This window comes from Aotus nancymaae, unplaced genomic scaffold (genome assembly GCF_030222135.1).
Source record: "Aotus nancymaae isolate 86718 unplaced genomic scaffold, 86718_ANA_hifiasm-v0.15.2.pri h1tg000003l, whole genome shotgun sequence".
Classification (NCBI taxonomy): Eukaryota; Metazoa; Chordata; class Mammalia; order Primates; family Aotidae; genus Aotus; species Aotus nancymaae.
In genome coordinates this window covers 37,817,693-38,100,921 of record NW_026988414.1, presented here as the reverse complement: position 1 = coordinate 38,100,921, position 283,229 = coordinate 37,817,693, and the positions used below count along the sequence as shown (strand labels likewise).

At 44.7% G+C, this 283,229-nt stretch overlaps 14 protein-coding genes, 1 long non-coding RNA gene and 1 pseudogene across 28 annotated transcripts; 5 read left to right on the top strand and 11 right to left on the bottom strand.

The window, feature by feature from the left end:
* Positions 1-17,182: 17,182 nt before the first annotated feature.
* On the bottom strand, positions 17,183-18,784 carry RPP25L (ribonuclease P/MRP subunit p25 like). 2 transcript variants are annotated; one of them, XM_012463243.3, is made up of 2 exons: positions 18,728-18,784; positions 17,183-18,015 (listed from the first exon to the last, which is right to left on the bottom strand). In XM_012463243.3, exon 2 carries the CDS (start codon positions 17,982-17,984, stop codon positions 17,493-17,495), a length of 492 nt encoding a protein of 163 aa, XP_012318666.1. In that variant the 5' UTR covers positions 17,985-18,015; positions 18,728-18,784; the 3' UTR covers positions 17,183-17,492. The 2 variants fall into 2 exon arrangements, with proteins under 2 accessions (XP_012318666.1, XP_012318665.1); XM_012463242.3 differs by lacking the exon at positions 18,728-18,784 and adding an exon at positions 18,489-18,718.
* A 1,483-nt stretch (positions 18,785-20,267) lies between these two features.
* DCTN3 (dynactin subunit 3) lies at positions 20,268-27,145 on the bottom strand. Its single transcript, XM_012463244.2, has 7 exons — positions 27,018-27,145; positions 25,393-25,477; positions 24,604-24,690; positions 22,750-22,833; positions 21,436-21,494; positions 20,764-20,823; positions 20,268-20,596 (listed from the first exon to the last, which is right to left on the bottom strand). The coding sequence occupies exons 1-7, from the start codon at positions 27,111-27,113 to the stop codon at positions 20,507-20,509; spliced, it is 561 nt and encodes a 186-aa protein (XP_012318667.1). The 5' UTR covers positions 27,114-27,145; the 3' UTR covers positions 20,268-20,506.
* A 567-nt stretch (positions 27,146-27,712) lies between these two features.
* Positions 27,713-35,202, bottom strand: ARID3C (AT-rich interaction domain 3C). Its single transcript, XM_012463245.2, has 7 exons — positions 34,113-35,202; positions 32,115-32,187; positions 30,204-30,387; positions 29,763-30,052; positions 29,014-29,196; positions 28,689-28,778; positions 27,713-28,223 (listed from the first exon to the last, which is right to left on the bottom strand). Exons 1-7 carry the CDS (start codon positions 34,425-34,427, stop codon positions 28,123-28,125), a joined length of 1,236 nt encoding a protein of 411 aa, XP_012318668.1. The 5' UTR covers positions 34,428-35,202; the 3' UTR covers positions 27,713-28,122.
* A 4,541-nt stretch (positions 35,203-39,743) lies between these two features.
* LOC105724557 (small ribosomal subunit protein eS12-like) lies at positions 39,744-40,216 on the top strand (annotated as a pseudogene).
* A 1,715-nt stretch (positions 40,217-41,931) lies between these two features.
* Positions 41,932-44,655, bottom strand: SIGMAR1 (sigma non-opioid intracellular receptor 1). Of its 2 annotated transcripts, none has more exons than XM_012463246.2 (4): positions 44,415-44,655; positions 44,088-44,288; positions 43,865-43,957; positions 41,932-43,058 (listed from the first exon to the last, which is right to left on the bottom strand). In XM_012463246.2, the coding sequence occupies exons 1-4, from the start codon at positions 44,563-44,565 to the stop codon at positions 42,832-42,834; spliced, it is 672 nt and encodes a 223-aa protein (XP_012318669.1). In that variant the 5' UTR covers positions 44,566-44,655; the 3' UTR covers positions 41,932-42,831. The 2 variants fall into 2 exon arrangements, 1 of the variants encoding a protein (XP_012318669.1); XR_001109041.2 differs by having other exon boundaries at positions 42,973-43,058; positions 44,135-44,288.
* Positions 44,656-52,894: 8,239 nt separating this feature from the next.
* Positions 52,895-57,040, top strand: GALT (galactose-1-phosphate uridylyltransferase). Of its 4 annotated transcripts, none has more exons than XM_012463251.2 (11): positions 52,895-53,038; positions 53,649-53,818; positions 54,053-54,128; positions 54,217-54,265; positions 54,392-54,521; positions 54,673-54,729; positions 54,871-54,993; positions 55,299-55,431; positions 55,522-55,605; positions 55,934-56,088; positions 56,878-57,040. In XM_012463251.2, exons 1-11 carry the CDS (start codon positions 52,957-52,959, stop codon positions 56,956-56,958), a joined length of 1,140 nt encoding a protein of 379 aa, XP_012318674.1. In that variant the 5' UTR covers positions 52,895-52,956; the 3' UTR covers positions 56,959-57,040. The 4 variants fall into 4 exon arrangements, with proteins under 4 accessions (XP_012318674.1, XP_012318677.1, XP_012318676.1 ...); XM_012463254.2 differs by having other exon boundaries at positions 52,957-53,038; positions 53,681-53,818; XM_012463253.3 differs by having other exon boundaries at positions 52,960-53,119; positions 53,681-53,818.
* A 100-nt stretch (positions 57,041-57,140) lies between these two features.
* IL11RA (interleukin 11 receptor subunit alpha) lies at positions 57,141-68,798 on the top strand. Of its 4 annotated transcripts, none has more exons than XM_012463249.3 (13): positions 57,141-57,803; positions 61,930-62,029; positions 62,330-62,390; positions 63,750-63,919; positions 64,047-64,161; positions 64,315-64,347; positions 64,433-64,599; positions 65,433-65,596; positions 66,357-66,498; positions 66,872-66,991; positions 67,102-67,198; positions 67,452-67,534; positions 68,377-68,798. In XM_012463249.3, exons 1-13 carry the CDS (start codon positions 57,756-57,758, stop codon positions 68,391-68,393), a joined length of 1,317 nt encoding a protein of 438 aa, XP_012318672.1. In that variant the 5' UTR covers positions 57,141-57,755; the 3' UTR covers positions 68,394-68,798. The 4 variants fall into 4 exon arrangements, with proteins under 4 accessions (XP_012318672.1, XP_064236505.1, XP_012318670.2 ...); XM_064380435.1 differs by lacking the exon at positions 57,141-57,803 and adding an exon at positions 57,812-58,514; XM_012463247.3 differs by lacking the exon at positions 57,141-57,803 and adding an exon at positions 58,631-58,684.
* Positions 68,799-69,532, bottom strand: CCL27 (C-C motif chemokine ligand 27). The gene is made up of 3 exons (XM_012463260.3): positions 69,447-69,532; positions 69,167-69,299; positions 68,799-68,980 (listed from the first exon to the last, which is right to left on the bottom strand). The coding sequence occupies exons 1-3, from the start codon at positions 69,514-69,516 to the stop codon at positions 68,893-68,895; spliced, it is 291 nt and encodes a 96-aa protein (XP_012318683.1). The 5' UTR covers positions 69,517-69,532; the 3' UTR covers positions 68,799-68,892.
* On the bottom strand, positions 69,122-73,376 carry LOC105724561 (uncharacterized). The gene is made up of 4 exons (XM_012463255.2): positions 73,311-73,376; positions 72,965-73,032; positions 72,658-72,717; positions 69,122-72,534 (listed from the first exon to the last, which is right to left on the bottom strand). Exons 2-4 carry the CDS (start codon positions 73,009-73,011, stop codon positions 72,378-72,380), a joined length of 264 nt encoding a protein of 87 aa, XP_012318678.2. The 5' UTR covers positions 73,012-73,032; positions 73,311-73,376; the 3' UTR covers positions 69,122-72,377.
* Positions 72,961-188,564, top strand: LOC105724567 (BET1 homolog). Of its 6 annotated transcripts, none has more exons than XR_010344070.1 (4): positions 72,961-73,119; positions 103,542-103,626; positions 133,122-133,243; positions 188,045-188,564. XR_010344070.1 is itself a non-coding variant. In XM_064380473.1 (2 exons), exon 1 carries the CDS (start codon positions 144,782-144,784, stop codon positions 145,124-145,126), a length of 345 nt encoding a protein of 114 aa, XP_064236543.1. In that variant the 5' UTR covers positions 144,583-144,781; the 3' UTR covers positions 145,127-146,661; positions 188,045-188,564. The 6 variants fall into 6 exon arrangements, 1 of the variants encoding a protein (XP_064236543.1); XR_010344071.1 differs by having other exon boundaries at positions 72,961-73,170; XR_010344072.1 differs by having other exon boundaries at positions 72,961-73,208.
* On the bottom strand, positions 90,611-92,413 carry CCL19 (C-C motif chemokine ligand 19). Its single transcript, XM_012463259.2, has 4 exons — positions 92,125-92,413; positions 91,254-91,386; positions 90,974-91,067; positions 90,611-90,887 (listed from the first exon to the last, which is right to left on the bottom strand). Exons 1-4 carry the CDS (start codon positions 92,171-92,173, stop codon positions 90,867-90,869), a joined length of 297 nt encoding a protein of 98 aa, XP_012318682.1. The 5' UTR covers positions 92,174-92,413; the 3' UTR covers positions 90,611-90,866.
* On the bottom strand, positions 110,115-111,310 carry CCL21 (C-C motif chemokine ligand 21). Its single transcript, XM_012463256.3, has 4 exons — positions 111,135-111,310; positions 110,908-111,028; positions 110,620-110,802; positions 110,115-110,546 (listed from the first exon to the last, which is right to left on the bottom strand). Exons 1-4 carry the CDS (start codon positions 111,199-111,201, stop codon positions 110,513-110,515), a joined length of 405 nt encoding a protein of 134 aa, XP_012318679.1. The 5' UTR covers positions 111,202-111,310; the 3' UTR covers positions 110,115-110,512.
* SPATA31F1 (SPATA31 subfamily F member 1) lies at positions 124,284-130,418 on the bottom strand. Its single transcript, XM_064380431.1, is given in 6 exon segments — positions 124,284-125,557; positions 125,560-125,877; positions 125,880-128,041; positions 129,022-129,082; positions 129,605-129,643; positions 130,268-130,418. Coding segments are annotated over 6 exon segments (4,005 nt in total).
* Positions 188,565-201,837: 13,273 nt separating the features above from the next.
* Positions 201,838-208,028, bottom strand: LOC105724508 (protein SPATA31F1-like). The gene is given in 8 exon segments (XM_012463171.2): positions 201,838-202,601; positions 202,604-203,104; positions 203,107-203,790; positions 203,793-205,579; positions 206,601-206,655; positions 207,101-207,106; positions 207,188-207,233; positions 207,885-208,028. Coding segments are annotated over 8 exon segments (3,987 nt in total).
* Positions 208,029-219,051: 11,023 nt separating this feature from the next.
* On the top strand, positions 219,052-238,855 carry LOC135276518 (uncharacterized). The gene is made up of 4 exons (XR_010344064.1): positions 219,052-219,171; positions 233,689-234,936; positions 237,183-237,274; positions 238,255-238,855. It is a non-coding gene; the product is annotated as an uncharacterized LOC135276518 (long non-coding RNA).
* On the bottom strand, positions 234,346-245,280 carry SPATA31F3 (SPATA31 subfamily F member 3). Its single transcript, XM_021671537.2, is given in 7 exon segments — positions 234,346-234,917; positions 238,009-238,502; positions 239,816-239,876; positions 244,543-244,579; positions 244,582-244,590; positions 245,080-245,147; positions 245,150-245,280. Coding segments are annotated over 7 exon segments (1,047 nt in total). The 5' UTR covers positions 245,241-245,280; the 3' UTR covers positions 234,346-234,630.
* Positions 245,281-283,229: the final 37,949 nt, after the last annotated feature.

The following is a 283,229-nucleotide window of genomic DNA, read 5'->3' as shown; positions in this document are numbered from 1 at the left end:
CCCAACCCCATCTCCACGAATTCACTGCCTTTCCAATCTTCACCATCTACCTCGCCCATGAGGGAATGGCTGGAAGTAATACGCCCAGGCCAGATCCTTTGTGCCCGGTATGTGATGTGGATCTAATATTTGGTAACCTCGAGAGGCCTTGGGAAGTTAGGGGAAGTTCAGCGTTGGTTTTCAGTACCTAACTACCATGAAAGGGGCTCTATTGCCAGGACTTCTGGCACCACTCTTCACTCTGGCAGGTGATCTAAACTTGGATCTCCTCCCCACCACCAAGGGGTCATTTGTGCCATCCCAACCCTTTGGGCAAGCAAAGACCCTTCCTCATTCTTACTGACACGTCCCTGAGAAAGGAGAGCTCTCTCCCCATCTCCTATGGTCTACCTTTCCAGTGCTCCTTTAGGAAGTGGTGCTAGTTTCTAACTTGCTTACCCTGTCTGCCCCCCAGACGGAGTCTTGCTTTGTCACCCAGGCTGGAGTGCAGTGGTGCAATCTTGGCTCACTGCAACTTCTGCCTCCCAGGTTCAAGCAATTCTCCTGCCTCAGCCTCCCGAGTACCTGGGATTACAGGCCCCCGCCACCATGCCCATCTAAATATTGTATTTTTCGTTGAGATGGGGTTTCACCATGTTGTCCAGGCTGGTCTCGAACTCCTGACCTCATGATCCGCTCACCTCAGCCTTCCAAAGTGCTGGGATTACAGGTGTGAGCCACTGTGCCCGGCCTTCTAACTTGCTATGCCATCAGAAAGTTCCTCCCTGGAGCACACACCTGGCTCTCCAAAGTTACAAACACACACTCACACACAGGCTCTCTGTATTACAAATGCCAAACACATGATCACACACAGTCACACACCCGATCTCAAACAGTAAAAGGTGTATATTCAACTTCACTGTGGTACACTGAGAGCCAGGGTCCCCAGCCTGGGCTAGGAACTAGAGGTCCCAAAAGAGTGGGAGAATCCCTGAGTCACACACACCATACCCACACATAGACACAGTTACACACACAGCCATGAACTCAGTCACACTGAGTGTCACACAGGCACACACAGAGTCACACACGCTCTCACTCACACTGGGGTTTGGCGGGTCGGGGCGGGCTCCAGGAGGCAGTTACGTAAACGCCCTCACAGTGCCCCCCCTCACTCCCCCTCACCCCGCCTGCTTCCTCACACAGTGCCAGCGCCCGGGGCGGCTTGGCCGGGGCCCGGGAACAGCTCGGCCTCGCGGAGGCTCCAGGCGCCGAGAAACCCGATCCGACACAGCCCCGGGGCCGAGCCAGGAAGGGGGGCCCAAAGCCCCCCAACTCAGGGTCCAGCCCAGGCCCCTAGGGACAACTTCCCCCAAATCCAGAGACAACTCCCAGCACCATCCTGAGATAGTACCTGGGGCCCACTCACAACATCCCCATCCTGCACACCCCCTTCTGGAATCCCATCATCTGGATGGCTGCCTGTGTGTCCTGACCCTTCCAACCTCTGGCACCAGAAAGGGCAAAGACTTCCTAAAGGTAGAGAATGGGGGAAACTAGGTATTCAACCTGGAATTGCCCCCAATTCCTGGAGCTATCTCCTCTTCCCTTCTCATCAGGGCCTACTAAATCTATTCTGAGAGGGGCTTTCATTCCTGTCCAGGTTCCCCTCAGATTTGCTGCCTACCAATTCCAATATATTCTATCAGAATTCTAAATTATTCATGTCCAAGTTCTCTCCTCCCTTCCTTTGATGTCCTTTCTTCCTTCTCCATTGGAAGTTCTAACTCCAGTCTAATCCCAGTTTCTCATGCTTTGCGAAGAAGAAATTTTGAGCGTAACCTGAGGAATCGGGAACAAAATCACCAAAAGGCAGAAAGATTAAGGCTCAGGAAACCCCTGGAAGTCATGAGTCTGACAGGAGGGAAATGTCTGCTGTACGCACCCCCAACATAACCCTCACCCCATTCTGTAACCTAGACTCAATTTTTCACAATAGCTTTTGAGTGTCTGCTTGGGCTGCTCAGACCCAGGCAGAAAGGGAATTTCCCCCTATGTTCTCTGTTAATGAACAAAACATTTCATGTTGAAATTCCTCCTCTGCCCCCAGCCCAGTGTCTCCAGGGCCCCCCAGCCTGACCAAGCAGGGGGACCATTAGAAGGAGGGTAACAGAGTAGAGGGAAGCCCCCAGGGGAAGCATAATTTACACTGGGGGGCATCTTTTTTAAAAGTAAATAATTAGGGTGACTTTTTTTTCACTTTTGGCTAAAACTATCCACTCCTGTGGCAGCTTTCCAGAAAGGGCGGCGGGAGGGCAGCCGGAGCTGTCCCGAGGCCCAGGACATGGCCCCCCTCCCCCAGGCGAGGAGCCTTCCTCAAGTTGTTTTCCTGGTCTCTTCCTCTTGGATGTTTTTTTGATTATTAATCACATTTTCCATCCTGAGTCTCAGACCAGACCCCCTCCCCCCAGGGTCAGGGCTGGACAGAGGGAGGAGGAGCGGGCTCCGGGAAGATGACTTGGGGACAAGATGGGCAGTGACCCTGACCCCAGCTGATCTGAAGGACACTGTCAGTGGCATGTCACAGATAATACCCTCACCATCCTGGCACATAGTAGGTGCCATCCTTAATCAATACAAGTGGAGTAAATGAATGAACAGGTGTCTAGCTTTCATAGCACCCAGCTGGCACTTAAAGATAAAGACCCTAGTGCTGGTCCTCTTATGCTGCAGACAGGGAAACAGCCCAGAGAAAGAGAGTCACTTGCTCAGAATCACGCAGCAAGTTAGTGCCTGGGCCAGAGTAGGACCTCAGGAATGCTGATGGCTCCCCCATTCCTAAGTCAGTCAATAAATATATATTGAGCACCTACAATATGCCAGACATTGATCTAAGTACAGTGGTGAACCAGACAAAAATCTCTGCCCTTGCAAGGATGTAGAGCAACTGGAACTCCATACAATGCTAGTGCAGGTTAAGTTGGTACCACTACTTTGAAACACTATGTGGCAGTATCTACTAAAGCTACAAATATATTTATTCTATGGCTCAGCAAGTCCATTCCTAGATATATACCCAGGAGGAATGATCAAATATGTTGATCAAGAATGTTCATAGCGGCTTTACTCATGATAGTCCCAAACTGGAAACAACTCAAATAGATAAACAAATTGTGATGTGAGTACAACAATGGAAAAGAACCAACTACATCTACATACAACAATGTGGATAAATCTCACAGACAAAATGTTGAGCAAAGGGGGAAAAAGACACAAAGAAGTATATGATGAGTGATTTCATTTATAGAAAGCTCAAGAAAAGACAAAACTAATTTATGGTGACAGAAATCACAACTGTATTCACCATTGTTGGGAGAGAGGGTACAAGTGTACGGTTGTCCCTAGATATCTGTGGGGAATTAGTTCCAGGACCCCCTGAGAATACCAACTCTGAGGATGCTCAAGTCCCTTATATAACAAACGGCATAATATTTGCATATGATCTAAGCACACCCCAGCATCTACTTTAAATCAGCTCTAGATTGCTTGAAATAATGAATAGAATGTAAGTGCTATGTAAATAGTTGTTATACTGTTTTGGTTTTTATTTGTATTTTTTTAAATTGTTGTATTTCTATTTTTTATTGTTTTTTATTTTTTCTAATGTGGTTGGTTGAATCACATTAGAGGATGCAGAACTCACAGATATGGAGGGTCAACTGTACACATGCATTAAGACTGTGTACTGTATGCCAGGTGGGATGGCTCACATCTGTAATTCCAGCACTTTGAGAGGCTGAGGTAGGCAGATCACCAGAGGTCAGGAGTTTGAGATCAGCCTGACTAACATGGTGAAACCCCATTTCTACTAAATATACAAAATTAGCTGGGTGTGGTGGCACGTGCCTGTAATCCCAACTACTCGGGAGGCTGAGGCAGAAGAATCGCTTGAACCTGGGAGCCAGAAGTTGCAGCAAGCCGGGATCATGCCACTGCATTCCAGCCTGGGTGACAGAGTGAAACTCGGTCTCCAAAAAACAAAAACAAAAACAAAAAACACAACTGTGTACTGTATATATTTGTTCATGCAAAAGTCCCAAGTCTGATTCCCCAGCCCCCTCAGGCAAGAGGTGGCAACCTAGGGCCAGGAACAATGGCTCAAGCCTGTAATCTCAGCACTTTAGAAGGCCAAGGTGGGTGGATCATGATCGAGACCATCCTGGCTAACATGGTGAAATCCCGTCTCTACTAAAAATACCAAAAAAAAAAAAAAAAAAAAAATAGCCGGGTGAGGTGACACGCACCTGTAGTCCCAGCTACTTGGGAGGCTGAGGCAGGAAAATCACTTGAACCTGGGAAGGTGGAAGTTGCAGTGAGCCAAGATCGAACCACTGCACTCCAGCCTAGGTGACAGAGCAAGACTCCGTCTCAAAAAAAAAAAAAGAGGTGGCAGCCTAAATGACACCTAAGAGAAGCCTATAGTAAGCCCCTTTATCCTCTCTCTTAATGCCATGCTGTTTTTCCTTATGGTAGTTAGTTTGATGTCTAATTATCTAGTTACTACTGTGGTGTGTGTGAGCTCCAATGAGGGCAGCCCTGTGGCCTCCATCTCCAGTCACCTAGAGTTGGGTCTGGCATAGCACAGGTACACCCAACGTTTGACATAGATTAAAATAAATGTTGACTGAATGAATGATGCAAGCAAGCAAGTAGGACAGCCTTGACCTGTGAGAAGTAAACCCAAGCTCCAGGGCACGGGGGTGGGAGCCTACATGAATGGGTTGCCACCTTGAGGGATGGGAAAGTAGTAACCAGTGAGGTGGCAGAGACCAGAAGGCAGGCTGAGGCAACCTGAGTGGCTCAGACACCACATCCTGAAATGCCTTTGGGGCCAAGGCTATGGAGGCATAGAAGGGCATAAAGAAGTCAGGAATATAAACACATTGGAATTTTAGCAAGACCATTGAGGCTGCTGGGTAGAGGGTGATGAGGATGGCAGAGGCTGGAGGTGGGGCAGCCACAGAGAGGTATTTGTAGTGACCCATAAGAAAGAGATCTCCAGCCTGACCTGTGGCAGGGAGGGAGAGGACAGCGTTTGGGAAAGGAGCAGGACATTCAGATTCATCTGCTTCATCTGGTCCCGTGACCCCCAGAGGATCTCCCATGTCACCCTATATACAGAGAACAGGCTCCCTGGACACTTAGTCCTGTGTCTGCTCTCCCAAGCACCCTGCCCCTGGGTGATCCCAGAGCTTGGGCTAAGTGTGGAAAGAGAAGCAGGTGGAGAGAGAGGGAACGGAGGATCCAGAAGAGGGACAGGGAGAGGGAGTGGGAGGTGGGGGCAGAGATGGGAAGATGAAGAAACTTGGAGTCAGAGGACTATGTGTGTCAGAAGGTGGGAGCAGGGGCATACATTTGCAAAATCACAGACACAATTTTTCATTTTGCAAAAATTCACATGAACAAATTCCGTGCTTAGAAGCACAAAGTCCCTCCCTACCTTCCTACCCTAGTGGGCTGATCCCACCTACCCAGCATTCTTCACAGAGGAGGCAACTGTCCTCAAAGGATTGTCCCCTCTGGTACCAGCCCAGAGTCTGACCTTGCTCTCTGCTGCTATAGAGCTGCCTCCCAGATAACAAGGCTGGGATTTCCAGGAAAGCCGAAGGGCTATGTGTCCCCAAGATTGGTTCCCTCCCTTCACCTCCCATGGCTCTATTTCCTGCCAGTCCGTGATTCCTGGAAGTAGGAGAGAGGAGGGGAACAAAAAAGGTCCCAACTTTCCCCCAGAAACTCAACTGTGGTGATTGGGAAGGCAGAGAAAAGTCAGAGATTTGGAAACTGAATGCCAGCATCACCAATTCTCAGTGAAATAGACAGAGGCAGAGGGGGAGTCCAAGAGAGAAAACTGAATTAAATTCAGTTCAACAGACATTTATTAGTGCCTACTGTGTGCCAGGCCTAGAGGGAACATTGTGTACAAAAGTACAGATGACTCCCATGTTTTTGGCTTGAGAGACTGGGAGATGATGCTACCATTAACTGAGCTTGGGAGAGAGAAGGGACTTGACATGTTCAGTTGAAGGGTTTGTGGTGTGACAACTAGGTATGCAGCCCCTGTTCAACAGTTCCCAGCCTACTTTGTATTCAGCACGTACTGGAGGCTTGAGCATTCAGAGTCTCAGACTGACCCAGGCATTACGATGGTGCTAGGGGATGATGAGATAGATCAGAGAACAGGGAAGGAGTGTGATAAGGAAGGAAGAGGAGGGGAGGATTGAGACTGAAACTCTGGGAACCCATGATGAAAAGAGAGGAAAGGGGTGGTGATGCACGCCTGTAGTCCCAGCACTTTGAGAGGCCAAGGCTGGCAGATCACTTTGGGAGTCTGAGACCAGCCTGGGCAACATTACTGAGACCCTGTCTCTACAAAAAAAATATATAAAAATTAGCCAGATGTGGTAGCACACACCTGTAGTCCCAGCTATTCAGGAGGCTGAGGATCACTTGAGCCCAGGAAGTAGAGGCTGCAAAAAGCCATGATTGTGCCACCGCATTCCAGCCTGGGCAACAGACTGAGACTCCATCTCAACAACAACCAAATTGGGGGTGGAGGAGCAGTAAAAAATAAACAAAAATAAATCAATAAAAATAAAAATAAAGGGCCGGGTGCAGTGGCTTACTCCTGTAATCCCAGTACTTCGGGAGGCCGAGGCAGGTGGATCACCTGAGGTTGGGAGTTCGAGACCAGCTGGGCCAACATGGTGAAACCCCATTTCTACTAAAAATACAAAAATTAGCCAGGCGTGGTGATAGGTGCCTGCAATCCTAGCTACTTGGGAAGCTGCAACGAGGAATTGCTTGAACCCAGGAGGTGGAGATTGCAGTGAGCCAAGATCGTGCCATTGCACTCCAGCCTGGTGACAGAATGAGACTCTGTCTCAAATAAATAAATAAATAAATAAAATAAAAATAAAACAGGAAAGATGAGGGACTTCCAGAAGACAGGGAAGGTGTGGTGGCCCCCGAGATAGAAGAATCAGGGTTGTATGAGGCCAAAAAGCAGCCTGGTGGGACCAAGGAAGAGCCCAGGTTTTTAGCAGCCAAGAGTGGGCTGGGGCCAAGAGGACCAAGCTGGGGATATGGAACAGGCTGCTGTAGACCCCTCCACAGGGGCCCGTGAGTAGAGTGTAGACCCCTCCTTCCCCAGCCTCCCTGCTGTTCCCTGGAGCCCTGCTTGGGTTGGGGGCCTTTCTCAGCCAGGCAGAAGAATCAAAAAGCTCCTCCCAGGCCCCTAGACTTCCATTCCTGAGCCCCTGGTTTTTGGTCTTCCCAGGAGAGTTCTGAGCCTTCCTCAAACTAGGGAGCTTGCAGTGGTTGGGGAACCCTGGAGACCCTGGGGGTAATTGAAACCAGGGCTAAGACATTAGAAACCATAACGCTGACTCCGCGGCTCCCCCAGGATAGCTCCTGGTTTTCTTCTCACCCCGATCCTCCCTGCCGTTGACAGCTCAGCTCTCCCAGGCCCCCACCAGCTGGGCTGCTGACCCTCCTTCTCAAACCAACTAGAAGGGGCCTCCAACCAGAAGGCACCCAAAGCCAGACCTCAGGGGACCTCTACTCTGTGCTCAGAAAAGCTCAGTGTATACCAGGCTAACCTCTTCATATTGAGACGTCCCAAATTCTAGACTTAATAATCCCTTTTTGCAGAACCTAGCAGGTTGAAGTTAGACAATGAGAATGATTCTGCGATAGTGAAAAAGAAAGGGAGGAGGTAGATGTGGGGCAAGAGTACCCATCAACTAGCAGGTGCTCAATAAATATGTGGAGGAAAATAGATCTCAAAGCCTGAGGGAGACCCTGCCAGAGGGAAATGCTGGCTGGTCGGAACTGTAGCAGGGGCAGGACAGGCTGCACGCCAGGGTAGCAGGAAGTGAAAAGGTCAGATAAGGAATTCTGTGGCCTGGAATCTCTCTCCTTGCTTGGATGTCTCTCTTTCTCTATGTCTCAGTCTTTGTCTCTTACCGAAAGAACTAGAAGCTGCACTTTTGTCAGACTGATAGGAAGGCCCTCCCCCTGCACAGCTGTCCAGAGATTTCAGGATTCCCAGATTCCCCGAGTGTTGGTGTGGAAATCTGGGCCTGCCTCTCTCTCTGTCTGTCTCTCTCCCTGGCTCTTTGGTTAGAGACAGAGGGGTTCGGATACCTACTCTACTACCTACTGGCTTTGTGGCCTCAGGCAAGTGACTTGATGTCTCAATTACCTCAGAAGTAAAATGGGATCATAACAGTGCCTATTTCCTAGTACTGCTGAAAAGATTAAGTTAAATGAGATAATCCAATTAAGTGCTTAGTGCTAGGCCTGGTAGGTGCTAAAGCCCCTTCATACGCTGGCTTTGGCGTCCTTCCAGTCGATGTCTATGTTTCCTCTGTCACAGCCTTTCTCTTTATCTCTCTATCAACATCATCCTCTGTCTCTGTCTTTTACTGGCTCTCTCTTGATCTCTTTGGCTCTCCCTGTATCTGGCCCTGCCTGCAGCCCCGTAGAGAGCCCTGCATGACCCTACTCCAATCCTCTGGCACAACTGGCCCAGGTGAAGTAGGATGGGAGTGTCCAGGGAGGTAAATTCAAATATGGCATTCATGGCAGCAGGGTCATGCCTGAGCCTGAACATAGGTGAACCACAATCGTTGGGGTGAGTACTCCTGTCTATGGCCCTTTCTGGCTGGGCAGGAGAGCTGGGGGCTCAGCCTAGCAGCTTCTTGGAGGAGGGGAGACTTGTCTTGATTGCTCTAGCCGCCCCTACATTGGACTGAGGCCAGATGCCCATAACTAGTGCCCGCCTGGAGGTGAGGTAACCTGCCCAAAGCTCAGAACTGAAAGGGGTAGCCCTCTACCCCCACACAAGTTTGCTTACCTGACCTCGAAACATTCTGGCCCATCCTCATGCCAGCTTTTGCTCTGAGCCTCCCATACCCCATCCCAAACCCTGTATGGAAGCACATTGCCTCCACAGATCTAGTTTCTCTTGTCTCTGGCTCTGTCTATCTCTGTCTCTATCTCTGTCTCTTTCAATCTCAATCCATGACTTTGGCAGCTGCATAAGCCTTGCACCCCTAAGCTAAGACCACCAGGGATAGGAAACTGCAGGGGTTGAAGAGTGTGTGTTCTTCATCTGGTCCAAAAAGCTCCTTCTAGGTAGTGGTGGTAGGGCAAACACAAGAAATCCAGATGTCATTTCCATGTCACTGTGGACCTGTGAAGGCAGAGGGCATGGGTAGAATAGGTGCTCATCAAATGTAAACCAAATGAAGGAGGGGCAAACAGAGGACTCCAAACAAGGAATTGAATGGTTGAGGCTGTAGCAGGCAGGAACATGGATAGACTATGGAAAGGCTGCTGCTCAACTTTGTGGCTCAGCAAGGAGTATTCTGTGGGGGTCAGAATTGGTCTCAACTAGCCCTAGAGGCCACCGCACCTGGGCCCTGGCCAGACCCTTCACATCAGCTCTTGGGCAAATAGCCAGATGGGTGGGCCACTGAGACTTCCCCCTCACTTCCCTACTCCCAACACACCATTGCCTCAAGGTACCTGCCAGCTTCAAGCAAAGAGCACTGGGAATACAGAGGCAGAGAGGGAGAAACTCTGGGCAGGCAGAGGCTGAGGCAGGAGTCTGGTGTCCTGGTAGCCAGCCTGGGCCTGTTAGGAGGATCCTATGCCAGTACTGTGATGGGGGCCAGACTCAAAATAGGATTTCATGTGGGAGAGCGGCCAGGAATCCTTGAACATGTGGGCAGCTGGGCAAGGAACAAAACATCCCATCAGGTAAGGGCAGATGTGCAGCTTCTTGTCTTCTCATCACATAAAGACAAGCATTGAGACAAAAGGTTCAGAGAGATAGAATCAGAGTAAAAGAGAGAAGAGAGCCTGGAAGAGAGACTGAGAAATAGAAACTCTCAGAGACACAGTCAGACACAAAAACAAAGATGCAGAGAAAGAGATGTGAGTCAGAGACATAGACAGGAAAATGCAGAACGGAAAGCCATGGAACTAAAGACACAGACAGCAAGATAGGGAGAGACATGAAATCAGAGAGAAACTGTCTCAGTCACAGGGCAGCAATGTGGAGACAGACTCAGATGAAGAAACACAGAGGTGGGGAGAAAAAAAACAACTGAGAGAGAGAGAGAGACAGAGAGATGGAGGAGAGAGAGAGGAGGACAGTGACAGCAAGATCAAGAGAGGCAGAGAGATGGACAGAGGACAAAGCAGAAGGAAGCAACGACAGGGTGAGGCAAAGAAAGAGATCAAAACATTAGGAGTGGGAAAAGTGGGTGAGGGACAGGGGAGTTTCCTGGTCTCAGTCTCTCTAGCCTGGTCTCCCAAGGGTGTTGGGCCCCTACTTTGCTATTCTCTGGTTTCCATAGCAACAGGGAGGGCAGTGCCAAATTTGCATGCATATTTACATCCTTTCTATCTGCATAATTCAACAGGTTTCTGTGCATATTCATGAGTCTATGAATGAAGGTGACTCAATTCCTGCTCAAAACCTGCTCAAAACCTGGCTATGGTATCCCTTTCTTTGTAGTATATGGTTATGGCTCTGAGTCTGGTTTTGTAGGCCTTGACTTGTCCCTGCCAGACCTTGCTAACAATGCCAGCCTCTGCTCCCCAAACATCTTTTCATTTTCCTACCTCTAGGCCTTTCCTCAGGTTATGCTTCTCTGCCTACAGGGGATGCCCTTCCCTCAGCATCAGACATGCCACTGGCCTCAGGTAAGGAGTAGCAGGAGATGACAGGGGGGTGAGCAGTGCTCATCTTGGCTCCCTGGTGGAGGTGATGCTTCAGCCACATTCCTAACTGGGGGTGCATGAAACGGTCACACTGAGAGAGGCTGGGGTGTAGGCTGAGCTGGAGTCTAACAAATCCACAAACATAGAGGAACCTAGGACACAGTGGCCTCCATATAGAAACTGACAAAGACCATGGTTCCAGCTAGAATAATCAAAGGAGCTGAGATAGCACCAACAGGAGTCTCAGGAACAGAGGGTGAGGTGGCTCAGATGGTGAGGGAGAGAGTTCCCAGGGCCAAGAACCCTTTCAAAGTGCCAGGCATTAAATGCCCTTGTGGGCTGGGAGGAGCTTCTTTAGGGCCTGCCCTGCTTATAATTTTGGCCTCACTGTCTCCCAGCTGGATCCCTACAGCAGCTTTTTCACTGCTCTTCCTGTCCTGTACCCACAATCCACTCTCCACATTGTAGCCAGAGTTCTCTTTCTAAACACAGTCTGATATTCCACAGAACTCTCACCTTGAAGCCTTCAGCGACATTTCATCTCCCTCAAGATAGAGTCCAAGCACCTTGGCCAGGCTTGCAGGCCTCCCTGTCTGACCCCCGCCCACCTCTGAGCCTCGTCCCTTACTCTCTGCCTTGAATTTCATGCTCCAGTGATCATTTCTACGCTGCTTCTATGTCTTGGCTTATCCTTCCCTTCACCTGGAATGTCATTCCCACTTCTCTCCTAAGCTATTCAAGATTCCACACAGGTAACACCTCCTTTTCTTTAAAGCTTTGCATGTCCCTAAAGGTTAGAATAGGGACTCTGTCTGAACTCCTGCAGCAGTAAACTTCCCTAATCTGTGTACTTGTCACACTATAGGAAAACTTTTTTTTTTTTTTTCAGATAGAGTCTCACTCTATCACCCAGGCTGGAGTGCAGTGGCTCTATCTTGGCTCACTGCAACCTCTGCCTCCCTGGTTCAAGACATTCTCCTGCCTCAGCCTCCCAAGTAGCTGAGATTACCAGCGTGCGCCACCACGACCAGCTAATTATTGTATTTTTAGTAGAGATGGGGTTTCACCATGTTGGCCAGGCTGGTCTCCAACTCCTAACCTCAGATCATCCGCCCGCCTCGGCCTCCCAAAGTGCTGGGATCACAGGTGTGAGCCACTGCACCTGGCCTCCATAGAGAAATTATATATGTGGCTATAGCCCTTGTGGGGTTGGAGGTTCTGAGCCCAGTGGCTACATTTGTTATGTTGTGGATGATCATTAGCTGTTTGTTAAATAACTGAGGGGTCACTGAGCACATTAAGGATCAAATTCCAAGTCTCTGTGTCTTGGGACTCTTGAGGCCTGCACAGACCCTGGAAAGGAATGGGCTATCCCTTTGCAAATGCTGCCACCTTGTGGCTGAAGCCAGAAGTGAGTGTAGCCAGAACATCACCTATCAATGTGAGAGCTGGGCCAGACAAATATTACAGTAAGGAGAGGGGAGGTAGGCCCCAAGGGAGTGCTCAAGGCCAGCACCAGTGTCCTTTGAACATTCGTGATGAATTCCAAGCTGACAGAATGACAAGAACAAAGGTTCAGAGGCAGAAAATCTTATGGCACTTGGGAAGAGTGAGTGTGGTTGGAGCCTAGGGTCCAAAGATGGACTAAGCCATGGGCAGAGGCCAACCAAAGGGGTCCTTTAAAACCACCTAGTGAATGAACTTGGATCCTGTCCTCTAATCTTGGCATGGAGACTAAGGGAATAGAGAAATGACAAGGTCAGATCTGAGTATGGTCCCATATTAGGGGGGCTCAATATTCATTCATTTACTCACTAAATATTTATTGAGCACCTACTATATGCCAAGTGATGTTCAAGATTCTTAGGTTACATAAGGGAATGAAACAAAGATCCTTGTCCTTTTGGAGCTTACATTCTCATCAGGAGGAGATAATAAACAAAAGTGTTATTTTGAAGATGTACATATCATAGAGGTTAAAAAAAACTAGGGGAGGAGGGAAAGGCAGGGTAAGGAAGATTGAAAGTGCTGGACTACAATTTTAAATGAAGTGGCCAGAGTAGACCCCATGAAGGTGACATTTTATCAAAGACTTAAAGGAGGGAGGGAGAGAACCATGCAAGTACTGGGGGAAAAGCATTCTAAACAAAGGGAATAGCCAGCAGCTTGGCTTGGGGGAGAGCTCTGGGGGGAGTGAAGCATGGAGACCAGTATGGAACCTGCCAAGAGATGATGAGTAGCACAAACCAAGAGAAGCTTTGGGGGATGGAGATCTAGAGGCCAAAATGGGCAGAACTCAGTGCCTGCTTGGATATGGGAGGCACATAACTCCTTCAGGCATATTGTGTTCTGATGTCCCCATTTCAAGGGGACAAACACGAGGTGGCTACACATGCCACCTCCAAGACAGGTAGTGAGAATGCTTAACACATTCCATCCTGGATGACTCCATTGCCCACCAGGATGCTCCCCACCTCACCTTTCCCAGCCTCAACTCACCAGCTTCATCTTCAGTGACTCTTCCTCCAGGCCCTCCAGCTATCCACTCTCATGGCCACAAATCCTATCAGCTCTGAAAACCCTCAGTTTTATTAATACCTTCCCACTCTTCAGGTGTGCCCTCCACTCCCACTGCCCACTCTCCGCCAAAACCAAATACTGATATCTTCATCCCCAGTAACTTAGAATGTGACTTTATTTAGAAATAGGGCCTTTATAGAGATAGCCAAGTTAAAATGAGGTCATTAGTGCAGGCCCTTATCCAGTATTAAGTGGTGTCCTTACAAAAAGAAGAAATTTGGACACAAAGATCACACAAAAAGGTAAGATGGGGTGGAGACACAGGGATATGCCATGTGAAGATTGGTATGATGCACCTGTAAGTCAAGCATGCCAAAGAATGCTGGCAAATCACCAGGACGAGGCAAGAAAGGATTCTCCCACAGATTTCAGAGGGAGTGTGGCCCTGCTAACACCTTGATTTCAGACTTCCAGCTCCGAACTGTGAGACAATAAATGTTGTTCTAAGCCTCCCAGTTTATGGCACTTTGTTACAGCAGCCTGGGAAACCCATACAGCTACAGCATTCCTGTCCTAGGATAGTCCATCTCACCCCACCCCATCTTCATGGGGATCTCCAGGCCACTGTCCCCTGTCCACTTTCCCTCACTTCTCTCCTAGCACAGTTTGGATGCCTTGGTCCTTCACTACATGTACTCTCTTGCTAGTCTCCTCATTAATCTTCCATCATTCGTGCCTATCTTAAAATCAGTCTGGAAGAATGTAACTGTGCTTTTTTTGATTCTTCACCTATCCCGTGGGTACTGCTAGAGCTCGCACACCCTGACCAACAACCCTACAGCCTACACTGGGATTTTAGCCCTGTCTGGTCATCCTCCTGCACCTCTCCCTAGTCATTTCTCCCAACTGCAACAACCATCTCACTCATCCTTCCCTCCAGCTTCCTCTCCCAACTCTCAGCTATAGAGCTGGACTCCTGTTTTGAGAAGACAGAGGCCTTCTGAACTCCCTCATGTCCCATCTTCACCTCCAGACCTATCTGCATACATATCCATCCTAACTCCATTCCTCTTGTTACAGGAAGTCATCCCTCCTCTTCCTTTGAGAGGCCTTACCACCATGCTTCTGGGTCCCATTCGCTTCTACCTGCTCAGGAACATCATACTGTGAGTTATCCACAATCTCCTGCATCCTTCATCTCTTTTCCTACTGGCTTCTTCTGTCTGTGAGCCTATAAACATGCTAAAGTCCCTGCTAGTATATTAAAAACTACAACAATAACAACAACAACAAAAACCAAAAACCAACACTCTCTGTACTCCACATTCTTCTCCTGCTATCTATCACCCCTCTCCACCCATTCACAATCCAATTTCTTGAAAGAGCTATCTCTATTTCCTTACCTTTGTGCCAAGATGTGACCTTATCGTGGCAGAAGCCACATTGCAGTGAATTAAGGAGAAAGTGGACAGAAATAGACACGACTCTTGTGCTGTCTTGTAAAGTTGGTCAGCTTTTCTGACTCCAAAGGGCTCATGTCTCTGGTCCCCTCCCTGCCATTCCTCCTGCAGGCCCCAGCTGGGTCCTGTAGAGACCAAAGAGGGAGAGAAAATGCCCTTCCTGGGACTCCAGAGCTTGCAATGCTACCTTCAGGATAGATCACCATGATTATTCCATGTGATCCCTCCACCCTGGCCATCAGTAGATGGGATGAGATCATCAGCCAAAGGTCAGTAGTGTGCAAGGTAGCCTGCCTGGCCTCAAAGCTCTGGAAATCCAGTGATACTGAGGGAACTGCTGATGGCAGAAGACACACAAGCGAAGATGTTCAGAGAAAAAACAGTATGCAGAAGCTGAGAGGGAATAAAATCCCTGAATTAGCTTCGAGGAGAATGGGGGAAGTCAGTTGCTGACAGCAAGACACCTGAGTCACTGCCATTGCAGCCATAATTGCCTTTAGGGGTGTATTAGATGCTTCACAACTTGGGCATTTGAGAGGCCTGGCTCAGCAGCTACCGAGGTTTTCTCTTCCAATATCATCTGAATCCTCATCACCTGCCCTCCCCCAGGGTCCTCCACATCACTCAGAGCTGACCTATCTTTGAAAGCAAAGGATGCAGTATTTAAAGTTTTGACCACTGCCTGCTGGCCCTGTGGTCACCTCACCCCTCCTCTAAGCCCTTATCAAGACCTTCAGTCCCCCAATTCCCTCTCCCAACATCTCAATCCCTCTTGCCTGGTCTCAGTTAAGTATCATTTCAAAATCCTTACATTGCTGGGCCCACTCTACTACAACGTGAGCCCAGAAGAGTCCCAACCTTCTGCTTTCCTCATGACTGGACACCCAGGCTGCTGGAAACATTGGAGAAAATCTCAAGATCCATGGGAGACCCAACTGATTCAGTTCTTCAGAGTTCACTACTGCCCATAATCCTGCTCTAGTTCCCATAGCCCCCCGGCTACTGATGCAACATTCACGTCTCTCCTCATGCCCCTGACCTGAGAGTTTAAGGCCAAGGCGAAGCAGAAAAAGAGCAGCAAAGGGAAAAAAAGGCAAGGATGATACCTGAAGAGAGATGTGGGATTGAAGTATTTTTTTTTTTTTTTTTTTTTGACAGTCTCGCTCTGTCACCCAGGCTGGAATACACTGGTGCGATCCTGGCTCACTGCAACCTCTGTTTCCTGGGTTCAAGCTATTCTTCTGCCTCAGTCTCCCGAGTAACTGGGATTACAGGTGCACATCACCACGTCCAGCTAATTTTTTGTATTTTTAGTAAAGACGGGTTTCACTAAGTTGGCCAGGTTGGTCTTGGCCTCAAGTGATCCACTCGTCTCAGCCTCCCAATGTTGGGACTATAGGCATGAGCCACTGCGCCCAGCCTGTTTTCTGTTTTTGTGACAGGGTCTCACTCTGTCGCCCAGGCTGAAGTGCAGTAGCACAATCATGGTTCACTGCAGCCTCAACCTCCCGGGCTCAAGCAATCCTCTTGCCTCAGCCTCCCAAGTAGCTGGGACTAATGGTGCACATCACCATGCCCAGCTAATTTTTGGATGTTTTTGTAGAGACAGGATCTCACTACTATGTTGTACAGGCTGGTCTCCAACTCCTGGATCAGCAATCCTCCTGCCTCGGCCTCCCAAAGTGCTAGGATTACAAGCATCAGCCACTGTGCTCAACCCAAAGTTATGTTTCTAAGATAGAAAGAAGCATGTTTGCAAACTAGCAGAGTTGAGGATAAATGTGTATACAGATAGGTCTGGAGATGAAGATGGAACATGAGGGAGTTCAGAAGGCCTCTATCTCTTCAAAGCAGGAGTTCAGCTCCATAGTTGAGATAGGGGCAAGGAAGCTGGAGGGAAGGACGTGTGAGATAGTTGTTGCATTTGGGATAGGTAAGTCATTAATAATGATAATAGTAATTAACACTTAATAGCATTATGTGCCAAAGTGGTTTCTAAATGTCACATATTTCTTTATTTAACCTCGTAACAACCCTATGTGATAAACAATATTGTATTCCTGTTTTATGGCTAAGACCACTGAGGCACAGAGTAGTAACTTGTTAAGTGGCAGACCAGGACTGAAACCCAGGCGGGCTGGTGCCTGAGTCCATGCTCACAACCACTATACTATACTGGATGTTGCAGATGGTGAGAAATGTCTGACCTGGCAGTGTTCCTAAACCAGCCCAAAAAAGGTACAAACAACTACCCAGGGAATTAACTATATTCAGTACTGACTGAGGCTTCTTATCTACACTAGATCCTCCCAGCATCAGCCTGAGCCTACTCTTCCTCTTTCTTCACCCAATCAGCTCCCAGGGGGTAAGGGCAGGGACTCCATTTCTTTAATCCCACTCCACATAGCAGGCTGAGTAGAGTCTCATCAAATAGGTAGAAACTTTATTTTCTAAATCCCTCCCTGGACCTCTGTCAGAAGGCAGTTCAGATACACTGTAGGTAGAAGGCAGAGTAAGCCCTTCTTTAGCACTGCAGAACTTGGCAGAGGCTCCACACCTGTCACTCTTCACAGCAGTCCCTTCCCACATGCCAGAGAGAAGGGGAAGCATGACAAGGGGGCCCACCTCTGTGGACTCCAGCCTTCATGGGGATGTCTAGCAGTCACAGGGCTTCTCAGAAAAGACACACACATCTCAGACATTCAGGCCTGGAGAACAGCCTGGCTGAGCAGGTCTTCAGGATCGGGTATCTCGAGTCCTTCTTCGGGTACGAGGGCCAGAGCTGGAGCTGGGCATGGAACCCAGGCCAGGGGGTGCTCCTGGGGGTTGGTAGCCACACTCATTGGGGTTCAAGGGGTCCCGGCTGAGCAGTACCCACACTGCAGGCACATGGCGGCGCACTGTGAGGGGGTCTAGCCCTGTGTCAGGTGAGGTTGGGACCCAGCTGTCCTCAGTCTGCAGAAAACGTAGCTTGGTGAGCTGGTGTAGGCCTGGGACCCGCCGCTTCACAATCTCAGCGCAGCTGACAGCTTTTCCTGCAGCCCTGCCGGAACCTGAGAACACCACATGCCGTGCACTGCCGCCCTCCAACCGACCCAGCGCCAACCCCAGCAGGTTGCGAATTTTGCTGCCATCTCGGACCCGCATCTCAAGGGTATCAGGAGGTAGCTGGGGCATTGGGGACGGCGCTGGGAGCTCCACAGAGCCAGCTTTCCGGTAGTGCTCCATCAGTTTGCTGTCTTGTGACTCTCGCTGCCCACTGCATGGAAGCATCAGATGAGTGCTAGGCCATGTGCCCCAGGTCACTGTCCACCATCCCTTACCTCCCTTCAGGATGTGGCCCTGCTCCCCGTTCCAGACTTCCCAGAAACAGGATCGTATCCCCTGGTCCTTAGCATCTCATGACAAGGGCCATGCCTGCCTCACTCCGGGAAGGGGCTGTACCCCATACACCCCGGTCCTCTACAAGGGCCATAATACCCCCACCTCCAATCCTGGAGTCCCAGAGGCAAGATCAAATTCCCCAAACACCGAGCTCTTGGGATAACGCCAGGCCCCCTCATCCCAAACTCTCCAGAACTAGAGCCTAGTCCCGCTTATCCTGGATTCCTTGGAACAGGGCCTGGAACCCACACCCCAGACTAATACTAATGCTCCTCACTTGCGGCATTACAAGGACAGAGACAAGGCCCTTCGCCCCAGGGCCCCCAGAAAACAGCCAAGGACCCTTACCTAGTGCTGCCCCCAAGCAGAACTGATTTCGCTCTCCCAGAGGTTACCAGGGTCGAACCATATCAACCCAGGTCACTCAGAAACTCAGGGGCAGAGGCTCGACTCAGAAGGCTGCTCGGGCTATTCCAAGACAGCCTTGGTTGTTTCCAGGGTCCTGCCGGCCGCTGCGGCCAAGCAGCAGGCGTCCCCTCTCCCACCACCTCCGAGCGCCCCGCTGCCTGCCCGGTTCCAGCTCTCACCGAAGCCGCCTCACTGTCGATCCGGAGCCAAGATGGCGCGCGGGCCCAGAAACTCCAAGGCCGCAGGGCCGCGCACGCCCCGAGGGGGCGGGGCCTGAGGGGCGGGGCCTCAGGGTCCGGCCGCGAGGCACCTCCGCCGGGAAACAGAACCACCCGCAAGGCCGCCCCGGAGCAGTCCCAGTGGGGCTGGGACACTAGCGCAGTCTCCGCTGTAACGCCCTGGAGGGAGGCAAGAAGATATACTGCGGTAGAAAGGTGTAGCCGTTGGAGAAGTCCTACGTCTGAAGGAGAGGGATCTGGCTCTTAGAAGATGGGGAGGGCTGGCGTTACCTGTTGAGCAAAAGGGGAGGGAGAAGTGGGTTTCACCGTAAGTGCGAGCAGGAGCTTCAGTTTGGAGCTCTACACCTGCCAGAAAAGCCAGACCAGGATGAGTTTAGTTCCCAGGCCGCTGTTGCACAGGTGAGAGCCTTAGTTACCTACTTCTGAGCTTCGACCTCATCCTGTGGGCGCTAGCAGACCACGGAGGTTTTCCAGCGGCCTGTTGAACCAGATCTTGTGCAGGGAGCCGAGGAGTGGTGGGGAAATCGGGCCGCAGCCCCTGACGACGCCTAGCCGCGGAGTCTGGAGGCTGAGAGGGCAGGGGTGCCTACGGAGCCTAGTATGGTGTCTGGCGTATGATCGGCGCTCAAATGTTTGTTAAATGATTTGTTGAATTAACGAACCAGAGAAAAAGCAGTGGGAATGGAAAAAAAGATTAGATTGGGAGATACTAGTAGGTAGGTTCAGTCTCGAGTTGGCGACTGTTTGGACGGAGAAGTAGGGAATTCCGATCTAGGATGACTCCCAGGTTTCAGACCAGTTTGGACACGCTGAATTTGAGGTGCCGGTGAGGTCGCGCAGGCAGGGCAGCCAGCGGGCCATTGGAAAAAGGGTCTGGAGCCAGAGCACTCCGTGAGTCCACAAGGGGGCAGCAAACATTTGGTGGAGTGCGGTGCCAGTCTGTTTCTCAACGTACTTGCCCCAGAGCCCCTACTTCCCAACTTCCCCTCCCCAGGACCAAAGCTTCCTGCATCTAAACCTCTTAGGCAGCCCTTCTCGGCCGGTGGCACCAGGTAGGCTCCCAAGAGAGAAATTTAACGGCTCTTCTCTGCTTTTGCACATGCTGCTTCCTTGGTTCTGAAAGTCCCTGTACATCACCTACCAGGTCCCTTCAGTCCCTTTTTCTTTTGTGCCCACCTGATAGGACTGCCCTTTTCCTTTACTGTCCATCCTGCTAGCTAGTGCAGGGCAGGGATTAGGTTAGCCCCATCTACTCCCATCATCTGACATTTGGAGGTCTCTTCTTAGTAAATGTGGGTTAAATGGATATATAAAAGAATATCCCATTCACATCATCAAATGAGAGCCTTCATCTTGAGAATGCTACACCTGCCAGAAAGCCAGACCAGGATGACTTTACTTCCCAGTCCAACCATTAGGCAGGCTGACAGCTCTGCCCCTCCCCCGACCCCCAACCTAAACCAGGAAGCCAGCACACTCCTCCAGTCATCTCTATGGTTTATTGTCACTGAAATAAAAACACTGATGGGGGGAGGGTGGGTGTTGCAAATTGCAAACTTCAGGTAACCTGACCTCTAACTTTAGAGCCCCACCTGAGTACAGAGAGGTTGGCCTCAAATCCAATAAATACAAAGCTTCCTTTGCCTTGTAACAAAGGTGGGTTGGCATAGGGCCCTGGAGCCTGACTGCCCAGGCCCACCCTGGGATGGGGAGCAGCTGTCACTCCTCTGCTGGCTTCACTTGCTTGGTGGCCTCTAGCTGGCAAAGTAGTTCATCCCACTGCACGAATTGCTTGGAGAGAAGCATCGTCTGGTTGTATGTCAAGGTGAGAATAGGAGTCTGAGTGAGGAAGTGCATGGAAAGTGGGGAGCAGACAAATACAGGTGGGTGGGATGGGATGAGAGAGAGCTAGAGGTGGGACAAAAGGACAGGGCTTGGGGACAACACCCAAGGTCCTAGTTGAGTAGAAAGGATACAGTCTTATTGTATTCCTCCAGGAGAGCCTTGGACTCCTCAGTGATCTCCACACACTGGTCCTGTAGGGCCAAAATGTAGCAAAGAAAGGAGCTGGGCAAAGCCGTTATCTTACAATATACTTCCTGCCTCATCAGGGACTCCCACTCCCCTTAGAGCCTAAAAAAGATGATGCTGAATCCCAAAGCCAAAGGAACAAATGGCTATGGGTGAACTTTCAGGCTCCAGGATGGGTGCCCTAACAGCAGTCCAAAGACTGATTGAAAAGGGAGTGACCATACATTAAGTAAACATTCCCCCTAGTGTATGTCTCCTCTTCTTCTGCCCTTATTTTTGAACTCTCTTTGAACTTTACATTAGGGCCTGGGAATAGTGAAAAAAGAGCTCCTCCACTCATAGTCAAGGACATACCATCCCCAGGAATTCTTGGGTACCTCCCAGCCTCAACCTTATGGTGTCTCAATAAAGCCCTGCTCTGGGAGGCAGAAGGTTTGGACATGAACCTAGGCAAGTCCCTTTACCTCACTGGGGCATATGGAAGATAAAGGATAAACCCCAAAGTTTCCTCTGAGTTTACATCAGAAGGGCCTGAACTTGCTTCCCCAGGTGGCATGAGTGGGGACAAGGGGCTGTGCCACCTCTATCTTCCCTTCTAGTCCTCTACCCTCCCATACCTGCTGCTGAATGTGGATCTGGGCCAAGCACTGCAGGCGAGTGGCATGCTCAGGAACGGCTGTAAAACAACGCACACTGCTGGATGATGCTTGTGCCCTCCCCCGGGACTGCTCAATAGTCTATTAGGTCTTTGGCAGGATTAGAGTATTGAGTGGAGAAGCTAAACAAACGCCAGACTTCATCGACCGCTGCAGCTGGAGGTGGCGGTGGGGCTCCCTGCCCACTCCAGTCTTACTCCAGGACCCATAGGGGAGGGGAAGATACATGTCCCAAGGAGAAGAAAAAACCTTGGGGTTCCCAATGTTTTTCCCTACCCCACCCCAGTGCTATAAGCAGGACCAGGTAAAGAGAGCTTTGGCTATCATGGGAACTGTCCCTTTGCTTTTAGCCCAGTGGGGCCAGGTCTGCCTGGCCTAGGAAATAGGAAGCCTAAAGATGGATGCCAGGTCCCTAAGCTGGAATCCAACACCCTGAGGCTTGGCCACTATGCTGGGCTCAAAGCTTAAGGCTGTCAGATACTCAGTGGGCAGCTGATCAGGGGTAGGGAGCGGGAGCTGGGAAAAATACCTCCAGAGACAGACAAGATGGATATCTGGATCCAATTAAAGCCACTATCTGCTTGTCAAAGTCCAGGCCCAGGGACTGCTCTCAGCAGTGCAGCAGAAAGAATTCACATACATTCATGCACCTGGCAGAGACTCTGATAGTAAAATCTGGGTTCTGCAGCACCTTGAAGGAGAGATGCTTGGGGGTGGGTAGAAGGCAGAAGGAATCCCCAGAGTTGGGGACTGCTAGAGCTTAGGCTAGTGTTCTCAGGCCCAAATTGCCTAAAGTCCTAAAACTGGGCTCTCTACTCTGATAATTTTAATCCAGTGGATGTGGCAAGTACCCCCAGGGTAAGAATAAAGATAAGGAACTGGCCAGGCACAGTAGCTCACGCCTGTAATCCCAGCACTCTGGAAGGCTGAGGTGGGTGGATCACATGGGGCCAGCAGTTCAAGACCAGCCTGGCCAACATGGTGAAACCCCATCTCTACTAAAAATAGCTGGGTGTAGTGGCACACACCTGTAATCCTAGCTACTTGGGAGGCTGAGGTGGGAAGTTCATTTGAACCAGGAGGCAGAGGTTGCGGTGAGCCAAGATTGTGCCACTGCACTCCAGCCTGGGTGACAGAGTGAGACGGTCTCAAAAAAAAAAAGAGATAAGGAACAGACCCAATCTAAATCCACACAACCTGAAACACAAGAAAGTCTTGCCCATCCATCCACCCACCTTCCCAACCACAGTAGTGATGCTGCAGCCCCAGAGATACCTTTGATGTGAGCACTGTCCAGCATGGGCACCAAGGCGTTCACCTGCTCCAAGAGCGAAACCTGGGAGAGGATAAACTGCTCCTCTAAAGCAAAAATGGACAAGACAGTTGCAGTGAAGCAAACCTGGGCATTGCTACTCAGCCCATGTAAGGGCCTGAGGACCTGGCAAGGGAGATGGCTAGGTCCTAGAGCTTTTGGCAGTGACTCTGCCCACTGCCCTCCTCTCTAGATGCACATTTTCATTCTGCCCCCAGCTTTCCTGGATGCCTCAGGTCTGACCCATTTGAGCCTAAGGAGCCTCTCAATTACTCCAAATCCCACCTTTCTCCAAGGTTTAACTTCAAGGCCTCTTCTTCTAGTCTCCTATCAACAAACTCAGGGAATACCTCCTAGGCTACAGGATACAAAGTACTTCAGACTTGGATCCCCACACCCAGAGGTCCCTGGGAAGATCTAAAAAAGGAGATATGTGGCAGACTACACCAGGCAGGTTCTGCTCAGTGGCTCTGAGAGGCATAGACAATTATATGCTGAAGGAGAGCTGGGACAGTAATGGGAGAGTCCAGTGAGGGAAGCAGGATCTGGGTTAGGCCCTGTATGCACAGGGGGTTTCAATGCACTGAAATCCATAGAGTGGGAAAGGTATTCAAGAGGGAGGACTGTTATGTGCAAATGCTTAGAGGCAGGAATGCTGGTCAGTTAGTAAAGGAGAAAGAATTCAATTAGCTGAACTGGAGCAGGGAGAGCACAGGAAACAGAGTTGGATGGGAGGGTAGACCCGGCAGACTGGAAGGCTTTGAATGGCAGACTATGGAATTAGGACTTTATCCTAGAAGGCAGGAGATTCCAAAGTAGGCAAAGTGACATGTTGGAAACATGTTTTTGTGACAGTGAGACTGAACCACACGCAGGAAGGGAAAGATTAGGGTTAAGAATATGATTTAGGAGACTGTGCAACCATTCATGTGGCAGTGGATGCATAGTTCCTGAGGCAGTGCCACAGGGAGGCATGGAGAGGCTGGACTCAAGAGTCAGTGCAGTAGAAGATCTGTACTTGGTGCTTAAGTCATGGCAATTGATCAAGAGCCTTTTGGGAACTCTGACAGCCCTCTTAGCAGGAACTGCCCAACCTTATCCAGTCCTCAGTGCTGCACTGCACTGATCAGTCTTCTAGGAGACTGATCTCACATCTGGGTTATAAGCTCAGGTCCCTGAAGCAGGAGGGACTCTGTCTCCCCTAGCATGGGCTGTGCCCATGAGGGCAGGGACTTTCTGGTTCACCACTGTATGCTTCCTTACCTAGGATAGAACCTGGATCAGAGCAGATGATCATTCATTATACATCTTTTGGATGAATAATGAAGCTCAGAAAACCCAACTTATAGAGTGGCTGACTGATAGCAGACATTGCTAAGGCAATAGTTCCTGCCTAGAACTCTGAAATTGCAGCGCTTTCTCACATGAAAGAAAGATGTTGAAACTCATGCCAATATTTTCTCTTTTCTTTAATGGCAATGCTCTCTGCCCTTACCCTTTCCTAGAAGCTCATCTATCTAGTGAGCAAAAGTGAGGAAGGTTCTGAAGGAAAATCCAAGAGGCAGGCTAGTGATAGAACACTGGACTAGCTCCCACTGTGGCTGGCACCATGGCCTGCAGCTGGTCTAGAGGTATACTGTACTCAATGTCTACTAGAGGATCCGTAGGATCCTCAACCCAGAACCAGGCCACAATTCCAGAGAGCAGCATCCAGGGGTTGTATCCATCAGAAGACTGGATGGGGAGGCCATCTCTGTGCTTAACCTACCCAATGACCCACATCCTCAGATGCAGGTACACATGTAGCCCAGCATTACCTGCTAAGATGAATTGCAGCTTAGAGGCATCAGGTATGGCAATGCGGTCGATGTACTCAGGATCCAGGTACTTGATAATATCTTCAACTAGAAAAGTAGCGAGACGGAAAATGGAATAGATTTGGGGAGTAGAGCTGTCTTATGAAGGATGTTTGTCAAGTGGTCAGCCTTGAGGAGAGCCTTCAATGAGGAGCTGATACCCAACAGTGCCACATGAGCAGGGCTCCACCAGGCTCCCTATCCCCACTTCCCTATCTCTCCACTCTCTTCTCTTGAGGTCTCTTCTGACCTCAAGCTTCAGAGCTGAAGACACAATTGCCACCAACACTCTGGGCCCTCAGCATTCTCACTGACCTATCCTCACCAAGGGTAGAAGGCCTCTTTTCTCCTAGATGCCACCAAGACAAATCAGAGCTTTGTCTAATTTCTAGTTACTAAGCAGGTTACTAGCTCTGACATAACCAGGCTCTCAGCATCTAATTTGTTTCCTGCCTCTTAACCTTGCCTGGGAAATCTCATACCCTGTTTACCCTCCTTCACCAAGAGAAGCTTTCAGGCAGAGCGCTTATTTCATAACTAAGGACACTGTCATGGGCTTGAGGTTTATCCACAAGGTAGAAAAGCACACCTCAATTTACCAATTGAATTGGGTGCAGGTAAATGTCCCCATAATCTTTCTATCCCCAAAGGGCTATTCCAGTGACCTATTGAACTGAAGGGGCAGGGCCAGGTCCCAGGAAGCCTAGGGATGGGATGTTGGGTAGGTAGGCATATCATGGAAGCACTTACTCTTTTTGTACAGAATCTTCACCCTTTCCCTCTTGCTGGCAATGTTCCCCAAAGCCACCTGCACCTTGACCAGGCCGTCAGCCACCTGTAAGGGAAGTGGTGGTTAATTGCAAGATATACTACCTGGCTCAAGGCTTGGAAGAGGTAAAGAACCCTTTTTCTCCCAGATTCTCTAGGTTGGCCTCCCTTCTCTAATACTAAAGGAAATGCAGCCCCACCTTCTAGGAATCCTTAAAGTGGAGAGAGTCATGTACTCCTTGGGGAGATTCAAATATGGGGGAGATAATGAACTATTTTATAATTTATGGAATATATAGTATACACAATATATTTTCTAGTTCCTAAGCCCTGGGTTTGGGCATGAGAAATGCAAGCATCCTCATTCAAGCCTTCATGACCTCTAGACTGGCTGGCCTACCTCTAGCCCTATCCCCTCCAAAATAACTTTAGTGTGGGAGATGTAAGAATCCAAGACAACTGGGATACCAATGATGGTGCAATCACTGAATTTTGGAATACAGAAGAGAACTGGGTTAGGGGAGAGGAAGAATACAATTAAGAACCTATGAATTGAATTTGAGATGCCTATTGGATATCCAAGTGGAAAAAAATCCAGTAGACAACTGGACATACAAGTCTTGTTCTCAGAACAGAACTCTGGACCAGAGATAAACATTTGAGACATATTGACATGCAAATAGTAATTGACACTATGAAGGCGAGTGAGCGAATCCCAATATTAAAGGGTCAAATGGAGGAGACTAAGGAAGTGACTGCACTCACCCAGTCTTTAGGGCAGAGGGTGAGGAATGCGCCGTAGGGAGGCAAATAACTCTGAGAAGCAGCAGTGAGAGGCAGAAGGCAAACCAGGAAGGTGAGCGTCAAAGATCCCAAAGGAAGAGAATGTTTGGGAAGTTAGTTCTGCAATGGGAGCAGTCTGCTACTGGCAACTAATTCCTCCTTTCGTGTACAAACAGACATCATTACCTTGGATGCACTTAGCTCCAGGATATGCCTGACATGTCATCAGAAGTTCTTCAGTAAAAGGTCTTCCCACAGTGGAAATGGGAGGAGACGGCGCCTGAGCTTCGTAGTTGTCAAAATTCCGCCACTAGTATAAAGTAGTGCTAGTCCACATCTGAATACCTAGTACCCGTTCCTTCCTAATCCTGGCTCTTTCAGACCTCACCTCTCACCTTTTGGACCTTTCCTTATGCTCCTCTGCTCTGTCTCCTCAGGGGTCCCATGGACCTCTTCCTGCACAATTCATTTAGCAATTAATTATGCAGGGCTCCATGACGGGCCTTCGTATCATGGACTTCAGCTCTTATTGAAACTCTCATTAGTCAGCTTCTTGAGTGTGTCAGGTCTCCCCGACTAGCCCGCGAGGGCGAGGGCGGAGTCTTAGAGTAGGTACTGAGCCCACTCTCAGGCTTAACCACCTGCAGAGCCCCCTATGAGAATGGACCCCCGAGGGTCCAATCGGCTCTGGGAGGTCCCTGACCTTTGTTATTTCAAAGGCTGGGCTGCGGAGAACAGGACTGGAGCGGTTGCATCCCAAAGACCAGGACAGTGGACCGCTATTGCTCTGCTCCAGAAAGGGACCACCGGACCAGACTACTCACCTTCCGCGAGCCATGCGCCCCGCCCGGCCCGTACACCCAGCGCTCCAGCTCTTCCACTCGGGCTTGTAGCCGCTGCACGTCAGTCAGAGCCGCCATCGCTACTACCGACCCACCTCAGCCGGGAAACAGCCAGAGGGCGGGACGTCCGTCCAAATAGGAAGGCTAGCCAATCCGAGTGCACGAGCGGCCCTTTATGCAGGAAGTGACGCCATGATTCAGGCCTTCAGTGCCGGAAGTTGCTGCTTGGAGCTGTCAAAAGCTGATTACCTTGGCAACGGCTCTGTCCCAGCCCTCCCCTGGCTTCCAACGCCTGGTTGTTAAGACAGCCTTTGCTTTTCGGCTGCCAAAGATCTTTCCCCACGTTATTACCTGAGTTTGCACGTGTAAATACACTTACTATTCCAGGACAGGTCCATTCCCATGGATAACATCATTAGGAGGCTCCGTGAGTTACCATAAACTTTTGGAGTCTTCTAAGGTTCAATTGATTAAATGACTTGCCCAAGGCCACCCCGCACTATAGTGATAGATTGGGACTTGAACTCAGGCTGTCTGATTCAAGAGACGGAGCTCTTCTATTCTCATGGAACTTTGCTATTCTGCCTTCCCCTCTGAAAGCCCCTGGCCCAAGGCAGCCTATGTACCATGTAATTCCTCCCCACCTCCCATACCCAAACAAGAAAGGAGGCATCAGAGAGGGAGGGATCACAGCTTTATTGTCTAGATGTGACCTGAGGGATGTCTCTTTCACAATACCCCAACCCAACCTTTCACTTGGTTCCTGAAGAGAAGCAGGGCCTACTCAAAAGGGTAGGGTCCTAGAGATGACATTGACAGAGGGGACACATGAGGAGATGATGGGGGTTACTGGAGGAAGAACCCTTTGGTAGATGCTGCTGGAATTGGCCAGGGAAGAAGTGCCCTCCCTTTGCAATGAGGTAGGTGTAACATCAAAAGAAACTTTGGTTTTAAGTCCACATGGCATGGGAGGTGTGGTTCCCTTCCAGGGCTGGGTCCCAGAGTGGGCAGCCTGAAAGAATCAAAGCAAGGGGTCTCCTCCCCTCTCAGCAATGGGGCTGGGACTCTTAGTTTCAAGTTGGACCTCTCAGGGCAAGGTGCTGGAATGGGGCCCTGTGGAGGGTGGGGGTGCAGGGTTGGTTGGACCCTGGGAAGCTGGCACAGGCTGGCGGCGGGCAAAGAGGACACCTGGCAAAGGGGTGAGAAGATGGTAGAGGGCAAAAACAAGCAGGAGGGGGTAGGGTATGGAAACAGAAGAGGGGAACAGAAGTAAGTGTTCTGGTTGCTAGAACACTACTACACACGTACCCCTGCCACAAACCAATGAGGACAAGTTCCTTGGGTCAGTGAAAGACTCCATTGCTAATGTAGATACCCTCAAACAGGTAAACAAGGAATATTTATGCTGATACATAGGCCCATGACAAGGCAGACATCCCCTGGTACCCATGCCAGAGAGTTCATGCCTTGGATCCCATGCCATGTGGACACCCCCTTTAACCCATGCCAGTCTAGCAATCCCCTGAATCCTATGTTACTCATGCAAGTTTAGATATCCCTGAACCTCATGCTAGTAGAGGAAGTCTGAAATCCCCATGCCAGCCTAAATGCCCCTGACCCCATGCCATTGTAGACAGCCTGCAGTACCCATACCAGTGTAGACCACCCCGTTGATCTCTAGGGCCATGTTGATACTGCTGATGCCACTGCCTGCCAGATTAAGAGGCCCATCCAGCCGCTCTTCTGTCCAGGAGAGGGCAGAGGAATCACATTTTGGAGAATCAGACTTCAGACTTATTGATAGAATTTCCCCCCTCCATCCCTATAGTCAGCCCCCATTCCACTTCAAACCCACCCCTATACTCACACAGTTGTCTATAGACAACTGTCTGCCCCGTCTCTAACACCTGTCAGATGATGGGTCAATCCTCCCTCAGTGTACAGTCCCGAAGCCCCCTCACAGCAAGCCCCTCCTCACCCCTCAGGGGAACCTTGCCACGGGGCAGGAAGCTGGGGGGCATGCCAGATCGAGGTGGGTCCATGGGCCCCATCAGCACAGCTCTTTTCTCTGGGGGCTCCTCTGGTGCCAACTTCTCCCGTGTTGGTCCCAATGCCAGGCCCACAGGCAGTGCCAGGCGAGGGGCTGGAATTCCACTCTCCTCTAGAAGAACATGTTATTCAGCTCCCCTGGTCAAACCAACCCATCTCTGCATCTGCTTCTCCCCCAGGCCTGGGACCAAAAGAGGTACACTCAAGCTCATGCACCAGTCTCTCATCATTTGATCTATCTTCCCATCCAGAGCCTCAGCCTGGAAGCGCTGAAGCGTTTCTCTAGAGCCCAAAGGACCAATGCACATGTCTAGAGAATTTGGGAGATTGTTTTTAGCTGTTGGTTATTGAATAATTCAGATCGCAAGAGGCACAAACTATATCCAAATAGGAGCACTGGGTGGACAGGTGTGGAATGGAGATGCTGTGATTAAAGGACCTTTTCCTGAACTTCGGCCCCCACACCTCAGTAACCCGTACCCTAGAGTTCTCATTTGACCCCAAACCTCAGGACCCCTAAACCTCAGTAACCCCCAAACCTCAGAGGCACGTCAGACCTTACTGCTTCCATACCTCAATGCCTCCCAGACCTCGGTCCCCACACTGTAATGGTTCTCATATCTTAGCGCCCACCTAAACCTCAGAGACCCCTAAACCTCCACCGTTCTCCCCTCGCACCTTTCTTAATAGGGCATGGACTCAACTGAGCGCAGGCGTGCGCTGGCAGGCCGGAGGCGGAACCCTGGACGGGGCCGGGGCTGGATGCCGTCGCCGGAGGGGCGGGGCCAGGACCCATGACTAGACCCTGAGCGCCCAAAGGGGGCGGCCCTGCCAAGCCGAAGGGAGGGGTAGCGGTGTAAGCATGGCGACGGCCCTCGCGCCGATTGCTGTCTATGGCGGCCTGGAGCTCCCCTGGGGAGCTGAGCGCTCGAGTCTCGCACTCGTACGGGTACAGGTACTTCATGTACCTAGGGGCGGACAGCGGGCGGTGAGTGTGTGGGAGGCTGGGCCCAGCTGGTCAAGTGCTACACCCGGACTCCCGCCCGGGACCCTCCCAGCCCCGCCTTAGCCCGACCCCGCGCCCCCTTCCCTTCCTTCTGCTCGCGCCCTTGGCCTCACTGGGTGCGTAGAGTGAAGGCGGCCGAGGTGATGGTGGTGGGTAGGCTGAGGCCGCGCGTGACCTCCCGCCACACTTTGCGGTTGATGACTTCCACCAGGCCGCCCTTGGCGGTCACCAGGCGAAACAGAGCGTACAAGTCCAGCACCTGCTTCGCCATGATAGGCACGCGGTTCACTGGCGTCCCTGGTGGGGAATGGGCTGCCGTCAGGACACTGAGACTAAGACCCTGCCTGCGGCATCCCCGGGGACTGATACAGGGCGGGAGCCCCGGGGGGCGGGGGCGGCGGGAAAGAGGGAGACTCCGGGGAATGGGATTACAGGCGGAGCCCACAGAGCTCCAGGGCTTCTTTTTTAGCAGGAAGGACAGGAGGCTAGACCAGGAGTGGGCGAAGTTCTGTAAAAGGCCAAATGGCTAAGTGATCTCTGTCACAACTACTCAACGCTGCCATTGTAGCCCGAAGACGGCCATGGAGAATACCTAAAGGAATGGGTGCGGCTGTGTTCCAATAATATACTCTGAAATTCGAATTTCACCAGTCTGGCAATGTTATTTGTCTTTTAATTTTGTCCCCCAACTATTTAAACAAGTAAAAACCATTCTTATATTGCAGGCAGCTGGGTTTGGCGTGCAAACTTTAGTTTGCTGTTCCCTGGGGTAGATCATAGGAAGGACTTCCGGACAGTGCTGAAGAGCCAGCCACTCCTAAGCAGCAGCCCCCGGGTAGCTGCCCAAGGCTGGGGGATGACGGGCGAGAGAAGAATCAGCTCCCGCCTCGGCCCGCCGACTCCGCAGCCCGCGCCGCCCCCGCCGTCCAGTCCTGACAAAGGGGCCTGTCTGCGCTGAGCGATGGGCCCCAGTTAATTCCTTACCGATCCCGTCCCCTTCCGCCGCGCCTTTGGACCCGAACAATTAGCTGCGGCCTGATTAATGGGGGAAAATTATCGGCCCCGCGGGACCCTCTCCCCCTGCAGCTGGAGCGGTGGGAGGCAGGGACCGAAGGGAGGCAGAGCTAGTGGGGAGGGGCGGGCAGGCAATGCTGGGATCGGTTCACACCCGCTACCCCAGTGGAGGGGAGGCCTCGAGGAAGGGCCAGAGAGGGGACACTGGAACTAGAATGGGCCTCCCTGGGAAGCAAAAGGACTTAGGACCCGACTGAGGGTCCCTGGGAAGGAAGGGACCCGAAAGGGGTGCTGGGGCTGGGGTGACGGCGGGGGGTGGGAAGTGGGCCAGCAGCTGTACTAAAGAAGTCGGGGGGCGGGCAGTGCAGCCAGTTAATTAGCGGCTTATCAGGCTGCGCTCCGAGTGAGTTAATTAGCTTTGTAGAGAGAGATAATGAGTCAGTGTTCGGTCTCATGAATCTGGGGAGAAGCTGAAGTGATGGACTGCCACCCACCCTGATGTCCTCCTGGACCCTTCTTGCCTTCTCCAGCTCTGACATTCCTGGAAACGAATTTCTCTCCTCCTCCACAAGCTCAACTCATATAGTCCCAGCCCACCCCTTGGGAAGTCCTTCCTTCAGTCTAATCCTAGTCCTTCCTGCTGGAGAGCACACGAGGTGTCCCCTGCCTGAATCAAGGGAAAACAGGAAAGACATGGCTGGATGAAGGACCCTGGACAGAGAACCAAGGCATTCTTAGCCCTCTAGTTCTGGCTCCCATCCCAGGCCAGCCCTCCATCAGTTCCTCCTCCCACCCTCCCAATTGATCCCACACTCATTAACCTGCCAGTGGGCTGGCCACTAATTAATCCTGGGTGGAGGAGGGGGGCAGGGTTAGAGGTTAAAGATGCTACTGAGGGCAAAGGACAGGTGCTGCCAAGCTCAGGCCCCTGCAGGGAGAGCCCAACTGGGTTTCCTCAAACCTGGTAAGGGGGCAATTCCAGGGCCCTTCCCCTATGTCATGCCACTCACCCCTCTTTTGCATGAAGCTAAACAGGTCATCCAGAAATTCCTTCCTCTTGGGGTCTGCATCGAGCTCATACAGCTGGGGAAGGATTGGGGTCATTCTACAGCTCTGTTGATCCCCCCTCCCTCCCTGGACCCAAATTCAGGTTGTACCCTGAACAAGAGCCCCTAGCTGAAGGAGTCAGTAGGATCTCAATGTGGACTCCCTGGCATTAGCATTAGGCTCTCTTCCCTCTAAGGGCAGGTAGAGGTGCCTTTTTCTAGTACACACAGAGACTGGCACTGGTAGTGGTGCCCTGGGCAGTTCAAACCACCCATCTTGGGAGTAAGGGAAGAGAGGAACAGGATGGAGCTTGGAGGCTCAGCCTGCCCTCTGGGGCTCAGTTTTCCCCCACCCTCATGGGACATTTAGAGCCCCAGGAAAGAAGCTAGGCTGGGGTTGTATTCCATACTGAGGAGACAAACATATATCTGATGCTCTGATTCATTCATTTAAGAACTTCATGCTGTTCACATCCCTATATGCCAGGGCTGGGGGTGAGTGAAGGGCAGAGATTCTTCTAACACACCCCTCAGGCAGGGTGATGCTCAGAAGCTCCTAGGTCAACACCCAGGGCCCCTCAGCTCATCTTCTGGTCTGATCACCTTTCAGAGGCAGTTACCCTGCCTACTACAGAAGCTGCTATAGAGGCAATGGCCGTGTACCACCTAGGACCTGTGGGGTCAGAGTTTGAAGGATCCACAGGCCATCTCAACTCCTCCCAGTCATGTGGAGCCCCACCTCCTGTGTCAGCTCCCAAATACCAGCCAAGGGAACCATCCCTAGAGTCATTGACCCAGAGTAACAGTCCTCGAGTAACACCTATAGATAATATTCCATCACTCCATCCCCATAAGAATCCTCAGAGTAAAAAACAAACAAAATACCCATGAGTAATAAACCCCAGATCTGCCTTTAGAGCCACATTCCCACAAAAACTGAGCCCTAAGTCCTAGATGGATACTCACATATAATACATACACTCTCCAAGTAGTAATCCCTACTAGAATTATACCTAGGAGAAACAGTGTATAGTGCCCATCTCCAGAACAGAGCCCTGAGTAACACTCTCAGTTTTACGCTAATGCCAGAGTACTAGTCACAGGTTAATGCTTTTGGAATATACTCAGACCAACAGCCTACAAGTTAACATCACCAGAATAGCACACCTGGGGTCACAGCCCTGTGTAACACCTTCATAGTGACAGCCTTGAGTAGTGTCCTTAGAATGACACCCAGAGGGTTCTCCAGGGAGAAAGAACCTCAGATTAAGGCCCTGTGAGTGAAGTCTTGTCATTCTGAGTTGCAGAGGAGCCCTTTAGTCGTACTGCAGCTGAGTGACCATCACGGGCTGGGAACTATTGTCCATGGAACTCAGGCCTGGGAGAAGGTTTGCATGCGGCCGGGGTAAGGGAGATGTAACAGGAAAGAGACAAGAGATGTGTCAGCCTGCCAAGGCAGTGACAACCTCCATTCTGTTTCCAAAGACAGAGGAAGCAACTAGGAACCCCCACTGGTCACTGGAATATGATCTTGTGACTTGATGTGTGAGAAGATGGATAGGGTGGTGCTAACATTGGAATTACCAGCCCCTAGACTGCCCTCCCTCAAAGGTTCCTACACCTGGCTGGGCATGGTAGCTCATGCCTGTAATCTCAGCATTTTGGGAAGCTGAGGTGGGAGGATCACTTGAGCTCAGGAGTTCAAGACCAGCCTGGGCAACACAAGGAGACCCTGTCTTTACAAAAGAAAATTTTAAAATTTAGTCAGGCATCTGTCTTTCCCTTCCTGTCACTATCCTCCAGTTTTCCCTCTGTCTTTCTCTAGGTCTCTGTGTCTCTGTGTCTCTTTTCATCTTGCAGAGGGTGGTGCTGTGGGTGGGTGGGCTGCTAATCACCTGGCTCTGCTTTTGCCAGAAGAGGGAGATAGGGGAGAGGGCTTGACATCGAGGGGGTCAGTCCTACCTGCTTGAATTGTTCCTCGTAGGTCCACTCATGAGGATGGAGTCCAGGGGGCTGGCTAGAAGGTGAGCTGGGCCCCTGGACCCCTGGACGGCTCTCCTCATCTGCCTCCTCCTCTGCTCCGGCTTCCTCTCCCTCCTCATCTTCTTCAGCATCTTCCTCTTCCTCAGCCCCAGCCTCCCCCAAGGCCCCCTCAGGGGCCTGTAGGGTCCGATGGTTAGGCAGGGGAGGCCGGGGTGGCAGCAGCGGGCGTGGAGGTGCCAATGGCCCCACCCCCTGGGCCAGCCGAGCTGCCTGCTGCCTCTGCAGGGCTTCCATGACAGCTTCCAGGCGCAGTCCCCCAGCTGAGGGGGGCCCTGGTACCAGGCGGGACCCCGAGGAAAGGGCCGCCTGTTGGGGAGGGAATTATGGATGCTGGGCCCTGCTGGCCCTATAGCCCCCAACACAAGGGGAGGTGGTCATAGATTCAGGGAAGTGCAAGGGTCACAAGGAAAGAGGCAGAAATATAGCTTTCCTAGAGGTGAACAGAAATAGGACCAGACACAGGGAATCAGAAATGGCCATTGACTGAGGACTGGGAGACTGAGCAGATCAGAGAGGGTGACAGGGACCAAGAGATATCGGAAATGTCGGAGGGAGGGAGAGAAAAAGAAAAGGAGAAGGGGAGATATCTGACAGAGACAATAACAGGGAGATGTGGAAATAGAGATGGAACAGGGTGACAAGGAGAGACAGAAGTGGGGTGACACAGACTTGAGAGGGACCAAGATGGAGAGAAGCAGAGATATCAGGCAGAGACAGGGTAGAGAGACAGAGATGGAGAGAGCTGGATACTGGGCAGAGAGACAGGGAGGGTAAGAGAGATAGAGGAGCAAGAGATAAATATAAAAGATCTAAGTGACAGGTAGCTCAGAGACGGACAGAGACAGAGAGACAGAGGCAGAGATAGACAAATAGTGAGACAGGGGTTGAGAGAAAGGGAAAGAGCAAGATAGCAGGAAACAGAAGAGATTAGAAAGAAACAGTGAAATAGAGAGGGACTGACAGAGACAGGGACGGGAAAAACAGCCGGAGAGAGGGGCAGAGGACAGGGACCGAGGAGTCGCGGGAATGGAGGGCGGTGGGGACGGGCACCGAACCGGACGGGCAGGAGGCGGCGGAGCCGCGACGCCCGGCTTCCTCGCTCCGGGTGCCCCGCGGCCGCACTCACCTGCCTGGGGTGGCCTCCTGCCCCTGGCGTCTCCACGGCGCTGCCTCTGCTCCTCCCGCCTCCCGGGCGGCCCTGGCCTCGGCTGGGTCCCCGCGGTGCACTCCCACCGCCCTGCGCTCCTCTGGCCGCGGTGCGCTCACTCGCCGCGCTGCTTGCGGCGACCGCGGGGGCGGGACCCGAGAGGGGCAGGGCGGGCGGGGCGCTTGGGGAGAGGCCCCTGTGGGCTCCGCCGCTCTCAGCCCCCTAACAGGTGTCTTCCACCTTCCTCCAGCCAGCTTCGGGGGGCAGGGGGCGCTGGAGAGCTGCGGGGGAGTCGTGAGAGAGTGAGGGCTCCACCGCCGCCGGACTCGGGACCAGAGCCCCGCCCAGTCTCACAAGTCGTGCCTCCGACACCCACATTCAGCACTGGGCTTCCACACACAAACAGCCGCGTCCACACACCAACACACCTTGTCACAAGTTCAGGCGCTCAGCTGCCCCGTCTCACACGTTCAGTGACACGGTCACCACAGTGTCAATGGCCTGGGCAGGCTGTGATCAGGACGGGAAACCCTCTGCAGGATTCTGGGGTGAGTGTGGAGGGTCTGGTCAGAATAGATGCTTCTCCCCTTGCGGTGACCAGTCCTGCCCTGCCCACGCGCTGTCCCCAACTGCAGGCATGCTGCAGTTTGCACACATGTGTGCACATGGTAGTGGACCCACACCTATGCACTCACACGCACTCAAGAGGTCTTTAAGCTGACTGCACACCCGCAGCAGGGTACACACACCACGGCATGCAGGTACACAGCCATACACAGTTTTTGTCTCTTTTGATGTTCTATTTTGGAAATTTTCTTTTTCTTTCTTTCTTCCTTTTTTTTTTTTTAACAGAGTCCTACTCTGTCACCCAGGCTGGAGTGTAGTGGCGTGATCTGGGCTCACTGCAACCTCGGCCTCCCAGGTTCAAATGATTCTCCTGCCTCAGCCTCACGAATAGCTGGGATTAGCTGGGATTACAGGCACCCACCAGCAGGCCAGGCTAATTTTTGTCTTTTTAGTAGAGACAGGGTTTCACCATTTGGCCAGGCTATCTCAGACTCCTGATCTCAAGTGATCCACCCACCTCGGCCACCCAAAGTGCTGGGATTACAGGAGTGAGCCACCACACCCAGCCTCTAGTATGAAAATTTTCAAACATAGATGGATGAATAGTATAATGAAACAATAGTACTCATCATAGGCTTGTTTCAATGGTGACTGGCACTTCACCCATCTTCACACACATTCTCCACCCATGTGTACCTGACTCCCACATCTGTATCTCGAGACCCCCTCAGCCCACTGCTTTGGGCCCTCCCCCTAACTATTCCAAGATGCTGAAATGCTGTTCCTTATTTGGGGGTCCTGAGTAGCAGGTCTCTTAGATTTTCTGCTCTGAGCAGCCTGGACCCCACTCCCCTTGGGCATCCTCATACTTCCTGTTTCTTCCTGTGCCCAAGGGGACCACCTGCCAAATGTGAGGGCCACCATGAGGTGATGTTAAATGTATAAGTGAACAGCAGGTGTCTGTAGGGGTGATATCTGGCATAGGTATGAAACCGTGGCACCAGAGACTGTTTCCTGACCTCACACCCGGAGTTCAGGAATCTAGACACGACCTTTTTCTCCTTCCTTCTCCTTTTTACTCTCCCAATCAGTCCACTTCTCTCAGCCTCAGCTTGTTCTGGCTCAGACCACCAGCTTTTCTGACCAGGATCCCATGGTGGGTGTCTCCTCCCTGCTCTCCCTGCCTCCAGCCGCCACCCCATCTGCACCCTTCTGTGCCCAGCTTTTACTGCAGCACTAAGTCATGGTTCTCTACGGCCCATTCCCAGCTATGCTGAGGCTCAGCCCCATTCATATCTTCAGCTCCTCCAGTGTCCTCCACCTCATCAGATTTCAGACCTCTGGGCCCATCAGATCCCTCAGCCCCCAGAAGCTCCAGTGATTCAATCACCATCAGTACTGATGCCTCCTCCCCCATAGCTTCGTTTGGTGTGAGTATTCTGGGGCAAAGCCAAGCCTCCGCCTCTGCCACCTGCTCTCTGATGCTGGGAGGGGAGAATCTGAATGCGCCAGGCAGACAGACATGCCCTGAAATTCTAGTGGAAGTCTGGAGAGCAGAGGATAGTGATCCCAGAACCCCTGCACACTGCTTGCTCCTTTTCCCCCCACCACAGCTTCTCCTGGCTGCTCAGAGGTGCCTGGACAAAGGTAGGTGGTGAGAGTGTCTTCTTGGAAAGGTAGAAAGGGGCTTGGGGAAATTCCAATTCTGAGTGTTTGGAGATCACTTTGTAGGGTTTGGGTTGAGGGGCAACAGGCTGGGCAGTCACTCCGCAGTCCCCCAGATCAATCAAGCAAAGTTAATCCACTTCTGGGGTCTGGGCCAGGAGGGCTACAACTGGGAAGGGCTGAGGGGAAGGAATACTCCTAACTGGGACCTGGTTTATCTCTCTTCATCTGTGAGAAGGAAAAGCTGCCTCTCACACCCACAGTCCGATCTTATACCTCACAGAGACAGAGACAGACCTAGATCTTCAGAGACCCATGCTTCATTCATCCAACACATGTTGATTATCTATTTTTTGCCAAGCACTGGTGGACACAGGAGCCAATAATACAAACTCCCTATTATAATGGCACAATTCTAAGTGGGGGCAATATACAGTGTGTCTGATGGTGATAAGTACCATGGAGAAAAATGTAGCTGGGTTGAGGGGAACAGAAAGGGAAGTATTAGTTACCTATTGTTGTGTAACAAATCACTCCATAATTTAGCAGCTTAAAACAACAAACATTTATTTTCTCACAATTCTGTAGGTCTGGATGGTTCAGACTCATTGTCTCTTATGGTGTTGTGGTGAAAAGGTTGGCCAGGGCTGCAGTCATCTGAAGGCTTGACTGGGACTGGAGGATCTACTTCCAAGATGGCTCACTTGCATGGCTATTGGCAGGGGGCCTGTTTCCCTGCAATGCTGGCCTCTCTATAGGATTGCTTGTCTGTCCTCCCAACATGGAAGTTGGTTTCCCCAAGAATGATCCAAGAAAGAGAGACTCTTTAGGTAGCAATGCTTTTTATGGCCTAGTTCTAGAAGTCACACATTGTTATTTCTGTCACGTTATTTGTTAAAGTACATAAGTCTAGCCCACTCAAAGGGGAGGGGGAGGAATTTAGGCTGTACCTCTTGAAGGACAGAGCATCAAAAATTTTGTGATGGCATTTAAAATTACCATGCAAGAGATACTATTCTATAAGTGTTGAAGAACTCAGTGAGCAGGAATTGAAGGAGGGGAGAAAGACAGCTATGGCTACATAGGTACCTAGGGAAGAGCACTGCAGTCAGAATAGCAGGTGCAAATACACTGGGGTAGAAGTTTGCTTGATGTGTTGGAAGAAAAGCAAGGAGGCCACTAGGTTGGAATGGGGCGCTGAAGGGGTGAGTTGTTGGAATGTCTGGTCAGAGGAAATGGGCCTTGGAGTAGGCCCTTGTAAGGAGTCAAAGGATAGAATGAGATGGAAAGTCATTGGATATGTCTCAGCAGAGAGTGAAGGTCTGACTGGCTGCTGTGTGGAGAACCCTCCACACAGAATGCATACATGAGGATCAGTTAAGTGGCCATTGCAATAGTCTAGGCAACAGATGATGGTGTCTTAAACCAGGGTGGGGGCAGTGGAGGTGAGAAGACATGGTTAGAGTCTGGATATATTCTGCAGATAAAAATAGTATTTGATGATGGATTGGATGTGGGATGTGAGATGTGAGAGAATGAGACGTGTTCAAAATGTCTCTGGACAGCTGGATAAATGGAGGTGCCCTTAATTCACACAGTAAAGGCTATGGGGTGCTGGTGGTGTGGGGTTGGGAGAATTTGGTTTGCTTTGGATATCTCAAGTCTGAGCTACCTATTAGACAACCAAGTGGAGATGTTGAGTAGAGATGAAGGCAGTAAGATTTCCAACTCTGGTGCTCAGGGAAGATATTTAGGCTGAGACAAAAATTAGAAGTCAAGATATATAAATGGTAAAGTCACAGAATCACCTGGGAAGGGGTGTAAATAGAGAACAGGTTTGAGGACTAAGCCCAAGGAAGTCAGAGAATGAGAAGATAAGAATCCAGCAGCTGGGCGCAGTGGCTCATGCCTGTAATCCCAGCACTTTGGAAGGCCAAGGCGGGTGGACCACTTGAGGTCAAGTTTGGCCAACATGGTGAAACTGTCTCTACAAAAAAAAAAAAAAAGGAAAAATCCAGTAAAGCAGTAAAGGAGGCATTTAAGGAAGAGTAGTGTCCCAGAAGTCGAGTGCCTTCAGAGTGATTACCTGTGTAATATGAAAGTTGAGAACTAAGGCAGAGGCTTGGATGTGTTCAAGATTCGGCTTCACCTGTAACCCATAACCCACCACCATGGCCGAGGAAGGCATTGCTGCTGGAAGTGTAATGGACGTTAATATTGCTTTACAAGAGGTGCTGAAGACTGCCGTCATCCATGATGGCCTAGCATGTGGAATTCGCGAAGCTGCCAAAGCCGTAAACAAGCGCCAAGCCCCTCTTTGTGCACTTGCATCCAACTGTGATGAGCCTATGTATGTCAAGTTGGTGGAGGCCCTTTGTGCTGAATACTAAATCAACTTAATTAAGGTTGATGACAAGAAACTCGGGGATTGGGTCGGCCTCTGTAAAACTGACAGAGAGGGGAAGCCCCATAAAGTGGTTGGTTGCAGTTGTGTAGTAGTTAAGGACTATGGCAAGGAGTCTCAGGCCAAGGATGTCATAGAAGAGTACTTCAAATGCAAGAAATGGAGAAATCAATCTTTGGCACACACACAAACTGGAGAACTATCACATGACCAATGGATTTAGCAGCAGAGATTGGGAGGGTCCTGGGAACATAGTCCTTTGTGGAAGTTTGGGGGGAATGACAGGGCAAGCTGGGGCATCCCTGACAGATGTGGGCTGTGACCCTAGAGGCAGAGGTGGGTTACAGAGTGGAAGGAATCCCCCAAGGAGGCATGGCTTTGCAACCTGGGGTCAATAGAGAGGTGCCAGCCAGGGTCTACCATGCCCGACACTGTGGTAGGGTGAAGAGTTGGTGGTAGTGAGGGTGAAGAGTCAGGGGTAGTGGCGGTGAAGGGTTGGGGTCAGGATGGCCAACTTACCTGGACTCCAGTCACAAATTGGCTTTTGATGTTGTTTCCAAATGCAATTATACATACAGTCTTTTGGATTTGTGTTCATAGAATGTTAAAATATATAACTTTTATGACCATGTTTCTTCCATTTTTAATATACCAAGAATCCTGAGAAGCAGGGGTGATCTATGCCTTACGCTCAGAACAGGGCCAGGACGAGGGTAAGGCACTGTTGGTGTGTAGGGTGCAGAAGTTAAGAAGGCAAGAGCAGGGTCTTTGGGAGTGCACTTTAGGCACCTCTCTTGCCTTACCCGTCCTGTCTGTACCTACCTCACATACTGCCAGGTAGTGTGTCTTTCACTCTGGGAGCCCCTACATTAGTGGTGGGTCCTGCGGAAGGCAGACCACAGACTGGAGGAACTCCTATATTTGGTGGGAGCAGACACTACTCTGGGAGCCCAGGCCTCTTTTAGCTAAAAGTGGGTGCACACTGCCACCCCATGGCCATCCAGGGGAGAATTCTTAGGACTGTTCCCAGAACTGCACTGGCAGAGGTAAGGCCAAGACATACTCCAGGTCATCCTGCTCTGAATTTCTCAAATTGTGGTATTCACAACTGTTAGAGGGGATCTTATTGAAAATGCTAATCTCTGGCAATGGAGCTCAGTAGTCTGAGCTACTGATTCAAAGAGTGTCCTAGGTGATTCTAAGGCACACCCAAGTATATAGTCCCTACTAGTCAAAAGCCACCATCTTGTCAGGCAGTGGCTTGTTCCTGTTACCCCAGCTACTCCTAATGCTGAGGGAGGATCACCTGAGGCCAGGAGTTGGAGCCAAGCCGGGGCAATATAGCAAGACCCTGTCTCTAAACAAAATTTAAAAAGCTAACCAGGCCGGGCGCGGTGGCTCACGCCTATAATCCCAGCACTTTGGGAGGCCGAGGCAGGTGGATCACGAGGTCAAGAGATCGAGACCATCCTGGTCAACATGGTGAAACCCTGTCTCTACTAAAAATACAAAAAATTAGCTGGGTATGGTGGTGCGTGCCTGTAATCTCAGCTACTCAGGAGGCTGAGGCAGGAGAATTGCCTGAACCCAGGAGGCGGAGGTTGCGGTGAGCCGAGATCGTACCATTGCACTCCAGCCTGGGTAACAAGAGCGAAACTCTGTCTCAAAAAAAAAAAAAAAAGCTAACCAGGTAGCATTTGCCTATAGTCCCAGCTGCTCATAAGGCTAAGGCAGGAAGATTGCTTGGGACCAGGAGTTCAAGGCAGCAGTGAGCTATGATCATGTCACTGTGCCACTGCACTCCAGCCTGGGAAACACAGGAGACCCCATCTCTAAAAAAAGAAAAAGAAAAAGAAAAAAGCAGCTATCATGAATCACACAGCAAGGGAGATATCTTCCGGAGGTCCCCAGGAGTCAGAGGCTTTTTCCAGCTGCTCAGACACAGAAAAAGATGAAACAGATCGACAAATCTTTATTAACAGAAACAGACAGATGGATAGAGAATGCAGCAGGGGCTGTCTGAAAACTGATATATGTGTGTGTATATGTGTGCATGTGTGTGTTTGTGTGTGTAAAAGGCCTTCTCCAGGCCAGGAAGGGCCCCTTGGAATTAGGCCCACCTGTTTAGATCCTCTCCTCAGTGGTGGATCCTGGGCTGAAACCAGTTCCCCCATTACACCTCCAAAGAAGGAATGGGGGTCTTTCTGGGATGGAAGACTCTGACTTCAAGCATTCTTCACATTACTCTGGTTCCCCAGCTGACTTTGTTGCTGAGGGGGTTGGGGACAAGCCACAGGGGCACTTGCATAGCAGGGGAGTAGAATGGGGATAAGGCATATGGTGAGGACAGGGGAGAAGGGGAAGGGCATCATAGCTGCAGGTGAAGGGAGCCTCCAAAGGGCAGCTCCTCTTCCCCCTCAAATTGCTGCTGGATTGAGGAGTCAGAGTGAGACAGTATAATACCCTCCCCCAACCTTAACTCCAGAACCCCAGTTTGGTGGGGAGCGGGTAGGAAGCTGCGGAGCTCTGGAAAGGCCTGAGTTAGTGAGTCAAGCTTGTGATGTGTGTTTGAACACAACTGGCTCCCTTGGTATACCGGGGGCTCCCTCTCTGGATGGGTGTGAGTGCATGGTCCTACTGTACGCACAGGTCTCAGTGTCTATATGTGTCTCATTTGTTCCCATGGGTCTCTGTTTTTGGATACATAAGCATGGATATCCCTGCTCATACAGCAGGAACTCAGGATCTACATGGCGTGAGTATGTCCCTGTCTGTAAACATGGGCTCCAGCAAGTGGATATATGCGGGCCTGCCCGCTCCTGTCCATCCACAGGTCTTCCTTCAGGTCTGGCTGGTCAAAGGTCCTGGCCGAAGAGGTAGGTGGTGAGCTCAAGCCGGAGGCCCCGGGCATAGGAACGAAGAGTATAGAAGAGGGTGAGGAAGTCCTGGGTGCTGAAGACAGTGTCAGCCAGAGCGAAGGCCAGGGTGGATGGGATGACACCCCGGCCGTACTCCACCATCCATGTGTTTGGCCCCCACTCCACAGCCGTGGCTTCACCAGGCCCATGGACTACCGTCTCTCCTGGGGGACAGGGAGCACCCAAGTAAGGAGCCTAGCTCTGCCCTGCCCTTTCTTGGCTGCTGCTTCCCTGGCCCATGGGCTATCTAGGGGTGGGGAATGGAGAGGGAGCTTCAGAAAAACAAAAAGCCCTACCTCACTGGGCTGGCCCAGATGGCCACTCCTACATGTTCTGTGACATCACCTGGCCCATGTCCTCTCTTGGGGGAAGCCATGGAGGGCTACCTTGCCTGGCCATGGACCCACTGTATGGAAGTCTGTACTTCCAAGCCTCACTCAAATCAAGCAGAAATTTAGCCAAACCTAGGCTGGGCTGTAGCTAGGGAAGGGGTAGTTCCAGGACTTGTGAGGCTTTATCTGAAAAGTGTAGCTGTTCAACCACCATGCCTGCAATGCATACAGCCAATCTCAAACATACTGGGAAGTCCAGTGCTCTACTTCTTAATTGTTTCCCTATTAAAAAACAGAAAAGATAACTGTCTGTCTTGTCTTTGGGGTATTGAGAGCATTTCTGATTACCCACTGTCTCCCCAACAGTTGCTGGAATATTGGCTGGGTAAAATTGTGCCTGGGCAGACAAATATCAGACATGATTAGCAGGAAGTTATGTTTTGTTTCCTTTTGACAGAGGAAAGCATGAGTACCTCAGCTCTGCCCTAACCAGTCACCTGTGGCTTATGGGAGGGTGGAGGAAGGGAACCATGAGGAGGGCCCCCCCAACACACTCCTTTTCCGTGCCATGCTCCCCGCAATTGTGGGCATCCCCCGCGTGAAGGGACCCACTTCTCTGACAGAGCCTTCTAACCCACCTGGGTAGAAGACCTCACTTTTGGTGGTGCCCTCTCTCCACTGGTGGAAGGTGCCAGAGATGATGGTATCCGAGATTTCAGCCCAGTAGCGCCCTGAGTGACAATCACATGGACACTATCAGAGTATTCGCGCCATCGCAACGGCCCAGCCAAACATCAGAAAGGAGGGCATGGGCCCCTTTACAACCCCAGCCTCCCAGTCCAGCCCGCCACTAGCACTGACCCGAGTGGCCGCGGGAGCCCAGGGCGGTGCCGAAGAGCAGCACATACTCGGACAGCGAGGCGTGCAGAAGGCACATGGCGCCCATCCAGCCGCCTGCATTCACGAACACCCACTGCAGCTCCTCGTCGGGCAGCACGTGGCCTGGGTGCAGCCGCCGCAGCTCCACGATCAACCGAGAGAAGGCTAGCTCGTGGTCCAGCCCTGACGGAGGGAGAGGGGCGGTGGAGTCAGGGCCGGCACCGGTCCTCGGCCCAGGAATGGCACCTTCGGAACCCTGTGCTCGGCTCCCGGACCGGCCGCTCCCCTCCCTGCTCTCTGCCCGCTCACCAGCGTATTGCCGCGCCAGCTGCGCGATCTCTTCGCGCTGGAAGACGAAGCTCTGCGTACCCAGCCAGAGCCAGACGACCTGGGTCAGCACCGCTGCGACAGCCAGGAGCAGCGCGGCCCGCGCCCACCGCCGGCCCACGGCCCACTGCATCCCGGCGGGGGGCCTGGCACGGCGCAGCGAAGGAGTGAGCCGAGGCCTGAGGCTTTGCGCTCACCGCCTCGGAGCCCGCCGGCTGCCCACGACGCGCTCCCCCGCCACCGCCGTGGTACGGCTCGCCCTGACCAATCGGAGCGGCCTGGGCACCTCGGCACCACCCACTTTGGTCGAACCATTTCCTCGGGGGGAGCGAGGAGGAGAGGGGCGGTGCCGCGCACAGGCGACGAAGGGGCGGAGCCATGTCTCCCAGCTGCCAGAGGCAGGGTCTTCTTCAGGCGTGGTCTGACCTAATGCCACTCTATATGGGGATAGAAATGGTGGGTAGTGAGACCCAGAATGGACTAGCCCACACGAGCTCACTGGCTGGTGAAGCAGACGAGCCCGGAAGTGGAGCCTTCTGGGACTCACGATGGTTAAGGCCCGTCATAACCAGCACTTAAGCGGAGAGGAGGTAGTTCAAGCTGGGAGCCCTAGGGTGGGCATTCCAGAGGCGGTGACACGTGAACTGTGTCTTTAAGAGCGCGGAGAAGGGGCATGCCAGCCCACAGGGACCGGCCCCTAGAGCAAAGGCCCCCGAGGAGAGACAGCGTGGGGTCTTCAGGGCCCTGCAATTCCTTCTCTGTTCTGCAGCACAAAATGTGAGAGGAGGCCTTGTAAACCAGCTGTAGGTTATCAGCAGGGGAGGAAAGGGATTAGATTTTGTCACCGAGTGGCACAGGACTACCGGAGGGGAGCAAGATGCGTCAGGGAGACCATGACTATGGTCCAAGTAAGAGAGAAGGTCTGTCAGTGGAGATGGAAGAAAGAAATGAGCTTAACAACTCTGGAAATGGACTTGGCAGGGCTTAATTTCTTCTTCCTGGAATACTCTTCCCCTTTTATCCTATCCCCACTTTTCCCTTATTTGGCTAACATCCTTTGCTGGCAATTGAGTGTTCAGGTCTGGAAGCCCAGATCCAGTCTGGAGATAGAGCTGGGAGTTGTCATTCATTCAGGCAACAGATGTTTTGTTAGCACTTGTATGTGCCAAGTTCTGTGGTGACCATTAGGGATATGGCTGGAAAGAATGGTCCCACTCCCCAGCTTAGAGATCTCACTAGAGAGTCTACAGAATACCTCTAAGAATGGATAAAATCTCACAGGGAGAGAGAATAGAGTAAGATAAGGCTTAAGACAGAGCCTGGGAGAGCACCAACAGCAAAGGGCAGGCAGAGGAAGAAGAAAGCTAACAGGAAAAGAAACAAAAGAGAAAAGAGGCAGCATAGTGCAGTGATTAAGAAATAAACTCTGGAGCTGGACTGCCTGAGTTCAAAGCCTGGCTCCTGCCTACTAGTTGTCTGATCTTGGGCAGGTTGCTTAAAATTTCTGTGACTCAGTTTTCTTACCTGTAAAATGAAATGAACAAAAGTATGTACCTCACAATACAAATCTTCATTGTGATGAGATTAAATAGTTTAATATTTATAAAGTAGTGCCTCACATGGTGAGCATTTTATGTGATGGTTATATATATATATAAAACAAAGGAACTGGAAGAGAGTGGCCTCATACGTTTTTGACCTTAAAGAAAAAAACTGAGGCTGGGTGCAGTGGCTTATGCCTGTAATCCCAACACTTTGGGAGGCTGAGTGGGGCAGATCACTTGAGTCCAGGAATTTGAGACCAGCCTGGGCAACATGGTGAAACCCTGTTTCTACAAAAAATACAAAAATTAGGAATGGGGGTGCACACCTGTAGTCCCAGCTACTCAGGAGGCTGAAGTGGGAGGATTGCTTGAGCCTGGGAAGTGGAGGTTGCAGTGACCCAAAATTGTTCCACTGCCCTCTAGTCTGGGCAACAGAGCTAGACCCTGCCTAAAAAAAAGGAAAAAAAAAAAAAAAGGCCCAGCATCGTGGCACATGCTTGTAATTCCTGAGCTCAGGAGTTTGAGACTACTCTGGGCAACATGGTAGTTGACAACAACATACCTTGTCTCTACTAAAATACAAAAAATTAGCCAGGCATGGTAGCAGGCTCCTGTAGTCCCAGCTACTCAGGAGGCTGAGGAGAATTGCTGGAACCCAGAAGGTGGAGATTGCAGTTAGCCAAGTTTGTACCGTCCAGCCTGAGCAACAGAGGGAGACCCTGGTGAAAAGGAAAAGGGGGGAGGGGAGGGGAGGGGAGGGGAGGGAAGGGGAGGCAAAATTAACATAGAAAGGAAAGGAAAGGAAGAAAGAAAGAGAAAAGAAAGAGCTGAGGCAAATTAACATAAAGAGTTTATTTGGGCCAAGGTAGAGAACAGCTCCTCAGGACACATTTCCAAGTTGCCTTGGGGAATGTTGATACAAGCAGGTTTTTATTTTTATTTTTTATTTTCTTAGAGATAGATTCTTATTCTATTGCCCAGGCTGGAGTGCAGTGGTGCGATCTTGGCTCACTGTAACCCCCACCTCCCAGTTCAAGCTATCCTCTTGCCTCAGCCTCCTAAGTGTCTGGGACCACAGTGTGTGCCACCATGCCCGGCTAATTTTTTTTTTTTTTTGAGATGGAGTTTTGCTCTTTTACCCAGGCTGGAGTGCAATAGCACGATCTCGGCTCACCGCAATCTCCGCCTCCTGGGTTCAGGCAATTCTCCTGCCTCAGCCTCCTGAGTAGCTGGGATTATAGGCACGCGCCACCATGCCCAGCTAATTTTTTGTATTTTTAGTAGAGACGGGGTTTCACCATGTTGACCAGGATGGTCTCGATCTCTTGACCTCGTGATCCACCCGCCTTGGCCTCCCAAAGTGCTGGGATTACAGGCATGAGCCACCGCGTCCGGCAATTTTTGTATTTTTAGTAGAGACAGGGTTTTGCCATATTGGCCAGGGTGGTCTTGATGTGGGTGGGGGAAGGTGAGATATGACTGCTGTTACATACTGTCACTTTTTTTTTTTTTTTTTTTTTTTTTTTTTTAATTTTTGAGATAGAGTCTTGCTCTTGTTGCCCAGGCTGGAGTGCAATGGCACAATCTCAGCTCACTGCAACCTCCACCTCCTGGGTTCAAGTGATTGTCCTGTCTTAGCCTCCTGGGTAGCTGGGAATACAGGTACGTGCCATCATGCCCGGTTAATTTTTGTAATTTTAGCAGAGACAGGGTTTCACCATGTTGGCCAGGTTTGGCTTTCACCATGTTGGTCTTGAACTCCTGACCTGGTGATCCACCTGCCTTGGCCTCCCAAAGTGCTGGGATTACAGGTGTGAGCCACCGCACACGGCCAACATACTTTTTTTTGTTTTTGTTTTTTTGAGATGGAGTCTCGAACTGTCCCCCCGGCTGGAGTGCAGTGGCAGGATCCTGGCTCACTGCAACCTCTGCCTTCAGGGTTCAAGCAATTCTCCTGCCTCAGCCTCCCAAGTAGCTGGGGTTACCGGTGTCCACCACCATGCGCAGCTAATTTTTTGTAATTTTAGTAGAGATGGGATTTCACCATGTTGGCCAGGCTGGTCTCAAACTCTTGACCTCGCGATTCACCCGCCTCAGCCTCCCAAAGTGCTGGGATTACAGGCGTGAGCCACCATGCCTGGCCCATGCTGTCACATTTTAATGCCTTTCTGGGCCTGATAATTAAAAGGGGCTGGAATTTCTCAGTTAAAGTTTCTTTTCTTTTTCAAGAGTGATGGAATGAAGGGTTAACACAGTTAAATATAATTGTGAGATTCAATAAGATGATGGGAAATGGTCATTAGACTTCTCAGTAGAAGCACGTGGCAGAGACAATGCTATGCATTCACAAATCCATTTCCTTTTGTTCTTGGGCAGCTAGATTACATTCTATAGTCTACTTTGGGTTATGTGATTGCAATCTGGCCAAGGAAGTATAGATAGAAATGATGTATGACACTTCCAGGCCTGGCTCCTAAAATCTCTGAAATTCTTTTTTTTTCTTCTTGTTAGGAGACAGGATCTTGCTATGTCATTCCCAGAGTGGTATCAAATTCTTAGGCTCAAGTGATCTCCCACCTTGGCTTCCCAAGTACCTGGGGGACTACAGGAACATACTAGCATGCCCAGCTTGAAATTCTTTATGTTTTCTTTCTTCCCTTATCTATTACTGTAGTTATAGAATATTCTGAGACCCTAGGAAATGGCATAGCCACTAGATGGATGGCACCTGGATCCCTGAATGCTGCTTGAAACAGAGCTCCCTGTTACCCCCAGAATCAACTGTAGTGCTAAGCCATTGAGTTTTGGGAGTTGTTTGTTACATCAACTAAGATTACTTACCCGGACAATATAGGGCAAAAGATGTTACAATATACTGTGCAGCTAAGTGTAGAGGCCAGGAAGATGGCCCATGTTTTTAAGAAACTTTGTGGGTTGGGCATGGTGGCTCACACCTGTAATCCCAGCACTTTGGGAGGCAGAAGCAGGTGAATCACCTGAGATCAGGAGTTCGAGACCAGCCTGGCCAACATGGTGAAACCCTGTCTCTACTACAAATATAAAAATTAGCTGGGTGTGGTGGTGCATGCCTGTAATCCCAGCTACTGGGGAGGCTGAGGCAGGAGAATCACTTGAACCTGGGAAGCAGAGGTTGCAGTGAGATTGCACCACTGCACTCCAGCCTGGGTGGCAGAGCGAGACTCCATCTCAAAAAATAAACAGAAAAAAAGAAATTTGGCAGAGAAATTAAGGATGAAGAAGGGATTATGTAGAAGAGAATGCAGGATTGATGTTTTTGCATTGGTTCAGGCTTCTGTGGCATTCTGACTTGACAATTCACTAACAACCCTGAGCAGCAGGGATTAGCCCCTAAATTTGGTCTCTGCTCCCCATTCCGGGAACAGCTTTCTGGGATCATCAGGGCCTACAGCTCCCCTGTCTGGTCTTTCAGAAAGATTTTCCAGGGATTTCCAGGGCTTTCCAGGCATGGTGGCTACACCTGTAATCCTAGTACTTTGGGAGGCTGAGACAGGCAGATTACCTGAGGTCAGAAGTTCAAGACCAACCTGGCCAACATGGTGAAACCCTATCTCTACAAAAATACAAAAATTAGTCAGGCATGATGACAGGTGCTTGTAATCCCAGCTGCTTGGGAGGCTGAGGCAGGAGAATCACTTGAACTGGAGGTGGAGATTGCAGTGAGCTGAGATCACGTTACTGCACTCCAGCCTGGGCAACAAAGCACGACTCCCTCTCAAAAGAAAAAAAAAAAAAAAAGCATTTCCAGCTTATACTGTTTAAAATAAAAAATAATAATAATAAAAGGAGTGTCCAGGGTAGGGGACTAAGGGGTTAGGGATCACAGCCATCTTTCCCCCAGATGAAATAGCAGAGATTAGTGTCAGAGGCATCTGAACCAGAGCAACTCCACCTTAAATAGGGGCTAGGTAAAATGAGGCAGAGACCTCCTGGGCTGCATTCCCAGACAGTTAAGACATTGTAAGTCACAGGATGAGATAGGAGGTTGGCACAAGAGACAGGTCATAAAGACTTTGCTGATAAAATTGCAGTAAAGAAGCCAGTCAAAACCAAGAAGGCCACGAAAGTGACCTCTTGTCATCCTCACTGTTACACTCCCACCATCGCCATAACAGTTTACAAATGCCATGGCAATGTCGGGAAGTTGCCCTATATGGTCTAAAAGGGGGAGGCATGAATAATCCACCTCTTGTTTAGCATACCATCAAGAAATAACTGGCCAGGTGGGGTGGCTCACACCTGTAATCCCAGTACTTTGAGAAGCCAAGACAGGCAGATCATCTGAGGTCAGGAGTTCAAGACCAGCCTGACCAACATGGTGAAACCCCATCTCTACTAAAAATACAAAAATTAGCTGGGCGTGGTGGCAGGCACCTGTAATCCCAGCTGCTTGGGAGGCTGAGGAAGGAGAATCACTTGAACCTGGGAGGCAGAGGTTCCAGTGAGCCAAGGCCAAGCCACTGCACTCCAGCCTGGGCAACAGACTGAAACTCTGTCTCCAAAAAAAAAAAAAAAACCATAAAAATGGGAAACCAAGGCTGTGCGCTGTGGCTCACGCTTGTAATGCCAGCACTTTGAGAGGCTGAGGCAGGCAGATTACAAGGTCAGGAGTTCAAGACCAGCCTGACCAACATGAAACCTTGTCTCTACTAAAAATACAAAAATTAGCCAGGTCTGGTGGCGCATGCCTGTAATCCCAGCTACTCAGGAGGCTAAGGCAGAAGAATCACTTGAACCCAGGAGGTGGAGGTTACAATGAGTCAAGATTGTGCCACCGCACTCCAGCCTGGGCAACAGAAATCTAAAAAAAAAGGGCAATTAGCAGCCCTCGGGGTGCTCTGTCTATGGAGTAGCCATTCTTTTATTCCTTCACTTTCCTAATAAACTTGCTTTCACTTCACGCTATGGACTCACCTTGAATTCTTTCTTGCTTGAGATCCAAGAACCCTCTCTTGGGGTCTGGATCGGGACCCCTTTCCTGTAACAACGCCTCTGGGATCTGGAAGGGAGGGAGCTGGGTAGGCCCCATCTTAGTCATTCTCTTATTCCTCCAAAAAATGACCTTGGGGAGTCACAGAAAGAGGAGAGTTATGGAGATGTTCTTGAAGAGATGTACCTGATGGGGGTCAGGATTTAGTTGCAATGATTCAGAGGTGGGACTGAAGCACTGGTGTTCTTGGGAAAATGGAGCTGTCTACAAACTCTAGTCACTCAAACAAATACAACTGAGAGGATAGAAGAGCAGATCTCCTGTTCCTGTCTCACCTTTTTGGATACTATGAACAGCCAGTGGGACAGGTAAAACCCCCATTTTTCAGTTCCCAGCTCCCTGCCTCCTACCTCAAAAGGTAGCCTCTTCAGATTCCAATCTGAGGACCCTAGGGCAGAGATCAAGTAAATGACCCATGACCTAGTTTTTGCAGCTCAATTGCAAAACACCTGGCTTGGCTTGGCCTGGATTGGGGGAAGGGACCTCCCTGCTATAGCTCAGCTTCTAACTCACACTAGGTTTCTGTTTTGCATTCCACTGAAGTCTCAGAGGCATCTCACAGCACTGGGAAGAGGCTTGGAAGCTTGCATTCAAATCTCAGCTTGGCCACTAATTCTCTGGGTTACCTTGAGTCCTCTGGTCCCCTCTGGGAAATGGGGAAGAGGTTTAGACAATATTTAGATGGCTCTTTAAAGGTACCAGGAGGCCGGGCATTTGGGAGGCTGAGGTGGGCAGATCACTTGAAGTCAGGAGTTCAAGACCAGTCTGGCCAACATGTGAAACCCTGTCTCTACTAAAAATACAAAAATTAGCCGGGTGTGGTGGTGGGCACCTGTAATCCCAGGTACTTGGGAGGCTGAGGCAGGAGAATCGCTTGAACCCAGGAAGCAGAGGTTGCGGTGAGCCAAGATCATGCCACTGCACTCCAGCATGGGTAACAGAATGAGACTCTGTCTCAAGGAAAGAAAGAAGAAAGAAAAGAAAGAAAAGAAAGAAAGAAGGAAAGAAGGAAAGAAGGAAAGAAGGAAAGAAGGAAAGAAGGAAAGAAGGAAAGAAAGAAAGAAAGAAAGAAAGAAAGGAAGAAAAAAGTACTAGGGGAGGAATTAATTTGAATTCTATCCTAGTGTTAGCCAATTGGTCTGATCCAAGGAAAATTTAAAAAAGGGAAGGGGATGTGTAAAGGAAACACCAGGCCCCACCTAGATGGTGGTTGGAACTTCTGATGGTCCTGTACTCCCCCAATTTTTAGATTTCTTATAGCCCTTTTACCCCTCCCACTTCTTGTGCTTTCTGTCTTCGTGTGTGTTTGAGAGAGAGAGAAAGGAGAGCAAGAGTGAGAGAAAGGGAGAGAATACGGTTACTCAGCCCTTTTTCCCAAATTTATTTTTGCTTTTGGGGATGGATCATGGTTATGGTGAAGTACTCCTCCCGCACCACCAGGTTTGCCTCTCCTCCACTACAGCTACTGAGCAGGTGACTGAGGTGCTTGTGGAGCCAGGGTCATATCCTTACTCGCCCTAGAATGTAAGCTCAGGAACGGCAGAGGAAATGCCTGACTTGTGCATCCCAATGCTTCACACAGAGCCTAGGTGCCTAGCACATGGTAGATGCTCAGTAAATATTTGCTGAATGAAAGATCAAATGAATTACTGCAGCAAGCAAGTCCTGTAGGCGTCCTGGAGCCCAAGGAGTCTGCAGTAAGCAGCTTTCACAGAGATTCTTCCAGTGTAGTGGCTCCAGCACTGGGTGGAGTGGGATCGTCAATGCCGTCTCCCAGGGTTCAGAGTTGTTCTGAGCCACGCCCCCAGGTGGCCGGGCAGCCCAGTCAGTCAGTCACGTGCTGGCGGCTAGCCAATCATCGGGGGCGGCGCGGGGCGGGGCGGTAGAGACGGAGAAAGCGCAGGGTAAGACACCGCCCTGCAGACTTTCCAGCGGATCCCGCGGTGGCCTCATGTCGCGCAGCGGAACCGGTCCTGAGCAGCGCCAGCAGGCGTCAGAGGCGGACATCGCAGCAGCAACCTTCCGGGCAAGCGGTAACCGTACCGCGGCCGGGACTCGCTGGGGCGCAGAGCCGAGCCCTCCGCTTCTTTAGGAAGTTCTTGCCCCCACCGAAGGTTGGAACGCTCATTCCCAGCCAGACCGACAAGGCGAACAGTCGCCAGTGTACAGGCTGCAGGCCAGTTGGCGCTGGGAAGGTCCAATCCTAGGCTTCTAGCTCCTGAGCGGGACAGGGCGGAGAGGGCGCTCCCGAGCTTGGGCCTGCTGGTGGGTGAGACCCAGGAGAGAGGGAGCTAGAGAGCTTTGCGGGTCGGGCGCGGTGGCTCACGCCTGTAATCCCAGCACTTTAGGAGGCCTAGGCGGGCGGATCACGGGGTCAGGAGTTCGAGACCAGCCTGGCCAATATGGTGAAACCCTATCTCTATTAAAAAAATACAAAAATTAGGCGGGTGTGGTGGCACGTGCCTGTAGTCCCAGCTACTCGGGAGGTTGAGGCAGGAGAATCGCTTGAACCTGGGAGGTGGAGGTTGTAGTGAGCCGAGATCAAGCCACTGCACTCCAGCCTGGGCGACAGAGTGAGACTTCGTCTCAATAAATAAATAAATAAAATAGCTTTAAGGACTGATCTTGACTGTGTGCCCCCAGACCATCAGCATATCCGCTACAACCCGCTGCAGGATGAGTGGGTGCTGGTGTCTGCTCACCGCATGAAGCGGCCCTGGCAGGGTCAAGTGGAACCCCAGCTTCTGAAGACAGTGCCTCGCCATGACCCCCTCAACCCTCTGTGTCCCGGGGCCACCCGAGCCAATGGAGAGGTAAGCCTGTAGAGCCCTGCATCTGCAGGCTGGGCCACAGGGAGTAGTTCCCTGCTTAGAGCTGTCCTCCACCCACAGGGGCAGTGAACCTCCTTCTGGGTCCTATCCCATCAAGCTTTTTTGTCTCCTAGAGTGGGCCTTCCCTACTCCCTTGTAGCCTGTCCAGTCTTTGAAGCCCATCAGGTAACTGGTGGTATGGGGCAGTGAATGCTTCTAGCCCATCTTTGTCAGTAGGTGACTCCCCACTACAATAGCACCTTCCTGTTTGACAACGACTTCCCAGCTCTGCAGCCTGATGCTCCCAGTCCAGGTAACCTGGCTCCAACTGCTGTTGGGAGGAGGGCGGCTAGACCTCTTGGGGGACTTCTGCTGCAGAGAGTGATGCTCCTTTATCTCAGGACCCAGTGATCATCCCCTTTTCCAAGCAAAGGCTGCTCGAGGAGTCTGGTAACTATGGATTTCCCCTCTTACAACTTTCAAACCAGGGTTGGAGACTCAGCATTGGGGTTGGGCCCTGCCCATAGCACAGCCAAGCCCTACCTCTAGGTTTTCTTTTTCCCCCTCACCACCCAGTAAGGTCATGTGCTTCCACCCCTGGTCGGATGTGACGCTGCCACTCATGTCGGTCCCTGAGATCCGGGCTGTTGTCGATGCATGGGCCTCAGTCACAGAGGAGCTGGGTGCCCAGTACCCTTGGGTGCAGGTTTGTGAGGTTGTCCCTTCCCCTGGATGGGCAGGGAGGGGGTGATGAAGCTTTGGTTCTGGGGAGTAACATTTGTTTCCACAGGGTGTGGTCAGGAGGGGGTTGACCTGGTGTCTTTTGGCTAACAAAGCTCCCTATCCCTACCTGATAGATCTTTGAAAACAAAGGCTCCATGATGGGCTGTTCCAACCCCCACCCCCACTGCCAGGTAAGGGTGTCAGGGGCTCTGGTTGGTTTTTTGGCTGAGTCTGAGCCAGCACTGTGGACAGGAAAAAGGATAAATGCTAATGATGTGGAGGCTTGGAGGTAAAGGAACTGTGTGCTCTTCTCTGCTTTTGCCCCTTGACAGGTGTGGGCCAGCAGTTTCCTGCCAGATATTGCCCAGCGTGAGGAGCGATCTCAGCAGGCCTATAAGAGTCAGCATGGAGAGCCCCTGCTACTGGAGTATAGCCGCCAGGAGCTACTCAGGAAGGTGGGAGAGAGCCAAGCCCGGTGTCCCCAGGGAGTCCCTAGCTTTCTTACCCCACACGAGAGAGGTGTGTAAAGGAGAAAGCTAGAGGAGAACTAGCAGAAAGACTTGCTAGGAGGCCTTAGCAATAATCTAGCAATGTGAAGGAAAGATAATGGTGACTTAGACTCAGGTGGTTAGTGGTGGAGGTGGTGAGAAGCCATCAGATCCTGGGCACATTCTTTTCTTCTGCTTCCCCTGCCTATTTGCTGACCCCACCCTGGCCCCTGTGGCACCTTGGTGACTTCCTATCCATTCTGGCTGCTTAGGAACGTCTGGTCCTAACCAGTGAGCACTGGTTAGTGCTGGTCCCCTTTTGGGCAACGTGGCCCTACCAGACACTGCTGCTGCCCCGTCGGCATGTGCGACGGCTACCTGAGCTGACCCCTGCAGAGCGTGATGGTCAGTCTCCCAACTAGGACCCTGGGTGGGGGTTGCTCCTGGTAGGGTCAGCATCTGGACCCCAGGCTGAGAGTCAGGCTCTGATTCCAGATCTAGCCTCCATCATGAAGAAGCTGTTGACCAAGTATGACAACCTATTTGAGACGTCCTTTCCCTACTCCATGGGCTGGCATGGTGAGGCTTTTCAAGTACTTATATCTAGCCCCAACACCATTTCTGGGCTCCTGAGGCCCAGCATAGTGAACTGCAATCCCAAATGAGCGAGACTTGAAAGAGTTGCTGGGGTAAGTGGCCAGAGCAGAGATGCTGGGACTGAGGTTGGAGCGGCAAACTTGGTGAAACTGTGTCTCCAATGTGCTTTCTAATTTCCTGCCAGCTCTTCTCAGTCAAGGGATCCTGGGAGATGTGGTTTTTAGGTACCTGGCTGGGTTTGGGCTTAGGGGCTAAGCTGGAGAACTGAAAAAAGGCTCTCTCTCCCCACTGTCTCTCTTCTTTCTGTCAGGGGCTCCCACAGGATCAGAGGCCGGGGCCAACTGGGAGCACTGGCAGCTGCACGCTCATTACTACCCTCCGCTCCTGCGCTCTGCCACTGTCCGGAAATTCATGGTTGGCTATGAAATGCTTGCTCAGGCTCAGAGGGACCTCACCCCTGAGCAGGTCAGGACTCAGAGCAGTCTGGCTTCTCTAGACGCTTACATATAGTATGTGTAGGCACCAGATACTTCTGTTGCCCTTGTGCTCCAATCATTGCACAAGGCAGAAAACAGCTCTGGCAGGGAAGGGACTGCCAAAATTAGGAGCCCTAGGGCCTGGAAGGAGGATATGGTCCTTAGGTTCCCTTTCTCTCCTGCTTTCTCTAGGGATCCCAACAGTCATGACCCTGATAACTCCCATAACATCCTGGGCATTCCTTGGGACTGAGGAGCTGCTCAACTCTTTAATCCCCTGGTGGCTCCAGCAGTCCTTATCACCAGCCTCCCAATCTGGGAGTGGGCCTATGGGATTCATATTTCATATTCGTATTTCAAACTACAATATCCAGTGAAGTATTTCCTAGCACCCAGAACTCCATAACACCGGCTGGGTGCTTTGGCTCATGCCTTAATCCCGGCACTTTGGGAGGTCAAAATGGGAGGATTGCTTGAGCCCAGAAGCCTAGCAACATAGGAAGACCCTGTCTCTATAAAAAAATTTTTAAAAGTTAGCCAGGTTGGTGGCATATACTGTGGTCCCAGTTACCTGGGAGGCTGAGATAGGAGGATCACTTGGGCCCAGGAGTTTGAGGCTGCAGTGAGCCATGATCATAGCATCACTGCATTCCAGCCTGGGCAACAGAACAAGACCCTGTCTCAAAAAAAAAACAACAACAAAAAAAAAACAGTCCGTACCACCATTCTTGGCAGCCCCGCCCTTATCCTTCTTAATTGTTCCCTGTCCCTTTTCCAGGCTGCGGAGAGACTAAGGGCACTTCCTGAGGTTCATTACCGCCTGGGACAGAAGGAGAGGGAGACAGCAACCAATGCCTGACCATGCCGACCACAGGGCCTTGAATCCTGTCCTGGAATTTGGGCAGATATAACATTAATAAAATTGTGCATCTCAAACTTCAGTCACATACTCTAATATCAGAGGAGTGTGAACCTTTAGAGATCTAGGGTTAAAAGCTAAAGGCATAGCTCCAGCTACAACTTTTCTTTGTCTACAGATATGTAAAATCTTGATGTAAAAATTCTACCCCAAATCTCTGAACAAAATTAATATTCAGTATTAACATCTAGCCCATAGATTATCCTACTCTTGGTGTAATGACAGCATTCCCAGTTTAGGAAACTGTTTTAAAATTGTGTTCTTGGTTGTGGCTGAGGCTTTGGGAAGGCTAGAGTCCCCTCTGCCACCACCCCTAGAGTGTCAGCTCCAAGCCTGGGCCTGAGGGTTTGACAGGGAGCGGGTGAGCTGGATCCTGGTCGAAGTGGTCAGTGGCCAGACCCTGGGCTGTTGGCCAGAACCCTGGCTTTGTGAGTGGCTGCAACTTGGCTCTGCTCCAGCCCACAGGGGCTAAAGGGGCGGGTAGGGAGCATGTAGGGAGCGTGTACTTGGCTTTGTGTCCTTGGCTCCTCTAGACTCTCACATGTGCGGGCACTGTGTACTTCTGCTGCCCTTGTGCTCCAATCATTGCACAAACAGAAACAGCTCTGACGGGGAAGGGACTGCTAGAGTTAGGAACCCTAGGGCCTGGAAGGAAGCTATGGCTCTCAGAGTGACCTGGGGTCTATTCTGTCCCCTCTGAACCTGTTTCCCTGGCAACACTGTGGGAACAACAGTCCATGCAACACAGAAGACCTGATGCCATCTGGTGTCCTCCAAATTTTCAGGTGAAGGCAGGGATTGTGAATGATGCAGGGATGGCCAGAATGATTTCTGCCTTCGTTCTTTTCCCAGGGGAACCAAGCCTGTGGGTGGGGAAATCACACTAAGACTGGACAGTGACTGAATCTGGCCCAGGAGAACCTTGGCTGCCTGCCTTCCAGGCCAGGGTCTTTCTTCCCTGAGATTCTGGAGGGGAAATACCTGGAACTCAGGAGTATTGCCTGGTCTGGAAGATCTGATAGACATAGTATGCACCCATTTCCCTCGAGCTACCGGTGACTGGGGAACAGATGAGAACCCTGGGTGCGTGGCTGGTTTCTTTAGGCACACATACACCTGACACACCTTACACCTCTGATTTGGGTGCATTTTGGAATCATCTGGGAAGTTTTAAACAATACTGATGCCTAGGTCCAGCCTCCAGAGATTCTGATTTAATTGGTATGGGGTGGGGTTTTGCAGTTTTCAAACCACAATATCCAACAAAGTTTGAGAACCACTGCCCTAAACAGCCCTCCTTCTTCCTTATCTTATCTGAAGGCGGGGGCACCTTCAGCTTCTCCAGTCACCTGGCCAGTGGCTCTTGCTTCCAGTCCTGCTGTCCCAGGGTGGATAGGCCTTCAGACGGAGACCCAGGAATCCAGCTAGACTCTGTCCCAGGCAGCCTCTTCAGTCCGAGACGGGACAGGAAGTGTCCGGCGGAGGTGGGGGTGGAGGTGATTGGCAGTTGGAGTCTCCAATGGGCCAGGAGCCCCCTTATTTCACCCCTCTTCTTCCATTGGTGCCTGGGCGGAGCCGCCCCCACTGCGGGGGCGCAGGGCGGGAGGGAGTAGAGGCCGGGGCAGAGGGCGAGGGCAGAGGGCGCTGGCGGCAGCGGCCGCGGAAGGTAAGGCCTGGTGTAGACGCCAGTCTTGCCAGGAGTGGGCGGGGCAGGGTGATGTATGATTTGAAAGGCCCGGAGTGACTGACGACTGTCAGTGTGTGTGTGTGCCTGTGAGGCTATGTCTGTGTGACAGTATCATTGTGTGTAATTTTGAGTGTCACTTGGTGCAGCTGTCAGCTAATGTGACTGCGTGTTTCAGTGTGCATGAAGCTGGGTCTGCATGTGGCTGTGCAAGTGTGGGATTATGTGTGTATCAGTCAGTGCACATTTTTGGTGGGATTGGGTTGTGTGTGTGAGAGGGACTGTGACCACATTAGGGAAAGTGTTTTGGGAAGGTCTCTGTGGGGTTTGATGCCATGTCTGCCAGTGTGAGAGTTGGTGGCTGGGTTTGTTGTGCCAATGTGTGACTTAAGCAGTAGCAGAGCACAAATGAGGTTTCTGACTGTGTGTGTCCTGGGTCCTAGCTTAGACCGTGTGAGAGTACAGCTGTATTCATATATTGGGGGACCTACTTCAGGAGCCCACGGGACTGACCTTTCTCTTAAGTGTCCAGCATGGACAGACACACCCACAACACACGTGGCTTCCCCTCCTTCCTCTGCTCAAGAATCCCCAGCACCAGATCTACTGCTCCTTATTTTCTATTTCCCTGCTTGGCTCAGTTTCCCTTACATGCCGTTTTCTCTCCCTATTGCTCTTTTTTTTTTTTTTTTTTTTTGAGACGTAGTTTCGCTCTTGTTACCCAGGCTGGAGTGCAATGACGCGATCTCGGCTCACCGCAACCTCCGCCTCCTGGGTTCAGGCAATTCTCCTGCCTCAGCCTCCTGAGTAGCTGGGATTACAGGCACGCGCCACCATGCCCAGCTAATTTTTTGTATTAGTAGAGACGGGGTTTCACCATGTTGACCAGGATGGTCTCGATCTCTTGACCTCGTGATCTACCTGCCTCGGCCTCCCAAAGTGCTGGGATTACAGGCTTGAGCCACCGCGCCCGGCCCCTCTCCCTATTGTTCTTACTAGAGAATTCTGTGTGTCTCTTCAGTTTTGTCCCCCCTCCCCCAAATCTCTCTGTGTGAGTGCATTTCCAGTTCTGCCTCTCCTGCCCTCTGTCTCTCCCTGTGCCCCTGTGCCTGGCTTCCCTGCTGATCTTGATCTCTTTGGCTAGTTGGGGGCCTGTAACAGTGATGAGCTGTGGGTCTGCCACTGCTAAGAGCTCCCTGGGAGATGTGGCTTAGACCATGATGAGGAGTTGCTTTTAGGCGGTCCTGTGAGCCCTGGTAGGGGCTGTGTGTGTGTGTGACTGTGTGAATATGTGTGTGTCTGAGTCTGAGGCTGTGTGGCTGTGTCTGTGTGAACGTGAGTGACCATATGTGAGAGTGTGTGAGTGTGAGAGTAACCGTGGGTCTTGTGTATCTGGCACCAAGGGACCAAAGGCATTTCCTGGTGCTGGGGCCCAAAGAGTGGAGGGGGAGGTGAGAAATGGCTGGAACTTTAGGGGAGGGGGAACTGGACTCTTGGGCCTCTCCTTATATCCCCCAACCTAGGGCCTCCCTTCGCCTGGAAGCACAGCCAGTTGTGCCATAAGGAAACATTTGGTGAGGAATGAAAAGAGGGGGAGTTTGTATCTGATTTTTCATTTCATTGTATCCACGTGTGTTCAAAGGCATGTCCTTTTGTTAACTGTGCCTTGTGAGTCCATGTGTGAATGTGACTATGTTTGGCTGTGTGAAAACACAGGGCATCTCTCACTGACAGGGACATAAGTATTAGCCACCCTCCTTTCCCTCTTGCTGGCCTTGGCTGTGTCTGTGGCTTCCTTTCCAGACTTGGGGGAGGCCTCTTCCCTTCCTAGGGCCTTGGGTGGGAGGGAAGGAGGGAGGAGGCAGGAGGGGGAGGGGGCCTGGCTAGGGGTGGCTGAGGCTTAGAGGGGGCGGGGCAGAGAAGAGGAAGGAGGGGATGGCTCTGGGGTCCCAGAACTGAGTGGAGCAGGAGACGGGGTCTGTAGCTGGTGAGAGGAAGTCCTGAAGGCCATGGACATTCTGCTGCTGGCATCACCAAGGTAGGGTGGGGCTAAGCTGGGTAAGTGTGGCTGGGGGGCCAGGGGTGAGCCAACTGGATACACTCAGACATACAGACACGTGGAGGCCCTGCTCTGCTTTACTCCTTCTGCTCCTGAAGGGTCCACACTCTTTCTCTTCTGGTCTTATACTCAGAGCCCTTTCCCCACCTGCCCCTTCATTCTCCATCCACTTCACCACTGCCTTCCTCCTTCTGCTCCCCCTTGTCCAGAATCTCTCCTAGCATCCCCCACCCCATCATATAGACACAGTTAGCTTTTTGAGTTACTCCTGACCCCAACACAGTCCTCCCCACACTAAGCCCACATCACCTCCTAGTCCTGATCTCTGAGTATCTCTTGGTGCTATGGCCCCCATGCCAGGCCCCTGTCCCTGCAGGCTCCCGGTTCCTCTCAGCCTCCCATCCCCTTCCCTCCCCTTGCCTCCCCGCCACCCTGTCTCCATCTCCATCTGCTGGCTCCTCACCCGCCCCCCAGCCTCTGGCAGCAGCCAGGGCATCTGGATCTGCTTAACTCCACAGCCCCAGCCTGCACCCTAGCCCCATCCAGCTTCACAGACTGGAGACCAACAAAGTGTCAGAGCCAGGCCCAGATGAGTAGCCCAAGTAGCCAGAGCAAGGAGCCAGGTTCAGGCGAGAAGCCTGGCAGCCAGAGCAGGGCTAGACCTCAGGGTGGGAGTGCAGGATGGGTTCAGATCCACGATGACAACCTTCCCCCAGGGTGATAAGGTCTGCCCAGGTAATCAGAGGCAGTGATAAGCCCTGGACCAGGTGGGGGTAAATAGCAGAATTCCCAACAGCTGGACCTGAGGGGTTAACTGGAGTGGCTGAGTTGGTGCCAGTGCTTGGTGCCAGGGGTGGGTGCCAAGGGTGGTGGAGGGGGGAGTTGCTGGCATAGTTTTTTGCCTCCGGCTTTTGTTCTGGGCCCTAAGCCCAGGACTGAGATGGAGGGTGTGAGGGTGTGTGTGTGTTTGTGTGTGTGTGTACATGTGAAGCACTGGGTATACAGTGGGAAAGGGGATCTCAGGTCAGTTCCCCCAGTGATTTCTAACAGCCTTACCCCACTTGGTACATCAATTTTCCTCCTAGGAAGCCTGTTTTGGAGAGGAGGAGCCAGGCTTTAGCCTCCCATTTCAAGGGTGGGGGATTTCTGACTCTACCTCTCCCCACAGATGAGCAGCAGTTGCTCAGGGCTGATCAGGGTCCTGGTGGCCGTGGCTACAGCCCTGGTGTCTGCCTCCTCCCCCTGCCCCCAGGCCTGGGGCTCCCCAGGTGAGAAGAATCCTGCTCTACGACCTCCCAATTCTGACTTGTGACTTGCCACTGTCACTGTGGCCCCTTCCCATGCCTAACTTGTGACCCCACCCCTGCCCCTGTCATCCAACCTGGGTCCCCTCTCTACCCTGTTCTCTGACCTCTTTCTCCGGATTATAACATAATGCTTTGATCCAGTGAGCGCGCCCCCCCCTCCCCAACCATCCAGGTTTTAACAGTCTGCTTCTTACCTGTCATTCTCACAAAGTGGGGAGGGCGGGTAAAGGAAGAACCTCACCTCAGAAGTGCCCTCCACAGGGGTCCAGTATGGACAGCTGGGCAGGTCCGTGAAGCTGTGTTGTCCTGGAGTAACTGCCGGGTGAGTGCCCCACCTGCCTGTTGGTCTGACATTCATGACCCTTTCTTGGCTCTACCCAGTCCTCATGTCCCGCCCCTCCCATCCTTGCCTGCCCTGTCCGTAGTCCTCATCGCTCTCTGTCCTAAACCTCCAACCATCCTTATTCAACAGAAAATTCAACCAGTATGTTTTGAGCACCTGCCAAGTGCCTGGTCTATTCTAGGCTCTGGGATACAGCAGTGCTAACGCCAGCCAAGATGCCTGCCCTCATGGAGCTTACATTTTAGTGGGGAAGACAGTAAGCAAAGGAGAATCTTGCCAGGTAGTAATACTTGCAGGGCAGAAAAGCCAAAAAGAAGGATGTGGAAGAGGACAACTGAGTGGTTACTTTTTTTTTTGAGACAGAGTCTCACTCTATTGCCCAGGCTGGAGGGCAGTGGTGCAATCTGGGCTCACTGCAACCTCTGCCTCGTGGGTTCAAGTGATTCTCCTGCCTCAGCCTCCCAAGTAGCTGGGATTACAGGCGTGCCCCAGCACATGTAGCTGATTTTTTTGTGTTTTTAGTATAGACGGGGTTTCACCGTTTTGGCCAGACTGGTCTCGAACTCCTGACCTCAAGTAATCCACCCACCTCAGCCTCCTATAGTGTTGGGATTACAGGCGTGAGCCACCATGTCTGGCTTGTGGTTACTTTTTAATTGGTAGTTAGGAAAGGTCTCCCTGAGGAGGTGATATTGAAGCTGATTTCTGAAGGTTATGAAGGAGGCAGCCACTTGCACATTAAGGTATAACCGTTCCTGGCAGAGGGAACAGCTAGTGCAAATGCCCTGAGGTGGGAATGCGCTCAATACCCCTGAGGAATAGAAAAAAGACCAATGTAGCTTGAGTGCAGTGGGTGAGCAGGAGAGATAGGAGCTGAAGAGGGAAAGGAAGGCAAGGGCTGGCTCACAAGGAGCTTTGAAAGCCAGTAAAAGGAATTTGGGTTCTATTGCAAATGCAGTTAGAAGCCAATGGAGGCTGGGAATGGTGGCTCATGCTTGTAATCCCAGCACTTTGGGAGATTGAGGCGGGCGGATCACAAGGTCAGGAGATTGAGACCATCCTGGCCAACATGGTGAAACCCCGTCTCTACTAAAAATACAAAAATTAGCTGGGTGTGGTGGTGTGTGCCTGTAGTCTCAGCTACTTGGGAGGCTGAGGCAGGAGAATCGTTTGAACCAGGGAGTCGGAGGTTGCGGTGAGCTGAGATCGCACCACTGTACTCTAGCCTGGCGACAGAGCGAGACTGTATCAAAAAAGAAGCCAATGGAGAACTGTGACATTGTCTGATTTATGCTTGATATCTTGTGTTTGTCCATCGTCACCTCATCTTACTTCCAGGGACCCAGTGTCCTGGTTTCGGGATGGGGAGCCAAGGCTGCTCCAGGGACCTGACTCTGGGCTAGGGCATGAATTGGTCCTGGCCCAGGCAGACAGCACTGATGAGGGCACCTACATCTGTCGGACCCTGGATGGTACCCTTGGGGGCACAGTGATCCTGCAGCTGGGCTGTGAGTTGGGGGGGGATGGCAGTGATGGTACATGGGGATCCTGAGGGAGTATGGGACCTGAGTAAGCCCTCTGGGATCAGGAGGACCTGAGTACTGCTCAGTTTCCAGCTGTACCCTCTGCCTCTAGACCCCCCAGCCCGTCCTGTTGTCTCCTGCCAAGCAGCCGACTATGAGAACTTCTCTTGCACTTGGAGTCCCAGCCAGATCAGTGGTTTACCCACCCGCTACCTCACCTCCTACAGGTGTGTGTGTGATTGGGTGTGGATGCCTACACTTTTGGGTATGCTGGCATAATGTGGGTGTGGGAGGCAGGGAGGTAGGTTCTGAGGAAAACCTCAGAGAGGGAAGAAGGCCCTCTTTTCCTTCCCAACTTCAGATGGCCCCCTCTCCACCAGGAAGAAGACAGTCCTAGGAGCTGATAGCCAGAGGTAGGACATAAGGAAGTGTGTCGGGGCTCCAGCTGGGTCCCACAATAGGTATTTTCAAAGCCCAAGACCATGTCCTCCCTTCTAGGAAGAGTCCATCCCCAGGGCCATGGCCATGCCCACAGGACCCCCTAGGGGCTGCCCGCTGTGTGGTCCATGGGGCTGAGTTCTGGAGCCAGTACCGGATTAATGTGACTGAGATGAACCCACTGGGTGCCAGCACACGCCTGCTGGATGTGAGCTTGCAGAGCATCTGTGAGTACCCACCTGTAGACCTTCCCCAGACCCCCATCACAGAGACCCCAAAATGGACTCAGATCTTTCCACTACCACACAGCACACACTCTAGAGGCTGCTGCTGCTGCCCACACTGCCTGATTGGCTGCCTAGCCTCAGGGCTGACTCTCTGCCCTGGGCCCTGTACCGAATGCAGCTTTATGTTATGTCCTCCCTTGCTGGCCCCTCCTTCCTTGATCTGTGAGTGGGAATGGGACACTAAAACTCTAGCTGGAATTTGGGCCAACTCACCTTCCATGGATGAAAAGAAGACTTGCTCTTTTATTCACTCAACAAACATTTCAAAAGCCCACCCACAGATCTCAGCTGGTTTCTTTTTTCCTTTTTCTGTTGAGATAGGGTCTCACTTTGTGCCTAGGCTGGATAAAGTGCAGTGGTGTGATCTTGGCTCACTGCAGCCTCCAACTCCTGGGCTCAAGCTATCCCCTCACCTCAGCCTCTCAAGAAGTTGGGATTACAGGCACGTGCCACCATGTCTTGCTAATTTTTAAAATTTTTGCAGAGACAGGGTTTTTGCTGTGTTGCCCATGCTGGTCTCAAACTCCTGGCATTAAGCAATCCTCCTGTCTCAGCCTTCCAAAGTGCTGGGATTACAGGCGTAAGCCAGCACACCCAGCCTCAGCCCATTTCATAATACAGATGACCGGTCTGAGCCTAATAGGTGATCAAATTTAAGATTTCCCCTACCCTCTCAGGAGTGTTTAGCTAAGGCTCCTTTAAACACACACCTTGGGAAGTGGTGAGGAAGTGATGGAGACCCATAGACTGACTTTGTGTCTTGATGCCCTCAGTGCGCCCTGACCCACCCCAGGGCCTGCAGGTAGAGTCTGTACCAGGTTACCCCCGACGCCTGCGAGCCAGCTGGACATACCCTGCCTCCTGGCCCCGCCAGCCTCACTTCCTGCTCAAGTTCCGGTTGCAGTACCGTCCGGCGCAGCATCCAGCCTGGTCTATGGTGAGGCCTGGAATGCGTCCCAATCCGTGGCTGTGGGTCCTGTCTCTGATTTCATGATCCTGAGTGTTCTGTGTAGCTTCCCGGTTCTGGCAGGTCATTGAAGACCCAGCGCTTCCCTGTGGGCCAGGCTTGGTGCCGGGTTGCAGTGGTGACTGACAGGCTGAGTGTCTGTCCTGTGGGGCTGTAACTATGATGTAAAGCCCATCTGTGGGAAGACAGCAATGGCTTTTAAAAAATAACTCTTAGGAAAAGGAGTGCCTTTCACCTAGAGGCACATTCCTACAAACACTCATATTCTTAGCTGAGGTTAGCAGTGAATTTGCATCTCAGGAGATCTTAAAGATTGGCTGGTATCAGGCCTGGGGAGCAGCAGCATCAGATAATAACTAATATTTACTTAATGCTGCCTGCCTGTGGGGTACCTGGCTACACTTTTTGCATACATTATTTTAAGTATATCCACCCCGATTTTACACATGAAGAAACTGAGTCATAGAGAAGCCCAAAGGGTCGTTCAATATGTGGTTCAGAAAAGATTTGAACCCATGCTGCCTGATGCCACAGCCTCTCTAAGTAATCACTACTGCCGTCTTACAAATACTAGGTGTAGACCCAACCCCACCAGACACCCAACATGAGGCCTAGACAGCTCCACTAGGCTTTAGGACAGGACTGGGAGCAAGGGGTGCTCTTTGCAGATCGTGGCTGGGTAGGCCCTGCATTTACAAGCTGGGTAACAATGAGCCATGTTCACCCCCAGGTGGAGCCAGCTGGACTGGAGGAGGTGATCACAGATGCTGTGGCTGGGCTGCCCCATGCCGTACGAGTCAGTGCCCGGGACTTTCTGGATGCTGGCACCTGGAGCACCTGGAGCCCTGAGGCCTGGGGAACTCCGAGCACTGGTGAGAGACAAAGCCAATGAAAAGGGCAGAGGCCCCATCCCAAAACATTAGTTAGCTGAACCGATTCCAAAAGACAGCCAGGTGGCACATGCACTGCCCATGCAGGCATTGCCTTTGCTGTCCCAAGCTTCATCCTTGGTTGCCTACAGCCCTGTTTTAGCTTAAGTCCTGCCCCTTGGCCTCTGCCCCTGCAGTTATAGGCTCCACTTCTACAAGCTTGGAGCTTGCCATGCTCCCTAGGAGCTGGCCATGCCCTTTCAGGTTTCACCTTCTAGGCACCCTAACTTCCAACCTATGCCTTGGCCTTGAGTGCAGGACATGGGCCCCACCCCCACTAGTGTGTGGACACTTACCGGGTCTTGCCTTCCTTTAGGTACTATACCAAAGGAGGTACCAGCTGGGGACCAGCTACACATACAGCCAGAGGTGGAGCCTCAGGAGGATAGCCCTGCTCCTCCAAGACCCTCCCTTCAGCCACACCCTCAGCTACTTGGTGAGCTTGGACAGATGGGCAAGAGGTGTAAAGGACTGAAAACCCCAGAGAAAAGGGGACACTGAGCTTGGTCAGGCTTGCTCTCAGTGACATGTGGCCCTCCCCCTCAGATCACAGGGACTCTATGGAGCAGGTAGCTGTGCTAGCGTCTTTGGGAGTCCTTTCTTTCCTAGGACTGGTGGCTGGGGCCCTGGCACTGGGGCTCTGGTAAGTGACTGCCATTGATCCTTCAGCCTCTGATCCTCACAAATGCTCTGATGCCCATAGACCACATTCATCTTCACCCTTCATGACTGCCCACTGAACCTATCTGATTCTGGAACTACCTCCCCACACCTCCATCCCCCATGCCTCACCTGATTATAACTGATTCCTCTCCTGACCCTTTACTAATAAACCCTTTGGAGGAGACTGAGATACCCCACATTGTTGGATAGACAGCTGCCTTTCTATGCCCCAGGCTGAGGCTGAGACAAAGTGGGAAGGATGGATCCCCGAAGCCTGGGTTCTTGGCCCCAGTGATTCCAGTGGACAGACGTCCAGGTGGGTAGGACATCCAGGAGATTTGGACTTGGAGATGTATGCCCTTATTTTGAATGTCCAGATTAAGAGCTGGCTGCCCTAGTCATTTTAAACATGCTGGGAATCCAAGTTGGGTCTCTTTATTTTAATGATGTCTAGGCTGAGAGCTGGGCCTTTCATTCTTGAGTCCCCGGGCTCAGAAGTGGGTCTTTTCCCCTTCTCTCAGGGTACTGAGGACCCTAGATGGGCTCCCCTCCAGGGCATTAGTATTAATACTCTTCCAGGGTATTAGACTCAGAGCTGGATATTCATCCTTTTTTTCCTAGGTGTCTTGGATCAGTGCTGGGTCCCTTCCCTCATTCTTTTTTTTCTTTTGAGACAGAGTCTTGCTCTGCTGTCCAGGAGTTCAGTGTCATGATCTCTGCTCACTGCAACCTCCGCCTCCTGGGTTCAAGCGATTCTCCTGTCTCAGTATCCTGAGTAGCTGGGACTACAAGCATATGCCACCATGCCCAGCTAATTTATGTATTTTTAGTAGAGATGGGGTTTCACCATGTTGGCCAGGATGGTCTCAATCTCTTGACCTCGTGATCAGCCCACCTTGGCCTCCCAAAGTGCTGGGATTACAGGTGTGAGCCACCGCGCCCTAGCGTCCCCTCCCTCATTCTTGATGTGCCTGGGCCCAGAGCAGCTAGGTCCATTCCCTTATCTTCAGGGTGTTGAAGAGGCTCTCTCAGAGCTGGGCTCCTCTACTCATCTTCAGAGTGTTGGGCTTAGAACTGAGTCACCTCCCTCATTCTCAGGGTATCTGGGCCAAGATCCAGTCCTACTGTGTCTCCTGATTTGCCTCCTGCTTCTTCTAGGAGTTCCAAACCCATAGAGGACCCAGGAGGGTTTCGGCAGATTCCACCTATAATTCTGTCTTGCTGGTGTGGATGGATGGACAGATAGAACTCACGCAGGACAGTAGATCCCTATGGTTGGGGAATCAGCTGGAAGTTCTGTTTGGAGCCCACTTCTTTGAGACCCTATATTTCAAATTTGCCAGCTGAAAGGTGCCTGTACCTCTGATTTCACCCCAGAGTTGGAGTTCTGCTCAAGGAACGTGTGTAATGTATATGTCTGTGTCCATGTGTGACCATGTGTCTGTGAGGCAGGGAACACGTATTCTCTGCATGCATGTATGTAGGTGCCTGGGGAGTGTGTGTGGGTCCTTGGCTCTTGGCCTTTCCCATTGCAGGGATTGTACAGGTGTGAATAAAGAGAATAAGGAAGTTCTTGGAGATTATACTTAGAGATTATCATCCAATATTGCTTTATTATTTTTGCTACTGTGGGCTTCAGCACATTTTCCCTAGGTTCAGGTTTGGCAGAGTCCCCTAGAGCCTTCTCTCTTGGTGCTCAAACCACCGAGACAAGCTGCGATTCTGGGGATGGATGCAGATGCTGCGTCGAGCCAGGTGAAGTCTGGGTAAAGAAAGGTCCAAAGCTGTGACCATAGCTTGGGGATGAGATTAGGGTCTAGGGGTTAGGAGCAAGGACCAGATGAAAACCTGAGTTGGCATCAGAATTAGCAGTTAGGGTTGGGGTTGGGATCAGCATTAGGGATTGGGACTGAGGTCAGAGTCAGGAGTATCAGGGATGGGAGCTTACACGAAAGCCTGAAGGTGACAGTCCCCATCAGCCTCCTGCAGTTCCACCCGGATGACCTTCCTCAGTAGCTTGTCTGAGAGTGGCTTTCGGTAGAGCTGAGTACAGCAGCTAGTGCTGGGTGGCAGTATCGATGCTAGGAGGCAATGGGCCACGTGTTCAGAGGGATCCTGACCAAGAACCTCTCTGCCAGACAGCTGGAGATTTGGCTGGATTTCCTGGGTCTTTTCAACTTCATCCCATTCACCCAGACCCCCAGCTTTCTATACCCCCAAGTACTCACCTGCTCTAGGGTCTGGGCTCAGGAGCAGTGACAGCAGCAGGAGGCTATAGAAGGTTGAGGGTCCCTTCATTCTGCTCAGCCTAGATTCTTCCTTCTCTCTCCTCCTCCTCCCCTACCTTTTATCTAGGTGTCTTTTACCTGGGGCACTAGGTGAGTCAGAGCAGTTGGAGATGTATTGTGTATCCTGTGACACTTCTGGGCCCTAATTCTTAGCCTGTTGCCACAGACCCCTTCCTCATCTTGGACTGCCATTTCCCATGGGCTCCTAAGCTCTGGGCAGCCAAGCTGGGGGAAGGATTAGTGTATGATGTAGGGACTGATGGAACAGTGAGTAAGGGCAGTCAAGCATCCACAGTGGCATCTAATGATAGACATTGACATTCATATACCCATAGCCACACATTCACTCCTCGATTACTTGGTCAACCTCACAAAGTCATACTCATGATCAGACAACCATAGACAAAATTATAGAGCCCCAGTTAGACTCAAAGTCCCATTCTTACCCAGTTGTGTTTTCACAGTCATCTAATCACATGCAAATTCATACTAGCACACACAGATTCTGATGGGGGAGTTGTGGGTGAGGTGGGAGCAGAGGACAAGCCAGCACCAACTTGCCTTCATCTTCTCCCCACTTCCTGCCCTGGCCTGCCTGTCTTATCAGGAGAAACTGATGGGAATGGGTCCCTAGAGCAGGCCCTTCTTGGAAAGCCACTCTCAGACAAGCTACTGAGGAATGTCATCCAGGTGCATGCTGAGGTGGCATCTTGGCTGAGGCCAGCCACATTCAGAGAAACTCGGGGAAGGTATATGAGTGTGAATGTGTGGCTGTGGGTATATGAGTGTAAGGGTGCTCTGGAGATGCTGAGATTGGGCAGTTTTCCCCAGGATGATGAGACAGGGAGGAAAGGTGGGGTAGATAAGAAAGGAAGATAAAAGCTCTTTGGTGCTAGGTTGCTGTTGTCAAAACAGGTAAAAGGCCCAGTAAATCTTACCTTCCTGTTTTTGCCTAGTCCTGTTCCAGGAATGCCAACCTCTTGCCGGCAGGGACCTGGGGGTCTCCAGATACAGTCCCTGACTTGTTGAAGACATTAGACTCAAGACTCAATTACGTCTTTGTTCTACTCAAATTCCAGCCTCCTTCCTGGGCCTGGAGGAACATCCCCACTCCCTACCCAGGTTCAGTAACACCCTCATGTCCAACTCCTACACCCCCTGCATCCCACCCTCCAGCTATAGCCCCGTCTCTCCTAATCCCATACCCAGCCATCACTCCCTTCTTTCCCCACTCCTGGCAATGCAAAGCTCCTTTTCATCTTTATCCAGTCCTTTTCAGGAAGCTGGGAACTGCCTAGGGTGGGGCTATGCTGCTGAGTTTAGTGCCCCTGGCTCCTTGAAGAATTTCCCACTCCTGGTCTCAATCTGCAAGTCCTGCTCTGTATTTGAAACAAGCTAAGTCATAATGCACTAATCCAGCCCTTATCTTACTGCAGTCTTTTGCTTTAGGGTCAGCCACTCTCTAGGGCTTATGCCTTTCTTTGGGCAGCCCTTTCTGCTGCAGGGCTGCTTCAGCAATCAGGAGGGCCTTCAGTTCCCAAATTAGGGACTAGCCATGCTCCAGGCTGAAAATTCGAACCTCTCCTCCCTTCTGTCTGGGGTGAGGCATGAAGGTCCCTCCCTGGAGTTTTTCTCCAGGATCTTCAGGTTTTCTGATCGCATCCTGGTGAAGGGTCGGCCCAGGGCTGGACAGGGCACTTCACATTTGAAGGGGCTTTTTTTTTTTTTTTTTAAACCCCAAGAAGTCTGAGAGATAGATGAAGTGGTCTTTGATGTGGACATTGTAAGGAAAAAGCTTGGGTGCTTTCTTGAAGCGGACCATAGCCCAGAGGTCACTTATCTTGAACTTTTGGTACCAGGGGCCTTACATTCCCTCTCCCACCCTCCAGTCCAGACTTGTGCCCCAAGGCTTGGGTGTAGCCACTGAGGAAATCCCAAGGAAATCTCCCAGGTACCTCGGTTTGTCATAGACCCTCTCCATCAGTTGGCTGTGTGATACATACTTTCTGGTCTTTCCTGGACTTATCAGTCCAGAGGCCTTTGGAAGGCAGAAAGCAAATGCTTATGGGTGTGCACCCATCTCACCCCTTTAAGGCCAAGTCTTGTCTCCAGCCACAATCTGCTGTAGCAAGGATAGCTCCAGGCTGAAAGTCACCTTTGGCCCCAGCCAGCAACTGGGCTGTCTCTTTCTTTAGCTTAATCTTATGTTGCCCTTTCTGGTGCTGGGGCCAGTCCCTAACTGAAGGCAGGCCCACCTGGCAGTCCCTGATTCTCACCACTTGAGGAGTTAGTGGGTCCCAGGCTGATTGGGTGACAGAAGGGGGCAGCAGAGAGCAGTGGCCTTTGGACTCTGCTAGGGAGGTAGCAAGAGCTGCTAGGTAGGCTGATGCCAAGGATCTCCAAACTTGGGATCGGACTGGAGGAGCCAAAAGTTGGGGTATGAACTATTGAAAAGGCCACAAACCCAAGTTGTTACCCTGTGACAGGCAGCTTCTAGGAATCTCCCCCTCTTCTCATTTACAGCTTGCATCCTACACCTCTTCTTAAAATGTTTTATATACACTTCCAGAAGAGAAGATTCTTCAGAGAGTTGGCAAAGTCCTGGCTCCGAGGAAGGGGGTAACAGGCCGGATTATTTAATTCTCTTCATATAGGCTACTTACAGTATGGGTTTTTGAGGAGTAGGGTTGGGGAGAAAGTCATTGATAGTAACAGGAGGCCTGACACTGATGAGGGGCTTTGAGATGGAAGGGCACCCTTCCAGGAAGGGACGCCCTGTCAGTACGGAACAGAGCCAGTGTGGGGAGGAGTGCTCAGCTCGAATGGCGACAGCGGCGGCAGAGTCAGGAGGTCAGTACAGTGCGCTTCGGTTTAAATCTTTAATGCACTGGCTGGCTGGGCAGCGGCGGCGGGGCTGCGGCGGGGGAGGCCACGACCCGAGCGCTGGGGAGCAGGGCCCAGGCCGCTGGACAGACAGCTCATCAGGCCTCGTAGAGGCTCCAGCTTCTGCTCCCCGGGGTGCGCCGAGCTGTGGGGCGACCCGACACTGGCATGAGGCGGGGAGGGAGCTACCGGATTCCCCCCGATGGGTCCTCAGAGACTGAGCCTCGTCCATGCCCCGGGCGGGTTCGCGGTATCGCAGCCCCCTCACCTCCGCTCCCTCCGCCACATACGCAGCCAAGGGAAAAAGTAGAAACAGCCCCAGTAGATCCTGCAAAGAGAGGGCAGAGCCGGGCCGGGCGGGGCGGGGCGGAGCTGACCCCACAGACTCCGCCCTGCGGTGCCTCGCCCTCGAGGAAGGCTCCGCCCCGCCCCTAGCCCCGCCCCTAAAAGCGGCTCCGTTCGTAGCCCACGCCCCTCGGAGCCTCGCCCCGCCCACCCCTCGCCCCCGCAGAACTCCACCCTCCCCCACCCCCGAGCCTCCTAGTTCCTCCTCCGCAGGACCCGCCTCCACTCACTCCTCCTCCGCCTCCAGCGCCACCTCGTATCTCCTCATTCCCGACATGTCCTGGGCTCCGAACGTCTCCTGGGGAGTGGCATGATTGAATCAGGGATTGCCTAGCCCCAGGTCCCCTTCTCCGTCATGCTCAGGACAAGGCTGCCCGGTTCTCAGGTAATCTGAGGCTGATGTCCCCGGGAAGCCTCAGTTGCCACCGCAGGACAGGTGGGCCTGGAGATTTGGGAAGCACTGGAAGTTAAGGGGTGAGGAGAACGGTCATCTCCGGGGCCTGGGCGAGAGGTTTGGCGGTCATGGGGCTGGGAGATTTGGGACCCTGGGTGAGGATTTTCAGAGGCTGGGGTCACCTGGAGGTGGGGCTGAGAGGGGTCAGCGCAGCCTAAACTCCCGCCCTCCCTGGCTCCACCCCGGAAATGGACCGTTACCATTACGTCACAGGGATGCCGTTGCGCACTAGGCTTGCCTGTCCCCCGGAAGGGGTGGGGTCTGCATGTCTCCCGGAGGAGGCTGAGTCGAAACGTCATCCTAGGGGGTGAGGTCAGGGGCGGAGTCAGTTGATTAAGATGCAGGCAAAGGACCGTCTTTTATAGGTGTGGAGCCAGGTTTTGGAGCTCTACCTTGGGAGGCCGAGGCTTCCGCACCAGGCAGCAAGAAAAGAGGGTTGGGACACAGTCCAGTACTGTTTCTCCAATTCCCACGCCTCCTCTACCCCCTCTGGCTTCTGCCCTGCCAAGTGCCTCTCATGCCTGCCTCCCTGCCCTTGTATGATGCTGGGCTGAGGAGGAAGAGGTCCTTAGAGAGAGTCCAGTCCAGAAAAGGCCAGGCTACGGAAATACCTGGCTGAGTGGCCTCGGCTAAGTTACCGAATGGCCGCTGAATGGGTCATTGCCCTTCCTCTCTGGCCTGAGACCTATCTTCCTGTGATTTTTTTTTTCCTCCTACAGTCATTCAATCAACAAATATTTGCTGAATGACCACCTGTGTGTCAGGCACTGTGCTGGGCATGGGGAGATAGCAGTAAAGAAGACAGGTGACCAGGCGCTGTGGCTCACACCTGTAATCCCAGCACTTTGGGAGGCTGAGGTGGGCCGATCATGAGGTCAAGAGATCAAGACTATCCTGGCCAACATGGTGAAATCCCATCTCTACTGAAAATACAAAAATTAGCTGGGCATGTGGCATGCGCCTGTAGTCCCAGCTACTCAGGAGGTTGAGGCAGGAGAATCGCTTGAACCCGGGAGGTGGTGGTTGCAGTGAGTGGAGATCGCGGCACTGCACTGCAGCCTGGCGACAGAGCGAGACTCCGTCTCAAAAAAAAGGAAGAAGAAAGAAGAAAGAGGAAGGGTAGAGCTGGGAGGATCAAAAGAGAACAGTCAGATCCTTACAATAAATGGAGCAGGCTGGCTGGAGGAAGTAGAAGGTGCTGTACCAGAGCCAAGAAAGGGCAATTAACCCAGTGTGGGAGGTTGGAAATAGCCACTCCCAGACCTCTGACATCCCAGCGAAGGCCCAATACTGAGCCATAGTTCGTTTGAGTAAGGGGAAAGACAGTCTTGGGGCTGGGCTGACTGTATAGGAGGGAGTGATCAGAAGTAAGTAGGGTGAAAGTTTCCTTTGGTTGAAATGTGAGAAATGGATACCCCTTTATCTCCCCCATCCCACCCTCTTTCTCCCTCTCATACTTGTCTTCCCCTGTCTGAGCCACATACAGACAGCAGACAGAGAGATCCATGGATGCCAGGTGGTTTTATTGGACACAGTGCAGTCTGGGAGTTGGGAAGCTGTGCTCTCACCATGTTCACCTTTTCACTCACATTCACACTCAGGTTGACACTCCAGGCCTGGCTGGGTCAGGTCTGCTGCTGAGGAGCTGAAGGCATGGTCTCCCTTCTGGTCCTTGGTTCCCCAGGCCAGGGCTCTCTCTGGCACTGTCATGGGCTAACTGCTGTGGCTCTTGCTTTGGGAAAGGAAAGAGAGGAAGGGCCATGGGCTGGAATCTTAGACAGGGGCTCAGAGGGGACAGACAGGACTGGGGAGGGCCAGGCTTGCCTTGGTAGAGATCTTCTGCAGTCTCCAGATTGTGCAATCCATCCAGGGCTGGTCTAGAGGATGCCTCTCAGTGTGGTGAATCTGGAGTCAGAGAGAATGGAGCCCTAAAACTCAGCTTCCCAAAAGTCCCTGGTGTGAGGGGCACATGCTAGGAACCACATCTGGGACCTTGTTTTAGGGGCTTCCTTGTGGGAGGGATTGGGCAAGGAGAAGTGAAGGAATTAAGATGATGAATGGAGACCTGTATGATGGAGGAAGTGATTAGGAGGGGAGGAGACTGGACATTCTTCACCTCTCACTCATAGGACAAAGTGCCCCACAGCCATCCCTAAAGAGGAGGTAGCAAAAGGCACCAAAAATGTCCCCAGGAATTGGGTGTTGGTTTACTAAGAGGCAGAGTCCTCAGAGTTGTTGGCATCACCCAGAGCTAGGGGGTGAGTATTAGCTTTAGGGCTTAAGATGGAAAGGCTTAAGATGACTGAACTTGGGATATCTGTGTCCAGTGCCTGCTACAGCTTTAGTGTTGCCCTCTCCTCCACCCACATTCACTATTCTCTTCTTCTTTTGGGAAGTCCAGGCTTGAGAGACAGAGCCTATAAAAAGAAAAGCAGCCAGAGGCTCCAGGACCCATCCAGGCACTGATACATATAGGAAGAGTTGGGTTACAGGCACATCCACATCACCCAGGTGCACACACAGGAGACAGGCGTACCCATACCACACAGGCACACACATAGACTGCAAAGGAATACATACAATGAACAAGTATACCCATGTCACACAGGACATACAGTCACTACAGGGGCTCACCCATTTGGCATATGTGCAGTCTCAGGTTCATACTTGGACCTGGATGTTGACACTGTGAAAGGAGTATAAATCTCAGGACCCCCAAATCACTAAGGTAAGGGGAAAGTCAAGCTGAGAATTGTGTCAGGCAAACCTACCTCCTGTTTTATTCCTGAGAGATAGCTACAAAGGTAAAAAAGCTACATATCTGGCCGGGCACAGTGGCTCACACTTGTAATCCCAGCACTTCAGGAGGCCAAGGCGGGCAGATCATGAGGTCAGGAGTTTGAGACCAAGCCTGACCAACACAGCAAAACCCCGTCTCTACTAAAAATACAAAAAAATTAGCTGGGTATGGTGGTGGGCACCTGTAATCCTGGCTACTTGGGAGCTGAGGCAGGAGAATCATTTGAACCTGGGAGGCGGTGGTTGCAGTGAGCTGAGATCGTGCCATTGCATTCCAGCCTGGGCAGCAGAGCTAGACTGTCTCAAAAACAAAACAAAACAAACAAACAAACAAAAAACTGCAAGGAAATTCTTTGTGGGCTTCAAGATCTTTGCCTTAAAACAGTTGTGTTGAATTTCACCCTGGCAATGTAAACTGATAGCTTATCTTCACAGGTGCAGGACAAAGGACAGAACTCAAAGTCATCCCTCTGCTTGCCTGAGACAAATGCATATCTGATTGCTTCTTCTGCCCTATTGTTTATGCAAAAATGCAGATCCACTGAGCCAGACTATGGCATTGGTGTGACTATTCCTTTACTCCCCACTCCATGTAAATTATATATTCAATGAAAGGCTGATCAAAGGCCCAAAAGAATGCAAGCTTTGTTTCTTATCTACCTGTGACCTGGAAGCCCCCACTTTGAGTTGTCCTGCCTTTCCAGACTGAACCAGTGTACATATTACACATATTGATGGATGTCTTATGCCTCCCTAAGATATATAAAACCAAGCTGTGTCTCAACCATCTTTGGCACGTGTTGTTAGAACCTCCTGAGGCTGTGTCATGTCATGGGTGTGTGCTCAACCTTGGCAATATAAACTTTCTAAATTGATTGAGACCTGTCTCGGATACTTTTGAGTTTACAACATGAATTCAGTTTCCTTTACAGACTCCCTGAGACCTGCATGTTGATCTTCCCCAAGATTTCCCAGTTTATATCCAGCAGAACACTGATATTTGGAGCAAAACTCTGCTTTATTACCTGTATGTGTCCAACTGTCCATCCATCCATTCATCCACCCATCCCATCCATTTATTTCTCTGATCATCTTTCAATGCCAAGACACTAAAGGCAATTAGACTTATTTCAGTTGCCAACTTCAATTCTGAAGTTGAATCTGGATCAGGGATTGGTAAACTTTCTGTAAATGTCCATATAGTAAATATATATATATTTTTTTGAGATAGAGTCTTTCTCTGTTGCCTAGGCTGGAGTGCAGTGGCATGATCTCAGCTCACTGCAACCTCTGCCTTCCGGGTTCAAGTGATTCTCCTGCCTCAGACACCTGAGTTGCTGGGATTACAAGTGTCTGCCACCATACCTGGCTAATTTTTGTATTTTTAGTAGAGACGGGGTTTCACAATGTTGGTCAGGCTGGTCTCAAACTCCTGACCTCATGATCCGCCCGCCTCAGCCTCTCAAAGTGCTGGGATTACAGGTGTGAGCCACCACACCTGGCCAGACGGTAAATATTTTAGATTTTGTGAGCCATCCAGTCTTTGTAGGAACTATTCAGCTTTGCTATTGTAGCACAAAAGCAGGCATAGATATAGTTAAATGAATAAGCATGGCTATATTCCAATAAAACTCTGTTTACACAAACAGGTGTGGCAGGCTGCATTTGGCCTATGGGCCAGAGTTTGCCAATTCTAGTCTGGATTAATGGGGAAGAGATATTATGTTCTATTATCACGAACATGAACAGGGAGTGCCTTTGTGTTTGTACTATGATTATAGGCTTAAACAATTGTAGTGCGTTCTTGATGTATGTGAATGATTGGCTTTGTGATTGATTATGTGCCTGTGTATGTATGTGTGGGGGTACAGACACGTGTAGGTGGGTAAGGGTGTCAGCATTATGTATTTGTGTATGGTGGGTTTTTTTTTTTGAGACAGGGTCTCGCTTTGTCACTCAGAGTGGAGTGCAGTGGCATGATCTTGGCTCACTGCAACCACCACCCGGCTGAAGCTAACCTCCCACCTCCCAGGTAGCTGGGACTACAGGTGCGTGCCACCATACCCTACTAATTTTTTGTATTTTTAGTAGAGATGGGGTTTCTCCATGTTGCCAGGCTGGTTTCAAACTCCTGGGCTCAAGTGATCTGCCTGCCTTGGTCTCCCAAGGTGCTAGGAGTACAGGTCGGAGCCACCACACTGGGCGGGTTTGTTTTCTGGCTGCTTTTTCAATCCATCTCTTTGAGGTTCTCAATCTACAGGTCCTGCAGGGGGCGTCCAGTGCCCAGGGAAAAGGGGATATGGGGTTCCTGGCCTGAACTCTCAACCTCATGGAGCCTGCAGAGGGCGTCTAGCATACAGGCAAACTAGAGTGTGTGGCTCCTGGCCTGTGGAAGTGGGGATTTGGCCTAAGTGGGCTGTCATGTCTTGTTCCAGAAAGGGGCTGGAAATGAGCAAGAAATCAAATTACTCAACTTCTGAAAGTCCCTGATCCTGGAAGGGGTCTGCTTCATTTCCTATCCTTCTGCAAATCCTCTATCCATGTCTGGAGGGTCTCAGTCCAGCTGGAGGGGGAGATCTTGGCTGTGCAGTCCCAGAGTGTGGGTGGAACATTGTACAGAACTTCTGGAGGTGATGGGATATCAGGATAGGGGGAAGTCTTGAGAAACAGCACACACCCCTTCCCTGCCTCCTACCCTCTGGAGCTTGAAATAATGCAACTGCCAGGGTTTTCTCAGTACTTCTCTCCTCGATTCCCTGCAATTTTGGCCACTCTGAACCTCGGGTGCCTGGGCCTGGGCTGCCTGAAGGAGGGAGCTTTGCAAAAGGAACCTTGAGGATGAGTGGGGATGGAGAAAATACATTTCAGATAGAATTAACAGCAAGCACAAAGGCTCAGAGGAGGGACATAAGAGTTTGTGATTAATCCCAACGTAGGTGGGGCAGGAAAGGGCTAGTGGTGGGAGAGGCTATAAGTGTGTGGGAGGTGGAGTGGGAGAGTTATTTCTGGTCATATATAATTTTGAAAGATTCCTGAGGAAAGAGCCATGGGGATAGCCTAGCCCAGATGCTGCAACTGCCCCAAGGAAGGAAGCTGAAGTCAGGGCTGGGCTATAGTAGCAGGGATGAGGAAGTGGCACAGATACCAGAGACATTAAAGAGGTAGAAGTTGGGCTGCGCACAGTGGCACACACCTGTAATCCCAGCAATTTGGGAGGCCAAGGCGAGTTGATCACTTGAGCCCAGGAGTTCAAGACCAGCCTGGGCAAAATGGCGAAACTACATGTCTACAAAAAATACAAAAGTTTGCTGGACGTGGTGGCTGGCACTTGTATTCCCACCTTCTCAGGAGGCTGAGGTGGGAGGATCTCTTGAGCCTGGGAGGTTCAGGCTGAGGCGAGCTGTGATTGTGCCATTGCACTCCAGTCTGGCCAACAGAATGAGAGTCTGGAAGAGCCAGAGATGGTGTACAGGTCTACTTCTGGGTGCCAGCTGCCTATTTGGGATTTCCTCTTAGCTTTCTTACGGATACTATATTGGGCTGTTTTTGCATTGCTCTAAAGAAATACCTGAAACTGGGTAATTTATAAGAAAAAAGGTTTAGTTGGCTCACAGTTCTGCAGGCAATACAGGAAGCATAATACTGGCATCTGCTTCTGAGGCAGCCACAGGAAGCTTATAATCACGGCAGAAGGGAAGGGGGAGCAGGTGTCTCAGATGGCAGGAGCAGGAGCAAGAGAGAAAGGAGCAACAGGGAGGTGCCACACGCTTTTAAACAGCCAGATTGCATGAGAACTCACTCATTTTTGGGAGGACAGCACCAAGGGGTGGTGCTAACCCGTCCATGAGAAATCCATTCCCATGATCCAATCACCTCCCACCAGGCCCCACTTCCAATACTGAGGATAATGATTCAACATGAGATTTGGGCAGGGACCAATATCCAAACTATATCAGATACCTTATTCCAAAATCAAACTCCTGATTGTCTTCTCCCCAGTCATCCATCTTAGAAAAGGAAGCCACCGTCCCTTTAGGGGCTCAGGTCTGAAGCCTGTGTCATCTCTGGTTTTTCCCTTGCCCTTATGCCTCAAATACAATCCATTAGCTTAGCCTCTCATTCTATTTATAAGTCTGTCTAGGATTCCTCCTCTTCTCTATTCCATCTGCCACCACCTGGGTTAGGCCAGCATCATCCCTTTCCTAGACTACTGGAAAAACCCTCTGACTTCCCCATTCTTCTTTGTACAATTCATTTTCCAGACTGTTGATAGGGTCTTTGTAAACTGTTAATGAGATTATGTCACTCCTCAGCTTAAATCTTTTATAGCACATATAGAATAAAGTCCTTACTCCTTCCTGTGGCCTGCAAAGACTTCGGTTATATAACTCCAGCCTCCTGGTCCTACCTCACCTTAGGCCATCTCCTCCTCATCCATTGTCCTCTGGCCACACTGGTCTTTTCTCCTTGAATGGCTGGCTTCTTCTCTTTTAGGTGTCTTGATGGTTAATACTGAATGTCAACTTGATTGGATTGAAGGATACAAAGTATTCATCCTGGGTATGTCTGTGAGGGTGTTGCCAAAGGAGATTAACATTTGAGTCAGTGGGCTGGGAAAGGCAGACCCACCCTTAATGGGAGTGGGCACAATCCAATCAGCTGCCAGTGATATAAGCAGGCAGAAAAATGTGAAAAAGAGACTGGCCTAGGCTTTCAGCCTACATCTTTCTTCCGTACTGGATGCTTCCTGCCCTCAAACGTCACACTCCAAGTTCTTCAGTTTTGGGACTTGGACTGGGTCTCCTTGCTCCTCAGCCTGCAGACAGCCTACTGTGGGACCTTGTGATCCTGTGAGTTAATTTAATACTTAACAAACTCCCCTTCATATATAGCTTTCTTTCTTTCTTTTCTTTTTCTTTTTCTTTTTTTTTGAGTTGGAGTCTTGCTCTGTTGCCTAGGCTAGAGTGCATTGACATGATCTCGGCTCACCTTTCCCTCAGTCTGCACCTACCATGCCTTATGGAGAGTTCCTGATGACCATTGACTCATAAACCAATTTTCAAGCTAAGTGTATATGATTCTGCACAATTTTCTTGAACTAGCTCGGGGTGGATCACTATAGCATTAAGGCCCCATTCAGGGTGATCCTGAAAGACAGAGGAAGCTGAGACCACCATCTGGCTTGGGCTTCTCATACCACAGGGTGAATGGGGAGTTACTCCATTGGTAGGGGGAGTTGATTCTGACTATCCAGGGGAAATAGGCTGTAGTTACATGATGAGGTCATGAAGGGGTATAAAGTCACCTCTAATTTCAGGGCACCACCTGATGATGCCTTGGTTAAATTCAGTGGTCAACGTTAATGGAAGACCACTGTAATCTTAGGCATGACCACCAGGGGCTAGTGTCCCTTGGGTGTGAAGGTTCAGGTACCTTAGTGGGCATAGAATATCAACCAGTGAGGGCTGGCTGGAGGTCAAGAGACCTTCAAGTGAGTCACAGGGGAAGTGTGGTACAGAATTCTGATTCTTGCCCCCTGATGTGCATGCCCTGTGAAATCTCTTCACCTTGAAGTGATGAAGTGATCCTTTTGTGAATATGATGGTATGTAACTTGAGTGATTATGTTTGTATATGGCAAAGATGAAGGGCTTTTGCAGATGGAGTGAAGGTTCCTAATCAGTTGACTTTGAGTTTTTCAAAAGGGAGATCACTGTTGTTAGGCCTGGCCTAACCAGGTAAACCTTTAAAAAAATATCTAGGGGTAAGAGACAAGAAGCAACAGAGCAACAGCAGGCTGGGCGCGGTGGCTTATGCCTGTAATCCCAGCACTTTTGGAGGCCCAGGTGGGTGGATCACCTGAAGTTGGGAGTTCAAGACAAGCTTGATCAACATGGAGAAACCTTGTCTCTACTGAAAATACAAAATGAGCTGGGTGTTGTGGCACATGCCTGTAATCCCAGCTACTCAAGAGGCTGAGGCAGGAGAATCACTTGAACCTGGGAGGTAGGGTTGTGGTGAGCCAAGATCGTGCCATTGCATTCCAGCCTGGGCAGCAAGAGTGAAACTCCGTCTCAAAAAACAAACAAACAAAAAAACTAGAGGAGGAAAACATGTCACCCCAATTATCTTGGATTTAGAATCAGATGTTGCTATGGAAATAATTGTGTCCCCCTCCAAATTCGTATGTTATGTCCTAACCCTAAATGTGACTGTATCTGAAGATGGGGTCTTTAGGAGGTAATTAAGGTTAAATGAGCCACACTGGGTGTGGTGGCTCATGCCTGTAATCTAGCCCTTTGGGAGACTGAGACGGGTGGATCACCTGATGTCAGGAGACCAGCCTGGCCAACATAGTGAAACTCCATCTCTACTAAAAATACGAAAATTAGCTGGGCATGGTGGCATGTGCCTGTAGTCACAGCTACTCAGGAGGCTGAGGCCGGAGAATTGCTTGAACATGGGAGGCAGAGGTTGCAGTGAGCCAAGATGGTGCCACTATACTCCACGATGGGTGACAGAGTGAGACTCCATCTCAAAAAAAAAAAAAAAAAAAAAAAAAGTCAAACGAGATATTAATTCAATAGGTGTATAGCCTTAGAAGAAGAGGAAGGGATCTCTCTTTGTCTCACTTTGTCACATAGTAAGAAGGCTGGTTGCAAGCCACAAACAAAGCCCTCACCAGAAAGTGACTATCTTGGCACTTTCTTTTTGAGGCAGGATCTTGCTCTGTTGCCCAGGATGGAGGGCAGTGTCATGATCACGGCTCACTGTAGCCTCGACCTCCCAGGCTCGAAAGATCCTCCCAGCTCAGCCTCCCAAGTAGCTGCAAGTAGCTGGGACAGGCACCTGCCACCATACCCAGCTAATTTTTTCTATCATTATTATTATTATTATTATTTTGTAGAGCCATTGCCCAGGCTGGTCTCAAATTCCTGTGCTGAAATTATCTTCCTGCTTCGGCCTCCCAAAGTGCAGGGACTACAGTCATAAGCCACTGCTCCCAGCCCATCTTGGTACTTTGGATCGTGGACTTCTAACTTCGGAACTGTGAGAAAATAAATTTCTGTTGTTTAAGCTATTCTGTCTATGGTATTTTGTTATGACAACCTGAACTAAGATGGATGTGGTAATTTCTAAGGCTCTGAGTTGTTTGTCTTTGGGGAGGGGTGAATTTTTTGGTTGCATAAACAAAGGTGATAGTATGTTAGGCGACACTCTTAATTTTCTAAGAAGTCTAGGGTTTGGGAAGAAGGGTGTATGTTGATCTTGGCTAGCCATAGTGTGGACTATAGAGATTTTATTATTATTATTATTTTCACTGCCCACTAAGTTAGTGCCTCTCTGTGTTTGAGAAATTTCCTATTATATTACTCTTGGTTACTAGTAGACTGCTTTCCATCACAGAATCCCCAAAGATCACATACTAATTTTCCCAGCCCCCTCTGTGCTAGGACTTGGACACATGACCTAGGCTGTGCTAATCATAATCACCTTCAAGAACTGTGAGCAGGAAACTAGTAGTGATGTGAAGGAGTGGGGTTGTTAGAAAATCTATTTTTTGATGGTGGTAGGGGTGGTGGTGAAAGTGACGTCTATTTTACAGGGGCAGCTGTAGCTATGATTCCAGAGGTGGCATCTGGCAGGCTGACCTCCTAACACTGGTGAGGCTTGGGGCAACAGTACAAATGAAGGCCAACTATCTAAATATTTAAAAGGTAAAAAGCAAGCTAACAAATCATCAGATAAAAAATGTGTCTGTCTTCCTTACCTTGAAAATATACTTTTTTTTTTTTTTTTTTTTTTTTTGAGATGGAGTCTTGCTCTGTCGCCCAGGCTGGAGTGCAATGGCACTATCTCGGCTCACTGCAACCTCTACCTCCTGGGTTCAAGTGATTCTCCTGCCTCAGCCTCCCGAGTAGCTGGGACTACAGGTATGTACCACCGTGCCTGGCTAATTTTTGTATTTTTAGTAAAGACAGGGTTTTGCCATGTTGGTCAGGCTGGCCTCTAACTCCTGACCTCAGGTGATCCGCTGGCATCGGCTTCCCAAAGTGCTGGAATTACAGATGTGAGCCACTGTGCCTGGCTAAAAAATATACTTTCAAAACAACTTGGAGGCTAGGTTCAAGTTGAGAATTCTTGAACTCCTTGGAGTTCCCTGATGGAATGAGGTGGTAAGAGGAGAGCCCATTGCTAGCCCTCCACTTGTCCCTCTCTTCTTCCTATCCTCAGTTCTATCCTGCACCATAAAGGGTCTCATGTTCCTGGGTGTAAATACTTCAGCCCCATACGTACAAACTCTTTCTACATTCCCTGCAAACAGCTACTTGTTGGCTACCCTCTGGACCTGGTAGTGTGTATATCAGTGACATAGTCTATCCTAGGAAAAACAGATCTGAGGAAGAGGCCCACATGGATATTGGTAGCTACTTGGGGTCATTTGGGCAGGAAATTCTCTGTTTTTCAATTCCTGAAATGTGGTCTAGAAGAAAAGAATGAGTTCTGGGTGGGTGCTCCCTTGGTCCTGCAGACTTTTTTTTCCTATGTCCAGAGATATGATTAGAAGAAGGGCAGATCAGGGTCGTCTAAAACATGGGGTGCAGGGCAAGGACCCCAGTTGTCTGGACGTTAGCATTGTTCTGGCCATTTGGCATCCCCTTTTGATGATGCCACCATGCTGTCTTGGAGGCCTATCTGAACCATCTGTACTGTACTGTATGCTTTGGTAGTGGTTCTGGCTGCCTAGGCTCACTTATTCTTGTTATTTTCTGCATCTTCCCAGGGTCTTTTAAATAAGCTCCTTTTCTGTTGGAATCAGCCAGTGAATTTCAGTGGCTTGCAAGTGAGAATCCTGATCAATACTTTTGTTTATTTGCCTTTTGTTTTTGGAGGGGAGGGGGAAGCTTCTTGAAGACCAAGACCATATCTATCTTGTTCACTATTGTATCACCAGCAACTAGAATAGTGCCTGGAATGAATAAGTGTTCTGGGTTGCAGACAGTGATGAGGCATCACTTTAGGGGTTTTCCCAGGGCTGGACTCCTATGTGATGGCAGCGCTGGGATCCCTGGAGGCCCTACGCTAACATTCAGAGCAATACTCTGGCACTCAGTGCTGCCATACAAGGAGCCATTTATGTAGACTACAGAAAGAATGGTGCTCCCTGGAGTTGTGCAGTGCTGCTGTCCTGCCTGATGGTGTTGAGTGTTCCTGACAGTGGCAGGGTTTCCTGAGAGGAATGGTGGCTTGACAGTAATGGGGGACCTTGACATTAATGGGAGTCCTGTCAGCAGTGAGGACACAATAGGTATTGGGACATCCTGCCAGGGATGGGGGTTCCTCAACTGATAAGCACTTTACAGTGTTGAGGCCCTGACAGAAGGGCTGGCTTCCTCTTGGGAGAGGACCCTTGAAATTGATGGTCTGACAGGAAGGAGGTTGGCATCGTGATTCGGGTTTGGATGGTGTTAGGCTCAGATTTCCAGGGACTGGGATTCTGAGGTCAAAAGCCCTAGGAGATCTGGTTATCCCTGAGGCTGGGGTGAAAGCTTTCCCACCTCTTCTAGGTTGGAGCCGAGGGCAGCTCACATCTTCTGCATCCCACTGGAGCCACGGGGAAGACCTGAAGTCCCTAGAAGTAGGGTGGGGAGGCCTAACTCCCTCATCTACCCTGATCCTTTGTGGTCTGTCCTTGCTCTTTTCTTCCAACCCTGCCCTGCCTGCCCCTGGCCCCTTGGGAGATGGAAGTGGCCCTCAGATACGGGTCTTTTGGAAGTTGGATGCTGCCGTTCTGCCCTCAGATGCTTTGCTCTTCAGAGGTCCTCCATCACCTGCCGATCAGACACCTGGCCCCACTCCTTTTCAGGAGCCCTGCCTGTCACAGGTTTCCTTGTCTCGCCTCTACCCCTACCCTCCGGATCCCCAACACTGTTCCTATATTCCTCCTTTTCTTTAAACATCACCAGGTCCTGGCCTCTGATACTCCCTTGGGAACAGGAGTAGGGTGGGCATTGCTGTAGCCCAATAATCCCCTTCTCCACTGCTTCACTGTTGGGAAAACTGAGGCCTGAGTAGATCCCCTCTTTGAGGCTCTGGGGAAACTGATACCCCTTCTACTGCAGAGTCCCAGGAGGCTGGAAGCCCTCCAGGGTGTGTCTTTGTGTCTGGGTTCAAGTGCTGGGACCTTACCTGTGGCCACCAGCTTCTCCTCTTGTTTTTTCCCTAGCTCTTTCTAGCAAGCTTAGCTTTTCTACCCCAACTAGACTCCCCAGCCCTCAGTCCGAGTGCTGCCCATCAGGGAGGCTTGAACTGCAATCCCAGGTTTGCTACTTACCAGTTGAGTTGACTTGGGAGGTCATTCTCCCTTTCTGTGTTTCAAATTCCTTATACATGGAATGGTACTAATGATACCTCATGGGATTGTTTGAGGGTGCAGTGATGTAATGCCAAGAAAGGACTCAGCTTGGAGACTTGCACATGGCCAGCAGCCAAAAGTAGCAGCTTTCCCTATTCCCATGGGCTGCTTCTCCAGATCTGGCCCTGCTGTACTGTTCTCCATTTGTAATTAGGAGATAGGTCAACTCAGAGAAGTGGTATGTGTAGTAGTTCAGAGTAGATATTCTGGAGCCAAACTGCCCAGACGGGAACCCCAGCTCTGCCTTTTTCCTAGCTGTCCAGCCTGGATAGGTGACTTAACCTCTGTACCTCAGTTTTCTCAGCTGCAACGTAAGAATGGTAATAGTACTTAAAGCAGTGCCGAGTACCCGGTAAGCACTAGTGGAGAATTAGCTAATACTCAGAGCCATGTCCTTCCATGTGGACAAAGTCTCAGGGGTCATCTAGGAAGTTATCTGACCAGAAAAATGCCTGCTGTTTCCTACAGAGGGGCACTTGGAGGAAATTTCCCAATTAGGAGTCCTGAGCCTTCATGAAACTGTTATTTCTAAGGTTTTCTGGTGCTTTCTGAGTTTCCCGGAGCCCAGAAAGAGGGGGTGACATGGATCTTGCCTGCCGAGAAGTTGAACATGAGATGATCAAAACATGATCAAAACCTTATGGAGTTGGCTCTGAACAAACGCTCAACCACACAACAGAGATAGCCCCAGCTGTCTTGAGAACTGGATGTGCTCCTGGTGGGGCGTGGGGTGTGGTGGGAAAAGGCCAGTTCAGTTTCATTTTTGTTAATCATATGTGTATTGGGGCTTATTTCATGCCAGACCCTAGAAGAGCAATGTGGGTAATGGAGATGGATGAGACCTAATCTCTCCCCAAAGAGCTCTCTCTACAGATAGGAAAGGGAACTTTTCATGCCCCAAAGGCTAAGAGCAACCTGAGCAGGATGTCAGATACTTGTTTGTTTTCAGGCTGGTGTGCAGTGGCGCGATCTCTCCTCACTGTAATTTCTCCCTCCTGGGTTCAAGCAATTCTCCTGCCTCAGCCTCCTGAGTCGCTGAGATTACAGGTGCCCACCACCATGCCCAGCTAATTTTTTATTTTTAGTAGAGACAGGGTTTTACCATGTCTGCCAGGCTGGTCTTGAAATCCTGACCTCAGGTGATCCACCCATCTCGGTCTCCCAAAGTGCTGGGATTACAGGCATGAGCCACCGTGCCCAGCCGGATGTCAGATACTTTTAGGGAGATATTGGCTGCTGAAATATTGGACTTTAGAATGGTAAGTATCACCCAGCTGCAGGCCTTGAACCTGTAACAGATGCCATGTGCCCTAGAGAGGAAGGTGTCTATTTAGAGGCAGACAACAAGGCCTCCATATCCTGGTTGGGGAACTAGGAGTCCACACTGCTCTTCAGAGAGCTGGCAACCTCTGGTGGGCTCCTGGCCCACTAGAGCTCTGGATAAATGAAGATGCAACAATCTTCAGTGACTGTGAAACAGGAAGCAGATGTTGATTAAATGGAGTCACAGTGCTGAGAATGTTAGAGTGGGACAGGATGCTCAGTTGCTCCAATTGCTCAGATTGCTGGGCTTATATACCTGGGAGGGAGATAAGGGGGTAAGACCCAGTGCCCAGGACGGGTTGGTATGGTTGGGGGGTGGGAAAGAGAGGAAGGCAGAAAGCTAGGATGGAAAGCACTGGTTGGAGACAGGGTGGGGAGGGTTGCATGCCATCTCCCCTGGGGCTCTAGCGTCCAACCCTCAGATTTCCTCCAAATTCTTCATTTCCCAAGCTTCCAGGGTCAAGCACAAGTCCATTGAATCCAAGGCACTTCACTAGCTCCTAGATTATTTTATCTTTTTCTGAGACTCAATTCCTCCTTTGATCTCGGAGGGTGGCCCCAGGGAGAGTTTTTTTGACCTGCAGGACTTTGTGGGGAGCCTATGCAAATACTGGGGGTTTAGTGTGAGAACCAAATCTTCAGGAGCCAAGTCTTTGTTTAGAAGGAGTCTAAAATATCAAGCTCCTCTCTCACATCTGACAAATGGGGAAACTGAGGTCTTGGGGTGCAGAGTGGGAAAGGAACTTGCCAGAGTCACACAATGAGTGGGACAGAGACAGGATCATGGGACTCTGGCCCAGGCAGTGAGTTCAGGATTTGCTCTTGTACCTCCTAGCAGCAGTGTCATGGAGGTAGTGTCCAGGGGCCCCTGTCCTGGTGGCATCTTCTTCTCCCACTCTCGCCTTCCCTGCTCCGTGTGTTCCTCTGATAGTCCAGAGAGAGCACTTGTGTTGCTTCTGTGGCAGACTGACTTCCTCTAGGTTTCACTGGCACTGAGAAGGACTTCAGGCAGTGTGCTCCTCTCCCATGTGCGTTTGTCCTCTGCTTGCTGGGTGTGGGGCACAAGGTCCACACCTGGGAGATCTAGAATGCCATGGCTGGCTGGCTTGGTGGATGGATCAAAGAATGGCTGGGTGGGAAGTGGGTGAGTAGATGGTTGGATGGATGGAGGTCTGATGAATGCAGAAACAGCTGGCTGGCTGAATGGGTGGGAAGTGGGTGAGTGAGTGAGTAGACGGATGGATGGATGGAGGTCTGATGAATGCAGAAACAGCTGAATGAATGGATGCATGGATGCATATGAATGGATGGGTTATTTCAGCTATTCTTGAAAACTATCCCTATCCCTCCCATCTACCTGGTTTCACAGGTGATTCTGAGGCCTGGGATACCCAAGGTTTTGAGCACCTGCATCTGGGAGCAGAGGAGAGGAAGAGGTTGTCATGCTCTCAGCCTGGTGAAGAGGGACTGCCACAACTCCCTCACCATGTCTCCCTTTCCAGGATCTGCCCAGGCCCGGTTTTGTTGCTGGCTGAAGTATACCGATATAATGACAGCCTCTCTTCCCAGGCAACGGTGCTCAATCTGGCCTCCTTGCTGTCATCTGACCCCAGTGGCACAGACTTATCACTCCCAGCTGGACAGGCCCTTAGAGAACCCCATCTGGAGGCCAACCTGTTTCCCCAGGGGACTTTCCAAGTATGAGGAACCCACTCTGTACAGAGCAGCCCTGTGGGATGCTCCAAGAGTCACATGGCTCTCATCTCCCAGAGCTGAGATTCCTTTCTGATCCCATCTGGGGAGATGTCTCTGGTCTCAGTGTTGCCTTTGGGTCCTGGAGCTCATGTAGACTGGAGGGGTGGTGGTAGGGCTCCTCTATGCAGAATCTCCTGTGCTTCCCTGGCTACTCCTTCTTCCACCTGTGGGCCTCTCTCCTGTCTCTGACCTCTGACTCCAAGGTCTGTCTGTCAGTGTCCCTGAGAGGCATGGCCCCAGGATTGCAAAGATGGGGCTGGACCTTGCTCAGTCTGGCTGAGAGAGGAGGGCTGGCCTGGAGGTCAGATTCTGTATGGACAGAATGGACAGATGGGCCCTCAGCCCTGGCTGCTGGGCCTTTCCTCACATATTTATTCATTCTCTAAATAAATATTTATTGAGGGACTGCTTTGTGCCAGGCAGCATGCTGGACACCAGAAAAACACTGAAATCCAAGACAGATATGATCTCAGTCCAAGAACATGGACAAATTTGGACAAACCAGTGAATATAAGTCAGTGTGATGAATGCTGTGAAGGGGCACTGTGGGAGGCTACCTAAACCAGCCTGGGGTCAGGGAAGGCTTCCTGGAGGAAGAAGCATCCAGACCCAGGTGGGAAGCCAGATGGGGAGAGGAGAGAGAAGAATGTGCCAGACCAAGGGAAGGGCGTGGGTAGATGGGTACTTTCACCCCAGGCAGTGAAGCTGGACCCTTTGCTCCACTCCGCCACCCCCAGCAATGAGAGCTGGTTTCCCACAACTCCCTTCCCCCCAGTGACACTGGATCCCTCAAGACACCTGGATGTTTGAACACCTGCCATGGAGAGCAAAGACTGGGAGGCATGAGACACTGGCTCACTCAGGGAGCTGACCTAAGCTTAGTGTCGCTCAACTGTGGAGAGCAATGAGGCTGATCCTCAGAGCATCAGGTTCTTAGGTGGAGGAGACACCTTAGGCTGCAGCAGAGAAAAGAGATCCTGCCATTCCACCTCCCCTTTCCTATTCCTGTCCTCCTGGCTAGACAGCAAAAAGACAGATCTGTGGGTGCCAGGTGGCTTTTTTTTTTTTTTTGGGGGCTAGTCAAGTGAAGCAGTGGGAATGGAGAAAGAACAAAGAAATCTGTAACTGGTTGTGATCAATTAGTTGTAAACACCAGGTGGCTTTATTGGTAGCATTGCAGTCTGGGGGTGGAGTGGCTTTGACCACACTCACCCTCTTGCTCACATTCACACTCACACACACCCCAGGCCCTTCCCTGGATGGTCAGGTCTGGTGCAGAGGAGCTGGAGGCCTCGTGCTTCCTTCTGGTCCTTGGTTCCCCCAGGTTAGGGAATAATTCACAATGCTTCACTCAGACTCCAGGTTCCCTCTGGTGCTGTTATGGCTTAACTGCTGCGGTGCTTCATCTAGAGGAGGAAGGAGAGGAAGGGTGAGGGGCTGGGATCTTAGGAGCTCAGAGGGAGGAGACAGGGCCGGGGAGGGCCAGGCTTGCCTTGGCTGAGGTCCTCTGCAGTCTCCGGATGATGCGTTCTACCCAGGGCTGGTCTAGGGGTGCACAGAGCTGGCGGCCCCTCAGTGTGGTGAACCTGGGGTGAGAGGTCAGAGAGAATGGCGCCCCAGCATCCAGCATGCCTGGGGACCATGTCTGGGAACCCATTTCAGGGATTTCCTTGAAGGGATTGGGCTTGGCGTGGAGAAGGGGGATAAGAAGGTGGGAGTCTCAACAGGGGCTAAAAGGGGAGACAAGACTAGACACCCTCTCCACAACTCACACCACAGCGGGCACCCTGCAGCCATCCTTGATGAGAAGGTAGCGGAAGTTCCTGATGATGTACCCTGGGATAGGGTTCTGGGTCACAGACAGGCAGCAGTCTTCAGCATCGTTGGTGCCACTCAGAGTTGGGGCTGGGATAGGGAAAGGTGACAGGACACAGGGACCCTGAGGGTCGTGTGGCCATGGCCAGAGCTCGGATTAAGGACACCTGTGTGTGTGTGTGTTTGTGTATGTGTGTATGGTGGAGGCTGGGGGAGGAGTTAGAACTGGTATTCAGCCAGTAAGCACCAATATGGCCCTACTGGTTGCTAAATATATTGTTATACTTCTAAACTGTTCTGTAAATAACCACTGCCCTGAGCCCCACAAATGGCTTCGTGCTGCCCTGATCACCTCAACCTCTCTCCCAGGACAATCCAGCAAGTAGAGTGATGCAGATTACAGTGTGGGAGGGGTGTGGGGTAGGGTAGGCTGGTGTTAGGAGCCTTATTAATTGCTGAAATTTTTGAGTATCAGTCTTGCCTCAGTGTCTGCCATTCTCCCTACCTTAAGCAAATATATACTGTTCTCTCTTTCTGCCTGGGAATTGGAGGCAGCAGGAAATAGAGCTTGCAGAGAGAGCCCAGCCACAGGCCCCAGGATGTGCCAAGAGACACACCCACATTGGGTTGGAATTCAGGGCACAGGGACACCCACACTTACAGGCACACTCATACGGACCCTCCAGGTTCACCGAAACATGCAGACCTAAGCATTTGCCTGAACTCGCCATGTCCTTCACATCCAGTGCCAAGCAACCTGAGATCTAGACATTACCCACTACCAGAACCCCCCGCTGCCCCCCACCCTGACTCTCCCTTCAGCCTTACCTGGGGAAGTCCAGAGAACCAGCAGGCTGAGGGCCAGTAGCAGGGCCATAGAGGGTGAACAGAGGCAGGCCAACAGCAGATGTGTGAACACCAGTTGTCTCTGGTGTGCAGGATCTGTGTGAGGCTGCAGGGCCACTGGGATGCAAGGGTGAAATGCAGGGTGTGAGTGATGTGAGGCTGGGAATGTGAGCCCTGCAGCTGATTCCTATTTATTCCCTTCAGTTTTTCTGCCTGAAATTCCCCTTTCTGTAATTCCCCTGCTGTCCCCCTCTTTCTGGCACAACCTCACCCTGCCCCTCTCTTTTCCCTGCAGCTGTCCTTTCCCTGTGCTTTCCTTGGCTCCTGCTCTGAGAACCTAAGTCTGCAGTCTGGTCCAGAAAAGTGGGCTGTGCACTGTTTCTCCAGAGAGAGGGACTGCCCTGTCATCCCACTGGTGGCATTTGCATCATCAACCATGGGACTGGGGTTCAGAAGTAATGGTCAAAGGTGGGGGCCACAGTGAGGACCTGTGCTCCTTTCCTTAGGTTTATCCCTTGTCTTCACTGGTGCTTCTTCCTTGGGAGGTTGGTGGTGAAGAAGGGTCCCTGGTGCCCTCAGGACAACCATGAGAACCTGGGATGCCCTCTGAGGTCATCACAGTCCCTGCCTACCCACCATCTGGGGACCAGTCCTTCCCTTGGGGCAAGCAGAGCTGAAAGGCCAGGTACCTTGGGAAGAGGCCCAGGACCCCCATCCCACCTCTCAGGCCTCTGGGGCTCATCAAGCCCTCCCCTTCCCCTATTTACCATTTTCCTAAGTCCAATACCTGGGCCATAGGAACAGCTGGAGGGAGCCTGGCCTGGAATAGCCCCCTTCATTTTCCCCCTTTTTCTCACTCCTGAGAACCAAGAGGGGATTTCTAAGGAGAGGGGCTGGCCAGCTCATATTCAGACAAATTTTAAAATTTCAAGGAATCGACCGATGGGGGAGGGGACAAGTGACTTCCCATCCTCATGAGAAAGATCAGAAGTGAAGGCCTCGAAAGAGAAACTAAATATGAAATGCCCATTCACCCATTGTCACCCAAGTCTTAGACCCTCTTTTGGATGTGGAGAGGGAGGGGGAACATTTCCTTCTTAAATTTCTGACTAGCTTCTTTGCATCCATTAATTATAATAACAGTAATGGTATTTCTGATTATTTACTATGTGCTAGGCTCTATATCAAGGATTTTACCACTATCACCTTGCTTAACTTTCCCAAAACAATACTATGGTGTAGTTTTTCTTATTTTTGTGTTATTATTCTTGTTTTACTCATAAGGAACATGAAGCTCAGAGCACAAGGCCACACAGCTAGTAAGTACTGGAGCATGATTTGGACCCAGGTGTGCTAGGATTTGCGCTTTTTGCCTCCACCTCACACCGTCTATCTGCCACTTGGTCATGGCACAGCATGTGTATTATACAGTGCAGAGGAGGGAGACTCTGCAGACAGTGCCTAGGTAGGGATTCAGATTCCACCACTTACTAGCTGTGTGACAAGGTGAAAATTCTCCAGTTTCTGTGTCTTAGTGTCCTTATTTGTAAAACAGGAATGGTAGAAGATCTCCTTCTTAGGATTAAATGAGGTACCCTGAGTAAGGCCCTTAGCTTAGAGGCTGACACATAACAAGCTCTGACTGTTAGCCGTTGTTCTTCTTTTATCCTTTTTTTTTTTTTTTTGAGAAAGAGTCTTACTTTGTCGCCCAGGCTGGAGTAGAATGGTGTGATTTCTGCTCACTGCAATCTCTGTCTTCCTGGCTCAAGCAATTCTCTTGCTTCAGCCTTTTGAATAGCTGGGATTACAGGCACCCACCACCACACCCAGCTGATTTTTGTATTTTCAGTGGAGATGGGGTTTCACCATGTTGGCTAGGTTGGTTTCGAACTCCTGACCTCAAATGATCCACTTCCCTTGGCCTCCCAAAGTGTTGGGATTGCAGGCATGAGCCACCATGCCTGGCCTTCTTTTATCCTTTTATTCAGGTATCTGCTCATTAATTCATCTGTCCATCCCTCTTTCCATTGATGTATCCATTCTTCTGTCCATGGTGGTTTTGGTTATTCTGTTTGCCCCAACTCATCCATTCTCCACTCTTCATGGCCCTGGAAGGCTGACCTCTGCAGATTGCATTACTTAGGGTCCTGCTCTCTGGCTTCTGTTTGGGGCTGGCCCATGAGAGGCAGCAGCAGGAAATCAGTGATGGAAGGAGAGAGGCGAGGGTATTAATTCCCTAAATCCTTCATCTTGCTGCAGTTCTGGCAGTGAATAATTTCCTCTGTGGCAGTTGTTCTCAAAGAGTAGTCTTTGGGCAGCAGCAGCATCACTTGGGAGCTTGTTAGAAACACGAATTCTTAGATTTTACTTCCCACTTACTACATCTGAGACTCTGAGGATGGAGTCCAGCAAACTGCATTTTCACATATCCTCCAGGTGACTCAGATATGTGCTAAAGTTTGAGGCTCACTGGTCTACAGATTGAGGCCCACTGGTCTACAGTGATCCTTTTGGGCTGCCTCCCTTCCACGGGTCTATCTCTATTCCTTTTTTTTGAGTCTCACCGTATTGCCCAGGCTGTAGTGCAGTGGGCACAATCTCGGCTCACTGCAGCCTCTTGCCTCCCAGGTTCAAGCAATTCTCCTGCCTCAGCCTCCCAAGTAGCTGGGATTATACGTGCACACCACCATGCCTAGCTAATTTTTGTTATCTTTAATAGGGATGAAGTTTCATCATGTTGGCCAGTGTGGTCTCAAATTCCTGACCTGAAGTGATGACCCGCTTCGGCCTCCCAAAGTGCTGGGATGACAGGGTTTGGAAACACTGTTCCCTCCTCTTGCCTCTTCAAGCCTTTGTATGGTTATGGTTTCTCACCATTGTTAGACCCCAGCTGCCTATCATTCCCATGTTGTTTCCTTAATCCTGACCTTATCTCTTAAATTGTCCCTTTATTAAAATCTTTCCAGTTAAATTTTTTTTTTTTGAGAGGGAGTTTCGCTCTTGTTGCCCAGGCTGGAGTGCAATGGTTCAATCTCGGCTCACCACAACCTCTGCCTCCCAGATTCAAGTGATTCTCTTACCTCAGCCTCCTGAGTAGCTGGGATTAAGGCATGTGCCACAATGCTCAGCTAATTTTTTTTTTTTTTTTTTTTTAAGTAGAGACAGAGTTTCTCCGCTTTGGTCAGGTTGGTATCGAACTCCCAACCTCAGGTGATCCACTTGCTTTGGCCTCCCAAAGTGCAGGGATTACAGGGGTAAGCCACCACGCCCAGCCCCAGTTAAATTTTTTTTGAGTATATGTGTCAGTGTGAAATATACATCTGGTCTTCATCCTCCTTTTCTGACATATAGCTCCTAAAATCCTTGGAATCTTGGGAGAGATGTATATTTTGTACGCTAATGAGATAACTGGTGGCTGGGAGCCCCAAGACGGCCTCTGGATTGGCGCTGGTCAGCAGAAAGAACCAGCCACATGCTTAGAGAGTTGGAACATTCACGTCCCACTACCCCCCACCTCTAGGTAGAGGAGAGGGGTTGAAGCTTGAGTTGATAAACCAATGGCTGATGATGTAATCAATCATACTTATGTACTGATGCTTCCATAAAAACCCAAAAGGACTAAGTTGGGGTTGGGGGGCTTCTGGATAGCTGAGAACATGGAAATTCCTGGAGGAGGGTGCCCAGAGAGGGCATGGAAACTCCACACCTTTTTTCCCCATACCTTGTTCTATGCATCCCTTTCATCTGAATGTTCATCCGTCCTTTGTAATATCCTTTATAATAAATGAGTAAGCATAAGTAAATGTTTCCTTGACTTCTGTGAGCTGCTCTAGCAAATTAATTGAACCCCAGGTGGGTTGTGGAAACCCCTATTTATAGCTGGTCACTCAGAAGCACGGGCCACAATCTGTGCTTGCAATTGGTATCTGAAGTAGGGGGGCAATCTTGTGGAACTAAGCCCTCAACTTGTGGGATCTGGGCTATGATGCTACCTCCAGGTAAATGATGTCAGAATTGAATTGAATTAGAGGACACCCATCTGGTGTCCACTGGAAAACTGTCTGCCAGAGAATTTCTTGGTGGGCAGAAATCCCAACACACTTTTGGGTAACCAGAGGTCACAGAAGTACTGAGTGGTAAGTGGGAGTAGAGAGTAGGGAAACATGGTTTTCCCTGTATCCTTGCAGTGTGCTCTGTTTCCTGCCAGGGTCCTCACGGATATAATCAGTAGTACCAGGAAACAGATTCCCAAAATGGGATTCTAGGATTGGCTTGCCCTTGATGAGGGCATGGATGGTCTCTGTGCTTGGTAAAAGGGGACACAAGTAATCTGGAGCACGTAGAAGCATCACAATCACTTAGACTATCACTTGTGAGGCATGGATGAAATACTGGAAGGCAAGACATTAGGAGATAAGGTACCTGGGGCACTTAATTGCTATGGCCACAAATGATGATTGCAAATGGTGATTACTATATTATTACTATAGTACTATATTGAGGCCAGAACCTCACTGGCCATTTCTGATTGTGCTAGTAAAATTCCAATAAAAAAGATAAGTTAGGTTGGGTGTGGTGGCTCATGCCTGTAATCCCAACATTTTGGGAGCCCGAGGCAGGCGGATCACTTGAGGTCAGGAGTTTGAGACCAGCCTGACCAACATGGTGAAACCCTGTCTACTAAAAAATACAGGCATGCTGGCAGGCACCTGTAATCCCAGCTACTTGGGAGGCTGAGGCGGGAGAATCACTTGAACCCAGGAGGCAGAGGTTACGTGAGCAGACAGAGATCATGCCATTGCACTCCAGCTGGGATGACAGAGCAAGACTCCATCTCAAAAAAAAAAAAAAAAAACAAAAGAAAAACAAAACCATAAGGTTAGACCATATAGTTTTTTTTTAGACCATAAACTTCTAACTCAAGTTACAAGTAGAGATGTAGATAACCTCTATGGAAGTCTTAAGGAACGTTTATTGTATGTGGCCACATAACAGATATGGCTGAAGATCAAATCCAAGACCTGAATGTCTTGGATTCATATCTGAGTGATGATGCCCTTACACTAGAATAAAGCACTGTTGGGATGTGCCTTTATTCTACTTTATGTGGAGTCTCCAGGCCCACACTGTGAATTTCATCCTAACATTGCCTAGACAGGGAAGTATAGGATGTGCTCCAAGAGCAAGAGTATAGGTGCTGGGAAACTTGCAGGAACTTGTCAACTTGTCCTGGGAGAATCCCAGGAACCTGTGAGAACAAATTTATTGATATAGGTGTACCCAAGCAGGATTTGAGTATCACTGTATTAATACTAGCTGAGCATATGGGAGTGGTGTTAATATTCTGTTGGGTTGATTCCCGGAAACCTGGATTTGACAGTGGCCTGTGATCAATGAGGCTGAGGTGCTAGAACCTCACTGGTCTGTTGTAGAGCACTGCTCCTCAAACTTTAATGTGTGCATGATTCACCTGGGAGAATCTTACTAGTGTAGATTCTATTCAGTAGGTCTGGAGTGAAGCTCAGGAAGTTTCATGTTTCACATTCACAAACTTTTTTTTTTTTGACCGAGTCTCTCTCTGTCACCCAGGCTAAAATGCAATGGCATGATCTTGGCTCACTGCAACTTCCACCTCCTGGGTTCAAGTGATTCTCCTGCCTCAGCCTCCCGAGTAGCCGGGATTACAGGCATGCACCATCATGCCCGGCTAACTTTTGTATTTTTAGTAGAGATGGGATTTCACCATGTTGGCCAGGCTGATCTCGAACTCCTGACCTCAGGTGATCTACCCGCCTTGGCCTCCTAAAGTGCTGGGATTACAGATGTGAGGCACCGCACCCAGCCCTCATGTTTCACAAACTTCTAAATGATGTTGATGCTGTGGTCCTTGGACTATACTTTAAATAGTAAAGTAGAGGAGGAGGTACAAAGGTTAGAAATGAATGTTGAAGTTACCTATTTTGTACACCTCCTAAGGGTTTAGAAAGATACTTTCTTCTCCAAGGCAGCAAGAACACATTAGTGAGGGGAATGCTAACTCCTTGAAAAGCACTATATGGCTTCTTTACTAGGCTAGAAATGAGATTGTCAGATGCTCTCTTGGGACTGGGCAGCCTTATTTCAAGGTGAATGATAGAATTCTTGCATGGTAGAGGACAGGTATTAGCACCTAACCATGAGTGATAAGGTGAGTGAAATTACTATGAAAGCTGTAGGGATGAGTGGTAATCATGTGCTTTGCCCATAGGAATATGTGTGGGTAGCTAATCAATCATGGTGTCCCTAGTAATGAAATAGACAGCTTACTAATGTTCTACTTCACCCATATAAATGGAAAAATTCTAGACCTGAGAAGCAGAAACTTGATTCTCAAGTTCTATTAAGGATTTACAGTTTTACTCAATTCCTAGACTTAAGCCAGTTTCCCAGAACTGAATCCTCTTGATTGGGTTGGGGGGGGGGAGCTGGGAGATCCTGGATCTCTTTCACAGGCGGATTCTATAAATCTTCCTCTTAGTCAGTGTTTTTCAAGATGTGGTGAAATTTCTAGGCTATGGAGATGGGGACAAGCTGAAAAATAGTCATCTAGGGCATAATGTTAAAGAGCACTTTGGGTTTTAGAGGCAATATATACAGTATTTATATGTACTACTGTAAAATGTTGACTGGATATTGCATAAAGCTCATAAAGCTGACAGTTTTGAATGAGGTCCAGGCTCCAGGGAAAGTTGCCCCGCTGCTCTGGCTGAATGAACCACAAATCCAGTGAACTTCGCGTTGTCTGTGGCAGATAAGGGGGCTGTGGGAGCCCCAGTAGGAGAATTACAGCAAAGAACCTTAGTGTAATGGAATAAGGCCATGCTTCTTCTGCTAACAATTCTTTTCTATTTGAAAAGCAGCTCCTGATATGCCTTGGGGCCCTGGTCTAAAACTCAGATTATAGTTCATCCAGTGACAATGTGACCTAAGGGTGCTATCTAAGCAAATCCTATAGTTGGATATGAACAGTAATATTCATTATGAAATGGATTGTATATATAAGACCAGACCTTAGAAGTTTCAGAAAGTTTGAATAAAAGCATGGCCAGATGGCTTGGATTCCTACTTGTGTTGTTTTCTGCTCCTTCCTCTGATCACATTTATGGCTTCATGGAGATGTTCTCTACAAACAGTTAACAGAGGGTCTGTAAGGTATGCTGGCATTAGCTGGAAGAGACAGATGATTACAGCCCCATCCAGGGATGTTCCTGAAAGACAGCGGTTAGGGGAAGTCCTCTCAGTGGGCAGAATTTGGGACAGTACACTTAGCGTACACTTTGCCTAGAAGAGGAGATGGTCTGAGGTTTGGAGCTACGCTAATTCATGTGCAGTGGCTGCCTACAACAACCTTGCTCTCACCTCTGTAAGTGGTCTCTTCACTAAATTCTTTTCCATTAACCTTTTTTAGCATGCCATTTGTTTCCTGACAAGATCCTAAATAACACAATCATATAGTGCAAAGCTGGCAGAGAGGTTTCAATTCAATTTCAATACTTTCTGCCTGGAGTGCCTATTGGGAAAGATCCTGAGAATCAGCAGGAAAGGGTGAAGTATTGAAATAATAATAAAACAAGGCATTTGTTCCACATTCATTCAATAAATATTTGTTGAGGGCCTCCTGTGTGCCAGACACTGTGCTTGGCACTGAGATACTACATTAAGCACAACAGTCACATATTCCTGCTCTTGCAGAGTTGTTATGCTAATGAAAGAGACAGAAAATAAGCAAACAAGATGGCAATAAGTGCTATGAGGAAAAATAAAGAAGGCAAGAGGGATAGGGTGTATTGAGGGAGGGTGTTATTTTAAATAAGGCAGTCAGGAAATCCTTCACTAATGACATTTGAGCAGAGAGCTGACCTGAAGAAGATGAGGGAGAAATCCATGCAGAGATCTGGGGGAAGATATCCTAAGTAGAGAAAACAGCAAGAGCAAAGGGCTTGAGGCAAAAGTGTGTTGAAAGAATAGCAAGGAGGCCAAAAGGGGAGGGTGGTAGGAGATATACAGTCAGATAATAACAGGGACCAGATAGCACAGGGTTTTGTAGGCTCTTGTTATATTCTGCTGAGTGAGATGGGGAGCCATTGGCAGGTATTGAACAAAAGTGTGACATGATCTGACATGAACTCTCTTTAGCCGTTGAATGGAGAATAGACCAAACTGGTGCAAGACTGGAAGTAGGGAGACCAGGGTGGAAGCTGTTGCAACAATCCAGAGAGGAGATGATGGTGCCTGGAGCTGGGGAGAAGTGCTCAGTTTCTGGAAACAAATTTTGCTGAGGGGTTCAGCATAGGATATGAGAGAAAGGAGAGAGAATACTGCGAGGGTTTTGACTTGAGAAACTTGGATAGAATTTTTTTTTTTTTTTTTTTTTTTTTTTTTTGAGACGGAGTTTCGCTCTTGATACCCAGGCTGGAGCGCAATGGCGCGATCTCGGCTCACTGCAATCTCCGCCTCCTGGGTTCAGGCAATTCTCCTGCCTCAGCCTCCTGAGTAGCTGGGATTACAGGCACGCGCCACCGTGCCCAGCTAATTTTTTGTATTAGTAGAGACGGGGTTTCACCATGTTGACCAGGATGGTCTCGATCTCTTGACCTCGTGATCCACCCGCCTCGGCCTCCCAAAGTGCTGGGATTGGATAGAATTTTAGTTAAGATGAGGATGATAGAAGAGGAGTGGGTTTGTGGGGAGATCAGAACCCTGGCATTGACTTAGGTTGAAGTTGCATGTTGGGCATATTAATGGAAATGTTAAGTAGGTGGCTGGGATGAGTCTGGAGTCCAGGGAAGAGATTCTAGCTGAAGAAACAAATCTGGGAGTAAATGGATGGTATTTAAAGGCAAAAGACAATGAGGTTGCCAAGAGAGTGAGGGTAGATAGAAGAGGTCCAAGTTTTAAGTCCTGGACCTCGCCAACATGAAGGAAAAGAGGAATCAGGGAAGGAGGTGGCAGTCAGGGTGTTAAGAAGGTACCCACTATCATTGCAAAAAGGGAAAGGACACAGGCCCGGTGGATGAAGGGTTTAAGGCACCTATCCACAGCTGTTGGTTTAGATAATCCAATGGGGGTGAGGGACTGGAGGTCAGGGAGGTGTTTGAAACAGTGTCTGACCACAGGTACAGAGCCATCAGCGCTACGTGCTTCGCTGTGTTCACCCTCTTCCCAGGCAAGTCGACTTTAAGGGGTTCTTGGTTCAGCCTGAGCCCTGGGAATCTCGTTCCAGCTTAGGGCAGATTAGTCCACTCAGCCCAGCTTAGCCTCATCGTCCTCCAAGGAGCCTGCCCAACTTTCTTGCTCCCAGGTCTGGCCAAATCCTGCCCCAGATATAGGAGATCCTGAATGCGGGCTAACTAGCCATCGGGGAAGCGTAGTGAGGGCAGGTGGGCCTGGGAAGTCAACCAAGTCCGTGGGTGGGGGTGGGGGTGGGGGTAGGGGTGGGTGAATGATTGTAGAGGACTCCGAGTAGATGCTTAGTAAGTGCGTATCGCATGCATGAATGTGCGTATTCCGAGCGGTGCCTGCGGGGCTGTGCGCGACTGGGGTGTGTGTAAAGGGTGTGTGTCCGCGCCCGTGAGCGTGCTCATGCGTATCCCCTCCTGGGCCTGCAGGGGGCGCCCGAGCCTGGGAAGGGAGGCTCTGGAGTGGGGCGCGGCTCCGGCAGAGGGGTGGGCGCCTGCGGCGGTGTCTCCGCGTGCTCCTCAGAGAGGTTGGGGGGCACAGGCGTCTGAAGTCCCTGGGTCTGGAACAGCCTCTGGAGACCCCCGGCTCCCTGGCCCCCCCGTCCCTGGGGTCCCCGCGCGCGGGCCGGGCATATGGAGGGGTGGCTCGGGCTGTGGGTGGTGGCCGCGCCGTCCCGCCAAACCCCGGCCACCCAGGCCCCCGAGCCCCAGGGTCCTCTGCGGGACCGGCCAAGCCCTGTGGCCGGGGGAAGGCCCTTGTTTGTCGGCGAATATGAAGCATTTATCTTTCCCTCTCACGCCCCAAATATTTCCGATTTACCCAGAGTCCAAGGTGCCCAATGTTGAAGACTTGAAATAATTACTGTTTGGCTTAAAGTCTGAACGAAGGTTCACATCACCTCAGGCACTTCCTCGCACCCGATAGATACCTCACACCACTCATTACAGCGCCAACGCTAAAAAAGGTTTCCTTATTCCACGGAAACGTATTGAGATGCTAACCGTGTGCAAGGTGCAAGGCTCGGGCAGGAGGATGAAGGGCGATAGCCTGACACGGGCGCAAAATGACCTTGTCTTGCTCATAAGTGGACACAGAGGAACGCGCAACTTTTGGCCTAGAATGAGACGTATGTGAGGACAAAATCATAAAAATAATGGAAAACAAATTAGTCCCAGAAAGATGAAAGAAATAACAGAAAATTCAACGCCCACGCCTGTGCTTTTAGAGAACAGACTGCTGCCTCCTAGTGGCCGAGCGGGGCAGTGAGCGGCTTTCAGCCGGCGGAGGCTCACATTGGGCAGGGGATATTCCCAGCAGAAGCTGGCGCTGGCTGCTTAGGCCTTAGAAAGTGGTGATCAGTTATTCTCAATATTGGATTGAAATTTTTTTTTTTGAGACGGAGTTTCGCTCTTGCTACCCAGGCTGGAGTGCAATGGCGCGATCTCGGCTCACCGCAACCTCCGCCTCCTGGGTTCAGGCAATTCTCCTGCCTCAGCCTCCTGAGTAGATGGGACTACAGGCACGTGCCACCATGCCCAGCTAATTTTTTGTATTTTTAGTAGAGACGGGGTTTCACCATGTTGACCAGGATGGTCTCGATCTTGACCTCGTGATCCACCCGCCTCGGCTTCCCAAAGTGCTGGGATTATAGGCGTGAGCCACCGCGCCCGGCCTGAAATTTATTATTACTACAATCCATGGTTCTAAAGCAGAAGTCTCAAAGAATATGGTAACAGAGTTTCTCTGGGGTGTTTTAGTTTGTTGCCAACTGATTGTCTTGAAGACAATGGAGCTTTCAGCTACTTGACATAGCAGTAGACTTAGGTTACCAAGGTCACAAGGTCATATAATTCCCCTTAAACTAGACACTACTAGAATTACAAATATAGGCCTGGCGCAGGCTCATGCCTGTAATCCCAGCACTTTGGGAGGCTGAGGCTGGAGGATCCCTTGAGGCCAAGAGTTGGAGGCTGCAGTGAGCTATTATTGCACACTGCACTCCAGCCTGGGCAACAGAGGAAGACCCTGTTCTCAAAAAAAGATATACAAATACAGGCGTTAGAAAAAAAGAGGCTTGGCAATTTCAGCATCCATAAAAATGGTAATCCAGCCCAAGACTGAATCAGGCAAAGGATAAAAATGTTGATGATTTTAACAAAACAGCATCATTTTGTCCCCAGATACAAGGAGAAGTAACACCTGGACGTGAAAAAGAAACAGAACTTCACAAAGGATGCCAGCTGAAGCTTAAGATGTGTTTCACAGGTAAGTGATTACAGCTGGGAAACGAATTAATATGACCTTTCATAGACAACAAGCGACAGACCCCACTCCTCTGACTTTCACGAGGTCATTTGGCGTGGTAGAGGATATCTAGTGTATCAAATGTGTTGTTCTGGTAGCCCCATAATTTTTAATTTTTTTTTTTAGATGGAGTCTTGCTCTGTCACCCAGGCTGGAGTGCAGTGGTGTGAGCTCAGCTCGCTGCAACCTCCGCCTCCCAGGTTCAAGGAATTCTCCTGCCTCAGCCTCCTGAGTAGCTGGGATTACAGGCATGTGCCACCACGCCTGGCTAATTTTTGTATTTTTAGTAGAGATGGGGTTTCACCCTTGTTGGCCAGGCTGGTCTCGAACACCTGACCTCGTGATCCACCTGCCTTGGCCTCCCAAAGTGCTGGGATTACAGGTGTGAGCCACTGTGCCCAGCCCATAATTTCTAATTTTTAACAGAAACATATCAAAAGAAAGAAGCCCACAGTTGTTGGTAATCATATCCCTCTAAAAGAATATGGTTGATGAGCAGGAATTGTGGCCAAAGTGTGGCCCAGGTATCATGACGGGAGGGGTTCTTAAGAAACCTAGTTGCTTACTCTAAAAAAGTTTTTTGTAGGCTACTCTGCTTAAGGAGCAACCATTCTTTTATTCCTTTACTTTGTTAATAAACTTGCTTTCACTTAAAAATATTTTTTTTGTAATAAAATATAGAGACAGGTTCTCACCATGTTGCTCAATCTGGTCTCAAATTCTTGGGCTCAAGCCATTCTCCCACCTCTACCTCCCAAAGTGCTGAGATTATAGGTGTGTGCCACCACGCCCAGCCAACTGCTTATTTTGGAATTGGTTTCAGGTTTATAGGACTGACTGAGGCCGTTAAGATTGTTTGTTTGTTTGCCCGTTTTTCACTGCAGCCTCAAACTCCTGGGCTCAAGAGATCCTCCCACTTCAGCCTCTCAAAGTGCTCTGATTACAGGTATGAGCCTGGCTCCTGGCCTGAAGTTAAGATCTATTTGCTCTAATTTTTTTTTTTTTTAAGATGGGGTATTGCTCTGTCACCCAGGCTGCTGTGTTGTGATCATAGCTCACTGCACCCTTGAACCCCTGGGCAATCAAGTGATGCTCCCACCTCAGTCTCCAAGTCGCTAGGACAATAGGCATGTGCTATTGTGCCTGACTAATCCTTCCCTTCCCTCCCCTCTCCTCCCCCTTCCCCTCCCTCCCCTCCCCTCCCCTCCCCTTCCCTTCCCTTCCTTTCTTTCCTTTTGTGTGTGTGTGTGCGTGTGTGTGTGTGTAGAGACAGGGGTCTTGCTTCATTGCCTAGGCTGGTCTCAAACTCTTGGCTTCAAGCCATCTGCCCGCCTCAGCCTCCCAAAGTGCTGGGATTATAGGCATAAGCCACCATGCCCAGCTTCTTTACTAGTCCTGCCTATCCTTTATATTTGTATCAAAGAAGCCCTTAAAATATCGACAAGGAACGAGTGAACCAGAAGAAGCAGGAGGAGATTCTGAGGCAACACTGACAAGTAGGAGTCATCCTGTGATTTCATTAAGTGTGTGTATGTTATCATTTCATGGAAGAGATAGTGGTGAAATTATTTAAAAACATGGTGTGGCCAGGCACAGTGGCTCATGCCTGTAATCCCAGCACTTTGGAGGCCAAGGTGGGAGAATCTTTTGAGCTCAGGAGTTTAAGACCAGCCTGGGTAACATAGTGAGATCTCATCTCTACAGAAAGTGAACAAAATTAGCTGGGCATGGTGGTGTGTGCCTGTAGTCCTACCTACCCAGGAGGCTGAGGTGGGAGGATCACTTGAGCCCAGGAGATTGACTGCAGTGAGATGAGATCAAGCCATTCGGTTCAGCCTGGGCAACAGAGTGAGGCCCTATCTCAAAAAAGGAACAAATAAAAACAACAAAAATACATGGTATTATAGTTTTCTGGATGACACTGAGGAGGACTCATTGTTAGAAAATAGTGATAACTGCTGGGTGCGGTGGCTCACGCCTGTAATCCAAGCACTTTGGAGGCCAAGGTGGGTGGATCACCTGAGGTAAGGAGTTCAAGACCAGCCTGACCAACATGGTGAAACCCCGTTTTTTTTTTTTAAAAAAAAAAAAAGAAAGAAAATAGTGATAACTGACTTATAAAGCAATGAAGAGCGTCTGTGATTCTGTGATAAAGAAAAGTCAGGATTCCAGGGATTACAATGAGTTTTCATGCTTAAGGAATGAAGATTTTGTAGATTTTAGATATAATTCATTTTCAGGATTTTTTTGTTTGTACATTTTAGCAGAAGTTATTGTTTCCCTGTTGGACACTGGCATATGAATATTCAGTAAATGTGAATTTTTTACTGTATTCATGAATAAGACATTAGAAATACTTCATATTTATAACTTTATTTTATGCTTTGTACCTATTTTTATTTTTCTGAGACAAGAGTTTCGCTCTTGTTGCCCAGGCTGCAGTGCAATGGCGTGATCTCCGCGCACTGCCACCTCCGCCTCCCGAGTTCAAGCAATTCTACTGTCTCAGCCTCCCGAGTAGCTGGGAGTACAGGTGCATGCCACCACGCCCAGCTAATTTTTGTATTTTTAGTAGAGATGAGGTTTCTTAATGTTGGCTAGGCTGGTCTTGAACTCCTGACCTCAGGTGCTCTGCCCACCTCAGCCTCCCAAAGTGCTGGGATAACAGGCATGAGCCACCGCGCCTGGCTTGTACCTGTTTTTATTGAATATTTACTTGTCTCAGCAGTAGACTTTTAGAAAGTTACCTTTATCTCCTCTTCCATTTGGGCCCTTGTGGGTTTATGCCTTTATTTTATTTTTTTTAAATTAATTTGTTTTCTTTGAGACAGGGTCTCTCACTTTTTAACCCAGGCTACATGGCTCCCAGGCTCAAGTGATCCTCCCACCTCAGCCTCCCTAGCAACTGGCACCACAGACACACATCACTACACTGGTTACTTTTTTTTTTTGTACAGATAAGGTCTCACTGTGTTGCCCAGGTTGGTCTGAAACTCTTGAACTGAAGTGATCCTCCTGTCTTGGCCTCCCAAAGTGTTGGGATTACAGGTGTGAGTCACCATGCCTGAATTTGGTTTATGCCTTTACACACACACATGCACCAAAAACATTTGGTGTAGTTTTAGTTGGGGCTCAAGGAGATGTGAAAATAAAGGCATGTAATTAATTTTCCATCCCTGCCCTGAACTCCCACTTGTTTTGAATTTAATGGTGTTGATCTTTTCTCTTATGATTCATGTTTTATGGTTTCATGTCTTGTTTAAGAAGCTCTTTTTGGCCAGGCACAGTGTCTCATGCCTGTAATCCCAGCACTTTAGGAGGCTAAGGCAGGCGGATCGCTTGAGCCCAGGAGTTCAAGACTAGTTTGTGCAACATAGTGAGACTGTGTCCCTATTTTATTAAAAAACAAAGTTCTTTTATACCTTGAAGTTATAAATTCATTTACCTATATTTTCTTCTATGTATATCTTAAACATTTATGTTTTGAATCCATCTTATATGATGAAGAATTTGAAAGGCAATGTCAAGATAGAGGTACTTTTAAAAAGAGAAGGGCATTAGAACCTTTAAGAAAAACAAAAAGCTGAGTGACAAAGGAAAAGTGCACTACTTTGGTCTGCAGAGAACATTTATATAGTCAAAAAATGTAATATGTGATAATACATATTATGTAATAGTAATCCACAATAATATAAACTGTAATTACAATCTAAATATGATAATATAATCATGATCTAAATATCATGGTATGACTATATGTAGAGGATGCAGTGACAGGAGAGGACAGTTGGCAAGAGAGTTAAATCTTCACTTTTTATAGTAGGAAGTCATCTGGTAATGTTTAAAATAGGTAAATCAAGAAACAGAGGTATAGGCAAAGTACTTAGACATATGGCACTAAGAAATAGCATAAGAGTTAAAGTTGTAGGAAATGATGTTATTCAGAATAAGCCTTTTGGTACTTTTTGATGTATTTTTTAACTGTGAGTATGAATTGTGTGATATTTTTTGAATTATGCATCAAGAGAAGAAGAGAAAAAAACAGGATGATATTGTCAAAGATGAAGGCAGACAAGGAGAGTGGTAACTCATTATCTGATGGATTAAATAATATATTGCATGGCTACTCAGAGCAGAATTTGAGGCAAATACCAGGCATACAAGTGTGGCAGGAGAATTTAGTGAAATAGGGAGTTTTGGTTTTTTTCTGCCTCTGTTTTTCTTTTCACTTTAGAGTAGGCAAGAGTTTTGGCAGGGCTGAGAGTGATGTCCTGATGTCAAAGTGAGCCTGATGTCAAAGACTTTTGTGCCTTTGGTGAATGTCTTAAACCAGGGGAAAATGCCAGGCATAGAGGCTCACACCTGTAATCCCAGCTACTTGGAGCTTGAGGCAGGAGGATCCCTTGAGCCCAGGAGTTTGAGGTTACAGTGAGCTATGCCCCTACTATTGCACTCCAGCCCAGATTACAGAGCAAGCCCCGTGTCTTAAAAAAATAAAAATTAAAAAAAAAGTAAACCAGGGGAGGAGGTTATGCCATGGAGGGGCTGAGGAGAGGGAGAGAATTCTTTAAGACTGTGAAGGGATTAGTGTGTACATCCAACCAGAGTGGGCACTGGGCTCTAATTTCTGGCTGTGTTGAGGCAAGTGACAGGACTCTGAGTAGATGGCTGCAGGGGACATCTCAGGAGGGTAAGTCCAAGCCCAAGTGCTGTCATATATGAATTCCCATGTCTCAGGTGTGGAGTCTAGGACTTGAAAAGATATACCTGCTGGAACCACAGGGATCAGAGCACCCACTGGTGAGACTGATGTCCAATGATGGGATGGTGTGGGAGGCAGATAGGAGGCCTCCCCTGGACCTTGAGGATTCTGTGACCTTTGCATAACCCTTGGCAGATGGGATCCCCCAAGAGTGCCTGATGTTGAATTTCTCATCAGCACTCTAGTGCAGTAGCTTGGAGTAGGAATTAGGTTCATTTAAAGAACATTCAAAATGTAGTATTTTTCGCATATCTGAGCTTATAGATTAATTTCACACCTGCTGCCCTAGGACAGGTAGGGGGGAGCCCCTGTCCTCACCTGCCACAAGAGGAACAGACAAGCCTATACTTGAGGATGTTAGGATAGGTGGTAAGTGCTGTGGCATACTCAGGCTCCTGTGGAAGGTAAAGGTGATGGAGCAGCCACTTCTAGCTTCAGATGTCCCTCCCTTTCTTGCCATTCCCCAGGATCTGTTCCCTTCTTTCCCACATTGCCTGGCCCAATCCGAGGGCCTCTTCTCTCCCTGCCTGGAGGTGAGCAGGGGAATAGAAGGGTCTTCACTCTGGGGAGGAAGAGGTAGAGGAGAGCCACCCAGATGGCTCCTTCCAGGAGAAGAGACTGATTCACATCTGAATCCTGGAGTTCCAAAGACCTGCCCCAGGAGACTTATTCCTTGACTTCGAGAGGTTTAAGGGGCTAAAGTAGTTTGGGTCCCAGCCAGGAAAAAAAAGGGAGGTGGTTTTTCCATCTGGAAGGAGGCTGAGGGAGTCTGGGGGCCCAGATAGGAATAGGAGAACACAACAACCCCGTTAAACAAAGAGGAGAGGTTGAGGCCTGAGCTTCATTGAATAGGGCTGAAGCAAGTCCTCTTGGGTCTTTGCCTCCCAGGAGCTCTCTGAGGGCTGGAGCTGTGCTAGGGTAGGTTTCAATAGAACTTGTGTTTGGGCCAGGCACGGTGGCTCATGCCTGTAATCCCAGCATTTTGGGAGGCTGAGGCAGGCAGATCACGAGGTCAGGAGTTTGAGACCAGCCTGGCCAACATGGTGAAATCCCATCTCTACTAAAAATACAAAAATTAGCTGGGTGTGGTGGTGCATGCCTGTAATCCCAGCTACTAAGGAGGCTGAGGCAGGAGAATTGCTTGAACCCGGGAGGTGGAGTTTGCAGTGATCCAAGATCGCATCACTGCACTCCAGCCTGGGCAACAGAGCAAGACTCTGTCTCAAAAAAAAAAAAAAAAAGAACTTGTGTTTGTCTGTGTTATAGATGGGCCCAGGCCACAGCTTCCCTCCTGGGAACCTTCCAAAGAACTACTTGGAGGGTCTCATTGAATAGGTCCTAGGGAAAGGAGAGGAAGTCTCTGGTATATCTGGGAAAAGATCTGAAGGTCACTCCTGGAGTTAGTTCTGGACAGAATCAGGGTCTCAGAGACCTGCAGAGCTGTTGGGGGTGTGTGCTCCATGTCCACCATCTCTCCAATGGTAGGATTCCTCAGAAGACCAGGTCCCACCCTGTCCATCAACCTCCCTGTAACTGCCCAGGGGTGCAGACACCTGAGAGGCAAGGGAACTCTTGGGGTAGATGGGAGCATACCATTTCTCAGCCTGAGTTTTTGGCTCAGAATGTGTGACCCCACCCTGTAGGGACTTCGGCATCCCAGTGGACACAAACACATAGAAACGGGTAGTTGGGTGGGAGGCCAGAACAGCTTTTTATTCAGTTTGGTATAAGTCGTATTTACAAGGAAGAGGTGGGGTGCACTGGGGAGCAGGATCAGGTCCAGAGTCCCAGTGATTCTCCTTCGAGGGGACAGTCCTGCTGCCTCCTCTCATGCTCCCTGGGAGACTCTCCCTCCTCAGCCTCTCTGGGCCTGGCCTAGTGTGGGTAGAGCTGGGAATGCAGCCATGCAGGGTAGAGCTGGGAATGCAGATGGGGTTGTTGAAGGAGGAGAAAGAGTGTGGCAAGGCTAGCATGGGGTGGCTGCTCTGGGGCCCTTGAGCATAGCCTCCTTCTTGCTTCTTGGGTTCAGGCTTCAAGCACTGGTGAGGCTGGTGGGGTCTCTAGGGCTCCAGGCTGTTCACTGGGCTATGGCCCTTTAGGGGTCTGTGACTGCTCAGTCCTGTGAGGGCAGAAGAGGGGAGTGAGGGGCTGATTGAGGCTCCCCTTTACCCATATCCCTTCAGATTCCTTACCTCTTGCTGCCTTTGGGGCCCTTTCCCTTCTTGCCAGCCTTGGGGGCCCCCCTGTCCTTCCTGCAGTTCTGGGGTGGTTTCCGTGGGGCTGGTGTCTTGTCCAGTTGCTGCATCAGCTGCTGCACCCAGGGCTCCTTTGGGTCTGCACATAGCTCTGGCTGAGAGCACTTGCGGGGCAAGAATCTGAGGGTGCGGGGGATGGGGCGGTTAGTAAGCCTTCTTGGTCTTACCCACCATGCCCTCCCCATCCAGTCGCCAGCCTGTACCAACCCCTTTGTGTCTACTCACAGGATAGCTGGGATGGAGCAGCCTAAGCTTGGTTCCTGTTTTCGGTAGCCGCGGACAACCTTGGCGGGAATCTTCCTTAGGCTGTACCTGAGGCAACAGTCCTGAGCCCCTCCATCACTGCCTGCAGGGTGGGATTCACAGGGAGCCAGGGGCTGCTTGCAAGCTCCCATCCAGCCCTCTTGATCCCCTTAGCCCCATCCAAGGCCCCTCCCTGCACCTCCCTGTACCTTGGGTCCTGGGGATGCCAAAGGCCAGAACCAAGATAAGGAGGCTCAGAGCCAGCGACTGAGCCATGGCTGTGGTAGAGGATGAGTAAGAGGCCAGAGTTGTGGGCGAGGTGGGCAGCCGCAAGTTGGGGGTCTGTGCGTGGGCTGGGATTGGCCTGCTATTTATGTAGTAGACACTTTCACTTCCCTTATCCTATCCCCACTCCTTTTCCTTCCTGAAAGCTGGATCTGCTGGCACCAGCCCCACTTATCTCGAACTAAGTGGGGACAGTCCCAGGCTGCCAAATTTTATGTCATTAGTTGAATCTGTCTGGACTGAGCCTTCCTTCTATTCCCAGCTACTGCTTTCATGCAGACCTCACTGCCTCTCCCCTGGAACACCATGACTGTCTCCTCACTACGTTCCAGGAGCCATACTCTTTCTCTCCTTTCAGCAAATCTGATTATTAAGTTGTAAGAGTTCTTTTTTTTGAAACAAGGTCCAACTCTGTCACCCAGGCTGGAGTGCAGTGGTGTGATCATGGCTTATTGAAATCACCGCCTCCTGTGCTCAAGTGATCCTCCCACCTCAACCTCCCTAGGAGCTGGGACTACAGGCAAGCACCACTGCGCCTGGCTAATTTGTGTGTGTGTGTGTGTGTGTGTGTGTGTGTGTGTGTGTGTGTGTGTAGACGAGGTTTCTCCATGTCTAGCCCAGGCTAATCTTGAATTCCTGGGCTTAAATGATCTGTCGGCCTCAGCCTCTTGAGGAGCTGGGATCACAGGCATGTGACACCACATCTGGCTACTGTTTTAATTTTTTTTTTCTAGAGACGAGGTCTTGCTATGTTGCCCAGTCTGGTCTCGAACCCCTGGGCTCAAGTGATCCTCCTGCCTTGGCCTCCCAAAGTGCTGGAGAGCGACTGCCCCTGGTCTGTAGCATACCATTTTGTTTCCTTTTTGCTTTCCTTTTCTATGTATTTTGTAGTTATTTTCCTAATGGATACCTTGGTGATTATAATCAACATCCTAAACTTATAACAACCTAGTTTGAATAATACCAACTTAGTTTCAATACTATATAAACACCTTGCTCCTATACATTTTAGTCCGTTCTTCTTTGTATTGTTATGGTCACAGATTACATCTTTATACATTGTGTCCCCATTGACATAGATTTATAATTATTGCTAAATACATTTGACTTTTAAATTATATAGAAAAGAGTGGAGCTACAAACTAAAAATACAATACTAACCTTTATCTTTTTTTTTTTTTTTTGACACAAGGTCTTGCTTTGTAACCAAGGCTGGAGTGCGGTGTCACGATCTCAGCTCACAGAAGCCTCAACCTCCCAGGCTCAAGTGATCTTTCCACCTCAGCCTCCCGAGTAGTGGGGCCACCATACCTGGCTAATTTTTGTATTTTTTGTAGACACGAGGTTTCACTATGTTGCCCAGGCTAGTCTCAAATGTCTGAGCTCGAGCAATCCACCCGCCTTGGCCTCCCAAAGTAATGGGATTATAAGTGTGAAGCACCACACCTGACTATGTTGTCACTTTCTTTTTTTTTTTTTTTTTTGAGGCAGAGTCTCATTCTTTTGCCCAGACTGGAGTGCAGTGGGGTGATCTTGGCTCACTGTAACCTCTGCCCCCCAGGTTCAAGACATTCCCCTGACTCAGCCTCCCAAGTAACTGGGATTATAGGCATCCACCACCACATCCAGCAAATTTTTCTATTTTTTGTAGAGATGGGGTTTCACCATGTTGGCCAGACTGGTCTCAAACTCCTGACCTCAAGTGATCTGCTCACCTTGGCTTCCCAAAGTGCTGGGACTGCAGGCATGAGCCACTGCGCACGGCCTGCTATGTTGTTATGTTTATTGGAGACCTTTGTTTATTTGTGTGGCTGTGAGTTATTATTTTTTTGTCCTTTTGTTTCATTCTGAAGGTCTCCCTTTAGCATTTCTTTCTTCTTCTTTTTTTTTTTTTTGTTTATTTTATTTATTTATTGTTTTCTCCCTTTAGCTTTTCTTATGGGAATGTCTACTATTAATGAACTCCCTAAGTTTTGTTTATCTGGAAGTGTCTTATTTCTCCTTGATACTTGCAGGATAGTTTTGCTGGATATATAGAATTCTTGTTTGACTTTTTTTTTTTTTTTTTTAACTTAAGTCTTTAAATACATCCCCCATTGCCTTTTAGCCTCCATGATCTCTGAAATCAGCTGGTTAATCTTATTGGGAATCTTTTGAACGTATTGAGTTACTTCTCTCTTGCTGCTTTTAAAATCATCCCTTTGTCTTTGGGTTTCAACAATTTGACTATTATTTGTCTTGATGTGGCTCTCTGAGTTTATCCTTCTTAGAGTTTATGATCTTCTTGGGTATGTATATTCATGCATTTCATCAAACTTGAGATGTTTTGTCATTATTTCTTCATTTTTTTAAATGCCCTGGTCTCTCTTTTCTCCTCCTGATACTCCTGTGATGAGGTACATTTGATGGTATCACTGAGGCTCGTTTATTTTTCTTCTCATTTTTGATAATTTCAATTGTCTTATTGTCAAGAATACTGATCCTCTCTTTTTTTTTTGCCTGTTTAAGTCTGTTGTTGATTGCCCCTAGTGAAGTGTACATTTCAGTTATTGTATTTTTGCCTACAGAATTTCTGCTTGAGTCCCTTTTTTTCTTTTTACTAATTTCCATCTCTTTATTGATAGTTTCATTTTGTTCATACATCATTTTTCAGATTTCCCTTAACTCTTTGCCTGTGGTTTTCTTCAGCTCTTTGAGCATATTTAAGACAGTTAATTTTTTTTCCCAAAAGGGCCATTATTTCCCAATTTAATTGGAGGTAATAATAAAACAAGTAACAAAACAGTATTTGAGATTTCAGCTTCTCACTCTTATCATCAAGGCTTCCATCATCTCACTTACAGTAAGAGAGTTAATTTAAAGTCTTCATCTACTATGTCCAATATCTGGGCTTCTTCAGGGATGGTCTCTGTCAAATTCCTTTTTCCTGTGAATAGGCCATACTTTCCTGTTTCTTTGCATGCTTAGTAATCTTTTGTTGATAACTGGACATTCTGAGTATTATAGTGTGATGTCTCTGGGAATTCAATTTTTTCACTCCTTAGGGGTTGCTGATATATGTTTGTTGAGAAGTGTGCCATCAATTTACGGTGAGTTTTTCAAACTGTTTTTTGCAAAGTGTGTATTCTTTGTTTTGTGGGGTTACTGAAGTTTCTGTTTATGACCTGACAAAGATTTCTCTTCTTCCCCCACAAAAGGGTTCTGTCCCTTTAAATCTTCTGATATATGTGGCTCGGGAAGAGGGCTGAAACCAAGCAAGCCTGTCCCTTAGGGAACCACAAGAGAAACCCAAATGTAAAACTTCTCATTTTTGGCGGACAGGGTTCCCTCTGCCCACTCAGTGACCAGCCAGCCACTTCAGGAATGTGGGCTCCCATCCCCACTGTGTTGGTTGGTAGGTAGTGCCTGCATTATGCTCTCTTTTGAAAGATGGGCAACTTCTTCCTCCATCAAGCACCTCCCTGCTTGTTATAAGTGTCCAATCAGGTTCCAGACTTCTGAAAGAGTCGATTCCAATTGCTCTTTCCACCTCAATGGTTGCTTTGGTGGAGGGACCAACCCCTAGCACTTCTTACTCTGCCATTTTGTATGTTGTTGTTTCTTTAGTTTAATTTTTAACATTTTAAATCTTTTGTCCATTTGGAGTTTATTGTGGCATATGATGTATGAGGATTATTGGGTCATAACTTAGAATCTATGTTTAAAACTGGTTGAGACCTTAGATTTGTAATTCCCATGCCAGAGCTGGAGAATCCATCTTGTTTCCAGAGTGCTAAACCCAGCAGCAAGCTCCTTACATCTTGTTTTTTGAAGGATGGCTTATGAGAGGATAGGGAAACCATAGGAAGAGAAGGAGACATGTGTTAGGAAGGATGTAATCAGGACAACGATGGCCAGAGACATTAATATTGGGTTCCTGTTGGGGAAGGATGAGATGCAGAAGGCATGGAGTTGAAGATGGAGATATTTTTGGGAGGGGGGAAAAAAGGGTGGTGTGTCGTTTCAGAGTCCACAGAGTAGAGGGGCTGGAATTTGAGTGGCCTAGAGGAGAGGTAATTCAGCTCTTTAGTCTGAGCTTTTCTAACAGGCTGAGACCTTAAGCAGGGCGGCAGGGAGTGACTGTTGGCCAGGAGCTGGCATTCCTGAAACAGGACTAGGCAAAAACAAGGAGATAAGATTTCTTGGGTCTTTTACCTGGTCTAGTGGCAGATCCTGGAACCAGAAAGTTTTAAATTCCTAGCTCCCTGGTTTTCCCCTTGCCTAAGTGGAAGTGACTAAGAAAGTAGTAAGCAGCCTATCTCTGAAGAATTCTCAGACAGATAGAATAGCACGGGCTTGGGAGGGGGGCATGTAGATACTTCTGAAGTCATATTATATTAGTTTGCTTCCAAACTTGGCTACACTTCAGAATCACCTGGGCAACTTGTTAAAAACACATAATTAGAAGCAATATGCCAGACCGCCTTAAATAGAATCTCAGAATAGAGCCAAAGAATGTGTATTTTTACCAAGCTCTGCAGGTAACTCTAAGCATTTGGTGGGGAGGGGCTGGAAGAGCCATTTGGGCCTATTCTGCTCCCCGTCCAACACTCGAGATTGACACAGAGTCAGTGAAAGGGAACAAAGTTGGTCTGGGGAAAGGAAAGCTGGATTGATGCCCCCCTACCTCCCCTGGAGGCAGAGACTTTCTTTCCTGGCACAGGTTGTAGAAAAAAAGGGGAGATGGCAGGGAAGAGGAGGGGACTGGTTGTACCTTTTCCTCTCCTAAAATCTGAAGCTTGCTCTCTCTCCAAGATACTCGTCTGTCCCCCTTACCCTTTTTCATGCCATCAAAGAAGCTTCTTGTTGTGTCAGATGGTATGCACAGCCCCCTCAGGTCCTGTCCCTGCCTGGTCTTCCTAGATGCAGGAACCTTGGTTGATTAGGCATCAACCCTAAGCCCCTACCTGTGAACTTGAGCCTGCAGGGTAGAGCAATCTTAGGGAGATTTGCATCCTGGAGATTCTGAGGTCTGTGTGTTTGGTCCTGGGGTTTAGAATCAAGGTTAGGAGCCCTAAAGGAAATGAAGGAAGCAGTAGAGGCTTTTTTGGAGGTGGAAACCTGGCTGGACAAAAACTAGGGCAGAAAACAGCTGCCCTGAGAGTGAGGACAGGATAGTGAGTCCCTACCACATCTCTGGTCTGTGAGTGGACCTAGTGGTGGGGGTGGTGAGAGGGAGGCACTGAAGTAGGGTAGAAGAGAGTGAGGAGCTCAGATGATGAGAGTCGTTACCCTTTTCTGGGACCCCAAGTCTTCTGAGCCATTCCTCTGCCCTCAGCTGCTGGCCTGGGCTCATCGTACCCCACAGCCCCACTTGAACTCTAAGCAGGGTTTGGGGATTTGGAGCTTGCAGCTTTGACCCAAGCCCCTCTCGGTCCTCAGACCAGGCTGGATGCAGACCTTGGGGAAGGGGACACAAAGACCCAGATGGCTGCAAATCCGAGATGTGGGTCTCCACCTACAATTCCAGTCCTCTGGGTGAAGGTCTTGGCTTGGTGAGCTCCTGAGAGAATCTGATTACTGTGTGACGACCTCTGGGGTGGCCTAGGTGCAGAGGAGTGCTGCACTGGTACCTGGGATGAGGGATAAGGGAGGTACACATGGCCGACTTCAGCCCTAAACCATGATGATGAATTCAGCTCTAACATACTCTCTCACCAGACTGAGGTCCTGAGAGGGGGAGAGGAGCTGTGCTTATTCACACCTACCTTAGCTGCAGTGTTAGCAGGCCCATTACCTCTCTAGGATAGGCACCTGGAGTAGACATCCTAGGTGTGGGTGTTGCAAGAGTCTGGAAATTCCCTCATTGGAAAGGGCCACATTTCCTTCAGCTTCAGGCCTGTTTGCTCCTGCCTGGTGGGGTTTCCAGGGCAGCAGATGCTCCCCGCTTGGCAGGCAAGAGCCAGGGAGGGATATGGCGGGAATTGCAGCTCAAGGGCTAGGCGAGTCCTGGAATAGGATTGGAGTGGGCTGGGGCCCATGGGCCTGTATATCCAACAAGGGTCAAAGGGCCTGGGCGTGTTGCTGCTCCTGGGTTCCCAGTTGAGCACTGACCTCTCTAGGAATGAGATGCCTTGTGGACTGTGCAGCTGTTACTGAAGGAGCTACTCAGTTTCTGGGAGTCATAAATATGCAAAATGTGTGTACCTAGTGTAGTTACATGCATTTGTTAATGTGTAGCTCTACCTAGGGTTAGGGTTAGAGTTAGGATTATGCTTAGAACAACATTGATGTTGTGGTTCCAGATTGTATAGGACTGGAATCATGGTGATGATAAAGTAGGATTTGGAATTGGGTTTGTGGTTCCTGTTGACAGAACTAGGTATATCTTAGATGAAGATTGTGTTAGGGTTCGAGTAGGGGACTGCTTGCATTTAGGACTTGGATTAAGATGATTGAGGAGATCTTAACCCAAATCCTAAATGATCTTAATCCAAAGATATAAATTTTGTGTTGGAGGTTGTTTTTAAGCTTTCTTTCCTTTTTTTTTTTTTTTTTTTTTCTGAGACAGGGTCTCACTCTGTTGCTCAGGCTGGAATGCAGTAGCTCAGTCTCAGTTCACTGCAACCTTCCATTCCCAGATTCAAGCTATTCTCCAGCCTCAGCCTCCTGAGTAGCTGGGACTACAGATGTGAGCCACCACACCCAGTTATTTATTTTATTTTTTGTAGAAAGGGGGTTTCACCATATTGCCCAGGCTGGTTTTGAACTCTTGAGCTCAAAGCAATCTGCCTGCCTCAGCCCCCACAAAGTACTGGGATTACAGGTGTGAGCCCCTGCACCCGGCCCAGTTTTAAGCTTTCAAGATAGTCCAGAGAGGTACTTAGGCTTCTGTGTAACGTGTGGTATTGATCTGATATAGATGACAAGTTGTTGGCTGTTTTCCAGAACCTCCACAGTTGAGGGGTACAGAGCGGCCCCTGCAGCTATGATCCAACTAGGGGAGGTAGGCATTCAGCTCCTGGGGAGAGGGCAGATCAGTTTTCTATTTCAATCTTATTTGGCCATGTAAACATTTTTGGATCACACCCACCAGCATTATCTGTCTGGGTACAGTTGTTCCAGGGTCTTATTTGAAAAACTATGGTTTAGAGGTTTCTTTGGGAATGGGGTTGGAGTTGGGTCTAGAGGTATGGTCGATAGGAATGGGATTGTGGTTAACATGAAGTTTAGGCTAGAGCTACACATGAGGTCACGTCTTATGTATGGGTTTTGTAACTGGGGAACCAGGACCTGGTTCTTCATGGTTTCCCAAGGATAACCTGGACTGGGTGTGTCTACCTGGTTTGTTCTTCCCTGGTGTCTGCTATGTCAAAGAGTCTGAGAGTCAGGACTCTGCAAGGATGGAGGCAGCAGTAAATTGGGGGCCCTCGAGGTGTTGGGTGTGTAGGGGAAGGATAGGGCTGCTGAAGAGGGCAGTGGACTCTCTTCCTGACCCTGACATTCTTTAAGAGCACACAACCACATTGTTGAGACCAGGGGTATGCGCATGAATCCAAAACTATCCTATTAGACAGAAATGACAAACCAGAGTTTAAAGGAGAGATGAGCCTGGTCTGAGGTAGCCTAGAGAATTTATGGAGGAGAGGGGCTTTGCAGGATGGATTTTGACTGCATGTGTGCCTGTGGGTCTGTGAGATGGGTTCTGTGTGCAAACCTGTCTTGTGTCTGCGTGTGTCTTTGTGCCCGTGTCTGCTTGAGCATGTCTGATGCAGGGTGTTCATGAGTCCATGTGAGTGTGTCCTCCTTGATGCATTTGTGTTTACTCTGAACTAATTTCTGAGTGGTACAGTTGATTTGTGTCTTTTTCTGTGTGTATCTGAGTGACGGGATGTCTGTGTCCATGTGTCTTTGGCTGTGAGTGTGATTCTTCCCTGGCCTCTCACTGTATCTTCCCCCTCCCCTGACATACCCCAGCTGCTAGCACTATTTACCGCAAGGAGGGCTTCCCTTCCCGCCATCTGGATTCCCATGGATCAGGCTGCCCACCCAGGGACATGCCTCTATGGCCTTTGTAGTAGGCCTGACCTTGAAAGTGATACACTCTGGAAATCCCCTAATATGCTACTTGCCTGGCCACTAGCTGAGTGTTTATAGTGGAGGAGAAGGACAAGGCAGGAAAGGGGGGCAATTGGCAGCACCCACCCCTCCTTCTGGAAACAGGATCTTTCTGGCCCCTTCCCAGGCCCCCCTCTTACTTCCCATACTCTCCCAGGGTCCCAGCCTCACTGTCTCTTCTGGGCATGAGAATGCACAGACGTCTGCAAGCCTGGTCAGCCCTGTCAGACATCTAGTCCTTTGTGTCCCCAAGCACTTTACATGCCTGCATTGTGCTTACCTCTCATATTCCCACCTGAGCTCAAGGAAGTCCTTCCTTCTCTTCTGTCCCTGCAGTGGACACAGGGACCGTTCTGGCCCTTCCATCTATGACAGACCTGGCCCAGACCATGGGCTCCAGAGCCCAGGCGGAGCATTTGGCCTTGGTTGGCTGGTTAAGCAGCAGAGGCCCAGCCACCTCCCACATGGTGCAGGAAACAGTGTCTCCATGGAGTCTGTTCCTGTGCTCATCCTGTCTTCCTTGCCCTCCCTGCCTGGGCTGCAGTGAACAGGTACAGAAGTGAAGCGGCCACGGTCCCTGTCCTCAACAACTCAGCGTTGAACAACAGTGATGTTGTGGAGAAGCCACTCTCCTCTCACTGCTGGTGGTCAGTTGCCTGAAATTTCCTCCAGCCAATTCTGAAGTGCCCTTCTGGAAAGCCCAAGAGAAGAGCTCTAGAAGATCACGGCTATTCCCCATTACGTGATGTTACCTGAGTGTGCCAGAGGTGAACCCAAAGATCCCAAACAAACACTGATGTACTTCTAGCATCTACCCCCAAATCCGAAGTAGTAAATTCTTTTTTTTCTTTTTGAGACAGAGTCTGCCTCTGTTGCCTAGGATGGAGTGCAGTGGCACAATCTTGATCTCAGCTCACTTCAACCTCTGCCTCTTGGGTTCAAGCGATTTTCCTGCTTCAGCTTCCTGAGTAACTGGGATTATAGGTGTGCAATACCATGCCTGGCTAATTTTTGTATTTTTAATAGAGATGGAGGTTTCACCACGTTGGCCAGGCTAGTCTCAAACTCCTGACCTCAATTGATCCACCCGCCTTGGACTCCCAAAGTGCTGGGATTACAGGCATGAGCCACTGTGCCTGGCCTTAAGTAGTAAATTCTTAAGTTTATACTCTACATGCAAATTTTGCTTCTTGTCTCTCTTCACCCTGGGGAAGATATAAGGTGGAGTTGTGTTGGGGTTATGGGATGGGATGAGCAAAGCTTCATCCGCCACCAGCATCCTGCATGAATCATAGGCTCTGACCCTGACTTCTCTTAGCTCTCAACTTTGCTGAGAACTCATAATGCTGAAGGTATCAATTCCAGCTTATCCTGAAGGTATCAGTTCCAGCTCATCTTTGTCATGGGACTTTAGTTAGCAGCATAAGCCCATGTTCCAAGCAAGTAGGAGCCTGTGGGGAACCATGGGAGGGACCTGCTCCACCCTAAACCAGGATGTGTGCACACTAACCCCTGGCTTCCTACCTGACGCTGCTGTGACACTCCTAAGTCCATTCCCTTCGTTCTGGGCCTCCCTCTATTCTAGCTGTGTGGCTGCCTGCCCAACTCCCACCGGGCAGGGAGGATGTGCCTGTCACAAGACCTCCTTTGATTTTTGGGATGCTTTAGGAAAACACCACTTGAATGCTGGTTCAGCAGGCTTGGACCTTGTGCCTCTCTGCCCTGGGGACCATCTATAGGCTGGGCCTCCATCCTTTAGGCACAGAATCAGCATTCAGAACAGGGACATATCTATGCTTCTTCCCAACCTGGCTCTTCTGTATCCAAGCAGTGGACACATTGTGCTAAACGCTGGGGTCCTATCAGAGGAAACAAGTCCTGCCACCTCCTCCTCCTAGTGATGGGATGGTGAGCGATCCTGAGTTTCCTTAGGAACCAGGGTTATCCAACTGTCCCTCAAAACATGTCATAAAGAAGTCACAGTGCTTCCTGCTCTTTCTCTAGCTCTTGGCTCCTCTGTGGTAGGTCAGAAGGGGAATGCAGAGATGCCACCTCCTGAGGGATAATAACTGTCCAAAATCGAGATCCCTCCCGTCTTCTCAGGGCAGCTTCTTTGTCTTCCTGCTTCCCAATCCTCTTCTCCCACCCATATAACCTCCCTGATCCCTCACTGAGCACTAGGATGCCACCCCTGACCTGTTTCTCCATCTCCAGCCCCGTGCTCTTGCTCAGGCTCCATGCATTTAGAGCTTTTTTCTGTGATCTCTCCTGCTGGTACAGTGTTCCAAGAGTACCTGCTGCACAGATATCAGCAGCAGCTTTGATCTCCTTTTCACCTAGCTATGCATTCACAACCAACTGCTTGGGACCTAATAGAAACATTCCACGGTAACTTCCAGAATGCCTTTCCACCTCCAGCTTTCCAGCTTTGGTTCCCATATCGTTCTCCCTTCTCACAGACACGATCCCTTCCCAGCTCCTCACTCATCCCTCTGGGTCTGTGCCCACACTTCCTTATATGTGGAGGAATTCTTTCTTCTCCTAATCCATGAAGTCCTCTCTCATTAACTCTACCTTCTCTCTACCATCAGTGAAGTTCTGTATTTTTAGCCAAAGCCAGCCTGTAACTTGGGGACTTGTTCCCATTCCTTCCCTTCTGCACCACAACATTGTTCCAGCAGTTCTCCCCTTGAGCTCCTGCATCATTAATTTATCCATCTCAACTGGATGTTTTCCGTTAACATCCACCATGCTATGTCTCTAGTCTTTTTTGAAAAGCCCTTTTGGGTTCTAATGCTTCATATTTTTGCATCTTTGTTTGAACAGACCTCCTTGAGAAACTTATATTACCCTTTCTAACACTAACTGATGTCTTTCAATTCTCTCTTTGTCTCTCTCTCTCTTTTTTTTTTTTTGAGATGGAGTTTTGCTCTTGTCACCCAGGCTGGAATGCAATGGCATGATCTTGGCTTCCTGCAACCTCTGGCTCTTGGGTTCAAGTGATTCTCCTGCCTCAGCCTCCTGAGTAGCTGAGATTACAGGTGTGGGATTGGATTACTGGCTAATTTTTGTATTTTTTGTAAAGATGGGATTTCACCATGTTGGCCAGGCTGGTCTTGAACTCCTGACCTCAGGTGATCCACCTGCCTCAGCCTCTCAAAGTGCTGGGATTACAGGTGTGAGTCACTGCACCTGGCCGTCCATTCTCTCTTGAATCCACTCCAAGTCACACCTTAATCTCCACCATTCACCTGAGGCTGCTCCTCTTAAGGTCATGAATGATCTCAGTGTTGCTAAATCCAACACTCTTCATCTTGCTTGGCTCATTGGCAACTTTTCATGCAGTTGATCTCTTCTGGAAAAACTTTCTTGTTTGGCTTCCAGTATTCCGCACTCATCTTGTTTTCCTTCTGTTTGTCTGGCTACTGCTTGTCAGTTTCCTCTGTTTACTAGTCCCTCCTTTACTTTCCAGTTTCTTAACGTAGAAGAGTCTCAGGTCCCACTCCTTTAGATGTCTCCATTTATAGTTAGTTGTTTGGTGTGTTATCCAGTTTTATGGTGCTCTTTCTCTCTCTCTCTCTTTCTCTCTCTCTCTCTCTCTCTGTATTATCTGAAGCCAGGACCCTCCCTGAGGACCATCAGGCTTCTGTGTTGAGGATAGACTGTTGGGCGAATGGTCTCAGGATGAAATGGGGAGATTAGTTATGATGCTACTGGAGTAATGGTAGCAATACAGACGGTGAGAAGTGGGCATTTTCTCGATGTGTGCTTGGTGGTAGAGATAACAGGATTTACTGACAATTTGGATGTAGACTGTTAGGAAAAAAAAATCAAGGATAACTCCACTGTTTTTGTCCTAAATAACTGGAAAGATGGAGCTGCCATTAACTGAGGTGAGAAATGTTGTGATTAGAGTGGATTTGGTATGTGTGATCGAGTGGTGGTGAAGGGCAGAAAACAAGTTCATTTATTTTTGTATGGCTTGAGATGAATATTGGACTTCCAAGTTTATAATTTAACTAGGTAATATGGGAGCGATAATAGACTGTCTACCCCATGGGATCATGAGCTCTACTGGGGCAAGGCCTGTGTCATGTTCATTGTTGTGTTTAGCATAGTACTTGGCACATTATAAGTGCTCAAATATTTAATTGTTGGCAACTTTTTAAAAAAATTTTAGATGGAGTTTCACTCTTGTTGCCCAGGCTGGAGTGCAATTGCTTGATCTTGGCTCACTGCAACCTCCGCCTTCCAGGTTCAAGTGATTCTCCTGCCTCGGCCTCCTGAGTAGCTGGGATTACAGGCACATGCCACCATACCCGGCTAATTTTGTATTTTTAGTAGAGATGGGGTTTCTCCATGTTGGCCAGGCTGGTCTTGAATCAAAGTAATTTTTATTGTAGGTTCCTCCTCACCAGCTGATTATTTCCTCCCATGGCACTACCACACACCTCATAGCCCCATTACAGTGATCAATACTTTGTCTGCCTGCACAGCCCTGACTTTGGATTCAACTAATGTAAGGTCTTACTATGCATTGGCCACTCACCTAGGTCCTGGAGTTATGAGACAGTGGAAAATATTCTGGTGGGGTGGATGCTAAATGTTCATAAATCAAGCATGACCTTTAACTTCATGCACTCCAGACAAGGGCTTTTCTTCTTTGATGTGGAATGGAGACCCACCTGAAATGTAAGTTAAAGCTCCTTCCCTAGACAGGAAGGACTTTTTAGCCTGACTCACACCTTCCCTTACGACAATACAGTGGAGACAAGGAGCAGACAGACAACATATTGCTGAGACATATAGAGTGTATTTCCGGTGGCGCCCTGCCCCACCTGCACATTTATTTATGGAAATGACAATACTAGTCCTCTAGAGGGATGCACCAGTGGGGGGACTACAAACTCTTTTTCATGGCTCTACACCTTCTCCTTGAGCAGACCAATGTTTCTATCTGAACTGACGGTCAGGAGCTAGGGTAGGTGCCCTGGTTGGGTGACACAAGCCACTCGAGGACAGTGCCAAGGGCAATGGCGGGGGTGGCCCAAGGCTGAGGCAGAGCTAGGTTGTCTGGAGCATAGCTGGAGCTTATTTTCTAGGGACTGGGGACCATCCAAGAAGGCTAGGCCCACCAGCTTCTCAGCAGGACAAGATTGGACCTTGGAGTGCCTTGGTGGCTTCTCTGTCTTACTTCTCCCCACAGGGTTCTTGGCTGGAGCCGGGCTCTTTGCAACATTTTCTTTTCTGGTTTTGGCCACTTTTGCAGCAGCTGAGAACATGGAGTCCTCATGCCCTTTGCCTTTCGTCTTGGGGTTAATACACTGCAGACAAGATTTAATTTTATTTCTCAAGCTAGACTCTGGAAGGCTGGGCCTTTTGGGAGTATGGGATGACATCACCTGCCCATGCAAAACCTGGCCTTGCAAAGTTTGGCCCTGCAAAGGCTTACTCTGAGTTGGTAGGCTTAGGAAAGGCTGACCCTGTGAAGCCTGGGGCACCACAGTCTGGGCATTCTCAGGAATCCTCACTAGTTCAAAGATTGCATTTATCTTAGTTTGACGGTCTTGCAGGTCATTCTCAGATTCTTTCCCCCTAGGGACTCCTGTAGGTAGCTGTGGGAGCTTAAGCTGAGGGTGATGCTGGGGGCTGTGTTGACAGGGATCTGCAACATGAAAGCTATGGCTCCATCGCCAGGAGCCTCGGGGTGTCTTGTTTGGAAGCATCCCTGCTGGCCTCTGGTTTTCAGCAGGGCATCTTCCTTCTCTGGTTGAGGAGAGCCCTAACCCTGTATCCCCTTCTCCATGGTCCCTGGCTGCTTTGGTTTCCTCTAGGTCCTCTCTCTTTCCTGCTAACATGGGGATATGGGCTGGGTCGTTGCTTTTGCTAGGGCTTTGAGGCTGAGGGCCCCAGGGTTCCTCCACACTGGGGTTTTTCACATTGGCCTCCACCTGAGCACAAAGCACATGGGCCTCTGTCATGTCCCCACTGGGTTGTGAGATCTTGGAGACCCAGTGGGCAGAACTTTGGGGTACTGGTTTTGAATTAGATTGCTTTTGGTTCTGCTGCACTGCCTTCCACTCACTGGTCAGCTGTTCTTTAAGGTGGACCCTTTCTGGATTGGGGGCGGAAGTGTCTGGTGGGATGGGAAGTTCCTGGAGCAATGTCTCCCCTTGGTGGTTTAGGCTTTCAAGAGACTCCTGTGTGAATATGTTCTCAGGAACTGCAGCACTTTGTTCCCTGGACTCCTTGCTCTTATGGGAATTCCCAATTGTATCTCTAGGAACTTTTTTCTCAGGTGGAAGTTTAGTTTGGTCAAGATATGTGTCTGGAGTGAGTGGGGGCTAGCAGGATGTGTCCAGCTTTCTAGAGGCAGCGTCTCCATTGTTCCTTTTACTGGCACTGCAGGCTGGAACTCTTCTGCAACGTCTATACAAGTCTTGTTGTTGTCTTGAGGGCATGGCCCAAGACTTATACAATGATCTTCAAATGAAATCATCTGAGTCGGAGGCTCTGCTGGGATTTCCACAGGCCCGGGCACCATCTCTGTGATGACAGATTGGCTAGTGAGAGTGCCCTGGAGAGTGCCACATAATGCAGAGCAGGCAGCCCCGACAGGAAGGCCAGATACTTGTGCCGTAAAGTTGTCTCCAGTTTCTCAATGGCTTCCCTGGACAAGACTCGGAGCAGCTTAGGGTGTTCAGTGGCAGTACATGGTAAGGCCTGTTGCTGCTGATCAAGGGCCATTGGCATCCAGGGCATAACTTTGTGATGTAGGTCAGGGTCACTTGCTGTCTGCAGTTCCAGGAGCCGGCTTTCTGGAATGCAGGGAAAAGGAGCCACTGCCAGGCCCCCAGAAATTCTGCAGTCCCAGGACCTACGTACACAGGCAGGGATCTTGCCCTGGTGGATCTGTCCACATTTGGAGTCAATGTGGTTCTGCAGTATTGCCTTGACCTGGGTTAACAAGTGTGGCGTGGGGATGGACACTGGGGCCACAATGGGTGATGGCACATCACAAGCCCTGTTGGCCTCTAGAGCTGCAGGCTGGGGGATGCTCACATTGGCTAGGGCTGTGCTGCTGCAGGACAAAGTCTGCTGGTCAGTGGATGTAAGGAGCAACTGGATGGACTGCTGGATCATCTGAGACAGGCCCCAGCGACGGTGAATCAACTGTTTCTGGATGTGGAATTCCAGCAGGTTCCGGGCATGCTCCGGGAAGAGTAGTTCCCTGGTGAGGACTGAGATGGACTTCCCTGGCTGGGAAGTTGTCATGGTCTCAGGAGACTGAGCTTTGCCACAGGGCTCATGCTGCATGGGGCACTGGGTGTGCTGAGACATCTGGAGGAGAGCTGGCAAGCCCCACTGAAGCTGGAGCTGCCTCTGTAGCAGGTGCCACTCCAAGGCTTCACGCTCTGCCAGAGTCAGAAATGGGACATTGATCTGAGCTCGTTGATGGTCAGATAGAGAAACCCAATTTGGGAAAAGTGGGGAAGAGGGTGGGGCTGACTGGGGTGGAGTTTTAGGCAGTAGTTTGGGGGAGGAGAGCTTGTTGAAGAGAAAAGGATCCTTCAGGGAGGGCTTGGGGACATTTTCATTCTTGGAGAGGCCTTGAGAGCCCATGAAAGTCGGCCCCTCCTTTGGTTCTGTATTCAGGGACTCACTGTGCAGAGAAGGGAGCTCACAGAATAGCTGGCTGCATTTCTGCTGCAGATCACTCCCTGAGTCATTGTCTTGTCCCCCAGACAGTGGATCGGGGCAACTTAGGGCCTTAAGGACTGGAGAGGGCAAGGCTAGAGCCACAGGGTTTGGGCTTTGCTGACAGTGGTGTCTTTGCTCTGGGTTCATAACAGTTCATTCAGAAACCCAGAAGGTCTGGATGGGCTGGCCAGCCACACATGAACACCAGGTCTGGTGGGAAATGATCTCAAATCTATGAAGAGAGACCTGAGAAGTATTATTCAGGTTGAAAGAAAGTGGCTGGTCATTTCCAGGCTGGTAATACAATGGTGGGTTTGGCATAAGCTGCCTCAGGGACTCCTCCACACGTCTGGGGAGCCCCCACTTCTGGAAATGCATCCATTTTTTAACATGTGCCTCAAGAAGCCTCAGGACTTCAGGACTGAGGAATGGCAGGTGGGCAGCAAGGACCATATGCAAGGCCATTGGATGCATTGGATTCAGGGTTTCTGGGTTCAGGGACAACAAGGAGACCTGGGAATTCAAGTGATGCTGGCCTTGGTTCCCCTGGACAAGGCTGGGGTTGCTCTGCATCATCTCCTCCTGGTTCAGTGGAGTCCCTGGCTCCTCAAGCCTTGAAGAAACCATCATGTTTGGGCCCCGGAGCACATCTTGCACTAGAAATTCCTGCCCTAGCCGGAGGTGATCAGTCAAGTAATCTTGGATGCTGTTTGTACCTGATGACTGGGCAGCTGACTGGGTTAAAGATTTCTGATCCATTAATTGTGACAGTGTTGGGGTTACAGATATCAGTGAAAGCTCTCTGGTGTGCCGGGAACAAAACTCCAGCCTCTGATCTAAAGACATACTAGAAACAGACAGCATCTCTAGGCAAGAGGAGCCCTGCAATGGCCCTGATAAAGTCAGGGAGATCTGGTTGTTCTCACTCGCCAGCAATTGCTGAATCTCCAGAGCCACAGAATTACAGATTTGGCAGCAGGGATCTGCACACAGGATTCACTGCACACTTCCCTCCGGAGGAAGCCAGCACTGGCTGGGAAGGGATATGTGTCAAAATTAATGATGGAGTGACATCTGCCTTCTCGGAAGAGTGTGGGCTGGAGTTGGCACTCTCCTTTCCCAGTCCTGAAAATCCTGGGGCCTGTACCCTCTTGTTGTCTACCTCTCTGCTTTTCTTCCTAAGAAAATGCCATTTGGCAAGGTGTGGTGGGCTGGGCTGACGCTCTGGAGCTTATTGGGCAAGGCTTCAGACAACCCATGGGAAGGCATGGCCCTCAGAGAGGGCTGGGAGCTGGGGTCAATCCCTGTTGACCTTGTTGAAAGCTGAGCTAGGAGAGTGGAGCCAGGCAGTTAGCTGATGGGGGATCACCAAGAACATCACCAGTTAGAACCCAGACTAGTCTCATTTGAGGCTAAGAAACCCAAAGCCTATATTCAGTATTTCCAAGCTATGGAAAATGAGGTCCTCATGGGATTTCTGCATTCTGGGGTATTTACTCCTAATTTATGCCCAGCATCTCTTGGGAACCAATCTTATTCTCTAGAGGTCTTAAAGAGTGGATAAAATGATAGATCCCTGTCTAAGGAGTGTCCTAAGCACTGACTTCCCTAAAGACTGAACTGGAGGAGGTCATGTCAGGAGAGTCTATCCAGAGTCGGCTATTTTCCCCTGAAAGGGTATAGCTGTAAAAAGAATAAGACAAGGATGATTTCTTTATTCAAAACCCATTCTGTTAACTGGGTAACTTATCTCATGGCTGAGTGCAGTTCCACGTAATATATTTTATGAATTATGCACTAGTAAAATCCTGAATTGTAGAACTGCTCTTACCCTAGCACAGAGCTGAACTGGGCGGCTTGTCCCTCCTGAGACATCTGAACCCAGAAACCCTGGGCACTCTTGACTGCAAGCCCTCTCAACCAGTGTCCCTGCTTCCACTGTGTATGTCTCCCTCCTAGCCCTTATCATAGGCTGGGCTGGTTGTTGATAGACTGCAAAGAGCAATAGATCACCTTTTAATGACAGAGAGCAGCTTCTGTGGCTTCTCAGCTTCTTCCTGGGAAAGTCTCCTGGCTGAGGAATGAGGAGACAGTGTTATACGGCCTGGGATAATTTCATAGGCATCCTATAGGAAGCTGAATAGTAAGGCCTTTGACTCTCATCAAGAAAAGACTACAATCCTGAGAAGTCAGTACTCTAAGGCATGTTTGAGAACAGCATCACTGTAACATGATGTCCCATATCTAATTTCATTTGATTTTTACAACCACAATGAGTCAGGATTGTCAGTGTTTTGCTCAGTTTATGGATAAGAATGAGAGATGAAATGACTTCCAAAGGGTCATAAAACTAGTAAATTATGCAATTAAGAACATCGGCTCTACTTTCTTAATTCTTGATTTCCAGGGCATTGAGGTACACAATTTTGGAACATTCCCAAGTTATGATTTCCCACCCATGGAAGTTTCAGTCTGGGGGATTGGAGTATTCAGTGTCAGAGCACTTGGCTCTTGGCTCCAGGGGTTATAGAGGGACAAGATTCATGGGAAACTCACCCGCAGTGGAAGGGAGTCAGAGGAAAGATTAGGACTTTACCTGTTGATGTTGCATCTCTAGCCCTTTGCCTCACTTTTTTTAAAAGACAAAAACATTAGAATGTGAAGCTGGAACACCATTTTATTTTTCATGTCCAAAATGAGATAAAACATACATGTATTTTCCACTCCCTTTCTATATATCTATCTGTATTTTATACACTCTCCTGGATTTCCTTTGCCTCTTCCACCTTTTTATTCCATTTTCCTTCTCTGATTATTTCTGATTCACTTGGAGGCTTTTCCAAACTCTATACCTCCCATCTGATTCCCAGAGAAGTCCTGCTGGATACTGAGGATGACACAGGAGGAAAAGCAGAATGACAAAAGGGTAAGTAGTTCTAACAACCGCAGGGCTTCCGCTTAGGAAGCCCACCAACCAGAAAAATCCCCCATATTGAGAGATCTTCCAAGATCCAGCAAGATAGACTCCATATTATCTAGTTCTCAACCCAAGCCAAATAGAGAGGTTCTTGACTTTTCAATCAGAGTATGTTGTGGGAAGGGCCTAGTAAGGAATATAGTCTCTGAGAAGAAAAGTATTACACAAATTTAGCTGAAGATATGCTATAAAAATTGTGCAGTAGGGATTATGAGGAGGGACACTAAGAACTTATAAGCTTCTCATCTGAGGCTTAATTAGTTCAGTTGGAATCATAGTGTTGCCCTACCCGGCAGCAGCACCTTTTAGCTTCCAAATGCAATTCATGGTGGCTCCTTTTCACTTGCCAGATAATTAGAATAATGATGAAGATGGAGCCATAGGTGTATAAGGGATATCCAACATCCCACAGAAAAAAAGTAGGGCTCAACATGGTCTAAACCTCGTTCGCATGAGATCAGCCATCCCTGTATCTCGGCATTTAGGGTTCTGGTGCCTAATGACTCCCAGTGCTAGGCCTTGTCATGTCCACCTCACAGAGGATGGAACTAGGCCACCAGACTGCATCACAAAGCCCTCCTGTTCCATAAGGCACATGTAGTAGGGAAGCTTATGTGGTGATTCAGTCTGTAGATGAGATACCAGCCCGATGGCTCAGCTCTCTCCTTCACAACTGTGTGGTCACCCGTCCTCAGAAAACTGAGTGCTTTGGCACACAGGGCACCTTATGAGAAGGAGTGGTTAGGCCAGAGGAACCTCCACTAACTCTCCCACTTGTTTTGGAAATATACCTGAGAAGCACACATGAATTTAGGGAGGGTGGAGTCTGGTTATGGCTTGGAAATGCAGAGCTTTGACGTTTCAGGCAATGGGTGATTGGTAACAGACGGGCAGGAAGGGGACCATGGCTGATGTGGTAGGGTAGTAGGGAAAGGCCAAGGTGGCTGTATCAATCCAGTCTTGCAGATGGGTAGGGAGAGACTGTAAATGCTGCCTTCCATGGAGGCACATTAATGCTCAGGGAGATGGAGACCTGCAGAGATGGGTTAGCGGCCAATTCTGATTGTGGGTCACAAATGACTAGTTGCTGTTTGTGGTTGGATGTATGCTGTTTGCCTGAGGAGATTTTGTTTGTTTGTTTGTTATTTTCTCAAATCTGGATTTTGTAAATTTTTAGGCAGGGAATGGCATGTGTTTTCCAATTCAGCTTCAGGACCTGTTACTTCTATAGCCAGATGATTGATTTACCTGCTTAGCTTCTGTAGATACTGTGACATGCCTCCAATACCTCAGTATTTCTGAATTTCCTTGGGAGAGTCTTGCTCTGGTAATGGTGGTCTCAAGCCAAGAAACCCTTGGGCTCAAAATCTCTGAAGAGGCTATTTGATCCTTTCTCAGTATCCAGTCCACCCAGCAGATGTGGTAAGCACCCAATATGTGCTTGACCCTAAGCTGGGGAGTGTTGAGGGTACAAAGACATTTGAGCCACATTGGCTTTCTGCTCTCGAGATGCTTAAAAATGTAGTTTCAAAGACAAGACTAATTCATACAAAGCAAGAGCCAACAGTCAGTACAAATAGACTTACATACTCATTTTCAAGGCTCTAGCCACAAACATTCCATTTCAGAAAAGAGAAATCATAGTGAGGATAGTGGTCGTCAGAGAGGGATCCTGGGTAGTTGAAGTTAAGTTTAAAAGTGCAGGCCATGGGCAAAAGGACTATTCCTGGTGGGAGAAAAACTTACCAGCTCATGCATAAACTAGGAAATGGGCCATGGAGTTCATTTGGCAATAAGAAATGCAATCTATCTCTAGCAGAAGTGCGGAAGAGTAGACTGGAGAGCAATTGTTGGAAAGATTGGAGTATTAGGGATAGAGGCCTCTTGATGGAGGGAGGGCCTTTGTATCTATTTTATTTCAATCCCTAAGACTATTTTTTAAAAAAGTAAACATACTTATACACGGCACCAAATTTAAAAGGCAGAAGAGGTATATAGCTGTATCTTTGGCACCCTTGTCTCCTCCTATTTTTCTTACTCATCGATCTCTCTTTTAAAAAAATGTTTTATTTTATTTTTATTTTGTATGGTTACATAGTAGGTGTATATATTTATGGGGTATATGAGATATTTTGATACAGGCATATGATGCATAATGATCACATCAGGGTAAATGGGGTATCCCTCACTTCAAGTATTTATCATTTCTTTGTGTTACAAACATTTCAATTATACTTCTAGTTATTTGAAAATGTACAATAAATTATTGTTGACTGTAACCACCCTGTTGTGCTATTAAATACTAGGTCTTATTTATTCTATCTAACTATATATATCTATGTGTGTATATATATATATTTTTTTTTTTGAGACAGAGTCTTGCTCTATCACCCAGGCTGGAGTGCAATGGCGCAATCTTGGCTTACTGCAGCCTCCGCCTTCCAGGTTGAAGCAATTCACCTGTCTCAGCCTCCTGAGTAGCTGAGATTACAGGTGTGCGGCACCATGCCCGGTAATTTTTATATTTTTAATAGAGACGGGGTTTCACCAAGTTGCAGGCTGCTCTTGAACTCCCGACCTAGTGATCTGCCCACCTCAGCCTCCCAAAGTGCTGGGATTACAGGTGTGAGCCACCGTGCCCAGCCTGTAACTATATTTTTGTATACATTAACCATTCACTCTTCTCCCACCCAACCCCCCCACCCCCACCCTTCTCAGCCTCTGGTAACCATCATTCTATTCTCTATCTCCGTGAGTTTAATTGTTTTAATTTTTAGCTTCCACAAATGAGTGAGAACATGCAAAATTATTTTGCTATGCCTGGCTTATTTCATTTAATGTAATGTTCTTCAGTTCCATCCATGTTGTTGGAAATGACAGGATTTCATTCTTTTTTATGGCTGAATAGCACTCCATTGTGTATATTTACCACATTTTCTTTATGCATTCGTCTGTTGATGGACATTTAGTTTGCCTCCAAATCTTGGCTATTGTGTAAACATGGGAGTGCAGACATCTCTTCAATACACTGATTTCCTTTCTTTCGGTTATATGCCTAGCAGTGGTATTGCTGGATCATATAGTAGTTATATTTTTAGTGATTTTTTTTGAGACAGGTTTTTGCTTTGTTATCCAGGCTGGAGTGCAGTAGTGTGATCATAGCTCACTGCAAGTCTCAGCCACTGCAAGGACTCAAGTGATCTTCCTGCCTCAGCTTCCCAGGTAGTTGGGACCACAGACATGCACCACCACACTCAGGTAATTTTTAAATTTTTATTTATTTATTTATTTTTGTAGTGATGAGGTCTCACTTTGTTGCCCAGGTTGGTGTTGAACTCCTAGGGTCAGGTCATCCTCCCACCTCAGCCTCCTAAAATGTTGGGATTTCAGGTGTGAGCCTATTTTTAGTTCTTTTCGGAACCTCCATACTGTTCTCCATAGTAGCTGTATTAATTTACATTCCCACCGACAGTGTACAAGGGTTCTCTTTTCTCCACATCCTTGCCAGGATTCATTATTGCCTGTCTTTTGAATAAAAATCATTTTAGCTGGAGTGAGGTGATATCTCAGTGTAGTTTTAATTTGCATTTCTCTGATCACTGATGTTGAGCACCTGTTTGCAATTTGTATGTCTTCTTTTGAGAAATGTCTATTCAGATCTTTTGCCCATTTTTCAATAGGATTATTAGTTTTTTTTTGCCTAATGAGTTGTTTGAGCTCCTTATATGTTCTGGTTTTTAATCCCTTGTCAGATGAATAGTTTGCAAATGTATTTTCTCCCATTCTGGGGTTGTCTCTTCACTTTGTTGATTTTTTCCTTGGCTGTGCAGAAGCTTTTTAACTTGACATGATCCTATTTGTCCACTTTTGCTTTGGCCGTCTGTGCTTGCGGGGTATTGCTCAAGAAATCTTTGGCCCCAGACCAATTTCCAATACTCATGTATCTTTCAGAATTAATTTAGCATTGGAAGCATAAATAAATTGACATATTTTCTTCATAAATGGAAACATGCTTGATACTATTTTCCCTTTTCTTATTTTACTTAATAATTATTATGAACATCTCTTCTGCATATAATTTTCTGTAATGTTTGTACAGTCTTCTTTGGCAAAACTATAACATGACGTATTTTCAATCCTATATCCATGGATAGTTCTTTAAAGATTTTTGTTCTACCAAATAACGCTGACATGAACCTTATGCATGTAAGTTCTTGTACACTGGTATGAGCATATAATAGGAGAAATTCCTAAGAGTTGAATTAATGGGTCAAAAGGGTATGTGTATTTTAAATGTTGATATTGCATAGTGACTACCAATTGTATGAATTTGCACTCTCACCAAAACTCTGTAAGGGGCCTCTCTTCCTATGCTTGTTGACTCAATATTATCAAATTTTTTATCTTTGTTGATATGAGAAGTGAAAAATTGTATTTTATATATTTATAAATTTGTTTGAAGGTATGATAATCACCTTTTTGTTTCTTTTCTGTGATATATCTCTTCCTATCCTTAGCTCACAGATTATTGGGCAAAAAATCATTTGTTGATTTGTAAGTGTTTTTTAATATTAAGAAATTAATTCTGTATGTGTACATCAGAAATATTTTTTCTCAGTTTGTCATTTGATATTTATGATGAGTTTTTGCTACACATAAATTTTTGCATTTTATGTAGTTGAATTTATTAGCCTCTTATTTTATGGCTTCTATTTTTTTTTTTCGGAGTCTCACTGCGTTGCCAGGCTGGATTGCGGTGATGCCATTATGGCTTACTGCAACCTCAATCTCCTGGGCTCAAGTGATCTTCCCATCTCAGCCTCCCTAGTAGCTGGGACCACAGGCACATGTCACCATACCTGGCTAATTTTTAATTTTTTCTTTTTTTTTTTTTGTAGAGATGGGGATCTCCCTGTGTTGCCTAGGATGGTCTTGAACCCTTGGTCTCAAGAAATCCTCCTGCCTCAGCCCTCCAAAGTGCTGTGATTACAGGCATGTACTAGTGTGCCCTGCCATGGCTTCTGTGTTTTAAGTCACACTTAGAAAGGTTTTTCCCTACCTGAAGTTTAAAAAAGTTCTAATTCTTCAGGTACTCATGGTTTCATTACTTTTGATAAATGAATGAAGTCAGAACCTGTATTAGTTAAGAATTGCATTCAGGTACATCTAATAGAGATTCAACTACAAAATAGGGTTTCTCAGGGTTCCTGGATTCCTCTTAAGATAACGGAAAGTTGGAAGTAGCATTACTTTCACTCTTACAACAAAATAAATCACACATACAAGAAGAAAAGAAATCACAAGATACTCTGCAAAGTCACAACTTTTCTTGAATTTGTCCGCAAGCTGAAGTTCTAGGTCAACTCAGTTAACCTTAATCTAAGGAAAGACATCGCAAAGGAGATGTGGCATGGGTGCACTTGCTTATTTGGAGTCGACTCCCCAACTCCCCTCCAATCAAGCTTGTAAGAATCCAGATAAAAGTTTTAATGAATTGCTAAAGGCCAACTGTAGCCCAGCATGAGAATACAGAAAACCTGGACTTACAAGTACGGGGAGAATTCACACACACTTGCAGGGTCCTTTCCATGAACCTTACTGTGTATTCACAAGAAAGACTTGGGGAAGTGTGAGAGTTCTGAAAAAAATATCCCTTGTGGTACAAGCCTGGGGAAAAGGAAGAGCAGCTGCTGAAGGGAAAAGCACCAAGTCCTTCCCAGATTCTTCTCCCTTCTCTTCTCTGTGGAAACGAAAGCCTTAAGCTGCTGGATGAAGGGCGGTAAGTCCTATCGTTAGGCTGTAAATCATGTATAGGTGAAGACTCATTGCAGCTGGAAAAAGGGAAAAGAAAAAATTCTCTACCTTTGTAGGCCCTAGACCATTAAAAGTATTTCAGCTGGGGTGGCATAGGATCAGGGAGAAGGCCCTTCCTTGGGACTCAGGGGCACAGTGCCTGTCTAAAACTGAAGCTGAATCAGTAAAACAGAGAATCTCACCACCCCGACCAACCAGGCTAATAAGCAGCAGGTAACGACTGCAGTCTGCTACTGAAATAGCATCAAGAGCATGGAGAAAGACATTGAACAAACCTCTGGCAAGCCAGCCTCAACAATAAACACAAACTAATATTAGAGAAGCCTGGAGTCTGTTATGCACTGACAGTAACATAGCAAGAACAAAACCCAAACACAGCTGAGCTTCTGACTAGACTGAATCAATCTCCCATACTAAAGTCCTAGCAGAAGGAAAGGGATGATCATTTTCAAGCATAAAAATGATTTAACTCAGTCTTTGCTCCCTTACCATAGATGTCCAGCTTTCAACAAAATATTCTTACAAGGCATATGAGGAAGCAAGAGAAAATCACCACACTATAAAGAGACAAAGCAATGAACATAACCAGACTTAGATATGATACATATATTGAAATTATCAGACAGAGAAACTAAAGGAACTACGTTTAGTATGTTAAAGGACCTAGTGGAAATGGTAGACAGCCTTCCTGATCAGATGGGTAATTTTTTCAGAGAGATGGCAACTCTAAGAAAGAATAAAATGGCAATTCTGGAAATAAGAAACATAGTTACCCAGATAAAGGTTGCTTTTGTCAGGCTCACCAGTAGTTGTTTTTTTTCCCTCCATAGTGGAGGAAAAATAAGTGAACCTGAAGATACTTCCATAGAAATTATCCAACATGAAACAGAAAGAAAAAAGTGAAAAGAGCAAAACAATGCCAGAAGAGCATCCAAGAGCTGTGGCACAATATTAAACAATCACACGTATTTGTAGTTGACATCCCAGGAGAATAGAAAGACAATGGAACAGAAGAAATATTTGAAGAAATAATGGCCATGGATTTAAAAAAAGAAAAACAACTTTTTTTTTGAGACAGGGTCTCACTGTCACCCAGACTGGAGTGCAGTAGCACAATGATGGCTCACTGCAGTCTTGACCTCTCAGCCTCGAGACCCTCCCACCTCAGCATCCTGAGTAGCTATGACTATAGGCATGCACCATCTTGCCTGGTTAATTTTTTATTTTTTGTAGATATAGGGGTCTCCCTATATTGCCCAGGCTTGTTTTGAATTCCTGGGCTCAAGTGATCCTTCCACCTTGGCCTCCCAAAGTGTTGGGATTACAGCCACCATGCCCGGCTAAAATTTTTAAAATTAATGATAGATACCAAGCTAAAAATCCAAGAAGCTCCGAGAATACTGACCAGGGTAAACATTTAAAGACAGACCTAGACATATATTATTTGAATTGCTGAGAAATGAAGACAAAGATGCTAAAGGCAGCTTGAGGAAAAAGAAAACGTTACATAAAGAGTAACAAAGATAAGAATTACCATAGACTTCTGGTCAAATCTATGTAAGCTAGAAGACAGTGGAGTGGCATCTTTAAAGCACTGAAAGAAAAAAGTGTCAGCCTGGAATTCTATACCACACAATGATATATTTCAAAAATGAAAGAGAAATAAATACTTTTTTTTTTTTTAGGCTGCTAGGGTTTCTCTTCTTCATAAAACAGGAAGTTGGCTGCTAATCATTGATTCTCCTACTTCTTCCTAGCTAACTGAACCCATATTTTAAAAATTAAGGTAAAATTTACATGTCATAAATTCACCATTTAACTATTTTAAAGTGTGTAATTCAGTAGGTTTTAGTACATTCACAACATTGTGCAATCAACACCACTAATCCTAGAACATTTTCATCACTCTCAAAGAGAAACCCGGTACGTATCAGGCAGTCAACTACTATTCTAACCTCCCCCTAGTCCCTGGCAACCATGAATCTGCTTTCTGTCTCTATGGAATTTCCTATACTGAATATTTCAAATAAATGGAATCATAGAATATGTAACCTTTTGTACCTGACTTCTTTCACTTAGCACAATGTTTTTAAGGCTCATTCATGTTGCGGCACCTATTAGTACTTTATTTCTCTTTATGGCTGAAGAATAATCAATTATATGGACTTACCACATTTTGTTTATCCATTCATCATTTGATGGATATTTGGGTTATTTCCAGTTTTTGGCTACTATGAATAATGCTGCTGTGAACATTTGTGTACAAGGTTTTGTTTCTGCTTTCAATTTTCTTGGATATATAGATAGGAGTAGAATTGCTGGGTCATGTAGTAATTCTATGTTTAACTTTTTGCAGACCCACCAAACTGTTTTCCATAGTAGCTGCACTGTTTTACATTTTCACCAACAATGTATGATGAACCCTAATTTTTAGTTAGAACTGCAGAACCCTGAATACATGGCAATGCCCAATTCCTCAGGATGAATTGTGTTTGCTAAAAGCCAGTTGAGCCATATTATATTTTCCAAAAATGGTCACAATATTTATAGTCCTACATGCTTTTACTGTAAGTTACCACTTCATCATCAAGAGATGGTGTCTGTTTCCTCTCCTCTTCACACTGAACAGATCTATGTGACTCATTTAACTATTATAAGATAGTGTAAGAGTTGTGTCATAAAAGGCAATATGGCTTTTGTCTAGCTTTTTTTTTCCTCAGGACATGTGCCCTTGAATCCCTGAGTAGCAATACAGGAAGTCCAGAAGATTATGCAGAGAGACTACATAGAAATAGAGTGAGATGTTCAAGGAACCCCAGTTGTTACAGCCTCAGCTGTTTATCTTCTCAACCCAGGCAACAGATATGTGAATGAGTGAGTCTTCAGATGATCCAGCATCAGTGTTATCTGACTACCACTATGGCCATATCCCAAACAAGACTGCCTAGCTGATCCTAGTCAGTCCTCCAAACAATGAGAAATAATAGTATTTTAATTGTTTTTTAAGCCACTCATTTGGGGGTGATTTATTAATCAACAATATATGTCAAAGCAATTGGTCCTCTTTGTCAGATTCCCAATTTTTAGACTTCTTTGCATCTAAGGATGGACATGGGACCCAGTTCTGACTAAGAATATATGGGGAAATTTTCTGGGAGGACTTCTGAGAAGGAGTTCCTTTCTGATATAAGAGACGGGACATAGCAGAACTTGCTTACAGCTCCCCAGCTTATGCTCCCTTTCTTCCTGCCCTTGAATGAGAAGTATGGATGTTATGCTTATACCTAGAGCAGCCATTTGTGGTCCTGAGGTGATAGGCTCAGAGGTTAAAACATCAGTATCTGAGGATGATGGAGAAGAATGGACAGTGTTAGGATGTCCAGTGACACTAATTTCTAAAGGAACCCTGGAACCTCCTGAGTTTGAGTACTGTTTCTGAGCCAGAACACTTCTATTTCCTCTACCTATTTATCATTTTGATGTACTATGATTCTGGGTTATAGCTGTTTCCTAGTTTCATTCAAAGTGCAGTTTTCTATTTTTCTTGTTGTTTTGAGGTGATTTTCTAGAGAAGGAGTAAGAAGCCTTTTTAAGATCATCTTGAAACTGATCTTTATTCATAATAAGAAAGTTCACGTTAAAATATGATTTCATGTTCATTTCAGATAGACAAAAAAGTTTGATTATACAATATGTTAGGAGAGGTATGGGAAAGAGACACTGTTATATGATGCTGGTTGGAACATAAATTGGAACAAACTTTTGGAGTGCCATTTAGGGGTACTATGTGAAATGCACATAGCCTTTGATCCAGCAGTTTTCCTTCTGGGAACTTATCTAACAGATAAACTCACACATTTGCACAAAGACATATAAAAGGGTATTCACTGCATCATTATTTAGAATAGTGAAGCAGTGGAAACAACTTAAACATGAGGCTGGTTAATTAAATTATGATATATCCATACAATGGAATATTATGCTACCATTAAAAAGGATGAGGTAGATACATATGGTCTTGTATGTAAGTGAAACAAGTGTATATGGTGTCCTCTATCTTTTTATTTTTTTTATTTTTTTAATTTTTTTATTGCATTTTAGGTTTTGGGGTACATGTGAAAAACATGCAAGGTTGTTGCATAGGTACATATGTGGCAGTGTGATTTGCTGCCTTCCTCCCCTTCACCTGTATCTGGCATTTCTCCCCATGCTATCCCTCCCCAACTCCCCACCCCCCTCTATTCCCCCCTTTCCCCCCCAACAGACCCCAGTGTATAGTGCTCCCCTCCCTGTGTCCATGTGTTCTCATTGTTCAACACCCACCTATGAGTGAGAACATGTGGTGTTTGATTTTCTGTTCTTGTGTCAGTTTGCTGAGAATGATGGTTTCCAGGTTCATCCATGTCCCTACAAAGGACGCGAACTCATCGTTTTTGATGGCTGCATAATATTCCATGGTGTATATGTGCCACATTTTTCCTGTCCAGTCTATCATCGATGGGCATTTGGGTTGGTTCCAGGTCTTTGCTATTGTAAACTGTGCTGCAATGAACATTCGTGTGCATGTGTCCTTATAGTAGAACGATTTATAATCCTTTGGATATATACCCAGTAATGGGATTGCTGGGTCAAATGGAATTTCTATTTCTAGGTCCTTGAGGAATCGCCACACTGTTTTCCACAATGGTTGAACTAATTTACACTCCCACCAACAGTGTAAAAGTGTTCCTATTTCTCCACATCCTCTCCAGTATCTGTTGTCTCCAGATTTTTTAATGATCGCCATTCTAACTGGCGTGAGATGGTATCTCAACGTAGTTTTGATTTGCATTTCCCTAATGACCAGTGATGATGAGCATTTTTTCATATGTTTGTTGGCCTCATGTATGTCTTCTTTTGTAAAGTACCTGTTCATATCCTTTGCCCATTTTTGAATGGGCTTGTTTGTTTTTTTCTTGTAAATCTTTTTTAGCTCGTTGTAAATTCTGGATATCAGTCCTTTGTCTGACGGGTAGGCTGCAAAAATTTTTTCCCATTCTGTTGGTTGCCGATTCACTCTATTGACTGTTTCTTTCACCGTGCAGAAGCTGTGGAGTTTGATCAGGTCCCATTTGTCTATTTTGGCTTTTGTTGCCAATGCTTTTGGTGTTTTGGTCATAAAGTCCTTGCCTATGCCTATGTCCTGAATGGTTTTGCCTAGGTTTTCTTCTAGGGTTTTTATGGTGTTAGGTCTTATGTTTAAGTCTTTAATCCATCTGGAGTCAATTTTAGTGTAAGGTGTCAGGAAGGGGTCAAGTTTCTGCTTTCTGTATATGGCTAGCCAGTTTTCCCAACACCACTTATTGAACAGGGATTCCTTTCCCCATTGCTTGTTTTTGTCAGGTTTGTCAAAGATCGGGTGGTTGTAGATATGTTGTGTCACCTCCGACGCCTCTATTCTGTTCCATTGATCTATATCTCTGTTTTGGTACCAGTACCATGCTGTTTTGATTACTGTAGCCTTGTAGTATAGTTTGATGTCGGGTAGTGTGATGCCTCCTGCTTTGTTCTTTTTGCTTAGAATTGACTTGGCTATGCGGGCTCTCTTTTGGTTCCATATGAAGTTTAAGGTGGTTTTTTCCAGTTCTGTGAGGAAGGTCATTGGTAGCTTGATGGGGATAGCGTTGAATCTGTAAATTACTTTGGGCAGTATGGCCATTTTCACAATATTGATTCTTCCTAACCATGAACATGGAATGTTTCTCCATCTGTTTGTGTCCTCTCTTATTTCGTTGAGCAGTGATTTGTAGTTCTCCTTGAACAGGTCCTTTACATTCCTTGTTAGTTGTATTCCTAGGTATTTTATTCTCTTTGTAGCAATTGTGAATGGCAGTTCGTTCTTGATTTGGCTCTCTTTAAGTCTGTTATTAGTGTATAGGAATGCTTGTGATTTTTGCACATTGATTTTGTATCCTGAGACTTTGCTGAAGTTGCTTATCAGTTTCAGGAGATTTTGGGCTGAGACGATGGGGTCTTCTAGATATACAATCATGTCGTCTGCAAATAGAGACAATTTGACTTCCTCCTTTCCTAATTGAATACCCTTTATTTCCTTTTCTTGCCTGATTGCTCTGGCTAGAACTTCCAGTACTATATTGAATAGGAGTGGTGAGAGAGGGCATCCTTGTCTAGTGCCTGATTTCAAAGGGAATGCTTCCAGTTTTTGCCCATTCAGTATGATATTGGCTGTCGGTTTGTCGTAAATAGCTTTTATTATTTTGAGATACGTTCCGTCGATACCTAGTTTATTGAGAGTTTTTAGCATAAAGGGCTGTTGAATTTTGTCGAAGGCCTTCTCTGCATCAATTGAGATAATCATGTGGTTTTTGTCTTTGGTTCTGTTTATGTGGTGAATTACATTTATAGACTTGCGTATATTGAACCATCCTTGCATCCCCGGGATGAATCCTACTTGATCATGGTGGATAAGCTTTTTGATGTGCTGTTGCAATCGGCTTGCCAGTATTTTATTGAAGATTTTTGCATCTATGTTCATCATGGATATTGGCCTGTAGTTTTCTTTTCTTGTTGAGTCTCTGCCGGGTTTTGGTATTAGGATGATGTTGGTCTCATAAAATGATTTGGGAAGGATTCCCTCTTTTTGGATTATTTGGAATAGTTTCAGTAGGAATGGTACCAGTTCCTCTTTGTATGTCTGGTAGAATTCGGCTGTGAACCCATCTGGACCTGGGCTTTTTTTGGGTGGTAGGCTCTTAATTGCTGCCTCGACTTCAGACCTTGTTATTGGTCTATTCAGGGTTTCAACTTCTTCCTGGTTTAGGCTTGGGAGGAGGCAACTGTCCAGGAATTTATCCATTTCTTCCAGGTTTTCTAATTTATGTGCGTAGAGTTGCTTGTAATAATCTCTGATGATGGTTTGAATTTCTGTGGCATCTGTGGTGATATCCCCTTTATCATTTTTTATTGCATCTATTTGGTTATTCTCTCTTTTCTTTTTTATTAGTCTGGCTAGTGGTCTGTCTATTTTGTTGATCTTTTCAAAAAACCAGCTCCTGGATTTATTGATTTTTTGTAGGGTTTTTCGTGTCTCTATCTCCTTCAATTCTGCTTTGATCTTAGTTATTTCTTGTCTTCTGCTAGGTTTTGAGTTTTTTTGATCTGCGCGCGGCCGGGCGCTTGGCGCCAGAAGCGAGAGCCCCTCGGGGCTCGCCCCCCCTCCCCCCCCCCCGCCTCACCGGGTCAGTGAAAAAACAATCAGAGTAGTGGTATTTCACCGGCAGCCCGCAAGGCCGGTGGACCCCGCCCCGCCCCCTCACGGGGACGGCGGGGGGGCGCTGGGGGCCTCCCACTTATTCTACACCTCTCATGTCTCTTCACCGTGCCAGACTAGAGTCAAGCTCAACAGGGTCTTCTTTCCCCGCTGATTCCGCCAAGCCCGTTCCCTTGGCTGTGGTTTCGCTGGATAGTAGGTAGGGACAGTGGGAATCTCGTTCATCCATTCATGCGCGTCACTAATTAGATGACGAGGCATTTGGCTACCTTAAGAGAGTCATATTTACTCCCGCCGTTTACCCGCGCTTCATTGAATTTCTTCACTTTGACATTCAGAGCACTGGGCAGAAATCACATCGCGTCAACACCCGCCGCGGGCCTTCGCGAGTTGTCCTCTATCTTTTTTGTGTGTGTGTGTGATGGAGTTTCACTCTTGTCGCCCAGGCTGGAGTGCAATGGAGTGATCTCAGCTCACTGCAACCTCTGCCTCCCAGGTTCAAACAATTCTTCTGCCTCAGCCTCCCGAGTAGCTGGGATCACAGGCATGTGCCACCATGCCCGGCTAATTTTTGTATTATTAGTAGAGATGGGGTTTCACCATGTTGGCCAGGCTGATCTCAAACTCCTGACCTCAGATAATACACCCGCCTCGCCCTCCCAAAGTTCTGGGATTACAGGCGTGAAGCCACTGCACACAGCCTGTATCCTCTAATTTTTGTAAAAAAGTTTAGAAAAACACATAAATTTATATTAAGTATAAATATATATATATGGGGATCATTAAGGGCTATCTTAAAGGCTGGCTATTAGATAGGTAGATGAATTTTCTATTTTCCACATCTGACAGATTGTTCCGAGGCATCTCTCTCTCTCTCTCTCTCCCTCCCCTCCCCTCCCTTTCCCTTCCCTTCCCTTCCATTTTTTGAGACAGAGTTTTGCTCTTGTTGTCAAGGCTGAAGTGCAATGGCGAGATATCGGCTCACTGCAACCTCTGCTTCCTGGGTTCAAGCGATTCTCCTGCCTCAGCCTCCTGAGTAGCTGGGATTACAGGCATGCGCCACCACACTCGGCTAATTTTGTATTTTTAGTAGAGATGGGGTTTCTCCATGTTGGTCGGGTTGGTCTCAAACTCCCGACCTTAGGTGATCTGCTGACCTTGGCCTCCAAAGGGTTGGGATTACAGGGATGAGCCACCGTGCCCGGCCTGGCAGTATTTCTCTATTGCCTGTCCAGTAATGTTCTGTGTGACCAAGTAATAGCTGGGCTGGCTCTGTAATGCACTACCTTCTATTTGCTTTCCATCCTTTCCTGTCTCATGTCCCTTTTCATTGACTGTCTCTATGAAGAATTCGTACTTAAGCTTTGCCTGGGCTCTGTTTTCTAGGCAGCTGGAACTAGCCTAACAGTGTAGCATAAGTATTTCATCTTACAAGTTTTAAATGGGGGGAGGGGAGAGAACAGAAAGTGCTCTCAAGATATGCAAGTTCTCAGTGTGTTCCATATCAATGTACTTGTCAAGAAAACTCTTGAAAGTACTGAGAGAATGGAAGTCATGGTATGAAAGATCTGCCACAGCTGTCGTGGCGCTTTGCTGGAAGAAGTTGGTGTTCCGCGGGGCCCTGGTACTGAAGATGCGGTTCGGGTCACCCGTAGCTCTTTCCTACCCACCTAACCCCCCGCGCCCACCTTTTTCCTCTCTCCTCTGGCAGGATGAGGCGTGCAGGCCTGGGTGAAGGAGTACCTCCTGGCAACTATGGGAACTATGGCTATGCTAATAGTGGGTATAGTGCCTGTGAAGAAAATGAGAGACTCACGGAAAGTCTGAGAAGCAAAGTAACTGCTATAAAATCTCTTTCCATTGAAATAGGCCATGAAGTTAAAACCCAGAATAAATTATTAGCCGAAATGGATTCACAATTTGATTCCACAACTGGATTTCTAGGTAAAACTATGGGCAAACTGAAGATTTTATCCAGAGGGAGCCAAACAAGGCTACTGTGCTATATGATGCTGTTTTCTTTATTTGTCTTTTTTTGTCATTTATTGGATTATTAAACTGAGGTGATGCAAGTAATTGTGAATTTGGAATTTGTTCCAACTTAATGGCTTAGAGTACCACTTTGATAAAAATCAGCATCAAAACATTCCTAGTTTTCAAATACTATGGCATTTTCCATTGAAAATTGCTGAAGTTTGCTTATTTTATAAATCACATTAGTTAATACAGTGCTCTTTGAATACTGTTCCTTAATCACTCATTTTAGCCCCTATTTTCAGGGGTAGTGAGATGGTATGGCTCCACTAATTTCCAGTTTCTTTTTCTATTGTTTGCCAACGGTCGGATTAAATAGCATTATAATATTTTGTTATAAATGCAGGTTTGTGCCCCACGAAAGGAAACTTAGTGGGAGAGTAACAGAATGCCTGGAGAGTCTACTCTGAGCTCTTGAAGTAGTCAACCAGTTTGTGGTAGAATGCCAATTGAATTTTCCTAACTGCATCAACTATAATGATATACTCCATTCTCCTCCTTTACTCAGTTAAAATTGTAGGCTGATTTCTTTTTACCTACAATCTTTCTAATAATTTTTTATGATAATGACCCCTTATTCCTTTCTGCCCAGAGACCTCATTCTTTAAATAAAGCTTGTTATTTTCGCATATTTCTGATAGGGCCCATTGTAAATGTATATCAGTATAGTTATTGTTTCATATTAACTTTATAAATTCCTTTGACTTGGCTTATAATAGTTTTATGATTTTTACTACGAGGCAGGACAATTGATTATCATTTGTGACAGAATAATGTGAAGTTAAGTAATTACTAAACTCTAAATGGAAATAGTATGCAAGAAACTCAGGCATTGAACTTAAAGATAAGAGTACTGTTGTTTTAATCCAGTGTATTTGTTTATGGAAAGAAAAACACAAAGGCAGTCTGTTGAGTAAAAAATATTAAAATATTGTTAAATACTCTGTATTACTATTTTGGAATTTATCCGTTTATAGGCTCCAGAAATAAATTAAAAAAAAAAAAAAAAAAAAAAGATCTGCCAGTGAGCACTGAACCTTTGGAGATTCCTTTTCCATTTAATTTGTTTCTCTTCAAAATCATAATTGAAATGCCCAAGAGAATATAAAAATAGAAAATTTGTATTTGTATTGGAAGGACATTTATATTTTGTGAAATTTCAGCAAGATACAGTGCAAATATGCCCAGACTGAAGGGAATATTAATCAGCTATTAATTTCAGGAATGTAGAAGAAAAACTCACTTGGAAAATAAGTAGATGAAAGTCTCCCAAAGAACTCCCCTCACAAACTCAAGCTCAGAGGAGCAGACCTGGGAGTGAGAGTGGGCTATGGGATAGTATGGGGAGGGAACCAATGATCTTGGACTCTTAACATGGCCCAGTCTTGGAGCAGCTCTCTCCTTGCTCACTCTCAGCATTTCCTCAGAGTGGATACCTCTGGGCACTGCTATAGTACCATTGCTGCAAGCCCCCCAACAAAGAATTGTGCCTCACCCAACTTCTGGTTGTCACACTATCACAGAGAAAAAACAACTGCCAGCTACATCACCAAATGTGGTATGCCTACTCTTTTTTAAAATTTATTTTTATTTATTAATTTTTAAAATATTTTATTGTACTTTAGGTTCTGGGTTGCATGTGCAGATCATGCAGGATTGTTGCATAGGTACACACATGGCAATGTGGTTTGCTGCCTCCATCCCCCTGTCACCTACATCTGGCATTTCTCCCCATGTTATCCCTCCCCAACCTCCCCACCCCCCCGCTGTCCCTCCCGTGACCCCCCCCAACAGACCCCAGTGTGTGATGCTCCCTTCCCTGTGTCCCTGTGTTCTCATCATTCAACACCCGCCTCTGAGTGAGAACATGCGGTGTTTGATTTTCTGTTCTTGTGTCAGTTTGCTGAGAATGATGGTTTCTACATTCATCCATGTCCCTACAAAGGACACGAATTCATCATTTTTTATGGCTGTATAGTATTCCACGGTGTATATGTGCCACATTTTCCTTGTTCAGTCTATCATCGATGGGTATTTGGATTGGTTCCAGGTCTTTGCTATTGTAAACAGTGCTGCTATGAACATACGTGTGCATGTGTCTTTATAGTAGAACGATTTATAATCCTTAGGGTATATACCCAGTAATGGGATTGCTGGGTCAAATGAATTTCTATTTCTAGGTCCTTGAGGAAGTGCCACAGTGTCTTCCACAATGGTTGAACTAGCTTACACTCCCACCAACAGTGTAAAAGTGTTCCTATTTCTCCACATCCTCTCCAGCATCTGTTGTCTCCAGATTTTTTAATGATCGCCATTCTAACTGGCATGAGGTGGTATCTCAATGTGGTTTTGATTTGAATTCCTCTAATAATCAGTGATGATGAGCATTTTTTCATGTGTTTGTTGGCCTCATATATGTCTTCTTTTGAAAAGTGTCTGTTCATATCCTTCTTCCACTTTTGGATGGGTTTGTTTGGGTTTTTTTCTTGTAAATCTGTTTTAGTTCTTTGTAGATTCTGGATATTAGCCCTTTGTCAGATGCATAGATTGCAAAATTTTTTTTCCCATTCTGTTGGTTGCTGGTTCAGTCTAATGATTGTTTCTTTTGCTGTACAGAAGCTCTGGAGTTTAATTAGATCCATTTGTCTATTTTGGCTTTTGTTACCAATGCTTTTGGTGTTTTAGTCATGAAGTCCTTGCCTATGCCTATGTCCTGAATGGTTTTGCCTAGGTTTTCTTCAAGGGTTTTTATGGTATTAGGTCTTATGTTTAAGCCTTTAATCAATCTGGAGTTAATTTTAGTGTAAAGTGTCAGGAAGGGGTCTAGTTTCTGCTTTCTGCACACTGCTAGCCAGTTTTCCCAACACTATTTATTAAACAGGGAATCCTTTCCCCATTGCTTTTTTTTGTCAGGTTTGTTAAAGATCAGATGGTTGTAGATGTGTGGCATTGCCTCCAGGGCCTCTGTTCTGTTCCATTGGTCTATATCTCTGTTTTGGTACCAGTACCATGTGGTTTTGATTACTGTAGCCTTGTAGTATAGTTTGAAATCAGGTAGTGTGAAGCCTCTGGCTTTGTTCTTTTTGCTTAGGATTGTCTTGGCTATGCGGGCTCTCTTTTGGTTCCATATGAAGTTTAAGGTGTTTTTTTCCAGTTCTATGAGGAAGGTCATTGGTAGCTTGATGGGGATAGTGTTGAATCTATAAATTACTTTGGGCAGTATGGCCATTTTCACAATATTGATTCTTACTAACCATGAGCATGTTTCTCCATCTATTTGTGTCCTCTCTTACTTCCTTGAGAAGTGGTTTGTAGTTCTCCTTGAAGAGGTCCTTTACATCTTTTGTTAGTTGTATTCCTAGGTATTTTATTCTCTTTGTAGCAATTGTGAATGGCAGTTCATTCTTGATTTGGCTCTCTTTAAGTCTGCTATTGGTGTATAGAAATGCTTGTGATTTTTGCACATTGATTTTGTATCCTGAGACTTTGCTGAAGTTGCTTATCAGCTTAAAGAGATTTTGGGCTAAATTGATAGGGTGTTCTAAATATACAGTCAAGTTGTCTGCAAATAGAGACAATTTGACTTCCTCCTTTCCTAATTGAATACACTTTATTTTTTTTTCTTGCCTAATTGCTCTGGCTAGAACTTCCAATACTATATTGAATAGGAGTGGTGAGAGAGGGCATCCTTGTCTAGTACCAGATTTCAAAGGGTATGCTTCCAGTTTTTGCCCATTCAGTATGATGTTGGCTGTAGGTTTGTCATAAATAGCTTTTATTATTTTGAAATATGTTCTTTCAATACCTAGTTTGTTGAGAGTTTTTAGCATAAAGTGCTGTTGAATTTTGTCAAAGGCCTTCTCTGCATCTATTGAGACAATCATGTGGTTTTTGTCTTTGGTTCTGTTTATGTGGTGGATTATGTTTATAGACTTGCATATGTTGAACCAGCCTTGCGTCCCCGGGATGAAGCCTACTTTATCATGATGGATAAGCTTTTTGATGTGTTGTGGCAGTTGGTTTGCCAGTATTTTATTGAAGATTTTTGCATCTATGTTCATCATGGATATTGGCCTGAAGTTTTCTTTTTTTGTTGAGTCTCTGCCAGGTTTTGGTATCAGGATGCTGTTGGTCTCATAAAGTGATTTGGGAAGGATTCCCTCTTTTTGTATTGTTTGGAATAGTTTCAGAAGGAATGGTGCCAGCTCCTCTTTGTAAGTCTGGTAGAATTCATCTGTGAACCCATCTGGACCTGGGCTTTTTTTTGGTTGATAGGCTATTAATTGCTGCCTCAACTTCAGCCCTTGTTATTGGTCTGTTCATGGTTTCAACTTCTTCCTGGTTTAGGCTTGGGAGGGTGCAAGTGTCCAGGAATTAATCCATTTCTTCCAGGTTTTCTGGTTTATGTGCATAGAGTTGTTTGTAGTAATCTCTGATGGTAGTTTGTATTTCTGTGGAATCTGTGGTGATATCCCCTTTTTCATTTTTTATTGCATCTATTTGATTATTCTCCCTTTTATTTTTTATTAATCTGGCTAACAGTCTGTCTATTTTGTTGATCTTTTCAAAAAATCAGCTCCTGTATTGATTGATTTTTTTGAAGGGTTTTTTTTTTGTGTCTCTATCTCCTTCAGTTCTGCTCTGATCATAGTTATTTCTTGTCTTCTGCTAGCTTTTGAGTTTTTTTGTTCTTGCTCCACTAGCTCTTTCAATTTTGACGATAGGGTGTTGATTTTAGATCTTTCCTCGCTTCTATGGTGGGCATTTATTACTATAAATTTCCCTCTAGACACAGCTTTAAATGTGTTCCAGAGATTCTGGTACGTTGTGTCTTTGTTCTTGTTGGTTTCAAAGAACATCGTTATTTCTGCTTTCATCTCATTGTTTATCCAGTCGACATTCAGGAGCAGGTTGTTCAGTTTCCATGAAGTTGTGTGGTTCTGAGTTAATTTCTTAATTCTGAGTTCTAATTTGATTGCCCTGTGGTCTGAGAGACTGTTTGTTATGATTTCCATTCTTTTGCATTTGCTGAGGAGTGATTTCCTTCCAATTATGTGGTCAATTTTAGAGTAGGTGCAATGTGGTGCTGAGAAGAATGTGTATTCTGTGGATTTGGGGTGCAGATTTCTGTAGATGTCTATTAGGTCTGCTTGGTCCAGATCTGAGTTCAGGTCCTGGATATCCTTGTTAATTTTCTGTCTCGTTGATCTAATATTGACAGTGGAATGTTAAAGTCTCCCACTATTATTGTGTGGGAGTCTAAGTCTCTTTGTAGGTCATTAAGAGCTTGCTTTATGTATCTGGGTGCTCCTGTATTGGGTGCATATATATTTAGGATCGTTACCTCTTCCTGATGCATTGATCCTTTTACCATTATGTAATGCCCTTCTTTGTCTCTTTTGATTTTTGTTGGTTTAAAGTTAATTTTATCAGAGACTAGGATTGCAACTCCTGTTTTTTTTTTTTTCGCTCTCCATTTGATAAATCTTCCTCCATCCCTTTATTTTTAGGCTGTATGTGTCCTTGCATGTGAGATGGGTTTCCTGAATACAGCACACAAATGGGTCTTGACTCCTTATCCAATTTGCCAGTCTATGTCTTTTGATTGGGGTGTTTAGCCCATTTACATTTAAGGTTAATATTGTTATGTGTGAATTTGATCCTGCCATTTTGATGCTAGCTGGATGTTTTGCCTGTTAGTTGACGCATTTTCTTCATTATGTCAATGGTCTTTACCATTTGGTTCATTTTTGGAGTGGCTGGTACTGGTTGTTCCTTTCCTTGTTTAGTGCTTCTTTCAGGAGCTCTTGTAAGACAGGCCTGGTGGTGATGAAATCGCTCAGCAATTGCTTGTCCATAAAGGATTTTATTTCTCCTTCACTTATGAAGCTTAGTTTGGCTGGATATGAAATTCTAGGTTGAAAGTTCTTTAAGGATGTTGAATATTGGTCCCCACTCTCTTCTGGCTTGTAGGGTTTCTGTGGAGAGATCTGTTGTGAGTCTCTTGGGCTTCCCTTTGTGGGTAACCCAACCTTTCTCTCTGGCTGCCCTTAGCATTTTTTCCTTCATTTCAACCCTGGTGAATCTGAAGATTATGTGCCTTGGGGTTGCTCTTCTTGAGGAATATCTTTGTGGTGTTCTCTGTATTTCCTGGACTTGTATCATGGCCTGCCTTGCTATGTTGGGGAAGTTCTCCTGGATAATATCCTGAAGAGTGTTTCCCAGATTGGATTCATTCTCTCCATCACATTCAGGTACACCTATCAAATGTAGATAAGTTGTTTTCACATAATCCCATATTTCCTGGAAGCTTTGTTCATTTCTTTTCACTCTTTTTTCTCTATTCTTGCTTTCTCATTTTACTTCATTGAGTTGATCTTCAATCTCTGATATCCTTTCTTCTGTTTGGTCAATTAGGCTATTGAAACTTGTATATGCTTCATGAAGTTCTCTTGCTGTGTTTTTCAGCTCCATCAAGTTGTTTATATTCTTCTCTAAGCTGTTTGTTCTAGTTAGCATCTCATCTAACCTTTTCTCTAGGTTCTTAGTTTCTTTGCATTGGGTTAGCACATGTTCCTTTACATCTGAGAAGTTTGTTATTACCCACCTTCTGAAGCCTGTTTCTGTCAATTCATCAGATTCATTCTCCATCCATCTTTGATCCCTAGCTTGTGAGGAGTTGTGATCCCTTGGAGGAGGAGAGCTGTTTGGGTTTTTGGTATTTTCATCCTTTTTGTGCTGGTTTCTTCCCATCTCAGTGGCTTTAGCTACCTGTGGTCTTTGTAGTTGGTGACTTTCTGATGGGGTCTTTGAGTGGATGTCCTTTTTGTTGATGATGAAGTTATTTCTTTCTGTTTCTTAATTTTTCTTCTAACAGTCAGGCCCCTCTGCTGCAGGACTGCTGTATAAAGGCTTTTCCTTTATAAAAAAATCATGTCTTTTAGAAACACTTTAATCCTATCCTACCTGATACATAGTGTTACAATTTGACAAAGTAATAAACTCTACCAAGCACCTTTAGGTGAGCACCAGTTTTTCCACTGAAAGGGAAAAATACAGAAAAGTTGGACTTCAAACACAGAAAGGGTTAACTCCTCTAAAAAGTCTTCTTCCATTTCAGAGGATTATTTACAACCATAGTAAACCCTAAAGTTTATATTCACTTCTCCAGAAAATAGGAGAAGTGAATATGAGATAGTCTCATATTCTCTGAAACAGAATTCTCCAAATAGCAGGAGAGGCCCTTTCCAGCAGAAAAGACTATTAGGTTATTTAACTATTTCTAATTCACTTACATCTGTCTCTTGAAAATATGAGGACCAATAATCATTTTAACTACCTGGGATTTTGGGAAGGATTCATGATATTAGCCATCTTTATAATTTCAGGGAGCCTGCCTCCAATATCCCAGGAATGTCACTTTTATATTTTCAGCTCTCCTTGAGTTTGTGCAAAAAATTTAATTACCATATGGGTCCTTTTTAAGTGTCTAATACCAGTACCATTTTCTCCTTTTGGAAATTGTTGGTCCCTTCCTCACCTTTTCCCTATGCCTTAGTCTGCTTTTTGCTGCTATAACAGAATACTTCAGACTGGCTAATTTATAGTGAACAGAGATTTATTCAGTTCACAGTTCTGGAGGCTGGGAAGCCCAAGCACATGACACTGGCATCTGGTGAGTCGTCCCATGGTGGAAGTCAGAAGTCAGAAGTGAGTGCATGAGACAGAGTAAGGCACTGGGGGCTGAAATCACTTTATAACAACTTACTCTCATGATAACTAACCTGCTCCTTTGATAATGACATTAATCCTTTCATGAGGGCTCTGCTCTCATGATCCAATCACCTCTTATTAGGCCTCATCTTTAATACCTTTGCACTGGAAATCAGGTTTCCAACATATGAATTTTGGGAGGCACATTCAAACCATACTACCCTATTTCTCCCAAGCAATTGTAATTCCAAACTGGCAAAAGTACGCAAGATGAGGGGCTGAAGATAATGATGGACCATGGGTGGTAGTCAGTGGGAAAAGCTCAATTGGATATCAATGGCTTCACTGGAGAATAAATAGGCTTGGAATTTTGAAAAACCAATAAACTGCCTATTTGTAAGAGTGAGAAAGATATAATGCACAAAATCATAGAGCTGTAAGTTCAAATTTGGGGTAAAAACTATAACAAAATTAGCTTGCTTATGGTCAACCACAAAGTAGGATGCAACCTGGCTCAGTGCTACACACTCAGAAGGTGCCTAGTAATTGCTTTCTGATGAGGAGGAGAATCACCACTTTTCTCCAGAGCAGTGGTTTTCAACCTTGTTGATTTGTCACTAAATATTGTGCCAAAACATTTTAATGTTTACCTCATGTAAGAATAAACACAACTTAAATTTATCTCCATAATATACTACTTTTACTTCCATTCTACAGTGCTTAGCTGTGTGAGAGAAAGGGGTAGAGTTACAGCACATATGCTAGAAATTGTGCACTGGGTAACACTGGACATTCGAATATCATTTGTGAAGTGTATTAGGGCATAAAAAAGGTTGGTGCTGCTGCTCTAAAGAAGGGGTCCTTGCTTATACCCATTACCGGAGACTAAAAAAAAAAATAAATAAATAAAGAACGGGGCCTGCCAAAAACAGGTAATCTTTAACACAGAAACATTCCAAGTGGATGGAGGTGGAGATATCTGTCATGACTTGGCAAGATTAAAAAAAAAAAAATCCAGGTCCATGACATACTCATTAATCATCTGCTCCACTAGCCAGACAGGTGTTGAACAGGAAGCCAGGGGTTAGTTACAGCTTGACAGAAATATTTTAGCACAGAATCAGAAATGACCATGTCATTTCCTAACTAGAAGACTTGGGCAGAAGCTGGTATCCTTGCTGGGATGGATGCTAAAGGAACACAGGGGCGCACTGAGGACAGAGGAGCAGAGGAGGTATTAGAGCAAGGAGAAGCCAGCTGGTAGACTATCCTCCATGACTCAGAGCAGAGAGGAAAGTGCTGAAGTAGGTGCTGAAATAGGCTGAATATCAGGTCCCCACAGCTGGAGTATTGTTAATTCTGATCAGCTTCCCCATTCTTGCTTCTCCATACTGGCTTCTTGGAGCCACACTGGCCAAGCTTGGTGAGCCATGGTCAAGAGGACCAACAGAGTGGGCTACTTGATTTTCCATCCCTCAGTCAGCTTCACTTTATAGGCTAGCTGCTTCATTGGAGTGTGAGAAGTAGTTGTAGGTATTCTCTTAGGAGAATGGAAAAAAGGGATGGGGGAGGAATTTACTAGCTTTTCAAGAAGAAATGGTATTTACAATAAGTAGTAGGTAGGTAAAATACTGATGGGGATAACATTAAAGGAAAAAAACAGCATGTGAAATTATTTGAGCACTAAGAGTATATAACCATGTAAAAATGTGTCCATGAAAAAAAAAAAAAAAGACCAGAAATGCCCCAAACTGATAGCATTATTTGTTACATTATTTGTTACCATTCAGAATTCTGAAAATGGAAAAATATACTCACAACTTTACCTTCCCTAACAAATAATGAAGATGCACTATACTTCTATAGTTTAAAAAAGCATTTCGAAAGTAAACACTTAGGGTGATTTCAATCCAATGATAGATTAAGTTGATTCAGACCATTTCTCCTGCTAAGAACAACTAGAAAATGTTGTCAAAATATTTTAAACTAATGTTTAAAGGCACTGTAAAACCTCAACAAAAGTTTGATAAAACTATCAAAAATTACCAAAACCTTTGGTAAAACTATCAAAGCACTGAGGAATTATGGGACCAACATTCGAGTGAGAGAGGAAGCTTACTGAGGTGGGCCTGACATTTGGGGCTGTTCTTCCTCTTAAGGTGATTGTCAATGACAAGGGCTAACAGGCTGAAAAACGAAGCAGAACATTTGAGAGATTTATAGGTTAAAGGGAACAAAAATTGGAATTTGCTTGATAAGAAGGAGGGGTTCTGGTAAGAACCACAGGCTTTTGGTCAACCCTGAAGAGCTGTACCAGAGCAGTAATTATGAACTGGAAATAGACAAGCCCTCACAGGGATTGAATCTACTTTGAGTCCTCTCAGTCTTTGCTTGAACTATGGTGATCTGGGATTGCCAATACCTCTAGCTTAGCTACCAGCCATGAGATACCAAAGCCTGACAACTATAGTAAGAGAAAGAAAAAGTACAAGCTAATCTCATTTATGAACATAGATATTAGTGACCTAAACAAAAGATTACCAAACGAAATCCAGCGATATATAAAAACAGCAATACACTCTGACTGACTTGGGTTTATTAAAGGAGTACAAGGCAAGTTTAAGATTGAAAAGGCAATCGATGCAATTCACATTAAAAGAATTAGGAATAAAAATTATATGATCATATTGATGTAGAAAAATATTTTGATAATATTGAACATTCTTTCATTACAAAAACTTGTCTCGAGGAAGGGATGAAATCTGATAAAGAATATCTACTAAGAAAACATTAAAAACTATGAGTCAGTCTTCTTTCTTTGCTCACTAAAGCCATTTTGGCAGCTTGGGAGGCATGCCCTGCTCCCTGGAGACCTCAGGTATGTAAGTAATAAACCTTTTCATACCCTCTGATTTTGTGTGGCATCATCAGTCTTGATATTCAAACCAAGTTTTGGGTGTGGGCCCATCCTGTTGCTTTAGGGTGTTGCTTCTAGAATGTAATAGAAGCCTACTTCATTACCTTGAGGTTAGGAAAAATTTTTTAAAAAGGACACAAGAAGCACTAACCATAAAGAAAGATTGACACACTGGACTACATTAAAATCAAGATCTTTTATTTATCAAGAGAAACCTTTAAGAGACTATAAAGACAAGTCACAGAAGGGGAAAATATATATACAAAATATTTAGCCAACAAAGTGGTTGTATTCAGAATATATAAAGTTCTTCAGGACGTAGTGGCTCACACCTATAATCCTAGTGCTTTGGGAGGTGGTGGTGGGGGTGACTGTTTTGAGCCCAGGAGTTCAAGACTAGCCTGGGCAACAGAGCAAGACTGTCTCTACAAAAAATTAAAAAGTTAGCAGGGCATAGTGGCCTGTGCCTGTAGTCTTAACCATTTCGGAGGCTGAAGTGGCAGGATTGCTTGAGCCCAGGAACTCTGCAGTGAGCTATGATTACACCACTGCACTACAGCCTGGGTGGAGTGCAGTCTTTTCTTAAGAAGAAAAAAAAGATCGGCTTGGTGTGGTGGTTTACACTTGTAATCCCAGCACTTTGGGAAGCCAAGGCGGGTGGATCACAAAGGCAGGATCAGCCTGGCCAAGATGGTGAAACCCCATCTCTACTAAAAATACAAAAATTAGCTGTGCATGGTGGTGGGCTCCTGTAATCCCAGCTACTTGAGAGGCTGAGGCAGAGAATTTCTTGAACCGGAGGCAGAGGTTGCAGTGAGTCAAGATCATGCCACTGCCCTCGGGCCTGGGCGACAGAGTGAGACTCTATGTCAAAAAAAGAAAAAAAAAAAAAAAAAAGAAAGAAAGAAAAGTTCTATAAATCAACAGGAAACAGACAGACAACCCAATAGACAAATGAGCAAGGGGCCTGAACAAGCATTTTACAGGAAAGTATAACTATTAATAAATTGCCAACAAATGAAAAGGTTTGCAAACTCACTTGAAATCTCAGAAATATAAAATGAGATACAGAAATATAAAATGAGATATAATATAGGCCTACCAGAAAAGATAAAATTTAAAAGATTGACAATGCCAAGAGATGATAAGGATCTGGAGAAACTGAAACACCCAGACATAGCTGGTGGCAGTGTAAATTGGTACAAGCACTATAGAAAACTGTTTGGCAGGATCTGGTAAAGCTGAATATGTGCATTCCTGATGACCCAGAAATTCCACTCCTAGATTTATACTCAAGAGGAACACACATGTGTTCACCAAAAGTCATATATTTGAAAGTTCAAAGTGGCATCATTTATAATAATCTCAAACTGGAAGCAAAAAAAATTGTACATCAGCAGTAGAATGGATAAATAAATTGTGACATATTCATATAAAAAATGCTAAACAACAATGAAAATGAATGAATTACTCTTACATGTAACTGCACAAACATAATGTTGAATAAAATAGTATGTACTATATAATTCCACTTACAGTTCAAAAATAAGGATGTTAAAAGTCAGAATAGAAATTACTTTTGGGGAGAAGGGAGGGTAGGAGATGATTAGGAGGAGATACAATAAAGTTTTGAGGTGCTAGTAATATTATATTTCTCAAATATCGTGGAAGTGGATACTTCGGTGTGCTCCCTTTGTGCTAATTCATCAAGATGTATACTTGAGATTTGTATATTTTTCTGTGTGTGCTGTACTTTGATATGGTTTGGATCTGTGTCCCCACCCAAAGCTGATGTTCAATTGTAATCTCCAATGTTAGAGGTGGGTGGAGCCTGGTGGGAGGTGATTGGATTATGGGAGCAGATTTCTCATCAATGGTTTAGTGCCATCCCCTTGGTACTGTCCTCACAATAGTGAGTGAGTTCTCATGAGATCAGGCCTGACCCAGCACAGTCCCAGGGCTGGTGGCCACAGGGTGCTTGTGTCACTACACCCCTAGCCTCAGATGGCTCAGCACAGACAGACTCTGCTTGGGAGAAAGTAAGGGAGGAGAACAAGAGTTTCTGCATGGTAATCCAGATAATACTTCTGGATTTTAGCCAAGACCACCAAGGTGATAATGCATTTACAAGAACCACAGCATTACTGGGCTTGGAGTGCCCCTTAATGCAAATATGGCTACAGCGACCAAAAACATAGTATCACAACACCCAAATCTCTGAATAATTAGGAAGTCTTCCCAAGAAAGATGGGCACAAATAAGCCCAGACTGGGAAGACTACAATAAATACCTAACTCTTCAATGCCCAATGCACTGGTGAACATTCACAACCATCAAGACCATCCAAGAAAACATGATCTTGGAGAGATATCCAAGATGGCTGATCACTAGCAGCTCAGGCTCCTAGCTCCCAGTGAAAGCGCAGAGAACGAGAGGACGCCACACTTTCAGACAAATATTAGTTGCTCACGGACCAGGAGATTCCCAGCAGAGGAGCCCCACGTGTCGCCAGGGCGACTCTTGTGGCCGGCACGGCGGTTTTGCTGGTGCCTTAGCACGCCAGTTTTTGGTGCAGAGTCCGGAGATTCCCGAGCAGAAAAGCACCATCAATCTTAACACCGCTATTTTGGCCGGCACAGTGGACTGCTCAGATTTCGGCACTGGGAATCAAGTTGGACGTCTGCTCAGAGACCTAGTTAGAAAGTCGGTAATTACAAAGACAACAGACGGATAAATATATAATGAAAGGAAGAAATCAGCGTAAAAAGGCAGAGAATACTCAAAATCAGAATGCCTCTCCCTCTACAGGGGATCGCAATTCCTCATCAGTAACGGAACAAGGCTTAATAGATTACGAGTGTGTTCCAATAACAGAAGCAGGCTTCAAAACGTGGGTTATAAGAAACTTCTGTGAATTAAAAGAACTTGTTCTAACCCAATGCAGAGAAACTAAGAACCTTGAAAAAAGGTTTGACGAAATGTTAACGAGAATGGACAATTTAGAGAGGAATATAAGTGAATTGATGGAGCTGAAAAACGCAACACGAGAACTTTGCGAAGCATGCACAAGTTTAAACAGTCGAATTGATCAAGTAGAAGAAAGGACATCAGAAGTCAAGAACCAGCTCAGTGAAATGAAACGAGAAGACAAGCTTGGAGAAAAAAGGATGAAAAGGAATGAGCAAAGTCTCCAGGAAATATGGGACTATGTGAAAAGACCTAATTTACGTTTGATAGGTGTACCTGAATGTGATGAAGAGAATGAATCCAAGTTGGAAAATACTCTTCAGGATATCATTCAGGAAAATTCCCTTTTCTCTGTGTCCTCATCAGCATTTTGTTTTCTTTTTGATAATAGGCATTCTAACTGGGGTGAGATGATATCTCATTTTGGTTTTGATTTGCATTTCTCTGAGAGTGATGTTGAACATTTTTTTTTTGTATATTTGTGGGCCATTTATATGTCTTCTTTTGAGAAGTGTCTGTTCAGATCATTTGCTCATTTTAATTGGATTGTTGTTTGCTTTTGAGATGTTTGAGTTCCTTATATGTTTTTAATTTTAATAATTATTAATATTTAAATTTTATTATTTTTAGAGACAGAGTTTTGCTCTGTCACCCAGGCTGGAGTACAGTGGTACAGTCATAGCTCACTCTAACCTTGAACTCCTGGATTCAAGCAATCTTCCTGCCTCAGCCACTGAAGTAGCAGCTGGGATTGCAGGTGTGTGCCATTGTGGTCTGCCGGTATAATCTAGATATAAATCCCCTGTCAGATGAATAGTTTGTTAATATTTTCACCCATTCCATTGGTTGTCTATTCACTCTGTTGATTGTTTCCTTTGGTATGCAGAAGCTTTTTAGTTTGGTATAATCTCATCTGTTTATTTTTGCTCTTGTTGCCTGTGCTTTTGAGATCTTATTCATAAAACGTATTCCCAGACCAATGTCCTGAAGCACTTCTCTTATGTTTTCTTCTGGTAGTTTTATAGTTTTGGGTCTTACATTTCACCTTGTAATTAATTTTTAGTCCCTCCATCCCTCCCTCCCTCTCTTCCTTCCTTTCTCTCCCTCCCTCCCTTCCTTTCTTCCCCTTCCTTCCCCTTCCTCCCTCCCTTCCCCCCCCCCCCCCCGCCTCTCTTTTCTGAGATGAAGTCTTGCTCTTGTTGCCCAGGCTGGAGTGATCTCGGCTCACTGCAACCTCCGCCTCCCGGGTTCAAGCGATTTTAGTAGAGACGGCATTTCACTATGTTGGCCAGGATGGTCCCGATTTCTTGACCTTGTGATCCACCCGCCTTGGCCTCCCAAAGTGCTGGGATTACAGGTGTGAGCCATGGCGCCCGGCCTATTTTTGTGTTTTTATTAGAGATGGGGTTTCATCATGTTAGTGAGGATGGTCTCAAACCCCTGACCTCAGGTGATCCACCTGTTTTGGCCTCTCAAAGTGCTGGAATTACAGGCGTGTGGTACCCTGCCAGGCCCGATTTCTCTATGTGGTGAGAGAATAGTTTCATTCTTCTGCATATGGATATTCTGTTTTCCCACTTAAGAAGAGGGTGTCTTTTCCCCAGTGTATGTTCCTAGTGCCTTTGTTGAAAATCAGTTGGCCGTAAATTCATGGATTTATTTCTTGGTTCTCTATTCTGTTTCATTGGTCTATGTGTCACCTTTATGGTAGGGCTGTTTTGGCTGTTAAGGCTGTTTTGGCTACTACAGCTTTGTAGTATATTTTCAAGTCAGGTGGTGTGATGCCTCCAGCTTTGTTCTTTTTGCTCAGGATTGATTTGGCTATTCAGGCTCTATGGTTGCATATAAATTTTAATTTTTTTTTCCTATTTCTGTGAAGAATATCATTGGTATTTTCATAGAGATTGTATTGAATCTGTCTATCACTCTGTATACTATGGTCATTTTAACAACACTAATTCATCCAATCCATGAGCATGGGATGTCATCCCTAGAATCCTAGAGTGGGACCCTTTCCCTCACTAATAGGCTGAAAAACAGGTGAGCAGAACACCACATTACCTATTCAAACAGCTCCAGTTCCTGCAGCAGCTGCTGCCCTCTATGCACTGTAACCATTCTATCACCCATTAGCCTGACCTCTTGCCCCCGGGAGAATCACTACGTTCTGCAAATCCTGCACCTGTTCCTGCCAGTGCACTACTTACCTCACAGATAACCCACAGCTTCTGCCCTCCCACCAAGCCATTAAAACCATCTGTGCAAACTCCTCTCCAGCAATTCACCTGGCCCTTGCTCCTCTGCCTCAGAGCTGAGGAATTAGGGCCAAGGGCTGAGCTAAAAATGGTCTCGTGCCCTTTTGCAAGTTAGGCCTTGAGCATAGGTTTATTTACTGGTTTGGGACTCATTGACAAGGGTGCTTGTGGGGACAGGACAGTGGGATCAGTGTCTTCCTAAACAACGGCGCATTCATGTAATGAACACAGCTCAGCTTGGCATTTCTCACGATGTGGGTATGGATCATCACATTTGCCCTTCCTGCCTCGTGGTTGAGAGCGAACAGCAAACAAGGGAGATGAAGTACATGAAAAGCCTCTGCGGATGCTGGAGAGCTACACAGCTATCAAGGATTCTTCTTCATTTGTTTCTAGAAAACTTGCTTTAAGCCAGACCCTGCTTTCATTATAATGCTGCAGAGCCAGAATGATTGCAATAGAATTTCTTCAAGAAACTGTTCGTGGCTACCAATTCATATGTACCATGGGTCCTGTCGCCTTGTAAAGAAAAATGTGACTGACATGCCACTGATGTGAGTCTCGTCCCTTCACACAAGCCTTACAAAAGAGCTTTGCTGTGTCGCATACGCAGAAAATACTAGTGAACACCTTAAATGTACAAAGGTGCCGGGGACAGAGATGCATAGTTGTTGCGACTCAGCAGCAATACTTTTATAGATGAGCACCTTTGTTGATGTCCAAGAGCTAGAATCTCCAGGGAGTTGGTTAGGAAGCCCCAGACTAGTGTCAGGCAGCAAAACCACCGGAGTTCACACAGCCGGTTACCGCCCGGTGCAGAAGTGTGGCGAGTAGCGATAGACTGCAGCTAGAGGCACTAGAGGGCAGCACCTGCCCACCCAATACTCCTCATCCTGTGACATCTCGCCCCGACAGGTGGTCATTCTGGGCCAAAGGCGGTGGCTCTGAAATCCCAAGACTTTGTGAGGCCGAGGTGGGAGACTTGCTTCAGGCCAGAAGGTCAAGACTAGCTTGGGCAACATGGCGAAAACTGATCTCACAAAAATTGCAAATATTAGCCGGGTGTGGTGGCGAGCGCCTGTAGTCCCAGCTACACGAGAGGCTGAGGTGGGAGGATCGCTTCAGCGCAGGAGGTGGAGGCTCCAGGGAGCTGTGATCGTGCTACAGCACTCCAGCCTGGGTGACAGAGTGAGACTCCGTGTCAAGAAAAAAAAAAAAAGGTCATCTGCTCCAGTGGTTTTCAATGCTGTGCTTACATCAAAATCACTGGGAGGCTTGTTAAAAACAGGACTGGCTACAGAAAATGTGGTGCTCGTAAAATGAGAACGTAGGCCCCTTGTTCAAAAAGTAGGGGGAAAATGCCATTGAGAGTATTAAAATATATTTCTTTTCCCTTTTTACTTTGGTCTCTCACCATCTCTCTCGACTTCTGGTGGTAGAGGTGGGTGGATCACCTGAAGTTGAGAGTTTGAGACCAGCCTGACCAACATGGAGAAACCCCATCTCTACTAAAAATACAAAATTAGCCAGGCGTGGTGGCACATGCTTGTAATCCCAGCTACTCAGGAGACTGAGGCAGGAGAATCCCTTGAATCTGGGAGGCAGAGGTTGCGTGAGCCAAGATCACGCCATTGCACTCCAGCCTGGGCAACAATAGTGAAACTCTGTCTCAAAAAAACCCAAACAACAACAAAACAGTATGGTACTTATGCATAAATAGACTGACAGACAAACAGAGCAGAACAAAATATCCAGGAATAGAACATGTATATATTAGTATATGAGAGAGGCAGCATCTCAAATCAGTAGAATAAACAGGTATCTTTCAAATAAATGGTTTTAGGACAACTGGCTAGCCTTCTTGAAAAAGATAGGCAAATTCATAGTTTGTATCATATACTTGGGTTAACTTCAAATTAATAGAGAATTTAATTTGGAAAAAATCTTATATAAACAGTGCATACATGAAAATACTAGAATACATGGAACAATTGTTTTAGAGCCTTATTGAGAGGAAAGACTTTCTAGTTAAGACAATAAAACCATAAAATAAAGGATTAATTTATTCTACTACATAGAATATAATGTGTTCTGCATAGTATAACACACTAGAAGCAAAGCCAAAAGACAAACTACAACCTGAAAAAGTTGCAAACCTTATTAGACAAAACACTGATCTGAGTTATATATAAAGAGTATCCAATAACCCAACAGAAAAAATTGGCAAATGACATAAACAGTCCACAGAAAAAGAAATACTAATGATCCCTAAAGACATGGAAAGATGGTCAAACTTAGAAGATAGATGCAAATTAAAATCACACCTTTTTTTCTCACAGCAGATTGACAAAATTCAAAAGTTTCACAGCACACTCTTTTGGCAAGATGAGGAGATACTGCCATCTCATACTTTGTTGGTGAGAGTACAAAATGGTACAATTCCTGTGGAAAACAATTTTACAAGTATTTATTATAAATTTCAAAGACATTTTCCTTTTGGCCCAATAATGCCAATTCTGATAATTATTCTCACATTTAAATTTGTCCTGGTAACAGCTTTTCAGAGGACCCAAACTAACACACACCCTTTGTGTGTGACAGGTGGAAAAAATAAGAATATATTCATATTTGCCTATATTTATACAAAAATACAAGAAAGATATAGAAGAAAAGAAGTTAGAGGAAGCAATAGAAATGGGGTGGTATTATGGGTTAGCTGGAGAAAGGGAAGAGGGCAACACTTTTGAAACCATGTGAGTGTATTTTCTATGCAAAAAAAAATTGCAAAAATAAAATTAAAGGCTCTTAAGGTAACTCTTGGAGAAAGATTTTTAAAAATCTATTGTGGCTAGGAGTGGTGGCTCACACCTGTAATCCCAGCACTTTGGGAGGCCGAGGCAGGTGGATTGCTTGAGGTCAGGAGTTCTAGACCGGCCTGACCAACATGGTCTGTTAAAAATACAAAATTACCCAAGCATGGTGATTCACTCCTGTAATCCCAGCTGCTCGGGAGGCTGAGGCAGGAGAATCACTTGAACCTGGGAGGCGGAGTTTGCAGTGAGCCAAGATCACACCATTGCACTCCAGCCTTGGTGACAGAGCAAAAACTGTCTCAAAAATAAATAAAAATCTATTGTGAAAAACAGTCATGTATCACTTAGTGATGGATAAATTCTGACAAATGAGTCACTGGACAATTTCATTGTTGTGCAAGCATCATAGAGTATATTTACACAAACCTAGATGGTATAGCCTACTACACACTGAGGCTATATATTGGACAGTCTATTGCTGCTAGGTTATAAACCTGTATAGCATGTTACCGCACTGAATACTGTAGCCAGTTGTAACAAATTGGTAAGTATTTGTGTACCTAAACATAGAAAAGGCACAGAAAAAATACAGTTTAATCTTAAGAGACCGCAATTGTGTATGCAGTCCATCATTAACCAAAAAGTTATTATGTGGTATATAACTATAATTCTAGACTCATGGAAAATTACAAAGATATGACAGAGAGAACATATATGCCTTTTGCTCAGTTTTCCCCAATGATTACATTTTATATAACTATAGTAAAAATAATCAGAACCAGAAATTTACATTTATATAATGTATGTGATAGTTCTATGCCATTTTATCACATGTGTAGATTTGTGTAACCAATACTGCTATCAAGGCACAGAACTATTCCATCATTACAAATAAATAGGAGAAAGATTTTAATTGTATATACTCGAGAGAAAGCTGACAGCTGTGGCATTAGGAATTTAGGTCTGAACCAGGGCTCAAACCCAGAATGATTTGTTTTAAAGTAAACATTTGCCTGTAATCCCAGCACTTTGGGAGGCCGAGGTGGGTGGATCACGAGGTCAAGAGATCGAGACCATCCTGGTCAACATGGTGAAACCCCGTCTCTACTAAAAATACAAAAAAAAAAAATTAGCTGGGCATGGTGGCGCGTGCCTGTAATCCCAGCTACTCAGGAGGCTGAGGCAGGAGAATTGCCTGAACCCAGGAGGCGGAGGTTGTGGTGAGCTGAGATCGTGCCATTGCACTCCAGCCTGGATAACAAGAGCAAAACTCCGTCTCGAAAAAAAAAAAAAAAGAAAACATTTTGTGGTGCATTTCTCCAAGGGTAAGGTTGTGGAGGCTTCAGTCAAATAGATCAGTAACGTGTTCCTGTCTCCATCCTCATTTTGATATTGGCTGAGACATGCTAGGACAAAGAATAAAAGCTGCATTTTATTATGAAAATTTATCAAGATAATAACCATTAAATAACACCAGGTGCTAAATATTAAGAAAGCTAATTTGAAAGCTGATTCTTAATTCTGAACATTAAATCAGCCTTACAAAGCTTTCAGCTCAGGTTTCAGCTAAGGTTTCAGCTCAGATTTCAGTATCTTTATACCATAAGAGCCAGTTATCATGAATTAAATTAAACTCCCCAAGAGACTGGTTCCTCAGATCAGTCAACAATGCATAAGAGCCTTGCTGATGGGAATGTGAATTATAAAAACTATTCTGGAAAGAAATTTCCCTAGAGACATCAAAGGCTTTAAAAATATGCCAGTTTTTAGACTTGGTAATTTCATTTTTAGAAATTTTTCTTAAGGAAATAAGTGTGTGTATAAAAATTGATTACCTAGTATGCTCATCAAAAGATTTATGGGAGAAAAACTGGAAGCAACCTAAGTGACTGGTTTGAACCTAAAAGGCTAAGGACTTGCAGAGAGGAAGGTTGTACAAAAACTTTATATATAGTATTAGTTACCTATGTGTATTCTTACAAGGTATATCAAAAATAAATAATTAAAGAAGAATGAATAAAAAGGATTAAAGAATGACAAAAAAGTAGGTAAACAAGTAGGAAAATAAAAATTGAAAATATTCTTTCTATACATTAATACACATTTAATCACAAAATTTGATTTAAAATTGCACATTAAAAAGGAATCCTCACTGAACTAAATTAAGTAAGTGGAAGATGGAGTGTGGAGCCAGGTTTCTTACTACTGGAGTGGGAATTTACAGATAAGGAGGGGAGGAGGCTAGCATGATCCATGTAGTAGTGGATTAAAGTTGGCAATACCAATATGAACTCAAGTTTAGCTTAATATAGATACATATGGTTAGAAATAGAAATATGTAGAAATATTTATAAATATGTATATATATACCAGTTAGTAGACATACCTATTTCCTTGCTCTATCAGCTGAGAGGGTCCAAAAGACCAGGAGCGCTATAGCAATGAACACATACCCAGCTCCCAGATTTTCATTTTTCATACCATCCTCCAATAAAAGGAAACAGGGCTTCTTAGAGAAATGGCTGATTTTAGGACTGGCTCAGAAAACATACAAGATGAGCTTGAGATTTAGACATTTGCCCAGAACCTATGATTTCAGGAGGTTCTTCTCTCTCATATGGGGACAGTGAATGTAATTTCAGTCATTCTATTCTTCCTGTGCCTGAGAAATGTCATATTAAGAGTAGAAAAAATATAGAGTTTGGGAGATAACTGCTGTACTTACCAATGTATTGATTGCAATAAAAAATCTCTACCTCATAATGGGACAGGAAACGGGGTACATGAGCTAGCTCTGGAATGGGAGATTCTTTCCTGAAGAAGGAGGAATGATGAAAACCGAAGGAGTAAGTGAAGTCCTCAAACTTGCAAGGGAGCTGGGTTACAAAACTCACTGAAGTGCTCACTGGATAATTATTAGTGGAGAGGCATAGAGGCAGTTAGCAAATCACTGGAAGGTCACAGGTCAGAAGCCTGAAAGACAAGAGCAAGACTCAGTGATTTTGAAGTAAATAGGGTAGAGGAGGGACAGGGGAGTATTTCTCAGCAATTTCCTGTAAAAATAACCTCTTGCGTTTGTTTTCTGGTAGAGATACAACTCTCAACAATTCATTAGTTCACTCCATCCGCAACTCCTCTATTCTCTAGCAGTTTTGCCTCCCTCACCCCACCAAATCCCATACCCTCCTTAGGAAAATTTGAGGATCATTTCTTGGACGATGCAAGGTCACAGAGATATTTGAATGCCACGTGGCTAAAAATACAGATCCAGTCTGCCTTCCAGTTCAATGACTCATCCTGTCACTAGAGGTGGAGAGCATGAGCATGAAGTAGAAGTACCAGCCTTCCAACAGCAATATTGACTACTCCAATCCCTGAGGCAGGGGAAAGAGTCTGGTTTAGAGAGGCATTTGTGAATTCATGGGAAGTAGCTCTTCTTCCATGTTTGGAAGAGCTTCCTAAACATACCAAGTCTTATGCAAAACAAACTTGAGAAAGTTCCACACCCAACCTACTGTTTGATTGGGAGAGGCCTAAATAGCAGTGGTAGGGTTTGGGGATGTGGTAGGATGAGGGAGGGATCTCTGCTCCAAACCTGTGCCTTTAAGCTCCTTTTAGTCTGTCTGATACCAAACACCAGGTATCAGAAAAGCCTCAAATACTTGAACTCCAATCCCAGTAAAATATCCATCCAAGCCCTTCCTGACTTAGCTGCAAACTATGTTCAACTAGGTTGCATTTTGTTTCTGACCTGTTTCTGACCTATTTCTTTTCTTGTTTGTAGCATTACTCTTGCCTCCAGAATTCCCAATTGATCCTCATTTTTAAACTTGATTCAGCTTTATTTAAGAATTCTGTTTAAATTCACTTTGGATCTTCCTGCTCCTTGCTGCCCCATCCCAGTTCGGTCCTTAGAGCTTAAATCCTAACAGTGATATATTTGACTGATGCCTCAACCAGGACCACCAGGTTTAGTTATAAGCATGAAAGGAGGCAAGTTACACTGCTCCATCTTATCCACATGGATTTTATAAAAGGGCCTGATAACTTATTGAAATCCATCCTCCCTTCTCTGGACTCTTAATGTTGAGAACTGAAACCAACTGCTTCTACATAGCTTACTATCTACATTAACATGATTTTAATTTCAATTGTCTTCACATCCCAAGACTTTGTACTCTTAGCTTCAAAATGACCACTTTTCTTTTTTCCACCAATCCTTATATTCTGTCATAGCCCTTACCCTATCCTAATCAAGCCATTTCCATTGCCCTCACCTCTGCTCTGACAGACTTGCCTTAAGCTAGACTTCAAAACCTGAATAAATCAAATCTTGTATTTTCTTCTCCAAGAAACTATCATATTATGCCTCCGTTATCACTGTAAGCAATAAAATAATCTTTGTCTTATCAATAAGTTGTTCTGGTAATATTTAGGGACTTGAAATTTGATCAGTTTCCCAATATTATTTCCTACAGATTCCAGAAAATGTAATACTGCATTAGGAGGGCAGTGACTTAATAACCTCAAGTTTCCCTTATAAAGAATATCAGCTGGGCATGGTGGCTCACACCTGTAATCCCAGCACTTTGGAAGGCTGAGGCGGGCGGATCATGAGGTCAGGAGTTTGAGACCAGCCTGGCCAATATGGTGAAACCCTGTCTCTACTAAAAATACAAAAATTAGCCAGGCACCATGGCATGTGCCTGTAGTCCCAGCTACTTGGGAGGCTGAGGCAGAAGTATCGTTTGAACCTGGGAGGCGGAGGTTGCAGTGAGCCAAGATCACGCCACTGCACTCCAGCCTGGGCGACAGAGCGAGACTTCATCTCAAAAAAAAAAAGAATATTAAATAAAGTGAATAGTAGTTTCTTGAATACAACCTGAGCTCCAGTTTAACTTTTTAATTGATGTATAATATTGCCTTTCCTGTTCTAGCTCATTTGTAATTTTTTGGCATCATTAAAACTTTTCTTAGATCAGTAAAACTCTCCATCCACTTGTTGAAATTTTTGCTCTATATTGTTTAGCATAGACTTTGAGACAGCTTTTGAATACTGCCTCCAAGAAGCCAGCAGCTAGTGGGTTTGACAGCTATTTCCTCTGTGCTCGAGTCAGTGCCAGAGCAGCTTCTGTAGGTAATCTCCTTGCATGGCTGGCTGGCAATATATTTTGATCTAAGATATTCTCTAAGGAAGAGTTTCCATAAATAGACTTGCTGCTAGAGCTGGTGGAGGCGTCTTGCCTAGTAATTAAGTTTTCTTGTACAAGGAGTTATATAGTTTTGTATGTGCACTAGTGAAAGTGCGTATGACATGTGTGGGCAGGTATGCACCCAACTTGTTAGTGATGTTCTCAACTAGGAGTTCATGTTTCAGAAGGAAGGAAATGATTGCTTATTCTACCATTTTAGAATTCGCATAATATAGCTAGGGGAAATATTTTTTAAATATGCTATGACCTTTTTAGCTTGTAAGGAATGAAAGAAATCCTTATCCTATTCCAGTTTGAATAATGTTCAGCCTCAAATGGTACCATAAGATGATATGGTAGGTGCAGGGAGATAGCACTGTTAACACATAGTTCACAGGCAGAGTCTGAAAGTGTCTGTTTTCTGAACTTTAATTTTCCATGACCAGGACAGTGTTATACACAGCTATTCCTTAACATAAACTTATTTGATGACTTCCACTGTCCTGCTTTTGTGCTCCAGATCTTTAACAGGTGGCAAAGAAGGAAGGACACTTCTTGGCAAAGAAGACAAATATGATAAGACCAAATGAATGCTCTCCAACTTTTCAGTGACTATTAAGTGCAAATATCCCCCTCGTAAGACATAGTATTTTCTTAGTTTGAAGATAATGAAAGGATCAAGACCAATTTTGTAGACATACCAGAATACTAGAAATCAAATTGCACTAAGGATCATTTATATTGAGTCAACCAGTTTTTTCTAATGTGTTCTTCTGCAAAATTCAGCTAAAATGTTTCAGCTGTTTCACAAGTGTTTGGTTTTAATTTAATTTTTAAATGTGTTTTAGCTTTTAAAAATGTGAATACGCAGCAGCACACAAACTTAAATGTGTCCTCTGCTGTCTTAGTCTGCTTATGTTTCTGTAGTAAAATACCACAGACTGGGTAGTTTATAAATAATAGAGATTTATTTCTCACAGTTCTGAAGACTGGGAAGTCTAAAATCAAGGTGCTGGCAGGTTTCGTGTCTGTTTGGTGGTGTTTGTTGTTTGCTGTTCTTTCTGCATCCAAAACGGCATCTCGCTGTGTGCTCCAGAGAGGACAAATGCTGTGTTCTCACATAGGGGAAGGCAAATGAGTAAAAAGAGACAGACTCTCTCTGAAGCCTCTTCTGTAAGGGCATTAATCCATTCATGGGGGAGCAGAGGCTTTATGACTTAATAACTTCCCCAAAGTCTCAAACTCTTAATACCACCATAACAGGGATTAAGTCTCAACACATGAATTTTGGAAGGGAATCATTCAAACCATAACATCTACCAATTTTAAACACAGTTTAGACTACCAAAGTATTAATTTGTATACAACTTGGAATCGATCTTCTCCTCTGAAGTCTCTATGTAACTGAAGAATAACCTAAGAATGCAAGGCTATAAGGAAATAAATTTGTGGTTTTTCTAAGCCACTAGGTTTTGGTAATTTGTTTCAACAGGTATAGGAATTAATACATATCCCCATATCAAATATGGAGCTTCTAGGCTTATAGCTGCTGCCAGTTTCTTAGGGTGTCAGGTCACCATCCTCCCTACCTGAAGATTTTTATTGCATCCTTCCATCTTCATACTTTAGCCTTTAATAAAATGTGCTTCCTTTTACTTTGTCTTCCTGTCTGGAGAGGGTTTCCCTTTTATCATATGTTTCTTTCTAAAGAGAAATTCATCACTCCCATTTCCTGGGACTATATTGGTGTAATGGTTGTAGGGGAACATAATTAGATATTGGGAATGTGATTGTGTATGGGATATCAAGGAAAGATACAGATCTGTGTAGTGTTACAATATTAAAATTACTAGCTTAATTTCTGTCCCCACACAAGATATGAGCTCTAAGAATTCTGGGATTCCCATGTCTATTTTCTTTACTACCATCTCTCCAACTTCTAGTACAGGGCCTATTATCCAATACATAATTGCTCAAAAGTCAAGGAATAAGATGATCAAACCAATGGGTGATAAATGATTGGCACTGGGATACTTTGGTGGACTTGGAGCAGAGGATCGAAGCAATAAGATTTGCAGGTTATTAAAAGTCTTCAAGCTATCAGAGTCACCATAAGCATCAATCTGTATTATCCCAAATAATACTTATTAAATTAATTATCAAGTACACATACTATAGAGGGAGAATTCTCTACTATAAATATTAAAATCCATGAACAGTCTCCTGAGAAGAGCTAAGGAAGCTTCACAAAGTTTAAACTGCCTTCACTTCCCCAAGTATATCCCGTCTTTATTTTCTTATCCAGAACACTGGGACCCCAGAGTCGGCTGAACTAGCTAGCCAGGGGGACTCTCTCAGAGCATTTCAACTGAGATTTGAGTAGCCAGCCCACTCTGCTGTGATATTTGCATTTCATTCTAAATTGGTCTATAACATTATAAATTTCACACTCCTACATTTCTGTTATAACATCATAATCATAAAAATGACATTTTGGTCTTCTCTTTTGCAAGTGAAATGAGCATTTCCACATATAAATAGAGAAGAAAAATCGTTGGTCATCTTCCTAAAATGTCTAGGGCTTGATGCAAGCCTGAGGTTTAATTTCTCAGTGTCTGGGATGAACCACTGATATGTACAGTTTTCTCAGTGTACTTAAGAGCTGCTGAGACTCATGCCTCGGGTCTCTTGGATCATGGGATAACCCAGCTGACTCTTTTTTTGGTAAGACATAGGGAACCTGAGATCAGATACACTGTTTGGTGTGTCTGAAATGATTTATCTCCTGAAATGGTTTACCATCTCTTATTCCTTACCCTTACAGGATTTCCAACAGAAGGGCAGAGTGCAGAAGCCTCTTCACTGAAGGAGGCACTCAGAATCCTGTGGGGCTAGTGTGCTAAATAAAGAGAGGGCAGGGCTTTGTGGCCAGTGCTCACCTCCAGAGCAGAATCAAGGGATATGTCAGGAAAGGGGCTGGAAGGAAGCAAAGGAGCCCCAAATGGATTTTCACAAAGATCAGGGACATTTACTCCTGGTATTTATGAAGATTTCTAGTAATGATATGGTAGTTATCTTATGGAATTTAGCCAACAGGGAGCTCATGTTTGAACAGGACAAAGAAACTAATAAACTTTTTAAACAGGATCAGGGACATGGAGAGGAGCTGGCCTAGTTGACCTTGTCAGCATCTTTAAAACTTTTTAAATTTTTAAAATAAAAAAAAATTCATAAACTCGTTCAGTGTCTGAAGGATGGGAACTAGAGTGGGAAACTGCATCCCAATTTGAGATGTATCTAGGCAAGAAGCCAGCCTGGGAAGATATTGGTGAAAGCTGGAAAGAGGGCAAGAAGCCAAACCCTCAGCCTATAGAACATAAAATTAATTTTTTCAGGGTTATCTTGAAAGGACTCAGGTTTCCATCTCATTTCATCCTAAGATAAGGAAAAGTGTAAGTCTTTATGTTATGAAGGTAGGGGCAGCTATTTCTTCAGAAATTGATTGAAACTATAGAAAAGTTTGTGGTCTGCTCCACCCCAGACCAACTGAATTGAACATCTGCAAGATGGGGCCCAGAAATATGATTTAATGTGTGATTCTCAGGTATATAATAGGGTAGGTTGAGAAGCATTTGCCTTAGTCACGTGCATTAGCCTCTCCTTCCATTTACTCCTCAACCCAGTCTTCCAGAAGCGATGGCTCTCCTCAGGCTCAAAAATAACCTCTATGCCAAGAAATCCAATAAGAATTTTCCCCTTCGGTAATATTCCACCTCTTTACCATTTCCTCCCTTTGTTATGTAATTTCTGTATTGTTTTCTGTAAAATTATATATATTACAAAAATTAATAATGGAATATAGACTTGAATAATATAAAAAGAAAATCACCCCAAATCCTATCACTCAGAAGCAACTGTTTTGTTTTTTTTGAGACAGTGTCTACCTCTGTTGCCCAGGCTGGAGTGTAGTGGCGTGATCATGGCTCACTGCAGCCTTGGTTTCCTGGGCTCAAGCAATTCTCCTGCCGCAGCCTTCTGAGTAGCTAGGACTACAGGTGTGCACCACTGAGCCTGGCTAATTTTTTATTTTTATTTTTAGTAGAGACAAGGTCTTGCTATGTTGCTCAATCTGGTCTTGAACTCCTGAGCTCAATTGATCCTTCCACCTCAGCCTCCCAAGGTGCTGGGATTGTAGGTGTGAGTCACTGCACCCAGCCAGCAGCAACTGTTTTTAACATTTGCAAAATCCATGACTTTCAAACAAAATTGGGCACGAGGGCCTGGAGAAGTTCAGAGACCTTTCAGAATAGAACTCCCTGTCCTCTCCTACACAGGAAGGGAATTTTCCTCCCTCTGAGCTCCAGAAATGCTGGTGAAATACCAGCTTTATGAATTGTTTTCTTTTCAAGGATACTAGGATTTGTTTTTTAAAAGGCCAAGATAGCAAATACACATGGCCATTGTATTTACTGATACCAAAGAAGCCAACATCCAAGCACCCACACAAGCTTCCCCTACCACTAGCTTCAGTTAGTATAGTTTAGCAGTGTGCTCCCATTGTTAGAGTAGGCAGATAGCCAGACATGAGCAGGAGGGGGAGCCCCTGAGGAAAGGGAGCTCTAGAAAATTTCACACCTTAGAGACCACCCCAAACATGCATACTAGGTATGAGCAGAGAGGAGGGGAAATACCTACGCAGAAAGGAACACCCTGAAATGCCCCCTTAAGATGCCCAGTAATCGCTTGCTCTACAGTTAACCTGTCAGAATACAGCTAGCTACATGCCGATACGGAGGGGAAGACAGCAAGGGAGAAATTCCTAAGAGATACATAGGTGCATTAAGTATAGATCTGACCACTCTACAGCGTTTCTGTGGTGGTAGTAATGAGCAATGCAGGTAGAATTCATATCCATGCACGCAGACCAACTAATAGTAAGGGGGGCTCCCACAGGCCTGGATGGGAACTAGGTGGGGCTAAAGGCAGGGACTTAAGGCAGAAGTGGGAAAACTAGACAAAGAAAAAAGGTGGGAACCTCAAGAAAATCTGATATGAAAACCCAATGCAGAACTCTAGGGGCTGCTGCTGTTGGCTCATTCTCTGTCAGCAGCCCCCTTTGCCTTATCTTTTAGAGTGTACTGTCCCTCCAAATATACTCTCTGCTCTCTATTTTCCTTCAATTAATTCTCCTCTTGGCTAAATTGTCTCTTGGCTGATTCTTTCTTCCAAAGGACCGAGGACTCTGCATTTCCCGGTAACACCATCGTGTAAACACTGGGACCAATGCCCCATCCCTTTAACACAAGCAATAGAGGGAGGAGCTACAGGAGCCCATCTTGGCTGGGTTTTGACTTTTAAGGCAGAGAATCTTGAAGTTGGAATGGGCCAGGGCCAGGAGTTTGGTCTTCACACTGGAGGAACCCATAGGACGGTATGAGTTCCTATGGCATGGAACTCCTGTGCAGTGGAGAGGCTGTAGGAAAATAATGACTCGTTATTGCATGCTGGGTTTCTTATGTGTGAAATAAACAAAATTAATGAAACCGTCAAACTAAATAACAGAGAGAAGCTCTCTAAAGAAAATAGCTATTTGGGAATAGAGCATTGCAATAGGCATATGCGTGCCATAGTAAACTATGTGCATATTCAGGGAGCTAACGGAAGACAAGGATTTTGGTGTTTGTTTTTGTTTTTGTTTGGCTTTGTGACAGACAGGATCTCATGCTACTGCCTAGGCTGGAGTGCAGTGGTACCATCATAGCTCACTGCAGCCTCAAACTCCTGCACTCAAGTGATCCTCCAACCTCAGCCTCCCGAATAGCTGGGACTACAGGCATGTGCCACCATGCCTGGCTAATTTTAAATTTTTTTATAGAGACAGGGTCTCGCTATATTGCCCAGGCTGGTCTCGAGCTTCTAGTCTCAGGCAATCTTCCACCTTCACCTCCCAAAGCACTGAAATTACAGGTGTGAGCCACTGCAACCAGCCAAGACAAGAGTTTTTAAAGGAAAAATCAGGAGGATTACACAATTGTTTTAAGATAATTATCCTTGGCTGCAAAGATCAATAACAAGGGTGATGCCAGTCTGAGGTTGGACAGGCAGTTATTAGGCAGATGTCCTCACAAAAGTATTTCTTGTAAAAGGTTGAGATGGCTTTTGTGCAAGGCTGCAGTTTCTGCAGAATTTTTGTGATTGTTTTTGTTATCAGGCATTTATGCAAGAGAGCTTTCTCTTCATAGTCTTCTCTGGCTCTATTGGTTAGAGTGTTTTTTGTTTTGTTTTGTTTTTAACACAGTTGACTCCATTTTGATTCTGACAACTTTCACAAAACAATGCATATAAGTATTTAGGAATGTAAGGTACACAGTAAGAGCTGATTAAATGTAGCCATCATGACAACAAACACATATTTATTGTTTACTTTCTACCAGAGGCTGCTCTGGGTGTTGGAGACATGGCAATGAACAAAACAAAATCCCTGCCCTCCTAGATCTTATATTTTGGTAAATGGAGACAGACAATAAACAAATAAACATAGTACTATATGTCAGATTTTAATAAAAATATAAAATAGAGTAAGAGAAGAATGAAGAGATTGCTGTTTAAGGATTGGTCAGGGAAGGTCTGTCTGGGGAGGTGATATTTCAGCAGAGACCTAATGAAGTGAGGGAGAGAGCAATGCCGGTACCTTGGGTGAAAGAAGAGCAGAGGCTACAGCAGTTGCAAAGGCCCCAAGACGGGCAGGAACAGCAAGCAAGCCAGTGTGACTGATAATGTTGTTAAGAAAGGAAAAAGCGGTAGGAAATGATTTTGAAGTTCCTCAGGGCCAGATTATGTAGGGGCTTGTAGGCCAAGATTAAACTTTGGGTTGACTTTGAATTTCATTCTACGTACGACGTAAAACCACTAGACGGTTGAGCCATGATGTAACATGATCATATTTATTTATTTTTATTTATTTATTTTTTTGAGATGGAGTCTCACTTTGTCTCCAGGCTGGAGTGCAGTGGCGCGAGCTCGGCTCACTGCAACCTCTGCCTCCCGGGTTCAAGGGATCCTCCTGCCTCAGCCTCCCGAGTAGCTGGGACTACAGGTGCATGCCACCATACCCAGCTAGTTTTTGCCTTTTTTAGTAGAGACGGGGTTTCACCATGTTGGCCAGGATGGTCTCGATCTCTTGACCTCGTAATCCACCCACTCAGCCTCCCAAAGTGCTGGGATTACAGTCATGAGCCACTGTGCCTGGCCCATATATATGTTTTAAAAGAACCACCCTGAATGCTCTTTGAGAACTGACTATAGGAGTAGGAGTGAAAGCAGGATAATCAGTGCATAGATTCATGAAAGCAATTGCAGAAGGCTTGAACCCTAAGGTGTTTGCAAGGCAGTTGGCAAGAAGTGACAAGCTGACAGAATTCACTGATGGAATAGAACTAGTGTGTGAGAGAAAAGAGGATCGACAATGGCACCAGGGATTTTGGCCTGAGTAACTGGGTGAAAGGAGATGCCCTTTACTGAGGTGGGGGACACTGTGGAGGAGCAGAAGCATTCAGTTTTAGAGATCTTAAATTTGAGATATCTAGCTGACACTAAATGGAAATATCGATTAAGTAGTTGCATATATTACTATTGAATACAAAGCAGAGTCTGGGTCTGAAGGTAAAAATGTGAGTTATCAGAATATAATAGCATTTAAAGTTATGGGAATAGATCAGATCATGTAGGGTGTGAATATAGATTTTAAAAAAAAGGAAAAGAGGACTGTGGCCAGAGCCCTGGGGCACTCCAACATTCAGAGATCTGAAAGATGAGAAGGAGCAGTTGATAGAGAAAGAAAATCAGGAGAATATGATGTCTCAGAAGCCTTGTTAAGAATGTTTTTAAGCAGGCCAGGCGTGGTGGCTCACGCCTGTAATCCCAGCACTTTGGGAGACCGAGGCGGATGGATCACGAGGTCAAGAGATCGAGACCATCCTGGTCAACATGGTGAAACCCCGTCTCTACTAAAAATACAAAAAAATTAGCTGGGCACGGTGGCACGTGCCTGTAATCCCAGCTACTCAGGAGGCTGAGGCAGGAGAATTGCCTGAACCCAGGAGGCAGAGGTTGCGTTGAGCCGATATCATGCCATTGCACTCCAGCCTGGGTAACAAGAGCGAAACTCCGTCTCAAAAAAAAAAAAAAAGAATGTTTTTAAGGAAAGAGTGATCAACTATGTTAATGCTGCTCAGAGCATGTAAGAGGTAGACTGAATTGAATGTTGGATTTTATAACCTGAATGCCATTTGGGGGGCCACCCAAGAACATTCTCAGTGGAATGGTAGAAATCAATGTTTGAATTCAAGAGAGAATGGGAGGAGAGACAGTGGAGACAGGTGGTATAGATCAGAGTTTTGCTCTTTCTAAAGACAGAGCCACACACTAAAAGGCACTGTAGAATAAAGGAAGCACTTTTGTGTTCTTTTTTTTTTTATTGTTTTTTAGGTTTTGGGGTACATGTGAAGAACATGTGAGATTGTTGCATAGGTACACACACGGCAGTATGGTTTGCTGCCCTCCTCCCCATCACCTATATCTGGCATTTCTCCCCATGTTATCCCTCCCCAACTCCCCACCCCCAGCTGTCCCTCCACTATTTCCCCCCAACAGACTCCAGTGTGTGATGCTCCCCTCCCTGTGTCCATGTGTTCCTATTGTTCAACACCTGCCTATGAGTGAGAACATTTGGTGTTTGATTTTCTGTTCTTGTGTCAGTTTGCTGAGAATGATGGTTTCCAGGTTCATCCATGTCCCTACAAAGGACACGAACTCATTGGTTTTTATGGCTGCATAATATTCCATGGTGTATATGTGCCACATTTTCCCTGTCCAGTCTATTATCAATGGGCATTTGGGTTGGTTCCAAGTCTTTGCTGTTGTAAACAGTGCCGCAATGCCTAATCTCTAGTGGATCATTTCAAATTCCCTCAGCACAAAAACATGCGTAAAATGCATTCTTAAATAAAGAACACAAAATTCTTTATTTAAGAATGTTCTTAAATAAAGAACACAAAAGTTATTTATTTATTTTTCTTTGGGTATATACCCAGTAATAGATTGCTGGGTCAAATAGTAGTTCTATTTTTAGTTCTTTGAGAAATCCCCAATCTTCTTTCCATAGTGAATGAACTAATTTACAATTCCACCAACAGTGTCTAAGTGTTCCCTCTTCTCCATGGCCTTGCCAACATCTGTCATTTTGACTTTTTAACAATAGCCATTCTGACTGGTGTGAGATGGTATCTCATTGTGGTTTAGATTTGTATTTCACTAATGACTAGTGGTGTTGAGCATTTTTTCATATTTGTTGGCCACTTCTGTATCTTCTTTCGAGAAGTGTCTGTATGTCCATTGCTCACTTCTTAATGAGGTTATTTGATTTTTCTTGTTGATGTGTTTATTAAGTTCCACATAGATTCTGGATGTTGCTCCTTTGTAAGACATACTTTTTTTTTTTTTTAAAGCCTTTCAATAGATTAAGAGATGAAGGGAAAATAAAGCAAGCAGATAGAATCTGAAGAAGCAAAAAATAGTCTGGGCACTTGGGCTTTGACATAATCCTGCATTTAAATCCTAGTGCTGCCATTAAGCCATGTAACATTGGGCAAGAATCTTCATCTCACTGAACTGTAGTTTCTGAATCTGTAAAATGGGTAAATCAATGTCTTTGTCATAGGTTATTTTGAGGATTAAATGAAATAATATATATAAATAGTTAACAATAGCACATAGCAAAAAGTTCATGTATTTGTTATTGTAACTTAATAATAACTGATTTCTGCCTTGCCTGAGTCTGAGAAAATTATCTAATTGTTTTACTACTTAGGCTACCTTCTGCATACTTTGATACCTTTATGTTCCAGACCAATCGACACATTCCCTTTTTTGCTATTCTCTTGGAGTTCTAATTTCTAGTCTAGAGGATATCTTTTTCCCAGGTGATTTTTCCCTAGGTGATTGACACTATTCTTCACACAAGATTTCATTTTCCACCTTGTAAAGAGAAATATGAAATTGCGCTTTTGTAGACTTAGAGGCACAATCATATCCTGATACAATGAGAGCCACTATATGATATACAATACATACAGGACTTCTACATGGGTAATCATTTTTTGGCAATATGGAAAAGTACCACAGGTTTTTTTTAAGTGGTGACATTATCATTATTATATGATGAAGATGGTGGTTTAAGAAGTTTCATTTACTGAGAGCTAAATAATGTGTACACACGTATATAGAATGTGGAATGATAGACAATGGAGACTTGGAAGGATCGGGGAGTGGGAGAGAGTGGAAGATGAGAAATTACTTAATCGGTACAATGTACATTATTTGGGTGATAGTTACACTAAAAACCCTGACTTCACCACTATGAAATATATCTAAGTAACACAATTACACTTGTACCCCATAAATTCGTACAAATTAAAAAAAAAGAAATTTCAATTAGTTACAGAATTCAGAGGAATTGGTCTTACAGAGACAAAGCAGAGAAGCTAATTTTGAGTTTATCAACACAAGATGGTGTGAGGTAATGAAGATCTGACTAAGGTGATGGCATTTACGATGGTCAGAAAGATGAGAAACATTTAGAAAGGAAAAAAATACAGAAATTTATTAGTTTATTCTAATGGCTGAGGGAGGAAAATGAAACAGAAAACTAAGATTTTAGGAGGCATCACGCTACCTGACTTCAAACTATACTACAAGGTTACAGTAACCAAAGCAGCATGGTACCAAAACAGATATATAGACCAATGGAACAGAACAGAGACCTGAGAAATAACACCACACATCTACAACCATCTGATATTTGACAAACCTGACAAAAACAAGCAATGGGGAAAGGATTTCCTCTATAATAAATGGTGCTGGGGAAACTGGCTAGCCATATACAGAAAACAGAAACTGGACTCTTTCCTTACACTTTATACAAAAATTAACTCAAGATGGATTAAAGACTTAAGTGTAAAACCCAAAACCATAAAAACCCTAGAAGAAAACCTAGGCAATACCATTCAGGACAAAGGCATGAGCAAAGACTTTATGACTAAAACACCAAAAGCAGTTGCAACAAAAGCCAAAATTGACAAATGGGATCTAATTAAACTAAAGAGCTTCTGCACAGCAAAAGAAACTAGCATCAGAGTGAAGAGGCAACCTACAGAATGAGAGAAAATGTTTGCAATCTGCCCATCTGACAAAGGTCTAATATCCAGAATCTACAAGGAACTTAAACAAATTTACAAGAAAAAAAATAAAAAAGCGGGTGAAGGATATAAACAGACACTCCTCAAAAAAAATTTATGTGGCCAAGAAACATATGAAAAAAAAGGTCATCATTACTGGTCATTAGAGAAATGCAAATCAAAACCACAATGAGATACCATCTCACGCCAGTCAGAATAGTGATCATTAAAAAGTCAGGAAACAACAGATGCTGGCAAGGCTGTGGAAAAATCAAAACACTTTTATACTGTTGGTCAGAGTGTAAACTAGTTCAACCATTATGGAAGACAGTGTGGCGATTCCTCAAGGATCTAGAACCAGAAATACCATTTGACCCAGCAATCCCATTACTGGGTACATACCCAAAGGATTATAAATCATTCTACTATAAAGACACATGCACACTTATGTTTATTGCATGACTATTTACAATAGCAAAGATTTGGAACAAACCCAAATGCCCATCAATGACAGACTGGATAAAGAAAATGTGGCACATATACACCATGGAATACTATGCAGCCATAAAAAAGAATGAGCTCATGTCCTTTGCAGGGACATGGATGAAGCTGGAAGCCATCATTCTCAGCAAACTAACACAGGAACAAAAAACCAAACACTGCATGTTCTCCCTCATAAGTGGGAGTTCAACAATGAGAACACACGGACATAGGGAGGGGAACAATACACATTGGGGCCTGTCGGCGGGGGCAGTGGGGGCAAGGCGAGGGAGAGAATTAGGACAAATAACTAATGCATGCAGGGCTTAAAACCTAGATGGGTTGACAGGTGCAGCAAACCACCATGGCACATGTATACCTGTGTAAAAAATCTGCATGTTCTGCTCATGTATCCCGGAACTTAAAGTAAAATAAAATAAAATAATAGAATAATAAGAAAGAAGAATGGTCCAGTTGAGAGTAGAATGGGTATCCAGTTTTTATTGTTTGTTTTTTTTCTTTTAATCTGCCAATCAATTCCTTTACTTTCTTCTACACACAGCAACCCTCTCTTCTGGAGACATTCCCCTGCTCCACTCCATGTAGTTCTCATTCGGCTGCCAATTATAGTACCCCACTTCCTAGTCACAAGGTGGGCATGAGACCCAGACCTAGCCAATTGTAGAGTCCCATCCTTCTGGCCACAGTGGTCATTCCAGTAATGGGCATATGACCCAGGTCATTCCAATCATCAACCTTCTATATGTATAGAATCTTTGTTTTATACATTTGCATCATAGCAAGATCATCTATCCCATGCTTCATCCTGATTTGAACCACCACCCGCTATGTTTCCATTAATACTCAGTGATTGTCAGTGTTTAAAAAATAATGAAAACCCTTTCTGCATCCTAATCTAACCTGAAAAGCAAAATGATATTTATAAATCTGCAACCCCTTCCCAAATGAAACTTATTCTGCATTAAATATGTCTGACTTTGTTGTGAGGTCACATGATTAGACAAAGCCAGTTTACAATCTGAAAAGACTTCTCAAGTAGTCAAGAAACTCCCTTATGTGAACAGGATTTTCAGATCCTTCCCATTGTAGTATCTTAAATGCTAAGAAGGCTGACCTTCTGACCCTCCTGTCTGATCTGGCTGCCCACTACAAAACCTCAACCTTACTGTCCTGGGGGTGAGTTTCACTTTGACCTTCACTGACTTCATCTAGAAATTCTCCTTCCCAAATGGCTTTTGAGACTTCCTGCCATTAGACTTGTAGACATTAGAATTCTAATAGACCCTGATTAAACATTAACAAATCCTTGCTTCCTCACCTACTTGTACCAGTCTTTCAGTGTGCTGTCTTTAAACCATATCTCAGGGTATATGCATGTCCCATGCCCTAGCAATAAGCTATCTAAATACATTTTCTATTTTTCAAGCACAAACCATGCAGAAAGGACACAGATACATCTCTAGGCTACAAAAGAGGCCCCTGGGGAATTTGGAGTAGGTCCAGCTTGCCAATCAAGAATGACGTTCCAGGTGGTGGCCCAGTATTAGCATAAACTCAGGTGGTTGTCTTTTAAAGACTCCCTGCCAAAAACACACTAGGGAAAATTAAAGAGCAATTGTTTTGGAACATCTAGTATGTTCTAGATTAATACCTTTTTGATATATCCTGAGCTATCAAGTCAATGTCTGACTTCTTTATCAGGGAAGCCATTAGTTTGCTGAAAGGGGAAAAAAAAAAAAAAGCAGCAGCCCACAGACATCCTGGACTCAGCACATTCTAAATCTGTTAAAAGGCCAGAGAAAAGCAAAGGGGTGAGGCATGAGTGTGAAAACAAGAGTGGAAGGGGGGCCATGATCTGTTTCCTTTAAAATTCAGTACATTGTCAGTATGAAGCACTAATGGTTCTGTTGTTCTTCTGGGTGTATGCACCAGGGCTTAACAAACTCATCAGAGTGTTAATATTCTAAGAGCCTTCCTTGAAGAAAATGTTTTACAATGGGAGAGATGGCCAAAATGCCATTCCCAACTGGAATAGTCACTTTTTACGCTGTTCTTTGGTCCATAAGGACTGGCATCTTGTAGTAGATAGATCCTTTTACATATTAAAACAAGACATACATTTTAGTCTTGAGGAAGAATACTAAATATAGGCCTCAGTAATAATATGCAGCATTAGTATGCACTCTCTTGATAAAATTCTCCTAAGTTTAAAAAATACATTTTTCACATAGCTGCTGGAAGAAATTTTTAAGATTTTTCATATAGATGATAAGAAAGACATGTTTTCGCTTTTCACTGGAGCTGCTAACCTGGTATGACATGATTCTGAAACTGTCTCCAGCTATGTTCTTAGTCTCCCAGCTTGTCAAAACTCAAGCTTGGTGGGAGTAAAAGGGGCCACAGAGAGACCCAAGGTTGCAAAGAAATGACATTTTTAACTGTTTGAACTCAGCTCCACCCTTGGACTTCCCAACTTCCTGTTATGTGAATCAATAAATTCCTTTATCCTCTCAAATTTGTTTGAGTTGGGTTTCTGTCATGAAAAAGAGCTCAGGAATCTGAAGAGAGAATTGATTTGATGAGTAAGTCTGAGGCAATGTGAGGAAGGAGTGAGTCAATAGCAGAATGAAAAAGTCTTTATTTCCAAACTAACTCACTGTCACATATAATATATAAACTTCTTATATACCACCCCTGCTATGTCGTTGGGGATATAGGCTTAAGGGAAGTATTATATAAAGGACATTGAGTAATGTTTGTGAAATGAGAATTTCAGCATTAAACAATTTTGTAATCCGGGGCAATACAATAGTTGACATTTATTAAATATTTACTTTATTCCAGGCATTAGACTAAGTGTTTTATCTACATTGTTTTATTAAATCCTCATTTCATAGATGAGAACACTAAGACTCAGAGATATTAAGAAGCCACCCCCAAGGACACATATCTACTAATTGTAGTTTTGGGATATGAATATAGATCTCTCTGATTCCAGAATCCATGCTTGCTTTAAAAAATATTTATTGAACTGTAATGTACAGACTATAGCATGCATACCAAATCCACCCACATGAAGTAGACAATTCAATGGTTTCTGGTATATTCAGATACGTGCAACCATCATTACAGTTTTAGAACATTCTCATCATCTCAAAAAAGAAACCCTGTATCTTTCATCTACCACATCTGTTTTCTCCCAGTTCTTAGTCAACCAGTAATCTACTTTCTGTTTCTTTAGCTTTTTCTATTCTGGACTTTCATATAAATGGAATCATATAATATATTATCTATTGTAATTGGTTTCTTTCACTTAGCATTATGTTTTCAAGGTTCACTGTAGCATGTAGCAGTATTTTATTCTTTTTAATGGCCAGATAATATTCCATTGTATGGCTATACCATATTTTGTTTATCTATTTATTTGCTGATGAACATTTGGGTGGTTTCCATCTTTTGGCTATTATAAATAATGCTGCCATGAACATTCATGTAAAAGTTTTTGAGTAGATATATGTTTTCATTTCTATTGGGAATACACCGAGGAGTGGAATTGCTGGGTCATATGGTAACTCTTTTTAATTGTTTGAGGAGCTGCCAAACTGTTTTCCAGAGCAACTGCACCATTTTACATTCTCATCAGCAATGTATGAGGGTTCTATTTCTCCAAATCCTCCTCAACACTTGTTATCTGACTTTTTGATTCTAGTCATCCTAGTGAGTATGAAGTGGTAACCCATTGTGGTTTTGATCTGCATTTCTCTGATGACTAATACTGTTGAGCATCTTTTTATGTGCTTATTGGCTATTGGTATATCTTTTTTGGAGAAAGGTTGATTCAGATCCTTTGTCCACTTTAAAATCTAGTTGTTTATCTTTCTGTTACTGAGTTACAGGAGTTCTTTATATATTCCAGAAACAATTCCCTTATCAGATATATGATTTACAAATGCTTTCTTCCATTTTTGAGTTGCCTTTTCACTCTCTTGATAGTGTCCTTTGATGCTCAAAAGTTTTTTTTTAAATTTCAATAAAGTCCAATTTATCTATTTTTTTCTTTTGTTGCCTGTGCTTTTGGTGTCATATCCAAGAAGTCATTGCCAAATCCAACATTATGAATGCTTTCCCTTATGTTGTCTTCTGAGTTTCATAGTTTTAGCTCTTTGTTCAAGTCTTAGATCCAACTCTGTATATGGTGTGAGGCAAGGGTCCAACTTCGTTCTTCTGTATGTGTATACAAAAGAAAACAGTTGGCCCAGTACTGTTTGTTGAAGAGACTACTATTTTCTTATTGACTGATCTTGGTAGCCATGTTGAAAATTAGTTGTCCATACATGCATGGGATTATTTTTGTACTCTTAACTCTGTTTCATTGATGTATATATCTATCCTTGTGCCAGCGCCACACTGACTTAATTATTGTTGCTTCGTGGTAAGTTTTGAAATTGGGAAGTGTGAGTCCTCCTACTTTATTTTTTTTCAAGATTGCTTGGGTTATTCATGGTCTCTTGCAATTCTATATGAATTTTAGAATCATCTATCACTTTCTAAAGCAATATCAGCTGGGATTCTTGGGGGCATTGTGTTGAATCTATAGATCAAAGTGGGCAATATTGTTATCTTAATAATGTATTCCAATCCATGCAAATGGGGTCTAAAAAAATCTTTACTTAGATCTTCTTTAATTTCTTTCAACAATGGTTTGTAGTTTTCAGAGTAAAAGTTTTTGTGTCTGTTGTTTTGTGGGTTTTTTTTTTCTGGAGACAGAGTCTTGCTCTGTTGCCCAGGCTGGAGTGCAGTGGCATGATCTCAGCTCACTGTGACCTCCATCTCCTGGGTTCAAGCAATTCTCCCACCTCAGCCTCTTGGGCGGCCAGGATTACAGGTACCCACCACTACACCCACCTAATTTTTGTATTTTTAGTAGAGACAGGGTTTCACCATATTAACCAGGCTGGTCTTGAACTAATGACCTCAAGTGATCCTCCTGCCTTGGCCTCCCAAAGTGCTGGGATTACAGGCATAAGCCACCACATCTGGCCCAGATTATAAGTTTTGCAAAATTTATTCCTAAGTATTTTATTGTTTCAATGCTATTAGTAATGGAATTTTAAAACATTTCAGTTTTGTATTGTTCATTCAAGTACATTGAAATAAAATTAAGTTTTGTATATTGATCTTGTAGTTTGCAACCTTGCTGAACTTATTTATTAGTTCTAACAGGTTAAGTGGATTCCTTAGTATTTTCTATATATAAAATCATATCATCTGCAGATAATATTATTTTTCCTTTCTCATTTGGATGTTTTTCACTTCATTTCATTGCCTTACAGCCCTGACTAGAACCTCTAGTACAATGTTGAGTATAAATGGTGAGAGTGGACATCCTTATTTTATTTCTGATCTTAGGGAAAAAGCATTCAGTCTTTTACCATTAAGTTTGATGCTACTACTAGGTTTCCTCTGTGTGTGTGTGTGTGTGTGTGTGTGTGTGTGTGTGTGTGTGTTTGAGAGAGTCTCGCTGTCGCCCAGGCTGGAGTGCTGTGGTGCGATTTTGGCTCACTGCAACCTCTGCCTCCCAGGATCAAGCGATTCTCTTGCCTCAGCCTCCTGAGTAGCTGGGATTAAAAGTGTGTGCCACCACGCCCAGCTAATTTTTGTATTTTTAGTAGAGACAGAGTTTCACCATGTTGGTCAGGCTGATCTTGAACTCCTGACCTTGTGATCTGCCTGCCTCGGCCTTCCAAAATGCTGGGATTACAGGTGTGAGCCACTGTGCCCAGCCCTATTGGGTTTTTAATAGATGTCCTTTATCAGATTAAGGAAATTTCATTCTATTCCTAGTTTGTTGAGCATTTTTATCATAAAGGGATATTCCCTGGTTGATCTTAAGCCATGCTAGAAGAGTATTGGATAGCCTCTGTCAACAGGATTGCTCTTCTCACTAAGTCAACAGCCCCTCACCTATTCTGTTAGTGACAGTGTGAGTAAGGTAGGGATGCAGTAAACATTGAAAGAGCTCAATCAAGGAATGCAGTGACTATGGCCTAAAAAAATTCAAGAAAAGCCATGGTTGGAAGGCATGTTGTTCTATATTTATATCGATATTATAAAATTCCAAAGGGTATATTTAACAATCCAAAAAACAAATGATCATTTCACATTTGACGGTTTCCTCTGGGTAAGACTTGAATTTGTGGTCATCATCAATGAAATACAGTAATAATCACTGAGAGAGTCTTTAGAAGTCAGTATTCACAGGTGGCAAGATGATTTAATTAGCACTAAATAAATGATAGGAAGCTATAAAGACAAGAAGTTCTATTCTTGTCTTGATACAAACAGGTTCTGAAGAGTAATAATAGCATCATTACTTTTTGTTATGTGGGGGATGTGAAATTAACCAGAAGTAGTGCATCTGATAATAAAGACAGAAAGAGATGGTATTTAGACTTGAACAAGAACAGTGCCTAGACACCACCAAGAAGCTTTATGTGCACTGACATAACAGTAAACAAATATGTAAGTACCATTTCCTTAGCCATTATCTCAAATCTTCACTAATAAAACATTACACTTCACATGAGACCATGGATTTTGTAGTAGATATTTTAATCAAATTGTTTACATACTTAGGGTCCTTGCAAAAAAATTTTTCTGGGATCCTGCCACACTTTAAATGTGGCCTGGAGGCAGTACAATCAACCTGATTTGGAATATGGGCTCTGGATTTAGAATACCTAGATTCCACATATTAGTTATGTGACCTTAGTCTGGTTGTTTAATCTTTCTTTTTGTTTTTTTCCTCCTTTTTTGTGGAGAACGGGGTCTCGCTATATTGCCCAGGCAGGTCTTGAACTCCTGGGCTCAAGCTATCCTCCCACCTCTGCCTCCCTAAGAGCTGGGATTACAGGCGTGAGCCACAGCGCCTGGCCTGTTTAATCTTTCTGTACCTCAGTTTCTACAGCTGTATAATGAAAATAATAAAAGTATAGTACTGCATAATGATGCTGTAAAGTCTAAATGACTTCATATATGTATGTACAGCGTTTAGTATCTAGCATTTTGTGTCTAAAAGTGATAGCAAGCTGGGTGGGTGGCTCATACATGTAATCCCAGCTACTCGGGAGGCTGAGGGAGGATTGCTTGAGCCAAGGAGTTTGAGACAATAGTAAGTTATGATCACACCACTGCACTCCAGCCTGGGTAACAGAAGGAGACTCCATCTCTTTAAAAAAAAAAAAAAAAAAAAAAAAGCAAAATATGGTATTGCCTTAGGCCATTTTGTGCTGCTATGACAAAATACCACAGACTGGGTAATTTATAACAAACAAATTTATTTATTACAGTTCTGGAGACTGGGAAGTCCAAGATCAAGATACCAACAGTTTGGTGTCTGGTAAGGACCTGGTCTCTACTTCCAAGATGATGCCTTGAGCACTACATCTTCCAGAGTGGTGGAACGCTGTTTGTCACGTGGAAGAGGAGCAGAAGAGCCAAAGGAGCCACTGATTCCTGAAAGCCCTTTTTAAAAGGCATTAAACCCACCGAAGAAGGCAGGACCCTCATGGCCTAATCACCTCTTAAAGGTCCACCTCTATACACTTTTACAAGGTCAATTAAGTTTCAAGGAGTTTTGGAGAGAACAAACATTTAAACCATAGCAAATACTATATTTACCTCCCTTATAGTCCTTATTGGTATGAGCTTCATGACAGTAAGGACAAAATGAGTTCTTGTTTGTATCCTCCACAAGATGAATTGTTTATGGTATAGAAATTGAATTCATCTGTAAACACAAGGTATGTCAAACGTATATAAATTATACGTATATAAATAAAATAATTTAAATAAAAAGGTCCTCAGCATTTCATTTGTACTTCTTCAGTTATTTCTTTATAATTAGCTATCAGTGGCTTAATGATTTTTTTATTCTTTGTGTTGCCCTCACTTTCCTTCAAGCACCTGGTTTGGTGTAATGCACATTAATTACACCTGGTTTGGTGTAATGCCGTCAGAACGGGTGGCTGTTTGAATAGTCTGAGGGATGAAGTTGCTGCAGCAACAAGTGGATTACAAGACAACCCAGCTTTCCTGCTGGAGATGGGAGACCACTACTCTCAGGAAACGGTGCACAGGCAGAGTTGGGCCGTTTAGATATTCCGGAGGCCGATGGAGTACTGCAGAGTGTCCGAATGCCAGCGTCGTGAGCCCCGAGGCCTAGGGCAGGCCGCTGGGCGAGAGAACACGAGGCCCAAAGTCGCTCGAATAGTCATTCTCACCTTTACGGGCAGGAGCGGAACAGTGTTAGCGGTCTCAGCCCTGCGCCCCTTAGGGGCGGACACAGTCCTTGACGCAGTCGGCCGGCGGGTGCAGTCCCGGCGCCGCAGACCAGGGTGCTCGAAGGGGGCGCCAACTGGCACCTGGGCCCACGGTTCATCCGAGCCCATAGAACCCCACTCCCGCGTCCCCCCACTCCAAGGCCGCCGGCGCCCACAGCTGATTCGCGAGGCCCGCACCTCGAGGCGCGGAAGGCGGGGCGGAACGCACCACTAGCCCACCGGCGGCCAAGAGCGCTTCGCGTGGGCGCCCGCGCTGCCACCGCCCACGCGCCGCTGCCGTGAACGCCTCTACTCGCAGCTCCGCCAGCGCTGCCTTTTGCCGGCCCTCGGCCCAGCACGCCGGCCCTCGAGCTCCGCTGGGCAGCGCAAGGCACGCGGTGTACAGTCTGCCGGCCCGGAAGGTCCCGGTAAGTGGGGTCGGGGGCGGGGGCGGAGGCGACGGGGACCTGACCGTCACCTGAGGGGCGGGTTTGCGGCCGTGGACAGTCCTCCGGGGACTCTGAGGTGCTTGTGTAGGAGCCGCCTCCAAGTTGGCCCCGTGTCACTGGATGTACCCCAAGTGACAGCTGTCTCTACGTTTTGGGGGAGTCTCTGAGGTGCTGTGGAGAACCGCCGCGCTGAAGAACCCCTGTGGGAATGGACTCCGGGGGCGCTTTCTGCATTTGTTGCTATGTGGAACCCCAGCGTGAAGGGCACCGGCCCCAGAGAGTCCTTCTGTGTCACTGTGGGAGCAGGCACAAAGGTGGTCTTTGGAGCTGGCTCAGTGGAAGAACACCTGGGAACATAGGGGAGCCGCAGGAGCCTCGAAGTGGTGGAGCCCCCAGAGGGCCCCCTAGAAAAGGAGGACCTGAGACTGTGCCCTGGAACTGTGGGAAGCAACCTCTGACTGGGGAGAGGGATCCTGCCATGGGAACCATGAGTAACTTTCCACGGCTCCAAGGACTTTGGCCTCAACCTCTGCAGGGCTCCGTGTACCCTCATTTGTCTCCCACAACCGTGGCCCAGAGGTGGGGGCCTTCTGGGGCTGCAGCCTCTTTCCATTCCTCCTCTTTCCCCTTTCCGATTTTTCTTCTCCGTGGTAGCCCAGTTGCTCCAGGCTGCGTTTTAGTGGAGGCAGAAACTGCTGCGAGAGCAGAGGGCTCCAAGCGGGGGATGAGGACCAGTGAGAAGAAGATAGATTTGAGCCCCTGAGTTTGACCGTCCAGAAGGAAGCTGTAAGATCAGGTGGAATAACTGACTTGGGTAGGTCCTGGAGGGAAAGGCCTTTGAAGGAAGGAATAAAGGATGTATAGGATTATAAAGCACCAGTGTGCTGGGCACTGTACTAGGAATGTTTGTTTAAACATCTCGTATAACTCTTACAACAGCTTTGTGAAATTATCCCTTTCTAAACTGAGATTTAGAAAGATTAAGCAATTTGACCAAGGTTACAAAGATTTGACTCATGAAATCTGTTTTTCACAGATTTTGTTTGGGAAGAAATGTCAAGGAGAGGAAGAAGCAAGAATGCATTCTTGCTTAAATTTAAGAGCTGCTAGGGTTTGAATGTGTCATCCAAAGTTCATGTGTTGGAAACATAATTCTCAATGCAACCATGTTGAGAGGTGGGGCCCAATAGGTGATTAGGTCTTGAGAGCTCTGCCCTCATAAATGAATTGTCATTATCTCCAGAATAGGTAAGTCATGGTAGGGGGTTAGTTATAAAAGCGAGTTTGGCTCTCTTGTTCTCTTGCTCTCTCATGTGCTCTCTTGCCCTTCCACCTTCTGTCATGGAAAGATGCCACATGAAGGCTTTCACCAAAAGTGGACCCTCAATCTTGGGCTTCCAGGCCTCCAGAGCTATAAGATATAAATTTCTTGTTCTATTATAGCAGCACGAAATAGACTAAGACAAGGCTAAAATGATAAATCTCTTAGAAGGAAACAGAAAAATGTATGACCTTGGATTTGGCAATAATTATTTGGATTTTGACACCAAAATCTTGGGTAACAAAAGAAAAAAATAGATAAACTATCAACATTTTAAAAATTATTTGCATAAAAAAATACCATAAAGAAAGTGAAAAGGCAACCCATGGAATAGGAGAAAATAGTTGCAAATCACACATCTGATAAAGGATTAATATCCAGTATATATAAAGAACTCCTACAACTCAATAAGAAAGAAACAAACAACTTTATTCAGAAATAGGAAAAGGATGTGAATAGACATTTCTCCAAAGAAGATATACAAATGACCAATAAGCATATTAAAAACATGCTTGACATCATTAAACATTAGGAAAATGCAAATCAAAACTACATGCAGCTGGATGTAGTGGCACGTGCCTGTAATCCCATCTACGTGGGGGGCTGAGGCAGGAGGATTGCTTGAGCCCAGGACTTTGGGATCAGCCTGAGCAACAGATGAGATCCAGCCTCAATTAAAACAAACACACACACACACACAATGAGATATTACTTCACACTCAGTAGGATGCTTAAAAAGGAGAATAATGTGTGGTGAGGATGTGAAGAAATTGGAACCCTGATGCATTGCTGGTGGAAATGTAAAATGGTGCAGCTGCTGTGGAAAACATTTTGTGGTTCTTCAAAAAGTTAAAAAGAATCTCTATATGACCTGGACATTCTGCTATATACTGATGTGTATATTTAAGAGAAATGAGATGTGGTATAGAAAACATGTAAATTCCAAAATTTAGTAGCTCTTCCCTGATGTCAGAGAAATCATCCATATCTTTGTGTTGGTTACATACCATCATCCCTGCTAAACCCAATTCGCCATTCAGGTTCTACCTCTGAGAAAGCAGAAGCAGAGTGGTATGATGAGCTTGTTACTCCATAGTTTCTAGAAACAAATTCTGAAGATTTGGTCTTCTCAGCCCTCTCTGGCCCACTTTGACCTAGAGAAAGGGTGCTGATGCTGTGATTTCACATAAACCCTTTGCTTTCCCAGTCATCTTTGCAGCATTTATTCAATGATCTGTGAACACTTGCTCTTTGTAAAGCAGTGAGAACTATCCCAATTGTTCCTTCCTCCTGAGCTCAAAGAAAATTGAGACTTCCTTTTTCTAGCTGTGATACTCACTGATTTTTAGTGTTTCCTTGCTTCCATTTTTATGTTTCTTTTGCTTTAGTATTGCCTGCCCCATCCCCACCCTGACATTTTCCTCAAGATCACTGTTACATTTTTTAAAGCCTTTTAATAAAAATCTGCCACTCCCACAGAAGAAGCTAGTGAAAGCACATAAAGATACTTTACACTTAACATGCAAGATGAGGTGGTTCCTTCCTGCCTAGGGCTTCAGACTCTTCAAAGCTTTATAGATTTCTTTATAGGATGAACTGAGGGAGATGATTTCCCTAGATGCCTTTTTCTTTTCTGTTTCTTCCCTAGCTTGTGCTATAGAGCAGTCATATCTTCCTCCTACCTCTGCTTGCCTTTATAAATAGTCTCACTGCACTTTAAGCAGGTGTTCTACAAATTCCACGCTACCCAGATATGCATTGCTACCTGAAAAAACACTTCTCTTTCGATCATGGCTACAACATTATATTGGTTTTCTATTATTATGTAACAAATGACCCCAAATGTGGTAGCTTAAAACAACATGAAATTTGTTATCTCACAGTTCTGTGGGTCAGGAGTCCAGCTTGGTCCTTGCTTGTCTCATAGGCTGTAGTTAAGGTGTTATCTGGGCAGCATTCTCATTTGGAGGCTTGGCTGGGAAAGAATCTTCTTCCAAGCTTGCTCAGATTGTTGGCAGAATTCTTTTTTTTTTTTTTTGCAGTTTTAGGACTGAAGACCCTGGCTTCTTGCTGGATGTCAGTTGGAGATCACTCTCAGTATCTAAAGGCCACCTGCAGTTCTTTGCCATGTGGGCTTTCTCAACATGGCCACTTCATTAAGCCAGAGCAAGTGTGCTAGAAGATGAAGTTATGTAATGCAATATTATCATGGGAGTGACTTCTCCTCACCTTTGTCATATTCTGTTGATTAGAATCAAGTCACATATCCACCCACAGACTCAAGATGGGATTACACAAAGCATGAACACCAGTAGGTGGGAATCATGGGGGACCAGGTTAGAGACTGTCCCCACCAACAGTAGCAAGAAAAGGTTTAGATTCACCATCTACTCTCATTTCTTTCATTTCATTCAGCCAGATAGGTCTATTCTATTTTCTTGTCCCATTGTTGTTTAGTACCACCTTCGATTTCACCCAGAAGTTTTTCTCGAAACCCTTTTCAAGTTGCCACAGATTCTCTAACATTCACATTGTCCCTGCGATTATATTTTCTCTCTCTCTTTAATAAGGAAACAAGAAACCTCAATTCCACCTACCAGCTGAAGAGGTAATCATTAAGCATAATTTGTGGTGGTCTTTGTTAATTTATTTCCTTTTTAACCCAGGTGTCTTTCCTAAGACTTCTACTGGCACAAGGAAAGCCAGTTTTTTTGTTTGTTTGTTTGTTTTTCTCACTAGTCGTTTATTTTTACCTATCACTAATCTTGTTGAGAGAGGCAACCTGTCCTGGGCCATACTGGGGATGCCAAAAATGCAAGGTTCTGTTTCTTATCCATTTCTCAGCATTATATTTGCAACAAGCAACTTTGAGGGTTAAGGTAATGTCTACTCGTGGACAAAGATCAGGCTTGTTTCTTCTTACTGTAAAAGCAGTGAGTCCCGAAAGTTCAGTGCTTCTCTACTAGAATGTAACCCACTGCATGTGCAGGCATCTATCATAGACCCTGTGCCAACCCCATGGGACTTAGGAGACAAGGCAAACTGATGCAAAGAAAACATGGTGAAGCTTTTGCTGTGGCTGTACTGTGAGTAATAAAGTCCTTTATCTCTGACTTGGGAGTCTTGTGTCTTCTACCAGCATTCATGAAATAGTAGTAGGATAGTTTGTTAACTTGCAAATAAAATCGCAGACTCTGTACAGTTCTTGACAATCACTACCACTTGTTTTTCTAGAAGCTAAAGCTGATTTTATTAATTTCTCAAGCACTGCAGATACATATCTTGAATACTAGAGCAACATCTCTTTTAATCAAAGTGTCCTATAGTATAAGTTTGATACTCAGTTATGCATCAAGGGCTTTAGCCTAATTGGTTTCTTCCCCACAATTTCTTCCCAAAACTAAAGCTATGTCACCTTTAAAATGACTTGGTTAATCTATGTGTGGTATTGATCTGATATAGATGACAAGTTGTTGGCTGTTTTCCAGAACCTCCACAGTTGAGGGGTACAGAGCGGCCCCTGCAGCTATGATCCAACTAGGGGAGGTAGGCATTCAGCTCCTGGGGAGAGGGCAAATCAGTTTTCTATTTCAATCTTATTTGGCCATGTAAACATTTTTGGATCACACCCACCAGCATTATCTGTCTGGGTACAGTTGTTCCAGGGTCTTATTTGAAAAACTATGGTTTAGAGGTTTCTTTGGGAATGGGGTTGGAGTTGGGTCTAGAGGTATGGTCGATAGGGATGGGATTGTGGTTAACATGAAGTTTAGGCTAGAGCTACACATGAGGTCACGTCTTATGTATGGGTTTTGTAACTGGGGAACCAGGACCTGGTTCTTCATGGTTTCCCGAGGATAACCTGGACTGGGTGTGTCTACCTGATTTGTTCTTCCCTGGTGTCTGCTATGTCAAAGAGTCTGAGAGTCAGGACTCTGCAAGGATGGAGGCAGCGGTAAATTGGGGGCCCTCGAGGTGTTGGGTGTGTAGGGGAAGGATAGGGCTGCTGAAGAGGGCAGTGGACTCTCTTCCTGACCCTGACATTCTTTAAGAGCACACAACCACATTGTTGAGACCAGGGGTATACACATGAATCCAAAACTATCCTATTAAAGGACAAGCAATAGACAGAAATGACAAACCAGAGTTTAAAGGAGAGATGAGCCTGGTCTGAGGTAGCCTAGAGAATTTATGGAGGAGAGGGGCTTTGCAGGATGGATTTGAACTGCATTTGTGTCTGTGAGTCTGTGAGATGGGCTATGTATGTCCTGTGTGCAAACCTGTCTTTTTTTCTACATGTGTCTTTGTACCTGTGTCTGCTCAAGCATGTCTGATGCAGGGTGTTCATGAGTCCAAGAACACCCAAGTCGTCCAAAGAAGAAATAAGTATGTCTTTCTTGACATGATTGTGCTTACTCTAAACTATTAGGTTGGTGCAAAAGTAATTGCAATTTTTGCCATTATGGCAAAACCATATGTGTGTAATTCTACCCTTCACTGTATCTTCCCCTATTTCCTGACATATCCCAGCTGCTAGCACAATTTACTGCAAGGAGGGCTTCCCTTCCTGCCGCCTGGATTCCCATGGGTCAAGCTGCCTGCCCCGGGACCTGCCCCCGTGGCCTTTGTAGTAGGCCTGACCTTGGAAGTGATACACTCTGGAAATCCCCTAGTATGCTACTTGCCTGACCATGGACCAGGCAAGAACATGAGAGAAGTTTATAGTGGAGCAGAAGAACAAGGCAGGAAAGGGAGCCAGTTGGCAGTATCCACCCCTCCTTCTGGAAACTGGATCTCATTGCCCCTTCCCAGGCCCCCCTCTCCCTCCCCATACTCTCCCAGGGTCCCAGCCTCACTGTCTCTTCTGGGCATGAGAATGCACAGACGTCTGCAAGCCTGGTCAGCCCTGTCAGACATCTGGTCCTTTGTGTCCCCAAGCACTTTACATGCCTGCATTGTGCTTACCTCTCATATTCCCACCTGAGCTCAAGGAAGTCCTTCCTTCTCTTCTGTCCCTACAGTGGACACAGGGACCGTTCTGGCCCTTCCATCTATGACAGACCTGGCCCAGACCATGGGCTCCAGAGCCCAGGCGGAGCATTTGGCCTTTGTTGGCTGGTTAAGCAGCAGAGGCCCAGCCACCTCCCACATGGTGCAGGAAACAGTGTCTCCATGGAGTCTGTTCCTGTGCTCATCCTGTCTTCCTTGCCCTCCCTGCCTGGGCTGCAGTGAACAGGTACAGAAGTGAAGCAGCCACGGTCCCTGTCCTCAACAACTCAGCGTTGAACAACAGTGATGTTGTGGAGAAGCCACTCTCCTCCCACTGCTGGTGGTCAGTTGCCTGAAAATACCTCCAGCCAATTCTGAAGTGCCCTTCTGGAAAGCCCAAGAGAAGAGCTCTAGAAGATCACGGCTCTTCACCATTACGTGATGTTACCTGAGTGTGCCAGAGGTGAACCCAAAGATCCCAAACAAACACTGATGTACCCCTAGCATCTACCCCCAAATCCGAAGTAGTAAATTCTTGAGTTTATACTCTACATGAGACTTTTGCTTCTTACTTCTCTTCACTCTGGGGAAGAGAGAACATGGAATTGTGCTGGGGTGATGGGATGGGATGAGCAAAGCTTTATCCACCAACAGCATTCTGCATAAGTCATAGGCTATGACCCTGATTTCTCTTAGCTCTCGACTTTGCTGAGAACTCAGAATCCTGAAGCTATCAATTTCAGCTCATCTCTCTGTCCCCTGGAACTTTTGTCGGCAGCATGAGCCCATGCTGGCCCCAAGCAGGTAGGAGCCTGTGGGGAACCATGGGAAAGACCTGCTCCACCCTAAACCAGGATGTGTGCACACTAACCCCTGGCTCCCTACCCCGATGCTGCTGTGACCCTCCTAAGTCAATTCCCTTCATTCTGTGCTTCCCTCTATTCTCCTAGCTGTGTGGCTGCCTGCCCAGCTCCCACCAGGCAGGGAGGATGTGCCTGTCACAAGACCTCCTTTGATATTTGGGGATGCATTAGGGAAACACCTGTTGAATTTGGTTCAGGAGGCCTGAACCTTGTGTTTCTCTGTCCTGGAGACCACCCATGGGCTGGGCCCCCATCTCTTAGGCATAGAATCAGCATTCAGAGCAGGGATACATCCATGCTTCTTCCCATCCTGGCTTTTCTGTATCCAGGCAGTGGACACATTATGCTAAACGCTGGGGTCCTATCAGAGGAAGCAAGTCTTGCTGCCTCTTCCTCCTGATGATAGGATGGTGAATGATCCCGGGTTTCCTTAGGAACCAGGGTTATCCAACTGTCCCTCAAAACATGTCATAAAGAAGTCACAGTGCTTCCTGCCCTTTCTCTAGCTCTTGGCTCCTCTGTGGTAGGTCAGAAGGGGAATGCAGAGATGCTACCTCCTGAGGGATAATAACTGTCCAAAATCGAGGTCCCTCCCGTCTTTCATGGCAGCCTATTTGTCTTCCTGCTTCCCAGTCCTCTCCTCCCACCCATATAACCTCTGTGGTCCCTCACCTCACTGAGCACTGGGATGCCACCCTTGCCCTCCTTCTCCATCTCCAGCCCCATCCTCTTGCCCTGTTTCTCCATCTCCAGCCCTATGCCTTGCTCAGGCTCCATGCATTTAGAGCTTTTTCTGTGATCTCTCCTGCTGGTACAGTATTCCAAGAGCACCTGCTGCACAGATAACAGCAGCAACTTTTAACCACCTTTCCCTGCCCACCTACATACTCACACTGCCACCAACTGGTTGGGCATTAATAGAAACTTGCCATAGTAACTTCCAGAATCCCTCTCTACCTCCAGCTTTCTAGCTTTGGCTCTTTATACCATTTCCCCTTCCCACAGCCATGGTCCCTTCCCCGCTCCTCACTCATCACTCTGGGTCTGTGCCCACACTCTCTTATATGTGGAAGAAACCTTTTCCTTCCCTCATCCACAAAGTCCCCTCTCATTATCACTGCCTTCTATCTACCATCAGTGTCTGTACTTTTAGTCAAAGCCAGCCCCTTGACTTGGGAATTCACTTCTATTGTGTGTCCTCTACAACAGGGCATTGCTCCAGTTTATTATCCCTCTCAACTGGATCTTTCCCATCAACATCCCTTGTGCTATGTATCTCATATTTTTCAAAAACCCTCTCTGAATTCCATGTTCTCTTTCTGCTATTTCCTCGTTTTTCTGCACCTCTCTGGGACAAAACTCCTTGAATACATGATTATACTTGCTGTCACCATTTGCTCTTCTTCTATTGTCTCTTGAATCCACTCCTGCCACAACTTCATCACTCATCTAAATCTGTTTTTCTTAAGGTCACGGAGGAGCTCTATGTTTTAAAATTGAATGCTGTTCGTCTTACTTGGTTAGTTGGCAACTGGTTATGCAGTGGATCACTTTCTCTTTGAAATACTTTCCTCTCTTTGCTTTCAGTGCACCACACTCTTCTGTTTTTCTTCCTACCTTACTGGCTGCTGCTGCTTTGTTCCTCTACTTAACTTGCTCCTCCTTTTATTCCCAGTTAACTTTAAAGTGTCCTAGCCCAGTCTTTAGATCTCTCCATTTAAAACACTTAGTTCCATGGTGATGTTATCCAGTTGCATGGTTTTATATCTATATCTATATCTATCTATCTATCTATCTATCTATCTATCTATCTATCTATCTATCTAATCATCTAATCTGTCATCTGCAATCAGGACCCTCCCTGAGGACCATCAGGCTTCTATGTTGAAGATTGTTGGGCATATGGTATCAGGATAAAATGGGGGACGTTATGATGCTACTGCAGTAATGGTAGCAGTAGAGAGGATGAGAAGTGGGCATATTCTTTTTTTTTTTTTTTGAGACGGAGTTTCACTCTTGTTACCCAGGCTGGAACGCAATGGTGCGATCTCAGCTCACCACAACCTCTGCCTCCTGGGTTCAAGCAATTCTCCTGCCTCAGCCTCCCGAGTAGCTGGAACTACAGGCATGAGCCACCATGCCCATCTAATTTTTTGTATTTTTAGTAGAGATGGGGTTTCACCATCTTGACCAGGATGGTCTCAATCTCTTGACCTCGTGATCCACCCACCTCGGCCTCCCAAAGTGCTGGGATTATAGGCGTGAGCCACCGCGCCCGGCGAGAAGTGGGCATATTCTTAATGGATTTTTTAAGTGAAGACAACAGGGTTTACTGATGGAATAGATGTGGACTGTTAGGAAAAAAATTTTCAAGAATAACACTATTGTTTTTGTCCTCAATTACTGGAAAAATGGAATTGCCCTTAACTGATATGAGAAATACAATGATTGGAGCAGATTTGGTATGTGTAAATGGATGGTGGTGGTGAGTGAGCAGGGAATTGAGAGTTCATTTTTGTAGACATTGAGATGAATATTTGATATCCAAATATAAACATTGATTAGGCAATTTGAACCTATGAGACTATCTACCTCATGAGATGATGAGCTCCCCTGGGGCAAGGCTTGTGTCGTTTGTTGTGTTTGGCGTGGTACTTGACACATAGTAAGTACTCAAATATTTTAATTGTTGAATGGAAGATGTTTTTCAAGGTAATTTTTATTGTGACCCTTCTGGGATCCTCCTCACCAGCTAATTACTTCTTCATATGGCACAACCTCACACCTTATAGCACTCATCACAAAGATGTAACGCTTTCTCTGCCTCCCCAGCGTAGACTTTGGGTTCAACTTATATAATGTATTACTATGCATTAGCTACTTTCTTAGGCCCTGGGGTTATGAGGCATATTTTAACCATTCAGGCAAGTTAAGGATGAGAAACTGTACTAAAAGGAGAGTCAGTAAAAATAGAGGAAAGGAGGCTAACTTGTGAGTCATCAAGATTAGAACCCAGTGACTATCTTGATGTATGAACTGAGCAAAAAAGTGGATGTACAGTGATAACATTCCCTGATTTTGGAAAACAAATTGGTGAGGTGGAGTGTATTTAGAAATTTTGAATTAATTTGCGTTGTCTTTGTAACAAGGTAGAGTTTTTTTGTCAATTGTTGAACAGAGTTTAGAGCTCAGGGGAAAGACTGGGTCAGAAATGTGGCTTTGAGAATCACCAGTACATTAATAGTAATTGAGTTTCAGGGTATGGATGTATAATTATCCCCCTTTTCCAGATACAGAAACTGGGGCTCAGAAATGTTAAGTAACTTGTCAAATCTCTGAGCTAGAATTCTAAACTTCATTTTTCTCCGCATTCCATTCTTGTGACTTTGACCTTAGTATCTGCGTTCTCCCCACAGGGTCAGACATTTGTCCTAAAAATTACAAAAACACTTGCTCAAGAATTTTGTAATATTTTCCTTGTGATATTTTATTGCCCTTTGTTCATGTTTATCATCTTACCCTAAAATCATTTTTTGGTCACTTCAGCCAGAAATTTTCTCCCAGAGAGAAGGGGGTGACCCAAATCTTTTATTCATTTTTAACCTATTGAGTGGAGCAAGCACAACCTCGAGCTATGCTGTTCTGCCATGGCCTCCTTAAGAGGTCAGGGGTTCCAGTCTTCCTTCCAGGGAGACCAATGCCTGCCTCAACCCAAGTAACTGGAGAAGGAAGGACAAGATCCCCTTAGGTCTCTTTACAGGATCCAGGGAATATGAGTTTGATGGCCATCATTAAGAGGCTTGATGTGTGGCTAGAGTTATCAAAGCGGCCCTTGGTGGTGGGTCACTCACCTAGTGATGGTGCTGGGATTGGAGTGGGAGGCTTGACTGAACAGGTAGCAGGAAATATCTCTAGGAATGTCTTGGTATGGCAAGCTACACTGAGAGACCTTCCAAAGCAGGTCTGTAGGATGGACTTCATTTAATCTGTGTGTGAGGGAGAATGTGAATAGGATATCATTTGGAGGGGCTTACATTTCTTAGCAGCTGCTTATAGATCTCAGCTTGCCACTCAGCCTCCCTCTTGGACTTCTTCATTTTATTCCAAAGGTTTCAGAGAATTCCATCTAATATTTCAATTAATAATAACTATGTATTTCCCTGAGATAGCAAAATATGGGACATTCCCAGAGAGAAGCAAAAAGGCCAGAGTTCCACCTCAGTTTTGAGCTGCTGGTCTCGTTGTTAAACTTATGTGTGGCATTAAATTCTAGATTTTTGGTCACTTTCTGTGATAATAGGACATTCTCCAAAAGCCTCATCTTCTTTTGACAGCCAAGGTGATTGGTTTTGGTGTTTTCAGAAATGCAATGGGACACAATGAAGAGATGTAGAAGGGTGACAAGAACCAAGGGCTGGAGCTGCCAGGCTTCTGTGGTGCCGTCCATGGCAGGAGAAAGTATAGCAGTCATCCCCTGAAGGAAAGGCACCAGGCAGATCCTGGGAGGGGATTCAGCTGACTGAGTGCCCAATATTAGTTACTGTGAAGGGAAATTCAAGGAGCAAGTATTATGGCAAGGAGGGTGGTGGAGAAGGACTCCAGGCATAGGTTGGGTAGAAACCTGGGCCTGCAGGACAAGCCCTTCTCCTTTTTCTACTGTGATTTCATTCCAGGAGGCTTTCATTTCATGCAACTGAGAGGCAGTGGAGACAGGAAACAGGCAGCAGGGTTACAGCAGGCTCCCAGAAAGGTTTTCTAGAAAGATCTTCCCAGTATAAACAGGGAGTAGTCAGAAGAGAGTCTGTCATCTGTATCTAATGACATCTGTCATATTAGATATTATGTTTTGATAAGCAAAAAAGCGCCTCCTCAGGGAGGGAATACTTTGGCACTCCTCTAAAATGAACCATCTGAATGGTGGGTTAAAGCTCTTTTCCTAGACAGGAAGGACTTTTTAGCCTGCCTCACACTTTCCCTTAACACAATACAGTGGAGATAAGGAACAGACATGCAACGTATTGCTGAGAAATATAGAGTTTATTTCTGCTGACACCCTGCCCCACCTGCACATTTATTTATGGAAATGACAATACTGGTCCTATGGAGGAATGCAGCAGTTGGGGAGCCTGCAAACTCTTTTTCATGGTTCTGCATGTTCTCCAGCAGACCAGTGTTTCTATCTGAACTGACAGTCAGGAGCTAGGGTGGGTGCCCTGGTTGGGTGGCACAAGCTGCTCGAGGACAGTGCCAAGGGCAGTGGCGGGGGTGGCCTGGGGCTGAAGCAGGGCCACGTTGTCTGGAGCATAGCTGGAGCTTATTGTTTGGGGACTGGGGACAATCCAAGAAGGCTAGGCCCACCAGCTTCTCAGCAGGATGAGATTGGGCCTTGGAGTGCCTTGGTGGCTTCTCTGTCTTACTTCTCCCCACAGGGTTCTTGGCTGAAGCCGGGCTCTTTGCAACATTTTCTTTTCTGGTTTTGGCCACCTTTGCAGCAGCTGAGTACATGGAGTCTTCATGCCCTTCGCCTTTCGTCTTGGGGTTAATACACTTCAGAAAATATTTAATTTTATTTATCAAGCTAGACTCTGGAAGGCTGGGCCTCTTGTGAGTATGGGGTGGCATCACCTGCCCATGCAAAACCTGGCCTTGCAAAGTTTGGCCCTGCAAAGGCTTACTCTGAGTTGGTAGGCTCAGGAAAGGCTGACCCTGTGAAGCCAGGGGCACCACAATCTGGGCATTCTTAGGAATCCTCGCTGGTTCAAGGATGACATTTAGCTCTGTTTGACGGTCTTGCAGGTCATTCTCAGATTCTTTCCCCCTAGGGACTCCTGTAGGTAGCTGTGGGAGCTTAAGCTGAGGGTGATGCTGGGGGCTGTGTTGACAAGGATCTGCAAGATGAAAGCTATGGCTCCATCGCCAGGAGCCTCGGGGTGTCTTGTTTGGAAGCATCCCTGCTGGCCTCCAGCAGGGGGTCTTTCTTCTCTGGTTAAGGAGAGCCCAAACCTTGCATCCCCTTTTCCATGGTCCCTGGCTGCTTTGGTTTCTTCTGGGTCCTCTCTCTTTCCTGCTAACGTGGGGATATGGGCTGGGTTGTTGCTCTTGCTGGGGCTTTGAGGCTGAGGGCCCCAGGGTTCCTCCATACTGGGGTTGTTCACATTGGCCTCCACCTGAGCACAAAGCACATGGGCCTCTGTCATGTCCCCACTGGGTTGTGAGATCTTGGAGACCCAGTGGGCAGAACTTTGGGGTACTGTTTTTGAATTAGATTGCTTTTGGTTCTGCTGCACTGCCTTCCACTCATTGGTCAGCTGTTCTTTAAGGTGGACCCATTCTGGATTGGGGGCGGAAGTGTCTGGTGAGATGGGAAGTTCCTGGAGCAATGTCTCCCCTTGGTGGTTTAGGCTTTCAAGAGACTCCTGTGTGAATATGTTCTCAGGAACTGCAGCACTTTGTTCCCTGGACTCCTTGCTCTTATGGGAATTCCCAATTGTATCTCTAGGACCTTTTTTCTCAGGTGGAAGTTTAGTTTGGTCAAGACATGTGTCTGGAGTGAGTGGGGGCTAGCAGGTTGTGTCCAGCTTTCTAGAGGCAGCGTCTCCATTGTTCCTTTTACTGGCACTGCAGGCTGGAACTCTTCTGCAACGTCTATACAAGTCTTGTTGTTGTCTTGAGGGCATGGCCCAAGACTTATACAATGATCTTCAAATGAAATCATCTGAGTCGGAGGCTCTGCTGGGATTTCCACAGGCCCGGGCACCATCTCTGTGATGACAGATTGGCTAGTGACTGGCGGGGTCAGGGCCCTGGAGAGCGCCACATAATGCAGAGCAGGCAGCCCCGACAGGAAGGCCAGATACTTGTGCCGTAAAGTTGTCTCCAGTTTCTCAATGGCTTCCCTGGACAAGACTCGGAGCAGCTTAGGGTGTTCAGTGGCAGTACATGGTAAGGCCTGTTGCTGCTGATCAAGGGCCATTGGCATCCAGGGCATAACTTTGTGATGTAGGTCAGGGTCACTTGCTGTCTGCAGTTCCAGGAGCCGGCTTTCTGGAATGCAGGGAAAAGGAGCCACTGCCAGGCCCCCAGAAATTCTGCAGTCCCAGGACCTACGTACACAGGCAGGGATCCTGCCCTGGTGGATCTGTCCACATTTGAGTCAATGTGGTTCTGCAGTATTGCCTTGACCTGGGTTAACAAGTGTGGCGTGGGGATGGACACTGGGGCCACAGTGGGTGATGGCACATCACAAGCCCCGTTGGCCTCTAGAGCTGCAGGCTGGGGGATGCTCACATTGGCTAGGGCTGTGCTGCTGCAGGACAAGGTCTGCTGGTCAGTGGATGTAAGGAGCAACTGGATGGACTGCTGGATCATCTGAGGCAGGCCCCAGCGACGGTGAATCAACTGTTTCTGGATGTGGAATTCCAGCAGGTTCCGGGCATGCTCCGGGAAGAGTAGTTCCCTGGTGAGGACTGAGATGGACTTCCCTGGCTGGGAAGTTGTCATGGTCTCAGGAGACTGAGCTTTGCCACAGGGCTCATGCTGCATGGGGCACTGGGTGTGCTGAGACATCTGGAGGAGAGCTGGCAAGCCCCACTAAAGCTGGAGCTGCCTCTGTAGCAGGTGCCACTCCAAGGTTTCACGCTCGGCCAGAGTCAGAAATGGGACATTGATCTGAGCTCGTTGATGGTCAGATGGAGAAACCCAATTTGGGAAAAGTGGGGAAGAGGGTGGGGCTGACTGGGGTGGAGTTTTAGGCAGTAGTTTGGGGGAGGAGAGCTTGTTGAAGAGAAAAGGATCCTTCAGGGAGGGCTTGGGGACATTTTCATTCTTGGAGAGGCCTTGAGAGCCCATGAAAGTGGCAAACAGGGACTCATTGTGCAGAGAAGGGAACCCACAGAATAGCTGGCTGCATTTCTGCTGCAGATCAGTCCCTGAGTCATTATCTTGTCCCCCAGACAGTGGATCGGGGCAAATTAGGGCCTTAAGGGCTGGAGAGGGCACGGCTAGAGCCACAGGGTTTGGGCTTTGCTGACAGTGGTGTCTTTGCTCTGGGTTCATAACAGTCCATTCAGAAACCCAGAAGGTCTGGATGGGCTGGCCAGCCACACATGAACACCAGGTCTGGTGGGAAATGATCTCAAATCTATGAAGAGAGACCTGAGAAGTATTATTCAGGTTGAAAGAAAGTGGCTGTCCATTTCCAAGGTGGTAATATAATGGTGGGTTTGGCATAAGCTGCCTCAAGGACTCCTCCACACGTCTGGGGAGCCCCCACTTCTGGAAATGCATCCATTTTTTAACATGTACCTCAAGAAGCCTCAGGACTTCAGGACTGAGGAATGGCAGGTGGACTGGGAGGACCATATGCGAGGCCATTGGATGCGTCGGATTCAGGGTTTCTGGGTTCAGGGACAACAAGGAAACCTGGGAATTCAAGTGATGCTGGCCTTGGTTCCCCTGGACGAGGCTGGGGTTGCTGTGCATCATCTCCTCCTGGTTCAGTGGAGCCCTTGGCTCCTCCATCGAAGAAGCCATTGTGTTTGGCCCCTGTAGCACATCTGGCACTTGAAATTCCTGCCCTAGCTGGAGGTGATCAGCCCAGTAATCTTGGCTGCCATCTGCATACGTTGACTGGGCAGCTGACTGGGTTAAAGATTTCTGATCTGTTAATTGTGACAGTGTCGGGGTTACAGATGCCTGTGAAAGCTCTCTGGTATGTCTGGAATGGAGCTCTAGACTCTGCTCAAAGGATATACTAGACACAGACAAAATCTCTGGGCAAGAGGAGACCTGTGATGGGCTGCTCAATAAAGTTGAGGACTTCTGGTTGTTCTCACCCATCGGCAATTGCTGAATCTCCTGAGCCACAGCGTTGCAAATTTGGCAACAGGGATCTGCACATAGGATTCACCACACACTTCCCTCTGGAAGAAGCCATCCCTGACTGGAAAGGGAAACATGGCAAACATTAATGATGGGGTGATATCTGCCTTCTTGGAAGAGTGTGGGCTAGGGTTGGCGTTTCCCTTCCCTAGTCCTGCAAGTCTAGAAGCCTGTACCCCCTTCATGTCTGCTACTCTACTTTTCTTCCTAAGAAAATGCCGTTTGGTAAGTTATGGTGGGCTGGGGCTTAGGACTCATTGGGCAAGGCCTCAGGTATTCCACAGAAGAGCACGGCCCTCAGAGAGCACTGGGAGCTGAGTTTAGTCCTGTGTTGGCTTTGTTGAGAAGCTGAACTAGGAGAAAGGAGCCAAGCATGTGGAAGAGTCAGTTGGTTAGCTGATGGGGCATAATCAGGAATATATCACAAGGTAGAACTTGTCTTACAGTGTCATTTGAGGCTAAGAAACCCAAAGCCTAGTATTCAGTACATCCAAACTGTGGAAAATGAGATTCATGTGGGATTTGTGCATTCTGGGACTATGAGCTATCCCTGCTAATTAACCCAACATCTCCTGGGAATCAGTCTTATTCTCTAGAAATCTTAAGAGGATAAGATGATAGGCCCCTGTCTTGGGGCTGTGCCAAGAACTGGACTCCCTGAATACAGAACCAAAGGAGGTAATATCAGCAGGGTTCATCTTGGTCAGCTGAGTCTGCTCATGAAAGAGTATAGCTGTAAATAGAATGTGACGTGGATGACTTCCTCATGCAAAATCTATTCTCTTGACTGGGTAACATATATCATAGCTGAGTAGAACCCCATGTAATGTCTTTTATAAATAATATACTAGTAAAATCTTGAATTCCAGAGCTACCATGACCTTACCCCAAATCAGTATTGGGTGACTCTTTCCTCCTGAGATGATTATGCCTTTGCAACCCTCTCAACTAGTGAACCAGCCTCCACTGTGTATGTCTCCCTCCCAGACACTTTCCATCTCCTCAGTCTTGTCCCAGGCTACACACAAAAAAAATCACCACAGGTCAGGCTGGTGTTTTGAGACTGAACAGCAATAGATTACCTTTTCATGACAGAGAGCAGCTCCTGTGGCTTCTCAGCTTCTTCCTGAGAGTCTCCTAGCTGAGGAACCAGAAGACAGTGTTATAGTAAACAGTGACGTGGTAGAGTTTTCAGAGTATCTGTAGGAGGTTGGAGGCCTTTCACTCTCAGCAAGAAGACACTGAAAACCCTAATTATAAATGCTCTAAGTTCTTTCTGTGCACAGTATAATGAATCATGACTTGTTCTCCTATGCCCATTCTTATTTGACCTTAACAACCATACTGTGAATGAGAGGATCATCAGATGCCAATGTTATGGTAAACAAGACTGAGAGATGAAGTGACTTCCACAGGTTTTAAAACTAGTAAATGACACAGCTAAGGAATCAGAGTTATTTCCTCAATTCTTTATTCCCATGGGAATAATGTAGAGAATTTAAAAATATTTCCAAGATATAATTTCCCACCCATGGAAGTTTCAGTCTGGGGAACTGGAGTCTTCAGTGGCAGAGCACATGGCTCTTGGCTCCAGGGGTCATAGAGGAACTATGGATTCATGGGAAACACCCACATTGGAAAGGAGTCAGAGGAGAGATTGGGATTTTACCTGTTGATGCTACATCTCTAGCCCTTTGCCTGACTTTTTGGTGATGCTTAAAAGACAAAAACATTCGAATGTGAAGCTGGGACACCATTTTCTTTTTCATGTCCAAAATGACACAAAACTTACATTTTCCACTCCCTTTCTAAATATCTATCTGTATTTTATACACTCTCCTGGATTTTATTTGCCCATTCAACCTTTTAACCCCATTTTCCTTCTCTGCTTATTTCTGATTCACTTGGAGGTTTTTCCAAACTTTGTACCTCCCATCTGATTCCCAGAGAAGTCCTGCTGGATACTGAGGATGAAGCAAGAGAAAGGATGGTGCAGGTCAAAGAGTATATGGTTCTAATACTCAAAGACTTCAGTTTATAAATACCTTAAAGGACCACCAACCAAAAAAATTCCCCATACTGTGAGGTATTCTGGGATCCAGTGAGATAGATCCCATATCATCTAGGTCTCTATTCAAGTCAAATGGCAAGCTTCTTGGCTTTTCAATTAGAGTATGGTTCAGGGAAGACCTGGTAAGGAATTACTTTTAGGCTCTGAGAAGGAAAAGACTATATAAAAGTAATTAAAGGTATGGCATAAAAATTGGAGGAGAGGGGCAGTGGGGTAAATAAGGAAGGACTCTGGAGCTTATAAGCTTCTTATCTGAGGCTTAATTAATTCAGTTGGAATCATAGTGTTGCCCTACCTGGCAGCAACTCCTTTTAGCTTCCAAATGCAATTCATGGTGGCTCCTTTTCACTTGCCAGATAATTAGAATAATGATGAAGATGGAGCCATAGGTGTATAAGGGATATCCAACATCCCACAGAAAAAAAGTAGGGCTCAACATGGTCTAAACCTCGTTCGCAGGAGATCAGCCATCCCTGTATCTCGGCATTCAGGGTTCTGGTGCCTAATGACTCCCAGTGCTAGGCCTTGTCATGTCCACCTCACAGAGGATGGAACTAGGCCACCAGACTGCATCACAAAGCCCTCCTGTTCCATAAGGCACATGTAGTAGGGAAGCTTATGTGGTGATTCAGTCTGTAGATGAGGGTTTTTTGAGCCTGGGACTGAAGGTGCCATAAGCAGTGCCTATTTCCTAGTCTGTCTTCACTCTCCACTCCCTATACCAGCCCGATGGCTCAGCTCTCTCCTTCACAACTGTGTGGTCACCCGTCCTCAGAAAACTGAGTGCTTTGGCACACAGGGCACCTTATGAGAAGGAGTGGTTAGGCCAGAGGAACCTCCACTAACTCTCCCACTTGTTTTGGAAATATACCTGAGAAGCACACATGAATTTAGGGAGGGTGGAGTCTGGTTATGGCTTGGAAATGCAGAGCTTTGACGTTTCAGGCAATGGGTGATTGGTAACAGACGGGCAGGAAGGGGATCATGGCTGATGTGGTAGGGTAGTAGGGAAAGGCCAAGGTGGCTGTGTGGCCTTAAGCTTGCAGATGGGTGGGGAGAGATTGTAAATGCTGCAATCTGTAGAGGAACATCAATGTGGCTTACTTCTGGAGTTCTGTCCAAAGCATGGTTTTCTGTAGCTGCCTCTGTCTTTGTTACAGCATTCTGCCTGGCTCAGGGAGATGAATGCCTGTAGAGATAATTAGTAGCCCTTTCTGGCTATGGGTTGCAAACTGCTTGCTGCTTGTGGTTGGATCTGTTCATCTCTGGATGTATTCTGTTTGCCTGTAGGCTTTTTACTTGTTTGTTTGAGTTGGATTTTGGAAACGTTTAAAGCAGGGCAGATGTTTTCCAGTTTAGCCTCAGGACCCCTCACTCCTATACTCTGCCCATTAATTTATACATTTATGTTACCTGCTTAACCTCCATGAGTATTGCAATACTTCCCTAATGTCCAGTGATTTCTGAATATCCTTGGAAGGTGTTGCCCTGGTGAGGATGGTCACAGGCAAAAGTGGAGAAAAAAATTATTAGGCTCAAAATCTTTGAACATTCATCCAGTATCCCATCCTTTACCCCACTGACATGGTAGGCATTCAGTATGCTCATCCCTAAGCTGGTGATGTCAAGGAAACCAGGATTTTGAGTCATGTTGGCTTCCTCCTCTCAAGAAACTTAAAAATCTAATTTCAAAGACAAGACAAATTTATGTGAATCAAGAGCCAATGACTTGTTTCAAATAATTTTATATATTATTGAGGTTCGGATGTCAACTTTTCAAGGAAGAGAATGCATGGAGGGGATCAGTTTGGTCAGAGAGGGTTCCTGGGGAGATTAATATTGAAATTTTGTCTAAAAGTGTAGGTTATAGGGAAAAGGACTATTACAGTGGGAAAGAAAATTCCTAACAAATGCAGAACACCAAGGAATGTGCCACAGAGTTCATTTGGTACTAAAAAATGCAGTCCATCTTTAGCAGAGGTGCAGATGAATGGACTGGAGAGCAATTTTGGGAAAGATTGTAGGAGCAGTGATAAGGCCCTCCTTGAGGGAGGGCCTTTGCATTTATTTTATTTTAATCACTTAGATTAATTGATTTTTTAAGTAAGCATACATTATAAATGATACAAACTTCAAAAGGTAGAAGAAGGTATAACATACTATCTCTTCATCCTTGTCTCTCATCTCTCATTTTTATTCCCTCAGTTAATCACTTCTATCAGGCTCTTGTGTATCTTTCCAGACTAATCTAGCATAGATTTAAAAATGCATTTTAGTGTTTTATTCACAAAGGGAAGCATAGTATAATACTTTTCTCTCTTATTTCTTTCTTTCTTTTTCTTCCCCTTTTTAAGAGACAAAGTCACCCAGGCTTGAGTGCAGTGACACAATCATAGCTCACTGCAGCCTCTAACTCCTGGGTTCAAGGGATCCTCTTGCCTCAACCTCCTAAGTCCCACCTGAGTCCCCCCCAAAATGCTAGGATTACAGTCTTATTTCATTTAATAAAATAAATATATCTTGAGCACATCATTTTCTTCAACATCTTTAATATTTTCCTTGATATGGATGAAACACAGCTCATCTTCAGTGCATATGGCTCTGTGCATAGGCCTTGTCATGTCCACCTCACAGAGGATGGAACTAGGCCACCAGACTGCATCACAAAGCCCTCCTGTTTCATAAGGCACATGTAGTAGGGAAGCTTACTAATCCTAATACAAAAATTAGGATAAATATACTAAATTATATTTAGTATAATTTTGTTCTAAAAATTCTGACACAAACCTTATATATATATAAATATTTGCATAAATATATAGGTATATATGTAGGAAAAATTTCTTCTAGTGAAATTGCTGGGTCAAAGGGTATCTGCATTTTCAATATTTATGTTGCCTAATTGCCCTCTCGTTGTAGAAATTCACACTTCTAAAAAATATTTTAAGAGTGCCTCTCTTCCATGTTGATGAATACGTCCATTGTTTCCACCTTGTTGCTATCATGAATAGTGTTCCAGTGAACATTGGTGTACAAGTATCTGTTCAAATCCCTGTTTTCAGTTCTACCACAGTTTAATTTTTGTTGCTTAAATGTTTGTCTAGAATTTAGTAATTAGAAACACTTTTCTGAGGTATGATTAATGTACAATAAGTTACACATATTTAAAGTGAATAATTTAAGCCAGGCACAGTGGCTCACACCTGTAATCCCAGCACTTTGGGAGGCTGAGGCAGGCAGATCACCTGATGTCAGGAGTTTAAGACCAGCCTGTCCAACATGGTGAAACCCCATCTCTATTAAAAATACAAAAATTAGCCAGGAGTGGTGGCGGGCACCTGTAATCCCAGCTACTCCAGAGGCTGAGACAGAAGAATCGCTTGAACCAGGTGGTGGAGGTTGCAGTGAGCCGAGATTGCACCACTGCCCTCTAGCCTGGGCAACAAGAGTGAGACTCCATCTCAAAAAACAAACAAACAAACACAAAGTGAACAATTTGATAAATTTTCACATATGTATATACTTGTGAAACCATGATCACAGTCAAGATTACCACCTCCTCCAAACTTTCTTTATGCCCCTTTGTAATCCTTTTTCCTTACCCCTTTCATTTCCTCTCTCTTCCAAACCAATGATCTATTTTCCATCACTGTAGTTTAGTTTGCATTTTTCTAGAGTTTTATATAAATGTAATCATGCAGTATGTATACATTTATGTCTGGCTGTCTGCACTCAGTCCAATTATTTAAATATATTCATGTTGTTTTGTATATTATTAGTTCATTCCTTTTTATTGCAGAGTAGATTCTGTTGTATGCATATATAACAATTTGTTTAACCATTCAATTGTTGATAGACATTTGGGTTATTACCAGCTTGGGGCTACTAGAAATAATGCTGCTATGAACATTCGTGTGCCAGTCTTTATATGGACATATATTCCTGGTTTTCTTGGGTAAACACTCAGGAGTAGAATGACTAGATCGTATGATAGCTGTATGCTGTGATTTGAATGTATATGTCCCTCCAAATTTCATATATTGAAACCTTGGTGATTACCAAGGTGATATTATTAGAAGTTGGAGCTTTTGGGGAGGTGATTAGGGCATAAAAGCTCTGCCCTTGTGAATGGAATTAATGACTTTATAAAAAAGATGTGAAGGAGCTGTTTGCCCCTCCCACCATATGAAGACACAGCATTTGTCCCCTCTGGAGGATGCAGTAACCAGGCTCCATCTTGGAAGCAGAGACTGGGTCCTTATCAGACACGGAAGCTGCCAGCACTTTGATCTTGTACATCTAGCCTCCAGAACTGTGAGAGAGAAATTTCTGTTCTTTATAAGTTACCCAGTCTGTAGTATTTGTTATAGCAGCATGCATGGATTAAAACTGTGTGTGTTTAATTTTTTAAAATTTCCAAACTGTTTTCCAAGATGGTTGTACCATTTTCATTCCTGCCAGCAGTGTATGAGAGTTTGTTTTTCTATATCTTTGTCAACACTTGGTATGATCCTTTTTAATTTTAGCCATTGTAATAAGTGTGTAATAGTATCTCATTGTGGTTTTAATCTGTGTTTCTCTAATTAATAATGATGTTGATAATTTTTTCATGCACTTATGTGTTATCCATATATTTTTTACGGTGAAGCATCTGTACAAATATTTTTCCTATTTTGTTAATTTTTTAGAAACCAATGGAAAAGCAATTACCAAAAAGTGGTAAAGGATGTTACTTGTCTAGAAATCCGTAAATGTTGGACTGTTGCCATCCTTATTAGTAAACTGATTCCAAAAGAATGATACTAATTTTTCTGATGGCCTTTAGGAGTCTAGGACCACATTATGAGCTCTAACAAATGTAAAAATATTAGATTGCCAAACAACTTTGAACCTTATGACTTGTTGCATAAAAAAATTAATGTGGCTTATAAAACACTACTGTATGAACAGTGCAAATCTTTTGGAAAGTGTTTATCTCACGAAAATAAGCATTGTAACAAGTTAAAAAATATAAAGTGACCATATATGTATAAGCCTAGTTCTGAACTCTATTTTTCCATTGATCTATTAGTCTATGTTGATGTCAGTGACATTGCCTTGATTACTGTAGTTTTTATACTAAGGCTTGAAGTCAGGTGGAATAAGTAATCTTTTTCAAAGCTATTTTGGCTATTATAGGTCATTAATTTTAGAATAAGATTTTCAGTTTCTATAGTGGGATTTTAATTGGGATTGTGTTAAATGTCATTTTATTTGTCTATTGCTGTATAACAAATTATCAAAATTTAGTGATTCAAAATAACACACATTTATTATCTCACCATGCTTGGCTAATTTTTTATTATTATTTTTTTAGAAACAGGATCTCACTACATTTCCCAGGCTGGTCTTTAACTTTTGGCCTCAAACAATCCTCCTGCCTCAGCCTCTCAAACTGTTGGGATTACAGGTATGAACCACCATGCCAGGCCAGTATCAGTTCTTAAATATTTGGTAGAATTCAATAGTGAAGCTATTAGGTCCTGTTTTTCTCTTATTTGATGGGAGACTTTTTATTACTGTTTCAATCTCCATACTTCTAGTTGGTCTGTACAGATTTTCTGTTTCTTCGTGATTCGTTCTTGGTAGATTGTATGTACTGGGACTTTATCCATTTCTTCTAGGTTATTTCATTTGTTGGTGAATAATTGTTCACAGTAGGCTCTTGCGATTTGTATTTCTTTGGTATTAATTGTAATGTCTCCTCTTTCATTCTGAGTTTACTTATTTGAGTCTTCTCTCTTCTCTCTTTTTTTCTTAATGTAACTAAAGCTTTGTCTATTTGGTTTCTTTTCAAATAATCAACTCTTCATTTTTTTCATATTTTTTTGTTTTTCTAGTCTCTATTTCATTTATTTGAGCTCTAATCTTTATTATTTCTTTCCTTTCACTAACTTTGGGCTTGGTTTCTTCTTTTTCTATTTCCTTGAGGTGTAACATTAGGTTGTTTGAGACCTTTCTTCTTTTTTGATGTAGGTATTTATTACTATAAACTTCCCTCTTAGAATTGTTTTTGCTGCATCTCATAAGTTTTGATACTGTGTTTCATTTTCCATTTGTCTCAAGATATTTTCTAGTTTCCCTTGTAATTTATTTGACCCATTGGTTATTCAGGAGCATGTTGCTTAATTTCCATGTATTTGTGAAATTTCTCAAATTCTTCCTGTTAACGAGTTCTAGTTTTTTACCATTGAGGTTGGAAAAGATACATTATTTCAGTCTTTTTAAATTTGTTATTTCAGTCTTCTTAAATTTGTTATTTGTGGCCTAACATATGATGTGTACTGGATAATGTTCCATGTGTGCTTGAGAGAAATGTGCATTCAGCTGCTGTTGGATGGAATGTTCTGTAATTGTCTGTTAGGTCCATTTGGTCCAAAGCATAATTTAAGTCCAATGTTTCCTTATCGATTTTCTGTCTGGATGATCTGCCCAATTGCTGAAAGTGGGGTACTGAAGTCCCCTACTATTATTTTACTAGTCTTATTTTTCCCTTTAGACCTATTGATATTTGCTTTATATATTTAGGTGCTCCAATATTGGGTGCATATATACTATATTTATAATTATTTTATCCTCTTGATGAATTGACCTCTCTATATAATGACCTTGTCTTATTTTACAGTTCTTGACTCAAAGTCTATTTTATCTAAGTATAGCCACCCTTCCTCTCTTTTTGTTTTCATTTGTATGAAATATCTTTTCCATCCTTTCACTTTCAATCTCTATGTGTCTGTAAAGGTAAAGTGAGTCTGTTGCAGGCAGTGTATAGTTGGGGCTTGTTTTTTTACTCCACTCTGCCACTCTATGTCTTTTCATTGGATAATTTAATCCATTTACATTCAAAGTAATTATTGATGGGTAAGGACTTACTACTACCATTTTGCTAATTGTTTTCTAGTTGTTTTGTAGATCATTTATTCTTTTTTTTCCTCTCTTGTTGTCTTCTGTTGTGTTTAGATGATTTTCTCTAGTGGTATGCTTTAATTCCTTACTTTTTATCTTTTGTGTATCTAGTCTAGTTTTTTTGCTTTGTTGTTACCATGAGGCTTACAAGAACATGTTATGATTAAAACTGATTACTTTAGCTGAAACAAGTTAACTTTGTGTAAAAAAATTCAACATGTTTACCCCCTAATTTACATTTTTGATGTCACAATTTACATCTTGTCTTTTAATTTTCATACTAAGGATATAAATTTTTTATATACCACCATTATAGTGTTAAAGTATTCTGAATTTGACTATGTACTTGCTTTTACAAGAGCTTTATACAGTTGGTGCTTGAATAACACAGTTTTGAACTGCATGGGATCTATTTATCCATGGATTTTCTTCTGCCTCTGCCACCCCTGAGACAGTAAAACCAATCCCTCTTCTTTCTCCTCTTTCTCAGCCTACTCAACATGAAGATAATGAGGATGAAGACCTCTATAATGTTCCACTTCCATTTAATGAATAGTAAATATATTTTCTCTTCCTTATTATTTTCTTTTCTCTAGCTTACTTTATTGTAAGAATACAAGATATACATGTGATGTACAAAATATGTGTTAATTTTGTTTATGTTATTGGTAAGGCTTTTGGTCAACAGTAGGCTATGGGTAGTTAATTTCTTGGGGAGTCCAAGTTATATGCAGATTTTCAACTGCATGGGGGGGTCAGTGCCCCAGCCATTGAATTGTTCAAAGATCAACTGCGTATGTTTTCATGTTAATAATTAGCATTCTTTCTTTCAGCTTGAAGACCTCCCCTTAGCAATTCTTACAAGATGAGTCTGGGAGTAATGAACACCTCCGCTTTTGTTTGTCTGGGAAAGTCTTTATCTCTCCTTCCTTTCTAATGGACAGCTTTGCTGAGCAAAGTATAGTTCATTGTCAGTTTCTTTTCCTTCAGCACTTTGAATACATCATCCCACTCTCTTCTAGCCTATAAAGTTTCTGCTGAGAAGTCTATTAGCTTTATTGAAACTCTCATGTGTGATATGCTTCTTTTATCTTGTTGCTTTCAGAATCCTGCTTTTGTTTTATAACAGTTTTATTATGATATGTTCTTGTGTAGACTTGTTTAGATTGAATCTGACTGGAGACCTTTGACCTTCCTGTACATGTGTGTTTTTTGAGATGGAGTCTCACTATGTTGCCCAGGCTCGTCTTGAACTCCTCAGCTCAAGTGATCCTCTTAAGTAGCTGGAATTATAAATGTGCACCACCACACCCAGCTGTGTACCTGGACAGTTATATATTTCCCTAGGTTTGGAAAGTTTTCTCCTATTATTTATTTAAATAAGCTTTCTACCCCTTTATCTGTGATATCTGAGTGGTGAGAGAGGGCGTCCTTGTCTTGTAACGGTTTTCAAAGGGAAAGCTGAATTCTTCCAGCTTTTGCCCATTCAGTATAATACTGGCTATAGGTTTGTCATATATGGCTCTTACTATTTTGAGGTATGTTCCTTCAATACCTAGTTTATTGAGTGTTTTTTAAATGAAAGGATGTTCAATTTTATCAAAGGCCTTTTCTGCATCTGTTGAGATAATCATGTGGTTCCGTCTTTAGTTCTGTTCATGTGATGAATTAAATTTATTAATTTGTGTATGTTGAACTGACCTTGCATCTTGGAGATGAAGGCAACATGATCATGGTGTATAAACTTTTTGATGTGCTGCTGGATTCAGTTTGCCAATATCTTATTGAGGATTTTTGCTTTGATGTTCATCAGGGATATTGGCCTGAAGTTTTCCTTTTTTGTTTTGTCTCCGTCAGGTTTTGGTATCAGGATGGTGATGGCCTCATAAAATGAGTTATGGAGGTGTCCCTCCTTTTCAGTTGTTTGGAATAGTTTCAGTAGAAATGGCACCAGCTCTTCTTTGTACCTCTGGTAAGATTCAGCTGTAAATTAGTCTGGTCCTGGGCTTTTTTGGTTGGTAGACTATTTATTACTGCCTCAATTTTAGAATTCATTATTGGTCTTTGTAGGGGTTCAGCTTCCTCCTGGTTCAGTCTTGGGAGGGTGTTTGTGTCCAGGAATTTATCCATTTCTTCCAGATCTTCTAGTTTATGTGTGTAGAGGTGTTTATTGTATTCTCTGATGGTTGTTTTTATTTCTATGGGGTCAGTGGTGATATTCCCCCTTATTGTTTCTGATTGCGTCTATTTAGTTCTTCTCTCTTTTCTTCTTTATTAGTCTAGCTAGCAGTCTATCTATTTTATTAATTTTTTTCAAAACAAACCAGCTTCTGGATTTGTTGATCTTTTGGAGGGTTTTTTTGTGTCTCTGTCTCCTTCATTTCTGCTCTGCTCTTGGTTATTTCTTGACTTCTACTAACTTTGGGGTTTGTTTGCTCTTGGTTCTCTAGTTCTTTCTGTTGTGATGCTTGGTTATTGATTTGAGATCTTTCTAGTTTTTTGATATGGGCATTTAGTGCTATAAATTTCCCTCTTAACACTGCTTTAGCTGTGTCTCAGAGATTCTGGTACATTATCTGTTTTTCTCATTAGTTTCAAAAATAACTTCTTGATTTCTGCCTTAATTTCATTATTTACCTAGGAATCATTCAGGTGCATGTTGTTCAATTTCCATGTAGTTGTGTAGCTTTGAGTGAGTTTTTAAATCTTGAGTTCTAATTTTATTATGCTGTAGTCTGAGAGACTTGTTATTATGTCCATTCTTTTGCATTTGCTGAGAAGTACTTTACTTCCCATTATGTTTTCAATTTTAGAGTAGGTGCCATGTGGCAATAAGAAGAATATATATCCTGTTATTTTGGGGTAGAGAGTTCCGTAGATGTCTATCAGGTCCACTTTGTCCAGAGCTGAGTTCAGGTCCTGAATGTCTTTGTTAATTTTCTGTCTTGATGATCTGTCTAATATTGTCAGTGGAATGTTAAAGTCTCCGCCTATTATCATGTGGAGCCTAAGTCTCTTTGAAGGTCTCTAAGAACTTGTTTTATGAATCTGAATGCTCCTGTATTGTATATATATTTAGGATAACAACAAGCTTTTCTTGTTGAATTGAACCCTTTATCATGATGTAATACTATTCTTTGTCTTTTTTGATCTTTGTTGGTTTAAAGTCTGTTTTCTCAGAAACTAGGATTGTGACCCCTGCTTTTTTCTGTTTTCCATTTGCTTGGTAAAATTTTCTTCATCCTTTATTTTGAGGCTATATGTGTCTTTGCACATTAGATGGGTCTCTTGAAGACACCATACCAATGGGGCTTGGCTCTTTATCCACCTTGCCATTCTATACTTTTAATTGGGGCATTTAACCCATTTACATTTAAGATTAACATTATTCTGTGTGAATTTGATCCTATAATCATGATGCTAGCTGGTTATTTTGCAGACTTGTTTATGTGGTTGCTTAATAGTGTCACTGGTCTGTATACTTCAGTGTGCTTTTGTAGTGGCTGGTAACAGTTATTCCTTTCCATATTTAGTGGTTATTTCAAGAGCTCTTGGAAGGCAGGCCTAGCAGTGACAAATTCCCTCATCATTTGCTTGTCCTGAAAAGGATCTTATTTCTCCTTCGCTTATGAAGCTTAGTTTGGCTGGATATGAAATTTGGGGTTGGAAATTATTTTCATTAAGAATGTTGAATATTGGCCCCCATCTCTTCTGGCTTGTAATGTTTCCACTGAGAGGTCCACTTTTAGCCTGATGGGCTTCCCTTTGTAGATGACCTGGCCTTTCTTTCTGGCTGCTCTTAGCATTTTTTCTTTCATTTCAACCCTGGAGAATCTGAAGATTTTGTGTCTTGGGGTTAATCTTCTCATGGAATATCTTACTGGGGTTCTCTGGATTTCCTGAATTTGAATGTTGGCCTGTCTTTCTAAGTTGGGGAAGTTCTCCTGGATGATATCCTGAGGTATGTTTTTCTGACTTGGTTTCCTTCTCCTTGTCTCTTTCAGGTACCTTAATCAGCCAGGGCATCCAAGGGAGTCCTTACACCACCCCTCCCTAACCCCAGGAAGCACAGCTTGTGACTCCAAAAGAGATTCCTTTCTTCCACTTGAGAGGGGAGAGAAAAGAGGACTTTGTATTGCAGTTTAGTTACCAGCTCAGCCACATTAGGATAGGGCATCAGTCAGAGTTGTGAGAACCCCATCCTAAGCCCTAGTTCTTGGACAACATTTTTAGACACAGCCTGAGTCAGAGGGAACCTGCCACCTTGAAGGGAACAACGTAGTCCTGGCAGGACCCATCGCCTGCTGAGTAAAGAGCCTTTGGGCCTTGAATAACTAGTAGCAATACTCAGGTAGTATGCTGTGGGCCTTGGATGAGACAGACTCGCTGACTTCTGGTGAGACTCAGCACATTCCCAGGTGTGGTGGCTATGGGGGAAAGCTCCTTCTGCTTGAGAAAAGTGGAGGGAAAAGTGGAGGAAAAAGTAAAAGGAACTTTGTCTTGCATCTTAGGTACCAGCTTTGCCACAGAGGGATGGAGCACCAAGCAGGCTCTTGGGGTCCCCAGTTGCAGGCCTTGGTTTTTGGATGGCATTTCTGGACCTGCCCTGGCCAGAAGGAAGCCCACTGCCCTGAAGGGTGAGTCCTAAGCCAGACAGCATTCACCACAAGCTGACTGAAGAGTCCTTGGGCCGTAAGTGAACATCAGCATTAGCCTGGGAGTGTGGTAGCCATGGGGTGCAGTTCCTCTGCTTGAACAAAGGGGAAGGAAGAGTGGGATGGACTTTGACTTGTGATTTGGGTGCCTGCTCAACCACAGTAGAATTGAGCACCAGGAAGATTTCTAAGGTTCCCAACTGCAGGCCCTGGTTACCAGACAGTATCTCTAGACTCACTGGGGGCTTGGAGGAACTTGACATGCTGAAGGGAAGGACGCAAGCCTGGCTGGCTTTACTACTTGCTGATTGTAGAGCCCTAGGGCCTTGAGCAAACATAGGCAGCATCCAGGTAGTGGTTAGAGCAGGCCTTGGGCAAGACCCAGTGCTGTGCTGGCTTCAGGTCTGACCCAGCACAGTCCCAGTGGTGGTAGCCACAGGGGTGCTTGTGTCACCCCACCCCCAGGTGGTTCATGAGAGAGAGAGAGAGATTCTATTTATTTGGGAGAAAGTAAGGGAAGAGAACAGGAGTCTCTGCCTGGTAATCCAGAGAATTCTTCTGGATCTTATTCAAGATTACCAAGGTGATACCTGTACAGGTCTGCAAGAAGCATGGCATTACCACTGAGTGTGGGGTGCTCCTAATGCAGACAGAGCTTAGATCACAACACCCAAGTCCTTTTGAAGCACTGCAAAGCCTTCCCAAGGAGGGCAGGTACAAACAAGCCCAGACTGCAGAGACTACAATAAATACCTAACCTTTCAATGCCCAGACACTGACAAACATCCATAAGCATCAAGACTATCCAGGAAAACATGACCTCACCAAAACAACCTAAATAAGGCACCAGGGACCAATCCTGGAGAAACAGAGATATCTGACCTTTTAGGCAGAGAATTTAAGATAGCTGTTTTGAGGGAACTCAAATAAATTCAAAATAATACAGAGAAAGAATTCAGGATTCTATCAGATAAATTTAACAAAGCAATTGAAATAATCAAAAAGAATCAAATAGAAACTCTGGAGTTGAAAAATGTAGCTGACAAACTGAATAATGCATCAGAGCCTTCTAATAGCAGAACTGATGAAACAGAAGAAAGAATTAGTGAGCTTGAAGGCAGGCTATTTGAAAATACACAGAATACAAAAGAAAAAAGAATAAAAAACAATAAAGCACACCTACAGGGTCCAGAAAATAGCCTCAGAAGGCTAAATCTGAGTTATTAGCCTTAAAGAAGAGGTAGAGAAAGGGGTAGAGGTAGAAGGTTCACTCAAAGGGATAATAACCAAGAAATTTTCAAACCTAGAGAAGGATATCAATATCCAAGTACAAGAAGGTTATAGAACACCAAGTACATTTAACCCAAAGAAGACTACCTCAAGGCATCTATGAACTCCCAAGGGACAAGGATGAAGAAAGGATCCTAAAAGCAGAAAGAGAAAAGAAACAAATAACATATAATGGCTCTCCAGTACATCTGGCAGCAGACTTTTCAGTGGAAACTTTACAGGCCAGGAGAGAGTGGCATGACATTTAAAGTTCTGAAGGAAAAAAAGTTTTTACCCTAGAATAGAATATCCGGTGAAAATATCCTCCAAACATGAAGGAGAAGACTCCCAGACAAATAAAAGCTGATGGATTTCATTAACACCAGACCTGTCCTGTAAGAAGTGCTAAAGGGAGTACTTCGATCAGAAATAAAAGGATATTAATGAGCAGTAGGGAATCACCAAAAGGTACAAAACTCACCAGTACTAGTAAGTACACTGAAAAAGGTTGTAACACTCTAACCGTGGTGTGTAAACTACTGTTATCTTAAGTGGAAAGACTAAAAAATGAATGAATCAGAAATAATAACTACAACTTTTCAAAACAGACAGTATAATATATAAATAGAAACAACAAAAAGTTAAAAAGCAGAGGGACTAAGTTAAGCTGCAGAGTTTTTATTAGTTTTCTTTTTGCTTCTTTGTTTATGCAAACAATGATAAGTTGTTTTTAGCTTAAAATGATGGATTATAAGATAGTATTTGAAAGCTTCATGGGGCCAGTTGTGGTGGCTCATGCCTGTAATACCAGTACTTTGGGGAAGCTGAGGCTGACGGATCACCTGAGGTCAGGAGTTAGAGAGCACCCTGGCCAACATGGCGAAACCCTGTCTCTACTAAAAACACAAAAATTAGCCAGGCATGGTGGTGGGCACCTGTAATCCCAGCCAGTCTGGAGGCTGAGACAGGAGTCACTTGAACCCAGGAGGCAGAGGTTGCAGTGAGCCAAGATCATGCCACTGAACTCCAGCCTGGGTGACAAAGTTAGACTCTGTCTCAAAAATAAATTAAATTAAAATTAATAAATGAAAGCTTCGTGGTAGTAACATTAAATCAAAAAACATACAATGGATACACAAAAAGTAAAATGCATGGCTTAACTGGGTCCTCTGCTTCACAGTCTCTCACAAGCCAGAATCAAGGCATCAGCCCAGGGTCTGTGGTTTCATCTGAGGTTTCAACTGGGGAAGGTTCTGCTTCCAAGATCACTCAGTGATTGTTGGCAAGATTCAGTTCCTCATACTCTTTTCAACTGAGAGCTTCAATTCCTCACTGGCGGTTTGACACAGGTCACCGTTAGTGCCTGACCATGTGGGCCTCTCCAGCATTGCTGCTTCATAAAAGTGTGAACACAAAGAAGGCAATAGAAAGTCAGCTAGCAAGTCACAAGTAATAATCTTTTGTAACCTACTCATGGAAGGTGACACTACCTGTGTTGCCCTATTCTATTGGTCAAAGACAAGTTACTTAAGGGAGGGAATTATACAATATCATGAATATCAGGAGGTGGGGCTACAACCCTGTCCTCAGAAAATCCAGTTCTCTGTGTCAGATTATGTTTAATTCCTGAAATCCAAATATATTTCCTTCTAAACAAATACTTTAAGCATACTATTTACAACCAACTCTTTGGACTAATGATAATTCTTATGTGAATGCAGAGTCCCTTGCCTGTTTCTACCCAGCACTAAGGCAGGCTTCACAACATTCAAGCCACAGTGGGGTCCCTATAGAGCTGTGTGCCTTCCTTTCTATGTGCTTTTCCCCTCCTCCTGGAATAATTTTTCTTCCTTTATCCATTACAGAATCTCTTACTCATCTTTGAAGATATAGCTTGTGAAACACCTTTCAAGGTGGTCAACAATTGACTCCTGGAAGCATGTGCCTGAAGGAATGTCTGAGAACCTCAGGGAAAGCCACATACCTTACATAAAAGGTGACCAGGCACAAGGGTATGAAAAACTAACAGAACCAGGGCCTATAAAAAATGCAGAATGTGGCTGGGCATGGTGGCTCATGCCTGTAATCCCACCACTTTGGGAGGCTGAGGTGGGCAGATCACGAGGTCAGGAGATCGAGACCATCCTGACCAATATGGTGAAACCCCATCTCTACTAATACATAAAATTAGACGGGCATAGTGGTGTGCACCTGTAGTCCTAGCTACTTGGGAGGCTGAGGCAGGGGAATGGCTTGAACCCAGGAGGCAGAGATTGCAGTGAGCTGAGATCATGCCACTGCACTCCAGCTGGCTACAGAGTGAGACACCATCTCAAAAAAAAAAAAAAATGCAGAATGCACAGCATTGACCCTGAGCACAGTGCACATCTGGGTGGCATCAACACTGATAAGACTCTAACCAAAGCCATTTAAAAAGGAGTGTCCTTTTACCTCCTTCATGATACTCCTGCTCATTGAGGAAATCCAGCCCAGTGGTCTGCCTATTTTCCAGGGACTAGCTATTGCTTTAGAAATCCAGTACCTCACTACAGGGCTCTTGGAGCCTGTTGCTAGCCAGCCTAGCCAGTCACCTGGCAGTAACTTATATGCTATTTTTAGTTTCCATCTCTGTAGACCATCTGTCCCTCCATTCACCCTGTTTATCCAGCACAGCGGCACTAGCCTCAGTCATCCCAGGAAAGCATGGCCATCCTAAATTAACAGAGCTATTTTGGGTTTTTCAGGTACTGAAACTGAGTCCTCCTGGCCTCAGCTCTAGACTACAAGGCATGAGGAAAGTGCTGCTGCTGTATAATATTTACTGAAAGCTCAAAAAGCTGAATGTACATGAGAACAAAATTATGGCATGCTCTTCAGCCTCTGGGGGTCTGGGCTGAGTCTTCATTAAAAGCCACAGTGCTGACTTCCCACAGAAGCAGAGCAACAGTTAAAGGACATCACACCATCTGGTGGGATTGCACTTGGGAAGCAAAGCTTTTCTGCAAAATGAAGAGGCACTCCTTGTTCTCTGCACTATGTCGGATTCAGTCCTGAAGCATGTGCCTGAAGGAATGTCTGAGAACCTCAGGGAAAGCCACATACCTTACATAAAAGGTGACCAGGCACAAGGGTATGAAAAACTAACAGAACCAGGGCCTATAAAAAATGCAGAATGTGGCTGGGCATGGTGGCTCATGCCTGTAATCCCACCACTTTGGGAGGCTGAGGTGGGCAGATGAACAGATTCAGTCCCCATTTAATGCAGTTATTACACCCCATATATCACCATCCACTTGTTCGCTTCTTTTATAAACATTTGCTCAGTGTAGCCTGTGCAGTTTAGGTGACTATGTTTTCTTGGACAAACAGGTAATGAAGAGAGGTGGGGAGGTACCAGGTAGACCCCTTCAGGGTCTACAAATATGAAAACTAAAAATAGCCTGTAGGCTACTGCCAGTTGACAGAATGGCTGAGTAGGAACAGGCTCCAGGAGCACTGTAGTGAGGCACTGGATTCCTAAAGCAACAGTCAGTCACTGGAGAACAATCAGACCCCCTGGGGCTTGGATTTCCTCAAAGACCACAGAGGATAGGGACTCCTTTTGATGGTTTTTGTTAAAAGTCTCAAGATTGATGCTGATGTGAACAGTGAGCTCGGGATTTGTACCATGCATTCTGCACTTTTCACAGACCCTGGTTCTGTTGGTTTTCCATATCCTTGTGACTGGTCAACTTCTTTGTTAAGTATATGGCTTTTCATAAGGTTCTTAAACAATTCTTCAGGCACATGTTTTCAGGAACCAATTGTCAACCGCTCTGAAATTTTTCACCTGTATCTGTAGATACTGTTGCTAAATTTCTCCATCTTAGACCCAAGACAGAGGATATGCATTTTCAAAGCTTCCTACTTGTGCCCCACCACAAGTCTAAAGGATACAATATAAATACAGGGGACTGTTGATTTTGGTAGCGATGGTCTCTCTTTTCTAATCACTGTGGTCATAGAAACTGGTTAAATTCCAAAATTTTATAGCTCCCCTCTGTGGTCAGAAAAATCACCCACAGTTACATATGGGTTACCTGTTCTCATCCTTGCTAGCCCTGACTCACAGTTCTGGCTCACAGTTACTTTTGGAGAAGCAGAGTGGGTGTGATGAGCTGGAGACTGTGTAGTTCCTGGAATTGACATTTGAAGAATTGATTTGATCAGTCTTTCTGGCCCAATTTGAGAAAAAGAATCCTGACACTGTTATCTCAAACATTTTATATTGTCCAGTCATCTTTGTAACATTCATTCAACAATGATATAATGTGAAAGGCAGTGAGAACTATCTTGACATGTTTTCCTGTCCTGATATCTATGAAAAACTGGGGCTTTGTTTTCTACTTGTTGAACCCTCTGTGGTTTCTTCCACCCATTCTCCCTTTCAGAGGCTTCTTTTACTTTGTTCTTGACTAATGAAGCTCTCTTACTTTTAATAGGAAATCACTGTCATATACTTTTGAGTCTTCCAAAAAGTTGTCACTCCCATATCAAGAATCAAATGAAAGCAAAGGCCCATCTTTTACATTTGCATATAACATAGCAGTATGAGAGAACTCTGGTTGCAGCTGATTGGGAGGCTGCTCATCAGACTTTCTCAGCTACTTATCCTTATAGAGCGAGGTAAAGGAGGGAGGTTCCTTAAATGCCTTCTTATTTCTTCTTTTCCTTCTCTTTTTCTCTCCTTCATCTTTAAGTTCCAGGGTACACGTGCAGGTTTGTTACATAGGCAAATGTGCACCACAGTGGTTTGCTGCACAGATCAACCCATCACCTAGGCATTAAGCCCAGCATCCATTAGCTATTCTTCCTGATGCTCTTCCTCTCCCAGCCCTGCATGACAGGCCCCAGTGTGTGTTGTTCCCACCATGTGTCCATATGTTATCGTTCAGCTCCCACTTAAAAGTGAGAACGTGCAGTGTTTGGTTTTCTTTATTTTTTTGTTTTTGAGACAGAGTCTCGCTCCGTTGCCAGGCGCCAGACTGGAGTGCAGTGGCGCAATCTCGGCTCACTGCAACCTCCGCCTCCTGGGTTCAAGCAATTCTCCTGCCTCAGTCTCCTGAGTAGCTGGGATTACAGGCACGCACCATGACGCCCAGCTAATTTTTGTATTTTTAGTAGAGACGGGGTTTCACCATGTTGGCCAGGATGGTCTCGATCTCCTGACCTTGTGATCCTCCCGCCTCGGCCTCCCAGTGTCTGGTTTTCTGTTCCTGCATTCATTAGCTGAGGATAACAGCTTCTAGCTCCATCCATGTCCCACAAAGGACATAATCTCATTCCTTTTTATGGCTGGATAGTATTCCATGGCATATATGTGCCACATTTTCTTTATCCAATCTACTATTGATGGGTATTTGGGTTGATTCCATGTCTTTGGTATTGTGAATAGTGCTGCAGTGAACATATGCATGCATGTATCTTTATAATAGAATGATTTATATTCCTTTTCGTGTGTACCCAGTAATGAGATTCCTGGGTCAGATGGTATTTCTGCTTCTAGATTTTTGAGGAGTCACCACGCTGTCTTCCAAAATGGTTGAACTAATTTACACTCCCATCAACAGTGTAAAAGCATTCCTTTTTCTCTACAACCTGGCCAGCATCTGTTGTTTCTTAACTTTTTAATAATCGCCATTCTGATTGGCATGAGATGGCATCTCCTTGTGGTTTTGATTTGCATTTCTCTAATGATTAGTGATGTTGAGCTTTTTTTCATGTTTCTTGGCCCTATGAGTGTCGTCTTCTTCTCCTGCTGCAGAACAGCTCCCTCTGCCTCCCACTTTACCCTTACAAATAAGCAATTTCTCTGCAGAGAAATGTGTGTATTTTACATACATACACACACATATACACACTGCCTGCATATCTCTTACTGCCTTATAGATACATCTAGAGAGGTTTTTAGTTTGTTTTGTTTTGTTTTTGGCTGCAACAGTACCAAGGAAAGATTCAGGCTATAATCTGCCTCATTTTCTTTAAGTTCATATAGCCAGATGACCCTATTGTACCTTCTTATATCACTTTTTGAGGTTCTTTTTGAGTCCTCACCACAAGTTCTCTGACTTTTCATCCTTGTTAGGAAGGCAGAAATTCCCAGTTTTCAATCAAATAAGTAATCATTAGGCATAATTTGTAACATCTTTGTCACTTCATTTCTTTACAATTTCTTCTTCCTAGGACTTCCTCCAGCCAGTCTTTCTCACCAGGTATTTGTTTTTGTTTTGTTTTTTAATTAATAAACTTTATTTTTTAGAGCAGTTTTAGGTTCACAGTAAAATTAAGTGGAAAGTACAAAAGGATTGCATATGCCCCCAACGCCCCAAAACCTTCCCCGCTATCAGCATCCTGCACTACAGTCCTAAACTTGTTTCCACTGATGAACCTACATTGACACATCATTATCACCCAAAGTCCATCATTTACACTATAATTCACTCTTGGGGGAGTGTGTATTCTATGGGATTTTAAAATAAGTGTATAATGTATAGTCATTATACATAAATGTATAAAATATATATATATATTTTTTTTGATAAGTGTAAATCAACCCCTGTAGTATCATGTAGAAAAGTGTCACTGTCCAGAAAAAAAATTCTGTGTGCTCGACCTATTCATTAATTCCTTCCCCTAACCTTTGGCAACCACTTACCCTTTTACTGTCTCTATAGTTTTACCCTTTTCCAGAATGTCATATAATTCATATCATACAGTATGTAGCCTTTTCAGATTGATTTCTTTCACTTAGCAGTATGTATTTAAGATTATTTCGTGTCTTTCTTTTTTTTTTTTTTTTTGAGACAGGGGCTCACTGTGCCACCCAGGCTAAAGTGCAGTGGTATAATCATGGCTTACTCAGCCTTGACCTCCTGGACTCAAGTGATCCTCTCACCTCAGCCTCCCAAGTAACTGGGACTACAGGTGCACACCACTGTTCACAATAGCAAAGACATGGAATCAACCCAAAGACCACCTTCCATGTCTTTTCATGGCTTCATACCTCATTTCTTTTTAGTGCTGAGTAATATTGCATTGTATGGACATACTAAAGTTTATTCATCTGTAGAAAGACATCTTGGTTGTTTCCAAGTTTTGGCAATCGTGAGTAAAGCTGTTATGAATATCCATGTGGTTTTTGTGTGACTATTAAGTTTTTAATTCATTTGGGTAAATACAAAGAAGCTCACTTGCTAGATCATATGGCAAGAATATATTTCTGATTTACAGGAAATTACCAACCCATTTTCCAAAGTGGTTGTACTATTTTCCCACCAGCAATGAACAAGAGTTCCATTGCTTCCCCATCCTTGCCAGCATTTACTATTGTCAGTGTTTTGGGTTTTGGCCATTTTAATAGCTATGTAGTTGTGTCTTGTTGTTTTAATTTGTAATTCCCTAACGACATATGGTGTGGAACATCTTTTCATATGCTTACTTGCCATCTGTACACCTTCTTTGGTGAGGTGTCCAGGTCTTTTGCTCATTTTAAAATTCAGTTCTTATAATATTATTGTTGAGTTTTAATAGTGCTTTGTATATTTTGGATAGCAGTCCTTTATCAGATGTACATTTTGCAAATATTTTCTCCCAGTACGTGGTGCGTTTTCTCATTCTCTTGACATTGTCTTTCAAAGAGAAGACATTTTTCATTTTAATGAAGTCCAGCTCATCAGTTATTTCTTTCACAGATCATGACTTTGATGTTATACAAAAAGTCATCACCGTACCCAAGGTCAATTAGGTTTTCTCTTATGTCATATTTTGGGGTTTTTTATGTTTCTGTTTTACTTTTAGGTCTATGATTCATTTTGAATTAATTTTTGTGAAGGATGTAAGGTCTGTGTCTAGATTCATTTCTGCATATTGATGTTCAGTTGTTGCAGCACCATTTTCTCCTTTGTCAAAGACTAGCTGTATTTCCGTGGATCTGTTTCTGGACTCTCTACTGTGTTCCATTATTTGTTCTTCAGCACTACCACACTGTCTTGATTATTGTGGCTTTATAATAAGTCTTCAAGCTGAGTAGTGTCAGTCCTCTTTTACCTCTCCATATAAACTTTAGAAGCAATTAGTCAATATCCATAAAATAGCTTGCTGTGAAGAACTGAGATCTTGACAATATTGTCTTCCTATTCGTGAATGTTAATATCTTTCAATTTATTTAGTTCTTCCTTGATATCTTTCATCAGGGTTTTGCATATGTATATATTTATTTGTTTTCCTCACAAAGATCTGGTACATAGTTTGTTAGGTTTATATCTATGTATTTCTTTTCTTCTTTTGAATGCCGACGCAAATGTGTTTTTAACTTCAACTTCCATTTGTCCATTGATGGCATAGAGAAAACAATTGGCTGTTGTATGTTAACTTTGTATCTTGAAACCTTGTTGTAATTGCTTATCAGTTTCAGAAGATTTTTCTGTCTGTTCTTGCTAATGTTTTACATAGATGCTTATGTCATCTGTGAACAAAGATATTTTGATTTTTTTCCTTCCCAATCTGTATACCTTTTATTTCCTTTTTGTGTCTTATTGCATTGGCTAGGACTACTTAGGCACTTGTTTTTATCCATCGCTATATTAGCCTGTTCTCATGCTGCTAATAATGACATACCCGAGACTAGGTAATTTATAAAGGAAAGAGGTTTAATTGACTCACAGTTCCACATGACTGGGGAGGCCTCTCAGTCATGGTGAAAGGCAAGGAGGAGCAAAGCCACATCTTACATGGTGGTAGGCAAGAGAGAATGACAGGCAAGCAAAGGGGAAACCTTTTAAAACCATCAGAACTCATGAGACTTATTCCTTACCACAAGAACAGCATTGGGGAATCCACCCATGTGATTCAATTATCTCTCACCGGCTCCCTCCCACAACATGTAGGAATTATGGGAGCTATGATTCAAGATGAGATTTGGGTGGGGACACAACCAAAGCATATCAATCACTAACCACTGTCATTTGTTTCTCTAGAAGTTAGAGCTGAATTTGTTAATTTCTCAAATACACCATGCACACATCTTAGCTATTTGGCCACATTCACTTTTATTCAAGGTGTCTTTTATATATAGGTTTGATCCTTTCCTCCCTTAAGCTTTAAAGGTTTTAGCTTCATTCATGGAGCCTAAATCTGTTGTGTTCTCAGTTTACTTTGAGAATAAAAGTCATGTCAATTCAAAATGACTTACAGCACACCTGTAGTCCCAGCTACTCAGGAGACTAAGGTAGGAGGAACCACTGAGCCCAAGAGCTTGAGTCCAGCCTAGGCAGCATGGTAAATGCTTGTCTTTAAAGACTTGAGATCTTGTTTGACTTTTGATGTTTTTTTTTTAACGGTTCTGTTATACATTTTCTGCCTTTATAAGCATAAGGAAGCCTAGAACATTGAGCCCTCTCAGGTAAAAGGAACAGAAGTGCTCCTAGAGCTGATGGTCATGGTTGGAAAGTATTGAGTTTTTGTGGGAAGAGTGGGAAGAGTTGTGTTTGTTTTAATGGCTTTAGTCTTCATTGTAATTCTTTTAACGACAAACTCCCCAAACCACTGCAATTAAATTATTAACAGCTGAGATTGCTTAATAGTGATTCTTGTTATCCTTACAGAGAATTACAGTTTATAGCAGGACTAGAGTGTGTTGCAAGATGCCCGTGGTTTGTTTGCTGATATACTCTTAGTGAGTCATTTACTTATAGAGTAACCCTCCTATTTGGCTCTCCTTTGTCTAATAACTCTTTTTATATTATCTGAAAAAAGCAATAAGAACCATGTGCATACCATGTGCATACCATTGATTTTCCTCCAAGGAGTAACTCTTGAAAAAGTGAATTTAGTATGTTTCTACCAGGTCTTCAAACAAATGTTTCTCAACTTTTTAAAACATAAAAGTCTTATGACTGCTCCCTAAAATTTCTGATGTAACTTCTGGAAAGGGGCACACCCAAATTATTTAAAGCACTAGTGTCTTCTGTGTATCCCTAAGAACTAAGAAGATTCCTCCTTCCCACAGCCGTGTCCCTTCCCAGCTCCTCACTCATCCCTCTGGGTCTGTGCCCACACTCCCTTATATGTGAAGAGATTCTTTCTTCTCCTAATCCATGATGTCCTCCATCATTAATTCTACTTCTTTCTACCACCAGCAAAATATCTGCTTTTAGTAAAAGCCAGCTCCTTGACTTGGGTATTTGCCCTCACTTCTTCACTTCCACACCACAACATTCTTCCAGAAATTCTCCCCTTGCTGTCTTGCTTATCCCTCTTGACTGGATCTTTTCTATCACCATCCAACCATCCAATAGACTAAGTCTCCTGTCTTAAAAAAACAGGAGAAATGCAAATCAAAACCACATTTAGATACCACCTCACGCCAGTTAGAATGGCGATCATTAAAAAATCAGGAGACAACAGATGCTGGAGAGGATGTGGAGAAATAGGAATGCTTTTACATTGTTGGTGGGAGTGTAAATTAATTCAACCATTGTGGAAGACAGTGTGGCGATTCCTCAAGGATCTAGAAATAGAAATACCATTTGACCCAGCAACCTCATTACTGGGTATATACACAAAGGATTATAAATCATTCTATTATAAAGACATATGTACATGTATGTTTATTGAGGCACTGTTCACAATAGCAAAGACTTGGAACCAACCCAAATGCCCATCAATGATAGACTGGATAAAGAAAATGTGGCACGTATACACCATGGAATACTATGCAGCCATAAAAAAGGATGAGTTCATGTCCTTTACAGGGACATGGATGAATCTGGAAACCATCATTCTCAGCAAACTGACACAAGACCAGAAAACCAAACACTGCATGTTCTCACTCATAAGTGGGAGTTGAACAATGAGAACACATGGTCACAGGGAGGGGAACATCACACACTTGGGTCTGGGAGTTAGGGGTTAGGGGAGGAATAGCAAGGGGTGGGGGGACTGGGGAGGGATAGCATTAGGAGAAATACCTAATGTAGATGATGGGGCAATGGATGCAGCAAACCACTACCATGGCACATGTATACCTATGTAACAAACCTACATGATCTGCACATGTACCCCAGAACTTAAAGTTAAATAAATAAATAACAAAAACAAAAAAAACCCAAAAACTCCTTCTGGATCCCACTGTGCTCTCCTGCACCTCTATGAAACAAAAAGCTTTGAAAGAGTTGATTACACTTGCAGTCACAAACTGTTCTCCTTCCATTCTCTCTTGAATCCACTCCAGTCACATCTGTTCTTCCATCGCTCACCTGGGGCTATTATTCTCAAGGTCATTAATGATCTCTATATTGCTAAATCTAATGGTCAACTACAAGTCCTCATCTCAACTGACTGACTGGCAACTTCTCATTCTGTTGGTCACCTCCTTGAAACGCTTTCCTTTCTTGGCTTCCAGTATACTACTATTCTAGCTTTCCTCCTATCTTGCTGGCTGCTGTGTCTCAGTCTCCTCTGCCTATGGGTTTCTCCTCTTCTTCTCAATCTTTTAACAATAAAGAGCCCTAGAGACCAGTCCTTAGATCTCTTTCATTTACACTCACTCCCTTGGTGGTCATATCTAGTCTTATGGTTTCATATCTATCTATCTATTTATCTACCTACCTACCTACCTACCTACCTACCTACCTACCTATCTTTAGCTGTCTATCTGCCTGCAGCCTGGGCTCTTCCCTGAGCTCCAGGCTCAAATGGTCCAGTTGTCTAAGCAACATATATTCGTCTCATACAATACAAATGTGAACTCCTGACTCCACATCTCCCATCACCCAGTAACACCAAACCTACTCCAATGTCAGTATTTCCCATGTCAATTAATGCCAACTTCATCCTGCCAGTTGTTCAGGGCAAAAACATTGGTGTCATCCTTGACATTTTTTTCCTCATATTGTCCACATCCAATCTATCAGTAAATCCTATTGTCTCTACCTTCAAACTGAATCCAGCACCTAAATGCCTGTAGTCTCCTCTGTTGCTGTAATCACTGGAGTAACCTTACAACTAATCTCCCTGCTTCTACCAAAATCTATACCCCCAATGCTCTATTTTTAGCACCATGACCTAAGTGATCCTTTTTAAGACATAAGTCAGATCTAAGCAGACCCCCTAACAGCTCCCCAATTTACTCAAAGTAAGAGCCAGTTTCCTTGCATTGACCTGCCAGGCCTTATACCATGTGGCCCTTTACCACTCTGGAGTCATCCTCTACCACTTTCTCCCTTTATTCCTTTATTTCTCTGCTTTAGGTTCACTGGCTTCCTTGTTCCTTCTAACAGGCTGGGCATCCTCCAACCTCCAGGCATCTGCATTAGCTATAATTTCTGACCAGAATGCTCTTCCTCATTTACCCACGTGGTTTAGTCTCATCACCCTATAGTCCTTGCTCACATGTTAATTTCTTAGTGAGACCTGCCCTGATCTCCTTATTTAAAACGCTACCCCCATTCAAGTCTTCTCTAATCCTGTTACCCTGAATTTTTGCAGATATCTGGTCACCTTCTATATACTATGTTTTTTATTTATACTACTTTTATATTCCTCCCAGGCATGCTCCTAATGTAAGCTCCTTGAGAAGTCAAGATTTTTTTTTTTCCTCTTATGTTCACTGCTGTATTCCCAGTGCCTATAAAAGTGCCTGGCATATCATAGGTGTTCAGTATTTATTGAAAGAGTGAAGAATGGGTGAATGAATTCCATTCATTCTCCAGCTTGACAACCTCATTCTGATCCTTCAAACATTTTAATATACTTTTTTTTTTAATTATACAGGGGTTTCTCCAGCGAGTCACAATTCTCTGACACGGCATGCTGTTGTTTGACGCTGTGCCTTTGTTCCTGTTGTACTCTCAGCCTGGGGAAGCCTCTCCACTCCCTACCTCCTTCCAAACTAGCGCCTGCTCATCCTTTGGAACTCAGCCTACATATCATCTCTCCTAAGAAACTTTCCATGAACATTCCCCAAAACTAGATTAAGTGCCCTCCTATGTACTTTCACCTTATTGCTTCTAATGAGTTTTTACATGACGGTCTATCCCAGAGTTCATGAGCTTCATGAGACAAGGCCTGTGAATTGTTCACTGTTATCTCTCTAGTGCCTGGCATAGTGCCCAACACTTAGTAAGTACTTGAATATTTGAACTGTTGAATGCAAGACTCAGCTCAAAGTTGTTTTTATTGTGACCCTTTTAGGGACCTCCTCATCACCTAGTCTTCATTCTAGACAGCATTCGTTCCATGCAAATGAAAGGCAATGGAGGTTGGAACAGGCCACAGGACTGGAGCAGACTCTCAGGTGGGTTACCCTTAAAGATCTCAATAACAACAGGGAAAAGACAGGGAGATTCTATCATCTTGTTTTGACATCTGCCATATTTAGCCATGTGCTTTTGATAAACACCCCTAAAGGAAGGAGTACCATGGTACTCTAAAAGACAATCCCTCCAGGTTGTGGGCATATACTATATAGAAGCCATCAGTGAATTTTGCCTGTGGGCCAAAAACGCATTAGATTCCTGGCCACTGCTTCTTATACTACCATCATGTCCTCATTGCTCCTCTGGGACCAACACACCGTGGGACACCGTGATAAGAATTCAAGCCTGACCTTTACCTTCAATGCCCCTAAAACAAGCACTTTTCTTGTCTGTTCAAGTCCCTTTATCTACATTCTAGGGTGGGGCTGAAAGGAGTCATGTGTAATGCTGACCCATCTGAAATAAAATGTGATTTAAGCTTCTCTACCACATAAGAAGTACTTTTTAGGTCCTTTACTCTCTCTCTCTCTCTCTCTCTCTCTCTCTCTCTCATATAACACATTGAAAATGAAGAGGCACAAACAGGTGGCTTTTTGCTTAAAGGTACAAAGTATATTTGGAGAATGCCCTGCTTCACATGCATGTTAATGGAAATGACAATGAAAGCCTTTTTCAGGGGGATGCAGAGGTTCAGGAACCTGTGGACTCCTTTTTCTTGGAATGAGTATTCTTGTATAAACCAGTGCCTTCTGCCGAGGTGAGTTGAGACCTGGGATAGATTTCCTGGTTGAGTGGCCCAAGTAATTTGAGGACAGAGTTTGGAGCATTTGTAGGAGTGGCACAGGACCCAGGATTGGCTGGACTGAAGGGAGTATCACTAAAACAGATTATTTAGGTACTGGGGGGCATCATGGAAGATCAGGCCTTCCTCCTCAGTAGAGGGAGGCTGATCCTCAGGGTCCTCTGTTGTCTTCTCTGTTGTAGCGCCCCACACATGATCTTTGGTGACAGTTGGACTCTTCTCAGTGTTTTCTGTCCTGTCTTGGGTCACTCTCTTAGCCTTAGAAAGGAGAATGGATTCCTCATGCCTTTGATCTTTCATTTCAGGGTTAATCCAGTGCAGAAACAGCTTCATCTTGTTATCCAAGCGAACTTCTGGAGCTTCTGAAAGGATGGCACTCTTGTGAGTATGGACTGCCCTTACCAGATCCTGCAACACTTGGCCCTAGAAAGTGTGGCCCTGCAAATTTTGCCCTGTAAAATATGGCCCCAAACTAACCCTGAAAACTTTGGATCAGAAAAAATTACCCCTTCAAATACTGTACTTGGAAAATTTTGGCCCAGTAAGTTGGCCCTTTAAGCTCTGGGCGCTCCAAGTTTGGCATTCTCAGGAATCCTTGTTTGGTAGAGGTTATTCAGCTTACTCTAACAGCTTTGCAAATTATTCTTCTCTGGTTCTTTTGCCCCAAGTAATCCTGGAGGATGCTCTTAGAACTCAGGGTGGGGGAAGCTGGTGAAATAACCATAGCCAGCCCTGAAAAGATGGAAATGGGGCTCTGCAGATCCAAACGGATCCTTGCTAGTCCCCGCTGAAGGCAGCCATCTTAGCTAAACTAAAGTTTTACCTGAGAAAGATCCTGGAGATATATTTGGCAAGTTGTGAGCTCTGAAGTTCTTCTTAGAATTGCCCCTACTGCCCCTGAACCTTGGCAGAATGGGTGTTCTTTCTGGCTTGGGAGAGCTCCAATGCTGTACCCCCTTCTCTGTGATTCCAAGCTGCTTTGAACGTCATTGAATGTCACTGAGTCATCTGTTTTCTCTGGTGGGGTAGGGACTTGTCCTCACTCTTGCAAAGACCTGGTCTAAGAGGTTCAGGGCCCTCCAGGCTGGGTTGTTCACTCTAGCCTCCAGCTGAACACAAAATACCTGGGCCTCTGTCATGCCCCAACTGGGTATGAGATCCCAGAATCCCAGTGGGCATGGGATACTGCTCTGGAACTAGATTGCGTGTAGCTCTGCTGCACTGTCTTTGGTTCAACTGCAAGCTAATCTTTTAGGCCAACCCATTCTGGATCTGGGGCAATGAGAGTTCCAGAGCATCCTCCAGGATTACTTGGGGCAAAAAGACCAAGTAAGAATAATTTGCAAAACTGTTAGAGTAAGTTGAATAAGCTCAACCAAACAGAGGATACAGGATTGGAGCTTGCTAGTGGGATAGGGAGTTTCTGGAGCAACGTTTTTCCTTGGTTTAGCAATCTTTAGACTCCTAAAGGATCCCTGAGTGGAGATATTCTTTGGGATGGTTGAAATTTGTTCCCTGGACTCCCTTGTCTTTTGGAACTTCCCAAGTGTATCTCAAGGAATTCCTTTTTCAGGTAGATATTGAGTTTGGCCAAGATGGGTGCCTTGAGTGATTAGGGGCTGTGAGGATCTGTCTGCCTCTCTAGTGGTATCATCTCCATCAGCGTGTATTTCAGTCCAGAGCACTTGTACATTATCTACGCAAGCCTCATTGGTGTCTTGAAAGCATGGCCCAGGGCTTATATATTGCTGTTCAGATGAGACTGAATCAGTGGCTATGATGGGCTCAGTCTGTGATTGTGGATTAGTGAGTGACTGCCTGGACCACAGCCCTGGAAGGAGCCACATAATACAGAGCAGGCAGCCCTGACAAAAAGGCCAAAACTTGTCTCAAGTTTCTCAGTCGCTTTGTGGGACAGGCTCTGGGCAGCTCAGGATCATCAGTAACAGCATCTGGTAAGGCCTGTTGCTGCTGGTCAGGGCCTGTTGGTATTGAGAATGTCCCTTCCTGATCTGTGTATGGGCTGATATGTGTCACTCCCAGGTCCAGGTGTTTGCTTTCTAGAGGACAGGGGCACGAAGTTGCTGCCCAGGCCCTTGGAATATCGCAGATCCAGTGATTTGCAGTCCCAGCAATGGCAGATGTGGGCAGGGACAATGCCCTAGCAGACATTCCCACATTTGTAATCTATGTGTAGCTCCCCACACATGGTCTGTTGGCTCTGCAACATTATCTTGGCCTGAGGAAACAATTGTGGATTGGCCCTGCTGCCACAGTGGATTAGGGCAGGCCACTATTCCCACTAGCCTCTAGTGCTCCGTGCTGGGGAGACTCCCATAGGTCAGGGCTGTGCTGTTCCAGGGCAGGGATTACTGGTCATCAGGTCACAGGAGCAACTGGATAGACTGCTGGATCTTTTGGATCAGGTCCCAGCAATTGTAAATCAACCGTTTATTTCAATTGCTCCTGGAGGTGGAATCCTAGCAGCCTCTGGGCATGCTCTAGGAGAATGCTGCCTCCCTCTTGAGCACTGACATGGACTTCCCCAATCAAAGAGGTCCTAAATCTAGTGGGAAAGTCTGCAACATGTCCCAGGGCTTACATCAGATGATTTCCTGCATCTACAGAGATCTCTGGACAACAGCTGGCAAACTGAACTGAAGCTGGAGCTGTCTCTATAGCAGATGCCAATCCAAGGCTTTCACTTATCCTGAGTCAGGTACAGGATATTGATCTGGGTTTCTCAATGGTCAGATGGAGAATGTGGGGAAAAAGGTGGGGAAGGAGGGGAGGATTTTCAGTACAGGGATGAAGGAGAAATCATTGAAGAGAAAGGGCCAAGGGCTCCCCTGTTGTGGAGATCTCTAAAGGCAGACCAGGAACTTACTGTGCAGAAAAGAGAAACCACAGTAAGGTAGCTACAGATGTGGTGCACTGAGGCCTCAGTGCATCCCCCAGGAAATGGACAGAGGCCACTTAGAAGCTCAAAGAGGGGAGAGGGTGGAGCTAGAGCCATGGGGTTTGGGATTAGTTCACAGGAATTTTTCTGCTCTGAGTCCATAATGGATCCTTTAGAAACCCTGAAAGCTAGAATGGAACAGCTAGCCTCCCATGAAACCCAGAGTCAAGGGGATGGAAGCTCATCTCTTCAACAGAGGCCTTAGAGATGACATTCAGGGTGAAAGAAATGGCGGTTTGTCTGTCTGTTTTCCACCCTTTGGAATATTAGAAGCAGTGTGGCATAAGCTGCCACAGAAACTCCTCCACAGATCTTGGGAGCCCTCAATTGTGGGAATATGTGCATTAATATCCTTGTACTTGAAGATTTCTCAGGACCTTTTGGACATTGCAATAACAGTTTAAAGGAATGCAGGGTCATAGGGTGTTGTTTTAGGTTTGGGACCTCTGAGTTCAGGAAAAGAAAGGGAATCTAGTATTCAAATTTTTCCTGACCTTGGTTCTCCAGGACAAATTTGGAGTTGTTTTTCTTGCTCTCCTGCTGGCTCAGAGGAATTCCATGCTTCTCAAAGTTTGAAGACAGAGATCCCATGCCCTGGGACACAGCAGGGACTTGAGATCCCTGACCTTGCTGAAAGTGATCAGCCCAGGAATCTTGGATGCTGTCTGCACTAGCTGACTCGGTTGCTGACTGGGTTAAAGATTTCTGATCTGTTAATTGTGACAGTGTTGTTGTTACAGATGCCAGTGAATGCTCTTTGGATTTCTCGGAATCCAGATCCTGACTCTGCTCAAAAGACGTGCTAGACATGGACAAAGCCTCTAGGCAAGAGGAGCCCTGTGATGGCCCCAGTGAAGTCAGGAAGATCAGGCTGTTCTCACTTGCCAGCAATTGCTGACTATCCAGAGCCATAGCATTGCAGATTTGGCAGCAGGGATCTGCACACAGGATTCGCCGCACACTTCCTTCCTGAGGAAGCCAGCCCTGGCTGGGAAGAGAAACATGACAAACATTAATGATAGAGTGACATCTGCCTTCTCAGAAGAGTGTGGGACAGGGTTGGCACCGTCCTTTTCTAGACCCAAAAATCCTGGTGCCTGCACTCTCTTGTTGTCTACCTCTCTGCTTTTCTTCCTAAGAAAATGCTATTTGGAGGCCGGACACAGTGGCTCACACTTGTAATCCCAGCACTTTTTGGAAGGCTGAGATGGGTGGATCACCCATCTCCTGATCTCAGGAGTTCGAGATCAGCCTGGCCAACATGGTGAAACCCTGTCTCCACTAAAAATAAATATAAAAATTAACCAGGCATGGTGGCACATGCCTGTAGTCCTAGCTACTCAGGAGGCAGAGATAGGAGAATAACTTGAACCTGGGAGGTGGAGGTTGCAGTGAGCCAATGTGCCATTGCACACCAGCCCGGCAACAAGAGTGAAACTCTGTCTCGAAAAAATAAATAAATAAAATAAATAAAAAGCAAGAAAAGAAAAGAAAAACAAAATGCCATTTGGCAAGGTGGGCTGGGTTGAATGGAGCTTGTTGGGCAAGGCTTCAGAAAACCCATGGGAGGGCACGGCCCTCAGAAAGGGCTGGGACCTGGGGTCAGTTCTCTGTTGACCTTGTTGAAAAGCTGAACTAGGAGAAACGAGCCAGGTGGTTAGCTGATGGTGCATCACCAGGAACATCACCAGTTAGAACCCGGACCAGTTTCATTTGAGGCTAAGAAAGCCAAAGCCTGGTATTTGAGCTTGAAGTTCATGTAGGACCTCTGCATTCTGAGGGCTATTTGGTATCCCTATTTGCTGATGCACCCAACTTTTGGGAATCAATCCTGTTCTCTAGAATTATTAAGAAGAAAAGATGATAGGCTGCCATCTGAGGGCTGTCTCCCTAATGACAGAACCAGAGTAGGTAATGTCAGCAGAGTCCAGTCAGAGGAGAGAAAACCAAGAGAATAAGACAGGGATGACTTCTTTATCCAAAATTCCTCTTGACTGGATAACTTATCTCATGGCTGAATGCAACCCCATGTAGAGTCTTTTATGGATTATGCACTAGTACAGGCCTGAATTCCAGAACTACTGTGACTCTAGTCCAAAGCAGAATTGGGTGACTATTCCCCCCTGAGATGTCTGGCCCAGCCCCCATGTCCTGTCAACTCTGTCAACTAGTGAACCAGCCTCCACTGTGTATGTCTCCCTCCCAGCCATTATCCCTCTTCTCATCTCTACCCCAAGCCAAGCTGAGAAATGATCACAGACCAGGCTAGCATCTGGGAGACTGCAAAGAACAAGAGATTACCTTTTCATGAGAAAGAGCAGCTTCCACAACTTCTTGGCTTCTTCCTGGGAAGTTCTCCTAGCTGAGGAAACAGGAGATAGTGTTATGTGGAACAGGAGAGGATTCAGGGACATCCTATAAGAAGTTGAAGGCCTTTTAATGAGAGGATACTGAAACCCCCAAGAATCAGAACACGAAGTCACATCTGTGTACAACTTAATCATTTACAATGTGTTGTTCTGGATTCGTCTCATTTGTTCTTCACCATCATACTGGGAGTGAGGAAGGATCATCAGATGCCCATTTTGTGGAGAACAAGACTGAGAGTTGAAGTGACTTCCACAGGGTTGTAAAACTAGTAACAGACTGGCAAACTGGATAAAAAGCCAAAACCCATCGGTGTGCTGTATCCAGGAAACCCATCTTACATGCAAGGATACACAAAGGCTCAAAATAAAGGGATGGAGGAAGATTTACCAAGCAAATGGAGAGCAAAAAAAAAGCAGGAGTTGCAATTCTCATCTCTGATAAAATTGATTTTAAAGCAACAAAGATCAAAAGAGACAAAGAAGGACATTACATAATGGTAAAAGGATCAATGCAACAAGAAGAGCTAACGATCCTAAATATATATGCACCCAATACAGCAGCACCCAGATACATAAGGCAAGTTCTTAATGACTTACAAAAAGACTTAGACTCCCACAAAATAATAGTGGGAGACTTTAACACCCCATTGTCAATATTAGATCAACGAGACAGAAAATTAACAAGGATATCCAGGACTTGAACTCAGACAAGCAAGCCTAATAGACATTTACAGAACTCTCAATTCCAAATCCACAGAATATACATTCTTCTCAGCACCACATCACACCTACTCTAAAACTGACCACATAATTGGAAGTAAATCACTCCTCAGCAAATGCAAAAGAATGGAAACCATAACAAACAGTCTCTCAGACCACAGTGCAATCAAGTTAGAACTCAGAATTCAGAAACCAACCCAGAACCGCACAGCTTCATGGAAACTGAACAACTGGCTCTTGAATGTTGACTAGATAAACAATTAAATGAAGGCAGAAATAAAGATGTTCTTCGAAACCAATGAGAATGAAGACACAACATACCAGAATCTCTGGGACACATTTAAAGCAGTCTCTAGAGGAAAATATATAGCAATAAGTGCCCACATGAGAAGAAAGGAGAAATCTAAAATTGACACCCTATCATCAAAATTGAAAGAGCTAGAGGAGCAAGATCAAAAAAACTCAAAACCTAGCAGAAGACAAGAAATAACTAAGATCAGAGCAGAACTGAAGGAGATAGAGGCACAAAAAAACCCTTCAAAAAATCAATAAATCCAGGAGCTGGTTTTCTGAAAAGATCAACAAAATAGACCACTAGCCAGATTAATGAAAAAAAAAGAGAGAATAACCAAATAGATGCAATAAAAAATGATAAAGGGGATATCACCACAGATTCCACAGAAATTCAAACCATCATCAGAGATTATTACAAACAACTCTATGCACATAAACTAGGAAACCTGGAAGAAATGGATAAATTCCTGGACACTTGCCTCCTCTCAAGCCTAAACCAGAAAGAAGTCGAAACCCTGAATAGACCAAATAACAAGGTCTGAAGTCGAAGCAGCAATTAAGAGACTACCACCCAAAAAAAGCCCAGGTCCAGATGGGTTCACAGCTGAATTCTACCAGACATACAAAGAGGAGCTAGTACCATTCCTTCTGAAACTGTTCCAAATAATCCAAAAAGAGGGAATCCTTCCCAGATCATTTTATGAGACCAACATCATCCTGATACCAAAACCCGGCAGAGACTCAACAAGAAAAGAAAACTACAGGCCAATATCCATGACGAACATAGATGCAAAAATCTTCAATAAAATACTGGCAAGCCGATTGCAACAGCACATCAAAAAGCTTATCCAACATGATCAAGTAGGATTCATCCCGAGGATGCAAGGCTGGTTCAACATACGCAAGTCTATAAACGTAATTCACCACATAAACAGAACCAAAGACAAAAACCACATGATTATCTCAATTGATGCAGAGAAGGCCTTCGACAAAATTCAACAGCCCTTTATGCTAAAAACCCTCGATAAACTAGGTATTGACAGAACGTATCTCAAAATAATAAAAGCTATTTACGACAAACCAACAGCCAATATCATACTGAATGGGCAAAAAGTGGAAGCATTCACTTTGAAATCTGGCACTAGACAAGGATGCCCTCTCTCACCACTCCTATTCAATATAGTACTGGAAGTTCTAGCCAGAGCAATCAGGCAAGAAAAAGAAATAAAGGGTGTTCAATTAGGAAAGGAGGAAGTCAAATTATCTCTATTTGCAGACAACATGATTGTATATCTATAAGACCCCATCGTCTCAGTCCAAAATCTCCTGAAACTGATAAGCAACTTCAGCAAAGTCTCAGGATACAAAATCAATGTGCAAAAATCACAAGCATTCCTATACACCAATAACAGACTTAAAGAGAGCCAAATCAAGAACGAACTGCCATTCACAATTGTTACAAAGAGAATAAAATACCTAGGAATACAACTAACAAGGAACGTAAAGGACCTCTTCAAGGAGAACTACCAACCACTGCTCAACGAAATAAGAGAGGACACAAACAGATGGAGAAACATTCCATATTCATGGTTAGGAAGCATCAATATCGTGAAAATGGCCATACTGCCCAAAGTAATTTACAGATTCAACACTATCCCCATCAAGCTACCAAAGACCTTCTTCACAGAACTGGGAAAGACCACCTTAAACTTCATATGGAACCAAAAGAGAGCCTGCAATAGCCAAGTCAATTCTAAGCAAAAAGAGCAAAGCGGGAGGCATCACACTACCGGACATCAAACTATACTACAAGGCTACAGTAATCAAAAAAGCATGGTACTGGTACCAAAACAGAGATATAGACCAATGGAATAGAACAGAGGACTCGGAAGCAACACAACATATCTACAACCATCTGATCTTTGATAAACCTGACAAAAACAAGCAATGGGGAAAGGATTCCCTGTTTAATAAATGATGTTTGGAAAACTGGCTAGCCATATGCAGAAGACAGAAACTGGACCCCTTCCTGACATCTTACACTAAAATTAACTCCAGATGGATTAAAGACTTAAACATAAGACCTAACACCATAAAAACCATATAAGAAAATCTAGGCAAAACCATTCAGGACATAGGCGTAGGCAAGGACTTCATGACCAAAACACCAAAAGCATTGGCAACAAAAGCCAAAATAAACAAATTGGACCTAATCAAACGCCACAGCTTCTGCATGGCAAAAGAAACAGTCATTAGAGTGAATTGGCAACCAACAGAATGGGAAAAAATTTTTGCAGCTTACCCATCTGACAAAGGGCTGATATCCAGAATTTACAACGAACTAAAACAGATTTACAAGAAAAAAACAAACAAGCCCATTCAAAAGTGGGCGAAGGATATGAACAGATACTTTACAAAAGAAGACATACATGAGGCCAACAAACATATGAAAAAATGCTCATCATCACTGGTCATTAGAGAAATGCAAATCAAAACTACATTGAGATACCATCTCATGCCAGTTAGAATGGCGATCATTAAAAAATCTGGAGACAACAGATGCTGGAGAGGATGTGGAGAAATAGGAACACTTTTACACTGTTGGTGGGAGTGTAAATTAGTTCAACCATTGTGGAAGACAGTGTGGCGATTCCTCAGGGACCTAGAAATAGAAATTCCATTTGACCCAGCAATCCCATTACTGGGTATATACCTAAAGGATTATAAATCTTTCTACTACAAGGACACATGCACACGAATGTTCATAGCAGCACAGTTTACAATAGCAAAGACCTGGAACCAACCCAAATGCCCATCGATGATAGACTGGACAGGGAAAATGTGGCACATATACACCATGGAATATTATGCAGCCATCAAAAACGATGAGTTCACGTCCTTTGTAGGGACATGGATGAACCTGGAAACGATCATTCTCAGCAAACTGACACAAGAACACAAAATCAAACACCGTGTGTTCTCACTCATAGGCGGGTGTTGAACAATGAGAAGACATGGACACAGGGAGGGGAGCACTACACACTGGGGTCTGTTGGGGGGAAATAGGGGAGGGACAGCGGGGGGTGGGGAGTTGGGGAGAGATAGCATGGGGAGAAATGCCAGATATAGGTGAAGGGGAGGAAGGCAGCAAATCACACTGCCACGTATGCACCTATGCAACAATCTTGCATGTTTTTCACATGTACCCCAAAACCTAAACTGCAATTAAAAAAAAAAGAAAAGAAAATACATCATGTAGCTATCCCAAAATGCAACTTTAAATTGACCAATTATTTTAAGTCATCGTATTTTACTTTATGATCTGAAACTGCATCTTTTGACACATGGCTTAATTAAAATAAATATAAAAAAACTTAGAAGATTAAAAAAAAAATCTAGTAAATGACTCAGTTGAGAACTTCTGCCCTACTTCCTCATTCTTTATTCTCAGGAGGATAAGATAAAGAAATTTTTTAATCCTTTGATTTTCCACCCAAGGAAGTCTTTCATGAGAAATTGTCCCATGAGGGTACTAGAGCCTGCAGTGGTTAGAGCACCTGGCTCTTAGCACAGGGGTCATAGAGGGCCAGGATCCACGGGAACCTTACCCACAGTGGAAGTGAATCAGAGAGACTGGGACTTTACCTTTCGATGTTGTATCTCTAGACTTTTGTTTGAGTCTTGACGGTGACACTAAGACAAAAACATTAAACATAAAGCTGCTACCCCATTTTTCCCACATCTAAAATGAAATAAAACTCATAAACATTTCCCAGTCTTTTTCTGTGTTTCAATTTTATATAGTCTTCTACCTTTCCTTTATATATTCTTTTCACCCCAAGACTTTCCTTATTTGCTTATTTCTGACTCACTTTCAGGCTCTTCCATACTCCATGCCTCCCACCCCCATTCCTTTGATAAGTTCTGTGGGGACTTTAGGATGGGACAGGAGGAAAAGTGGAACAGATTAAAGAATGGATGGGTCTAGAAGCCAAAGGAGTTCAGCCATCAAGTGGCTCTAAATGACCCCAACTGAAATAATTACCCAAATTGGGAGCTCTTCTGGTATCCAGTGAGGAAACCCCCTTAAAAAAGCAAGGAGTAAGAGTAACAAGAGAAAGCTGAGGGATGAAATCTTGTTTGAGGCATATCAATTTAGCCATGGTCATAATGTTTCCCTACCCAGCAACAGCTCCCATTAGGTCCCAACCTTAATTTTTGGCGGCTCTTTTTCACTTGCCAAATAATGCAATAATGCAGATGGATCCATAGGTGTATAAGGGATATCCAACATCCCACAAAACAAAGGTAGGACTCAACATGATCTGAACCTCACTAGCCATCCCTCTCCCTAGTCTTTCACTGTCTTGAAACCTAATGCCTCCAGATTCTACACCTTGTCATTTCTGCCTCACAGAAGAGGGATCCAGACCACCAGATTGCATCACAAAGCCCTCCTGTTCTGCAAGACAGGGATAGCATCACAGACCTTTATCTGTTTTTAGAGAGGCTTACTGTGGTGATTCAATGTTCACATGAGGGTGTCTGGTGCTCTGTGTGGGCTACAGAGCCTGGGGCAAAACATGCCACGGTCAGGGCAGCATGTACCTTTTCATGTTCTCTCTACTCTCTATACCCTTATGGCTCAACTCTCTACTACAGTGGCCTGACACCTATCCCTAGATAACTGAGTCTCTATGCACACTATATGTCCTATAAGAGAGAGAGTGGATTGATCAGAGGAACTCTATGAACTGTACTGGGAAGATAAGAAAAACAAACCAACAAACCTGAGGATAGGGCAGGCATCATATTGTTAAATCTTGGAAACAGATTTTTAATGTCACCAGCAATGATATGTGGTCAGTATTGAGAGGTTCAGAAAGAGGACAGTATATGATGTATCAAGTAAAGGACAAAGCTGTTCTTTTAAATAACTTTCTGAGAGTTAAAGGACTCCTCCCAGTCTGTGTGGTCCAGCCTTAAATGGGTGAGCAGGGAGTGTAAGCACTACCTTTCATGGAGGCACATGAATGAGGCTCACTTCTGGAGCTCTGTACAAGGCTTGATTTTCCAGAATTGCTTCTACAGATTTTATACCATCTAGCCTGTTCATGGAGATGAGTTATTGGGAAGACTTTCGATTAAGGTTCACAAACTTGTGATTCTTCGGTTGAATCCACCATGGTTGGAATGTTTGCCTGAAAGAGTGTTTTAAGAAAATCTGAATTTGAATAAATTTAGGCAGAGCAGGATTTCTTCCCATTCAACCCCTGGTACCTACCACTCCTGTGCCCACTGATTCTCACATTAATGTTAACTTCATGACCCCTGACAATATTACAGCATGCCTCCAACACCCTAGGATTTCTGAATTTCTTTTAGAAGTTCTTGCCTTGTTAAGAGTGGTTGGTCTTAGGCTCAAAATCTGTGAGAAGGGGCAGTGGCTCACACCTGTAATCCCAGCACTTTGGAAGGCTGAGGTGGGTGGATCACCTGAGGTCAGGAGTTCGAGACCAGCCTGGCCAACATGGTGAAACCCCATCTCTACTAAAAATACAAAAAATTAGCCAAGTGTGGTGACAGGCGCCTGTAATCCCAGATACTCGGGAGGCTGAGGCAGGAGAATTGCTTGAACCCAAGAGGTGGAGGTTGCAGTGAGCCAGGATCATACCACTACACTCCAGCCAGGGAGACGGAGTGAGACTCTGCCTCAAAAACAAAGTCTCTGGAAAGGGTATTTTATCCTTCCTCCAGCATTTGTTCCTCCACCTGGTAGGAATAGTGAGCACTCAATAAGTGCTTAACCCTAAGTTGGGCAGTGTCGAGGACACAAAGACATTTGAGTTGTGTTTCCTACCTGCTCTCAAGATTCTTAAAAATCTAGTTTCAAAGACAAGGCATTCACAAGAAGCAAAAGCCAACCTTTTGCTGGGGAAGGGGCTGGAGAAGGGGGAAATAGACTGTTAATGTTTAATGGGTACAGAAGTTTCTGTTTGGGGTGATGAATACAACCATCTTATTCATAAGTGAATGCCCTTAAGGGCGCTGAATTGTACACTCAAAAATAACTAAAATGGTAAATTTTATGTTAAGTATATCTTACCATAATTTAAAAACAACCAAAAAATTCATCAGCACAAGGGCTTCTTTTTGAACTAAGCTATAAGGAAAAATATTCTGAAAATGATCTGACAAACAAATGGATTAGTGAATGTTTTTCTCTTTTTTAAATTTTTTATTTCCATAGGTTATTGGGGAACAGGTGGTGTTGGATTACATGAGTAAGTTCTTTGTGGTGATTTGTAAGATTTTGATGTGCCCATCCCCCGAGCAGTATACACTGTACCCTATTTGTAGTTTTATCCCTCACCCCCTCCCACCCTTCCCCCAAATCCCGAAAGTCCATTATATTTCTCTTATGCCTTTGTGTCCTCATAGCTTAACTCCAACATATCAGTGAGAACATACAATGTTTGGTTTTCCGTTCCTGAGTTATCTCGCTTTAAATAATAGTTTCCAATCTCATCCAGGTCACTGCAAATGCCATTAATTCATTACTTTTTATGGCTGACTAGTACTCCATCAAATATGTATACACTACCATTTATTTATCCACTCGTTGATTGATGGGCATTTGGGCTGGTTCCTTCCATGTTTTCACAATTGCGAATTGTGCTGCTATAAACTTGCATGTGCAAGTATCTTTTTTGAATAATGACTTCTTTTCCTCTGGTTAGATACCCAGTAGTGGGATTACTGGATCATATGGTAGTTCTACTTTGAATTATTTAAGGAATCTTCACACTGTTTTCTATAGTGGCTGTACTAGTTTACATTCCCACCAGCAGTGTAAAAGTGTTCCCTGATCACCACATCCATGCCAACATCTACTGTGTTTTGATTTTTTTTATTATGGCCATTCTTGCAGGAGTAAGGTGCATTGCAGTTTTAATTTGCATTAGTGAACGTTTTTCTTAAACATCCTTCTTATACCTACAAAAGGAAAATAGATCTTCATATTAAGGATAATTTAAGAAGAGTCCTACCTGAAAATGGGATGAATTTGAGCTATTTCAACATCTTTCCTGAATTTGCAAATCCCATAATACAGGAATGAGAAAACTTTTTCAACCAAAGAGCACTGAATGAAAGGTTAACAAAAATCAATTAAAAAGCAGCTTGAGTCAGCTTCTTAGTAGCAGATCATCAACATACTTGCAAAGTAGCCTAGATCCTTCATTACTTTTATTACTCCTGCTTAACCAACTGCTGCTGCCCTCTATGCGCTGTAACCATTCTATCACCCATTAGCCTGACCTCTTGCCCCCGGGAGAATCACCACATTCTGCAAATCCTGCACCTGTTCCTGCCAGTGCACTACTTACCTCACAGATAACCCACAGCTTCTGCCCTCCCACCAAGCCATTAAAACCATCTGTGCAAACTCCTCTCCAGCAATTCACCTGGCCCTTGCTCCTCTGCCTCAGAGCTGAGGAATTAGGGCCAAGGGCTGAGCTAAAAATGGTATCATGCCCTTTTGCAAGTTAGGCCTTGAGCATAGGTTTATTTACTGGTTTGGGACTCATTGACAAGGGTGCTTGTGGGGACAGGACAGTGGGATCAGTGTCTTCCTAAACAATGGCACATTCATGTAATGAACACAGCTCAGCTTGGCATTTCTCACGATGTGGGTATGGATCATCACATTTGCCCTTCCTGCCTCGTGGTTGAGAGCGAACAGCAAACAAGGGAGATGAAGTACATGAAAAGCCTCTGCGGATGCTGGAGAGCTACACAGCTATCAAGGATTCTTCTTCATTTGTTTCTAGAAAACTTGCTTTAAGCCAGACCCTGCTTTCATTATAATGCTGCAGAGCCAGAATGATTGCAATAGAATTTCTTCAAGAAACTGTTCGTGGCTACCAATTCATATGTACCATGGGTCCTGTCGCCTTGTAAAGAAAAATGTGACTGACATGCCACTAATGTGAGTCTCGTCCCTTCACACAAGCCTTACAAAAGAGCTTTGCTGTGTCGCATACGCAGAAAATACTAGTGAACACCTTAAATGTACAAAGGTGCCGGGGACAGAGATGCATAGTTGTTGCGACTCAGCAGCCACACTTTTATAGATGAGCACCTTTGTTGATGTCCAAGAGCTAGAATCTCCAGGGAGTTGGTTAGGAAGCCCCAGACTAGTGTCAGGCAGCAAAACCACCGGAGCTCACACAGCTGAGCGGGAGTCTGGCGAGTAGCAGTAGATGGCAGCTAGAGGCACTAGAGGGCAGCACCTGCCCACCCAATACTCCTAGTCTTACGCCGTCTCCGCCCCGATAGGCGCTTTTCTATGATTATCTTCTCCAGTGGCTCTCAATCACAGCCTTACATTAGAATCACTGGGGGCTTGTTAAAAATATAGATTTCCTGGTTTCACTTCAGACTAATGAATCAGAATCTCCAGAGGCAGAGTCCAGCAACCTCTATATTAAATAAGTATCAAAAATAATCCTTAAGAAGGCACTGAGCTATGGATTTGTATTTGAGACTCTGATGAAACTATATCCCTCCCCCACACTCAAAATTTGATTGAATTCCAGAGGCATTGACTCCACTTATGAAAACCATGGAGAACTCAAAGAACCTGGTTAAGAAATTTGAATACAATTTATGCCAAGCCAAAGACTATCACTCAGGTGGGAGCCTCAGCAAGGACAGGGTCCTTCATGCAACAAAAGCCAAAATAGACAAATGGGTTCTAATTAAACTTAAGAGCTTCTGTACAGCAAAAGAAACAATCATTAGAGTGAACTGGTAACCAACAGAATGGGAAAAAATTTTTGCAAGCTACCCATCTGACAAAGGGCTAATATCCAGAATGTACAAAGAACTAACACAAATATATAAGAAAAAAACAACCCCATCAAAAAGTGAGCAGAAGATATGAACAGACACTTTTCAAAAGAAGACATTTATGTGACCAACAAACATAAGAAAAAATGCTCATCATCACTGGTTATTAGAGAAATGCAAATCAAAACCACATTGAGATACCATCTCATGTCAGTTAGATGGTATCTCTCTATCATAAAATCAGGAGACAACAGATGCTGGAGAGGATGTGGAGAAATAGGAATGCTTTTACACTGTTCGTGGGAGTGTAAATTAGTTCAACCCTTGTGGAAGGCAGTGTGGTGATTCCTCAAGGATCTACAAATAGAAATACCATTTGACCCAGCAACCTCATTACGGGGTATATACCCAAAGGATTATAAATTGATCTATTATAAAGACACATGTGCACGTATGTTCATTGTGGCACTGTTTACAATAGCAAAGACTTGGAACCAACCCAAATGCCCATCAATGATAGACTGGATAAAGAAAATGTGGCACATATAACAATCTTGCATGTTCTTCACATGTACCCCAAAACCTAAAATGCAATAAAAAAAAAAAAAGAAAATATGGCACATATACACCATGGAATACTATACAGCCATTAAAAAGGATGAGTTCACGTCCTTTGCAGGGACATAGATGAAGCCGGAAACCATCATTCTCAGCAAACTGATGCAAGAACAGAAAACCAAACACTGCATGTTCTCACTCATAAGTGGGTGTTGAACAATGAGAACACATGGACACAGGGAGGAGAACATCACATACTAGGGTCTGTTGGGGAGTGGGAGGCTAGGGGAGGGATAGCAGAGGGTGGGGAGATTGGGGAGGGATAACATTAGGAGAAATATCTAATGTAGGTGATGGGGGAATGGAGGCAGCAAACCACCATAGTATGTGTATACCTATGTAACAATCCTGAAAATTCTTGGGCACATGTACCAGAATTTAAAGTAAAATTAAAAGAAAAAAGTCATAGGAACTTAGGAAAAAAGAGAGAAGACCAATGACTAATATTGAGAATGAGAGAGGTGACTCACCAAAATTCCAAATATATTTAAAGGACAGTAAATTAACTTGAAGGCCAAACGTGGTGGCTCATGCCTATAATCCCAGCACTTTGGGAGGCTGAGGTGGGCAGATCACTTGAGCTCAAGAGTTCAAGACCAGCTTGGGCAATATGGCAAAACTCCATCTCTACAAAAATAGCTGGGCATGGTGGTGTGCACTTATAGTCCCAGCTATTCAGGAGGCTGAGGTGGGAGGATTGCTTGAGCCTGGGAGGCGAAGGTTGCAGTGACCCGAGCTCTTGACACTGCACTCCAGCCTAGGTGACAGAGTAAGACCCTGTCTCAAGTAATAATAATAATGTGAAAATTTTAATGTCTATAAATTGACAACTTAGATGAAATGGACTGCTATAGTTTGAATGTGTTCCTTCCAAACTTTATGTGTTGGGAACTTAATCCCCAATGTAACAGTGTTGGGAGGTGGGGCCTTTGGGGAAGTGTTTGGGTCATGAGAACAGAGTGGATTAATGCCACTATAAAAAGGGTTTGCAGGAGTGGGTTCTCTCTGTTCTGCTTTTCTGCCCTTCATCCATGTGAGGACACAGCAAGGAAGCCCTCATCAAATGCTGGTAACTTCCCAGCCTCCAGAACTGTGAGAGAATAAATTATGTCTTTATAAATTACCCACTCTGTGGTATTCTGTTATAATAGTACAAAATGGACTAAGACTGGACAAGTTATTTGAAAGACACAAACTATCAAAACTTACTCAAGAAGAAATCGATAACCTGAATGGCCTTAAATTCATTTAAAGAAATTGCATTTGTAGTTTAAATCTTGTCTCAAAAAAATTCTTGTCAAGAAAACTCTTATTTCTTTATGTCCATATTTCTTCACTAGTGAATTCTAACAAATATTTAAGGAAGAAATAATACCAATTCTACATAAATTATTTCAAAAATTTAAAGAGACTACTTCTCAATTCATTGAGGCCAAGATTGCCTTGATACCAAATCCAAAGACATTACAAGAATAGAAAACTATAGACCAATATTCTTCATGAACAATGAATGTAAAAAGTTCTTAACATTTTAGCAAATCAGATCCAGCAACATATAATTGGTAGTAAATATAGAGGGCAAACAAACATGATAGAACACAAGGATGTAATCAGCAGAATCAGGACCATGGACAAGGGATCTAATTTGTTCCACCAAAAAATCATAAGGAGAAGAGTTAAATCAATGAAGCAGAATCTATGTGTTAAAAGAGACTTAAGAGACATTTCAACCACTTGCAGTTTGTGGGCTGTATTTGTATTTTGATTCCAACAAACAAATTATAGAAAATAAAAATAGTCCAGGCATGGTGGCTGGTGGGCTGTGGTGGTGGCTCATGTCTGTAATCCTAGCACTTGGGAGGCTGAGGCAGGTGGATCACCTGAAGTCAGGAGTTTGAGAAAATAAAAATAAGTGTATAAGCCAATCAAGGGAATTTAAGCACTGATAGGATACTTGATGATATTAAGAAACTATTATTAACTTTCTAGGTTTAATAATGGTAGCTCTGTCATTTTAAAAGTTTGTGTATATTTAGATACATACTGAAATATTTAATGGTATAACTCTCTGATATCTGGAATTTACTTCAAAATGAAGAGGTAAATAGTGTGGGGGTATAGAAGAAACAAGATTATTCAAAAATATTGTTGAAGTTGGGTGACAGGTACATGGAGGTATGTTATTTGAAATTTTCCCTAGTAAAAAGATATTTAAAAACAGAATCTTTCAAAAGTACTTTAAAATACCTTACTAATCAAGTAAAAACACAGGACAGAATCATGTGTAAATAAACATATGTAGAAATGCTTTTGATTTAACAATATGCACATGAAGATTATTATAATCAAAATATTAAATTTTATTTATACCTTGAAAATGTGTTACTATGATTGCAAAAATGAATTTATACTCTTATATAAAATGTGTTATCCTATTAAATATTACTGATAGTTACTACTCAACCAAACACAATAATTACATTTCTATCTACCTCAATAATGCATCTGAAAGAAATTCCTATAAAAGTGAAATTTTACCTTTTCTGCACTACCTGCTGAGGGGTCCATATGGCGTTGTTCTGGATTCCCATTGTAACTTAAAGGGAAACTTTCACAATGTCCAGAGCCCTTGATGTCCTGAAAATGAAGGAGGAGGATGTCTTTAAGTTCCTTGCAGCAGGAACCCATTTAGGTGGCACCAACCTTGACTTCCAGATGGAATAGTACATCTATAAAAGGAAAAGTGATGGCGTCTACATCATAAATCTGAAGAGGACCTGGGAGAAGCTTCTCCTGGCAGCTCATGCCATTGTTGCCATTGAAAGCCCTGCTGATGTCAGTGTTATATTCTCCAGGAATAGTGGCCAGAGGGCCGTGATGAAGTTTGCTGCTGCCACTGGAGCCACTCCAATTGCTGGCTGCTTCACTCCTGGAACCTTCACTAACCAGATCCAGGCAGCCTTCTGGGAGCCATGGCTGCTTGTGGTTACTGACACCACGGCTGACCACTGACCTCTTACAGAGGCATCCTATGTTAACCTACCTACCATTGCTCTGTGTAACACAGATTCTCCTCTGTGCTATGTGGACATTGCCATCCCATGCAACAACAAGGGAGCTCACTTAGTGGGTTTGATGTGATGGATGCTAGCTTGGGAAACTCTGCGCATGTGTGACACCATTTCCTGTGAACACTCATGGGAGGTCATGCCTGATCTCTGCTTCTACAGAGATCCTGAAGAGATTGAAAAAGAAGAGCAGGCTGCTGCTGAAAAGGCTGTGACCAAGGAGAAATTTCAGGTTGAATGGACTGCTTCAGCTCCTGAGTTTACTGCTACTCATCCTGAGGTTGCAGAGTAGTCTGAAGGCATGCAGGTGCCCTCTGTGCCTATCCAGCAGTTCTCTACTGAAGACTGGGGCACTCAGCCTGCCATGGAAGACTGGTCTGCAGCTCCCACTGCTCAGGCCACTGAATGGGTAGGAGCAACCACTGAATGGTCTTAAGCTGTTCTTGCACAAGCTCTTAAGCAACATGGAAATAAGATTGATGGAAAATAAACATCAAGTTTCTAAAAAAAAAAAAAAAAGAAATGAAATTTTAGACTGGGCACAATGGCTGTAAATAAATGCCTGTAATCCCAACACTTTGGGAGGCTGAAGCAGGAGGACAACTTGAGCCCAGGAGTCTGAGACAAGACTGGGCAACATAGTGGGACCCTGTGTCTACAAACAATTATAAAATTAGCTAGACATGGTGGCATGCATCTGTAGTCCCAGCTACGCTACTCAGGAGGCTGAAGTCGGAAGATCTTTTGAGCCTAGGAGGTCAAGGCTACAGTGAACTGCAATCACGCCATTGCACTCCAGCCTGGGCGACAGAGTGAGACACTGTCTCAAAAAATTTTAAATAAATGAAATGAAATTTTGGTCATGATTTCAAAAACGTCTTCAGTATCTGCATCTTTTTCACCATTTAAAATGTTTCTAAATGTTCTGAAAGTTAATTCCTATCTATGACAGATTTCAATTAAGAAAAAGAAAAGAGCTTTCTTGGGGAAGGGAGGCAGTTAATAGGGAGATAGCAACTCCCTGTGAATGATATTATGAAAAGTCCTCATATAATTGGTGAGTTTGGCCATATCTGGTGATTACCTAACCTAGATGATGAATTATAAAGCTCAAAGAATTCAGGAACACAAGGAAGAAAGGTGAATTAACCCTGACAGAGCAGCATTACTCAGTGCCAGGCCAGTTACATGCATCACCTCATTCAGTGCTTACCACCAGCCAGACTCAGTAATTGTTATCCCATGTTCTACAAGAGAAAACGGAATCACCAAGAAGTAAAGTAACTAGCCCATCACAGCAACTTAGACATAGATAAAAAGGTTGATTCTAACCTCCACTAAAGGCCATGCCACCTCCATTTCATTCAAGTTAAGAAGATATAAATACTCAGGATGATTATAAATAAGCTGTTTGAAATTGCAGACTATTCACATATCCAGTAGTTATTTTTTCTTTAAAGAAGGACAGTAAAAAGAGGAATTTTAAAACAGGAGCCAGGGTGGCCAAGGCAGGAGACCACTTGAGGCTAGGAGTTCCAGACCAGCCTGGGCAACACAGCAAGATCCCATCTCTACAAAAAATAAAAAATTAGCTGGCCATGGTGGCATGCTCCTGTAGCTCTAGCTACTGAGGAGGCTGAGATAGGAGAATCAATGGAGCCCAAGAGGTTGAAGCTGCAGTGAGCCATAATTGTGCCACTGCAATCCAGCCCATGCTTTGGAGGTGTAAACCTTGTCTCAGAAATAAAATAAAATAAAATAATTTTTTGAGAGAGATCCAAGATGGCTGATCACTAGCAGCTCGGGATTATAGCTCCCAGTGAAAGCGCAGAGGGTGAGAGGATGCCACACTTTCAGATGAATTTTTGTTGCTCATGGACCAGGAGATTCCCAGCGGAAGAGCTCCACAGGTCACCAGTGCAATTCTTGTGGCCAGCGCGGCAGTTTTGCCGGTGCCTTGGTGCTGCGGAGATCCCCGGGAGCCAGACTGGAGATTCCCGGGCAGAAAAGCACCATCAATCTTAACACCACTGTTTTGGCCAGTGCAGTGGATTGCTCAGATTTCGGCACTGGGAATCAACAAGTTGGACGTCCACTCAGAGACCTAATTAGAAAGTCAGTAATTACAAAAACTACAGATGGATAAATTTATAATGAAGGGAAGAAACCAGCCTAAAAAGGTAGAGAATACTCAAAATCAGAATGCCTCTCCCTCTGCAGGGGATCACAGTTCCTCATCAGCAATGGAACAAGCCCTGATGGAGAATGAGTGCATTCCATTAACAGAAGTAGGCTTCAGAAGGTGGATGATAAGAAACATCTGTGAATTAAAAGAACTTGTTCTAACCCAATGCAAAGAAACTAAGAACTTTGAAAAAAGGTTTGATGAAATGCTAATGAGAATAGACAATTTAGAGAGGAATATAAGTGAATTAATGGAGCTGAAAAACACGAGAACTTCGTGAAGTATGCACAGGTTTTAACAGTCAAATTGATCAAGCAGAAGAAAGGATATCAGAGGTCGAAGACCAACTTAATGAAATAAAATGAGAAAACAAGATTAGAGAAAAAAGGATAAAAAGGAATGAGCAAAGTCTCCAAGAAATATGGGACTATGTGAAAAGACCTAATCTACGTTTGATAGGTGTACCTGAATGTGACAAAGAGACTGAATCCAAGTTGGAAAATACTCTTCAGGATATTATTCAGGAAAACTTTCCCAACCTAGTAAGGCAGGACAATATTCAACTCCAGGTAATACAGAGAACACCACAAAGATATTCCTCAAGAAGACCAATCCCAAGGCACATAATCGTCAGATTCATTAGGGTTGAAATGAAGGAGAAAATACTAAGGGCAGCCAGAGAGAAAGGTCAGGTTACCCACAAAGGGAAGCCTATCAGACTTACAGGAGATCTCTCAGCAGAAACCCTACAAGCCAGAAAAGAGTGGGGGCCAATATTCAACATCCTTAAAGAAAAGAACTTTCAACCCAGAATTTCATATCCAGCCAAATTAAGCTTCACAAGTGAAGGAAAAATAAAATCTTTCGCGAACAAGCAAGTACTTAGAGATTTCACTACCACCAGACCTGCTTTACAAGAGCTTCTGAAAGAAGCACTACACATGTAAAGGAACATTAACATAATGAAGAATTTACATCAACTAATGGGCAAAACATCCAGCTAGCATCAAATGGCAGTATTAAACTCACATATATTATTATTAATCTTAAATTTAAATCAACTACATCCCCCAATCAAAACATACAGACAGGAAAAAGCCAAAACCCATTGGTATACTGCATCCAGACCCATCTCACATGCTACGATACACAAAGACTAAAAACAAAGGGATGGAGGAAGATTTACCAACCAAACGGAGAGCAAAAGTAAATAAATAAATAAAAGGCAGGAGTGCAATTCTCGCCTCTGATAAAATAGACTTTAAAGCAACAAAGATTAAAAGAGTCAAAGAAGGACATTACATAACAGTAAAAGGATCAATGCAACAAGAAGAGCTAACGATCCTAAATATATACGCACCCAATACAGGAGCACCCAGATACATAAGACAAGTTCTTAATGACTTATAAAGAGACTTAGACTCCCACACAATAATAGTGGGAGACTGTAACATCACATTGTCAATACTAGACAGATCAACAAGACAGAAAATTAACAAGGATATCCAGGACTTGAACTCAGACCCAGAACAAGTAAACTTAATAAACATTTATAGAACTCTCCACTTCAGATACATAAAACATACATTCTTATCAGTATCATATCACACCTATTCTAAAAGTGACTATATAATTGGAAGTAAATCACTTATCAGTAATTGCATAGTATTTCATAGATTTAAATGAAATATTTGTTGGCAGCTTCTTTGTTATTTTCTTCCTTTATTCCTTCCTGTCTCCATTGTTAAGCACAATTATTGGCATAAAAGAGGTTTTCAATTCCCATTTTTAGACTGCACTCTAGCCTGGGCAATAAAGCAATACTCCCATTCTCTCTCCCTCTTTCTCTTCCTTTTTCTTCTTCTCCTTCATTCTTTTTTTTTTCTTTCTCTCTTTCTTCAAAAAAATAAATAAATAAATAAAATAATTTTTTAAATACAGGAGCAAAAGAACAAGGCTGGATCCAAGGTCTCCAGAGTCATCCAGGTACACATCTAGTTCCTCTTATCAGGTGTGTCCTCCAACTGCAGGAAAGACACCAGGCTGTCACAGCCCAGTCCTGAGATTGTTCCATTCATAGCCCATTTGGTGGTATGGTCATTTTCACAATATTGATTCTACCCCTCCATGAGATTGATGTGTTTCCATTTGTTTGTGTCATCTATGATTTTTTTCAGCAGTGCTCTGTAGTTTTCCTTGTAGAGTTCTTTCCATTACTTGTTATGTATATTCCTGAGTATTTTATTTTTTATTTTTTGCAGCTATTGTAAGAGGGGTTGAGTTCTTGATTTGATTCTCTGCTTAGTTGCTGTTGATGTACGGAAGAGTTACTGATTTGTGTACATTAATCTTGTATTTGGAAAGTTTGCTGAATTCTTCTATCAGTTCTGGGAGATTTCTGGAGGAGTACTTAGGGTTTTCAAAGGTAGATGATCATATTGTCGGCAAACAACGAAGGATTTTCCATGTAGACGATCATATTGTCAGCAAATAGTGATAGTTTGACTTCCTCTTTACCAGTTAGGATGCCCTTTCTTTCTTTCTCTTGTCTGATTGCTCTGGCTAGGACTTCCAGTACTGTGTTGAAGAGGAGTGGTGAAAGTGGGCATCCTCATTTTGTTCCAGTTCTTGGAGGGAATGCTTTAACTTTTCCCCATTCAGTATTATGTTGGCTGTGGGTTTGTCATAGATGGCTTTTATTACATTAAGGTATGTCCCTTGTATGCTGATTTTGCTGACAGTTTTAATCATAAAGCGATGCTGGATTTTGCCAAGTGCTTTTTCTGCATCTATTGAGATGATCATGTGATTTTTGTTTTTAATTCTGTTTATGTGGTGTTTCACATTTATTGACTTGCATATGTTAAACCATCCCTGCATCCCTGATATGAAACCCACTTGATCATGGTGGATTATCTTTTTGATATGTTGTTGGATTTGGTTAACAAGCATTTTGTTAAGGATTTTAGCATCTATATTCATGAAGGATAGTGGTCTGTAGTTTTCTTTTTTGGTTATGTCCTTTCCTGGTTTTGGTCTTAGAGTGATGCTGGCTTCATAGAATGAATTAGGGAGGATTTCTTCTTTCTCTATCTGTGGAATAGTGTCAAAAGGACTGGTACCAATTCTTTGAATATCTGGTAGAATTCTGCTGTGAATCCATCTGGTCCTGGACTTTTTTTTATTGGTAATTTTAAAATTACCATTTCAATCTTGCTGCTTGTTATTGGCCTGTTCAGGGTATCTAATTCTTCCTGATTTAAGGTAGGAGGGTTGTATTATTTCCAGGAATTTATCAATCTTTTCTAGGTTTTCTAGTTTATGCACTCACAGCCCTGACTGGGTTACAGATTCACCAGACACTTCTGAGTAGCCTAGAACTTGCAACGCAGATAGACCTAGAAGGAGAGAATGCCCTGACCAGCAGGTGGGAGTAGGCCAGTTTCCTTGGAGTTACATTTCTTACTATAAACTAGTAAATTAGCATTCTGATTTATGCTTCAGTCTCTTTTTAGTTTAATTACAGTGGATCCATCCCAAAGAAACCACTTGGCACAGAGAACCTTGACAAAATGGAGCCTTTCTGCCTATAAAGCTGAATGCTGGCTCCTGGTTCTCTCTAATCCTCCTCATCGGTCTCCACCCTCCTGACCAGTTGTAGAGGCAGGAAGGACAATCCTAAACACTGGACTGCTGGCATGACCGCAACCTGACCTCCTACCAGAGAAGACCAAGCACCCCCATTTCTCTTCTAAGCTGCCTTCCTCTCCTATGCTTTAGCTTTTTCCCTGTTAGATGAAAGTGGTGTCCATTAAAACCTATTTGTTGAATAAAACATTGTGGGGGATATAAATGTATTTAAAAGTTAATTCTGATAACTTAAAAGTTACATGTTTCAGCACAGTGGGAAATAATGGGCATCTATACAATAATATTCAAGGTATCTGAGAGTGTGTGGTATATAATCTCATAAATATTATATAAAGTTTCTATATAAATCTCTTGTAAAGGGGGAGATTATTTTTGGCTGAAGTGATCTGGGAAGCTTCATGTAGAAGATGGCATTCAAGCTGGTGCTTGAAGCCGAGAGAGGATTTTAATATGTGGAGTTGGAAGAGGGAGTGATCCAAAATGCAGTTATCAACATGCATAAACTGCTGATGTCTCTGTGTAATGATAACATGCAGAAATAACAGAAGGATTCCTGAAATATTTATTTGACTCTGGGTGCATTTTATTTTGTATATATTTGATCTTAATTAACTGAGTTTTAGATTTTATTTTGTCTTTGCATGGAAACTAGGGTTGTGGATATCTCCTCATGGGTATGTTTTTCTGTCACGTGGACATGAACTATGGAGATGGGTCTTCAGAACCTGACCATATGTGTTTCTAGGTATAAACGTCTGTGTGGGTGCATTTCTCTACACAGATTTTTTGGTCTTTGTGGGTGTGCGCACATGCAGTCCTAAGGGTTGAGAAGGAAAGAGAGGAAGGATTAGAGGGGAGAAACAGCGAGGGGGGAAAGGAAGTGAGAAGTTGTTGAGGGTGTTGGGGCTGTTAATGGAAAAAACAGACTCTGTAAAATATTTTAAAGAGGTTTATTCTGAGCCAATATGAGTGACCATGGCCTGGGTAACACTGTTTCAAGAGGTCCTGAGAAACTGTGCCCACCTCAGTTGGATTACAATTTGGTTCTATACATTTTAGGGAGGCAGAAGTTACAGGCAAAGTCATAAATCAATACATGAAGGGTACACAATGGTTCAGCCCAAAAAGGCAGGATGTCTTGAAGCAGCTCTTACAGGTTATGCATGGATTGAGATATTCTTTAATTTACAAGTAATTAAAGGAATAAAGCTTTGTCTAAAAATTTGGAGTCAGCAGAAAGGAATGTTAACTTAAATAATCTTAAGTTTCCTTGTGCTTTAACATGGTGCTTCCTTCCTGGTCCTTTGACATGGTAAGGCCTTAAAAGCTGCTTCAGAATTAAGATCCCTAAACCCTAACCCCTAACTTCGTCTTAGTTCCCTCTCATATACAGTGAGAAATGTCACTATGTTGCCCAGGCTGGTCCCAAACTCCTGACCTCAAGGGATCTTCCCTCCTTGGCCTCCCAAAGGGCTAGGCTACAGGCATGAGCCACCTTGCTGGCCCAGATTTTTCTTCTGTTCTTCTGAGTGTAGCCCCAAGAGATCACCTGGGGAACTTTATCTGTATGGGGATCACTCCACCAGCATAGAGACCCCTCCGTGTCTCCGCCATTATGGAGTTAGAGCCCAGACATGTTTCACCCTGGCTGGGGGCAGTCGAGCTAAGGAAAAAGAAGGAAGTGATAGAGGCCTGAGTTTGCAGAAGCCTATTCTTGGTTCACTGATCTAATGGCATGACTGAGGTAATGCCAAGTGTGGTCATTTATGAGACTATTGTCTCCCTTGAAGTTCCCGTTCTGGGCTGGTTTTATGACTCTGTTTACCTGCATTCACTAAATCCTGTGATCACTCACATGTTACTAGAAAATTGCTACCCCTCAAATTATCGCTTGCCTTGATGTTACTTACTGTAACTGTAGTTATTGATAAGAGGATAAGAATCTTTATAGGATAAGAATCTTTTGTTTGTTTTGTGTTCAGTGATGTATAGATAAACCTGTATGCTACCCCCTCCCCTGCTTACTTTGTAATTTTCTGTTCCCTCCTGATAAAACTTTTGTAATGGGACCTACGTCAGTCACTGTATGTAAAAACATATATAAGCTTCTGTGCACCAGAAATAAACTGCTGTCTTGGGCATGGCCTGATTCAGCCCTCCAGACCTCATGCTTTCTGTCATTCTTTTCTTCCGTGCACTCTCTCTTCCAGGTATTGGGACCCTCTTGCTGGTCAAGAGACCCCTGGCAGACATGCCGATCTCACAGACCACAACATATCTGCACAGGACAACTTTTGTTCCCATGTAGCTCTATTGCTCCCCTTCTCTTAACGTAGGCCTCCCAACTCCTGGGTCCATTCATTCTCCCTAATGACTTACGGCCCCTTAAAGGAATTGTTGACATTTCTTATCGCCCACTCTCCAAGAAAAAGGATACGTAAGCTTCTGTACTACACTGGGTTATTCAGTAATAATCACTCTGATTATGAAGAATCCCCTCCCTCATACAGAAGAATAAATTTGTATGCCTTTTCACCTATTAGTCTGCTTTTTGTCAGTTGATTTTCATAGATCCTTCTAAAAGTCAAGGGAAGTTTCCCCTTTGCCATGTACAAGGGGAGCCTCTGCTCTTAAGACCAAGTGTGGTTTCATATCGTTAGTATCTTACATAGTTGATAATTGATTGTCCCATAGATCTCAGATGTTCCTTTCTTATAATACCACATTTATCCATAAAAGGCTAGTGCTTCAAAATGCCATCTTTTCTTTCATCCATTGCACTCGTATCTCTTTTCATTGGTTCAGTCTTTCATTGAATTTAATCCTCCTTTTGGATTGCCTTTGTTCAATTTAGTTTTTTCCCCCTTTTCCTTATCCTTCCAGTTTGATTTCTTTCTTCACTGTAGTTTTCACCTTATGTAAGTTTTCTCTTCTAACTTATGGAACTAATACCATACCTCAGAAACAAATATTTTTTAATTGAGGAAGGGGCACTTCTTGTTGTAGGAGTATTTTTTAGGCTCCATTTTTGGCTTTTGTCTTCACTGTCACTGCCACAGTCAATTCATTCATTGATCTTATAGATTTAAATTGGATACCTTTGTTTATGTGAAAGGCATGACAGAAACAGAAAAAAAAAATCCCTCAGGGAGTTTCTTTCTAGTGGAAGGAGAGAGAAAGTAAAGAAATAGCAAAATATTTGTATGTTAGATGGTCATAAGTGCAATGGAGAAAAATAAAGCAGATACTGAGTCAAGAGTATGAACAAGATTTGTAATTTTAAATAGGTGGCAAGGGGAGGTCTGAGAAGATGATCTTGGAACAAAGTCCAGTAGGATATGAGGAATCAAATCATGTGTGTCTCTGGGAAAAGGTAACAGGAAACATCGATAGGGAGAAGACAGGTAAAGATCCAATAAGAGTCCCTCAAGCCAGTACACAGCAGGTTGAGGACTTCAGAAACCCTCAATAGTATGGTATCCTTCGGACAGACTTTGTCTCAGGTCACTACCTCAACACCTTATAAGGACTTCTTCCTCAATCTCATTTTATTTTACCTCATCATTTTTTTCTTTTTTAAAAGATGACGGCTCACTATGTTGACTAGGCTGGTCTCAAACTCCTAGGCTCAAGCTTTCTAAACAGCTGGGACTGCAAGAGCACACCACTGTTCCTGGCTCTTCCCTTATCTTTGTGTCTTGGGGGACTAAATTGGTTTAGTTTTGTCTGCCCAACTTGGGAGGTTTAACCAGCCCATCATCAATGACAGCCTGGCCTTTGGCCAAGCTCTGGACAAGCACCAGCCTATGGACCACTGATGTTCCATGTTGCTCTTCTTCATTCAAAACTGAGCCTCATCTAGACCAAATGCTCAATTCCTGTGTGGTTTCTCACTATCACATTAACTTGTATGCTTCTCTCTGTGTCACAATTTACTGGGGACAATTTGCAAGACAGCAGACACTTAGGTGAACTTTTTACAGAGACTACTTTGTTTTTTTTGAGAAGTACCTTAGAACATAAAGAGAAGAAATCCTTTTAAGGAAATTTTCATCTTGCCCGATTAAGATGGAGTGATTGTTTTGTTTCATGTAGAAGACACCCCTCCTTCATTTCTGTACTTCAGGAGTTAATAAATGCTGGCTTTTAAATTGTACCATTTATAAAATTGTGAAAGGTCAGAGCTACTGTTTCAACCAGCTATAATAACTCTCTGTTGTATATCTATATGTGAAAATGGGTTTTTCTGCATCTAAGCTTTCTCTCCTCTCCTTGCAGAAGGAATATTAATAGCCTTCTACAGTATTCATATTTGTCTGCAGCCAGTTTTGCCTTTTTTTTTTTACTCACCACTACTCCAATGAGGATCTCCTCTGTTTTGTTCTGTTCTGTTCCCTCCTTTTTTTCCCTCTCTTGGAAAACACTGAAAATTAACTGAGAAATAAGTCATTCTGTTATTATGTGCACACTGTAAGAATAACTAGTCCAGATAAACAGCCAAAAATGTCTAAAAGATCTTGAAAATGGCTAAGAGAGTAGATTTTAAGTGTTCTCTCTACATACATACAAAATAAGTATGTGAGGTAATATAAATGGTAATTAGCTCAAATTAACCATTTCATAATGTATATTTCAAAACAACATACATGATAAATATATATAATTTCTATTTTTCAATTAAAATAAGTAAATAAATGTTTTTAAAGTCTAAAAGAAATCTTTATTAAACTGTTAGGGTTTCTTTTTGTGAACACTTAAAAAGGTATCTACATATAGTCTATGTTATTAAGTTATGAGATAAGAAATAAAGACTAAGAGCTTTTTTCATGATTCAGAGTCTCTAAATTTTAGTTTATCATATAAAAAATAATGGCATATTTATCTTTAGACAGATATGACTTATATCTTGTCTTTTTTCTTTTTCAATTGAGACAGAGTCTCACTCTGCCACCCAGGCTGAAGTGCAGTAGCAGGATCATAGCTCACTGCAGCCTCCATCTCCTGGGGTCAAGCAATCCTCCTGCCTCAGCCTCACACACCACCACACCTGACTAATTTTTTTTATTTTTAGTAGAGATGAGGTCTTGCTATGTTGCTTGGACTGATCTTGAACTCCTGAACTCAAGTGATCCTCCCACCTTGGCCTCCCAAAGTGCTGGGATTATAGGTGTGAGCCACCATGCCCAGCCTATTTTGTCTTCTTACTAACTATTCTTTTGCCTATCCAAAAGTCAGTCAGATTTTTTAAAAAACTGTAAAGGTGTCTTTTATGAATAAACTATATTTATAGGGTTTTCTAAAATGGCCATTAGGTACAACAGAGATTTGCTCCTTCAACCCATAAAAGAAAGGACAATAGGAATAATTCGTTTTGTCTAGAATTTTTCCAAATTTCAGTTAATTCAAGCCTATGTGAACTCTTTTGTTTATCAAATTTAAGATTTTAAAAAAACCCGTCCAGCCCATTTGTAGACAAGTTACAGCCTAACTCTCCCACTGATTGTAACAAAAAGTCTGAAAAAATACAAAAAACCACTATCTAGGAACTCTGAGAAGTAGAAGGAGCAGTTGGCTGTGAAGGGAAGTAGTCAAAGCCTGAAAAACAACCCAAATGGAGGCAGTGAGTTTCCTGAGTTATTTTCTTCCTTTACCTACCAATTTTGATCCAAAGGCAACCTGAGTTGGGGAACTACATAGCAGGAACACATAGCAAAAACTGAGAAAAAATCCCATTTTTCCTGGCCATAGGTCTGGAAAAGATGGTCAATGCAAGCTAGAGAGTGTGGGGAGAATCCTTGATTTTATTTTTCTCTTTTTGTCCTTTCCAAATCATGCCCAGGACCAGCTCTGATCACACAGCTGAGCTGTCACGTTGGCTGTGGTGCAGAAACCCAGAACCCTGAGAGCAAACCTTTTCCTCCAGAAGGAGGAACTAATGGCCCTGGAGTAGTCTTCCTCAGTGTGTGTGGGTGGATGGAAGAATTCTTGTTATTTCTCTCTCTCTCTTTTCTCTAATTACTTTATCCTGAGTGTAGACCCAATCACACAGAACTGTATGATTATGGTGGCCACAACTGCAGGAGAAACTCCAGCTCTCTATGAAAAGACTGATGAAAAGGTGCCCCTGAGAAACAAAGAATGTATTGAAAGTCCTGCAGAGAAGAGAGGGGGATAAGGAATCCCCAACTTCCATGTGAATTGTCACATGTCCATACTCACCCCCAAGCTGTGTATGTTCAGAACACATGAAAAAACATATAGCAAAACTTTGAGAACTGAACTGCCATATAACCTATCACCTATGTCCCAGACTAACCTCTAAGTACTGCATGCAAAGAGCAGACCCAAACAGCATAGCAAATACTTCAAAAACTGAAGTCTTTGGAACTACTGCCCACAGAAAGTGACAGAACTTTCCATCCAAACCTAACAGGGTTAACTTCCTACTAAAATAAAAACAACCAACATTCTGCAGAGGACTTAAATAGGCCAGAGCTCACAATTTAGTATGCAAAATGTCTAAGATTCAACCTATTAAGAATTAAGAAAATGTGACCAATTCTTAAGGGGAAAAAAATAATCAATAGATGTCAACCCCAAGATGTTGACATTATTAGACAAACACCTTAAAGTGGCTCTTGTGTGCATCTTCCAGAAGGTAAAAGTAAACACTATAGAAATAAACAGAAATATAGATCTAAGCAAAGAAACATAAATTATAAAAAGGAACCTATTAGAAATTTAAAACTGAAAAATGTAGTATCTGAAATAGAATATTTACTGGATACAGTTGAGAGCAGAATGGAAAAGACTGACCAATCCATGAACTTGAATTTGGGCCAATAGAGATTTTCTTTTCTTTTCTTTTTTTTTTTTGAGACAGAATTTCGCTCTTGTTGCCCAGGCTGGAGTGGTGCAATGGCGCGCGATCTCGGCTCACTGCAACCTCCGCCTCCTGGGTTCAGACAATTCTCCTGCCTCAGCCTCCTGAGTAGCTGGGACTACAGGCGCGGGCCACCGTGCCCAGCTAATTTTTTTTTGTATTTTTAGTAGAGACAGAGTTTCACCATGTTGACCAGGATGGTCTCGATCTCTTGACCTCGTGATCCACCTGCCTTGGTCTCCCAGAGTGCTGGGATTACAGGCGTGAGCCACCGCGCCTGGCAATAGATATTTTCAATCTTCAGAGAGAAAAGAAAAATGGAAAAAAGAGATGAGTACAATCATGAGGACTTTGAGACAATATCGAAAGGATTAAATTCACATCAGTGGAATTCCAGGAGAGGAGAACAAGATTGGTGTAGAAAATACATGTGATGATATAATGGCTGAGAATTACTCAAATTTAATAAAGTTATAAAGTTACAGATATGAAAGCTCAGTGACCCCTCAAACAGGAATGAACTTAAGAAAACCATGCCCTAACATGGGAAGAAATTTGCTTGGAAATTTCCTTCTGGAAAATTCAACTTAACTCTATTGATAGGGGAATACTTTTCACAGAATTCATTACTAAAGAACTCTGCAAAATCTTTACCTTTTGCTTAGAAACTCTATCATTTTATTATCCATTAACTTCAGAAAATATAAAGAGAACTAATCAAGGAATTCTAAAATTAAACTTAGCAAAATTTAGTTTTCAAAAACCCTTTAATTTCTATGGCCTAAAGCAGGGTTCAGCAAACCCTGACACAGAGCCAGAGAGTAAATAATTTATGTTTTGTGGATTTTGTGGTAGAACAGACTCCTCCAATCTCCTGCCTAGAAGTTATAGGTCTGGCTCTGGTATTCTCAGAGCACAGTAGGTAAAGACAGCAAGGAGTATTCAGCTTTCGCTACAGTACCCTCACCCTTAGCTGTGCCTGGTTCAGGTAAGTCCAGGGTCTGTCTGCATTAATTTTTCTGGAGCATAAACCTTGAGGCTTTATCCATTTATGGGAGAAGGAGTGTTAAAAGTTTGTGAGGAACAGAAGAGGAGATTTAGGTGTCTGTTCTCATACTTTCAACCCCACTTTCAGAGGTAGCTGCCACCAAATCCTGAACCTTTAGAGTGATTTGGCTTTATTCTTGTATAGTCACTCCACAGGCATTTAGCACTTTCCTTTCTCAGGTCTCCTAAGTCAGTTACTACTAGTCTATCTGTTTTTTTCAGCTTCCAAAATTTTGTTGACAATTTCTGTCATCTCCTTCCTCCATCTTCTCTCCCATTTCCTTTAATATCATGGGTTTTTTCCTCTTAAAATTTTTTTATGTCATTATAGCAGGGTAAATTAATGTGTTTAAATTTACCTGGAAATGTAAGTCTCAACAGTATATAGGTAGATATAGCATTTATTAAAAGTTAAGTTTGCTGGAAAACAGTAAGTTCCTTCAATATATAATCTGAGCTTCTTTTTCCACTCAGGAACATTTTCTTCTCTTCTACCTTGCATTATTACTTCTTTTTTGTTGATTTTGCTCCCCATTACTGCAATAAAAGTCTTTTATTCCTGCATTTGATTTCTGTCCTTTGTTCTCCATATCTATCATCGTCTCTTATAATCTCCACTTTGGAGTTTTAGTTTTGTTTTTACAATCTGGAAGTACTTCTCAATTGTATCCTCATACAACAGGAATCTCATTTTTTCCCATGTCAGTTCTGCTTCTTGTACAACTTCTGTTTCATTGAAATCTATTCTTTCTCAGCTAACACACCCTTCATCTCTATATACATCACATTTGGGTTTCTAGTCTTTTCCAGTTATCTGAATGTCTACCTGTTATTACCTGCTTTTCTTTTTTCTTTTTCCTTTGTTTCCTTTTTCCTTTTTGATGGACAAGGTCTTGCTCTAGGCTGAAGTGCAGTGGCACAATCATGTCTCACTGCAGTCTCGACTTCCTAAATTCAAGGGATCCTCCTGCCTCAGCCGCCTAAGGGGACTGAGACTACAGGTCCATGCCACCATGCCTGGCTAATTTTTTTTGTAGAGACAGGTCTCAAGTGAGACAGGGTTTTACTTTGTCACCCAGGCTGGAGTGCAGTGGTGTGATCACAGCTCACTGCAGCCTTGACCTCCTGGGCTCAAGCTATACTCCTGCCTCAATCCCGCAAGTAGCTGGGACTACAGGTGTGCATCACCATGCCCTGCTAAATTTTGTGTATTTTTTTGTAGAGACAGGGTTTTGCCAGGCACATTTCTTTTACTGAAAATACATTAAGCAGATAGCAGATATAACAGTTCCCAACATGTGTGTCTGCCTTTCCTAGTCAAAGCATTTTCATCAGTATATCTTTCCAAGTCTTCGGGAATGATAGTTCTATTTTCTTTACAATGTATGTTGTTTGTCACTAGTCCATGTTGACAGGTTGACATATTTTTTCATCCTTGAATGAAAATTGAAGTAGGTAGTTCTCATTTCATATTTTGAACAAGAAACAACACCAAGACAGTAGGCAGAATGAAAACCTGCACAGTAGTATCAAGGCTAGAAATGCCAAGAGAGAAATTTAAAGGGTTCACAAACTAAAGATCAGAGGTAGGTATCACCTGTTTCCATTGCAATCAGGGAACAGGTAAGTCCAGACATGGAACATTTGCACATTTCTTTTATGGATCAGCAAGTAAGGATCATCTGGGATATGATGACTAGGAAACATGGAGGTGGAAAGATTCTTTGAGAAACAGAGTTGTGGTGATCTGTGCACAAAGAAGCTTAAGATTAGATGATTGAATTTGACCTCTTGGGGGTGGTAGCCTTGACATGGTTTGGCTCTGTCCCCACCCACATCTCACCTTACATTGTAATAATCCCCACATGTCAAGGGTGGGACCAGGTGGAGATAACAGAATCATGGAGGCAGTCCTCCCCACCCCACCCAACCACCAACCCCAGTGCTGTTCTCATGATAGTGAGTGAGTTCTCACAAGATCTGGTGGTTTTATCAAGGGCTTCCCCCTTCATTTGGCACTCATTCTCTTTCCTGCTGCCCTGTGAAGAGGTGCCTTCCACTACAACTGTAATTTTCCTGAGGTCTCCACAGCCATGTAGAAGTGTGAGTCAAATAAACCTCTCTTCTTTATAAAGTACCCAGTTCGGGTATTTCTTCATAGCACCATGAGAATGAACTGATAAATATAACCCTCTATCACTGTAAATGGTGTTATGACAATATGTGATAGGAGCAAAATCTATCATGAATATGTATTATCTATTTCCTTGAGAAACTCCCCCTTCCCCACCATTTGTGATTCTAGTGGACCTGTCAACTACAGGAGTCTACTCTTTTATCAGGGTAGGAACCCATTGCCCTGGAAACAGTAATTCATCCAAAGGGTGATGATGCTGGAGGTGAAATTTGAATCTAATGTAAATGGAGTTATAGAAAAAATACCTGACTGTGGGTGATACTGCCACCCTCTTAGAAACCCTAGATATAAAATAAGAAGAATGTAGTGAAGACAATCATCTTATAAACATAAATGAGGGAAGGATGACCTCATGGTAGAGGAAGTGATGCCAGCAAAAACTTAACATTAAAGTAACTCTCAGAGATATGTCATAACATCGAAAGTACAAAGGATAAAATGTTAGAAGATAATCCAAACTTAGAAAGGAGTGTGACAATTTGCAAAGGCATAGAAAAGATGTTCATGCCATATCACAAGTTATACTATGAGAAGGTAAGTGCTATCCAGACTATTCTTGATAAGTATTTCATTGGTTTGTGTGTAAGTTTTTTTCAAGAAGGTACAAATGTTTTATTAAATCTTAGTTCAGACTGTGTGGGAGCATTATCTCCACTATTAACACAATACAACTTTAAAAGATAATTTTTCAATGAGAAATACATACTTGCCATGTACGTGGACAATAATATTGCAAAAAGTAATGTCCTTGTTTCTTATTGTTTAAGTTTGAAAATTTTTAAATGTCACTAAAAATTTTTAAATGTCACTTTGCATAAAAAACTTAGACGCTCCTTTTTGCCCAAAGCAATAGGAAGAGATTTTAAAAAAAGAAAAAAAAAGAAAAAAAAAAGAAGCTCTTGAATACTGGATAGAGTATTCAAAAGTGTAAGCAAAAATCATGGGGAATTTTTCCTATAATGAAATGATTGAAGTGTTCATACCTGTAAAATTTTTCCAAGTTGAAAAATAAAAAATAATTTTAAAGTGCACCTTCCAAAATGTAAGTAGGTAAGACCAACCTGTATATCTTAAGATATTAGTTAAGAATTTAGAGACAAAGAGAAATTCTTAGCAGTGGTTATTTTGGTAAGTTTTCTTTTCTTTCTTTCTTTTTTTTTTTTTAAAAAAAAAGCACTTTAAATAGCAATATTTCTAATGTTCTAAATTGCACTGTACTAAATATTCTTTTTAATACTTTTTTCACTTCCCTATTCATTATAACCAACAAAAGATATTTTTTACATTTTGATGAAAAAATTTTGAAAAATCAGTAAACAGTTGTAGTTTTCCCCATTGATTATTAAGATCACTTTGCATGATTTCAGCATGCACAGTCCTTTTGAGTCCCACACTATTGTGCAAAGTAAGGATTCCTGTGATAGAAATTGAAACACCTTCAGAATCATTTATGTTGATAAGACCAGTAGTTTTCATGTTATGTTCTATGAAATTCTGAGATCTATCAGAGTATTTCAAAGCTTTCAAACATCTCACAAATGTTTGATTTTAATTTCATTTTAAAAATGTAGCTTATTTTTTTAAATAAACTTTATTCTTTAAAATAGTTTTAAGTTTACAGAAAAATTTAGTAGACAGTGCTGAAAGTTCCCATTTTAGTCTACATATTTACTATGATTGGTGAACCAATATTAATGTATTTTATTGATACATAATTGTACATATTAAAGCACCTGTGATATTTTGATACATGCATTCAATGTGTAATGACCAAATTAGGTTAATTAGAATGTCTATCACTTAAAACATTTATCATTTCTTTGTATTGGGAACATTTCAAATCTTCTAGATATTTTGAAATATGCAAAAAATTATTATTAACTATTGTCACCCTACTGTTATCAAACACTAGAACTTGCTTCTTATTTTATTTTATTTTATTTATTTTTTTTTTTTAGAACTTACTTCTTCTATCTAACTGTATGTTTGTACCCATTAGCAAACCTCTGTGCATCTCCCCACCTACCCTTTCCGGTCTCTGATAACCATCATTCTATGCACTACCTTCATGAGATCAACTTTTTTTAAAATCCATCACCTCAAGTATTTATCATTTCTATGTGTTCTAAACATTCCAATTATCTCCTTGGTTATTTTTTAACATACAATAAATAATTGTTTACTGTAGTCACCCTGTTGTGTTATCAAATACTCAGTCTTATTCATTCTAATTATATTATTCTTGCACCCAATAACTTCACACACACACACACACACACACACTGCCCAACCACTGGTAACCATCATTCTGCTCTCTATCTCTGTGAGTTCAATTGTTTTAATTTCTAGCTCTCACAAATGAGAACATACGAAGTTTGTCTTTATGTACTTGGCTTATTTCACTTAACGTAATGTCCTCCAGTCCATCCACATTGTTGCAGCTGACAGGATCTCGTTCTTTTTATGGGTAGGTAGTACTCCATTGTGTATATGTACCATATTTTCTTTATCCATTCATCTGTTGGTGGACACTTAGTTTGCTTCCAAATCTTGGCTATTGTGAATACTGCTGCAATAAACATGGGAGTGCAGATCTCTGTTCCACATACAGATTTTCATTCTTTTGGGCATATACCTAGCAATGGGATGGCTGAATCATATGGTAGCTCTATTTTTAGTTTTCTGAGTAACCTCCATACTGTTCTCCACAGTGGCTGTGCTAATTTACATTCTCACCAACAGTGTAGGAGGGTTTCTTTTTCTGCACATACTTGCCAGCATTCATTATTGCCTGTCTTTTAGATAAAAGCAATTTGAATGAGATGGTATCTCATTGTAGTTTCAATTTGCATTTATCTGATGATCAGTGATGCTGAGCATCTTTTCATATACCTGTTTGCCATTTATATGTCTTCTTTTGAGAAATGTCTATTCAGATCTTTTGCCCATTTTACAAAATTTAACTTTTAAGTTCAGGAGTACATGAGAAGGTTTGTTACATAGGTAAACTTGTATCATGGGGGATTTTTGCACAGATTATTTCATTACCCAGGTATTAAGCCTAGTACCCATTGTTACTTTTCCTGATCCTCTCCCTCCTCCCCCCTCCCCGCTCAAATAGGCCCCAGTATGTTTTGTTCCCCTATACATGTCCATGTGTTCTCATCATTTAGCTCTCACTTATAAGTGACAACATGTGGTATTTGGTTCTCTGTTTCTGTGTTAGTTTGCTAAGGATAATGGCCTCCAGCTCTATCCATGTCCCTGCAAAGGAGATCTCATTGTATTTTATGGCTGCATAGTATTCTGTGGTGTATATGTACCATATTTTCTTTATCCAGTATGTCATTGATGGGCATTTAGGTTGATTCCATGTCTTTGCTATTGCGAATAGTACTGCAATGAACATACGCATTTGTGTGTCTTTATAATGGAATGATTTCTATTCCTTTGGGTATATACCCAGTAATGGGATTGCTGGGTCAAATGTTATTTAGGTCTTTGAGGAATTGCCACACTGTCTTCCACAATGGTTGAACTAATTTACACTTCCACCAACAGTGTATAAATGTTCCTTTTTCTTCATAACCTCTCCAACATCCATTATTTTTTTACATTTTACTATTAGCCATTCTGACTCCTGTGAAATAGTATCTCATTATGGTTTTGATTTGCATTTCTCTAATTATCAGTGATATTGAGCTTTTTTTTTTCATATGCTTGTTGGCCACATGAATGTCTTTTTTTGAAAAGTGTCTGTTCATGTCCTTTGCCCACTTTTTATGGGGTTGTTTGTTTTTTCTTGTAAATTTGTTTAAGTTTCTTATGGATGCCGAATATTAGAACTTTGTTTAGATGCGTAGTTTGCAAAAACCTTTTTCCCATTCTGTAGGTTGTTTGTTCATTCTGTTGGTAGTTTATTTTGCTGTACAGAAGCTCTTTAGTTTAAATAAAATCTAATTTGTTAATTTTTGCTTTTGTTTTTTGCCCATTTTAAAATGAATTATTAGGCCAGGCGTGGTGGCTCACGCCTTTAATCCCAGAACTTTGGGAGGCCAAGGCAGGTGGATCACCTGATGTCAGGAGTTCGAGATCAGCCTGGCCAACATGGTGAAACCCTGTCTCTTCTAAAAAAAAAAAAAAAAAAAAAAAAATTAGCCAGGCATGATGGTGGGTGCCTGTAATCTCAGCTCCTTGGGAGGCTGAGGCAGGAGAATTGCCTGAACCCAGGAGGCAGAGGTTGCAGTGAGACGACATTGCACCACTGCACTCCAGCCTGGGCAACAAGAGCAAAATTCTGTCTCAAAAAAAAAAAAGAAAGAATTATTAGATTTTTTTCCTATTGAATTGTTTGAGTTCTTTATATATTCAGGTTGTTAATCCCTTGTCAGATTGATAGTTCACAAATATTTTCTCCCATTTTATGGGTGGTCTCTTTACTTTGTTGATTGTGTATTTTGCTGTGAAGAAGCTTTTTAACTTGATGTAATTCCATTTGTCCATTTTTGCTTTGGTTGCCTATGCTTTTGGGGTTTTACTCAAGAAATATTTGCCCAGACCAATGTCCTGGAGAGTTTCCCCAATGTTTCCTTTTAGTAGCTTCACAGTTTGAGATCTTAGATTTAAGTCTTTGATCCATTTTGATTTTATTTTTCTATATGGTGAGAGAGAGGGGTCTAATTTCATTCTTTTGCCTATGGAAATCCAGTTTTCCTTGCACCATTTATTGAAGAGACTGTTCTTTCTCCAATGTGCATTCTTGGCACCTTTGTCAAAAATGAGTTCACTGTAGATGTATGCATTTGTTTCTGGGTTCTCTATTCTCTCCCATTGACCTATGTATCTGCTTTTATGCCAGTACCATGCTATTTTGGTTACTAGAGCTCTGTGATTCCTCTAGTGTTGTGATTCCTCCAGTTTTGTTCTTTTGGCTCAGATGGCTTTGGTTATTCTGGGTCTTTTGCGGTTCCACACAAAATTCAAGATTGTTTTTTCTGTTTCTTTGAAGAATATCATTGTTATTTTTTATAGGGATTGTGTTGAATCTGTAGATTGCTTTAGGTAGTATGGACATTTTAACGATATTTTTCCAATCCATGAATATGGAATATGTTTCCATTTTTTGTGTCTTCTTCAATTTCTTGCATCAATGTCTAATAGTTTTCATTACAGAGATTTTTTTACTTCTTTGGTTAAGTTTGTTCCTAGATATTTTATTTTATTTTTAATAATGTAAATGGAATTACTTCCTTGATTTCTTTTCCAGATTGTTTGCTGTTAACATGTAGACATACAACTGATTTTTGTATGTTGATTGTATTCTGCCACTTTACTGAATTTGTTTTTCGGTTCTAATAGTTTTGTGGTAGAATCTTTAGGTTTTTGCAAATATGAGATTATATCATCTGCAAACAAGAATAATTTGACTTCTTCCTTTCTTTGGTTATGCTTTCTTTCATTATGCTTTCTTTCTTTATGTTGCCTGATTGCTCTAGCTAGGAATTTGAGTACTATATTGAATAATAGTGAAAGAGAGCATCCTTGTCTTGTTCCAGATCTTAGAAGAAAGGCTTTCAGTTTTTCCCTGTTCAGTATGATTCTATCTGTGGGTCTGTTATATATAGCTTTTATTTTGTTGAGGTATGTCTCATCTATACCCAGTTTTTGAAGGTTTTTTTTTTTTTTATCATGAAGGGATGTTGAATTTAAGTAGGATTGGTATTAATCCTTCTTTAAATGTTTGGTAAGATGCAGCAGTAAAGCAATTGGGTCCTGGGCTTTTCTTAGCTGGGAGACTTTTATTATGGTTTCAATCTCATTACTTATTATTGGTCTACTCAGGTTTTGGGTTTCTTCATGATATAATCTAGGTAGGTTGTTTGTGTGTAGGAATTTACCTGCTTCTTTTAGGTTTTTCAATTTATTAGCATACAGTTGCTTGTAGTAGTCTCTAATGATCCTCAGGATTTCTACATTATCAGTTGTAATCTCTTTTTTCATCTCTGATTTTATTCATTTAGGCCTTCCCTCTTTTTTCCTAGTCTGGCTAAAGGTTTGTCAATTTTGTTTATCTTTTTTTAAAAAACAATTTTTCATTTCTTTGATCTTCTATGTTGTTTTTCATTTTTATTTCATTTATTTCTGCTCTGATCTTCATTACTTTTTTCTTCGACTAATTTTGAGTTTGGTTTGCTCTTTTCTAGTTTTTCAGATGAATCATTATGTTGTTTATTTGAAGTATTTTTACTTTTTGGATGTAGGCACTTGCTGCTATACATTTTTCTTTTAGCACTGCTTTTACTGTTTCCCATAGATTTTGGTATGTTGTGTTTCCATGGTTTGTTTCAAGAAAATTTTCAATTTCTTTCTTAATCTCTCCCTTGACCCACTGGTCATATAAGAGTATATTGTTTAATTTCCATGTGCTTGTATAGTTTTTTAAATTTCCCTTGTTATTGATTTCTAGTTTTATTCCATTTTGGTCATAGAAGATACTTGATGTTATTTCAGTTTTTCTGAAATTTTTAAGACTTGTTTTGTGGCCTAATATATGGGCTACCCTTGAGAATGTTCCATATGCTGAGGAGAAGAATGTGTATTCTGCAGCCATTGGGGTGTTGAAGTCTCCAGCGATTATTGTATTAGGGTCTCTCTCTCTCTTTAGCACTAATAATATTTGCTTCATATACCTGGGTGCTCCAGTGTTGGGTTCATATATATTTATACTTATTACATACTCCTGCTGAATTGATCCCTTTTTCAACATATAATGACCTTCTGTGTCTCTTTTTATGGCTTTTGTCTTGAAATGTATTTTATCTGATATTAATATAGCTATTCCTGCTGTTTTTTGGTTTCCAATTGCATGGATTGTCTTTTTCCATTCCTTTATTTTCAACTTATTTGTGTCTTTATAGCTGAAGTGTGTTTCTTGTAAGCAGCAGAGAGTTGGGCTTGGTTTTTTATCCATTTAGACACTCCATATCTTTTTATTGGAGAGTTTAGTCCATTTACATTCAATGTTGTTATTGATAAGTAAGAACTTCCTCCTGCCATTTTGTTATTTGTTTTCTGGTTGTTTTATATATCATTTCCTCCTTACCACCTCTCCTATTGTTTAATTTTGCAGTTGGGTGAGTTTCTGGAATGCTGAGCTTTGATTCCTTTCTCTTTCTTCTTTGTATACTGGCTCTACCTGTGAGTTTTATAGTTTCACATGTTTTCATGATTATGGTAATCATCTTTTCAATTCCAGATGTAGGACTCCCTTGGGCATGTCTTGTGAGACCTAGTGGTAATGAATTCCTTTCATTTTTGCTTGTCTATGAGACATTTTATTTATCCCTTATTTCTGTAAGGCTGGTTGCCTTGCTGGGAGCTCGGATGCACACACCCCCTCCTTTTTCAAAAGCTCGGACAAGCCCAGATGAGCTCGGGCAAGCTCAGACATGCTCAGGCATGATCCCTTCTCCCATGCTCACACACCCTGGCCTTCCCTTAAAGAACACAATATGCAAACAAGGTCCTGTAACTCTAGCCTCCTGCCAACCAATAGCAGTCAAGCCTTATTGACCAATAGCAGTTGAGTCTTAAAAACCAATAGCAGCCGAGTCTTAACAACCAATAGCAGCCGAGTCTTTCCAGCCAATAGCAGCCGAGTCTTAACAACCAATAGCAGCTGAGTAATTCCAACCAACAAGCCAGGTCCTAGATAAAGGCTTGTAACTTACCCAATAGCAGTCCTGCTCTCCCACAACCAATCAAACACCTCCACTCCCTATAAAAACCCCATGTGTGAGCGGATTCTGTGTGACTTCTCCGGCCCCTCCTGTCGGACCACAGAACCTCACCCATGAGCCTGAATAAATTCCTTTGCATTGGATCTTCTTGTGCTGGCCTCAGTTTCTTCATTTTAAACTTGGCAAGAACAAACCTTACAAGTGGTGCCGAAACCTGGGGGGAGTTGTAAGACCCCTCCTGGGGGAAACTGACTCCTCCACTCAAAGCAGGACCAGGGAGCTGCCATTTCACCAAAGGTAAGACTTCTGTTACCCACTACCCCACCTGCTGCTTTCAGGGAGTCCCTGTCCGAAACTGTTGCAACGTCAGGGATTCCCTCCGGGAGTCCAGGACTCCGACTGCTGTGGGTCTGTGACTCCAGCGACTCAGCTTAGGACCTGAGTGTAAGAGGAGACATCCCCCACAACAAAGGGTGACTATAGCCAATAATCATTGTACATTTAAAAATAACTAAAAGAGTATAGATTGTTTGTAATACAAAGGATAAATGCTTAAGAGATGGATACCCCATTCTCCATTATGTGATTATTAAAACATCTCATGTACCCCATAAATATATACACCTATTATATACCCACAAAAATTAAATTTTTTTAAAAAAAAACCACTAATGAGTCAACAAATTTTGCAAAAAAAAAAAACTCTCCTGACCTAAACCTTTCCTATCAGGCCATTTTTTTCCTTCTTCCTCCATCTTTTCATGTGTGATAGTTTCTTTCTGGTAAGGATTAGTTCAAAGTTCAGCCCTCATAGAGGTGTTCTTCCCTTCTCCCTTCTCTTACAGGAGCACAGTGTCTGCCATAAGGGAAAGTTTACTACTCTTCCCTGGGTACAGCTGGTAAATGTGTTGCCGTTTTCTGCTGGACTCCACTTGAGCTGTCTCATCCATCTTATCTCTAATCCATGCCTATCCATCAACTTCTGTCCTAGAATCCACCTGGGATGGACAAACACTACCACCAGAACTCTGGAAGCTCCAAACTCCATTACTGCTCTCATCTCAGTAGCCCGGGAGTCCCTTGGTCTTGCAGTCCTCTCAGTACCCTGGGGCTACTAGGAACTTTTGAATCACTTCTAGATATAGACCACTGGAAACCCAGCATGATTTCAGCAGTGCTCGCTAGACACTTGCCATCATGGATGCTGTGCTCTCGCCCACTCTTCCCTCCCCCACTTCCATGTCAAACATAGAACTTCTCTGAGGCTTGTACCTTGCCACAAAGATCAAAGGATCTCAGGTCACCCTTCTCCGTATCTGAATATTTCTATTGCTTCATCCCACGTCCATACTCCCACTCTCAATGAAAAGTGCTTCTTTTTATTTCACTCCTCTGGAGGGAGTTTCCCCTTTATCATATGCTTGTTTTAGGTGAGGACCATTTTGGTGGAATGGTGGCAGGGGAATATAATTGAATTTTTAAAATATGATTTGAGTTAGGGTGTCTGTGAAAAAAATCCACATCAATCTATTGTCAAAATATTATCTCCATTTAAATTATTTGTTTATGGTCTGTCTCCACCAGAAGAACAAACTCTACAAGGGTGGGACTCCATTGTCTGTTTTCTTTACTGCTATATCTCCAGCACCTAGCACAAGGTCTATTACTCAATATATATTTGTGGGAGAAAAAATGAAGCGATAAGATGAGGAAACCAATGAATAATTAGTGATTTATTCTATTAGTACTGGGATCTGTTGGAGAATTTTGAGCAGAGGATTAAAGCAATCAGATTTGCAGGTAATCAAATGTCTTTAAGCTGTGACAGTCACTATAAGCAGCAATCTATATTATTACCCCCACAGCCCCTCAAGTAACAGCTATTGGCTCTCAAGTACACATACTGTAGTGGGAGAATTCACTGCTGCAAATATTGAAATTCGTGAACAGCCTCCTGAGAAGAATTGAAGAGAGATCACAAATCTAAGACTATCTCCCCTGACTCTTCATCCTTTTTCCCCACTCTCTCCCTAACACTACAGCACTTTAGTCAGCTGAAGAAGCTATACAATGTAACCCTTTCAGAGAATTTCAGCTGAGATCTGGATACCCAGCCCACTCTGCTATTATATTTGCATTTCATGCTTAATTTGTCTATAACATTACAACTTTCATACTCCTACATTTCTGCTGTTATAATCATAAAGAATACTATTTTGAGACTTCTATTTTGCAAGTGAAATTAGCATTTCCACGTAAAATAGAGAAGAAAAATCGTTGATCATCTGCCTAAAATGTCTGGGGCTTCATCCATGGCTGAAGTTTAACTTCTCAGTGTCTGGGAAAAGCCACTGGTTTGTGCAGGTTTCTCAGTGTACATAAGTGCTGCCAAGATTCATGCCTCAGGTCTCTTGTGTCAGAGGATAACCTGGTTGACTCTTCCTTTGGTAATAGAGAAGGAGCCTGAGATCAGACCTGCCATTTGGGTGTGTCTTAAATGATTCATCTTCTGAAATGGTTTGCCATCTCTTGTTCCTTACCCTTATGGGATTTCTAACACAAGGGCAGAGTGCAGAAGCCTCTTCACTCAAGGAAGCACCCAGAATTTTGTAGGCCTTGTGTGCTAAATAGAGTGCAGAGCTTTGTGGCCAGTGCTCAACTCCAGAGCAGAATCAAGGGATATGTCAGGAAAGGGGCTGGAAGGAAGAAAGGAGCCCCAAATGCATTTTCACAAAGATCAGGGACATTTACTCCTGGTATTTATGAAGATTTCTAGTAATGGTATGACAGTTCTTCTTATCTTATAGAATTTTGCCATTAGGGAATTGATGTTTTAGCAGAACAAAGAAGCTAACAAACTTCTCAGATAGGGTCAGGGATGTGGAGAGAATCTAGCCCAGATTACCTTTTCAACATCTTTCAATATTGTAACTCCAATTCTAATGTTAAAAACCTAAAAAATGTTCATAAACTTGTTTCAGTGTCTGAAGGGTGAGGAATAAACAGGGAAACTGCATCCCAGTTTGAAACATATGTAGGTGACATGGTTTGGATCTGTGTCCCCACCCAAATCTCATGCCGAATTGTAATCCCCAATGTTGGAAGTGGGGCCTGGTGGGAGGTGATTGGATCATGGGGCAGAGTTCTCATGAGTAGGTTAGCAACATCCCTTCGGTGCTGTTCTCCTGATGGTGCGTGAATTATCGTGAGATCTGGTTGTTCAAAAGTGTGTGGCACCATAAGAATGGTATAACGAACTTGGGGACTCAGGGGAAAGTGGGAGGTGGTTGAGGGAAAGAAGACTACATATTAGGTACAATGTAGACTGCTCAGGTAATCGGTGCACCAGAATTTCAGAAATCATCTCTAAAGAACTCATCCATGTAACCAGAAACCACCTGTACTCCAAAAACATTTGAAATACAATAAAAATAAATAAGTAATTAAAAAGTATGTGGCCCCTCTCCCTTCTTTCTTGGTCCTGCTGCACATGCACCTGCTCCTGCTTTGCCTTTTGCCATGAGTAAAAGCTCCCTGAGGCCTCACCAGAAACAGAAGCCACCATGCTTCCTGTACAGCCTGCAGAACTGTGAGCCAATTAAACCTCTTTTCTTTATAAACTACCCAGCCTCAGGTATTTCTTTATGGCAATGTGAGAATGGACTGGCACACGAGGCAAAAAGTCAGCCAGGAAAGATACTGGTGGAAGCTGGAAGAGAGGGCAAGAGGCTAAATCCTGAGCCTATAGAATATAAAATTAACTTGTTTCAGGGTTATCTTGAAGGGACTTGGGCTTCCATCTCACCCCATAAGCCTAAAAGAAAGAAAAGTGTACATCCTTGTGGTGTGGGGTAAGGGGCGACTATTTTCCCATGAAATCACAGGAGGGTGAGAAGACAACAGTGAGAATCTGGGGCTCCTCTCTATCTACAAAAACTTCTGTCTGGTCTTCAGGCACCTGGCATCTCCTAGGGACTTAATCTTGCTTCCATCTATCATCTGTACCTGCTTTTTTCAACATAGCCAATATTCCCTTCCTTTATCACATCTCTTCAAAGCAGACCCTGGGCTAAGGGAGTTCAGAATGCTGTTTGTAACCCCAAGCCATGCCCAAATGTCAGGAAACTGAGCCCACTTTTCCCATGCTGAAGGAGCAAGAGCTCCAGGGATGTGGCAAGAGATTCAAGCATAGAAAAGGGAGTTGGACTTTGATGTCTTCTAGCCCAGAGGTTCTGCAGAGGGCAAATGGGCAGACTCCAAGTAACTATTTTTCTCTAGGATCCTACTGAATAGGATACCAGGGGAAAGGGTATCATAATTACCTTTTAGTTACTTTTACCTATGATCTCAGTAGCCTAACCTAACCACTGTTGAATTTCCCATAGACTAGGTATCTGGCACAAAATAGATCCTCAGTAAATATATACAAAATATATTTTTGTACATATACTAAAATACAAACTATATACAAAAATGTGCCAAGGCAATTTCAAATGAGTAAAATTAGTAATAAAATTATGGATAATTTTTCTGTTTTTCCAAATTTCGGTATAGTGTTACACTTGTATAATAGTCTTTTCCTTAAATATTTTATAATTAATAAGTATATTTTTAAATAAAAAATATATATGTACATAATTTTATATAAAATTAATAGTTTATAAATATATTTACCTATCACTATAACAAAACACTATTTTATATAAAAATTCAGAAAAAAATGTCTCCACATGTCTTCTAAATATACTGCCATCACTGTTTCTCTCCTCTCTATCACAACCTAACTCCCGCTAGAATATAAGCCCCTTCCCATCCACCATAATAACATGAGTCCCCTCCCCACAATATAAGCTTCATGAGAGCAGGAACTCAATTTTTTTTTTAAGAGACAGGGTCTTGCTATGTTGCCCAGGCTAGTCTCAAACTCCTGGGCTCAAGGGGTCCTCCTACTTCAGCCTCCTGAGTATATGGTGCTACATGCATGCCACCATGCCCTGCTACAAAACTCCTTCTTTGTTCACCACTATTTCCAAGAACAATACCTGATAAGTAGTAGTCACTCAATAAATATTGCTGAACAAGTGAATAAACATCCATATGCATCTTTATTCTAAGTCAGAAACACTAAAGCAATCAAGTAGAGACAATGAGAATAAATATATTACACAGATATTCTTATGATATTAATAATGGCTAATATTTATTAAGCATTTATTAAGTATATTTTTATACTTAATAAATATTACAACCTTTACAAGCTGGGCACTATGCTAAGCAGTGGACATGTAAAAACTCTGATATAGGCTCACTCTATTATTAATTTTATTTCTAAAAAAACCTGGAGGAAACTGAAGTTAGAGAGTTTTTAAATTTTTTTTTTTTTTTTTGGAGTCTTGCTCTGTCACCCAGGCTGGAGTGCAGTGGTGTTATCCTGACTCACTGCAACCTCTGTCTCCCAGATTCAATAGGTTCTCCTGTCTCAGCTTCCCCAGTAGCTGGGATCACAGGCGGGTGCAAACACACACAGCTAATTTTTGTATTTTTAGTAGAGACAGTGTTTCACTATGTTAGCCATGCTGGTCTCGAAATCCTGACCTCAAGTGATCTGCCCACCTCAACTTGAGATTATTATTGTTATTAGGTCCTTACAGATGATATATTTTTAATTTAGCAAAGCACTGAACCATCTTCATGAGTTATTCTTCATAGCAAAATTATAAAGTAAGACAACGTCCAAGTTCTCGTTATATGGATTCTCAAAATCACACTGGGAATAAGAGAGGTGCAATGAGGATTTTGATTCCACAATTCTAGTGTGTGGCCACAGCCACTCAGATTATTTCCAGAAGGCAGAAACAAACATGCAGTAATGTTGCCCATGTCACAAGGCTATGGTGAGGGAGAGTTAATAAGTGATTACAAAATTCTTTGTAAATACAGAGTACCGTACAAATGCAAAACATCTACAACAACAGTAATTAGTTCTAATCACTATCTCTATTCTGTGTGCAGCTGTCTCTCAAAATTCATTTTGGGAGTTTAATCACCCCACCGCAATAAATAAAGTAACCTTCCTCTTCCTCTGACCCTG

Excerpts from the sequence above, each read along its gene's own strand:
- RPP25L (XM_012463243.3), bottom strand. The coding sequence starts at position 17,984 with ATGGAGCACTACCGGAAAGCTGGCTCTGTGGAGCTCCCAGCGCCGTCC.
- DCTN3 (XM_012463244.2), bottom strand. The coding sequence starts at position 27,113 with ATGGCGGCTCTGACTGACGTGCAGCGGCTACAAGCCCGAGTGGAAGAG. Across the intron at positions 22,834-24,603 it reads GCTGCAATTCATCTTAGCAG|AGGAGCAGTTTATCCTCTCC; the intron begins GTAATGCTGGGC and ends TTTTTGCTTTAG. Across the intron at positions 21,495-22,749 it reads GGACAGTGCTCACATCAAAG|CCGTTCCTGAGCATGCCACT; the intron begins GTATCTCTGGGG and ends GTTGTTTTACAG.
- ARID3C (XM_012463245.2), bottom strand. The coding sequence starts at position 34,427 with ATGGAAGCCCTGCAGAGGCAGCAGGCAGCTCGGCTGGCCCAGGGGGTG. Across the intron at positions 29,197-29,762 it reads TCCATGCCCTATTAAGAAAG|AGGAGAGTGGAATTCCAGCC; the intron begins GTGCGAGGGGAG and ends ATGTTCTTCTAG. Across the intron at positions 28,779-29,013 it reads TGGCAAGGTTCCCCTGAGGG|AAGAGCGGCTGGATGGGCCT; the intron begins GTGAGGAGGGGC and ends TCTCCTGGACAG.
- SIGMAR1 (XM_012463246.2), bottom strand. The coding sequence starts at position 44,565 with ATGCAGTGGGCCGTGGGCCGGCGGTGGGCGCGGGCCGCGCTGCTCCTG. Across the intron at positions 44,289-44,414 it reads GCTGGCGCGGCAATACGCTG|GGCTGGACCACGAGCTAGCC; the intron begins GTGAGCGGGCAG and ends TCCCTCCGTCAG. Across the intron at positions 43,059-43,864 it reads AAGTGAGGTCTTCTACCCAG|GAGAGACGGTAGTCCATGGG; the intron begins GTGGGTTAGAAG and ends CCTGTCCCCCAG.
- GALT (XM_012463251.2), top strand. The coding sequence starts at position 52,957 with ATGTCGCGCAGCGGAACCGGTCCTGAGCAGCGCCAGCAGGCGTCAGAG. Across the intron at positions 54,129-54,216 it reads GCCTGATGCTCCCAGTCCAG|GACCCAGTGATCATCCCCTT; the intron begins GTAACCTGGCTC and ends CCTTTATCTCAG. Across the intron at positions 54,994-55,298 it reads GCCAGGAGCTACTCAGGAAG|GAACGTCTGGTCCTAACCAG; the intron begins GTGGGAGAGAGC and ends CTGGCTGCTTAG.
- IL11RA (XM_064380435.1), top strand. The coding sequence starts at position 58,242 with ATGGGGTGGGGTTTTGCAGTTTTCAAACCACAATATCCAACAAAGTTT. Across the intron at positions 63,920-64,046 it reads AGTGATCCTGCAGCTGGGCT|ACCCCCCAGCCCGTCCTGTT; the intron begins GTGAGTTGGGGG and ends CTCTGCCTCTAG. Across the intron at positions 66,992-67,101 it reads GCCACACCCTCAGCTACTTG|ATCACAGGGACTCTATGGAG; the intron begins GTGAGCTTGGAC and ends CCTCCCCCTCAG.
- CCL27 (XM_012463260.3), bottom strand. The coding sequence starts at position 69,516 with ATGAAGGGACCCTCAACCTTCTATAGCCTCCTGCTGCTGTCACTGCTC. Across the intron at positions 69,300-69,446 it reads GAGCCCAGACCCTAGAGCAG|CATCGATACTGCCACCCAGC; the intron begins GTGAGTACTTGG and ends ATTGCCTCCTAG. Across the intron at positions 68,981-69,166 it reads TGTCACCTTCAGGCTTTCGT|ACTTCACCTGGCTCGACGCA; the intron begins GTAAGCTCCCAT and ends TTCTTTACCCAG.
- LOC105724561 (XM_012463255.2), bottom strand. The coding sequence starts at position 73,011 with ATGTCGGGAATGAGGAGATACGAGGTGGCGCTGGAGGCGGAGGAGGA. Across the intron at positions 72,718-72,964 it reads GCGCTGGAGGCGGAGGAGGA|GATCTACTGGGGCTGTTTCT; the intron begins GTGAGTGGAGGC and ends CTCTCTTTGCAG. Across the intron at positions 72,535-72,657 it reads ATGTGGCGGAGGGAGCGGAG|CTCGGCGCACCCCGGGGAGC; the intron begins GTGAGGGGGCTG and ends GTCGCCCCACAG.
- CCL19 (XM_012463259.2), bottom strand. The coding sequence starts at position 92,173 with ATGGCCCTGCTACTGGCCCTCAGCCTGCTGGTTCTCTGGACTTCCCCA. Across the intron at positions 91,068-91,253 it reads TGCAGGGTGCCCGCTGTGGT|GTTCACCACACTGAGGGGCC; the intron begins GTGAGTTGTGGA and ends CTCTCACCCCAG. Across the intron at positions 90,888-90,973 it reads TGCAGAGGACCTCAGCCAAG|ATGAAGCACCGCAGCAGTTA; the intron begins GCAAGCCTGGCC and ends TTCCTCCTCTAG.
- CCL21 (XM_012463256.3), bottom strand. The coding sequence starts at position 111,201 with ATGGCTCAGTCGCTGGCTCTGAGCCTCCTTATCTTGGTTCTGGCCTTT. Across the intron at positions 111,029-111,134 it reads TGGCATCCCCAGGACCCAAG|GCAGTGATGGAGGGGCTCAG; the intron begins GTACAGGGAGGT and ends CCCACCCTGCAG. Across the intron at positions 110,803-110,907 it reads TGCTCCATCCCAGCTATCCT|ATTCTTGCCCCGCAAGTGCT; the intron begins GTGAGTAGACAC and ends CCGCACCCTCAG.
- LOC105724567 (XM_064380473.1), top strand. The coding sequence starts at position 144,782 with ATGAGGCGTGCAGGCCTGGGTGAAGGAGTACCTCCTGGCAACTATGGG.